Source organism: Jatropha curcas, chromosome 5, assembly GCF_041381405.1.
Source record: "Jatropha curcas cultivar XTBG-Jc1 chromosome 5, XTBG_Jcur_1.0, whole genome shotgun sequence".
Taxonomy (NCBI): Eukaryota; Viridiplantae; Streptophyta; class Magnoliopsida; order Malpighiales; family Euphorbiaceae; genus Jatropha; species Jatropha curcas.
The window spans coordinates 3,755,005-4,043,362 of NC_143155.1; the positions used below are offsets into that span (position 1 = coordinate 3,755,005).

The 288,358-nt window shown below is 31.4% G+C and overlaps 14 protein-coding genes, 2 long non-coding RNA genes and 2 pseudogenes across 34 annotated transcripts; 8 read left to right on the forward strand and 10 right to left on the reverse strand.

Moving 5' to 3' along the window:
• The first annotated feature begins 24,098 nt into the window (after positions 1 to 24,098).
• LOC149496087 (uncharacterized) lies at positions 24,099 to 25,273 on the forward strand (annotated as a pseudogene).
• Positions 25,274 to 38,118: 12,845 nt separating this feature from the next.
• Positions 38,119 to 40,216, reverse strand: LOC110008939 (uncharacterized). 2 transcript variants are annotated; one of them, XR_002283739.3, is made up of 4 exons: positions 40,055 to 40,216; positions 39,804 to 39,884; positions 38,790 to 39,002; positions 38,119 to 38,720 (listed from the first exon to the last, which is right to left on the reverse strand). It is a non-coding gene; the product is annotated as an uncharacterized LOC110008939 (long non-coding RNA). The 2 variants fall into 2 exon arrangements; XR_016320831.1 differs by having other exon boundaries at positions 40,002 to 40,216.
• A 939-nt stretch (positions 40,217 to 41,155) lies between these two features.
• On the forward strand, positions 41,156 to 42,156 carry LOC105629007 (blue copper protein 1a). The gene is made up of 2 exons (XM_012210525.4): positions 41,156 to 41,324; positions 41,789 to 42,156. Exons 1-2 carry the CDS (start codon positions 41,156 to 41,158, stop codon positions 42,100 to 42,102), a joined length of 483 nt encoding a protein of 160 aa, XP_012065915.1. The 3' UTR covers positions 42,103 to 42,156.
• Positions 42,157 to 76,300: 34,144 nt separating this feature from the next.
• Positions 76,301 to 78,025, forward strand: LOC105628968 (uncharacterized). The gene has a single exon (XM_012210474.3). It carries the CDS (start codon positions 76,347 to 76,349, stop codon positions 77,790 to 77,792), a length of 1,446 nt encoding a protein of 481 aa, XP_012065864.1. The 5' UTR covers positions 76,301 to 76,346; the 3' UTR covers positions 77,793 to 78,025.
• A 1,102-nt stretch (positions 78,026 to 79,127) lies between these two features.
• Positions 79,128 to 80,781, reverse strand: LOC149496088 (uncharacterized). Its single transcript, XM_089722171.1, has one exon. The coding sequence runs from the start codon at positions 80,703 to 80,705 to the stop codon at positions 79,302 to 79,304; it is 1,404 nt and encodes a 467-aa protein (XP_089578297.1). The 5' UTR covers positions 80,706 to 80,781; the 3' UTR covers positions 79,128 to 79,301.
• Positions 80,782 to 91,002: 10,221 nt separating this feature from the next.
• Positions 91,003 to 95,089, forward strand: LOC105628970 (calcium-dependent protein kinase 34). Its single transcript, XM_020677280.3, has 8 exons — positions 91,003 to 91,915; positions 92,091 to 92,234; positions 92,340 to 92,492; positions 93,133 to 93,248; positions 93,360 to 93,527; positions 93,890 to 94,017; positions 94,116 to 94,215; positions 94,511 to 95,089. The coding sequence occupies exons 1-8, from the start codon at positions 91,204 to 91,206 to the stop codon at positions 94,604 to 94,606; spliced, it is 1,617 nt and encodes a 538-aa protein (XP_020532939.2). The 5' UTR covers positions 91,003 to 91,203; the 3' UTR covers positions 94,607 to 95,089.
• Positions 95,090 to 110,610: 15,521 nt separating this feature from the next.
• Positions 110,611 to 111,829, forward strand: LOC105629009 (eukaryotic peptide chain release factor subunit 1-2 pseudogene; annotated as a pseudogene).
• A 1,535-nt stretch (positions 111,830 to 113,364) lies between these two features.
• Positions 113,365 to 123,941, reverse strand: LOC105628971 (proteinaceous RNase P 1, chloroplastic/mitochondrial). 4 transcript variants are annotated; one of them, XM_089721435.1, is made up of 9 exons: positions 123,241 to 123,941; positions 122,721 to 122,788; positions 121,520 to 121,711; positions 118,072 to 119,334; positions 117,513 to 117,602; positions 117,239 to 117,420; positions 115,120 to 115,240; positions 113,803 to 113,871; positions 113,365 to 113,672 (listed from the first exon to the last, which is right to left on the reverse strand). In XM_089721435.1, exons 4-9 carry the CDS (start codon positions 119,269 to 119,271, stop codon positions 113,544 to 113,546), a joined length of 1,791 nt encoding a protein of 596 aa, XP_089577561.1. In that variant the 5' UTR covers positions 119,272 to 119,334; positions 121,520 to 121,711; positions 122,721 to 122,788; positions 123,241 to 123,941; the 3' UTR covers positions 113,365 to 113,543. The 4 variants fall into 4 exon arrangements, 3 of the variants coding, with proteins under 3 accessions (XP_089577561.1, XP_089577562.1, XP_089577560.1); XM_089721436.1 differs by lacking the exon at positions 121,520 to 121,711; XM_089721434.1 differs by lacking the exons at positions 121,520 to 121,711; positions 122,721 to 122,788; positions 123,241 to 123,941 and having other exon boundaries at positions 118,072 to 120,003.
• A 4,117-nt stretch (positions 123,942 to 128,058) lies between these two features.
• Positions 128,059 to 129,046, forward strand: LOC105628972 (small ribosomal subunit protein eS28x). Its single transcript, XM_012210480.4, has 2 exons — positions 128,059 to 128,216; positions 128,574 to 129,046. Exon 2 carries the CDS (start codon positions 128,575 to 128,577, stop codon positions 128,770 to 128,772), a length of 198 nt encoding a protein of 65 aa, XP_012065870.1. The 5' UTR covers positions 128,059 to 128,216; position 128,574; the 3' UTR covers positions 128,773 to 129,046.
• A 1,123-nt stretch (positions 129,047 to 130,169) lies between these two features.
• On the reverse strand, positions 130,170 to 132,469 carry LOC119369052 (uncharacterized). Of its 2 annotated transcripts, none has more exons than XM_037641809.2 (3): positions 132,114 to 132,469; positions 131,810 to 131,923; positions 130,170 to 130,532 (listed from the first exon to the last, which is right to left on the reverse strand). In XM_037641809.2, exons 1-3 carry the CDS (start codon positions 132,355 to 132,357, stop codon positions 130,504 to 130,506), a joined length of 387 nt encoding a protein of 128 aa, XP_037497737.1. In that variant the 5' UTR covers positions 132,358 to 132,469; the 3' UTR covers positions 130,170 to 130,503. The 2 variants fall into 2 exon arrangements, with proteins under 2 accessions (XP_037497737.1, XP_037497736.1); XM_037641808.2 differs by having other exon boundaries at positions 131,810 to 132,036; positions 132,114 to 132,466.
• A 6,311-nt stretch (positions 132,470 to 138,780) lies between these two features.
• On the reverse strand, positions 138,781 to 158,866 carry LOC105628973 (uncharacterized). The gene is made up of 4 exons (XM_012210481.4): positions 158,521 to 158,866; positions 158,170 to 158,442; positions 155,247 to 155,324; positions 138,781 to 139,142 (listed from the first exon to the last, which is right to left on the reverse strand). Exons 1-3 carry the CDS (start codon positions 158,762 to 158,764, stop codon positions 155,287 to 155,289), a joined length of 555 nt encoding a protein of 184 aa, XP_012065871.1. The 5' UTR covers positions 158,765 to 158,866; the 3' UTR covers positions 138,781 to 139,142; positions 155,247 to 155,286.
• A 5,538-nt stretch (positions 158,867 to 164,404) lies between these two features.
• LOC105628975 (protein CLT1, chloroplastic) lies at positions 164,405 to 176,099 on the reverse strand. 3 transcript variants are annotated; one of them, XR_016320926.1, is made up of 12 exons: positions 175,441 to 176,099; positions 171,748 to 171,893; positions 170,958 to 170,995; positions 170,158 to 170,273; positions 168,590 to 168,689; positions 168,470 to 168,505; positions 168,035 to 168,085; positions 167,799 to 167,922; positions 167,008 to 167,133; positions 166,318 to 166,574; positions 165,005 to 165,369; positions 164,405 to 164,698 (listed from the first exon to the last, which is right to left on the reverse strand). XR_016320926.1 is itself a non-coding variant. In XM_012210483.4 (10 exons), the coding sequence occupies exons 1-10, from the start codon at positions 175,941 to 175,943 to the stop codon at positions 166,402 to 166,404; spliced, it is 1,413 nt and encodes a 470-aa protein (XP_012065873.1). In that variant the 5' UTR covers positions 175,944 to 176,099; the 3' UTR covers positions 166,104 to 166,401. The 3 variants fall into 3 exon arrangements, 1 of the variants encoding a protein (XP_012065873.1); XR_016320925.1 differs by lacking the exon at positions 165,005 to 165,369; XM_012210483.4 differs by lacking the exons at positions 164,405 to 164,698; positions 165,005 to 165,369 and having other exon boundaries at positions 166,104 to 166,574.
• An 8,386-nt stretch (positions 176,100 to 184,485) lies between these two features.
• On the reverse strand, positions 184,486 to 191,084 carry LOC105628976 (Tetratricopeptide repeat (TPR)-like superfamily protein). The gene is made up of 3 exons (XM_012210484.4): positions 188,718 to 191,084; positions 188,381 to 188,464; positions 184,486 to 185,426 (listed from the first exon to the last, which is right to left on the reverse strand). The coding sequence occupies exon 1, from the start codon at positions 190,838 to 190,840 to the stop codon at positions 188,792 to 188,794; it is 2,049 nt and encodes a 682-aa protein (XP_012065874.1). The 5' UTR covers positions 190,841 to 191,084; the 3' UTR covers positions 184,486 to 185,426; positions 188,381 to 188,464; positions 188,718 to 188,791.
• A 3,289-nt stretch (positions 191,085 to 194,373) lies between these two features.
• Positions 194,374 to 195,101, reverse strand: LOC149496089 (uncharacterized). Its single transcript, XM_089720968.1, has 2 exons — positions 194,942 to 195,101; positions 194,374 to 194,840 (listed from the first exon to the last, which is right to left on the reverse strand). Exons 1-2 carry the CDS (start codon positions 195,099 to 195,101, stop codon positions 194,374 to 194,376), a joined length of 627 nt encoding a protein of 208 aa, XP_089577094.1.
• A 2,152-nt stretch (positions 195,102 to 197,253) lies between these two features.
• LOC105628977 (Pentatricopeptide repeat (PPR) superfamily protein) lies at positions 197,254 to 207,679 on the reverse strand. Of its 9 annotated transcripts, none has more exons than XM_020677287.3 (7): positions 207,167 to 207,679; positions 205,698 to 205,767; positions 204,905 to 204,964; positions 202,196 to 202,312; positions 201,559 to 201,619; positions 200,203 to 200,640; positions 197,254 to 197,873 (listed from the first exon to the last, which is right to left on the reverse strand). In XM_020677287.3, the coding sequence occupies exons 6-7, from the start codon at positions 200,593 to 200,595 to the stop codon at positions 197,463 to 197,465; spliced, it is 804 nt and encodes a 267-aa protein (XP_020532946.1). In that variant the 5' UTR covers positions 200,596 to 200,640; positions 201,559 to 201,619; positions 202,196 to 202,312; positions 204,905 to 204,964; positions 205,698 to 205,767; positions 207,167 to 207,679; the 3' UTR covers positions 197,254 to 197,462. The 9 variants fall into 9 exon arrangements, with proteins under 9 accessions (XP_020532946.1, XP_020532947.1, XP_020532949.1 ...); XM_020677288.3 differs by having other exon boundaries at positions 200,203 to 200,674; XM_020677290.3 differs by lacking the exon at positions 205,698 to 205,767.
• Positions 207,680 to 233,940: 26,261 nt separating this feature from the next.
• On the forward strand, positions 233,941 to 240,967 carry LOC105628978 (vesicular-fusion protein sec18). 2 transcript variants are annotated; one of them, XM_089721111.1, is made up of 9 exons: positions 233,943 to 234,250; positions 234,325 to 234,467; positions 237,203 to 237,300; positions 237,635 to 237,736; positions 237,838 to 237,893; positions 237,995 to 238,027; positions 238,302 to 238,384; positions 240,392 to 240,525; positions 240,623 to 240,967. In XM_089721111.1, the coding sequence occupies exons 1-9, from the start codon at positions 234,011 to 234,013 to the stop codon at positions 240,796 to 240,798; spliced, it is 1,065 nt and encodes a 354-aa protein (XP_089577237.1). In that variant the 5' UTR covers positions 233,943 to 234,010; the 3' UTR covers positions 240,799 to 240,967. The 2 variants fall into 2 exon arrangements, with proteins under 2 accessions (XP_089577239.1, XP_089577237.1); XM_089721113.1 differs by lacking the exon at positions 237,995 to 238,027 and having other exon boundaries at positions 233,941 to 234,250.
• Positions 240,968 to 247,310: 6,343 nt separating this feature from the next.
• Positions 247,311 to 248,666, forward strand: LOC149496090 (uncharacterized). Its single transcript, XR_016320842.1, has 2 exons — positions 247,311 to 247,485; positions 248,371 to 248,666. It is a non-coding gene; the product is annotated as an uncharacterized LOC149496090 (long non-coding RNA).
• A 14,314-nt stretch (positions 248,667 to 262,980) lies between these two features.
• LOC105628982 (vesicle-fusing ATPase) lies at positions 262,981 to 270,980 on the reverse strand. 3 transcript variants are annotated; one of them, XM_089721164.1, is made up of 14 exons: positions 270,754 to 270,980; positions 270,450 to 270,650; positions 270,255 to 270,350; positions 270,098 to 270,179; positions 269,893 to 269,943; positions 268,555 to 268,710; positions 268,233 to 268,402; positions 267,663 to 267,771; positions 267,215 to 267,314; positions 266,967 to 267,022; positions 266,795 to 266,857; positions 266,633 to 266,715; positions 263,568 to 263,695; positions 262,981 to 263,496 (listed from the first exon to the last, which is right to left on the reverse strand). In XM_089721164.1, exons 2-14 carry the CDS (start codon positions 270,629 to 270,631, stop codon positions 263,288 to 263,290), a joined length of 1,485 nt encoding a protein of 494 aa, XP_089577290.1. In that variant the 5' UTR covers positions 270,632 to 270,650; positions 270,754 to 270,980; the 3' UTR covers positions 262,981 to 263,287. The 3 variants fall into 3 exon arrangements, with proteins under 3 accessions (XP_089577290.1, XP_089577292.1, XP_089577291.1); XM_089721166.1 differs by having other exon boundaries at positions 270,450 to 270,673; XM_089721165.1 differs by having other exon boundaries at positions 270,450 to 270,980.
• Positions 270,981 to 288,358: the final 17,378 nt, after the last annotated feature.

Here is a 288,358-nt window from a genome sequence, read left to right on the forward strand (position 1 = left end):
TCAAAATAGGCAGTTCAAGAGCTAATTTAGGTTCAACATTTTAAAAATTTTGAACTATGCCTATTTCTAAAAGTGGTGAAATATATTTTGAGTTTGGGAATTGTCTGGTTGGGAGGTTTTGTTTTTTAAAATGAATTAGAAAACTTAAAATCAGAATTAAAACAATAAAACTGTTCAAGTTTTGCATTGTTGGCGAGGAAATTTCTAAATGTTGAACTGTAATTGCTGAGTTGGATTTGAAGGCAAAGACAACTTCTCTTTCAGACAGCGAAGTTTCTTATAGGAGAGAATTCTCTTTCAAAAATTGAACGTGCTCTATTGTACAAGAGAGAGAAAGTATTCTTGGGTACGCGAAGGAGACGCAAGACTCAATAAACAAGACATATACCAGCAAATGTTTAATTCAGGGGCTTGAAAATTCAATTTTGGCAATTTCATTAAATGCGAGAAAATTGCCACCAACTTCCGTAGAAAATTTTACCCATACAATCAATTAGGAGGGAGTAAAACAACTGACTAAACTGAATAGAAATTGATTTTGTCAGTATGCTCATAGGAAATGTCAATTGTTGGTGTGAATCAAAGTTGTATGTAGGTATGGCCATTGTTCAATTTGAATCGAAACCTAACCTTAGTATATATTTAAGCTCAATTTACACTTTTACGTACTATATAGTGCACGACATTTACCATTTAAGCTCATTTTTATATCTATCTCTGTTCTCAATGATACTTTGAATTTTAAATTTCAAAACTCTAAATTTAAATTGATAGCCTCTAAAATTAAATGGAGGCTATTTGAGAGAACAATATATATATATATTTTGTCTGTTTAGAACTTTATGAGTGAAAAATATAGCCGTTTAACAAATTGAGAGGATATTGGAGAAAATCAATAATTTCGTCAAACCTCGGGGATTAAACAATTAATTTCCCTTAAGCAAAAGAAAGTTATGTTATTAAATTATGAATCAGCATATTGATTGTAAAAATTAAAATTTAATCAATGTAACATTTAAATGAATAAACTCTTATAGAAAGTTTTTCAAATTTTTATTTTAAAAATTTTTATAATTGTCACATGGTGATATAAAAAAGATGAAAATACTTTTTTATTTGCAATTCCATATTTAATTGCATTTGAGAATGCTATTATACAAAAGGTTGAAATTACAATAAAATCAATTTCTTTCTTCCCTAATTAGGTTCTACTGTACAGAAGTTTACAATATGCCAAAATACTGACAGTAACTATTTTCTTAATTTAGGAGATAATCTAAATACGAAAATACAATTAATAATAGGACTAGACAATGTAGCTTCCAAATTCTTTTTTCTTTTGTTTTTCGGCTAAACAAAGAGACGTTTATCCATATTGGGCCATGAACCTTTAATTTGGGCCAGCATCAGAATAAATCTCTTTAAAGAAATTATTATCGTATGTACACAATAAAGTTTCTCAATTATGGAGGTCACACGTGAGAATGCTCTAGCTCTCTTTGGATAGACCCACGTAGTTGTTATTGGGGATAATGTTAATTTTAATGGTTGTACTTAGTCTTTTTCTTTTTTTTTTTTTTTTTTTTTTTTTTTGTGTTTGAACAGAAAATTATGACAATTGAGTGTCTAAATTTATAATTTTTTTCATGTTGGTGTCTCTTGACGACATGAAATACCAAAAAATCCAATGGAATTGATTGAAATCCGTAAGCGCCAATGTGTCCGCTTACGTGGATAATTGTGACTCTCAACACGGAAGTTTCATTTCATCCACAACTTTTAAATTAATATAAAGCAGTCTCTTTAGGCAATTTTTTTCTTTAGAATTATCACTTCTTGGATAATTGAAAATAATATTATAAATCTCAACAAACATTTCGTTTCTGATAAAATTAAATTTTAAATTTCATATAAGTCATGTAATAGTGAAATGATGATGACCAAATTCAGCGATTATTATTGGTTTCAATTCCTCACAAAATAATTGAAACCACCCGAAAATTTAATTTCGTAGAATTTTCATTTAAAAAAATAAAATTTTTATTTCAACCAATAAGATTACACCAGCTAGTATTTTATTATTGCTAAACTAGACCCGTAAACCAATTCGATTTTTTTCGAAAACCAAGCTAATTGAGCCAAATCATAGAATTAGACCAAACCGGTTCGAATCGAACCGGAATGGTCTAGAAGCCCAAGATTTTTCTTTCTTTTCTTTTTCTTTTTCTTTTTTTTTCTTTCTTTCCCCTTCTCCTTCCTTGCGCCAGTGACAGCGCGCGACCTCACTGCCTCTCCTCTCTGGTTTTCCGACCACCAGAACCAGCGCCTCCTCGCCGTCGACTCCTCGCCGCAGCAGCCCGCCTTCCTTCCCTTCTCTCCGTTTCCGTTTCTGGTGAGCGCAAGAGTCACAGCGAAGCTGGGGACCTTAGCGCAATCGAGACAGTCGCGTCTCCGTCCTTCCCTCCGAGCAACTCCGACTATACTCTCCGACGAGGTAAGTTGATTGTCCTCCCATTTCACTCCTTTAGAAATCATTTTGCATAGATTAGGCGATTTAACGCAGGAATTGATCAAAATGGGACTTAGGGATTTAAGAAATAAAAATTGGGATTTTGTTAGATATTGACATAAATTGTAGTAGTTGGCTATAGAACTGAGTTCTATATGAAATTTGCTGCGTCTTGGCGTAAGAATTGCAAGATTTAGGAACCAAGGTACCTCCGGCCACCATAGACGGCGGCGACAGTGGTGGATTCGGTGACCAGATTTCCTCATAGGCAGTATATTCCAATTTTTTTTTACATAGAATCTAGTTTTGCAATTAGTTTTTGCACTTTGATATTGTATAGTGTTCGAATCATTAGACGACAGAAATCGAAAATTAGGCTTCTAAGCCGTAAATATCACAGAAAGTTAAATTAAGGAGGGGTTGGTAGAAATGCAGTAGCTAAGTTATTGGGTATTCTAATCACATGAATAAATTGGTTGTTAGCTTATTTTGTTAGCATGACTTGAGATTAAATCGAAGTTATACTTGGCTTATTAAAGGAAAATCTAGGATTTAGTGTTGTATATAATTGGTTATAGGTCATGAAATATAAATAGGTGCAGTCAAACAAACCATTTATTTGATTGTGATTAAATTTGAAAGGTGAAAATCAATGATGGGTATGCATATAAATAAGACTTATTGATTCAATTTAAGAAATTATTTTGTTTTTACTTATTAAGTAATTCATAGTAAATTATGGATTCAAGATATTGATTTTATAATTACTGTATAACGAAGAATGGTGGGTTGATAATGATAGGAGGATGGGGATTTTATTTAAAGTTCTTTACCTGGTGGATGGGCTGCCGATCGTTTTACGGTAATTTAAACTAGATGTTGAGTATGATTAAGGAGAGATGCTGTCGGGTGTTCGGCGGAATATTTAAAAGCTAATAGGCCAAGTGTATTATTAGAAATCATTAGTTGACTAATAGAGTTATAATAGGATACGAGTTACTATTGATTAAATTTATGGGTGCAAATAAGTGTAGTACAAAAACTTAGTAAATGCTAATAATTATACTAAGATAAGATGAATAATTATTCTACTAATAAATCAAATAGATTATAAGTTAGAATTCAAACATTGATCGAGAAATCTTAAACACATAACTTCAACTGGGAAAATACGACAATTGCATTTAAGATAGTGTACCATTTGTTTGAACTATAGGATAGTTTATAAGCTGGTCTTTAAAAGAATTCAATATTATTTCAGCAAGTAGCATTGTAACTAGAACATAAAATTTGTAATATCTGTAATTGTGTTCTTATATGTATATAGATATATAAAAGATTTTATTTATTTGTCAATTAGCTAAAGAAGCTGATTATATTTATGTGAAGCAAAGAATGTTCAGTAATATTATTGGAACACGTTTGAAGGTTATTATAAGTTGTGAATTAATAGTTGAATGTTGACATTATTATTTGGATGGAGGAAGGGAAATTTAACTGTTTGATCGCCCGACGGATGGGCTGTGTGCATTGAATGATTAATATATATATTATTGTGATATTTGAGTAGGTAAATAGCCCAATTTTTAGGGGAGGTGCTGGCGAAATTTCGATAGAACTTAGACTAGTTTTAGTTAACAATATAAAGTAATAAGTTTATTTAGAATAATTCTATAACTTAATACATAATAAATAAAGTATTCTAATTATTTTACTATCATCACTATTTACTTAATTATTCAATTACTTATTTATTTTCATTGTTATTGTTTATTTTCATTATTATTATTTATTCTATCATTGTTGTTTATTGTTAATATTATTTATTTATTTGCATTTGAGTATGAATGTCTAATTGTGCATTGCATTCCGATGTTTAACTTTGCAATATTTCTGCAATTAATTGCAATGCTTGATTAGTTGTGATGTGACAATGCCTTGCTTTGTTTGTGTGGAATTGGGATGAAGTGGGTCACCATGGGTTTGTGAGACTGTTTCTGTTATACGGATCCTGATTCTGATTCTGTTATATTCTGATTCTGTTATATGGATCCTGATTCTGTTTCTGTTAGCCGGGTAAATGGGAGATCGGCGCCCCCGTGTGCACCTACCGTTACCGTTACTGTTAACCACAGGTTGGCTTCTTTATTGGGCGCACCGGATAATCTAGATTTGATCGCAGCCCGCAGGGTGACCTCCTGTTGTGAGCGCCTGATGATCTAGATTTGATGGAGACGACCGGGTTGCCTCCTGTTGGTATGGAAAAGAAAAGAGAGAATGGAAAAATAATGAGAGGGCTGGTCAAGTGAGGATTAGATCGGTCGGCCAGTATGGGGGATCGGCTCCCTGGTGCACATGTGAGAGGATGAGCCATGTGGGAGGACGGCTCATCGGGGGTTCGGTGACTCCACTGACTAATTTCCACGTGATGTGATTATATGAAGATGTTAATAATTGTGAGTGCTGGTGATATGCCATTTGTGTGACTGGCTGTGTGAGCATATACCTAGTCGGATGACTAGGTTGATATATTTATACAATTGTGTGAATGCATGTGTTGTGCAATAATTATTATTCATTAATAAACTCACATCTCTTTTGTTCAAATCTTTCAGGAAGTAGCATTTTCTAAATCCCAGCTATAACTCTGCTCTTCACCGTTAAAAAGAAATTCGCTAATTTTAGTATTGATCAATTAAATAGATAAATGTCCGAAGACTTATATGTATACATTCGTCAGTAAACTCGTATACTTTTAAGTTGTGTATTATTATAGATGGAATAATTCTGTGAGCCTGTATTATAACTATAGTGTATTGTAAGCAAGGAAATTTGTAAATGTTTAAAATTTTATTGAGATAGCAAATTTGTAGTGTTTCAGGCTTGCTACGGGCCTCGGGGGCCTTAAGCTTACCTGGGCTCTAGTGCCGGTCCGGCCCATAGAAATGGGTCGTGACTATGAATTAATCATATTAAATTATTAATTATAAGTGTTGTTTTAACGGTATTGGTCAAAATTAAGGTTTTTTTTTTTTTTTTTTTTTGACTTTAAAATTAAGGTTGATGATGGTTAAGGAATGTAGCTTATTTATAGAGAATTCATGGACCTTTCTGATTTAAGCTATCATAGAATAAGACCTACATTTCTAATTAACTCCCTACCACACTAGCCCATTAAGGAAACTCATTATACAAGGGATGATATAAACACGTGTGCTTATTCAGCAACAACTTTTTAAATAGTTTGTAGTGTTTTTATCAATCAAAATGTTACACGCTATTTTTTTTTTAATAGTATTTAGTGACATAGCGTTTGAACTAGCTTTTAGATGATGATTTATAAAAAGTTAACTAATGTAACATTTAATTTTTAATGTTTTATAAAATATTACTCAAATAGTTAACAACTAAATGCTATTAAAACAGTTAACAGTTATTAAAACAACTAAATTTATCGAATATACCCATATTACTTTCAATATGTATATATCATCAAGATGTCCTAAACTGAAAAACAAACTATAGATCAAAATACGTTTAGATTTTTAATAGTCGCACCCAGAACTTTATTTTTTATAATAATAGCACAACTGCTTACACTAGAAATAAATAATTTTTAAAGTTTTGGATGTTATATACAAAATATTGATTTGATATATAGTTAATATGACTTTGGAACAATAACTTTTATATTATTTAACTATCAAATAAGTATGTAATCAATCTAATTTTACAAGTTGATATATTTAATAAATCAAATAAAATACTTAAGTGGTTCAATTTTATAAATTGAAATGTTCAATGAGCGAAAATAAAAGTTAAGAGTACCATAAATTTTTTCATGAAAAGTATATAGGTGAATTTATGTATTGAGCCAGGGGAAAAATAAGGATAAATTAGAAGCGGAGGATCTTATACAAAATAAAAATAACAATGAACCAGTACAATAAAATTAATACTCCCTCCATTAAATAAAAATAACAATGAACCAGTACAATAAAATTTATACTCCCTCCATTCTTTTTATAAAGAGAAACTCAAAATTTTTCTAGGATTAAGAAGGTAAATTTTTTTGTGAATTTTTCCTAATTTGCCTAAAAAGATAATTAAGTGATCACCAAATTTCAATAAAAGGGTGATAAAGGATAAAAGAGAGAATGGTAAAGGATGATAGATGATGTATTACTACCTAAAGGATGGTAAAGGATAGGAGTTTTATTGGCTTAAAATTTCAATAAAATTAAAACTTGGGCTTTAAGTGTGGACTAGTTATTCTATATGTTTGCAATAATTTCAGTTTTTTATAAGATAATGTTGTTTATCAGAATCAAATTGTAAGTGTAGAAGTTTGCTAATATGAGCACAAAATCATTTATATTTTCTGGGTATCTCATTAATACAACCAGCAAAGCATGATTAAATTAACACAAACATAAGAGTTGTTTTTGTGTGGCTTTTTAAACTCGAACCACGAATGGAAGCAGAAAGTGAGGGTGTGCAATGAAATTAGGGTTTAGTTCTCTCTCTTCAACTAAATGATAGTGCTTAACTTAAAATTGTTAGTTTTTTCTTTAAAAAAAAACTTGAAATTATTGCGCTCATTTATTAGAGTTATGTATAAATCTCACAATACGTGCACACTTAATTGCTAAAATTTTGTATATAATTCAAACTATGCTTGCAACTCTAAAACTTTAATTTGTGTACATAATGGGAAGATGTTTTCATTTTTTTTTTTTTATAGCACTGTACAATCTGTTTTGGAAAAGTAATTGCAAAACCACAATAATATTTGCAACTTTCTTAAAATCCTTCTGAAATCAATGTTTAAACTATCCTTTTTACTTTGGCATCAATCCCAAAGTTAATATTTTAAGTAATTTTCTCTATATAAAAAGAACGTTATAAAAAGAATGTTATAAAAAGAAATTTTTTCTATATAAATAGATCCAACTGAGTAACAGAATTAAAGACCTTACTATCTAAGAAATGGCTTTTACTGGTGTAAAGAAAAAGAAAATTCTGTATCAATACAGAATTCCTCCTAAACTTACATGTGGCAAGTTACCTGCAATAACAGCTTACTTTGTCAAATATGAAGTATTACTTCAATGGAGTTGCACATTAGATAGACACATTCATAAAAACTAAAATATAAGATTTATAAATTTTTACATTTAATTATAAAAAGTGGTTAAATATGACCAAATTATTTTTAAAAAAATTAATAGGTGAGAAAAATATACTGCAAGTATTTGAACCATAAAATTTTCAAATTACATTAAATGAAATGGAAAGGAAATAAGAGAATGACAAGTGAAATATTGAATAACAAAAATTTTTAATCAATATAAATAAAAAAGAAAATAATTAATAATATAAGTATTTGAATTTATATATAGTTAGTAAATGTAGTTTAATTCCATTTTATTCAAGTGAAAAAAAAGTATTAGGATATTGGAATAAAAAGTTTATACATTTAAAGAGAATTAGATATGTATTTAACTATTGAATTAAATAAGATTTGTTCTTTCCGTGAAAAAAGAAAAAATGAGAAGCAAGTAGTAATTTTAAAAAGGAAATAATATTTTTAAATGAATATAAAAAAGATCTTTTTTTTCTTAATAAACTAGAAGAATAGTATATTTATAAAATAGGTAATCAGTTGTGTATTTGTTGTCTAATCTAAAGGATAAGTTTTAAATATCAGAATCTAATGACTGTAAGTAGTTCTTTATCAGTACATAATTATTCATAGTCTGTACCATAGATGTATCCTAAGAAAATATTTGCAAACTTGACATATCCACGAACTCTTAATTTAAAACCTAAGTGCAAAACCTGTGTGACACTAATAGAACTGAAAACCTGTAACATTAATAGCACCAAAAATATAAATTGATTGAAGGAGGTTGAGTGAAAAATGCAAATTTATTTATTTTTTAAAATTGTCATTGAATATATTATAGGATGATGGAATTCATTTCGTCACTAGTAATTTTTATAGGTGACGACTATATGTTTACTCGTTTTTTACTTTTAGTGACGGATATCAAAGAAACTGATGTGACGGTGCTAACTCTTTCAATTAGGGATGGCACCGGTTCATTTTAAATTGAAACCGAACCGTACTGTAGATGAATCGGAATCAGGCTGAAACCGTCGGTTTAAAATTTTGAACTAGAACCGGCGGTTCAAAGACCGGTTAAAGTTCATGTGAATATTAAAATTTGAACCTAAACCGGCGGTTCAAGAACGGCGGAATACATCATTAAACCCTAAACTTTAATAAAAAAATTTTTATAGTACTCTGAAGTATAAAATCGACTTTTTGGCATCCTGAACTTCATTTTTTGTAATAATTTCACACATCCTTCAACTAAAAGTAGTAAATTTTAAAGGTAGAATATTAATTTGATATATGGTTAATACAACTTTTAGAACAATAATTTTACAGTTTTTAATTTTTAACAAATGTTCAATCGATCTAATTTTATAAGTTGAGGTGTTCAATGTGTGAAATAAAATATTTAATAGGTATAATTTCATAAATTGAACTATTCAACAGGTCAAAATAAAAATTTAGATTTTTTTGTGAAAAATATAATAGTGAATTTATGTATTCCGCTCTTAAATAACAGAATGAGGAACCGATAAGATTCGTTTAGTCTGTGACACTAGCATCTCTAATAAATACAAAACTTAGGAGTATATTTGAAAATTTTGGTACAGCATCATAATTTTGTCTTCTAATTCTGTCTGTTTGTTGATAAAAGAACACAAATATCATTCATTATAATAGAAGTGTCTGAAGATTTGTGTTCTATTATTTCTGACCTTTGAATAATAATAATAATAATAATAATAATAATAATAATAATAATAATGAATTGTGATAATAATAATACTCATCTACAGATTAGATAATTTAAATTTCGATTTGTGTACATATCTATTTAAAATCTTACTATCTGTATATGTCTCAAACTCGTTTAAATATTTGTATCTGAACATGGTTAAAATTTTAATATCTATATCCGTTTTAATTTTTTGATTTGATTTTGGGGTTGACAATTTTATGGTTGGCTAACAATTTGATTTGGAATTTTTCGGTCATATCAAGTGTGTGCAGTATTCTAACTATAAAAATAAATGTGTACAAATCCGACTTCTAAATTATATAAAGTAAAGCCCGATTGCTTGAAATCTAAAGAGAATCAATATATTCTTTTCAATTGAAATACAACTGTAATTACATTCACTCATCGGAAAGTTAATTTTATTTGGTTGAATTTGTTAGAGAATTGGTTCATTTTTCACTTCCTCATCTTGCTCTTTTTATAGCTCATTTTGCAGTCGACAGTTAATCATGTTCTCTATTTGTGGCATGTTCTTCCATTTCTCCACGTCTTTTACGTGACTAAATTATGCTCTGCTGCTTTAATTTTCTCAACTGTCAACTTCCTTTCACCCTCTTATCTTTTATTTTTTAATTAATTAATTACATAAAATAAATTTAAATGAGTTAAAATTAATTAAATACCCATAAAACAATTTAAACTCAAACCTAAAATATAAAAGTTTAAACCCAAGCTCACTAAATGGGTTCAAAATATCGTGGTTTACAAAGAGGTCAGATACCACAAAGCTAATGTAAAACCTAAAAATTACCTTCATTTAAAAGCCACTAGTATTAATAACGTGATTTGCACGTTAAAACTCGTTATTTCTACCCGTTTTTTAATTTTTTTTCTAAATATAGTTTATTGATTTTTCTATAAAATAATAAAAATGATAATAAATTATTGAATAAAGAATAAGCATATTAATTGGCTACTTTTTAGTCAATATGTTACTGTAAATATTATAATATGTATGTAGACAAAATAAATGAATATTGAAAAAAATCAAAAATGAATAAAAAAAATAAAATTTTATGATTGAAACGATATGAAAAGTAAAAATAATCATAACTCAAGTAAAATAATATTTTTAAAATTAAGAAGTAAAATGATAAGAAGAAAAGTTTTTAACATATAATAATAAACCCTATAGCCAAAGAAAAATAAAATTGGTATGATGATTTTTTCTACAAGTATTAAACATTTATATTGATACTCTATAATAATTGGTATTTTAATAAGATTCCTAATTGAGTAATATTATAATTCATAAATTATTTATAATTAAGATATTACTCATACGTCTTATGTTCAACTATTGGAAGTACAATAATAAATTTAAATAATAAGTACTGATTTTTTAATTCTTTTAATCGAATTATTTTTATTATTTTTTTTAAAATTGTATATTATAAGAATTAGCTAATATAGCTAAGTTAATCATAGATATCAATTTATCATTTATTATTTAATCATTTAATTATTTTATTAGTAGTTTTATTTGAACTATTTTAAATTTTTTTAGTAATTTAAATTAATATAAAATAAATTTATATAAATTTCTATCAATTGAGTTAAATATTTTGACATATAATTTGTGTTTCTTAACTAAATCTTCAACTTTATTTGATAATTGATTTTTATTTTAGGGCCAGGTTATAAAAAAATTTCCGGTTTTATATTTTTATATTTCCTAATTTTATATGTTTAATTGAATAGTATTAACCAATCTATTAAAAATTATTATATAATTTTAATCAACCAATAAAATTAAAAATTTTCTAATTAGGATGAGACTAAATTATCGTTCATGATATTGTTAATCAACCAATAAAATACAAATAAAATTTACAATTCATATTGATAGTGTTATTTTTATAGTGTTTTCAATATAGTTTTATTAGGAGTTTTTAGTATTTTTAATTACTTTATTTAGTTTTTATTTAATTTTATTATGGTTTTATTTAAAAGCTTCCTTGAAATACAACTCACTTGATCTTGAGAAATTTTGTAGGGTTCTTGCAAAAGAAAAGGATAAAAATGAAGCAAAGTATTCAAGCACGCCCAACCCGTGCTTCCTAGCACGCCCGTGCCAAACATAAGGAGCCTAAATTAAGTCAAGATTGCCAACTTATTCCCATCATTTTCATTAGATCAATTTGGATACTTTCTTCACAAGCAAATCAATCCTTAAGCTATGCACATGGGAAAGTCATGATTGAGAGAAAATTAAGGCTTGATTGAGGATTTTAATTCCTAACAAAGTTGGACTTTTTTTCCCTAAACTATGTGGAATTTTCCTTCCAAGGAGTCTATATAAAGGGAAGAAGATCTCATATCCAAGATCATCTCATCTTCCATCTCATATATCTCTCATTCTCTTAGTCTTGTACATAGTTTTATTTTCTTTAGAAGTTAAGTATTCAAGAGTTGTGCAAAGTTTCAAGGAAGCCATCAAAGCAATTTATCACTAGTTCTTATTTCTAAACTCTTAATCTTGTTTATTTCTTTCATTATTCTTATTGATTATGGAATATTTATCAAGTATTACTGAGTTTTATTTAAGTACCATGTGTAACTAAATTCTTATACTAGGGGTTTGATGTAGCTTAATCTCTTTTCCAATTTATGCAATTAGATTTATTTTTCCTTATTCAAGTTATGATTTGTTAATGAACTTAATGCTTTTAGGCAGAAGTTTCCCCTAGATTGATTTATTTCAATTATCACTATCGGAAGAAGGATCTTTGTTATGAAAAAGTTAATAAAACACATGAGAATAATAACTTAATGTGGAAGCTATATGGTTTGACTCATGGGAGGGTTTTTATGATTTATCAACCTTAAATTGTAAAGTCATAAACAACTACATAACTTAATGATTTAATTCATATTTGATTGCGCTATTAGAAGATAGGTAATTAAATGGAATTAGAATAGCTAGCAATATATCGGAAGAGCTTGTTAGTGAATTCAGAGTTGTTTCCCCTACTTGAATAATTAAATTGATTAATGAACTAATGAAATAAATTGGAAAGAGTTAAGTGAAATCAAAGTAGTTTCAATTCCTTGATTTCTTTTAATCAATTTTTGTTTACTTGACTCTTGTTTATTTTACATTTATAAAACAATTCTCTCAATTATCGTTTAAATAATAATGAGATAACATAATTTTGGTACTTGGATTACAATCCTCATGGGAACGATATCTTACTCATCATATATTACTTGTAGCGATTCGTACACTTGCGAAATAAGCTGTCAAGTTTTTGGCACTGTTACCTGGGATTGGCAATATCAATATCAATACGAATTATCTTGTTATTCATTTAGACATTTTGTTTTTATTTCTTAATTGAAATATTTGTCTATATTATTTGTAGTATCTTGTTTCTTTGTTTTTATTGATCTTTACTTTCATTATTTTCTTGTACAATATTTTTGAGATGTTTCATCAACAAGTAGTTGCAAGTTTTATTCAACAACATTTAGAGCCATTTTATGCAGCTTGGGCAAGATTTAATGAATTATTGAAAAAATGTCATTATCATAATTTTACAAATAAATATCTCACTTACATATTCTATTGTGGATTAAATGAAGAAACTAGAAATTGGGTAGCTAATGGATTTTCTGTAACCGGTATTCACCTTCTAGAAAGTAGCTATGAAGATATACTTTATATGTTAAATGATATGACAGATTTTGACTACCGTTGGCATTGAGATCATTCATTGCAGGGCTGGAATCACCAATATTCTCAAAATTTTGAATATGAAGAAGAAAAATAAATGAATTTAGAGGATTTGATTGCTGCCCTTACTAAATCTCACATTGAATTTATGAATGAAACTCATGAGAATTTTAAAATCCAACAAACAGCAATAGAGAATTTAGAGGTACAAGCAACGAAATTGATAACCATGGCAATTAATGGATATCGAGTTGAGGAGTGCAATTCTGAGGAAACTTCATGGGAAATTGCATATTTAGAAGAAGTAAAGCCTACATATGAAAAATGCAACTCCTTTGAAGACGAATTAAATCTTAATTTCTTGTTTTCAGATATGATTATTAATGACCATGAAAAATGTGAGATACAACTGGAAGGGACATTGGATGAGAGTTTAAATGAAAATAAGCAGAAAGCAATATTGGTGGATGAAGAAATAATTGAGACTATTGATTTGAGCTCATCAATGGTCTTTATATATACACCACCAAAAGATCCTTTCTTTCCAATAATACCACATTTAATAAATTGTGTTCTCCATGATCTAATACAGGTTTTTCCTCAAGTTCATCATTCAAAGCAAGATGTTGTTGGTATGATGAGCATAAATTTTCTCAAACTAGCCAATATTGAAGTCATTTTCAACCAAGACCCATGTGTAATACTACATGATACATACTATGGGCGGATGCCGTTATTTGATAAACTTCTCAAAAGTCGAGTTTAAAGACTTTAAACAAAACGCTAATGGGAGGCAACCCATAATTTTCTTTCTCTTTCTTTGCAAATTTTTATTTTATTTTATTTTATTTATTTTACAATTTCTTATATTTTTTCATTTTGTTCTCCCATCTTTAAACCATTATTTTCTTTTATTTTGATGTTTTATATACTCAAATTGCAGGTCAAAAAAAAAAAAAAAAGGCTTGAAAACTGATTGAAAGTGCAAGAGTCAGGCTCTAACACCCCCCAGGCCGTGCTATCTAGCACTCCCGTGCTACACAGCACCCCCGTGCTGCCTCCACAGAAAAGTACACTAATAGTCAGACTCTAGCACCCCCAGACCGTGCTATCCAGCACCCTCGCGCTACTCAGTGCCCCAGGCAGCACGGTCAGGCCGTGCCTTGAAGCACAGCTGTGGAAAAAAAAAAGTTGTTTCTTCACAATGATTGTGTCTCTTATTTATTTATTTTTCTTTCCTACATGTCATGTTTTGTGTGAAAGTAACATTCATTTTTTTATTCTCCATTATTAACGTCACATGCATTCTTTGTTTTTATTTTTATTTTATTTTATTTTATTGTTATTATTCTTTCTCTTTGTTTTCCTTTAAGTGTAGTATTTCTATCATTATTTTTTTTTTTCTGTTGCCCTTTTATTTTAAGTATTGTCACTTGTTGGTCTTTTATTTTATTTTCGTATTATTTATCACTGTCATTATTTTTTTTTCAGCAAAACTATATTATTTTCTTTGCATTCCAATAATTACGTCTTTTCTTTTATTTTATTTTTATATATATCTTCTTATTTTTGTGTACTATTTAATCCCTTCTTTTCTTTTTTTTTTTCCCAACAATTACGTCTTTTTACCTTTAAAAAATAAAATAAAATAAAAAAATTGGCTCAATGAATTAATTCACAGGTTTTTTTTTTTTTTAAAAAAGATGTTTCCTGTCATTAAAATTTTTTTTTTAATCACTCCAATTAAGCTAATTTTGCAGGAGAAATGGTCTAGAATAAAAGTTGCATGGCTTGGTGTATTAAATGGCACGCCTGTACAAACCAGGAAGTGGCCCGGGCTGGTGTGTCAATGAGCACGGGCGTGTCAATTAGTATACAAAATTTATGTAAGTCAGTAGCTTACACGTCAACACAATAACAATTTGTTCTACTCTACCTGCTTTTACCTACCTGCTTTTACTTTCTTTCTTTCTTTCTTTCTTTTTTGTTTTACTCTAATTTTTTTCTTCTTTCTTACTTACTTTCTTTCTTTTCATGGTCCTACTCTACCCACTTTTGCATTCTTTCTTCCTTTCTTTTTGACTTATCGTTCATTTTTTTTTTCTTCTTCTTCCTTAATTATTCATTTTTTTTTCTTTCTTTAAAAAAAAAAAAAAGACTTACGTACCAAAACATTACACTACAATTAGGTCTATATTATTATTATTATTATTATTATTATTATTATTGTTGTTGTTGTTGTGTTATGTTATTCCTTCCCATTTTCAGCATTTAGCTATTAACACTATGCTCTTTGTTTCCTTGTCTTTTATTATATTTGTCGGTGTAATGGTGGTAAAATGTTTTCTACTTTATTTTTATTTTCTTACCTTGCATTGATAATATATGATGAGTTTGGGGAATTGATCTTATTTTTGCACACATTGGAGACAATGTGCTAGATTAAGTTGGGGGAAGGAAAATTTTAGTTAAAATTTTAATTTTTTTTATTATTTTGTTTGTTTATTTCATTAGTTTAATATAGTTGGAATAATTGTGAGCAAGTTTAAAAATTATCTTAATTCATTAACTTGTGATGAATTTAGTTGTTCTTCGAAGTTAATTATTTTTTTAGCTAAAATTTAAATTTTTAACTTAACATATTCTTTTAGTTTAACTATTTGTTTCTAAGATTATAAACATTAACTTTGTTAAAATTTTATGATAAATAGATGTGTCTTTCATAAAAAATTATTTAACCTCGGCATTCCTAGAACAAAATTAGAATTCTCTTCAAGACAAATTTTTTTGTGCTTGCAATTAGAAAGAAATGATTTAGACATTATTTGTTAAAAACCTCATATCTAGCTTAGATCACCTAAGAAATTATGACCTTTGCAACCAATTTGAAGCCTTTATCAAATTTTTATTGTTCACCTCTATTTGAACCTAGCCACTAAACCAAATCAATTCTGCACCCTGAATGCAACAATGTGTAATTGAAGGATTTTGATTTTATTAAAACATAGCAACAAGTGGAGAAAATTCTATTAAATACTAGCAAAAGAGAAAAAGAGGAATACCCCATAAGAAAAGAAATCAGTCAAAAATTCAAGTTTGGGGAACTTTAGCAAGAAAGAAGTATTCAAGGATATTGTAAAGAAACCTTGCCAAAAATTACCTCTAAAAAAAGTTTTGAGCCAGTAAGGAGCTTAAATTAAATCTCCCTTTACAAATACAAATTGGTTTTACTATAAATGCAAAATCCTAATATGAAGCATTGGTTGCAAAATTGTTTTTTTTATCACATTGCCTTTTCTTCTTTAGCCAAAATTTTACCCGAAAAACCCCATTACAACCTAAATAAACACCTTTTGATCTTTTAAATTGTATGCATTTCAATTGTGGAGAAGGGATGACTAATTTTGCCTATGGGAATGTTGAATTTATATTGAAACCTCTTATTTAAAGGTTAAATGATTTTTGTGAAAATTCATACTCTACCTATCATAAGTTGAATAATTGTTGGTGTTAAAATCTTGTTAACTTATATTTAAATTAAGGAATGTGTCTTATTGAAAATTGAATTTTTGCTACAATATAATTAGCATAGGAAATACATGATTCATTCTCATGTTAATGACTCTTGATACTTATTGAAATTGTGAATAATTATTCCCTACTATATTAAGCTAGCTTTCTTAGTTTTTAGTTTTGTTGCTTGAGGACAAGCAATGGTTTAAGTTTGGGAAATTTTGATAATGTTATTTTTATAGTGTTTTCAATATAGTTTTATTAGGAGTTTTTAGTATTTTTAATTACTTTATTTAGTTTTTATTTAATTTTATTATGTTTTTATTTAAAAGCTTCCTTGAAACACAATTCACTTGATCTTGAGAAATTTTGTAGGGTTCTTGCACAAGAAAAGGACAAAAATGAAGCAAAGTATTCAATCACGCCCAGTCCGTGCTTCCTAGCACGCCCGTGCCAAACATAAGGAGCCTAAATTAAGTCAAGATTGCCAACTTATTCCCACCATTTTCATGAGATCACTTTGGATACTTTCTTCACAAGCAAATCAATCCTTAAGTTATGCACATGGGAAAGTCATGATTGAGAGAAAATTAAGGCTTGATTGAGGATTTTAATTCCTAACAAAGTTGGACTTTATTCCCTAAACTATGTGGAATTTTCCTTCCAAGGAGTCTATATAAAGGGAAGAAGATCTCATATCCAAGATCATCTCATCTTCCATCTCGTATATCTCTCATTCTCTTAGTCTTGTACATAGTTTTATTTTCTTTAAAAGTTAAGTGTTCAAGAGTTGTGCAAAGTTTCAAGGAAGCCATCAAAGCAATTTATCACTAGTTTTTATTTCTAAACTCTTAATCTTGTTTATTTCTTTCATTATTCTTATTGATTATGGAATATTTATCAAGTATTATTGAGTTTTATTTAAGTACCATGTGTAACTAAATTCTTATACTAGGGGTTTGATGTAGCTTAATCTCTTTTCCAATTTATGCAATTAGATTTATTTTTCCTTATTCAAGTTATGATTTATTAATGAACTTAATGCTTCTAGGCAGAATTTTTCCCTATATTGATTTATTTCAATTATCACTATCGGAAGAAGGATCTTTGATATGAAAAGGTTAATAAAACACATGAGAATAATAACTTGATGCGAAAGCTATATGGTTTGACTCATGGGGGGGTTTTTATGATTTATCAACCTTAAATTGTAAATTCATAAACAACTACACAACTTAATGATTTAATTCATATTTGATTGCGCTATTGGAAGATAGGTAATTAAATGGAATTAAAATAGCTAGCAATACATCGGAAGAGCTTGTTAGTGAATTCAGAGTTGTTTCCCCTACTTGAATAATTAAATTGATTAATGAACTAATGAAATAAATTAGAAAGAGTTAAGTGAAATCAAAACCCCTAGTAGTTTCAATTCCTTGATTTCTTTTAATCAATTTTTGTTTACTTGACTCTTGTTTATTTTACATTTATAAAACAATTCTCTCAATTATCGTTTAAATAATAATGAGATAACATAATTTTGGTACTTGGATTACAATACTCGTGGGAACGATATCTTACTCATCATATATTACTTGTAGCGATTCGTACACTTGCGAAATAAGCTGTCACATATGCATATAAAAAAAATTATGATTTACTATTACATTATAATTTTAATATTGGACTTCCCATGATTTCCTTATTTCCATCAAAATACTTGAAACTAAGAAACAAAAAATAAAAGATATTATCTTGATAAGTATTAATCTTACAATCCTAAACAAGTATAAAATAAAGGGAGAAAGAAAAGAGAAAAATGATGCGCAAGGCTGAATTTATAGTTATAACTTTAACAACGGATAAAAATTTCATTGCTAAACTATTTGTGGAACCCTTTCCCAACTATTAGCAACGGAAGAAGAATGAAATCCTGTTAATTGATAAAAATCAATTCGAGTTATAAGTTTAGAAACGGAAAAATATTCCGTTTCTAAACTGCTTGTAGAACCCAATGAAACATACAAGATTCCTTAATTAATTAAAATAATCTGATTAAGGAAACTAATATAACTAATTAAATTAAAAATTATTTTACAATTTTAATCAATCAATAAAATTAAAATTTTTCTAATTAGAATAGAATTAAATTATTTTTAATGATAGTTATATCTCTATTTTGAACAACACATTATATTCTAATGTGTCAAATCTATAAAAATGCAGTTCTATTTATTTTGCCTGCGTCATTTTTTTTTTTCACAGTACATGAAAAAGAAACCATCCTTGAAAGTCCGTCAAGGCATGCAGCAAAACCTGCTTGAATCTCATGCAACTGTTTTTGGTGGAGCTTCCTGTAAACTGATCTCTTCCGACTCTGGCTCAGAAACTTGATGCTATTCTGATGAATAGATATGAGAAATTCTAGTTTTTTCATGACAAATGGTTAGTTTTCTTTGTCTCTTTTTGTTTGGAAGAAAGCAAAAGTTGCATATGGAAAGTAAGGGTGGATTTTTGGTAGGAACTTTACATTTTGCAAATACTGCAATAAGACACGGGCATTATTTTTATAGTGGTAATTGTGAAATAAGAAGAATGTAACCATTACAATCAGTTGCATTGCAGCCAATTATCCATTACATTTGTAAATAAAATGTTTGGATTTGCTATGCAGTTTGTTGAATCTTGAACTGGTTAACTTAATTTTTTTCAATATTTTTGTGGCGATATGAATTTGAATTCCAATATAAAATTCTTAAAAAAGACATTGATTCAAGTATTGGAAATTCTTAAAAAAGACATTGATTCAAGTATTTTGTAAATGAAATCAACCTAAATAAAACTTACATAAACTTCATAGGGTTTTATAAATTAATTCGAAATATTATATTTTCATATTTGACATACGTAAAAATATTTATTATGTATCTAAAAAATCAATATTTTATAAAATACAATTCAACTGGACTAATTGTATTGTTGGTAAGACGGGAGTATTTATTTTTGTTGCTTAATAAAATTGTATTTTTTTATAATTTCTAAGTTTATAAAAATGCATAGTAGGTGTATTATTGGGATATAAAAATTGAGATATAGTTGTAAACTTAAAAATTTGAAATTTAAACAAGCTTAGCTCAAATTTATTTTTATCTAAAATACTTTCAATTATTTTTTATTATTCGTTTACCATAAAGTTATAAATATAATTTTCAAAATAAAGTGCAATGACAGGCTTTTTCGCAAGTGTATGAAATCGCAAACAAGTAATAACGAATGAGTAAAGTATCATCCCACGAAGATTATATACCAAGTACCAAAATTGTGTTAACCTACTATTATATAAACGACAAAAAGGAGAATAAATTGAAAAAGAAAATAAAACAATTAATAAGAAATCAAACGTGAATATTTGATGAAAAGAAATCAAGGATTAAAAGCTACTATGGATTTTGACTCTATTTAATTCTATCCAATTTATTTTATTAGTTTGATAATCAATTTTAATTGTTCAAGCTCTCTCGATTTATTGTTAGCTATTTTAACCCGGTTTAATTACCTATCTTCCAATAGCGCAATTAAATATAAATTAAATCATTAAATTTTATGGTTTGTTTATGAATTCATAACCTAAGGTCGTTAACTTATAAAACACCCTATGAGTCAACCCATGTAGCTTTCACATCAAGTTGTTATTCTCATGTAATTTATTACCTTTTTCATGTCAGAAACCCTTCTTCCGACAGCGATTAATGAAATAAATCAATCCAAAGGAGAAATTCTGCGTGGAAGCATTAAGTTCAATAATAAATTATACTTTGAATAAAGAAAAACAAATTTAATTTTATAAATTGAAATAGAATTAAGCTACATCAAATCCCTAGTATGAGAGTTTAATTCGACATAGTAATTAAATAAAATTCAATTAAACTTGTGATAATCCTATAAAGAATAATAAACAAAAAGAGAGTTTAGAAATAAAAATGGGTCAAAGATGGGCTTGAGCAGCTTCCTTGAATCTTGATACAATCTTGAGCACTTGAAGTCTTAAAGAGAGAAAACTATGTAGAAAATAATAGAACAAGAGATGGAATATACAATGAATGGATTCGACCCCCGATCATGGCTAGTCTCTCTCTTTATATAGATTTTCTGGAATATTTTCGTGTTCATTTAGGAAAGTGAATCTTTATTGAGTGAGAAATCTTTTAAAAGATGAGAAATTATTTAGGTTTTGTATTTCTTCCTAATTAGGACCCTCTCAGCGTCTAAATAAGATTTCAACTTTAATAAGGTACGACCCACAACATCTTCATGTGGACAACACGGACTTAATATGAAATTTCGGTCCCAATTGAACTCTGCTGGGTAGCACGCCTTGGGAGTGCTGCTTACTGGAAGTCTTTGATAATTGATAATGTCTTGCATTTTTGGCTGGTTTCCTATAAAAATCTTTCAAAATTCCTCAAAATCAAGTGAAATATGATTCAAGGAAACTTTATTTAAAAACATAAATAAAACTAAATAAAAACTAATTAAAGTAATTAAAAGTACTAAAAATCCTAATAAAAACTATATTAAAAAATACTATAAAAATAATACCTATCATGCAATCAACAAATAAAGCAACCCACAGGCTTTCACCTAGTTAAAATATAATTTTAAAAAAAATACTCAATTTAGTATTATACCACATAAACACTTTAATACTCTAATATTACGCCACATAAGCTTCTATATTTGATCTTTTATATATTTATATAGAAGAGTAATCTCAAAACATAGCAAAGAAGACTAGAAAAACCTAGATACTATCTTCGTTTTTTTCCTTGATGCTATGATTGGATGTCAACAGAGCTATGTTTGACGTAGCATCTGGAATTCGAGGTGGTCGATTGAAGAGAGATCAAGGTGGCTTGTGGGAAATGGTGCTCAAATCAGAATTTGAAAGGATAAATAGGTTAGTACTAGAAAATTAGTTATTTTAGTAGCTATTAGTTGTTTTAGTTGTATTTAGTTATTTGAGTAGTTTTTTATAGAATAAGAGGTTAATCTTTTATAAAACGTTATCTTAACCTCTAAAAGTTAGTTCAAACATTATAAAAATAGGGAAACAAAATTAGCTACTTTAGTAGCTATTAGTTGTTTTAGTTGTGTTTATTTATTTGAGTAGTTTTTTATAGAATACGAGATTAACCTTTTATAAAACGCTATCTTAACCTCTAAAAGTTAATTCAAACATTATAAAAATAGGTTTGATCAAAACACTAAAAGCTACTTAAAAAGTTATCGTTGAACACAACCTTCAAAGCAATCAGATTTGTTTTTCTCCTTTGTTAGATGAGAATGTTATGGTCAGCCATTTAATTGATCATAATTCTTTATCTTGGAGAACTAATCTAATGAAAAATATTTTTTTTCCATTTGAAGTTGAGGCTATTTGCAATTTCCCCTTATGTAGTAGGAGAGGTCATGAACTCTTCTAAAGAAAAATAAAGTCATTTTTCTTCTGATCTTCAAAAGAGAAAAATATTTCACAAATATTAATAAACTTGTTATAACCTTATAAACACATATTTATTAATTTATAAATCTATCGTCAGGTCCTATATGCACTTACTACTAAGCTGTACCTTGATATGCTTGTCACAGGGCATTTAAGAAATTTTATTTTATCAATTGGTCTGAAAATCGATCATATGGAAACTCACACATCTGTAAGTAGGTGACACACTGATTAGACAAGAGAGTGCGGATTCCTTTGATTTTTTATATCTAAGAAATTGAATTTGGAGTATTATTTAAAATTAATAATAATTTTAAGCGGCTGTAACATTTTACCAGATGAAAATAGTAAATAAAATGCAATTCAATTTTTACATTTATTCAAACTTTTCAAACACTAATTTCACATTGTAATAAAACACTAATGTTATTATATATCAAGCAAAAACGTAAATCTTATGAATTTTACTTCATTAAATACACAGCACACTTTTACTAGGCATGGCTAGAATAGATTCTACTGATTTTTTTTTACATCCAAGCAATTAAATTTTTATTCTATATATATATATATATACATATATATTTGGCATCATCTATATCATTTATGTTTTTTTTGGTTTCTTTCCATGTGGTGTGGAGTTTGTGTCTCTCTATTTTACATGGAATATTGTTTTGCATGTGCAATTTGTGGATAATTTTTAAATATATGATCATTTTTTCCTTTTGGAGTCTAATAGTGTGGCTTGTTATCCATTGAATCTAGTGGTTCAAGTTCTTTGTATTAGTAATAAGCAACTAGTACATGGATAATCAGGCTATGCACTGAAGATTCAAAGATTCCATTTAACGAGCCACTTTGAAGATCTATCAATTTTCTCAAATTTTTTCTTCAAATTTTTAATTAGAATTTCTTATTAAACCAGCAAACTCTGTTATGTTATATTTTAGTTATCACAAATTTATTTTATGTACGGTATTTATGAGATGGGTCATGTTCTTTGTCATATAGTTAGATAAGCAGAAGAGTTGTGATATGACTTTCATTGATATCAATCATTAAGGTTTTGTTTGGAAAAAGAATAAAACTTAATTTGACCTCTAAATTTATTTAGTTAGATTAAAAAGGTCAATTTAAATTTTGAACTTATTTAAAATGATTAAAAATATCAGAATTAACTTTTTAAGCAAATTTAATCCTTGAACTTGTTCTAATATTTATTTTACAAATTAATAAATTGATTTAATTTAATAGGATTGATTTTTCTTCTCTCTTTGTTCTGTAATAAAAATATCATATTAAACTTTTCCAACACTTCTAAATTAAAGTTTAAATTCATAAAAGTGTCATTTTTGCAACACTGTGAATTTATAAAAATGCAATATCACTTTAATCTGTTCAATATAAAAAATATATGGATTTCATATCAATTTTAAAGTGCTCAAATTAATATATATTTATGAACCCAAAATTATCGGTCAAGGTAAAGAGAATATAATATATTTCATATATGGTTTTCCTCTATTTCATAATTAATTAATTTTTTTAATAAATTATACAACTCGATCCCAACTATAATCTTAAATGCGCGGCTAAATTAACCCAAAATGTTAAACCCAATCTTTTTAATCATTTTAAACAAATTCAAGGGGTTAAATTGGCCGAAAATGTCAAACCTGACTTTTTAATCCCGCTAAATAAGTTCAAGGGTTAAATTAATTTTTATTCTTTTGGAAAAATAGAAGAAAGAAAATATTAGAGATAGAAAAATAGTGAAAATCTTTTTCACGTTGAACAATATAATTTATTTAGTTTATTCATCATTGCTTTTTCAATATATTTGGAGAGGTTTTAATTTTGTAGGCCAATGAAGAAAATAATGCATTTTTCTCACCTTTTTTAAAAGAATTCTTTTCCTTAATATTTACTCAAAAAAATTTTTCCCCCAAAAAGTCTCCTTTAGAAGCAAAAGGTAACAGTGTTTTCAAAAAGATAGAAAATAGAAAACAAAAGGTACAGGTTGCTCTAAAGAAAGGAATGCATATTAGTCACTTATGTATACTGTTAGCGACGGTACCAAAAATGTCATCCCATGACATATTCAGCGACAACAAAAAATCAAACTATGGTGGAAAGTATTTGCGCTATGCTCAAGAAGAAAAGCAGCGCAGATACATTCGATGCGATGGGGAGGACTTTTGTGATCCATATTCCAAATTCAAAGTGGAGAAAGCAAAGAGCAAGAAAGATTTAGTAAAGATGCTCTTAAAACAACAAATATTGGCGGCGTAGTGCCAAGGATGAGGACTATATAGTCGCAGTAGCTGATGCAGAGGAAGAAGACCAATCCAAATGGTCCTGCACTCTCTTCAAGCCCTAGTAAAAGATGACATAACGTTTCGTTTTCAGCACCTCCAAAGTGGAAACAATGTATGGTTTTTGCGATCGGATAATGACTATCGGAGTTGCTTGATCTTCAGATATTCAACATAGGAAAGCGAAGGAGCTGATCTCTTCAAAATCACTAATTGGGAATCATTGGTGATATTGCCCAAACATGTGGCAATCAAGGGCGATAATGGAAAGTACCTATTTTACCATGGAGGCGGTGACGACCACATGGAATTTGGAGCTACTGATATTGGTGATAACAGAGTTGGGGAGCAAATCTTCACCAATCCAGACAGAAGCATTCGCGTGAAGCACGATTCCAATGGACAATTCTGGAGGGCTACCCCAAATTGGATATATCCAGATACAACTGATACATCCGACTCCGATCCAGCAACATCGTTTTGGCCAGTCAAACTTGAGGGCAACGCTATCACCCTCCGTAACAAGGGGAATAGATTATTAAATAATCTAACAATCTCCCACTTGGCCCATGTGCATTTCATGAATCTATCATGTTTTACCTTAATTAGAATTAAAATGATCGGATTATGGCGGTCACAAGTCATTAATCGACATGATTCCTACCATATATTACAGGTCACTTCAATTCATAAAACTTTAATGGAGAAACTATTCAACAAACAATACATTGTCACAATCAAATGTTATTGTTATCTCACTCAAACCATTATTGTATACATCTATAATGTGGATAACACATGAATAAGCAAAAAACACATCTTTAATTGAATTCCCAAGTGTCACAATAATATGAGCAAAATAACCATATGTATATATATATACAAGTCTAAACGTCATGCTAACAAGGACTTATCTATAATGCCCATCCTATTAACATGGCCAGTGAAGATTTTGGGCGGTAAGCCTTTAGTTAGCGGATCCGCTATCATCAGATCAGTACTGATATGCTCAATTGACACTTTGTATTTTTGCACTTCTTTTTTCACAAATAGGTACTTTAAATCCATGTGCTTTGCACCCTTAGAGTACCTATCATTTTTAGAGAAGAAGATAGCTACGGAATTATCACAGTAAATTCTCAACAGTCTAGCTATACTGTCGATAATGCCTAGACCTGAGACAAAGTTCCGCAACCACAATGCATGAACAGTGGCCTCAAAGCATGCCACAAATTCATCCTCCATTGTGGAATTAGCAATGACAGACCACTTTCCAATTTTCCATGATACTGCTCCTCCAGCTAGGAGAAACAAGTAGCCAAATGTAGACTTTCTCAAATCTACACAACCAGCATAGTCTGAATCTGAGTATCCCAAAACTTCTAGATGACTAGACTTTCTATAAGTGAGTATTTAATCCTTACTGCCATGTAAATACCTAAGTACTTTCTTTGCAGCTTTCCAATGGTCCATCCTGGGATTACTTTGATATCGCCCTAACATTTCTACGGCGAAACTAATATCCGGTCGAGTACAAGTCTGAACATACATTAAGCTCCCAACCACTGACGCATATGGAATAGACTCCATCTCTTTACATTCCAAAGCATTCTTAGGACATTGCATTTCGCTGAACCTATCTCCTTTGTGAATTGGAACTATTTCTGTGGAGCATTTTTCCATTCTGAATCTCTCGAATACCTTCTCAATGTAAGCTCTTTGACACAATCCTAACAGTCCTTGTGACCTATCACGAAATATTTCTATTCCAATCACAAAGGATGCCTCTCCCATATCTTTCATATCAAAGTGCTTAGAGAGAAAACCCTTTACATGATGCAACAACCCAACATCATTCGCAGTAAGAAGATTGTCATCAACATATAGGACTAACATGATGAGCTTGCTCCCACTGACCTTCATATAAATACACCGATCAACAGTGTTTTCTATAAAACCATATGAAGTGATGATATTATTGAACTTAAGATACCATTGACAGGAAGCTTGCTTCAGTCCATATATTGACTTCTTTAACTTACACACCAAATTTTCCTTTCATGTGACCACAAACCCCTCTGGTTGGTCCATATATACTTCTTCCTCTAAGCACCATTAAAAAAGGCTGTCTTTACATCCATTTGGTGAAGCTCTAGATCATAATGAGCCACCAAAGCCAAAATAATTCTTAAAGAGTCCTTTTTGGAAACTGGAGAAAAGGTCTCTTTATAATCAATGTCATCCTTTTTATTGTAACCTTTAGTAACAAGTCTGGCCTTATATCTTTCAATATTGCCCTTAGAGTCCCGTTTGCTCAATTCACATTCATGCTCAAGTGAGTAAACCACATAATCAATAGAAATAGCTAGCCTTCTTTGCCTTTGTGACCTCCGTAATGTTATTTCTTGTGAAACCACTTAATCATTCGTGAATTGTTCATTATTTGCTAGTTCATTATTTATATGGTCATTTTGTGGGTTCAGAATGTTGTTTTGATGTTCAACCATTTTAATCTGAATATATTTCACATTCACCTTACGTGGTTCACTGCTCCCACTAATTTGGCCATTTTCAATAAACCGTGTGACATCCTATTGAGTCGAGTCATTGCATAGAGTCGAGTTGGACTGAACCAAAACCCGGTTCCAGCCATTAGAGTCCAGAGTGGGGTAGAATGGGATTTACTATAATAAAAGTGGATTTACTTGAATAAAGTAAAAAGATCAAAGTATAAGGATTACGACTTACTTGCACTAAAATATAAAGTTTAGGTAGTAAGTTGAACCTATTGACAATTGAGGTACCATTTGGTAATTTTCACATAAAATCATTGATATTTTGGAGCCTACCCGTGATTACCATTTCATTTTCCTTTCTTCATCCTTATCTTCATCTCCTTCATATCCTTTACTCAAATTCCTTTCTCCATCTTCTTCATCTTTATCTCCATCAATTTTAATGGTAGTCAAGCATTAACTTCAACCTCTATTCTATCCAAGTAAGTAGAATTTCTTGAATTTCGTAATTTAGTCATTGAGTGATATTTTAGATTATTCATAAGAATTCTTATGTATAGGAGAGGTGAGCTCAAAGGTAGAAGAAAAAGGAAGCTAAAAAGAAGAGCTCAAGCTTTTTGGAGTGAAGGTTTGATATCTCTTTTAATTTAATTAATTTCTTTGCATGAGAACTTGTGTGGTGTGTTAATAATGAGAAGATATGTTGCTTAATGTTGAGTAAGAGGACTAGAAATGGTGAGAAAGCACGGGATGAAATGAATAAATGAAGTAGATATTGAGTTTATACTGAAACAGGTTTGCTGGAAAATTGACCAGTAAATTCACTTTGATTTTGAACCTATTTAACGATGGAATTAGGAAGTGGTCTAGAAGAGTTATTTGTTCCTCTATGTGTTAGCTTTCCATGGGTTTTTGAATCACCTAAATCAGAGTTATAAATTGAGAGATATGACCAAAATAGTACACACTACACAGGCTGGAAAACATGACTCGTGCTCGCGCATTGCATGGCGCGCTCGCGAATTGTGCCTGAAAACTCTCTGACTCTCATTTTGTGCTTCTCACGCTCACAAATTTCATGGCGCGCTCGCAAATTTGGCCTATAAACTCTCTGACCCTCTTGTGTGCTTCTCGCGCTCACGACTTTTCATGGCGCGCTCGCGACTTGTGTTCTGATGCTCTTTTGAACCTCTTTTTCTATGCAATTGTATTCCTTTGCTCAAATTGTATTCCTACAATCATTTTAAAATAAAAAGACAACATGAGAACATGTATCAAAAAAACATGCAAGCATGCAAATGATGTGAAACCAGGTAAACAATATGGTTTATGAAGTTATGAAGACATTAATATGCTTTTGTTTTATACTATGTGTTATACTATTGACATACCGATATTATGCTCCATTGAGGTTAGGTAGAAACCACGTAGATAAGGCTATATCACGACATAGGATAGCAGATCTGCACCCCATACAGTTTGGTACTCCGGCTATAGGCCGTTGAGTGGATATGATTATATATGGACCACAGCAACCCAGTAATACAATATTCATCCAGTTTCATACAGTTCTTCTTATCACTTTGGTTTCACTATAACCTTATGGAGCCATACTGTTATATTGACTAAACATTGCATAAGTCATACAACATAATAAACAACAAGAACGATAATCAAGGTATAATGAAAGTATCATGATATGTGTGCTTACATGTTTAATTATCCATATGTGTTTACATGTTTATTTCTACATATGTATGTGCTTACTTGTTTCTTTATAAGTTGAGATATCCACTGAGCTTTATTTGCTCAGCAAGTTACTTGTTTAACTCGTAGGTTTTGGGACTGGACCGTAGAGAGTCAACATACAACTGCTGCAGTTCATCTTTGGAAGACCCAGTCTTCAGGGAAGCTACTCATTTTGATATTTTGATTCTGTCTATCCTTATCATGGCATGTACAGGGCACACAGTTGGGCCCATGTCATTTTGAAAACTATTATAATGTCTTGTAAATATTAAGTACATATCTATATTTTACTAATGTAGAAAGCAAAAGCATGATATTATATTCAGCCTACATTATGATATCAGCATGACAGGACATAGAGTCAACCAGATTGTAGCGTCTCAACTCGGTTCATTCGGGTTAACGGGTGGACCGGGAAGGGATGTTACAAACCGAGCATTACCAGACTCAACAATTCTCGTACTATGGTTAGGACAATAAAATCTGTACCCTTTTGACTTTTCAGGATATCCTATGAAAAATCCACTAATCGTTCTAGCATCAAGCTTCTTTTCATATGGATTATATATCCTTACTTCCGCTAGGCAACCCCAAACATGAAGATGCCTCAGACTAGGTTTCCTTCTCATCCACAGTTCACAAGGGGTCTTAGGAACTGCCTTACTAGGAACCCTATTTAGTAAATACGCATTAGTCTTTAATGTATGCATCTATAATGATAAAGGTACAATAGAATTATTTAGCATACTCCTAACCATTTCCATAAGAGTACGATTCTGCCTTTCAGCTACACCATTCTATTGAGGTGTACCTGACATTGTGTATTGCGCACAAATGCCACGACTTTCAAGGAACTTTGCAGATGGACCTGGACATTGTCCATTTTCATTAAATTTACCATAATATTCACCACCTCTATCAGATCTCACAACTTTAACTTTTCTATTTAACTGCCTTTCTACCTCATTAATGAATATCTCAAGGATATCCACTGATTGAGACTTTTCATGCAGCAAATATACATAACCGTACTGTGAGAAATCATCAATAAAGGTAATAAAATATTTTTCACCACCCCAAGAGGGAATATCAAAAGGACCACATATATCAGTGTGTATAAATTCAAGCAATTCACTGCTTCTTGTGGCTGGATTCTTTAATGTGTGCTTAGTTTGCTTACCTTTAATGTAATTTATGCACACGTCCGAGTCAGTGAAATCCAATTGAGGTAAGATTTCACCTTTCGCTAACCTCAAAATTCTTTCTTTGGATATGTGACCTAACCTTTGATACCATAAGAAAGTAGAACATTCATTATGTGCACTACGTTTAATACCTATATTGTGTTCAACATTAAATTAGGATTCTTTAAATTCAGCATCAAGATTAAAATGATACAAACCATCAGTCAAAGTACCAGAACCATAATAATACTTAAGTTTGTATAATGAAAAAAATACCATTACGAATCTTAAAATTGAAACCAACATTATCCAACCTCCCTACAAAAACTAGATTTCTAGCACATTCAGGAACAAGAGACACTTTTCAAGATCCAGATAACAACCAGTGTCCAGGATCAATCTATAAGTCCCAATTCCTTCTATTCGTGCCTTCATTATGTTTCCCATGTATAGGAACTTTTCAGTTTTGTTTATGGGTTGGATAGAAGGAAATCCTTGTATAACGTGAGACACATGAGTAGTTGCACCAGAAGGTATTGTTAGGTACCTCAATAAGATTTGATTCAAAACATACTGAAACATAAAGTATACCTTTCTTTTTAAACAAAATCTTCCTTTTAGGATAGTCCTTCTTGAAGTGACCATTCTTCCTGTAGAAGTAGCACTTCAATTTCTTATGGATTTGGCCCTCATCGACCTTCATTGGGGCACTGTCCCTTTTCTTGCCTTTCTTCCCTGATTTGTTATTGCTGCTACTAGCTCCATTATGAAATGTGAGATTGACGGAGTATTCCTTCAATTTCTTTAATCTCCCTTCCTTTTGTATCAACATGGCCTTGATTTCCTGAATGTTCCATTTTTCCTTAAGGGTGTTGTAATTCACCTGGAACTGACCAAACTCAAGAGGAAGTGAGGTAATAATAAATTGAACTAAAAAGGATTTACTCACATCCATTTCCATTGATTTCAGTTTGGTTGCCAAATTTTGCATGCCAGTCACATGATCATGAATGGATTGTGAGCAATCAAACTTCTTGGTCATCAGCTCACTCATCAAGGATCCTACGATGGACTTGTCAACTATGTCCGATTGGGAATATTATTTAATTTTAAGCATGTACTCTCTTGCATTGTCTGTTCTGTGCATTGATGGCTTAACATTTTTAGCCATTGTCACTCTCATTAAATTCAAGCTTAGCCTGTTAGACCGCTCCTAAGCCTCATAATGAGACTTGTTAGCTTCAGTGTTAGTCTCTGTAATGCTACTGGCTTTTCAGAGACTAATTCCAAATCCAAATCTAGAACTCCTAACTGATAATGGATTTGTTCGGACCAATCAACATAGTTCAATCCATTGAACTTAATCAACCCAATGCCCATAGCAAACATGTTAAAAGAAGCTGCAACATTATACATATATTCATACGTTAATACGTTGAGTAAACATAAATGGATTCAAACAAATAACAAACTTAATTATGCATCTAGATTCACCTTTGGGTAATATTTAAATGCATAGCTTTAATCAATAATGAAGCCGAGAAGAAAAATACTTTAATAGACTTTCATTGATGTGGAGCAAATTGCGAACCTTTATGCAAGTCAGAGAGAAGCACACCCGTGCTTCACTACAGCACGCCCCGTACTTCTCTCTGGAAGTCAAGGCACGACCGTGCTCATTGCAGCATGCCCTATGCTTCTCTCTAGAAGTCAGGGCACGCCCGTGCTACATTACAGCATGTCCTGTGCTTCTCTCTGGAAGTCCATAGCACGCCCGTGCTCCCTTCTAGAATCCAATTACGTTTTTTTTTTATTCCTTTCAACTATTCAATAATGCTCCATACAATATGCATGTTATCTTTGGATATACATTCATATTAATTAGTACAATGATAAGTCTCTTTAATATCATTGATTATAATTAATGGTCTACCTTTGGGTAACCTAACAAGTTATAATCAATGATCTCAACTGTTCACTATTAACTTTCATGTCATTTAACGGTATCACACAAACATGAACAATTGAAAGCTGCATAATCAATGTCTAAAATAATTCAAACAAGGCCACTTTGGTGACTAACAAGTTTTCTATTCATTAAACATTGATTTATGCAAAACTTTTATGAGATTGAATTAAGATCTCAAAATTTTAACGACATAACACAATAAGATGTCATAACCTTTCTTTATAAATAACAGCAAATAATTTATAAATCATAAAGAAAACAAACAGTTTTCAATCTCTATAATTTTGGTTTCGTTTATACCAGTAATCAACTTCACAATACGAAATTAATTTTCATCAATTAAGCCAAACAAAACACTATCAAACAAATCTAGAACAGGTACAGGCTCTGATACCACATGTTAAAAAATCTTTAATACAGTCTAGATCTACTGTTCATAGAATCTGTTTGATAGAATAGACAATAAGCGGAAGCGTATCTTGATCCATAACAACAGATCTATGTTATGGATTACCTCGTTGTGGCAATTCGATTCTCACCGTAATAGCATATCTATGTTTCTTCCTCTGGCCTTTTGTCCGTAAGTTTTCTCTCAATGGTCAGAGAATTATCAACAGCTGCAGGAGTTTCTTTTCACGCTCTCTCAAACAAGCTATCAACGTATGTGTTTGAGACAGCCGTCACACTCTCTATTTTATTTTTCTTTTCTGTGTTAACCCTAAGTTGTTGATTCCTTTATCTTTTATAAGGCAGAGGAGGGGTATTAAAACCTTAACTGGCCCTTATCCATTAAGCCCAATAACCATCATCTTGGGCCACCTTAATTAGAACCAACCCTCTAATCACATGGGCCACATATAGATTATTCAATAATCTAACACGCCTCCAATATTTGTTGTTAAAACAACATCTTATGTGGATAAAGTCAGAGCTTGTTGTTGCCTTCTCCACTCTGAACTTTGAGAAGGGGCTCACGATATCTGTTCCATCGCATCGAACATATCTATACTGCGAGCTGCCCGATTCATTAAAGTAAAGCAAATACTTGTGACCATAATTTGATTTAAAGATTGAACACCTAGGGATGACTGAGATTTTTCTCTTCATTTAGACTGATCATTTTGCTTGTCCTAGCCTCCATAACTTTTGAGTGAATAGTACCCATATATATAAATAGTACCAGTACATGTGAATAGTACTATGTGTGAATAGTGATGGGCTTACTTGAAACGGGCTCAGCAACAGTAACGCAATAGTAACTATTCACCACCAAATTTGAGTTACTATTTTACTATTCATCACTAGGTTGATTCTGCAACGTCTTTTTGAACGGACTGCACCAATGGACTCGTTGTAATTTTCTCGTCGTCGTGGTATATTTATTTTCAAAATATATCTACGGATCCGGTACCACTATCAGTCTGGTAGGACCTGTCGAAACCTTAGGTTCTGATACCACTTGTTGGGCCCTTTCAAACAATTAAGAGAAAATTAACGCAGCGAAAAAATAAAAATTGTGACACACAAAAATTAATGTGGTTCACCCTTAACTGTTTAAGGCTACGTCCACGGGACAAACTCCGAATTTTTCTTCTACTATTAAAATAGTAGGCTTACAAAGAGGTAATCCAAAAATAATGGCATTCAAAGTGTTTTCTAAAAACACCCAAAAATAATTTTCTCACTATTTTTCTCTCCCCTAATTTTAGGAAACCCTTCCTAAACTAAAGAACTCTCGAAATGAGTTCGTTGCTCTCTTGCTTGTGTTTTTGTGTGGTTAGAAGAAGCTTTCTTCTCCTATATTTATAGGAGAAGAAAGCGTACACAGCTCATGCAAGCTGTACATGAGCTGTACGCAGCTCATGTGCATGAGTTGTACACAGCTCATGTACATGAGCATTAATCCCACATGAGCTGTTTTAAAAGAATGTGTGTGAGTCTCACATGTTGGAGGGATCCCACAACAGCCTTTTCCACTCTGAACTTTGAAAAGGGGCTCACGATATCTTTTCCACCGCATCGAACATATCTATACTGCGAGCTGCCCGATTCATTAAAGTAAAGCAAATATTTGTCACCCTTTTGACATTAGATCCAAAGCAATGGACAATTAACAAAAAAAAAAAAAAAATTATTTAAAAGAGATTGATGAGTGATATTAGGTTGATTTTTAGAAAAAAAAAGAAATGAGGTGTCCAAATAATTTATTTCAGTTGCATCTTAGTTGTCAAATTAATTGTTGCGATCTTGTATATAATAAATTTTAGAAAATATTTAATAGTGTAAAGAATTTTAAATTCATATAGCACAAAAAGATTTTGTAGTAATTTTTAAAATTTTTAAATTTTAATGTTAGATAATCTTGGATTGATGATGCTATTGGAGATATGATTCGAAGTACGTAAGTATTAATTAGGTCAAGTTGGACTTGTGTGTTAAAAATGTTAGGTCAATTAGGTGTTTGTTATGAACAAACCAAAAGCTCATATTCTGAATTAGGTCTTCGGCTGTTTACTGGATCATAGTCCCAAACTACCAAAGGCTCAATTGTGTTAAAGAGAGCCCATAAACAGAGAAAGGGAGAGAGGAGACTTAAGCCTCATAAAATTCTATACCAATAACAGAATGGCATCAAGACCAATGGTTTAAGGGCCAGCTCATTTTCAGACCTTCAGCCTCTTTGGTTAGATGCCACCAAATTATCGATTATATTAATGAATTGGCTATTTATAGACTTAAGCCTCATAGACTTAAGCCTCAGCTTTCATTTTTATTGCAGAAAGCCTACTTTCTTCATTTTTTATAGATCATACTTAAAAGAATGCAATTACAGTTCTGGATAGCAATTAGATCATAGGATCAGGCTTAAACCACAAAATAATTGGGCAAGGATTTAGTTAGATGATGACTATGGTGCACGGAAACGGAAACAGAAATGAGAATGTGGAAAAGATAATAATTTACACAGAAAATCGGTATTTTATATAGCGAAATGAGTATGCAGAAATGTTTTCGAAATATGGAAACGCCCGTGGCTGGAAGTTTTCGTGCATCGTAGGATGAGTTAATATCAGCTCAAGTGCCTTCACTCTCTAGTGATATTAATTATCTACAGAAAGTGACATGCAAAGATGAAAGGCAGCTAATGATAAATGTGGAAACAAGAAAGTTGGAACAAAAATTTCAGAAACATATAGAGCATATCTTCCTGCAGCTAACTGTCAATTCATTCATCCAATTCTTGTGAAATCACAGATTTTGCAAGCCTAGATTAATAAGGATCAATCACTAACTATTTCATGATTATTAAATATAAAAGTAATAAGCAAAGTGCTTGTGCCTGTGCTTTTCTTAACAGGAAAATTAATTTTCTGAAAAATCTCAAATTATGGGATACTTAATATAAAAAATATTTAGAATAAATCTCAATTTGCCCCTGAATTTGGAAGCAATATTTAATTTATTCAAACTTATTTAGTTTACCCTCTGAACTTGCACTAAAAGAACCAAAAGCCAATTTTTTATAAAAAAATATTTTTTAATATTTTAACTAATAAAAATTATTTAAAAATTTAAAATTAGAATTATTTAAAAACATAACAATAATTATAAAAAAAATTATAGTGCCTTATCTTTGATTTTAAAATATAATTAAAGAAAATATTTTATTTAAAAAATTATAGAATTATCAAAATATTTGATTATATGAATATTTGATTTAAAATATTTATTATTATTTTTAATTATTATATTTGATCTAAATAAAATATTTTATTATTTTTTAATTATATTTTGATTTAAATTAAAATTCTTAAATGGGCTTTTTGTTCTTTTAGTACTAATTCAGGGGATAAATTATACAAAAAATTAATTTTCAGGCAAATTGAATATTGCTCTCAAGTTCATGAACAAATTTAGCTTTATTCTAAAAGATTTAAATTCCCTTCTTTACGGCTTATCACGTAAACAAAGATTTTGAAAACAACAATGTCAAAAAATTAATGAAGAAAAAATAGTCGTAACCACAAAAAATAATCTAATTGCTTTCAAGGAATGGTAACGCAATGCAATTTATGGTCTTTAAAAACAAGGCCAAAGTATAGTATATGAATTCCACATAAATTTTATTGGTTTGCTACCAATTATAATCTCCATCAGCGTCGATGGTGAATGACCTATAAATTGGGTTAAATAGAAAATTATTTGTAGTAGGAAGAGTAAAGGAGGACTAGATATATGCAATCTAAAAGGACAAAATCTTTCCTTACTCAGCAAACGGTGGTGGTGTTTTAAAATAGAAAATGGTTTTGGAAAAAAAATTTTGATTTCTAAGTATGGAAAAGAGGCCTCCTTGTAATCCGATGAAGAGCCTAACTAATGGAGAAAACTTAGTCCTTATTGGAGGGAAGTGGTCTCTTTAGGTAACAATGCACAACCAACAACAGATTTTATCAAAAGAGGCTTTAAATGGATAGTAGGTAATGGAAAAAATGTTAAGTTTTGGTGGGATATTTGGTTGGAAGAAATTCCACTGAGAGTATTGTTCCCTAGACTTTTTAGAATTAGTAGCACGAAAAGAGCATTCATTTGTGATTGTGGATATTTTGTAAATGGGGTTTGGAGATGGATTAGGGAGATGAAGTCTTTTGAACTTGAATCATGGAGCAATTTGAAGATCCCATTAAATTCCATTTCAGTTTTTTCTAACCAGGATGACAAGTTGGCTTGGATCTTTGATAAAAATGGTTTTTTTTTTTCAGTCAAAAATGTATACTACTTAATAGAAGATGCTGCTTTAGGAGTTCAAGACCTAAATTTTAATTTCAAATTGGTGTGAGTTAACGGCATCCCTCCAAAAATAGCTCTCTTTGTTTGGAAAGTTTGCCTTGATATGATCCCAACCAAAGAAAATTTATTCAAGAGGAGTTGTTTTGTTAATTTGGAGGAGTGTGTTTGTCCCCTGTGTATGGTTTCGACAAAATCAACAAATCACCTTCTGCTTCATTGCCTTTTTGCTAATAAAATATGGAATTATGTATTTCGTTGGTGGGATGTGGTAACTGTGATTCCAAGATCTATTATAGATTTGGGATGGCAATGGAATGAATTAGTAGACATTAAGGGCATCAAATTTTCTTGGATCATTATTTACTTCTTAACAATTTGGTCAATATGGCTATGCAGGAATAAAGCTGCCTTCTCAGATGAACAATTTCAAGTTGAGAGCATTTTTGAAAAAATTCGGATTAGTAGCTTTGAAATTATGAAGGTGAAATATCCATCTCTCCTTTTTGTTTAAGCGATTGGTTTATGTTTCCTCTTATGGTGTCAAGTTTCAAGCCTGCTCGGGCACCATTGTCATACCATTCAAATTATTGGGTTAATCCAATTGAAGGTTTATCGAAGTTCAACTCAGATGGTTCAGCTTTAGGGAAACCTGGGCCAGCATGCATTGGTGGAGTTCTAAGAAACTCTCGAGGATATGTGATATGTATATTTTATGAATCAATTGGTGTGGAGGAGTCAAATACACTTGAGTTTTTTGCGTTGTTAAAAGTAGTAGAAATTTTTGCAAGTTCGGAATTTCAAACTTATCCAATTATTTTTGAGATGGATAAAAAGGTAGTCTTTAGTTGGGCAAATCAATCTGACAATTGTCCATGGAGATGGTGGAATAAGTTCAATAGGCTTCGTTCTCTTCTTGCATCTCTAACTTCTTTTTGTTTTAAGCATGTGAACACAGAAAAAAAAAATCACTTTGCAGATCATCGAGCAAGGAAAGGGGTACTCTCCTCAAAAAAATTTATCACATGGATATAGATTTAAGGAAGATGTCAACGTTGCAGCTATGTTCTTTAAGTTTTTTCATTATTGGTTTTGGGCGATATTATATTTGACTTGATTTGTTGAGATTGGGCGAATAGAGGTGTATCGTGTGAGCAACATAGTGTGCTTGAAGTTATTGTTAGAGTTAATATATATAATTCTTTATATTGATGTATTGCAGTCCAAGTTTTTTTAACTTAACATTCTTCGGCTAAGATTAGCTGTTTTGGAGAAAGCCTGTTCGCTTGGATTTAGTTTTATTGAGACTTTATTAAGTTTTTTCCTTGTAATTTTAATTAATAAAATTAAAAATTTTGCTGATACAAAAAATTTTTACCTGCATTACGGAAATATTTTATTTTCCTCTGTGTTTTTCAGTACAATGCTGCAGGAATTTATAGAGTGTTCAAGTCAACGAGAATCATGATTATAGGGATATGAATAAGATGAATATGTAAACAAATCAAGTTACAGTTGTACGTAGACATTTGACTCTATGGATTACTAATTGTGTGGATTTTCCATAACGGGTGTTTGTAGATATTTCTCCATAACTGAATGCTATAATTTCTCTTTAACACGCCCCCGCAAGATGGTGCTCCCATTGGAGACACCAATCTTGGGACAATATTGCAGTAGTCGTTGCTTTGTTTGAGGCTTGGTTAAGAGATCTACCAGTTGATACTTACTCGAGACATGTTGTACACGAAGTTGCCTAGTGGTAACCTTTTCACAAACAAAATGATAGTCTAGAGCTAAGTGCTTCATTCTGGAGTGAAAAACCAAATTTGCACAAAAATATGTGGCACCAATGTTATCACAAAAGATGATCGGTTGTTGATGGGCTGTCACTTTGAGTTCAAGAAACAATGTACCGAGTCACAAAATTTATGAAGTTGATGTGGCAATTGTGCGATATTCAGCTTCAATGGAAGAACAAGCTACTATTCGCTGCCTTTTAGAAGTCCATGAAATAGGCGTTCCTCCAAGATATATAACATAGGCACTTAATAGAAATTTGTCTTTATCACCGGCCCACTCTGCATCAGAGAAGGCTATAAGAGAGAGCTTTTTATTCAGACGTAGATAAAGACCATGATATGTGGTACCTTTCAAGTAGCGTAGAATTCTCTTTAGTGCTTGCCAATGAATCTCTGTTGGGTGATGCATGTGTTGAGCAAGTTTATTGATAGCATAGCTTATGTCCAGTCATGTGAAGGTTAAGTATTGAAGAGAGCCAATAGTACTTCTTTAGCGCTGGGCATCCATGGAGGGACTACCATCATGAAGTTGAAGAGATCCAATAGTTTCCATTGATGAACCTACATGTTTAGCATCAGCCACTTTGCTACGGATAAGTAAATATTGTATGTATTGATGTTGTGACAGGAATAATCCATCATTGACGCGAGTAACTGATATCCCAAGAAAGTAATGGAGTGGTGTTGGCTCTTTAATAGAGAACCGTTGAGACAGACTGTTGTTGAGTTGGGTGATAAGGTTCCCATTATCAACGGTGACTATTTAGTCATCAACATAGACCAAATCTGTTAATTACGGTAGAAGAATTTATGTATAAATCATTTTATTTTATTTTTATTGTCATAGTTGTTAGTATTTCAGATTATATATCTAATGAATAAAATGAACGAGTTGGGCTTTGGATGAAGCAATTTAGAATGGATATCCATTATTGCAAACACAATCATGGGCTTTTAAGGCCTTAAACTTACACAAGCCTCGATGTCGGTTCAACCCATGATAATGAGTTGTGATATTATCTCTCATGAATTAGCATAGTTATTATTTCATTTTATAAATTACTACATACCAGTTAAAAATAGGTTCAACCTGTTTGACTTTGACATGTCAAATCCGACGTATCAAGCTATTTATTATCCTAGTCAGCTATTTTTTGAATATATTCGGTGGGTCTCATAAGTTCTATTTGCGGCCAGATGGAGACATGAGATAATTTATCGATTTAAACACTTGATTGTGAATATTTTTCATTGATACGCTGAAATAGAAATTTTTAGATAGTTTAAACACTAAATTTATAATTAAGCCTTAAAAATATCAAAACAATTGCAAAAACACAGTAGAAATTTGAGAGCTTGTACCTAGATTAGCGTCTGCCTTTCAACATAGCCTTTCACATATCCTTTGATTCTTTGCTTCTTCCTTTCAAAGGAGGAGATATTCTAGCAATAAAGAGGCATTAAGGATCCGATTGTAGGAGATAAAAGTAGAGAGGGAGAGTAAAGATGAATGAGACACAGATAAAAAACACAGTAGAAACAAAAGAGAAGCAATATTACTCATGGTTTCTTAGGAGAGCTGGCTTCAAAAGCAGAATGTTGAGGGTCCATACCTAGATTAACAACTGCTTTTGTCTATATAACCTTCTATTTGTTCTTCGATTCTTCAATTTTCCCCTTTCAGAGTAGGAGCGATTCTTGTGACGCAGAGATAAAAAGGAGGAGATGAAAGGGTATTAAGGATCTAAACGTAGGAGATAAGAGTAGAGAGAAGATGAAAGAGACTTGGATGAAAGATAAATAACATTTTTTACCGAAAAAACTACAAACAACAATAAATAAATAAATAAGCAATTATCTTTTGTCTTTAAATTAATTGCAAAAATAAATAATTATTATGTTATTTTCAAATTAGTACTTACCTCTTCTATTTTTTTTTTTTTTTTTTTTTACCAAGGTTTCCTCTCAATCCATTTTAACAAAAATAAATAATTATTATGCTATTTTCAAATTATTACTTTTCTTTTTTTTTTTTACCAAGGATTTCTTCTCACGTCCATTTTAAGAGACTAATCCATGTTAAGAGACTAATCCCTTTCAGGTCAGAAAATAATTATGTTTAGAGCCCTTCCCAAAATGCTGACTCCACGATTCAATCCTGCGATCATCAGGGTGAGATCTAGTGTGCTTCAACCATTAGACCAAACTATTTTGAACTAGTATTTATCTCTTTTATCTGAAATTAGAGAGAAAAATATATCTATTTTATTTAAAATTTATTACACACCTTCAAAAAAATATTAAAATTTATTACACAAAATATTATATATCCGGTATATAAGTTAATACTAGGAGAAATTGGAAATATATATATATATATATATGGAACTTAGACAATATATACATATTCAATCTATGCCACATGGCTTGCTTTGTGTTTGTAGATATTAACTATATATATATATATATATATATATATATATATATATATATATATATATTATTGTTGCCTGCAAGCTATTTCGGGTAAACCGATGTTAATTTCCTGTGCCGACCTTTGCCGGTCGCTATGATACATTAATTTTGTGATACAAGGTTTATCTATAAATAAGACCCCATATTTTCCTTAAGCAGAACAACATTTTCTATTGGAGATTAATTAGAGTAATTAAGAAAGAGGCATCACAGCTAACTTATTAATCAATTAATCTTCAATGGCTTCTAAAAGTTATCAGTTTGTTGGCTTCGCCATTGTTACAATTATTCTTCCCACAATGGCCATGGCAACTGATTACATAGTTGGTGATGATGAAGGCTGGAACGTTGGCGTTAACTACACTGACTGGGCTAAGGACAAATTGTTTTATGTTGGTGACAGATTAGGTATATACAATCCACTTTCTTTATTTAATTTAAATCCTCTAACTTTTTTTATTACGGATCTGTTAGGCAAAATTAATGTTTTGATAGATGTTAACTGTTTGAGTGGTTTTTCATGATGTTAAAATCTAAATGTTATATAGGTTAACATTTTATAAAACGCTACTTTAATCTCCAAAAGCTAGTCCAAACTCTATGTTATCGAATATTATAATCAATAGCGTTCAGCGTTTTAATTTGTAAAAATATTAAAAGTTACTTAAAAAGCTATTGCCGAACATAACTTACGAGACAAACACTCAATTGTTAACTTGTAAATTTAAATGGTAGGTAAAACTAGTCTTTAAGAGAGAACTAGTTAGTGTATTACATTTTCTTTTAACATATTATAATTTGATTCCAACACGTCAGAATTTGTGTAAGTTTGAAAGAAAATGAATGATATTTGATGCAACAAAAAATTGCAGTGTTCCAGTACAAGTCACCAAACAATGTGTACAAAGTGAACGGAGATCAGTTCAAGAATTGCATACCATCCAATGATCTTTTGAACACTGGAAACGACACCGTTCCTCTAAGCAAACCAGGAAAGAAATGGTACATTTGCGGTGCTACTGGTCACTGTGAGCAAGGCCAGAAGCTAGTCATTAATGTCGAATCTAATGGTCCAGCATCATCACCAGCACCAACTCCAGAACCCAATGGTTCCGACGCATTTATCTCATCTTGGTTTCACATTTTGATTGCAGCTGTGGTTGCAATAGCAATCGTTACAGTATGATCTCGAGAATCATCATAGACATATTGAGTTTGCTTCTCAATAATAAGGTTTTACTATGGATACAGTGAATATTATTATTTTATCATTTTTACTTTTGTGTTGTGATGCAGCGCTACCTTCAATAAGCTGCCATTCTTCGTCTTAGATTTTTTATTTTCTGTTTTTTTGTGAGGAGTATTTTTGTATTGGCATTTTCTTGAAATGAAATTTATTAACAATTAGGCTCCATTTGGTTTTAGAAAATAACTTACCTTCAGAAAATATTTTTCAAATAAGTTATTTTCTGTTGTTTGATTGCAATATTAAAAATTTATTGAAAAATATTAAAATCATTAACTTATGGGACCATAAAAATATTAATAATTGTAGGTCCCAATAGGAAAAATAAGTATGCTCTTCTGACTCATTTCGTGGATGAGATCTCTGTTAAGAATCCCACATCAATTAGATATTCAATCCACAAAGGACATATAAAAGTGATAAGCAAGCTAAATAATTAGAACTAACCTTTTAGCATTAGTTGACTAAAGTCTAAGTAAGTCCATATCGCACATTTTCATATCATGGGTTTTTACCTATTAATTTCTCCACTTTTGTCTATGGCCCTTGTTATACAAGATTAAAGTTCAATTAAGTGGTAAATTTAAAATTTTCGAAAAAGTATAGGTTAAAGAAAATATGTGCGTGTGAATAACATATACGAGGCTAATTTTTCTTTGCACTGTTTAGTCTTATTAGCTGATATGGTGGTAGTGTATGGTTCATATACCTGGATTAGGTCAAGTTGACTCTTCCCGATTAGCCTCTCCTGTTACAAAGCCTCACATATAGACACCGCGGGTCAACTTGGAAAACCGGTCTCAAATTTGGATTGCTTTTACTTTTGAACCATTGAAAAAAAGAGAGTCAGATTTAACCGAATGATACATAGTTAAACTGATCGATTCACGCAAACTCAATTGACCCAAACCGGTTTTTTTTATATTTTTAATTATTTTTGTTTTATTATAATATAATTATTTTAAATTATAATTATTTATGTAATATACTTTTACTTTTACTTCTTATACTTTTACTTCTTCACCTTCTTATACTTTTACTTTCCAACATTTAGCTTTTTTTGGCCAAAATAAATCAAAAACCTAAACCTACTACGTATTTGCAAGCCTCTAAGGACCCTAATTGGTTTAAGACTATGAATGATGAGCTCAAAGCCTTAGAGTCTAATGGCACTTGGATTTTGACTTCCTTACCCAAAGGCAAAAAGGCCATTGGTTCCGAATGGATATACAAAGTTACATACAAGCCCAATGGAGATGTAAATAGATATAAGGCTCGATTGGTAGCCAAGGCCTACAGTAAAATTGAGGGTATTGATTTTAAGGATAGGTTTCTCCTGTTGCAAAAATTGCTACTATTTGCATAGTTTTTGTTATAGCTACTTCTTTTTAATGACCCATGTCAATTGGATATTAATAATGCTTTGTTGCATGGTTTTTTGGATGAGGAAGTTTACATGCAACCCCCTGCAAGTTATTCTATTGCACATTCTAATCAAGTTTGTCTGTTAAAAAGGTCTCTTTATGGCCTCAAATAAGCCTCTCGATAGTGGAATGTTGAGTTTACCAATTATATTCTGAAATTGTGTCTTGTTCAGTCCATTCATGATCATTGTTTGTTAACTAGATAAACTGATAAAGCTTTTTCTGGTTTTACTAGTGTATGTCGATGATGTTATTATTATTGGAACTAGCTTAACTGAAATATATGTTGTGAAGCAAGCCTTGGATAATCAGTTCACTATCAAAGATTTAGGCTTTGCTAAATATTTCTTTGGTATAGAAATAGCAAGATCTTCTACTGGTACTCATCTTTCTCAAAGAAAATTTATTCTGGATTTGGTTACAGAGGTTGGTCTTTAACATGCTAAATGTTCTCATCTTCCCTTTTCTAAGGGTTCTAAACTCTCTTTAGATAATGGTGTTTTATTGGCTGATCCTAATCAATTTAGAAGGCTTGTTGGTAAGCTCTTGTATGTTACTTTAATAAGACCTGACATCAGCTACTTAGTCCAACATTTGAGTCAATTCATGGCTTAATTCATGGCTTCTCCAAGGAAACCTCATATGGATGCTACATTATAAGTTTTCAGATACTTGCATTGTTCTTCCTCTAAACAGCTTTTTTATTCTGCATCTAATAATCTGCAACTTCAAGCATTTTGTGATGCTAATTGGGCATCTTGTCCATTTTCTCACAAGTCACTTACTGGTTATTGTATATTTCTTGGCACTGCACTTGTTTCATGGAAAATTAAGAAGCAAACCATTGTTTCTCGCTCTGCTGCTGAGGCAGAGTATCTACTACTTTTATGAGCTTCAGTGGATTTCTCATATCCTAGAGGATCTCCAGGTTCCTCTCACTCTTCCTATTCCTTTATTTTGCAACAATCAGGTTGCTCTTCATATTGCAGCCAATCCAGTGTTTCATGAGCGTACTAAACACTTGGATATTGACTGTCATTTGGTTCGTGATCAACTTAAGCAAGGATTCATTCAACCACATCACATTTCTCCCTACACACAATTGACTGACACTTTTACAAAGCCTTTTGAGTGCTGCACACTATCGGGATCTGATCTGCAAGTTGGGTTTGCAAGATTTGGACCCTCCAACTTGTGGGGGGATGTTAGTGTACCTAAATATGTGTAACTATGAGGTTATTTATGTAAATAGCAAATGTGACAGCTAAGCCTGCAGTTAGTTAAAATATAAATGGCTTAGTATTAATTCTCTATTATTCACAATGTATTTTTACTTCTCAGAGTTCAATACGAAATACTTTCTTTCTCTCTGTGTTCTTTGCAACCTTTATTCTTGAGATTGTTCAAAATCCATGATTTACTTTTGAATCATAGAATATTAATAATAAAATCGAAACAAATAAAGAATAGAACTTAGAATTAGATAAAAATTTGCAGGAAACAGCATTTGCTATCCTCCTCAGTGTAGAGCTGTACGCCACACGATGTGAAGTGCACTTCAGCTTCTTGTACTAGTTTTATATTTTCATACTGTCTTTTATTTGGTTTGCACAATTCAATGTTATTCAATGGACGTTGTTTTGCAGTTCAGTGATTATATTTCTTTTACTATTCATGGTTATGTGTTTTGTTTTAAGGGATATTATACTAAATGTCAGTTTTTGAAACTTATTTTTAATATATGTTAGATTGACTTTAATATTTAAACTTAGTTAGGGTATATTTTTATTTTTGTAAGGGTTAATTTGTTAGTATTTTAGTGTTTTAATTTCTTAGTGTTTCCTTTTTTTGCTTGTTTTAATTTTCTATTTAAACTCAATTAGGGTATATTTTTACTTTTGTGCTCTTTTAGCGTTTTAATTTCTTAGTGTTTCCTTTTAATTTCTTATCATTTCCTTTAATTGCTTATAAGGGTATATCGTTAGTATTTTAGTTTGTTTTCTTTTTTTGCTGCCGTTTTGTTAGCCGGTATTCTTTTCTTATTACTCTTTCTGTCTCTTCCTGCGTTCCATGCCGATATTTTCACAAACGATTAATTCTTCTTCTTCTTCCTCTTCTTCTTCCAACCGTAGACCTGAACTTTGATTCCAGCAGCAAGACCGACATGAGAAACATCATTACATGCACGCTCGGAGTGAGAGTTTTAACCAGAAAATAGATTTTTGTTATACAATTTGATTTTCATTTTCATTTCTATTCTCCAATGGAAAATTAATTCCTAATCACGATTTCATCTCCGTAGATGTTGTTTTTGTTTTGAAAAGATAAGGTAAAACTTTCAATTATGTTTGGATTAATATTGATACAATATATATATGTATATACCGTATTTACCTGGTTTGATCCAATGTGTTAATTGATGTGTGTGTGTATATATATATACACCGTACTAATCTTTAAACCAGAAAAACATATATATTTATATAGACCGTATTTACCATTAAATCGGAAAATCTAGTTTTTCAGTTGTTTGTTTCTTTGATTGTTGAAATGAAATCACAAAATTATTTTGTATTTATACTAGTTTTTCTATTTACTTTTCCTTTGATTTTTTTGGAGGTGGCAACTAGTTTCTGCTTAGACTTTCTTTTCAGCGTGCTTATTAGAGGGGAAAGATTGCGCCATTAGGAGGCTATTTTGAAGTAGAAGCAGTTAGTTTTAGATTAGGATTGACAGTTACTTTTATTTTAATAGTTGTCGTTTCTATTGCAATGTTAGTTTTGGTATTATTAGATTTATTTTGACCAAATTTTTTATTATTTTAATAAGTATTCTTTTCTTGTATTTAGTTAAATTTGAAGCCTTATATTTAACATTTGTTAAATTGCCCCTTGTTTTAATATACAATCTTTGGATATTAGTGTACAGGTAAATAATTTTATATATATAACATTATTTTTCTATTTTTTATTAATATTTCACAAATTAGTTTACTATTATATTTATAAACATTATCATAATCACTTCTCAAACTATCCTTCATCCATATTTGTTGTAAAAGTAAGTTTGTTAGATTTTAAAAATTAAAATTAATTTAAAGATTACTTTAAACAAACTTATTAATTATGTTTTTATATATTATATATAGTTTTGTTGGATTTATTTATTTATTTTTAAAATAATATATTTATATTTTAAAATTATCTTTTTAATTTTACCTTTTTTTCATTTTATCTATATTCCTTTAATAAATTGATCTATATTATCTTATCTACATATACATCTTCTTTGATTTATTTAATTTAAAATTAATAGATGTTATGAAGAATTATGTGGATTTCATGGTTACTTTTACCATTGTTCAAATGGAATATATTTTATATCTTTTATTTTTTATTTATCTTGAAATAATATTATCTATAATATAAATTGTTTTCTTTAATCATATATATTTTTAAAGTTTATATATAATTAAAAATATAAATAGGGTTAATATCTACTTCTATTATATATCTATTTATATTCTACATTTTCTTTTTTTGAAAGAATGTGTATTGAATTTGAACTTCGCGGTTCAATAATAAGAGGTAGGATTTACAAGATTTAAAAATAATTGAATTTAAAAAGTAAGAATTTATTGATAAGTTTGGATGTCATCCTTATTAATAAAAAAATATTTGGTCTCTTTCTAAATTTTGAAATTAGTTTAATAATTTAATTTTACATTTTTTAATTTCTGATTTCATTTTATTTAATTGCAAGAAAAATGATTTATGGTAGCATTTGAAATCATCAAATTAAAGCTTATGCTGGATAAGGGAGCATGTTCACAAAAACAAGTTTTTCAAGAAATTAACAATTACAAACATTGACTCCAAAATGCTCAAATAAATAATTATTGTCTCACATTTCTTTGTTGATAAATTTAATTTGTCAATTCTCATATCTAAATATCTATCTTTTGAATAGAATTAAACTTCAGTTTGCCAAATGTTTTAATTTATATTATAAAAGAAGCTATATAAACTAGAAATAATATGGATTAAATATAAATTATAAATTATGAATTATAAATCATAAATTACAATGCGTATCAATAAGAAATCCGTGCAAAGCGTGGAACTTCAACTAGTTTTAATATAATGGAGTGGTCTCAAACTGAATTGATAATGGTAATCATTTTAGCTACAGTAGTAGTATTACTTACTCAGTATATTATAAAAAAATATATATGCACATAAACACAAATTCTCGAAACCTCAAAACCTGATCGAAAACAGAAATATATAGTTCTATTTTTTTCAGTTTCCTAAATACTATTTTCGTTCAAGTCAAACAAATTTACGATATAAGAGAAAAAATATCAAGAAAATTAATAATGCTTAATCATGAAGAGGCCATTTACTTATTATAAGGAAGAGATAAATCTTTTACTAAATTAAAATGATAATAGTTACGAATTATTCAGTAACTAAAAAGACAATAAAAAAATAAAAAATTATTATTAAAAATAAAACTCTTTTCAAAATTCACCTAACAAAAAACAATTTCAATACAAATAGATATATAAATATATTAATAAAATATTATATATATTTTTAAAATTAAAATTTTAAACTGTTTGTTAATCTCACACACATGTATGTTTTTTCTATTTAAAATAAATTTTAAAAATTAAAAATTTAAAGATTTTGAAAGGTTTAATTATGTGTATTCTATTTGAAAATATATGTTTTGAAAAACATACCCAATCAAATTATATACAAACATAAAGAAAAAATATTAATAAGAATAATATTTTTTTTCCTTTTTTATCTCTTTCATAAATAAAATATTATGTATTTAAAAATTTATTTTTCAAAAAATATATCCAATCAAATCATATATATATATATATACAAAAAGAATATCAATAAAATGAATATACTTTTTTATTTTTTTATTTCTCTTTGAAATAAAAAATTATTTTAAATTATAATTAAAATAGAATCAAATATTTACAAAATAAGATTAAAATTTTCAAATGTCTCATTATTATATATTTTATTAAAAATAAAATTTAAAAAGATAAAATTTAAAATTTTGAAATGCTTAATTATCTATATGTATGTATTTATTTAGAAAATAATTTTTACAAATATATTCAATCAACCAATAAAATGTAATTTTCTAATTAATTATAACTAAGATTATTTTAGCATATTTTAAATTTCAAAATACTATCGAAAATCTCATTATTTCTCTCTATTTCCACGTTTATATACAGCATAGATTATTAATTATAGATATAATAACTCTGTCATCTATGAATAACTCTTTGATCTCTAATAATATTTATAGGTGACGAAACTTTATTATATACGCTGTAGCCGTTTATGACTTTTAGTGACGGATAATAAGTCCATACAGATGTGTGTTGTTTTTGTGACAATTGTGAGTTTTATTTGCTTTATTATCCGAAATGATTAACACGTGATAATATTTTGTAATTTTAAAAAAAGAAAACAAAAGAATTAAGATCATTTTGGGTAGTGTTAGAAAATATCAGTGGACGCATTGAAAAAAGGTTTGAATAGAAATACTATGAAGAAATACGTTAATGGCTCGTGTGTCCCATATTATTAATTTCTCTGCTGTGGACCCATTCGCGTTATCTGTCCGCCATTTCACGGACTTCATGCGACCAAGCCCCTCGCTCACCTCTTAACGGTGAAAATATAATAAAATATTTTTATAATTTATTTTTGCAAATTGTAAGAACTTTCCGTTTAATTTTTATATTTTTTACCATTAAATATTTTATGAAATAATGAAAATATTTATTTTATTTTTAAAAATACAGAGATAGACTATTTATATTTTTTAAACCATAAAGACTGAACTGTAACTTTTTTAATATAATATTTTAGTATCTATCTTTTAATCTTTGTATTTTTTTTATTGTCTTAATGGAAAATATGCAAAAATTAAACAAAAAGACACAGTAGTATAACAAAAGCAAAATATATGGACAAATTTATATTTTAGCAAAATCAGGGATGGACTAGTTGTATTTTCCAAAATATAAGGATCGTACTGCAATTTTTCCCTTAATAATAATCATATTTCATTTTTTAACTACTTAAATTTTCTACTCACTTCATTCCACACTAATAGTAGCGAAGATACTAATCCCTTGTCCTAAAATATAAGTCGTTTTTTGGTGAGTATTTTTCATGGTACGCATTGTTTTGAATATTTTAAAGAGTAATAAATTATATTTTTCTAATGTTACCCTTATTTATATCAGACACAATAAATAATTTACAAGTAAATATTGAGTCTAAGATAAAGGATAATTTAGTCAATCTATCATTGGTTTTGTTATAATCTAAGAGAATTAATTGTTTTCTTAATTCTCGTGAAAAAACTTTAAACAACTTATATTTTGGAAAGGAGAGATTATGTTTTATGTTCGACTTTAAATAGTTATTTACTCTGTCTTTTCTATTTTAATAGCAACAAATAAATATGTTACCTTGTTCAGCTTTAAGTGCTCATTTAGGATTTTGAGACTATATTAATTTTTTTTTAATTTTACCCATATTTATTAGGTATAATTTATTTTTATACTTACATTTAAGAAGGGCAATTTGAATTTCAATTATTTTCTTAATTCTTGTGAAAAGACTAAATGTTGTTGTTAAAGTGGAATAGAGAGAGTAGCATTTTAGGAGTATATAATAAACTTTTTTCTAATTTTATCCATATTTATTGGTGTAATTTTTTTTATTATACATTTATTTTTATTATAATTAATAGATAACTTAATTAATATCATTAATAATATCTTCAGTTTTTTAAATAATTAATAATATCATTAATATTTAATCTCTTCATTTGTTTTCCCACTGTTACAAAATTTGTATATATGCTTATTTTAATATAAATGAAACTATAAATAAAATCAAATCATACTTTCAACAAAAAAAGAAATAGATCCTTGCAAACAACACAAGATTATTTTCATGACATTTTATTTATGTGAGCTTGATCAATATGATTTGGCGATGGAATTGCGGAGTGTACTCAATTTTCGGTGATCAACTAAGGTATAATTTTGTAATTTAATTATAAATTATTTTATAACTAGCAGATTAAACTTCGTATTCTAATATCATTATATGTGATAGAGAAATATTTTATAACAGAATTGATGTTTACGTTTTGTTTGGCGAAAGGAGATGGCGGTATTTCTTAACCCATTCCTAATCAATGCAAAATATTTAATATTTGTTGGATTTATACTCTAGTAAGATTATATATTGAAAATGAATTCAAATAATTTATAAAGATTATTTTACAATTTATTAAAATGGCACATAGTGAATAATAATTTTGTCTTAGCCTTAATAAAGGCACCGTCCACGCGTCCCCTACGAAAATAATACACATTTGCTATCTTTTTCACTTTAGACTATGTAATTTTTATTTTTTGTGAATAAAGAACGCAAAAGGTTAAGGCCATTTATTTTGATGGATAGTGTCAGTATCAAGTTACGGACAACCCTATCGTGACAGAGCTTTAAATGTATACATACTGTCACGGGTCCAATTGGCGAAAATGAAACGACAATCAAAAAGGCCAAATGTACGAATTGCTTGCAGCCAACTGTATAATTTCAGAACTTTGAAAGATTGCCAGTCTAATACTCCTCTGTCTCGTATACAGATTTAATTTGACTTCCACGTAAATTAAAAAAAATTAATTAATATAGTTAAATTATATATTTTTTTTAGCTTTTTTTAAAACTATCCATTTATAGTATTAAATAATATTTGAACAATTGATAATAGAGAGATATATATTAAATAAAAATACATCAAAAATTACATAATAAATAATCTTTCAAAAAAAGAAAAATAAATCTATATACAGGGAATAGAGGAAGTATCTAATATCTTGGAATCGAATTCTTGACTATGAAAGCAAAATCAAATATATATATATATATACATATATATATATATATATATATATATATATATATATATATATATATATATTTGCCACATAATTCCGCTACATACAATTTTAATAAATATTAATTTTTAATATTTAATTTCAATTTTAACAGTTCACTTATCATTATAATTATTTTATTAATATTTATATAACTTATTTATAATTAAATAATTTTAAAACTTGTAAAATTCAAATTTATGATATTAAATTTTTTATTTTAAATGATAAGAATATCATGATAGAAATAGTATATGACAATCAACACTTAAAATAAAAGAGATTAAAATGGTAAAAATATTTTAATGATAATTAATTGAAAATAATAGTTACAACTTATATGACAATAAATAAAAGATGATGAAATGTGTAATTGCAAATTGAAAATAATAGTCATTTTTACATTATTTTAATTAAAATTTCAATTTCAATTCACTTTTGATGTATAATTGCAACAAATCGATAAGTTCATGATGTTATAATTCACTTTAGAGTGCAAAATAAATTATGACAATAAAAACTAGATTTATATGTTCAGAATACTCTAGATATAGAAATAGATTTACCATTTATTTGTAACAAGTGAATTACACAAAATTTGGTAGAATTCATTTAGAACTCACGAATTTTTGTCTTTCGAATAAAAAAAAATGTATATTCAATTTTATAAATTCAATTCCATAGAATTTGATATGACTATACCAAATTCCATAAAAATAGATGGAATATTTAAATGAATTTCACAAAATTAAACAATCTAGTTTTTTATGACAAAACTACCCATCTCTATTTATAAAGTCAATTTTTTAATTTTTACTTATTTATTTTATCAAATTTGACCAAAATCATTTAAAAAATTATTTTTTAGAAATTATTTTTCTTATTATTGTGTTTTTATTTTAATATTTTTCATCTTTTATTGCAATAATTTTTAGCATTTTTTACTATTGATGAGAAAAATTCAAGTTAAATATTCATTTATCACTAAATTAAATACAACAATTTTATTAATATTATTTTTTAATATATATTTATTTTAATAAAAGATAAAAAATATTCAACATAAAATAATATTATTGGTATTTATTATTTATTTTTGTGAAATTACTATTTCAAAAATATTTTAGAAAATAAAAGTAAATGAATTTTCACTTATAAAATTTTTTTCCATATATAATCATATGAACTTCAATTGAATTACATATTTGAAATTAATTATACTAAATATGAAAATTTTTTTATAAATAAATTTTTTTACAAATAAATTTTATATTTTAAAGTTATTTATATTAAATGGAACATTAAAGCGAAATCACAACTAGAAATTTTCGGAATGGATTCGATGGATAGCCCTAAAAGGCATGTACCTCTATTACTTCATTGATGATACACACTCTTCTGATTTTTAGCCAATAATTATAGAGAGAGAGAGAGCCATTGACATATACGATCTATCACTTTCAAAAACAATAAAGGTGCGTCCTTTTTGATTGTCCTTTCATTTTCGCCAATTGGACCCCAAGATAATAGTTTTCAAAACTCATAAATGATACAGTTGGCTGCAATTTTTGAATCTATACATATCCATGCACACGTGTTAATCATTTGGATAAAGCAAAGAAGATACTAAAAAGTCATTTTCGTCGCAAAAACAACACATCCATGTATTTTCTTTCAAAAAAAAAAAAAAAAAAAAAAAGAAAAGCACATGCATATATTTGCGTCACCTAAACCTAACACGCTGTCACAAAAGGGTTGTTTTCGTTGTTTATGTGTGGGACAAAGACAAAGTAAAAGGATATTATTTTGTTCTATGCTTATGTTGACAAAATAAGAATAATTAATAATTAGTGCAACTCATTACTTCCTCCCTTCTATTTTATATAATTTAGGAATATTAAAATATATACTTTATGTTGTTCTCTTTCTAATCTCTATATATAATTTATAATTTATTTATATCTATAACATATGTACGGATGGCAAATGGCGAAAAACAACGAGATTTTTAGTAATAGTAAAATAAACTAAAATGTCTTCAGTGGTGATCAATTAAAATATTTTATTAAAATAATGTTATTAAATAATAAATATTTTTAATTTTTTAGTGTTTCTAGATTTTCTTATTTTTTTATAATAAAATAAAAAATGATTTTCTTACTTGATCAAACATGTAGAAAAATTAAAATTATAAATTATTCATAAATTCTATGAAATTTAAAATATAATTTAATAGTTTAGCGCATATTATTGAAAAGATAAGTAGTGATTGTATATAAAGTGTAATTTAAATTATTCATTTTTCAAAACGAAATCATGCTCTAACATTAAAAAGATGTACATAATTTAAGAGGAAAAACTATATTAATACTTAATATTATATAAAAAAATAAATATTGATACTAATATTAAGTGGGATGAGTGTTGGATTTAATTTTCTATTGTGGGCTTAATATGTAAAATTAAATATGTACAGCAGTCCAATTGTAAAGTCAATTTCAAATGTGGTCTTGATTGTGAATAATTGACTATTGAGGTATCAACTAATTATAGATATTAAGTGTAGAGACCATTATATAATTCCTATTTCGTTAAAGGACCGAAATAGGAATTGTACTAACCCTACAGGTATATAAAGGTCGTGGTCCCCAGAAGAGTTGAATACGATTCAGTTTTACGTTCCTTTCGTACTGCTTCCGCTAAATCGATTCTTCTATTCTCTGGAAGGCTACAAACCTAATTCTACACATCAAGATCGACGAACAACGATGTCAGGTACGCAACCTTTTCTTATTCAATCTATTTTGTTGAATCTAGTGGTTTGCACGATCTAGGTTATTGTGGAATTATTTGAGATTAATTCTTAACAAGTGGTATCAGAGCCTTGTGCATAATTGCTAGATTTTAGATTGGTTTTTCGTATTTTTTTTTATTTATTTGTTTACCCTACTGTTTATAGATTGAGGGTTTTGTTTAATAAAAAAAAATTTTTTTTTTCTCACTGTTCTTCGGATTCCCCAAGAACAAGTAAGAGGTTTTGAACAAACGCCATTGACGATTAATTGTTCGTGTGATATTTTATATATTTATTTTTTTTTTTTTTTGCCGGATTTTGTTTAAAAAAAAAAAAACAAAAAAAAAAAAATTCAGATCGTTTTTGGTTGGCGGCGGACCTGTTATCGTTTTTGTTTTTAGGGTTAGGGATGGCAAATTAAGGTTAGGTCCCTGGAAAATTTCATATTAGTCCCTTAATTTTCTGTAATTTCATATTGGTCCCTAAATTTTCTGTAACTTCAGATTAGGTCCTTAAATTTTCTGTAACTTCAGATTAGGCCCCTAATCTTCTGTTTTTCGTATTAGGCCCTTAAATTTCTGTTTTCTTTCGTTTAGACCCCAAACTTTATTTATTCAAATTTATTTAGTCCAATTTTATAACTTAGTCTCTAATTTAGTGACTTAAAGACTAGATTATAATTTTTTTTTTTGGACTAAATAATTTTAGATTATTAAATATTTAGACAATCAATTCATTTAATTGCAATTGTTTTGTTTTAATTACAATTAAATGATTTAATTTGTCGACTTGAGATTAAATTTTGGAGTGATTAAGTCCCTATTGTGTTTGATATTTGTTAAAATAAATTGATTTGATCAATAAGTCACCAAAGTGACCTCTATTGCTTGAATTGATTTATTTTAGAATATTAGACAGGTGTATTAGAATTCGTTGCGGATAGTTAATCGGCCCAAAGGAAGGTTGCTATCTGGCTGAGTTTTGAATACATGTTTGGCAATAAATATGTGATAATTGTTTGATTATTTTCCATGACAATGATATATCGGCCCAAAGGAAGATTTATTATTTGTCAGGACTATGTTATCAATATTTGATTGCTGCATTGAGATACTAATTACAAGTTAATGTTTTACATCCAAAGATGAGAATATTAATGTTGTGTCTGTATCTTATTTCCATTTTTTGATCTCTACTTATGTGAATTGTTTCATTTGTGGATTGTGAGCTTATACTTATCTATTTGTTTATTTTCTCTGATGTCAGCTAACATGTCATTTAATCCTGATTGTGTCCCTAAACTTGAGGGATCAAATTTTGAGTCTTGGAAATCAGATATTATGATCTTTCTGGGCTGTATGGATTTGGATCTTGCATTCAGGATGGACGAACCTGCTCCTCTTACTGATACGAGCACTGATGTTCAAAGGGTTCAGTATGAGAAGTGGGAGCGTTCTAATCGCTTAGGTCTGATGATCATGCAGAAAGGAGTCCCAGAACATGTTCGAGACTCTGTCTCAGCTGAAAAGAACAATGCTCAAAACTATCTTGCCGAGCTGGAGAGGGCTTATGTCAAGAATGACAAAGCCGAAGTGGGAACACTTTTAGGAAAATTAACCTCCATGAAGTTTGCTGGCAATGGTGGTGTTCGGGAGCATATTCTTAGCATGTCTCAGATTGCAAAGAGACTGAAGGCGCTGGGTATGGCTTTACCAGATGACCTTTTAGTCCATATGGTTATGAATTCTCTTCCTTCTCAGTATGGACAAATTAGGACTTCCTATAATTGTCAGCCGAATAAATGGACTCTTAACGAGCTCATTTCTCATTGTGTTGATGAGGAGGAAAAGATGAATTCTAACAAAAGAGAGAGTGCTCATTTTGTTTCTTTAGCTGGGAAGGGTAAGAACAAGAAAAGAAAGAGGCCTTTTGCAAAGACTGTTGAAAAGGCTATTAAGAAACCTGCTGTTGCTATTGCTGTAGATCCAATACAAAAGAAGCCTTATGTGCCAAAATGCTTCTTTTGTGGAAAGACGGATCACTTGAGAAAGGACTGTCCTAAATTTGCTATTTGGCTTGCAAAGAAGGGTAAGTACCTTGTTTTAGTCTGTTGTGAAGTTAATTTAACTTCAGCTCCTAAAAACACTTATTGGATGGATTCTGGTGCTACCGCTCATATAAGTGTTTCATTGCAGGGCTGCCTCAACTACAGAAAGCCAACTGACGGTGAAAGATACGTCTATGTGGGAAATGGCGATCTGGTTGAAGTAAAGGCAATTGGACATTTTAGATTATGTTTAAGTACTGGCTATTTTTTGGATCTTATAGATACTTTTGTTATTCCCTCTTTTAGAAGGAATTTGATTTCTGTTTCCTTTTTGGACAAATCTGGTTTTCATTGTTCTTTTGGAGACAGTATATTCACTTTATCTATGAATTCAAAAGTTTTGGGTACTGGTTGCTTGAATGAATGTGATAATCTATATATGTTAGACATTGATACTAGTTATCATGAATCCCTGCATGTTACTACAAGAGGTACCAAAAGAAAGTTGAATATTGATAACTCAGCTGTACTTTGGCATAGACGTTTGGGTCATGTATCCAAATCGAGAATTGAGCGTCTTGTTTCTGATGGTATCTTAGATACACTTGATTACACAGGTTTGGATTCTTGTATTGAGTGTATTAAAGGAAAACAGACTAAACAAAAGAGACTAGGTGCCATTCGGTCATCCAATGTTTTAGAACTGATTCATACAGATATTTGCGGTCCATTCCATATTGCAGCTAGAAATGGCCAAAGATATTTTATATCATTCATTGATGACTGTTCTCGTTATGGTTACTTATATCTCATTCATGAAAAATCTGAGTCTTTGGATGTGTTTAAATCTTATAAAGCCGAAGTTGAAAATCAACTAGGAAAGAAGATTAAATCTGTTCGATCTGACCGTGGTGGTGAATATTATGGTAAATATGACGGTTCAGGCGAACAACGTCCAGGACCTTTTGCGCTTTTCCTACAGGAATGTGGAATTGTCCCTCAATATACAATGCCTGGTACTCCCAGCATGAATGGTGTATCTGAGAGACGTAATAGGACTCTTATGGATATGGTAAGGAGTATGATTAGTCATTCTACTTTACCAGAGTCTCTGTGGGGTGAAGCGTTAAAGACAGCAGCTTATCTTCTCAATAGGATTCCATCTAAAGCATTTGCTAAAACACCTTATGAACTTTGGACTGGATGTAAGCCTAGTCTAAAGCATCTTCATGTTTGGGGATGTCCAGCTGAAGCAAGGCCTTACAAGCCGAATGAAACAAAACTGGACTCCAAAACTATCAGCAGCTACTTTGTTGGATATTCTGAGCGGTCTAGGGGTTACAAGTTTTATAATCCTACTTCCAGAACTTTTTTTTGAAACGAGAATTGCAACATTTTTTGAGGATGTTGATTTTGGAGGGAGAAATAAAGAAAGAAACATTGTCTTTAAAGAGGAACCAAGTAAGGATGATTCGGTTCTCATTCCTTTTGTTGTTTCTGATAGCGTACAGACTCCAGTTGCTCCTGTCACTATTCAAGATCCAATTCCAGACAATGCTATTCTTCCTTAAGAACAAATTCAACAACCTCAAGAATTAGAGTCTGTTCAAATGCCTTTGAGGAGATCTACTAGGGAGAGAAGAAGTGCTATTCCAGATGATTATATAGTGTTTCTTCAGGAACATGAGGATACTGTAGACATGATAGATGATGATCCAGTTAGTTTCTATCATGCCATGCAGAGTTCTGACTCTCATAAGTGGATTGAGGCAATGAACGAAGAGTATAAGTCTATGCAAGACAATCAAGTTTGGGATCTTGTTCAATTACCTGAAGGAAAGAAACCCATTGGTTGCAAATGGATATTTAAAACCAAAAGGGATTCTCAAGGTAATGTGGAGAGATATAAAGCACGTCTTGTAGCAAAAGGCTTTACTCAAAAGGAAGGGATTGACTATAAAGAAACCTTCTCTCCAGTTTCTTCGAAGGATTCTTTTAGGACAATCATGGCCTTAGTTGCAAATCTTGATCTTGAGCTTCATCAAATGGATGTTAAGACTGCGTTTCTCAATGGCGACATTGATGAAACAATATTTATGGTGCAACCAGAAAATTTTGTAATTGGAGATCCAAAACATCTGGTATGCAAATTAAAGAAATCCATTTATGGACTCAAGCAAGCTTCTCGTCAATGGTACTTTAAGTTCAACCAAGTAATTGTCTCGTTTGGCTTTGAGGCAAATGCTGTTGAAAATTGTGTGTACCATAAGTTCAGTGGGAGTAGGTTTATCTTTTTGGTCTTATATGTGGATGACATACTTCTTGCTACTAATTGTAAAGTCTTGCTACATGAAACCAAAGTTTTTCTTTCAAAGCATTTTGAGATGAAAGATTTAGGTGAAGCTTCTTTTGTTTTAGGGATTCAGATACATCGAGACCGTTCTCGAGATATTCTTGGATTATCACAAAAGAGCTATATTGATAAAGTGCTCAAGAGATTTAGTATGCAGAATTCTAGACCATTGGATACCCCTATTGCAAAAGGTGATAAATTTAGTAATCAACAATGTCCAAAGAGTGAACTTGAAATTCAGGAAATGCAAAAGGTTCCTTATGCGTCAGCTGTAGGAAGTCTTATGTATGTTCAAGTTTGTACTCGTCCAGACATTTCTTTTATAGTTGGCATGTTAGGTAGATATCTCAGCAATCCAGGAATGGATCATTGGAAAGCAGCCAAAAGAGTCATGAGATATCTTCAGAGGACTAAGGGACATATGCTCACATATAGGAGATCAGATCAGCTTGAGATCATTGGGTATACTGATTCTGATTTCGCTGGATGCCAAGATAGTAGAAAATCCACATCTGGCTACGTTTTTCTATTGGCTGGCGGTGCTATTTCTTGGAAGAGTGTGAAACAAACTCTAGTGGCAACCTCCACCATGGAAGCTGAATTTGTAGCATCTTATGAGGCATCCAATCAAGCTATTTGGCTGAGAAACCTTGTCACTGGGCTGCGTGTAGTAGGTGGAATAGAAAGACCACTGAAGTTGTATTGTGACAGCAAGTCAGCCGTTTTATTCTCCAACTACAACAGGAGCTCTTCTCGATCAAAACACATTGAGATTAAGTTCTTGGCTGTGAAGGAGAGGGTACAGAGTGGACAGATATCCTTAGAGCATATTGGAACAAACTCTATGATTGCGGATCCGCTTACAAAGGCAGTGATACCGAAAGTTTTCCATGAGCACACCGCTCATATGGGTATCGTTTTGTTTGAGACTGTCTAGTTTTAGTGGGAGTTTGCTCTTTATGCATACATTATGTTTTTGAATGCTCTATTTTATTTTGGATATGTTTTATTATGAAATTTTGTTGAGTACTCATTTTGGTTGATGGTTACACTCTGTATTATTATTATTGTTTTGCTTGATCTCACTTTTGTTGGTGACCAGTTGGAAACAGACATGATGATCACATTACATGTAGTTTTCATGCTACACTTCTATAATGAATCTATGTCATTTAGGGGTATTGGTAATGTAGTTGATGATGAACTTAGTCATGAGATCTATGGCGAATGTTTCTTCAGCTCTTTATCAATATAACTAATGGACGAGATTGTTTTTGGATACCTTGTATGACTGCGTTTGTTGAGCTCATTTTGGTGTATGTATTTTATTTAACATATGTTCGCCCAAGTGGGAGATTGTTGGATTTAATTTTCTATTGTGGGCTTAATATGTAAAATTAAATATGTACAGCAGTCCAATTGTAAAGTAAATTTCAAATGTGGTCTTGATTGTGAATAATTGACTATTGAGATATCAACTAATTATAGATATTAAGTGTAGAGACCATTATATAATTCCTATTTCGTTAAAGGACCGAAATAGGAATTGTACTAACCCTACAGGTATATAAAGGTCGTGGTCCCCAGAAGAGTTGAATACGATTCAGTTTTACGTTCCTTTCGTACTGCTTCCGCTAAATCGATTCTTCTATTCTCTGGAAGGCTACAAACCTAATTCTACACATCAAGATCGACGAACAACGATGTCAGGTACGCAACCTTTTCTTATTCAATCTATTTTGTTGAATCTAGTGGTTTGCACGATCTAGGTTATTGTGGAATTATTTGAGATTAATTCTTAACAATGAGAGCCAACATTGTGATTAATAAAAAAATTCAACTAAAAAATATCTTTAAATATTTTAATTTTATTGATTGAAAAAATAAAGGTAATATAATTTGATGGTCATCACAGTTTCTTTAAATATTTTAATTTTATTGACAATTTCTATTAGCTAGAAATAGATTAAAAAGCTATTAAAAGTAATAAATCTTTAATAATTTATAAATATTTAATATAAATATTTAACTAAGAAGTTCTATACTAACTAAAATTTTTAAATTATGTCATATTTCTAGAAATTGTCATATCTAAATTGAGTATTATAATCCTATGTATGTGTGTGTTTGTCTGTACTAATGCGTGTATGGGAGCGCGCAGTTTATTTGATTGGCTATCAAAGGATTTTTTTTTATTTTTTTTTATCAAGAATTTCACACCTTGAATATTCATCGTTAGATTTATTATTGTCAACCGTCGGTGGTTTATTTTATAATAGAAAACCATTTTTTTAATAAAATCATTATTATTCTTATTGTTGAGAATATTTTTTTTATTCTACAGTAAAATTAAAATTTTAAATTATTATATAAATTTTTTTTCTAATTTTTTAACTTATGAATATATTTATTCAAATTTTGTAGAAGGTAATATAAATACAAAAGAAAATAAAACTGCAGTAAATATTTTATCTAATTATCACTTTTATAATTTTATTTTGTATTTTATTAAAAATTATTGTGTTTAATTATTTTTATTGATAATTAAAATAACGATTAGCATTATCCTTGGTAAATAACCAAAAAAAAAAATCACTATAACTATTTTTTTAAATTCTAGAAATATTAAAAGGGGATAATTTTAGAAAAATAGAGATATTTTATATGATGTGACACTATAACTTTTTTGTTCCTTAAAATTCGTGTAGAAGTCAATACGACAAACATTTTGGAACAGAGGAAGTAATAAATTATAATATATGCAACAATATTCTTGGGGGTAATGCTAAATGGCTCGTAATGATCGTAGATCAGAGCATTCAATAACATACTTACAGCCTTGGGTGGTAGGCTTGGCCACAGTTCCGGAACCGGCGGTTCCGGAACAAGAAAAATTGGAACCGAAATCAAACCGAAAAGGTCCGGTTCCGATTCCGGTTTGGAACCGTCCGGTTTCGATTTCAGTTCCGGTTCCGATCCGGTTACAAAACCGACGGTTCCGATCGATTTTTCGGCGAATCGCATAATTTTAAATTTTAAATTTTGAAGACCGGTTTAAAAAAAAAATTATTTGAACATAAAAAATTAAAAAATACACCTAAAAAATTTTAAATTTTGAAGACCGGTTTAAAAAAAAAATTTGAACATAAAAAAATTAAGTTGCCTACGTATCCTCTTGGGGTTTAGAGGAATCAAAGCCTACGTAATTCTTACTTACCTTATACCAATTTCACCCCTTTTACCTTAATCGCTATTTGCACCACCGGTTGTTGTTCCCGTTGAGGATACATCGTATAAATCAAATAAATCTTCATTTTCTTTTGGATTTTCTTGGGTCTTAGTTCGGCCTTGGTCCAATCATCCATGCATGCTTGTGCTTCTAATGAATCGGGTGTCATACGAGATCGTGTTTCATCAAGTATGTTTCTTTCTTGACTAAAAGCTTGTTCAACCGCAACAGTGGAGACCGGAGCTGCTAAAATTTGTTTTGCAAGTAAAGAAAGAATTGGAAAAGTATTTGCGTGACGACTCCACCAATCTAAAATTGGAAAATCAGTATCTGCATAATCATCACCAGACTCAAAAGAAGTTGTTAGATAATTATCAAATTCAGAAATAGAACTGGATTCCCTTATTCTTTTTTGTCTTTGTAGTAAAACTTGTTGAGCAACACCAACGCCGCTTACCCTTTGTGTTGGAAATTGTTGAATATTAGATTGAGAAGAAGTAGAAGTAGAAGTAGATGAACTAGAAACTTGAACAAATTCATTATATAATTGTATAATATTTTGTTTAACTTCATGCATTACTACATTTATATTAAAATTATCTTCTACATCAAGATTTAATACGTCATAATAAATAGTCAAATAATCACATAAAACATCCATTCTACATCTAGGATCAAATACAATAGCAACAAGATAAAGAGGTGGTATATTTTTAAAATAAGATAACCATTTTTTTCATTGAAAAAATACAATCTTTTAATAAATCATCATTTTGAAATTCTTGGAGTGCAGTAACAATATTAATACACATAGGTAAAAATAAATTAGATATGGGATAATAAACCCCACTAAATTTATAGGTAGCATCATTAAAAATTTTTAAAATATCTAAAATTTTTGCACAAATCTCTCAATTTTGTGGATATAAATTAATATCCTCAATATTATTAGTAACAAAAAAGCATAATAATTCTTTATAAGAAAAAGACTCGTTTAGTAATTCATATGTTGAATTCCAACGAGTTGGGACATCCCTTGAAAAACGTTTTGGTCTTTTATTATTTTTTTTACAAAATTTAGCCCAACTTTTCATCACTTGGGGATGTGTCCATAAATATGAAATAACTTTTTTAATTGGAGAAAAAAAAGATTCAAGAATTTTTAAACCATCTTGTATACATAAATTTAAAACATGGCATGCACATCTTATATGAAAAAATTTTCCACCGATATTTGGTTCACAAATTTTTTTTAAGTTCAATAATTGATCTAGTATTTGCAGAAGCATTATCAAATGAAATTGAAAAATTTTTTTGTCAACTTATATTCATCTAAAATTGAAACAATTACTCTATAAATATTATTTGCAGTATGTTTATCATCAAAAACACGAAAACCAATAATTCTTTTTTGAATTTTCCAATCATCATCAATCCAATGACATGTAATACCCATATAAGAACGCATTTGCCAATGATCACTCCAAACATCACAACAAATTGAAACACGAATTTTCAGTTGAGAAAATAAAAGCTCGAACTCTTTTTTTCCTTTATTTTTACAGTATTTCTTGGTACTCTTTTAGCAGAAGGATTTAAAGCTTTTTGACAATAATTATTAAAACCTACTTTTTCACCAAAACTAAAAGATAAATGTTCCATAGAAATCATTTTTGCTAATTCTTTTTTTTGTATTTTTTCAGAATATTTAAATAAAGAAAGGTTAGAAGCGTACCCGAAAATTTGTGTTTGAGACCGATCAACTCCTATTTTTGTTGGATGTTTTGTCTACAAATGCTTCCAAAATGATCCATAGCCGTCCGTTTGTTTAAATTTATAAGATTTTCCACAATAATTGCAAATTACATCGTACATTTTCTCACCTTTGAATTTTTTTGTGAAATGAATGGAGAATATGTCGAAACTTTGTCTTGCTCTTGTAACAATTTTTGCTCGTTGCTCTTGCTCTTGCTCTTCATCTTCTTGAAATTGCTCATTAAATTCAGATTCTTGAGCTGAAATATCCAAATTTTCATTTGGATAACCCTCAAAATTAAATTGGTCGGGAATCATATCATATATGTCGTTTATAGGGATAGATGATTCTCCAATCTTTCCCTTGCCCTTACCCGAATTTGAGTTTCCTCCACTTGCCATTATATGATAATAAAATATAATTTGGAAAATTGAATAAAAAAAATTAGAGAGAATAATTACTTAATAAGAGAGATTGTAGAGTAGAGAATAATAAATGAATAATATAGAGTAAAGTGTAGTATATTGTAGAGAGAGTAAGTAGAGAGAGTTGAGATTTTTTTGTAATGAATTTGTAAATAAAATGAGGTATTTATAATAAATCCAAAAATTCATTTTTCCAAAAATACCCTTGAAACTAGTCATTATGTAGCCGTTTATGGCTGTTGGGAGGGGTAATTAAGAGATTTCACAATAAAATTAAAAAAAAAAAACAGGTCTAACAGTTTACAACGGCTAGAACCGCCGATTCGAACCGGCGGTTCCAGTCCGGTTCTGATCGGTTCTCTGGAACCGCCGGTTCTGGTTCCTAATTTCCTGGAACTGGAACCGAACCGGAATTTTTCGGTTCCGATTTCGGTTCGTCCCAGTTCCGGTTCCAGGCCGATTTCGGGCCGGTTCAAACCGATGGTTCCGGTTCCCGGAACCGTAATATGGCCATGCTTATTGGGTGGTTTGTTGGAGGGAAAGTAGATGAGTTTTAAAGGGAAATAAAGTCATCAAATGCTATAAGAAGAAAGATTAATGCTAATAACTTAATTATCATTAATGCATTAAATGTTTTTGCCAAAATTAATAATTAGAGTTGTCTCCTAAACCAATTCAACATCATGAGCTAGTATGTACGTTAAAAATGGAAAACAAAGAAATCGATCCTAGATCCTATAATTAAGTCGAGCAACTTGTGCATATACCATCCAGGCTAAGAGTCTTTATCCATTCATTTTGACCCAAAATAACTAATATATAATATTTGCTGTGGTTTTTGTGAATCATAATTGGAATAACACATTTATATTATTTGTTATACAAAATTAAAATATATAAAAAAATAATGTGAAAGCAACATGACATCCTTATTTGTATCTAAATCATTCAAACTATATGAATAATAGATTATGCTATTAAATCATTTGTTCATTTAATAAAATTTTTAAAAAACTATAATCTTCTATTACATAAGTTTGATGAGTGTACTATATATACAACTTAAATTATACTATCCAACAAATGATCATGGAGTAATTGAATTAGCCTTTTTCAATTTCTATATCGCCCATCCTAGGCTTTATTTCCTGAAAAACTACATAAAACTTTGATTTTTTTCTGCTGCAATAAGCTTCCATTGTAGAAAGAGGAAAATGTTTACTGAGAATTAAGAGAGCAATGAAAACGGTAGACTTTTTATGATATATATATATATAATATGAAAGGAAAACAATTAATAATAGTAATACAAAAATTTAGAATTTACATGGGGAATGTAATCCACTTACTATTTTGTTTAGAGTTATTTAATGAAAAGAGATATAGATTTGAAATTTTAATTTTAATTAAACCCAATAAATATAGGTAAGCTTAGAAAAAAAAGGTTTATTTTATACTCCTAAAACGTTAAAATAACTACCATTTAAAATGAAGTGAGTAGAAAATTTAAGTAGCTAAAAAATAAAATATGATTATTATCAAGAGGGGGGGGCAAAGGGTTAAGGGTTTGATGGCATGAAGTCCGTGAAATGGCGGACAGATCACGTGAATGGGCCCACAGAAAAGAAGTTAATAATGTGGGAGACACGACACGAGCCACTGATGCAGTTGTGATTTGTGGGCAGGTTGTTTTTATATGCTGTCCATTTTATTGTTTGTATTTTAGTTTTTAGCCCCTGATTTCAAATAAAACGATGGAACACCGTTTATCGCACTTCTTTTTTTCACTCTTATTTCAATGTCACCGATACTGCAGGTAAGAAGAGTGGCTTTCAATTCATACCATCCAATCAATGCGTCCACTCATATTTTCTTACACTACCCATCAACATGAAGAAAACTCACTATTATCACATAAACAACACATACACACGTGTGTGTGTATATATATATATAATCACACGGTCCAGCTATCGATTTAGGATTTTTTCTCAATGAGGACAAAAAATATAATTATAATTTTACACAAGCAAATTTATAATATATATGGTCAAAACTTTTTAATGAAAATAGTATAAATACCATACAATAATAAAGACATTTGACACAGTAAATGATAACTTTCAATAGGAGAGAAACAAATGACTTCCTAATATTTCATACTAGAATTATAATGAAAATAACTATTTATGTTTAAACTTTTAAATATGTTATTATAATTTTAAAGTTCGATTTTCATTAAATTAAAGTTTTTTTTTTACGAGAAATAGAGTTAGTTTATGGCTTTTATTTTTATTGTCTTTCATGTAATTGTAATTTTTATTTTAAAATGTGTAGTTATATGTTGAAAATATAGTATTTGATATTGACGTATTATTACGGAAAATATATAGTGTCATAAAACTACTTGATTTTATTTAAATATTAATGTTAACTATGTACTAGAATTTGTTTGATAATTTTATTTAAATTATTATTAAAAGAACTATTTCTTATACTTTACAAATATTTACTAAAGCAAATGAAATTATAAAAATACGTCATAGACTATCATTTACAGTAAAAAAAAATCAATTTTTAATAAATTTAAAATTTTTATTAATTTAATTTCATATTATTTTTAAAAATATTGAAATACAATCATGATTTATAATATTAAATCCATCTCTTTGATAAATTAAATATCATGTATTTATTTGATGAATTTAGAATTTTTTAAATTGTTAAGTTTTGACTAAGATTGAATTAAAATTTTATACTATTATATTTTAATACTTATATGAATTGCTGTATATTCATAAAATGAAATCATATCTAAAACTAAAATTAAATAAAAATTTTAAAATTGAGATTAATGATAAAAATATTTAATGACAACTAAAAGTACTAGGCTGATTGTTCTCAAATTAAAAGCTTGCTTTTCTTTAAACGACGAACTAAAAATAAAAGTAAAAATGAAAGATTGTTTAGATAAAGGTTGAAGTCAAGTTCACCACCTAAGTACATCAACTGCCATAGATTTTATGTATCGTGCACTATATTAGCTTATTTTATCTTTCTTTTGGGCAGCTGTTCACCGTTGGATCTCGCCAATACAGCCCCCTATAGTTTTCGTTACCGAGATATTTTTTTTTCCATTGTCCCCCAAGGCCAAGCCCCTAGCTCCATCCCTTAGGAAGCGTTCCTTTTGATTGGAAAATTAAGTTGACTACTGGATGTTAGTCGCTGTCTTTGTCGGTTCGCGCTATCAGTCAAGTAGGCATGGCCGGTTCAGTGAACCGCCGGTTTCGGTTCACTGAACCGCCGGTTCGAGATGTTTAAAATTTTGAACCGGAACCGACCCTTGAACCTCCGGTTCCGGTCTGGTTCCGATTCCGGCACGGTTCAGCACGGTTCCGGTGAACCGACGGTTCAAATTACGGTTCCGATTCGGTTCCGGCATTACGCAAATTTTTAAAAAAATAATAAAATTTTTGATTCCGTATTCATGAATAAATAATAATTTTAAAATGTTTAAATTTTATTAACTAAATGAATTATTATAAATTTTAAAAGAAAAACATCTATTAACTAACTTAGAACTATTATTATATTAAATTTTCAAATTTTGCTAATTTACTAATATAAAAAACTATAAATGGAATATAAAATTAATGGAATGAGTTGACAATTATTATTTTCAAATACTAAGAAAAATATTTAAAAAATAAAATGAAGTAAATTTATGAATGGAAAAATTTGAGATTAGAGAAAGAATTTGGAATTGGACGTGAGAAAATAAAAAATAAACAATAGATAATTCCAACATTAGGGAAAATAAAGCAATAGAAAAAATAATGAACTATGAAAATTTGAGAGAATTTTGATTTAGAATAAGAGAAGAGTTAGGATATAATTGATTGTGAAATAAAAAAATCATCAACTCATCATATTTATACATGTGTCTCATTTATTAGTTTTCCAAATTGTCCCTTATATAATTTAGTAAATTACAGTAAATAAATAAATAAATGATTAAAATGAATAAAATTTATTTACCAAAAAATAAATAAAAAACACCTATCATATCAAAAACTATCCGTTACACTCTTTTTTTGTATACTTGAAAGTATTTTTTTTATATAAATCAACTATTCATGTACCATTTTTTATATAAATTAAGTCAAAAAATGTGTATTTTTTTCACAATTTTTTATAACTCATATACCATTTTACTTCTCTTCACCATAAATCAAATCAACTACAATCAAATCAATTGATATAAATTTTTTTTATAAAAATTTTAAGCTATAATTTTTTGTGTATCCGGTTCGAACCGGACCGGAACCGCCGGTTCACCGCCGGTTCCGGGCCGGTTCCGGTTCATATTTTAACATCCACATGAACCTTAACCGGCCTTTGAACCGCCGGTTCCGGTTCAAAATTATGAACCGCCGGTTTCGGTCCGGTTCCGGTTCGTCTACAGTACGGTTCGATTCCGATTCGGTTCCGGTTAGAACCGAACCGGTGGCCATGCCTACAGTCAAGTGCTGACAGCCTAATTTAAGAAATTTTCATAGATTTTACCGACCCCATTCCTTTTAATTGGAAAATTAAGTTAACTACCAGGTGTTAGTCACTGTCTCTATCGGTTCACGCCACCGGTTAAGTGTTGACAGCCTAATTTAAGAAATCTTCATAGATCTTACCGATCCCTGAGCTTTCTTTTGCAGGATCGTAGCGTTGCGGTTCTCAACTATGAGAGTAGAGTCCGGCTTTAGATTTCCCACAAAGTGAACCGTGATTCTTAAATCAAAGTCAATATTTAGACATTATGTGTAACAGAATGCCATCATAAAAAATCGAACTTAAATTAAGTATTCAAATGATCAACGTCTTTACTATCATACCACGTCATGTGTGGACTTTTGATTGTCTTTTCATTGTGGCCAATTGGACCCCAATATAAGAGTGGTAATCATTCAAGGGATAGAAATAATACAATTGGCTGCAATATCTACCTTTGCTCTGCATCCACTGATAGTCACGTGTTAATCATTTGGATAAAGCAACGAAGATAGTGAGGAGAATGATTAAAGTATGTAAGTTACTATCAATTGGGAAAAAAAAAAAAAAAATTATTTTCTCACAAAACAACACATGCATGTATTTGCGTCAACCTAAACCTAACACAATGTCACAAAAGACTTGTTTTCGTTTTTTGCGTGGGACAAAGACAAATAGTAACAAAATTTTATTTTGTTCAATATATCTATGCTTGTATTGACAAAATAAAAATACTTATTCTCTCCGTTCCACACAGCAACATTGCCTTTTTTTTTTTAACAAAAATTAAAAAAATAATTAAAAAGTCATTATTTTTTTAAAAGTATATGATAAAATGTCTAAATTATCTTTTTTAAAAATAAACATGAAAATAAATAACACTTAATAAATATGGATAAAATTGAAAAAAAAAATTAATATGGTCTCAAAATCCTAAATGGGCACTTAGAAGTGGAACAAAATAAAATATCTATTTATTCCTATTAAAGTGAAACGGAGGGAGTAATTATTACACCACAAAGTGAATTGCCTATTTGTTCTTATTAAAGTGGAACGGATTATTACTCCATTCGTTCCACTTTAATAACAACATTTGTTCTTCTCACAAAAATTAAGAAAATGATTGAAATTTATTGATTTTTTAAAAGAACATGGTAAAATGTCTAAATTATTCTTCTTAAAAGTAAATATAAAAATAAATGACATATAATAAATATGGATAAAATTTAGAAAAAAATAATTAATATGGTCTCAAAATTCTAAATGAACAATTAAACTGGAATGAGGTAAAATGCTATTAAAGTGGAATGGAGGGAGTAATAATTAGTACAATTCATTATTGATGTATGCGTTCATTAGAACAAGACAAAGACTGAAATAAATGTCAATTTGGTCTCTGAACTTGTTTAGCATAATTAAAAAGGTGAGATTTGACCTTTTTGGCCAATTTAGCTCTTGAACTTGTATAAAATAATTAAAAAGATCCAACTTTACTTTTTACGCTAATATAGTTGTGGAACTTATTTTGATTTTTATAAATTAATAACTGACTTAATTTAGCATGATCGACTTTTTATCATTTTTTTGCTACACTAAAAATAGTCAAATCAAATTTTTTAACATTTACGAATATAAATTTAAAATTCATACAAACATCATTTCTTGAGATATAATAAATTTGTAAACATAAATTATAACTTTAATTTAGTCAACATGAAAAATGCATAGATTTTATAAGCGATAACCAAGTGATAGAAGTTAAGTTTAAAATGTTTAAATTAATACATATTTATAAACTCAAAACTATCAATCAAGGTAGAGAGAGATATAATGTACTTAATATATCATTTTTCTATATTTTATAATTAATTAATTTTTTAATAAATTAGTCAGCTCAATCCCAATAATAGTTTTAATAAATGTCTATAATGATTTTCACACTGTAAGTACAATGAAAAATTAGAGATTAAATTAGCTGAAAATGTTAAATATAATTTTTTTAATTATATTGATTTCACATTATAAGTACAACGAAGAATTAGAGATTAAATTGACTGAAAATGTTAAATATGATCTTTTTAATCATTTTAAATAAATTCATGGGTTAAATTAACCTAAAAAGTGAAAATCGGATCTTTTTAATCATTTTATATAAATTTAAGGGATAAATTGACATAAAAGGTCAAATATGATCTTTTTTATCTTCCTAAAATTCGCCTTCATTTCTACTATAAACTTCTACAAATTATATGCAATTAATTATCTAATTAATATATATTCATGAAAAAAAGGTAATAAATCAAGAAATGTAATATTCAGATTATCACAATTTTTTATTAATTTATCTTTTTTCCTCAACAAAAGATAATAATACCTTCATTTACATCAATTAAATTTATATAAAATCGGCCTAACTTGTGCATGAGATGATGCACCAAACTAGGTAAATTATTATTATTATTATTATTATTATTGCTTTGGTACAAAAAGTAGGTAAATTATTAGCTGTACCTATCTGCAAAAGCCTGTAGATATAAACAAGAGGATAAAAAAGCAGTATGCAAGTAGGGCCCATCTAAATAATTGTAAAGTTTTGTTGCTATTATAGGTTCAATGGCATGAATAGTAAATTTGCATGTGTGACTAGTCACAGCCACAAGTTCATTTTTAATCGAAATCGAATTGAAACCGAACCGCACTGTAAATAAATTAAAATCACCAGTTCAAAATTTTGAACTAGAACAAATGATTCAAGGACTAATTAAAATTTATATAGATGTTAAAATTTGAATTTGAACTGGTTTAAAATCGGCGGTTTCGACCGGTTCGAATTCTATTTTTATTTTCAAAATAATAATCACTTAGCATATTCTATACATATTTAAAATTCTAAATAATATTTTACTACATGATACATTTTATTTAAGATTTTTTTTTTGAAAATTCACTTTACTTGAAAAGTTAAAAATCTAAAAAAGTAAAATGGTAAAAAAAAAGTGAAATATTTAATCTAAAATTATACTGTTTTTAACCCTTTTTTTTCCCTTTTAAATTGTTTACTTAGTTTAAAATTACATTGTTTGAAGCATTTTTGAAAATTTTCTAATAATTTATTTAATTAATAACATTTAGACAAAATAAAATGATAATTTATTTGATTACTTTGTAAAATTAATTAATTTTATTCTTATATAAGTATGAGCATTTAAAAATTTATTTCAAATAAAATTTATAATATTTTTAAACTAATATAAATTTTGTCGAAAGAAAGATATAATATTAGAACCGAATTTTTTTTTTAAAAAATAATACCCGTTATCGTACGATAATAAATATATTAAAATAATAAAACTAGACTCCTAAATAAACGCTAACTAGCAGAAAATATAGATTCGTAATCCTTATCCTAACACGATTATCCTGAATCCAATATATTCCGGATTTACCCCAAGAATGAATTAATTCACAATTTACTACACCACCTCAAATTCTATGAGCTTAACAATACATATAGCGCGGAAAATTGTAATCGGAATTGGCAGTTCATCGAAACTACACTAGAATCGGCAGAAATCAAAATCGGATAGAATCGGTGGTTCAAGCACTAATTCATGTTCAACATTTAAAAATTTCAAACCGATGGTTCAATGAATCGGCCATGCCTACCTGTGACATAAGGCGAGGTAAAATGGAGGGTTGGAAAATCTTGTCTTGGGCGGGAGGAGGTTTGTCTGTCTATAGGAATATTCTAAGTGTTGTTAGGTGTGCAAACTTATCTATCGAATCAAATCAAATCGAAAATCAAATCAATTCATTTCGGTTTGATTTAGTCAGCTAAATTAAGAGAGCTTCTATTGCCCCTTTCTTTTTTTAATCAAATTTATAAGGGTACAAGTAATTAAAAATTGATTTGCCAATGCATATACCCAAACTATTTATCAGTAAAATATGTACTTTTTAAATATATTTTGATTCAGATAATTTAAAATTTATGGATACTCTCTCTGATAGTACAATAATTTTATTGGCATCTACCGTGAGTTTGTTGAATTTACTACAAAATATTATAAACTACAAATCAAATATCTAATTAATCACATTCACCCAAAAAAAAAAAAAAAAAGGCTAATATATCAATGTACATTTTGTAAACATGCAACTAATCAATTAAAACTCTAATTTAATCGACGAGTATTTTGGTTCAATTATTAAAAAATAATTGTTCTAGTTATGAAATTATTTTTATATAAGCTAATAATTAATTGATATTTTAATAAAATTATCATGATTCTTTGTTAATTTATATATTTTTTTTCAATAAAAAGAAGATAACCATACCTTGAAATATGGATACGAACAAGCAGTAATGAAATGGGTCCCTTTTGTCCTTTTACTGTCACCAATTGGGACACCAAAAATTATAGAGTTGGCCTCAGTTAGTAGAATGCAGCGCAATTAAAGTGACAGACTAAATGAATCTTGACAAATCTTTTATTCTCCTCCATAACTCCATTGCCATTGGTTCAAAATATAAATCATTAAGCAAATAATTTATCTAAATTATAATAAAATTAAAAATAATTCGATTAAAATATAATTTATCTCAAAATAAATATTAATTTATAAACATATTTATTTTATTTAATATAAATAAAGGTAAATTTGAAAAAAAAATATTTATTATTTCTTTAAATACTTAAAACGATTTATATTTTAGATAAAATAATCATCTTACAACAATTTCTATTTTAGAATCAAAGAAGTATATTTTTTAGACGTCGAAAAGAATTAAAACAAATAAATCATAAATTTGGAAAAAAAAATTTCAATTTTTGTCAAAAAAAAAACCACATTATAAATATGGATGGACGAGTAAAGTAATTATTATCCGTCACTAAAAGTCATAGACGGGTTGTACAAAGTCGTCACCTATCAGTATAGACGAGTCATACAAAGTTGTCACCTATAAGTACTATCGAGAACAAATCAATTTTATCTTCTATAGTAATATTCAATGACAATTTAAAAAATTAAACTTACGTTTTTTCATCGATTGTTAAACAATATTGCTTTGCTGAGAATAATTGAGAAAGCAAGACATGCGAAAGATGTGGTTAGTTAGAAATAATATTCTCTTTCACTTCTTTTTTTTTTTTAAACATTTCGGTCTGAAAATAAAAATAAAAAGCTAGAGATGATTGTCTGAAATTAAAACTTTCTCAAATGTTTTATTGAAAAATGCATAAAAATTCTAATAGTAATATCAATTTATACTAAAATTTTTTGTGACAACTTCTTATGATGGTAACAGTATAAAGTACTAAATTAGATCTGTAAACAGTGATAATTTCTAAAAAATTGTGGAAAGCACAAATTTAGATATAAAATAAAGTAGCGGTCGGATAATTAATTGTTGATATTAATAAACAATGTTCTATGGGATCATTGAGCCTCCCAATAAATAAATAAAATTCTTAAATTGTTAAACAAGAGAAAATGTCTAATTTGACTCCTAGTTTTTAGGCAAGTAATTTTTTTTTTATAAAAATCTATTTAATATCAAATTAGAAATTTTATTAATTGAAAACTGTATATAGATATGGAATAAAAATCGACATGTTTCTATATTTTTGTATAGGAAGCCTAATAATAAACCATTTATACAAATAATTAAAAAATACAATCTTGGTTTGGAGTATCTGATCGAGTTGACAGAGCATAATATTTATGTCATAGGCGATCGCTTGCTCCACTTGGTGGCTATTAATAGTCCTTTTTCAACTCCATGGTTTTTCTATATGTCCGATCTGATTACCTTCAAATTTATTTCTTCTATTGAAGATGAGATTTGCATTTCATTCTGCATACATATGAGATTTGCACTTTATTATGCATACATATGAGATTTGCACTTCATTCTGCATACAGATCTAAATAATAAAAGACACTAGATAAAATCACTATGATAATGATGATCACAATAACTCAGAACTAAATCTAAGAACAAAATCTCCAGATATGAGCAATAATAAATTTCTATTTTAGGTTACAATAACTTAGATCTGAAAACAAATATGAGAATTAATTGCAAAAAAATAAATAAAAAGGAAAAAGGGGTGACCACTGGTGAGAGCTCATCTGTGGCCGACCGTGGAAGAAACAAAATTATGATTTTGGATTATAGGTTTTTGAGAAAGATTTAGGTTTTAACTGTTCATACTAGTTGATAACTGGTGACTTGTTACTGATAGAATATCAAAAGTTTCTCTAAAATATACTGAATCAGTATAGCTATTCTTCTACCAACGCAGCAGTGCAACTTCAATTAGTAACTAAATGTAGTAGATAATTTTTTTTTTTTTTTTTGTAAATTATCTGATAAATATTGGTGTTTAGTAAACTTTTGATAGTGATTGTTATTATGATGTAAACTGATTAAGATATAATTACTTTAATAAATTATATAATGTAGAATGTATATTTTTAATTTTTTAAGTGCATATTATTTTTTATTTTATAATTAAAAAAATATTATTTAAAATTTTTAAAATAATATCTACAGAAAATTATTATTTTCAAATAACTATAAATAAAATGATCGTAAAAATATTAATTTTGAAAAAGGATAATTTATTAGTTGTTTTTTTTATGAGGTTAATGACGTATAAATAAAATATAAATACAAATCAACTACCAGTTGATAAGACAAAAAACTTCAAACAGAGCTAATGGAATCCGCTGATTATAAAGCCTAAAAAAAAAACTTACAATTGACTATTGGTTATGAATCATCTATCAGGTGACTATTAGTTACGAAGCATCTATCATTTGAATTAAACATCCTATAAATGTGATTATTTAGGAATAATGTTCTTTTTTTTAATTATTTTTTTTTTTTTTACTTTTCTGTCTGAAAATGAAAATGAAAACTAGAGAATATTTATTTTCCAAATTGTCTCTAAATTGAGACTTTTTGAAATATTCTATTGAAATTGCTTAAAAAGCAATATCAATGTTGACCAACTTTTTTACGGCAACTTATTATGATTACAACAATTACAAAATTAGATCACTTGTTCTAAAGTACAGTGGAAACCGCAATTTTAGCTCTAGAATAAAGTAGGTAAAAGATGATGTAAATTTTCATATTGTCAAGGATTTTATATGCAAACTTATAATAATTTAGCGTCTCCAACACCAATTTTTTTTATAATAATAATAATAATAATAATAATAATAATAATGACTTGCGTCACCAAACTGAACACACTGTCACAAAAAGGCTTGTTTTCGTTGTTTATGTTTGGGACAAATGTCCTGCATTTCTGTGCTTATGTTGTCAAAATTGGATTGCCACAAAATAGCTAGACAAAAAAATCATTAAAAACTATTAAGATTACAACACTGCCCTGCCTTGTAAAGATATTTTTAATTATGTGACATTTCAATATTCTTTTCACAAGTTTTTTTTTTTGGGCAATTTAACTTCCTGACCACAAAAATCTCCTCTTTCCTCTGGTGTAAAATTTATTTGCTTATCTAGACTTATAAATAGGAGCTTACAAAGCTGCAGGTTCGCAGTATCAAATAAGAAAGAGTGGAGAGAAAAATGGCGCCCTTTATCCCTCGATATTCAGTCTTTAAATCAAACTTCGCTAACAATTATTTGGTCTACATTGATGAATCAGGCAGCTCGCAGTATAGATATATTAGATGCGATGGAACAGAGATCGTGAGCCCATTCTCAAAATTCAGAGTGGAGAAGGCAACAACAAGCTCTGCCTTAATCCACATAAGATGCTGTTTCAGCAACAAATATTGGAGGCGAAGCAGCGAAGGATCGGATTATATTGCCGCAGCCGCTGACAAGGCGGAGGAAGACCAATGCAACTGGTCATGCACGTTGTTCAAGCCCATCCAGGCCGGTGATGACAAAACATTCCGTTTCCAGCACGTCCAGCTTGGAAACAACGTATGGTTTAATCGATCCGACAATGACTACCGGGGTTGCTTAATCGCAAGGTATTCAACCGAAGAATCAGATGGGGCCGATCTCTTCACGGTTATCAACTGGGATTCATTGGTAATATTGCCCAAACACGTAGTGTTCAAGGGCGACAATGAAAAATATCTACGCTACCGTGGTGAGGGTGGTGACGACCATATGGAATTTGGATGCGATGATATTGGTTCTACAAAAGTTGCCAACGAAATTTTCTACAATTTCGACGGAAGCATCCGGGTGAAGCTCGATGAGAATGGCAAATTCTGGGAGGCCACCCCAAATTGGATATATCCAATCTCGACTGATACTTCAGCTACTTCAGCAACATCTTTTTGGCCAGTTAAACTCGGGCCAGAAGGGGACAAAGACAATATCATCGCTCTCAAAAACTTGGGCAACGATAGATTTGTCCGTAGAACCCATTACGAAGGAACAGTAGATTGTGCAGCTGCTGCATCCTGGGCCACAACCATAGACAAAGAGGCCTATTTGTATGTGGAAGAGCCGTTGGTTTCAAGGAAAGTTTACGATGTAGATTTCCATCTGGGTGATGTAAGGGTCTACGGCGAACAGATCGTACTCTTAGCAAGCGACGAAGTGAATAACAAGTCGGACACTGAAATAAAAGATTCTACTCTGTTACTGGAGTATGAAGACAGTAGAACGAGCACTTATAAGACTAGCACGTCAGTGAAGACCGGTATTGAAATGGAATTCTCCGCCAGCATTCCAATCATTGCGGATGTACTAGATATTGGACTATCCAGTAAATTCTCACTAGAGTTCGGGAAAAAATACGCATGGGGTGAGGAAAAGAAAAAGACCAACACATTATCTGCTACCATGAAAGTTGTTGTGCCTCCAAAGACTAAGGTGAAAGTGGATCTGGTTGCAACCAAAGGATTTTGCGACGTTCCCTTTTCGTATGCTCAGCGAGACACTCTTACCAATGGTAAACAGATTACTTACATTAAAGATGACGGTGTTTATGTTGGAAGCAATTACTATGGATTCAATTTTGTGGTCAAGGAAGAAAAGATTGGGTCTTGATTATCGTCACTGTAATTGCTTCATCTTCAGTGATTCTACCCTTTTCTTTTTTCCCTTTTGTCTTCAATAAGTCTGCAATGGTCTTGTGTTACAGTTTCCTTTCTGGACATGGGCTTTGCAGCCATTAAGTAAGATGTGATGTTTCTTATTAGCTGAAAAATAATTGCGGAATGTTTTACTTATATCTCACTTATGAGAACTAAATAAAAAAAAATCTGTCTTTTATATCTTCATTTTCCACCACTTTTGCAAACTTGCGTTGGTATATTATTGAAGTACTTCATTAAGTATTAGTAATACTGATGGCGATAGTTATTTCAAAATTAAGAACAACCAATGCTGTAATAAAAAATAAATATGAGTTATAATTTAGGTAAGGTCATTTTCAGAGGTCTAAAATTAGTCTTGAAATTAGCTTTTAAAAAAAATAAATAGTCTCTTATCTTTTCCATCCAGTTACAGGTTATTTCACCCTGCAAACTGCAGTCAAATCGCGAACCTTTTGCTTCCATCAACGTCTTCCCTCGTAGCAAAAACGACCTCCATATATAAAAACCTATATATTGCTAAATTTCATCATATTGCTACATTAACAAATTCTGATAATTAAAAGAACTGTATTCCTTAATTAATTAAAAGCATGTTGGTTGGCAAATAAAAATTTTCCACTCTGTAGTTATTACTTTATTTACATAAGAATTTCTCTCCGAAGAGCCATGAAAACATGAAGAGCCGTCCACCCTTTATTGAAGAAAGGTTGAATGGTTGAGATTTGGTTGGGTGTAGAGGACTGATGGATGTAGTTTTTTTCTATAAGGATTTGATAACATTAATATTAATATTATAATTATCTTTAGTTATTTACATAATGATTAGCAAACAAATATAGTGGAAAAAACCCCCCCACTATAACTATCCAAATCAGTTACCATGTATAACTATACAAAGAGGAACCAGAAAGAAAGAAGCAACTAGCAACTAGTCTTTCTTTCTTTTTTTTTTTTTTGTGTGTAAATCAATAATTAAGACTCATTGCCTCTTCTTACAGATGCATTTAGTAAGAATCAACCCAAGAGCTCTTCTTACATGCCTCTAAATACTCTAAAAACATAATATTATTTGTTGAAGCAAATGCGTTTTTGTTCTCTTTGGAAGTTTTGCTTAAAGTGAGAATTGTATAAGCAAACTGTTTGATAAACTTAAAGATTAAATCAACAAAAATCATTAAATAAATCTACATCATTTAACAATTTATAATCTCTTATTTGGAAAACAATATTTTTTCCGAGAATTAAATGGAAAAGGATATTAAAATCAAAAACAAAAAACACAAGATTTACAGCAAACACCAAAAATGGTGAATATTTATTTATTATTCTTTGATATCCAAAAAGCAACACAACCACAAAAACAAACACCAGCAATGACTTGAACAATTATTTAGGATAATGCATTAAAGCAAAAAGGTTGATAAACCTATATCGCACTTATTTCTCAGTTAATTATTTTTTAAGCTAATAGCTTTTCCTCTGAGGTTTCGGTGCGGAATTTGAAGCAATTGACACCACTATAAACACCGTCATGCTTCACTGAAACATCCAATTCGCCATTTGTAAGTGTGTCTTGCTGAGTGTAGGAGAAGGGAACATTGCATGATCCTATTGTTGCAAGAAGACTAACTGTCGTCTTTGTCATTGGCGGCACCGTAACTGGGACTGTTTTTTTCAAAGTAAGAGATCCATCTACCGTTTCTCCCCACTGGTATTCTTTTTCAATCGTGTGCGACACTTGAATGGAAGCGTCCATAATCTTTGGAACACCAAGTGAGACTTTCATACTAATAGAAGATGCGGTTGAAGTACTAGTACTCCATTCATACTTCCAGGCCTCTTTGTATGACATTGTCACCTCTATTGTTTCGTTTTGCTGTGTCATGTTAGAGACACAGGAACGAGCCAATGTCAGGATTGATTCATCATAAATTCTGGCATCGTCCAGCCGGTACTCCACGTCGTAAATTTGTCTCACTTTGACAAGCTCTTCTACCACCAGGTGGCTCTCTTTGTCAATAGTCGTGGCCCAAGATGCTGCAGCGAGACAATCGACTGTTCCACCATAATTAGTTCTACGCAAGAATCTGCCATTGCTCTTGTTACGGAGGGCGATAGCGTTGCCCTGAAGTTGGACTGGCCAAAACGATACTTCTGGATCGGAGTTGGAAGCATCAGTTGTATCTGGGTATATCCAATTCGGGGTAGCCCTCCAGAATTTTCCATTGGAATCGTGCTTCACGCTTATGCTTCCGTCCGGATTGGTGATGATTTGCTCCCCAACTCTGTTATCACCAATATCAGAAGCTCCAAATTCCAAGTGTTCGTCACCGCCTCCACGGTAATATAGGTATTTTCCATTATCGCCCTTGAATGCCACATGTTTGGGCAACATCACCAATGATTCCCAATCAGTGATTGTGAAGAGATCACCTCCATCGCTTTCCTCTGTCGAATATCTGACGATCAAGCAACTCCGGTAGTCATTATCCGATCGGTTAAACCATACATTGTTTCCACTTTGGAGGTGCTGAAAACGAAACGTTATGTCATCTTTTGCAAAGGGCTTGAACAGAGTGCATGACCATTTGGATTGGTCTTCTTCCGCTGCATCAGCTGCTGCGACTATATAGTCCCCATCCTCGCTACTACGGCGCCAAAATTTGTTGCTGTAAGAGCATCTTATGTGGACTAAATCTTTGTAACTCTTTGCTCTCTCCACTTTGAACTTGGCGTATGGATCCAAAATATCCTCTCCGTCGCATCGAATGTATCTGCGCTGGTTTTCTTCTTGAACATAGCGCAAATACTTTTCACCGTAGTTTGATTTAAAGACACAAAGTCTAGGGATCACTGGAGCCATTGTTTTCCTTTTTCACTGCTCTGAAATTTGATGTATAGAGTGAGCAGCTGGTGTTTACTTTGCTTCAATCGGCTGTATCATCTGCTATATATAGGCAAATTGCTAGATTTTTGACGGGGTTCTTTGCTGAGGTTGCTTGGTTGGGGGCTGTTTGTGTAAAATCACAATTTTTCATTTGTCATAAAATAAATTACAGATAAAAAAAATTATTAGTTATATATTTTTTTTCCCATAATTTAAATCCTTTCAAAATATCTACTTGTTCACTTACTAGTCGATAGTCTCTCAAACTATATATTCGAAGAAGTTGCTGTAATAGAAATATTATTGAAATTGAAATTCACTTGTCTCAGTGTCAATTTTTTTCAGTTGAAGATATAACTTTTCCAATAAAGAAGCTCAGATAGGATGCTTTCTAGTTGCTTGAGTAAGTTAGTTGCTCATTTGCCATTGGGTATTAATGACTTAGCTTTGATATTTGGGGTATTCAGAAAAATAGGTCAAAATAAAATATTTTTCTTATCATAATGAAAAATTAATTCATTTTAAAAATAAAATGATTTTTCATTTAAAAAGAACAACATTTTCCGTACATTGATAAATTTATTTACTTATAAATACATATTTAATAATCCACTAATCATCGGTGGCCTCTACCACCAATAATAGTTAGTGATAGCTAAATATTGATCACCAATGACCATAACTCATCATTTTTTTTTTTGAATCCTTTATCATATTTAATAATAAACTTTTTAAAATATGAAATTTATAAATTAAAAATTTTAATATTTTTAATTAATTTTCAAGACCGGAACCAAACAATAGAAAATGAGTTATTTAAAAAAATATTTTTCATTCAAAAATAATTTGTTTTTTAACAAACGGATCCTTAATTTTTATGTTAGAAAAGTAATACTCAAAAAAAAAAAAAAAAAAAAAACAAAAAACAGTTAGAAAAGCTCTCCAAATTTTCTTCCTTTTAGATAATGAATTAAATTTAATTTGTGAAAGAGGTTCCTATGAGAAATCAAATTAGTACTCCTAAAGAGTAATTATGATGTCATTCTTACTTTTAATTCATAATTTAGTCGTTTCATAGTAAGCAAAAAATTTTTATGATAAAATGTTCTTTAAAAAATCGTGACAAAAAGGAAGTGTCGCTAATGATATTATTCACTGTTTGGCAATCTTTCTTTTTGTTTTACTTACGACGACAGTAAAAACACTTTTGGTGACAAGTTGTGGTATTTGAATTCAGGAAATGCAATATCCTTTTTAAGTCGTCGCTAAATATGTAAGATATCATAATTGATTTCGTGGCTAGCAGTATATATAGGTCTGCTATATGCTTTCGACTTATTAATGGAAGACAATGACAACTCTTTTACCTTATCTTTATTTTGTTATCGTGACAAATTTCAAAAGTAACTTTCAAGGCCAATATAAATTGTGAAGATAACATTTTAAAACCTACTTTACACTTAAAGTTATAAATTTTGAACTTTCCACAGGTAAGATAGAACGATATGAATCTCTTTTTCTGTAGATATGAAATCTTTTTAAACATTTGGGAGGGAGCACTTTGTTCCCCTTTGTAGGTTTATACGACGCGAATCCGGAATAGTAGAGCTAGTGAACTTCAAATACTGGATGATTCAAATCAAAATTTATAAATTTTGTTAACATTACACACCTACTCATGTTAATAATAATAACTTTTTAGTGTTCTTGATTTTTATATGTAAAATATTGATTTAATGCGTGGTTATTATAATTCTTAGAATAATAATTTTCACAATTTTCAATTATTCATAAGTATTTAATCAATTTATTTTTAATAATGTTTTGAAAATTGGACTAGTCAATAAACTAGTAAAAGCAGAGAGATTCATTGAACTTAAGGGTTCGGTCGAATTCCATACGGTTTGACCAAATTTTTATATATAAATATTTTTAATATATTTTTAATTGTAGTTAAAAATACAGAATTTATAAATACTAGTAATTTTTAAGACATAATATAAATTCTGAAATTCATAAATCTCTTTTTATTTTATTATATTAAAATTCTTAATTCCATACATATAAAACAATCATTGACTATGGGTACATTATAAATAATTATAAAAAATAAATTTTTAATAAAATATTAAAGTATCTTTTGAATATAAATTAAAATTCAGTCATCCTGTTCAAAATTTAACCATAAAATCATTTTTTTTTCAAAAACAATAAAAAAGGCACATACTTACACCATTGTAACATTATAAGTAATTGGAGCGTTCAAAATCGAGCTGGATCGGTCAGTTGACCGATTTAATTAGAAATCATACTCTAATCCAGTTCGGATTGCATAAGCAAACCGGCAATATTAAAAATAGATAGAAACTGAAAAAAATAAGAAAAAAAATGGCTAAAGCTGGTGAACCGCACTAGTTGAAAATCAGTTTGATTCAAATTCTGAATTTTTTTCAAAAATTTGAGTCTTTTTAAAATTTGGGCCTCCTAAAAATTGATTTTTTTTTAATTTTTGGACCTCTTCATTTCTAAACATAAAATCCTAATATATTAATTAAACAATTAAATTGTCTCACTTTAAAGCCAAATGTGTAAAATAATATTATATTTTATGATAATTATTTAATTTTTTAGTATTAAAATTAGTTTTGGTTTATTCTTTTTGTTCAAAATTATTTACCAATTTTTATTCTTTTTGTAAAAGCCAAATTTTATACTATTTTTTATTTGACATTAAAGTTTTTTTTAACCTATTTTTCCAATTTTATTTAATAAATATATTTAAAAAATTATATATATACTAAATTAATTAAAACATCTCAGGTTCATTTTTATATAAAATCATGTTTAAGCAATTACTTTAATAATAATCAGATTTAAACCCACATCAATGAACTCTTTCAAAACTACTTAGGAAAATTAAATACCTCTGGTTTAGATTAAATTGTTGAATTTGAGAACTCAAAATCTAAACACTTATAAGGTGTAGATCATAAACAATAATTATCTTTAACTAGAACAATAGAGTTATCATTGATCATAGATAAGAACAACAAAACAACATGTGTTTTAGATGTATTAATGCTCTCCGTTCAAGAATATTTTCTTTACCTTCTTTGATCTTGAATTAATTTTCGTTGATTGGTTGTCCAAGATATGATCCTCTTCTTCGTATCTAGGAGTTCGTCTATTTTCTTCCTTTTTTTTTTCTTGCTATTTATGTTTTCTGCTATTTTCTTTTACATGCTGTTTTTCTTCTTTTGTTGCCATATTTTCCTCTCTCTCCCCCCTTCTCTTTTAACCTCTTCTCCTCTCCTTTTTTAATGTGTTAACTCTTAGGCTATTAATGTAATGCAATGTAATGTAATAAAAAAATATAATGCAATGAAAAATATAATGTAATGGAATGTAATCAAGATTCCATTACTATGTTTGGTAATGTAATTGAGAAAATTTATAGAATGTAATCACCATTCTTTTTTATGTTTGTTTGAAAATATGTAATGTAATTAGCATACCACTATCACCACTCCACCACCACCATCACCATCACTTCACCTTCACCACTACCACCACCACCACCTCAAACACGTCTCCACCACCACCACATCATTATTAATACAAAAAAAATTTGAACCAAAAGCTATTCGCTATATTAAGCTATTAACAACCATTTAGATATAAATTTATTTGAATTAAAAAATTAAAAGAAGGTAACTTGAAAAAAATATAATATAACAAAATAAAAGTTAAAGTCATTAGAAATTAATTTTTTATATATTTTCGTTAAATAAATTAAATTATACAATAAAATTATGGGCATTTTGATATTTTTAGTGTTTTTTCATTCTATTCTTTCAATTCCTATAATAAAATAAAAGAATAAAATATAATTTTTATTGAGTGTTGCATATTAAACACTAAAATATAATTTTTATTATGTGGTGGTGGAGTGGTGGTTGTGATGGTCATGGTAAAGTGATTGAGATGGTGGTGATAGAGCAGTTGTGGAGCGGCAATGGTGGTAGCGATAGTGGTGGTGAAGCAGTGGTGGTAGTGGTAGAGTGATGAAGCGATGGTGGTTGTAGTCGTGGTGATAAAGCAGTGTGGTGGTGGCGGAGGCGGTGGTGGTAGAGTGGTGGTGATGGTAGTTGAGGTGATTGTGATAAAGCAGTGGTGGTGGTGGTTGAGGTGGTAGTGATAGAGCAGTGGCAGTGGTGATGGTGGTGGGTGGTGGTGCAGTGGTGGTAGTGGTAGAGTGGTGGAACGGTGGTAGTGGTGCAGTGGTAGTGATAGTAGAGTGATAGAGTAGTGGTGATGGTGGTGGTTGAGATGGTGATGGTAGAGCAGTGGTGGTTGAGGTGGTAGGATAGAGCATGTGGTGGTGTGGTGGAGGAGTGGCGGCGATGGTGGTAGAGTGGTGGAGCAGTGGTGATGGTGGTTGAGGTGGTAGTGATTGAGCAGTGGCGGTGGTGATAAAGTAGATGGTGGTGCGGTGGTGGAGCGATAACAGTGAAGAGGGTGATGGTTGTGGTGGTGGAGTGATGGTGGTGGTGGTGGTGGTGTTGGTGGTGGTGGAGTGATGAAGTGGTGGTAGTTGTGGAGGAATGGTGGCACTGGTGGAGTGGTTGTATGGTGTTGGAATGGTGGAATGGTGGTCGAACGATGGTGGTAGCGGTGGTCGAGCAGTTGTGGTAGCAGTAGAGTTTTAATTGGGTGACTTGATGTAATTGATATTACATGTGTTTGATGTAATAGACAATATATGTATTTTCTGATGTAGTGAATATTGCATTAATTTAAGTAATGAAGATACATATGTAATCTCAACTACATTACATTGTTAAAAAAAAAAATCTAACCAAATAATGTAATCAATTATGTAATGTAATTCTAATTCCATTACATGGTTGATTACACCATACCAAACATGACCTTAGTTTGGGCTAACACTAACTATGGGCTCATAACTTAAATTAATTTTGGGCTAATATTTAAATTAAACTAATCTTTAATTAATTTCAACCTAACACTTTAAAACAAATTCTAAGCTCAAGATTTCAATTCTATAAATAGTAAAATTTAACTCATAAAAATCTGATATATTTTTTTTACCTAAGGAAAGTATAAAATGAATAATCTGGAAAATTATCAATACTAAATTAATCAGAGAATCGAAGGTTTTTCATCATCGAGCATAAAGATAAAAATCGAGTGTTAACAATTTGCCTCCACTTTGACAATATTCATTACATTGACAGTATTTATGGAATAAATATTGTCAAAGTTAATAAACACGAGAAAAAAAAGTTCAAATGCCACTTCTGGCAAATTCAAATTCAATAGCCTTTTGAGCTCAAAAGTGCATGCCATTCTGGCAAAAAATTCAAACTTCGGAAACCTTTCTGGCAAAGAAAAATTCATGATTCGAATTGTCTTTCTAGCAAGACGAAATATCATGTGCCATTCTAGCAAAAAATTCATAATTCAAGTTACCTTTCTAGTAAAAAGAAAATATCAATATTCAAGTGCCTTTCTGGCAAAAACACGATTAAAATGCCTTTTTAGCGAAATTCACGATTCAAGTGTCATTCTAGTAGAAATATGATTTCAAGTGCCTTTTAGCATAATACACGATTTAAATGCCTTTCTGGCGAAAAACACAATTCATGATTCAAATGCATTTCTGGCAAAAACATGATTCAAATGTTGTTATAACAAAAACTCATGATTAAAGTACCATTCTGGCAAAACTCACAATTTAAATGCTTTTATGGTAAATTCATATTCGTGTGCCTTTATGTAAAAGTCAAAATTTATGCAATTCATAAAGGTTCGCAACTGGAGGTGTATGCAATTCATTTTTTGCTATTTTTTTCAATCAACTTATCAATTGGAGGTGTATGTTGAATATGAGGAGCAGAGCAATTTTCTTAAGGATTCATATGATGATACATACGCAACTCCAATTCACATAAGTTAATATTGAAGCCAAACTTCACATGTTTGTCAACAAGTTAAGGGAGTAGTAGATATGATGTGTTTTGGATATTAATATGTCAAAAGGGCATCAATTTACTCAAAAGATGTGATTTGCAACTAAGAACCCACTTTGATTTTCTGCAAGTGGGGATTATTTTCGTTTTGATTTCGTTTAACAATGGAGATGGTTCCATTGGTTGGTTCAAGAATTTTCACAAGCCGAATCGGGTCGAGTATGTTGGTTTATCTAGTGAACCCGTGAACAACCCAACCTGTAAATTATAAAGATGATCACCCATCCAATTCATCCCATTATATCTTCAAACTACCGAGTTGGGTGGGTCACTCGGATTGGGTAAGGTTAGAACGGGTATTGTGCAGCCCTACCCAAGGCTGATTGGTGGAACCCACAAATATATTATTTTAATCAAAACTTTAGGTAAATTTTAAATTGGTATACTAATATATCTAAGTTTCAAAACTGGAGTACTCGAGGTACAAAGATCAAATTATAGTAATTTTACAACAAGTCGCAAAATTCAGGATAATTTTATAGTTTAAGCCAAAAAAAAAAAAATGTTGAATGTTTGCTTTACCAGTTGATTTGAATTTGTAGAGAAGTGAAGAGAAAATTTAGAAACAGAAATTCCCTTACGCACTTGTGTTGACTATGATAAGAGGAGCTTATAGTTATAGGAACCGCTCACCATAACAAAAAAAAAAAAAAAAAAAAAAAGAATATTTACGATGTCCTTATGTCTAGTTGTCCGATATAGGGATATCCATTTTCCGATTTTTGAAACCGTAACCATCGGTTTTGAACGGTGGAAACCGAAATTGGAACTGTACAGAACAGGAATCAATTCGAATCGAAACTGAAGGCTTGCGGTTCGGTTCCGGTTTCAAATTTTGAGGAATCGTGAATCGTCGGTTCCAAGAACTGGCCGGAATTGGATGAAACTAGCCGTTTTTCCAACCAGTTAGAACTGGTGGTTCCGGCATTTTTTTTTTTTTTTACTTTTTCAAAAGTTTTTATGAAATCCCCAAATTAACATCCTAACAGCTATATAACAGCTACTTTTAAGAGTATTTGTAGAAATTTGATTTTTTGGTTTACTATAAATACCCATTATTTTAATTTATCTTCACACAAAATTATTTCTCTTTACTGCTCTCTACTTTCCAATCTTTCTAAGCTCTTCCATTTATAATCGTCCAAATTATTGTCAAATAATTTCTCTAAAGTCCAATAGATAATTATTGTCTAAGCCTTTTTTTTTTTTATAAAAAGTTCGAGCCATTTTTTATTTTTTTTTCTTAAAGTTTTTTTTAATTATTTAAATTTTAAATTTTCAACAAAAAAAATATTTCCTAATTTTTTATTTTATAATTATGCCGTTCAACAGAAAATCGATTGGAAAACCAGCCGGAATCGTTGTTTTGGAACCGTTAAGAAATTGTAACCGAAACCATAACTGTTCAGTTTCAAATCGTAATCGGAACCGTTAATTTTCGATTCGATTCTGATTTCACATTTTTTGAAATCGGAAATGTCGATTTTAAAACCGAAATTGGCAGTTTTGAAATCATAACAGTGGCCGCCCTAGTCAGATAGGCACTACTCTTTCTTTTTGTTTTGTTTTTGTTTTTTATTTTAATTTTGAATTTGTTGATTTGGAATAAGGGCTCTTTCTACATTTTTTTTCTTTTTAATTATTCCCAAATCATGAGATAGGAGTAAAGCCAAGATATTTTAATTGACTTTCATATGTTTTCTAATGGGCATTGGCTTAAACAACAAAATTACCCTGAATTTTATGTTTTATTGCAAAATCACCGTGCTTCGACCTTTGTAGTCCGGGCACCCCAGATTTGAAAATTAAATATATTGATAATCCAAATTCAAAAATAAGCTAAAATTTGAATAAAATAATATATTAGCGAGTCCCACCAGTTAACTTTAGGTTAACTTAATCTAAAAAACTAAAATGCACCGTTATATCGATAAATAAAAAATTGACTTTCAAACCATCACGCTAGTGCTGCTATTACTGCACTCAATTTCTTGATACGAAATAATGAAAACTGAGAAAAAAAAAACAAATATGTGCATATTATCAAAAGATTTGAATTTGATACAAAAAAAACATATAATCTAGGTGTCTCCATAACTTCAATAAGATCAATTCCAAACCGAGCTGACAAATAAACAAGTAATTCTATCAAATTCAAATTTTTCATTACAAAACATAAACCATTCGAACAAAAGAATTACAAAAGGCAAATGAGAAAAAGAAAATACGAAATGTAGAAATTTTGAAATTACTGCAAAGTCAATTAATTAAACTTTGAGGTATTTTTCGTTCATTCCTTAACGCATCATATTCAATCACCAAATAAATATAAACCCAAGAAAGCCAAATACTGTCTTTGGCATCCTCATATTAGTTACGAGTTTTTGCATCTCAGTCCTTGGCTATTGAGTATGGAGTTCATTGACCCATCACTCCCTTCAATTCCATAATCCATATTCATAAATCCTAGAGAGAGAAAAAATATTTACCCAAATTGACTCCTATTCACACAAATCACATAGATGAAATCAGCAAAATAATTTCCAAGAAAGAGAAAAGAATTCGAGTGAAATAGAGAGCTAAAATAGATGAGATCGGTGGTTTAGAGGGAGAGTCTTAATTTTGTTTGTTAAGCCATCAATCTATTTTGGGAGCAATTGACTGTTAGGGTTCTGTTATTAAACCAGTGTGTTTGAGTGTCTTGATTTAAGTTAACCCAATGCTAATTAATGGAACCCACATGTATATTATTTTATTCAGAATCTTAGATCACTTTTTAATTTGGGTGTTAATATATCTAAATTTCAAGACTGAAATGTTTGATGTATAAAAATTAAAATAGAATGACTTTACATTAAGTGGCAAATTCAGGTTAATTTTGTAGTTTAAGCCATATGCATTACTCATTTCTTTTAAATTTCTTCGCAGAGACATCTTAAGGATCTTTCTCGGACCGAGCTTTAATCTTTGGTTGTCATCCTGAAACCAGTGGTTAGAAGAAGGTACATCTATGTATCAAAATATATTAGTGAGCTTCTCATTTTCAGATTTGTATTCAGGAAAATCAATTAATAATAAAATATTTTCTTGATGAAAGAAAAACTAAACCATTTTAAAAGAAAATGAATTTTCATTTTCAGAATAGAAAAACATTTTACAAATGTTGAAAAATTTAGTATAACCTTATAAATATATTTTTTATTTTATTAATTATAAATAACCACCAGCAATCGCCCGCCACCATCGTCGGTCATCAGTGGCTATTATCAATTTTTCTCATATTTAACAATAAATTTTTAAAATATGAAATTTCTGTAATTATAAATATTTTATATAGTTTTATAAGTTAAAATTTTAATATTTTGTAACTGATTCCAATGGTGTAAACCAATAATGAAAAATAAATTATTCAAAAAAAATATTATTTCAAGAAAACATTTTTTCAGAAAATATTTTTCACTAATAAATTATTTTCTGGAAAGAGTCGGAGTATTAATTTGTTGTGGTATAATGTAAAGGCATAAAGGTTCTAATGTCAATTCAAATTCTATTAATTATTTATGAATTTTCTTGGTTTTGTTTGTTGTCTTTGCACTTCTCTTTTGTATCATTTTAATTATTACTCTCTCCATCCTAAAATATAAGTAGCTTTTTAGTATTTATTTTATCTAAAAATATAAATCGTTTTGAGTATTTTAAGGAGTAATAAATAATATTTTTACCCTTGTTTACATTAAATAAAATAATTATCTTCACAAATAACTTTTGATTTGAGATAGAGGATAATTTGATCAAATTACTCTGAATTTCGTAATAATTTAGGAGAATTAATTGTTTCTTTAATCTCTATTAAAACATTAAATGACTTATATTTTGGGACAGAGGAAGTTATTTATAACATTGAAATTTTGATTGAAAAATTTAAGGAAAAAACTGGTCCTATCAAAATCAATATATATGTATATAATAGTTGTAATGATAATAATATTTTTTTTATCAATAATGGCTGTAATAATATATATTCATCGTGTGTCTTAATAACCATTAAATAAAAAAAGGTTGCTAGTTATTTTTGCCGGAAAATTCTCTCAACCCTGGTATTGAAAATATTGGTTTCCTACTATTTTCAAACAAAAGCTAAAAGACTAATTCAACCCAATTTACACATAGCATGTCCTAAAATCCCTCACTATCAATCCTCTTTCTTTCCTTTACACCAAAAAATTCCAACCTGTTTCCTATCTTTTTCCACCTTTTTTTCTCTAACTCTCTCTCTCTCTTTCTATACATGTCTAATTTTTCTCTCTGCACCTACCCTTCAAAGTTAAACACACCTCTCTCTCCTAAAGCTGCCGCCACCACCGCCACCACCACCACCACCACCACTCTTACTCCTTTATTCTCTTCCCCTATACACCACAATGGGCAACTGCTGCTCTCGTGGCGAATCTGGGGATGCTCCAGATAGTGAAAAGGGAGATAATGGCAATAACAATAACGATGATAGTAACAATCCTGCCAATGCTGCCCAAGAAAACTCCACCACACCACCACCTAAGGCGGCTGCACCTTCGCCTTCTACTGCAAATGCTGCATCCTCTAAGCCAGCCAAGAGTGCTCCTATTGGACCGGTCTTAGGCCGGCCAATGGAAGATGTTAAGTCAGTGTACACTATTGGTAAAGAACTTGGCAGGGGCCAATTTGGTGTAACACATTTATGCACACACAAGATAACAGGAGAACAATTTGCATGCAAAACAATAGCTAAAAGGAAACTTGTGAATAAAGAAGATGTGGAGGATGTTAAGAGAGAGGTGCAAATTATGCATCATTTAACTGGTCAACCTAACATTGTTGAACTTAAAGGAGCTTATGAGGATAAACATTCAGTTCATTTGGTGATGGAGTTGTGCGCAGGTGGAGAGCTTTTCGATCGAATTATCGCCAAGGGTCATTATACAGAACGTGCTGCTGCTTCTTTGCTTAGAACTATTGTTCAAATTATTCATACTTGTCATTCAATGGGTGTTATCCATAGGGATCTTAAGCCGGAGAATTTTCTTCTGCTCAATAAGGAAGAGAATGCTCCTCTTAAGGCTACCGATTTCGGCCTTTCTGTCTTTTACAAGCCAGGTTTGCTTTCATATCTTTTTCCTGAACATCAATCTGGAAGAGACTTGGTTTATCCAAACACTAATCCAAGCCGAACCGTACCTGTATTGGATAGCCAAGTGAAAAAAACTAACCAATTTGATTTTCATTTATATGTAAGATGCTGAACTTGATAATTTCTTTTTCATTCGAACAGGAGAAATATTCAAAGACATTGTTGGCAGTGCATATTATATAGCACCTGAAGTGTTGAAGAGGAGATATGGACCAGAAGCTGATATTTGGAGTATTGGGGTCATGTTATATATTCTTCTTAGTGGTGTTCCACCTTTTTGGGCTGGCAAGTTTTAATTTCTTTTTCTTTTCTATTCTTTTTTTTTAATTTATTCATTTACACTGCCATTTTCAAACCAAGCTTATTAAAATTAGTATGGTTGATATGTAGAATCCGAGCATGGGATTTTCAATGCAATTTTACGTGGCCATGTCGATTTTACATCCGATCCATGGCCTTCAATTTCGCCTCAAGCTAAGGATCTTGTTCGAAAAATGCTAAATTCAGACCCAAAACAGAGGTTGACAGCCATTCAAGTTCTCAGTAAGTATATACTTATACATTTCTCTCTAATATTTCCACTTTGCAAAAAATAGGGTTCATTAGAAAATATACTTACTATGCTAGGCGGAAAGCTAGGACTTAAGATTAAAAGGGTAAATTTTTGAATACTAAAAGAGACAAATGATTAAAAAAAATGTAGAGAGGTCAGCAGGTCTTCGAGCTACGAAAAAGCAAGAGGTCTTGGCCATTGCCCCAAGAGATTAGTTTGATCAACACTTCTATCCATACTGTTTCAGAATTACTAATTTTAGTCTCACAGGTCCAATAATAACTCAAACCCTTAGTCTTTAATTATAAAATTATGAACTTTTTACTAAACTTTAGCCTTCGACATTTTAAACCAAATTGCATTTAGTCCTTCAAGTTTTTAAAATTAATTGCACTTTAGTCCCCTAGTTCTTAAATCATAAGAATCTTTAGCCCCTCAAAATCACATGAACTCTTATAATTTAAGGTCTAAAATTGCTAAGCTTGAAACAATAGAGATCATAGTGTATATTAAGACAAACAGAGTGGCTTTTCCGCGATTCTCCCTTGAGAGAAAGAAATGAAAAAAAAAAGAAAAGAAAGATTATTCCGAAACGTTTGTAATTTAGTTTATTTGGTTTTCTTTGTTTAGGTCATCCATGGATCAAGGAAGATGGAGAAGCTCCTGATACTCCTCTTGATAATGCAGTAATGAGTAGGCTGAAACAATTTAAGGCAATGAATAATTTCAAGAAAGTTGCTTTAAGGGTACTCATCAATAACTTGACCTATTTATTTAAAAGAAGCAAAGTAATTAATTAACATAAAATAATTTTGTTAATTTTTATTTATAAATATATATGTGCATCAAATCTGTAGGTTATTGCTGGCTGTCTATCAGAGGAAGAAATTATGGGGTTGAAGGAGATGTTTAAAGGCATAGACACTGACAACAGTGGCACCATTACACTTGAAGAGCTGAAACAAGGACTTGCTAAGCAAGGAACAAAACTATCAGAATTTGAAGTCAAACAACTTATGGAAGCTGTAAGATTCTTCCATTTTCATTAATTTATTTAATAATTTCTTGATACATTGCAACTATTTAAAGAGAAAAAAAAATGTCCAATCTTGAACTTTTACGCTACGAGACAGACACTCGATTAATCGTTGATCAAGACTAAAAAGTGAAGCAAACATTGGTTATTTATAAGAACCATCTAATGCATTTTCTTGATAAAACGTATCTTATGTTTCTTGATAGATTAGGAAATTGAACCCTGATCACTTGCTATAAGGCAGACAGTGAAGAACAAGATAAAAAGTGAAGCAATATTGGGATACTTCTGTTATATATATTATTATCAGAACAATTTAATGCATTTTCTTTGTTTTTTTTATGAAAACAGGCTGATGCAGATGGTAATGGAACTATAGATTATGATGAGTTTATCACAGCGACAATGCATATGAACCGAATGGATAGAGAGGAACATCTTTACACAGCCTTCCAGCATTTTGATAAAGATAACAGCGGGTAAAAACCAACTAACATTAACTCAAATATATAATTTGTTTCATTAATATTTCATAATCATTTTAATTTATCTGTGGATGCTTAACTTTTACGTTCAGATTTATCACAACTGAAGAGCTAGAACAAGCACTCCGTGAGTATGGAATGCACGATGGAAGGGACATCAAAGAAATCATTTCTGAAGTTGACGGTGATAATGTAATTTCCAAAATCTTTTATCTTCTTCTTGTCTATTCTTTCTATTTTTCCTACCTTCAATTACCCATATAAAAGCACCGATTGAGCCAATAAGGTATAGTTTCCAACTACGGGTATACTAATTCAAAATTATAACTGAAACGCTGAAAACTGATATTTCTATCTGTTAGCGTTTTGGTTGTTAGCTACCGATAACTACCCGTAATCTCTGAACCAAACAGGCTCTAAAACATTTTACTATGAGCACATTATTTTACTTCCACTAAAGAGTGACATATTATTGTTGTTGTATCAGGATGGAAGAATCAACTATGATGAATTTGTGGCAATGATGAGAAAAGGAAATCCAGAAGCAAATCCAAAGAAGAGGCGTGATACTGTATTTGTTTGATTTGTATTATCAAATGGTACATTAATTGGTGGAGGACATTACAGAAAGCTTATTATATATATTGGTGAACCTTTGCATTTCAAGTAATGGAGGAAAGCTAAGCTAAGCTAAGCTAAGAGAGCATGGACATATAATAGAGGCTTGGATGATGAAATATTTTGACAAGTCATGGGTTGTCTATTGATGAAGGGAGGGGATTTTGTGAGGTTTGTATAAGAATGAAAAAAAATTTACTGGTGGTGTTTTAGGGTAGTGAAAATTTGATGGGTGTTTGTTGGGTAGTTCTCTCCCTTGTGAAAATTGAAATCATATATCAAAAGAGAACTAATACTTAGGAATTTAATGGTGCTTATTAATTATTTTATGTATTATTATCCAATTTAGGGAGTACATATGAAGGATTATTGTTGCTGACTTGCTAACATAAAAAAAAAAAAAAATAGCTAGCTTCTTTTCTGAATTAATGCAACTTAATTAATTAAATTCTCCCTTTTAATACTTATTTCTCAAACTATTTATCACTTGAAATTGACATCCTTAGACATGATAAAACAATGACAAGATATACAAATTCGTCAGTATTTTACATATAAAATTTTATGGCATCTCAAAATTTATAAAGGATTTATTTGCCCATAAAGTTATGAATTTTGGTGACGGTACACACATCTGCATTCCGCTAACAATAATTTTTTGGGGTGCTTTTTTAGCTTTCATATGTGCAAATCATTGATTTGATTTATCGTTGCTACAACTTTTTAGAATAATAATTTTCACATTTTTCAATTATCTAATAAATGCTTAATTGATCTAATTTTTAAGTTGGAATGTCTTTAATAAAAAAAATTTTGTAAGTTTATTCATTTAACTATTATAATTTTATAAGCTGGAGTATTTGTTGGCTCAGATTAAAGTTGAGACGATACAAGATTTTAATGTAAAGTATGACTTGAATTTATTGCTAGATAAAAAAAATTAATTAATGCATTATTTGGAATTAAAACTAATTATAAGAGATATGGTATTCCCACATAAATTGATACAAAAATTTTAATTTTTAGATGTAATGATAACTAATAAGTCACTACCAAATGATACAGTTTGTGAGCATCTCAGTAATGATGCCATTTCTCTAATTTTCCTCTTCTTTTCTTCTTCCGCTCACTTTAATCCCTATCCATGTTGTATTATCCTAATTTTTAAAAATTCAGACACTTCAATTTAAATCAAATTCTTAAAGTTTTAGTATTTCTTGGGTATAATACTACTACTTGATACTTTTGATACCTACATCCATTCATTACAGTATTCAACAAAAGTTAATTTATAAAGCTATTAATAATTAAAGTCAAAGTAAAAAACTTCAGGAAAGGATAAAAACTATATAACTGCAATTATTATTGCACCATTGAAGTTACTAATACAAAACAGTATCTTCGGGTGGAGAAATAAAACCTCAGTTTACTATTATTTTTTTGTTTTACCAAGTACTTCCTCTTTCCTCCCGTTGAACGATTATCAGGGAAATCATTAGAGGAATATTTCCAATAAAAATTGTTTGTTCTTGCATATTTCTATTGGTTTTCCAAATTAATCCCGCAGATACATATAATTCAGAAGAATATGTAAGTGATTCATATACAACATCTCTTTCTTTTATCAGTGGCTCTACCAATTGATATGTTTTCACAAATAATTGAAATTCAATTTTTTGATCTGTATCTTCAATTTTTGGAAACTTAATCATTTTCAGGCCCGGAAGCGATTATGTTTAAAGCCTTTTATAAGATGTTGACCCCACGAATCTTGCTGTCACCAGAGAGAGATCTAGTATAATTCAATCATTAGACCAAGCTATCTTGGATCTCAGTTTACTATTATTGATAAAGAAACGTATATAGAAAAGTATTTTAAGAACCGAAGTCTGGTTATTTTCTAAAGATTGAAGCACATCTTGCATAGCGAATCTTTAGTGATCATATGTAGAGGCTTGGATATAAGACATAGGTTCAGTGATGGAGGAAATTTGTAAAAGAAATGATTTGTTTGGGGGTGAAAGTCGATCATAAGAAAGGTAATGATTAAGAGGGTGAGATGTGAAACAAGAAGAAGAGGTTTCAGGTAAGTGATAAGCATTCAAAAAAAAATGGTAGCTTATGAAGTCTAGAACTTCTCCTAAGATGAGAAGTAGGATTATTAACAGGAACAAAATTATTAGAGGTATCTGGAAGGGAAAGAACAGAAGTGTTATTGAGATCAATACCATTAGAAGATAAAACAGGAGGAGAAAATGTATTTGTATGGATTGGAGAAGGAAGAGATGAGTTAGAATTATTTCGAGAAGTACCCTGAGAACGAAAATTGGAGGGAAAATAAGAAAAAGAATCTGATGAATTATCAACAGGAGGAGACAAACCAATGTCAGGAGTAACATGAGAATCAAAAGGAAAAATACTTTCTTGGAAGACAACATCTCTTGAAATGAAACTATCTTGGAAAAATAAAACCTCAGTTTATTATTATTGTTAAAAGAAGCTTACAGACGAAAGTATTATACCAGTACCAACGTTTGTTAGGATAAAATGGTCGAGACTCTTTCTCCTTTAACCAAAGATCTCAGATTTGAACCTTGGATATGGGAGAGTCATCTCTTACACGAGCCCTACTCGAGTAGACGTAGTGAGAGCCTAGTGAGCTTTCGAATGGATACCAGTAATTAATAAACTAAAAAAAGGTATTATAATTGAAGAAATATAAATATATAAATATTATAATTAAAGAAATATAAATATATTAAAGAAATTTAAAATATATAAATATAATAAAGATTATAAAATCCTTCAAATTCATTAAAATTTCATGTATTAATTCTTGAATATCTACTATAGTAGAAAATTCACCAAAATCTTATTAAAAATGGGTGCATCTGAATTGATTCAAATCAACGTGGGATTATCTTTCCTACAAAACCAAAAAATGGAAAAGATTCTTCAAGAGTATCACGTAAGAACTATTATAACATGTAAGAAACCTCCTTACTTTGAGCTTCTAATCTCTTCTTCTGATCTTTAGCTTGATAGTTACTAAAACATTTAACATGTTTTATGCACAATAATTGAGAAAAAGAAACAAAACCATTAATGTTAATGATAATAATATTTTTATTGTTTTAAATCTAGTCACTATTGTTGATAGTAACACTGTGTGCGTACGTGTGAGGAAAACAGACATGAGATTCTCATATCTGCCAAAAGGAAAGGAAAAAAAAAAAAAAAAGGAAGAAGAAGGAGATGAAAGAGTAGGGAGGCTAAAGCAGATAGAAAGGCCAAAAATGCTGAAGAGAAGGGAAGAAAAAAAGATAGATCAAATCGATCTAATAGCAAAGAATTCTTTATCTATCTTCCAATTTGTATGTGATTTATTATTATTTGATTTACTTATCTATATATTTCTATTGGTATAATTGATTATAATTTTAATTGAAGATCTATTTCTTTTTTGTTTTGCAAGAGAAATAATATCAATATCATTACCTCAAGAAACAATATCCAACAAAAAGTCTTAGGATGTTATCCCATTCCTAGACTCTAGCATATCTATAGGAAATTGAAGATGTATTTCAACAGTATTTTGCTATAGAGCAAATTGTTATGAAAATATGTGAATGTGAGATTTTGTTTTTTTTTTTTTTTTTTAGAGGAAATCAAACTGAAAATTTGATTGAGAGGAAACCGTATACAGATATAAAATATAAATCAATATGTTTTTATATTTTTGTAAAGTAAGTCTAATAATAAACTACTCATACAAAAAATAAAAATACACAATCTTGATTTGAAGTATCCGATCAAGTTGACAAAGCATAATACATTTGCCGTAGGCAATCGCTCGCTCCACTTGGTGGCTATTCATGGCCACTGTTCGACTTCATGGTCTTTCTACAAATCTGATATGATTATCTTCAAAATTCTTCCTTCTATCAAAAAGGAGATTTGCACTTCTTTCTACATAATTACCCAAACAACAAAATGCTATAAATAAAATCACCATAATGTTGATAACATGTAAGATATTTAAAAGATTATGTTTATTATTATTAGTATTAGTTTTGTTTATGATGCGTGTTGCACATTATTATTGCTTATTTTATACTCATTATTTATTTTGTATGATATTAAGTATTACATTTTTTATTTTTTAAAATTTTTATAATGTTAAAACATTATTTCATATTGAGATTAATATAAATATAATGGATAATTAATGAAAAAATAAAAATTATGTTAAAATTAAAATATGCTAAAATTAAAATAAAAATTATGTTGCTTTTGACTATCAAGAATTATTACATCAAGTTTTTGCTAATTTGAAATTATTGAATTTGCAATCATGTCTTCTCTTACGGTAAGTAAAACCTTAACTCTCTCTCTATTTATAAATTAATATAATAATTTTTATTTATAGTTCTTATAATTTAGATTTATAGATTAATTGTAATTGTTTATTAATCATAAATAATTATAAGCTTACAAGTTTTCCCTCCTGAATGGCATTATCATAAACTATCTTAAAGAGATGGACTCTCTAATTAAAAAAATTTTATTTATGTATCGATTAAAATTGTATAATATTTTTTAATTAGATTCATTATATTAGTTTCTTTAATCGTTATATTAGTCTTCCGCCGCTGAGAGTTGGGTGTACATAGAGGTTAGCAACGAACTTTTTTATCCGTTGCTAAAGCTTTAACCAAAATTTAAATTTTATTTGAATTGTAAAATTAATATTTGTTAAAATAATATCTTTTATTTTTTATTTTTTTAGTTTTAAGTATTTTGATGGAAGTAAAATATCTAAGGGAATTTCAATATTCAAGTTATAATATAATAAATCATAATGTTTTTTACATGTATAGGAATTCCAAATTATATACGTGTGTGTATGTGTGCGTGTGGGAATTCCAAATTATATATATGTGTGTGTACGCACACGCATGCGAATGAGAAGGAATATTGGGTTCCTAAAACGCCCCTGCAGACTTTTGATTTTATTGGTTGATTGAAGAATAATTTAGTCTTATTCTAATTAGAAAACTCTTAATTTTATTAGTTGATTAATTAAAAATAATTTAGTCCTATTCTAATTAGAAAACTTTTGAAATTTCTATACATATAAAAATACTATAATTTAATATCTTATAATTTAAATAAATTATAATATAATATATTAAATTTATTAATCCCTTATTGGTAGCTCTTTTTTATGAGTATTATAAATTTAATCTCATTCTAATTAAGAATTTGACTTTAATCCTATTATGATGTCAATTTATTATTTTTATTATATTAATATTATAAATTTAATCTCACTCTAATTAGGAATTTGTTCTTTAATACTATTATAATTAGGATTTTATCTTATCATACCACTATATATAAGTGTGATTTTAATTACTTTTGAGTTTCGACTATCAAGAATTTGTTATTCTTGACTATCACGAATTTGTTGCTTTTTGACTATCAAGAATTATTAAATTAAGATTTGCTAATTTAGAATTGTTTAGTTTCCAATCACGTCTTCTTCTTGCAGTAAGTATAATTTTAACTTTTTCTATTTACAAATTAATAGAATAATTTTTATTTACATTTATTAAGTATATTCTACAACTATAGGAAGTTTAATCTAATTCGAAATAGGAAATTATTAAAGATTTTAATTTTATTGGTTGAAAAATAAAGCTAATTCAATTATTAAAGATTTTAATTTCCTATTTAAATATAAATTCTATTGAATAAAATAATAAATTATATTATATATTATATAAGATATATATGGTAAGAATATAAAATTTTAAGGATTTTAATTTTATTAGTTGAAAAATAAAGCTAATTTAATTATTAAGGATATAAATTTCCTATTTAAATATAAATTCTATTGGATAAAATAATATATTATATATCATATTATATAAGATATATATGGTAAGGATATAAAATTTTAAGAATTTTAATTTTATTGGTTGAAAAAATAAAAATATATTTAATTTTGAATAAATAAATTCATTAGTGTGAAAAAAAAAAAGGAATAAACATCATTGACTTTTGTGAATATAGTTTGTATTAGTTAATTGAAATTTGTATTCTCTTGACAATTAATACATGCAAAATGTTAGTTAGTATTAAATAATATTTAAAGTAATACAAAATGTAATAAACTAATCAAATATATAAGATTCCTAATAATATTAAATTAAATAAATAAACTATATATATATATATATATATATGTTTTATTAATATTAAATCAAATATATATTAGAAATTATAACTGAAAAATTCTATCCAATCTTAATTAGGAATGAAAATCCTATTGTAGAAGTTTTGATTGAATCCAATATTAAATCAATTATATTTATAATTTTATTGCAAAAGGACTTAAATATTTTATATTAAAAATATAAAAATTATTAAATTTATAAGTTATAAATTGAAATTCTTTTCTTTTCCTCGTATTTTCTTTTGTTTGCTTTGTTAATATTGATATTTACTTTTTGCTTTATCATTCTCTTAAAAGTATTAGTTATTTTATTCTTAATCTGCTAAGTAAATTTCTTGATCAATTTTCAATTAGTATAAATTTATTAATTTTTTTAAAAAAATATTTTAATTATGATTGTAATTTTTTTTAACATTTAACGCTTCTTCTTTTTTTTTTTTTTTTTTTTGAAGTTGTTGCATATTTTTAGTTTAAAAATTTTTATACTTTGATATTAATATTACATCTATTATTATGATAATAAATGACAAATATTTAAATTATAACTCAATTAAAAATTTACTCTATTAAATAACTATATTTTCTTTCGCTACTATCAAGGATTTTTTTGCTTTTATTATCAATCATTCATTGAAGACTCTCTATCATCAAGAGTTTCTTTGTTATTGTTATATCGAAAACTTATCATTTTACTATTATTAATGGCTGAGATACTAATTTTAACTATTGATTTTTTTTTATTTTGGTATACTATCAAAAAAAAAATTTTGAATTTGATTACCAATAATTTATATATGTGTTTATTTTTATATATAGCGAGATTTTGGATTAAATGGTTATTTATTTTCTACTTTGTAACTATTCTATTTTGTCAAAAAATCTACTGTAAAAAATTATTAAAAATTTTCATCAAATACTAGATAGGTATGGTAGTGGTTTTAACTTTTTTTTTTATACATGTAATAATTATAAATAAAAAAAATTAAATTTTTATATTATTTTTGTAAAAATTAATAAAAAAAATATATAAAAAAATAAACACATGCAGTAGCAAGTTGAGTTTTCAATAGATAAATAAGGAAAACCAAAAGAATCATAAACAAATCAGATATAGTCAATTTAAAATGGAATACGTAAACAAAATGGATTCCATGGTTCAAAAATTTTTAAAGAATATAATAAAAAAAACCTTCCTTTTTTCATAGATCATGGATACTGAATAATAATTTAAAAAGTTATTACATAAATAATAACTCTGCATATGACAAATCATGGGTTGTCTATAAATAATAACTCTACATATTGTTAATTCTCTCTTGTATTTTACGTAAAAAATTTTGTGACACCTCAAATTTTGTCTATAAATTTATGAATTTTGGTAATAATACACCCTTACAATAATTAATTAACAAATTTGATAAAAAAAATATTGTCAAAAGACATTAATTTAATGGAAATATAATTAAAGTTACATAAGACAATTTAAACTTACAATGAAATATGTATATGTCTATAGAATAGGGTATTTATATCCTATATTATAAGTAATTAAATCTATTAGGATATATTTGTTGGCTATATTTGATTTTTTTTTTTTTTTTGAGCATTGGGGGAATTTTTTTTTTTTGTTTCATATCAAATATTATTATATTGATTAAAGATTTTTAATTTTTTAGTTCAATTATGAATTTAATTAATATAAAATTTATTAATTAGGAATTAGGAACTTATTTTAACAAAGATGTAAATTACAATTTTAACGATAAATAAATTTTAATTAGCATAAAACTGTTTAGGTAACAAATAAAATATTTATTTACTATATAAAATTAGAATATATATATCTATATATATATATATATATAATTGTCCATCTCTACTTGCTTGACAAGCAAATTTCCGTTCAAGACATGGACTCTAAATTCTTATAAATAGGAACATCCATCCTTAACAAACCAAATCAAATCAGAAGGAAGCAACCGTAGTAGCAAAGACTCTTCAGGTTTTTTTTTTTTTCTTTCCTTTGAGAGCAATGATATTATGCTTGTTCCCTTCTGGCCTGAGTTTTGACTGCCCAGAAAGATGTTGCCGGAGTAGCCTTATTATCAGTCGAGATTGGACATATCCAATTTGGGGTAGCATCCTAGAATTTGGATATACCAGTCGATGAAATCTTGATTAGTTGCCTATTAAATCAAGAAACCCTTGATGGTTGATTATTGATAACAAAATTAGGGTTTTTTGGACTGAAACTAATCTTCAGTAATATATCTTACCTTGTTTAGTTTCTTCAGTTTTACCGTCTGTCTAATTAATTTATGTCCCCATTGATTGAATTCCTGTCAATTTTTGTATTACAACATTAGCTTAGATAACTATGAACAGATATTAAATTTTTGTTCAATGTATTTCAGTTGTTTATGTCTAAAATGCAATTCTGCGATATGTTTATTATTTGTTTGGAAATAATTAATTTGTAGCAGTGTTGTGTTTGATTTTCTTTGGCTGAATTTTATATTCCCAACAAGCATGCAATGTAAATTCTATATATAATGTTGTGTTCGCTTATTGAACTTTTAGAAACTAATTAGTAATAGTAATTGAGTCCCTTAAATGCTTCAACCCAATATAAAACAGCAGATAATAAAAATCATTATAGCAAACCATTTAAGAAAAATTAGATTCTGACATAAAAATTTCTTGTGGAAAATGTATTCCCTTCATTGGTTTCTTTTTGTTTAATGAGTAAAATACATCAGGATTTCTAAATTATATCTTCCTAATTTCTTTCTTTGGTTCCACTGTATGATTCTTCTGTCCCATCATACATTTATGACATATATAAATATACAAACATTATGTTAGGACCTCTTGATAAATTAAGAGAATAATCAAAATGACACAAAAATTAACGTGGTTCACCCTTAACTGTTTAGGACACTCAAAGTGTTTTCAAAAAACACCCTAAAAATAATTTTCTCATTATTTTTCTCTCCCCTAGTTTTAGGAAACCCTTTCTAAATTTAAAGAACTTTTTCTAAGTACAAGTTCTCTACTTGTTGTGTGTGTTGATGAAGTAAACTTTTCTCTATTTATAGAAATTAGGGTCCCAATTGAGTTGGCACACCACTTGCACTCATGTGGATACACCACTTCTTCATAATGTTGTGATCCCACTTAATTGGGCACACCACAACAATTCTCCCCATGCACACTTAAGTGGAAACATTAGCCACTATCATCCCTGCAGCTAACCGACAGTAATCGAACTTCTTCTTTGAAAGAATTTTCGTCAACATTTCTGATCCATTTTCTTCTTATGGATCTTCTCAAGCTGTAATTGCTTCATCTCCAACACATCACTAATTCAGTGATATCTAATATCAATGTGTTTTGATCTTGAATGGAATGAGGAATTCTTTCCAAGGTGAATTGCACTTTGATTGTCACAAAATCTCTGATATCGTTCTTGATGAATTCCGAGTTCATTCAAGAATTTCTTCATCCACAACAGCTCCTTGTATACTTCTATTAGTGCTATAAATTCTGTCTCAGTTGTTGACAGAGCAACACACTTCTGTAATCTTGATTGCCACGACACGGCTCTCCCTGCAAATATGATTAGATATCCTGATGTAGACTTTCTTGAATCAACATCCCCAGCCATATCTGCATCTGTATAACCGACTAATACTGGCTTATCATCTCCAAAACATAAATATATTTTGGTTGTACCTCGAAGATACCTGAAAATCCATTTCACTGCAGCCCAATGTTCCTTTCCAGGATTTGAAAGAAATCGACTCACTACTCCAACTGAGTGAGCAATATCTGGATGTGTACCATGGCATCATCAAGCTTCCAACTGCTAAAGCGTATAAGATCTTTTCCATTTCTTCCTTCCCTCCATCGGTAGAAGGGCACTGTTGAGAACCTAATTTAAAGTGATTAGCAAGAGGACAACTAACCGCTTTCGCATTCTCTATTTTAAAACTTTGAAGTACTTTCTCAATGTACTTCTCCTATGACAACCATAATTTCTTAGCTCTTCGATTCCTTGTAATCTTCATGCCAAGAATCTGCTTTGCTGGTCCCAAGTCTTCCATAGCAAAAGACTTAGTTAGCTGTTCTTTCAAGCTATTAATTCTGACAGAATTCTAACCAACAATCAACATATCATCCACATAGAGCAAAAGAATAATGTAGTCATCATCAAAGAATTTCTTTACGAGAACACAATGATTTGAAGTAGTCTTTTTGTAGCCTTACTCCCATTACAGATTCAAACTTCTTATACCACTGTCTTAGTGTCTGTTTTAAACCATACAAGCTTTTCTTCAACTTACATACATAGTCCTCTTTTCCTTTTTCGATGAAACCCTCTGGTTGCTCCATGTATATCTCTTCTTCCAAATCACCATATAGGAAGGCAATCTTCACATCCATTTGCTCGATTTCCAGATTAGAACTGGCGGCCATTTCAAGCACTATCCGAATGGATGTCATTTTCACAATTGGTGAAAAGATCTCATCAAAATCAATGCCATTTCTTTGATTGAATCCTTTCACAACCAGTCTAGCTTTGAATTGTGGTTGGGAGATGTGTTCTTTCTATTTGATCCTGAACACCCACTTGTTCTTCAAAGCTTTCTTGCCTTTGGGCAACTTCACTAGCTCAAATGTTTTATTCTCATGCAATGACTTTATTTCATCTTGCATGGCTTCAATCCAGTTCCTTTTGTGTTCACTTTCCATTGCTTCTTCAAAGCATTCAGGTTCTCCCCCCATCAGTCATCAATACATATTCATTTGCTGGATATCTAGTAGATGGTTGTCTGACTCTACTAGACCTTCTTAATGTTTGAGATCCTTCTGGTGCTGGTGGCTGAACATGAGCACCATCAAAATCATCTTTTGGTTCATTCTGATAAGGAACTTCTGGATTTTCTAACTCTGGCATTTTGTTCTTGTGGAACATTTTCTTCATCTCCAACTTGTCTTTATTCTATTGTTGGAGGAACTATTTGCACATCTGTTGAATCATCATCAAATCTATCGACAGCTTGCTTCTGAGTTTTTTCAACATCTTCAATAGTCTGATTTTCAACAAATACAGCATCTCTACTTCGTATCATCTTTTTCTGGACTGGATCAAAAAATCTATAACCAAATTGATATTTGCCATAGCCAATGAATACACATTGTTGAGTCTTGAAATCAAGTTTAGACCTATCATCCTTAGGAATATGCACAAAGACTTTGCAGCCAAACACCCACAAATGATCATAGAAAACATCCTTTCCTGACCATACTCTTTCTAGAGTATCATACTGTAGAGGAACACAAGGTGAATGATTAATAAAATGAACTATTGTAAGAAGAGCTTCACCCCAAAATCTTTTAGACAACTTTGCATGTGAGAGTAAACATCTGAATCTCTCCATCAAAGTTTTGTTCATCCTCTCAGCCAAACCATTCAGTTGTGGCGTCTTGGGAGGTGTTGTTTGATGTCGAATACCATGCTCTTTGCAGAAAGCATCAAATGGCCCAGTGTATTCTCCACCATTATCTGTTCTGATGCACTTCAGCTTTTTGCCTGTTTGTCTCTCAACCAAGTTTAGAAATTGTCTAAAAACATCTAAAACTTGATCTTTATACTTTAAAGTGTATACCCAGGTCTTCCTAGAATGGTCATCGATAAATGTTACGAAGTATCAATTTCCACCATATGACATCATTAGTGGTCGACACAGATCTGAATTCACCAGGTCTAACACATTCTTCATTCTAGAAGACTAAGAAATCTTGAAAGCTACTTTATTTTGTTTTCGTGCCATACAATCAGAACACTTCTCTAAATGGACTTTATCCAATCCAGATAGCATGTTGTTTCTAACCAGAGTTGTCATTCTTTTCTCACTCATGTGGCCTAGTCGTTTATGCCACAATTCAACCGTACTGTCATCCTCCGCTACATTTAAATTATCTTGGGAGAGCTTCGCATGCATCAAGTACAACTTTAGGTCTTTCCTTCCATTGGCTACCACTATAGAACCTTTTGTGAGTTTCCACTGACCATTTCTGAAGGTGCTACAGAAATTTTCAGCATCAAGTCTGCCAACTGAGATTAAATTAGAATGCATGTCTAGTACATGCACGACATCGTTTAGAATTAATCTCGAACCATTTTCTGTCTCCAAGCAAATATCTCCTTACCGATGACTTTCAACAGTTTGTCATCTGCTATCTTGACCACACCCAGATTGTTTGGTGTGTAAGATGAAAACTTTTCTCTCTGGGATGTTGCATAAAGTGTAGCCCCACTATCAATTACCCAATTGGTTTCCTAGGTTGCAAGATTGATAGTGTCTTCAATGAACAGTTGGAACTCAACAATAATATTAGCTTCATCATCATTGCTTTCTTCTTTCTTTGTATTAAGGAAAATCAATATAGTTCACATATTCCTAATTAGTTTATGATTTGTATTCCTAAATAGCTAGGTAGCATAGGAACTCCTTATATATAGACCTATGTAATCGAATGATAAGATACAAGAAACACAACTACAATATTGTTCTCTTAACATGGTATCAGAGCCTTCCATTCAAAAAAAAAAAAAAAGAAAAAGAAATTTCCCAAAACTTCCCTTGTGAGAAGCCATTGCCACCCTAGGAAGCCTTTCTAGGGTTAGTATTTTGTCTCACCAATGACCTCAGGATATTCTCCAGCCGCTGATCATCGCCTCCCCAGAATCCGGTTGCTCGATTCCGAGTGAATGGCCCCGCGCATCACCTCTTTCTTTCTACTCTAGTTCATGCACTGGCGCATGTCCAGTGGTCTTTTTCACTCCAGTTCCTCTCTCCGGCATTGACTTGAAGAGAGACGTGCAACCCAGTGAGTTGCATCGTCATTCTTGGGCTTATTCAATAGGTTTGTTTGCTACGATTCTATTGCAGCTGTGTCGGGCAATCTTCTGCTACTGTTGTTGCTTTAATTTGCTGAGGAAACCTATTTTTTCCTTTGTTGTGACAATTGTTTTAGGTAATTTTTGGTGATTTTCTAGTGATTCCTTATTGCATTAGGGTTTGGTACTACATTTTTGCTGCAGTTATGGGTATTTTGCTTTTGAACCTTCTCCTTTGTCAAGAGCAGTGCAACCCCAGTGAGTTGCATTGTGTTCTTGGCCTTCAGTCGTGCGCTCCGTTTGCTAGAGTTTCCTTTGCTGCGTTTCTGAATATCGGCGCTACTGGGCTTCCTCTTTGAGGCATTGATTATGGAAGCTTGAAACAGCACTGTGAGTTGTTTTCTGGTTCAGTGAGATTTGTTTCGACAACCTAAGTGTGTTGTCTTAATTCTGCTACTACTATTTGGTTTGGGATTCTTTATTGCTATAATGAAGTGGGTACAGTTGCTAAGTATGGTATTGTGTTTTGCTAAAAGTAGTAGTTTGTAACAAGTTGAGCATGATTAACATCCATGTTCCAACTTAAGGGGGAGTATTAAGGAAAATCAATATAGTACACATATTCCTAATTAGTTTATGATTTGTATTCCTAAATAGCTAGGTAGCGTAGGAATTCCTTATATATAGACCTATGTAATCGATTGATGAGATACAAGAAATACAACTACAATATTTCTCTCTTAACACTTTGCTTTGCCTTTGATCTTCTCCTGATCACTTTTGAACTTCTGGCAATACATTTTAATTTGCCCCTTCTTCCCACAATGATGACACACAATATTGGCAAATTTGTTTGATTTACCCCCCTGTTCTTATCTCTTTTATTTGAACTTCTAGATTGGCTCCTCCCTCTAGAATGGTTAGTTCTTTTAGCGTCTACTAAAAGAATGTCTGACTGAGATGAAGAAGGATTCTGCCCTTTACATCTCATTTCTTCATTCAGAACAGTATTTTTAACAAATTCCCAGCTAACTCCACTATGTGGTGTAGAGTTTGTTATTGATATTTTCAAAGTCTCCCGTGACTCTGGTAAGGAGGCAAGCACCATAAGGCCGAGGATTTTATCATCAAATTTTAAGCCCATTATTGATAGCTGATGAATAGTTGCCTGCATTTCACTCAAGTGATCTGCTACATAAGTACCTTCATGGTATTTGAAATTCATTAGCTTTGTCAAATAGAACAATTGGTTGTTACCGGATTTTGAGGCATATGGCTCTTCATATTTGTCCCATAATGTCCTGGCATGAGTCTCATTACATATGTGGTTGTACACATTGTCGTCAACAAACTGTCGAATATAGCTGCAAACTTGCTCATGCTCGAAAGCCCATTCTTCATCAGTCTTGTCTTCTGGTTTACTTTAACTAAACACGGGAAGATGCATTTTGGTTACCATAAGGAGATCTCTCATTTTATTTCTCCATATATGGTAATTTGCACCATTAGACTGATCATTTTGCTTGTCCTAGCCTCCATAACTTATTCTCAAAAATTCGATGAATAGTAACCGTATAAGTTAATAGTACTGTACACAAATAGTAGTGGGCTTACTTGTAACGGACCAGCAACAGTAATGAATAGTGATGAGTATTACTATCACCTTTTAAAATAATTCCGCAACGGTTTTTCAAACGGACTGCACCAACGGATTCGGTGTAATTTTCTCTTCATCGTGGTATATTTATTTTTGAAATATATCTACGAATCTAGTATTGCTATCTGACCAGCTAGACCAACCTAAACCTTCGGCTCTGATACCACTTTGTTAGGCCCTCTCGATAAATTAAGAGAATAATTACGGCGGCAGAACAATCAAAATGACACACAGAAATTAACGTGATTCACCCTTAACTGTTTAGGGCTACGTCCACGGGACAAACTCCTAATTTTTTTCTTCCATTATTAAAATAGTAGGCTTACAAAGAGAGTAATACATAATACAGTGTTTTCAAAAAATACCCCAAAATAATTTTCTCACTATTTTTCTCTCCCATAGCTTTAGGAAACCTTTCCTAAAAAGAACTCTTTCTAAGTATGAGTTCTCTACTTCTTGTTGTGTGTGTTGATGAAGTAAACTTCTTCTCTATTTATAGGAGAAGTTAGGGTCCCAATTGAGTTGACACACCACTTACACTCATGTGGATACACCACTTCTTCATAATGTTGTGGATCCCACTTAAGTGGGCACACCACAAGACATTATATCAGATTTTTTTCTTTCTTTAATTCTTAAATTTTAATTATATTAATGTGCTTATTATTTTCTTGGAAAACATGTTCAACCATAATTAAATGCTTTAGGGTTGTTATAATTTGTTGTGGTTTTGTCTGTTGTTTTATCAATTACACTTATTATTATTAGCTTCTTTGTTTCCAGGCATACGCTACAATGGCAAAGAATCAGGAAACTGTTGACATGAACCTTGAGATGTGGAAAATGAAAAGACTAATTAAATCTCTTGATACTGCAAAAGGCGGCAACAACAGCATGATTTCACTGCTGCTAACTACATCCTAATGATCAAATTTCAAAAGTTTTGAAAATGCTTGGCAACAGCATGATTTCACTGCTGCTAACTACGTCCCAATGATCAAATTTCGAAAGTTTTGAAAATGCTTGGCAAGGAATATTGAACCGCGGCCAACATCAGGAGTAGGGTGAACCGAAAGTCTGTACAAGATGCTATTACCTCTGCCCTACAAAGACGCTAACTTTACAAAGAGGTTCCTTCCAAAGGAATTGCCCTATATACAGGACTAGTTGTAACTGAAGATGGAAAAGAAAGGAGGTTTACTTGTGATTTTATGCCTTTTAAGCCTATAAGCCAATCCCTCTACCTGTGTGACAAGAAATTCCATACAGAAGCATTGCATCATCTTTTTTATCCTGATGACAGGTTTGGATTTATAATTATTGATGGGAAAGGGATTCTGGTAGGGTCATTAAGAGGAAACAGCCGCGAAATCCTTGAAAAGTTTGGTACTGATCTTCCAAATAAACATGGTAGAGGTGGTCAATCACAAAATAGATTTGATCGTCTTCGAGCTGAGAGTCGACACAATTATGTGAGAAAGGCAGCAGAAGTTTCTATAAAGCATTTTATAGATCATTTAACGTGTGTGCCTACTGTTTCTGGACTAGTACTTGCTGGTTCTGCTGATTTTAAGACAGAACTAAGTCAATCGAACTTGTTTGATCCTCGTCTGAAGGATAAAATACTCAAAGTACTTGACATTTCTTGTTGGGGAGAAATTGGATTCAATCAAGCAATTGATTTGTCGTATGAGGTTTTATCGAATGTCAAGTTCATGCAGGAGAGACGCGTGATTTTGAACTTCTTTTAGGAAATCGATCAGGATAGTGGAAAGTTTTTTTATGGCTTGAATGATACTATGAATGCTTTAGAAATGGGTGCTATTAAGATACTAATCATTTGGGAAGATTTGGATATGAATCGATTTGTGTTGAAGAACAGCAAGACAAATGGGATTGTTATAAAGATCTTGAACAAAGAGGAAGAGGCTGACAAGCAAAATTTCGAGGATTTGACTAACTCAGCTGACTTGGAGATCCAGGAAAGAATGACTCTGGTAGAGTGGCTTCTGGACGAGTACAAGAAGTTTGGTTGCTCGCTTGAAATCGTCACAGATAAATCCCACGAGGGATCACAATTTTGCGAAGGATTTGGTGGCATTGGTGGAATTCTTCGATACCAGTTGGATGTTGGATTGCTTGATGAAGATTATTCAGAGTAAGGATCGTTGAAAGGCTTTTGGTTTCCTGCAACTTAAACCTCTTATGTGTTTTCTCTTTCTTAAATAAACATGGGATTGTTTGTTACTTTTAGTCTATATGTTTTCAGGATCATACAGTTTAAGATGCTTGCATGGTTTTAATTTTTAAATGTTTTTATATACTGGTAATTATGCTTGTCCTCTTATAATTCCTATTCTCGAGTTAAGATATGACAATATGTAGTAGAATTGGGAACCCACAATTGCTTTTTTTTTTTTTTTTTTTTTTTTTTTTTCTAATGTTAATCTATTTGTAAAAACTCATTTGCAGGAATTGAGTTATATTTCCCCTATACATGATAATTAATATTAAATTAACTTATTTTACTTTTTTTAATCATGTTTATATATTTAAAATAATGATTAGTATTATAATTTTAATAGATTGGGATATAAATTGTAATGATAATCGTGTCATTTAACTACAAGTCTAATATGATTAGATTGAATTTTCATACAAGTTCTATCTGTTCGTGTTTTTGTTTGGATATGATAATCGAATCCAATCTAAAGTGGCGGTTTAAGAAAAATTAAAACCAAACCAAATCATCAAAATTTACAAATTAAACTAAATTTTTTATAGCAGTTTAGTTTGGTTTGGTTTGACGATTTATGCGGTTTGCGATAAGAGAAATTAAACTTTCTCATTCATCTAATTAACAAGGAAAAAAAAATTAACATTACACTAATATATCAAATAAATATTTTAAAAAAATATATGAAAAATAATTAATAAAACTATGTCATTTAATACAAATGATTTTAGTAAGCTATTAAAAGTTTTTGAATTAATTTTTTTTATATGTATATTCTTAGCATAATTTTCAGTAAAATAATAATGAAGCAACTTATATAAAATTTCATTTTAATGTAATTACATCTATTGCTAAAATTTATAAAGATTATCATTGACGCACATATAGTTTGTTCATATATATCAATCTAATTTTTTTACATGTTTATCCAATTAATAAAAAATTATTGTTCAACTATTATCTAAAAAATTATTGTTTAATTATTATCCAATATATATAAACTAATCTCATAATTTAGTATTTAATAAATTAATCAATACAAAAAAATTCATTCAAAAAATGGAATGGAGTTTGAGAGTTCAAACATGTATATATAACGGTTTGATTTGATCAGGCAATTTTGACTCTAAAACTATAAACCTAACCAAAAGCTCAATTTAGGCAATTTTGACCCTATAATAAACCTAACCAAAAGCTCGGTTTTTAAATGTTATAAAATTAAACCAAACCAACAATCTTTTAAAACCGCAGTATTAGATCAGTTTAAATTGATTTAAATCAATTTGCAGTTTGATAAACAACCCTAAGTTCTAATATCATTTTTTTTTTTTTTTTTTTGTATAAATTAATTTCCAAACATAAAATAAGAAAATTTTAAAATAAAACTCAGGGACTTCTATATTCTATATCTTTTACGATCTCGTACTTCCTTACTTCCTCATCTGGCCGACCTTTCGAAGAAAAAAAGCTAGAAGCCTATAGAATCCTTGGTCCCGAGCTTTCACTTCCCTTCCATTAGGATCACTTTCCTTCGCCCTCAAATTGATTTCTTCTTGCAAGCATCCCAGACTGCGACTTACCAAGTTCGGCATTCATAGGAATCAGTTTTCGGCGAGGTCTTCACTATATATTCACCATTTCATTCTATCTTCTTGATCAGCTATTCATTTAAACCATACCTCTACCAGAGAAGAACTAACATTTCATCTTACTTCGACAAGAATGAAAATGTAAAATTATAATTACAATTATCACTACTCATTTCACATTTTGTGTCAAATGTTTCCAAAACGTAGATCATACTCGATCTATCTGCTATTGTCACTGTAGCTTACTCCTTTCATGCAATTAATGTGGCCTTTCATGCAACAGAAACTGCCAAGTTATTGTCACTGTAATTATGCCTTTCTCTGGTAGCACATAACCATTGCCTTCGTGTTTCAAGATCATCTGTGACAGTTGGGATATGCCAACTACCATTTTCAGACTCCTGCATTAAGAATTTGAATTGGCGAGATTAAATTAGGTCCCATTCTGTGATAATTTCCAGCACCTAAAAAGCCACGCAGACCATCTTTCTGGTTCACATATGATATAAACATTTGGTTGATCTTCTATACCTGAATGACAATTGAACAAGGCGGTGGCATGTGTAGAGCAGGTCCACTTCTTGATACAGATACCCGAACCTGCAAAATTTTTCACAAAAATGATGATTTCCCTTTCACACACACAGCATCATCAGTGGCTTGCAACAATCACAATATATAGTTGATTCCATGCAGCTCACGGAGTTTATTTTAATTCCATAAAATCACAAATCTCATGCAAAGTTTAAATGCATAGCTTAAATATTCAGTTCAAAATTTTGGAAGTTAGTTGATGTCAGACACAACATCTCATGTGAAGTAGCAGCAGCTATTAGAGCATCTTAAAAGATGCATAGATAATGTTTGTAGTAGTAGTTATTATTATTATTATTATCATCTCATTCCAGTTAGAGGTTTGGCTGGGCAGATCCAGGATTGAGTTTTGAAATCACATTTGATCTCAAGCAAAACTGGAGCTAGAAATGGAGGTCAGATTCCTTTCTTCCTTCCTTCTCCTTTTTTTTCTTTTTTTGTGAGCCAAAAGCAATGGAATGAACATAATGAACTGCACTCCAGATACTCCAGTCAAGTTATGCCATCCATAAACTCAAAACTCAGATAGTTAATGTTAGAGATGCAATTATGACAGTTTGCAGTTTCCTTAAATTATTAGTTTTATTATTAAGAGTTCTATTTAGTAGTTTCCTATTTTTCTTTTTGGTAGGAGATCTCCTATTTAGTAATCTTCCTATTTAGTAGTCTTCTTATCTAGTAGTCTTCTTATTTTATTTATGGTAGTAGATCTAATTCTAGTAGAATTACTTTAATTAGTACTTGTATTCTTCTATAAATTGGAGGTTTTAAGCATGAAATAAAACAATAACAAGCAGAATTATTTTCAACTAAATTGAGATCTAGACTCTCTCTAACAAGTATAAGGTTAGATCTCCCTTTTAACGAACCTAAAGTAAAAGCTCCCTTTTAACAAGCTTGCAATTTTCAGCAACAATATGTCGAGGAAAGAATCATGCTAGAAAACAAAATCTTTAGCTTTTGAATCAGATTTTATTATTAACAGGCCCGTGACGAGATCCTGGTTGCATGAACATAACAGTAAAGCTCTATGAGTCTCGAGCACAAGTGCAGTGCAAATGCAATATTCTGAGACTATCACAAGATGAACATTTATTAACCAGACATGAGCTAGTTTGCAAATAATTAGGAGTCTTTTCGAAATCCATGCAAGAAAAAATTTATTCTCCAAAGGCAAGCCGTTCTCAAAATGAATACTTACAACACAATTAAACAGAAGTAATGACCATACATACACAAAAGAACAGAAAATACCTGATGTTTTTCCTTCCATCGTGGAAAAAATGAAGTCCCTAGCAACTGGAAAAGGTGGTCCCTCATCTCATCATTTGTCACCAATAAACACTTGCAACTAACAGCTGCATATAACCAGTACCTGTAAATCAAAATGCAACAAATACAAAAATAGAACCAAGGTGGTGATGCGAGAACATTTAATTTCATAGCATATATGTTGCTGTGGACTTGGGCACTTTGCTGCTACAGTTCAAATAAAACTTTCTGCGATATTTGAATTGCATGGGAACAAATAAAATAACCAAAATTTAGTCCTCTAATGATAAAAAAAGTACTCTGGCAACAAAAATGAAAACACATATAATTTCATTTTTAAGAAACTTCAAACAAATTACTGAAAAGATAAATTCCCACCACATTCAACTACTACTCATCCTCCATACAAAGCCCAGGCATCTAGCTAACTAACCAATTACAGCTACTCAAGAAATTGTTTCATTGTCTTACTTAGCGCATTCTTCCCAAAGATACAAGCCCCAGCTGCTACCAAACAGGCATTGTTAACCCCTGTAATGGATAAATGGGTAAACAATGTCTATTGACAAGTAGGTTTTTTAAAGAAGGGTATAATTAGGGAACAAGACCAAGACAAGGAAATCAAGGTTTTGGAACTATGAAGAGTACTGAAAATAGTGATTCTAGGGGAATTTAGGATTCGTTTGAGTTAGTTGATGGAGAAGTAAACTAAGGTTCATGCAAAGAATTTCAAATCTGAATTATACTGAAATTTTCTGGCAAACTTGATAAGAAAATAACAGCATTCTAAGCTTCAAACTTAAAATTCTTTAGGCATCAAAATTAGACAAAAGCATTAAAGCACATATATCCATAGATGCAAACAACTCCAAATCTTTCTGATATTGAAACTCTAAAACTAGTCTCAAATAAGGATTCGGACTTCCCACTTTCACATAAATCTGAAAGGATTTGGACTTCTCACTTTCACATAAATCTGTGTCAGTTGCTCTTCTGGATATCCTATTGGAATAATATATTTCAGTACTGGCACATTTCAGTATTCTGCTTCAGAGCATCTCTGTATGTGTAAAACAAGTTTTCAATATAATATAACTCTCTATCTTTCTCTCTCTCTCTCTCTCTCTCTCTCTCTCACACACACTCACACACACACACACACACACACACACACACAAATCTGGAAGGATTAAGCTTTCTAGCAAGGTTTGCTGTTTCTGGATATCCTTGGAATGATACATTTTAGTACTGGCATATTCTCGCCCTCCCCCCACCCTCGGCTGTGCGTGTAAAACAAGTTTTGAATATAATATAACAAAGTTTAAAGCTAAAATAATATATAAAATAAATTTACGAAGATAAAGTCCAAATCTTGAAATTTTGAAAAATTAAAAAGAGAGAGAGAAGAAATTTGTTAATTAATTGTTCTGAAGTTTGATAAAAAAATGTCTTGTCTGCAACAAGACTTTGATTTTGAGTCTGTCATTTTTAGCTTTGGTAATATAACTAAGTTTAAAGCTGAAATAATATATAACACAACTTTACAAAGATAAACTCCAAATTTTGAATCTTTGAAAAATTAAAAAAAAGAATTAGAGAAAGAAGAAATTTGTTAATTAATTGCCCTAGAATTCGATAAAGAAAATTATTAAAAAACTATATTTCTTTTCAGCAACAAGACTTCAATTTTGAGTAAGACGTTTTTTTTTAGCTTTGCTAGGATAAGGCAGGCCTTCATTATTTTTCTCATTTTACAAAGTTGCCCCTTTATTTTTTGCTGTTTTACTATCTCAACAGAAAGGCACCTTGGCCAAAATGGCTATTTCAGTTCTATCTTGGCCATAATGAACCAAAAAGGCTGAGATTCATGCCTAGTTGAAATTGATACCATTCCAGTCCATTTTCTTGGCTGGAACGAGATTTCTTGGCTGTTTGGGCTGTAAGGGAACAGAACTTACGCCTTTGCTTTCTAGATGAACAAGAACTTCAAGTGAAAAGTAAAACTAAAAAGAATGTGTCACTATCACAAAGAGTTCAGTATGTGCAAACTTAACAGCTATCATCTAAACCAACATATAGAGTAATCTACAAGTAAACTCACCAGTCATCATTTGAACCAGCAGGAGTAGAATAAAGTGCCCCAGATTTTTTCCAAAACTCTAACAACTTCTTGTTATTAGGATTCTGAGCTGGACCACCAGTAACACGACTTCTATGCAAAATAATAAGAGGCAGTCTCTTCGATGGGCTCATTTGACGTACCTCACCAACCACGGAATTAAGCTGCAAATCATTAATAGATTTGTCTATACATCTTGCTTTAAAATAGCTCAAAGATGCAGTGTCATAAACATCAATATTTATATCTCCATTACCTGGTAAAAGCTGAAAGTCTTTTGCTTAACAAGACCCAAATTGGCTCCATCTATAACTGCATCAAATGGACCGTGCTTCTTCAGCCACTCCTGAATGAGTTCACCTCCTTAGTCAATTAAGAAATCACTGACAATCATTGTGTGTAACACTTGCCTGAAGTATTCTGAATTAGCAAGTATTGACTATTTACTATCATTGTTAGAACTAAACTAAGAAGAGCATAAAAAGAAAAAAATAGACTATTTCTACGACATCAAAGACTACATGCAGGATACAAGGCTTACAATCTTAGAAGGGGTCAACCGATCTGACAACATGGAAGCAACCACTCATGCTATGGATTGATAGATCATCATCTTAATATTGGAAAAGGAACAGACTCATAAACAAGATAATTTTGTAAAGTAGCCACACAACATGCACCGGTATTTACAAGAGCAGAATAAAAAGGAAATAGTTGATGGCAACTTTGTATGCTTATGCTAAATAACATAAATTCATAGTCTTTTTTTTTTTGTTGAATATCAGATACTGGATACATAAGGAATTGTGTTTTACCTGGAACAGAACAAAGTCAGCCTTAACTTCTTTTCGACAAGCCAAGTTGGCTAATGAAGTAGCAAAGTTTTCTGTTTCTCTTGGATCTATATCAATACAAACAAGTTTCTGACCACAAGAACAACAAATACCCTGCTCATCAATTTTAGTTCTCACTGTTTTCCACTCCCCACTCCCCAACCACCCTTGCCCGTGCCAACCTCCACCTCCCCTCACAATTCCTTCCCTTACCTTGTTCACATCCCAATTCTGCTTCCCAAGTTTTGAAGCATCCTCAGACTTGAACCAATCCTCAATAATCCCAATAGTGGAATCAGAAACTTGTCTCACAGTGTATCGCAACCGATGCAGCATCTCATACACCTTCTCTACCCTCTTCGCATCAGCACTAACTTTCAAAAGAGCAGAGAGCTCAGGCTCTTCAGCAATCACTTCAGATTCAGCCATGTGAGTGTCAACTTCATAAGCTCTATCAGCCATCCCCTTCTTGCAGAATCCAAATAAGGCCGGTCCATACGAACGCAATTTTGGCAGGATATCAAAGCCTTTCATCTTCTTAACCAAATCAAAAGCCATTTCTGGGTCTTCCGATGCAAAAGCCAACCTAGCTACATTTGTAAAAGTAGCTTCATTTGGAGCAACCTTATCTGTAACCATCTGTTGATAAATCTCAAAACCCCTTTTAAAACTCAAATCAGAGGCATTTGCAACAACCCTATCTCCTTTCAATTCAACCGAAGAACCAGAAGAGCACAAATAGAGCAACACATTATAGTGGTGTTGGGTAAGCTGGATACCATTACTTCGTGCCTCATCATACAAGCGAAGGGCCTCAACAAGGTCACCACTCTTCGAGCAGCTATCAAGCTTCCATTTAAGTACCCACTCAGGTGATTCCTGCCTTGCTTTCTTGTTTGACTTTCTGGAAACTTTATTTGTACCCGATACAGAGGACTCATGAATCTGAGGAGTCGTAGAGTGAGCAAAACTGCAAAAACGGGCTCTTCTATCCATAGCGAATTGATAGGCTTGAATATAGTGAAGAGGCTTAGGAAAATGGCAACTATGGTAATGGAGAAGTGGGCAGCGGAAATTGTTGGAAACACTTCGAAAAATTGATAGCAACGGGAATTTGGTAAAGAATGAAAAGAGGGGAGAGGTTCTGTTAAAAGAGGGAGCCAAAAAGCTTCCCCGCCACATTATAATGGATTATTATTACAAAGGGAAAAATTATAATTGAGACCAGTCGCTAAGATATTTCATCTGCAGGAAATAACAATACAATACAAACACAGTTAACAACAACATCCAATCATTTGCTCACTTGAAATGACATATATCCATACAATTTTCTGTGTCAAATAAAAAAATTTTTTTTCTGTATATAATTTTCTTCTTTCATCCCAGCACTGCCATGAATGCTCTATTCTCTGCTCTGCCTCCACATCCATGTCCAAACAGGTTTTCTTTTTTCAATAAAAACATGAGTAAGGAGAGGTATCTTCCGAGAGAAGAGGAAAGCCTGCCTTGCTAAGGGTAGAAAAGATCGAGGACGTCAGGCTGAAAGAGAAGAGAGGTTCTAATGGAGGAAGAAGAAGGTGCAATCTGTGAGTGAGTGTGCAGAGGGATATGTGAGGAAAGAGGGGATGTTATATTTTCTAGGGTTAGAATGAGAAATTTTTTTAGCGAGTCTAATTTGACTTTTTTTTTTTTTTTCTTTACTTTTTGATTTAAAAATATATATTTAATTTATAAATCAATTTAAAAATAAATAATTAAAATACTCCCTCCTAATATGTTAATACAAAAAACGAAGTATATTACGGATAAATCATCTCGCAATCAGTTCTTTTAGGCGTTGGGTTAAAGATGGAAGCGTACTGGATCCGCAAATTTTAACCTATTCATGCTCATATTCATTATAAATTATTCATATTTATATTTATTTAAAATTTTATTATCCTTACTATTTTAAAATTATTTAAATATTTATATTCAAATCTGTTTAGATTTTTACTATATATATTCATCTAAAACTCAGTTTAAAATCCTCTTATACGACAAAGTATACCTGAATTTTAAATTATCTAAATTCAAATTTATTTAAAATACGGATCGAAGCAAAGTGAATATCCTGAAATACCCGCCCGCTTCCATCCTTGGTTGGGCTCGGCCTTGCGTTCGCCATAGCTTTGTTACAAAGCTCCACACCAGCACAAATAAACAAGTAAATCATTTTAATTACTCTCTCCTTGCATATACTATTTCGGAGCTTAATTTTATCATGTATGATTTTCTTACCAATTATACAACTGTTTTTTTGGTTCATGAGTCCTCGCCACCATTGAGGTTTTATACATATACCACAATTTTTTATAACATAGTATAAAAAATTATTAAATATACATTTGCATAATTATTGGTTTAACAATATATACCACTACCAATATAACATACTTAAAATAATTTTATAATTTTCTCAAAAAATTTTAATGGCCAAAAATATTTGTCTCAATTTATTTTGGAAATTTTAGAATTCTTAAACTAATTAAAATTTCACATATAATAGAAAATAGACTTTTAGATTATAATAAAATAATATTTGAAATTTTTATATGATTAAAAATTATTTTTCCATAATTTTTTAGCACTTTTAACTAATTGAAAATGGTTTAAAATTAAGAAAAAAACATATTTTCTGAACCTAGAAAATATAAATTTAAAAATTTTAGAAAATCTAAAAAATTATTTTAAGTAAACAATGAAAATATCGTGAAAAAAGATATAGGGAAATGAACTAACTAAAATTCATAAGCTACAATCAATCAAGAGCTGCCACATTACAGTTCCTACCCAATGGCAAAACTATTCTAGTGGTTCCGTCTAGCCACAAACTTCATACTCAGCGTTAGAGAATGTAATCCGCATGCCACTTTGGTTAATTTTCCTAGATCACTAATTTTATCTAGACTCTAGCACACAAACACTAATGAAAGGAGAGTAAATAAAAATAATCTCCATTTTTTGCTTCCGAAAAAACAAAGTTTTTAGACTTTAGAATGTTACTATGACGTTATTGATTGTCCACTAAACTAAAACGTCAGAGTGTTCCTTTTTTTTAATATAGTTTATAAGTACTTTAACTAATTTAAACTCTTTTAAATCAATTAAAAATAACCTACAACAAAAAAAAAAAAATTACAACATATCTAAAATATTTTGGGACAATATATACATTAAATTTTTCATAAAGGTTGACGGTATATAAAAAAAAAAAAATTGTAAACTCTATAATTAATATGAACATATTTACACCTAAATATGTCTAATGTCAATCTAACCCATTCAATTGATATACAAACTTGAACAGAAGGCATTCATGCTCTGATACCAACATTAAAAAAATAATCTTGTATCCAAAATAAAAGCGAGTAGGTCGAATATCTACCTCTTGTAGCACCGCGGGATATAAACCTCTAGTCTTGTATCACTAGTCTAATGATTGTATAAGTCATCACGGATAAGGTGTATAAGTCATCACCATCTATGCAATTCAAAAGTTTGCAAGCCCAGCTCAAACTACAACATCACCAGCTCCGTATCTTATATGACTTGAGTACTTGTTTCCCATACGACACATCTAACCAATATAATCAAATGTATCACAGCCATAGATTCAATAAATCAATCAATTACTAAAGCTTAATAAAAAGCTAAAAGAGTAAACAAGATGGATAGTTAATAGCTTCCTTGTTTTCTGGCTATTGCACTTGAATGTAATATATATTATTGATTTACCGTAGCAATTTACTTGGAGATTATGTACAATAATATATTCAATTCAAATAAACTTAATTAGATTTTAGAGTTCTAGTTCTTAGAGTTCTAGTTGAATTAGGTGAGATGATTTAGATTAGATTATATGTTTCCAAAGTTATCAATTATCAATATCTATTGTCACGACCCGTTTTCGTGAGTCGGACTGGCACAAGGACCCAGGTAAGCTTAAGGCCCCGGAGGCCCGTAGTAAGCCTAAATTGTTCAACTTATACATGCCACACAAATTTTTAATATGAACAGTAAGCCCATTTACGGTAGGATATAAATAAATTCCATGCAATCCAGCCCAATCTCAATTATCGAACAAAATTTAGTCTGGGCCGAATCATAATAAATTACATTCACAATATCGGCATACCAACAGGAGGCAACCCTGTGGTTTTCCATATCATCCAAATTATATCAGTAGGTGCACACGGGGGCGCCGATCTCCCATTTACCCGGCTAACGATAACCATAATCAAGATCCATATAACGGTCTCACAAATCCATGGTGACTCACTTCATCCCAATTCTACACAATCAAAGCACAGTATAATCATAACACAAGCAATCAAACACTTCATTCAACGTATTACACCAAATCCTTACAAATGTACTATCATGCAAATATATTTATACGATAATAGTGACATAATAGATGTATAAAAAGCGTAACAATATACGATTGATAAATCAGCATAAAATAATATTAGAGTTTAATATATATATATATATATATATATATATATATGTGTGTGTGTGGATAATGTTTATAAATAAATGTTATGCAAATGCAGTGTTGATATGCATTATTTGTTATTACTCACGGTGGTGGAGAACGAAGCTCTAACTTTGATTCTGTCCTGGAGGAGCACTAGACGGACACCCGAGCGATCTAAGAAATTTAAGAATGACACCGAAAAATAATTATCACTCTAATAATCTTATTCTATATTTTTAATTTCTATAAATAATTTAATCTCTATAAGTAATTTAAATTTTATAATTAATTTTATTTTCTACCGAAATTTCGGTAATATTTCCCCTAAAAATTGGTCTATCCACCTGTCGAAATATCGACAGTTCATCAATTATTTCCAAACCATACAGTCCATCCATCGAGCAACTAATCAAGTCAATTAACCCGTCCTCCACATTCTCCATATCAACATTAGCTTATAAACTTTTTCTTTAATTCCATAAATTTTATTATTATCAAAATTTCCTAATAAATTTATGTAATACTAGAATTAAATTTAATTAATCAAGTAGTTTTAACTAATCAATAGATCAATACTAAAATTAAATTAAATTAATTAACCAAAATTAATAAAAATTAATTTATACCGAAATAAAATATTGCCGGAAAATCGTTTGACCGGAAATGAATGCTACGTGTGCCGAAATGGAAAGCAGTGGCACTGAGTCGACCAAATCGGTTGCTGCGCTCAGCGGAACTGCAAGTAAATGAAACGCGACTTCAAGCGGTGGTGGTCGACGGTGGAGATCGTGGAGAGCGGCAACTGAACTGTGACCACAGGCAAGGCGCGACTGATCTGATAGAGGAAAAAGAAGACCGCTGGTGGTGCGACAGAGGCTCGCTGAGCCTGTTCCTGGCCGCCGGAGACGCGCTGGAGCGGCTGGACCACCTGAGATCGACGCAGGAGGGGTTGAGCTACAGCAGTGGCGCGACTGGTGGAGCTGGCGGCTGCGCGACAAGGCTGAGCTCGATGGCGCTGGTTTCCTTCGATCGCAGACAGGGGAGCTGTGTTGCGCCGCGCGATCTAACCGAGGGTGCTGGCGGAGCCGCTGCGACGTGGAGCGGTTGGAGGTGGCGCATGGAGGAGTCCGATCGAGCTGGAGGTGGCGCGCCACTCTGCTACTCTGTCTCGCCAAAGACGCAGATGCAGTGAAGAAAAAAAGAAAAGAAAAGAAGAAAGAAGAAGAAGAAGAAAGAGGAGGAGATGGCGGCTGCTCTGCGTGCCGATGATGTCGCCAGTGGACTGACTGTAGGCGCAGAGAATGGGTGAGGGGTGAGGGGAGTGAGCGTGAAGATAAGGGAAAGAAGAGGGTTCCAGATGGTTTGGGCTGATTCGGTTCGATTCCGGTTCGATTCAGCCCAAATCTCGACTTTCATTTATTTTTTTGATTTTTCAGTTGGTTTTCGATTCGGTTTATCACTGTACGAATTATTAATTTGCATTTAAATAATTAACTGCATTTTCAGGCTATCAGTTTATTAAATTTAATTGAAAAATTTTTGAAAATAAAAATTCGGGTTATTTCATCTATATACTAAATATTAAATTGAAAAATTAAGTTAGGCCAATCAAAATATAGAAAAAATAAAAAACTTCAAATTTCTAAAAAAAAAGAAATATACAATTCTGAACAAAGAAAAATCTTAAAACTTTCTCTTTGATTCAGCTTTCATATATATATATATATATATATATATATATATATATATATATTGATTCACAAAATATGATAGTGATATACATACAATGATTTTTTATGCTATTAAATTTATATTCGCTGAATCAAAATAGCACTCTCTAAATTTATTAGTTAATTAATATCTTTCTAAATTAATAAAATTTCATGGTCTCAACATTATTAATTTATAGAGGTTTTAGGGTACTAATTTGCATAATGATTTCTTGTAACATAAACAAACCGAACCTGATTAAGTTGAGACAATATCTGATCAAATTTATTGAACTTCTTCCACCATTTTCATGGCCTCTTTTGCTTTTGAATAATCCAGCACAAAGCATTTTTAGTATCAGATTTGAATAATCTTTAACATTTGAAAGCCAAAAAATCTCTTTAGCAGAAAACACGGTCAGAAGTTCCACCTCATTATCCAAAATCCCAAAGAAATTAATAGTAAAAACTGCAGGCCATTACTGTCTCTTAAAATATCTCCCACATCTACTCGACTTGGCTTTCCTTTAGAAGAGCCATAAACATTCATAAGACCAAAGCTTGTTTTCGGAAAGCAACACCTGTTTTACAAACTTCTATTGGAAATAAACTGATTGTCTTCTAAAAGCTTAAAACTTCTTGCTTTATGAAAATCTACAATTTTTTCCTATCATTTTTGAAGACTTCTTTATTTCTAGCTAACCACCGGACCCATAGGACAGTAACGATTCTTTAAAAAATGTTTCAACTTAATTCTTTTTTTCCCGGTTTATAATTAAAAATATTCACATTTCAATAAAAAATTTTATTCTCATTGATTTGGTTCATGAATGAAACCATAGACTCGGTCTAGGTTTAATTTTTCCGACTTCTTTGCACCCGCTAATGCAACACACCAAGCTATACAATTTTCGCCAATAGAAAATATCTATGGAGTAGGAAGAGGTGCCAACAGTTATAAATTAATTTAAAAATAAATAATTTAAAATCTTCCTCTGTTGGTCGGTTGATTTGGTGCGGTTTAAACACAATATATATAAAATGGTTTGGTTCATTTGGATGGCCTAAAAACCATAAACAAAACCAAAAATTTGATTTTTAAATTTTATAAAATCAAATCAAATCAATAATTTTTTAAAACTGCAATTTTAAATCGGTTTAGGTCGATTTGAATCGATTCAGATGGTCTAATGAACACTCCCTCTTAATACTGTCAGGAATTAGCATTAAAAATATTTGATGTGTTTGTGTTAAAAATAACTTAATTATAAATAATTAAATAGAAAGTTAAAGTAACTTAATTTATTATGAATAATGGATAGGTTTCATACGAGTTAAAAACTCACCATCAAAAGAAATTTTACAAAAAACTTGATCAACTTCACGATCACGCTTCTTCGATTCTTTTGCAAACGCACCGAAGAGCTCCATTTTGTCCAATAGGATATCAAGAAGAGGAATAGGTAGAGATAAGAGAGAAGTCAAATAAAGAAAATTGAAGAGAGAAAGAGAGGAATTGAATGGAATGAGAGATCAAGCAGAGAGCTTGAGACTTTGAGTGCTGCAATAGATAGAAAATTGAAATTTCTTTGATGAGATACAGAAGAGATTTGAGTCTTTTCTTTTTTTTTTTTTTTTTTTTTGCTAATTTTACTATGTACAATTTAAATTTTATTTTATATAGGGAAATATTTGATTTGTTGTTGTTCTTTCTTTATTCATTTTCATTGTTTTGTTTCCATTATCACTGACTCTTAACTGTTTTATAAAATTCCTAACATTAGGTATTCTATATTACTCTGTATTTTATCAACTTCTTTGCCATTTGAGTTTTAACTTTTTAATAATCTCGCTAAATCTTGCTTATTATTGATCATTTATATTTTTCTAGGCGGTGCTCCGAGCCTATAAATTATTACCTTCCAAAGGGTATAGGAGTCGCTTTTTTCTGCTTACTACTACCATAATAATTATTTTTAGTATTATTTACTATTACCGTAATAGTTAATTTTAGTATTTTACGTGCTCTTATTTGTTGGGTTTGGAATTGAAAATGGTCTTTTCTTCGGTGCATGGTTTGCGGCAAATACTAATTCATCACATAATTAAAACTGCAAAATTTAAAATAAATATTTATACATACTAAACTAAAGAATTATCTACTCATTGTACCCAAATAGCTATAGCAACCACATGATATAGTTGAAACGATGATGTCGTTAAAGTATTATAAGTGGTCATTTAAGTACTAACTGGAAAACTAATTTGAAATAAATAAAAAGATTGAATAAAAAAATTAATTTGAAGTAAATAAAAAGATAGAATAAAAAAAAAGATTTATAAGAAAGTAATATTTATATTAATTTAATTTAATTTTTTAAATGTTTAAATAACTTGCTTAAATATGGTATAGTTTATACAATTTTCAGAATCTTAATTAATTTTACCAAATTATGAATTTACCAAGGAAGTATGAAAATATATTAAATAAAATTATTATCTAGCGGAGTACCTAGGATTTGACATTATGCTTAACTTATAAATCGATCTGTGCACTTCGGGGCGGGGTTTCAACTAGTTTTATATATATATACTAAAATGATAACCAAATTCACTGATCATTGAACAATGCAATGCCCATTAAACAATCTCATTTTTTTGCTATTCCTTTTTTACCCTCCTTGCTTTTACTGCTCATTAACTCCCATTTTCAAAACGTGGCAAGGAAAAATAAAATCACTATGTATAGAATAGTGCAATACCTATTAAACCATCTCATTTTTCGCTATTCCTATTTTACCGTCTGCTTTTACAACCCACTAAATTCATTTTTTTTTCTACACATGGCAAGAATTTAGCTTGCCCACCTAACATAATGTTTAAATTTGTATATATAATATTAGATGAAATACAGTATTGTATTATATTATACTATAATATATTATGATTATAAATGTAAATTGAAGTATTTTGACAATTTCTACTCCCATTGAGTATCTGGAACCATTACTAATAGCCATGGCCAATCTCTTTTCTCATCTTCCTTAGATAAAATAATATATTATATAATATCATATTATTATCATATGAAGAGTGACTTTACAAATACTTTTACTATTTTCCTTCATTTTATTTTTTTTTTCATTTTTATTCTTTGAAAATTTGACCCATTTTTCCATTTAAATAGAGAAGAAGATAAAGAATAACTAATTTTACTTTTTAAAATTTTTATTTATTAACCAAATAAAAAGAAATTAGTATAAAGAAATTTTATTTAAAGTAATTTTAATTTTTTACCATTTCTATTTATTAATGACAATATTGATTTAATTTATTTATATCAAACACTTTTTAAAAAATAAAAATTTATTCAATTATAAGTATTTTTTCTAAGACAATCTTTTTAATAAACTATGTATTTCAATTTCTAAATCCAATTAAAAATTTTAAAGTATATTTTGTTTTAAATGAAGCTCAATATGAGTTATAGTCGAGTTTTATCGATGGATAATAAGAAAATTTTCAAATAATTAATCTTATAAAAATTAATAAAAAAAAAACAATAGGAAATCATCAATACACCTAGTGCGGGGCAAGATTGCTTGTTATATCTAAAGTAAGCCCAACTGCTGAGCCCAGATCATTTCGTCCTTTGAATATTGACCGTTAGATATAAGACTTTGCTTCAGGTCAACCATTCATTACCACCGCCTTACGTGAACTGTAGGATCTAAACTTTACTTCTTTAACAGCCGTTGGATCTAGGTTTAGACGCTCTAAAAACAAAGACCTTAACTCAGCCGCGAAAGAGCGAAACCAATAGAGTGCGAGAACCGAGCTTCTTTCTCTGACCCTATCTTGCTTCAGGCGATCCTTATCGGAATCGTTCTCAGGTGCGGTTCTTAATCCTCTATTCTCTTTGTGTGGTGTTTCTTTTGTTTGTTGATGAAATCTCTGGTTAGGGTTATAATTTTCTCTTTCGTTTGATTATGGTAGAATTCGATGCAATTTTAACTTTTATAGAATACAATTGTTTCGTTCTAAGAAAAGGAAGGGACTCGAAAATCATTACATTGTAGGTTTCTGTAATTTAAACTGGTTCTGGAGATATTTGTTTGCGGAGGAAAATTTTGTTTGCTCAGTTTCCTCTGTATGTTTCGTTTCATTGCCTATGAAATATTATTGTATTGTTAGGTACCTGGTTGAGCATTCAGCACAATTTCTTACTTGCATTTGGTTTCCTGGTGCAGGATGGATTCACAAATCAAGCACGCCGTGGTGGTGAAAGTTATGGGTCGGACAGGATCGAGGGGGCAGGTGACTCAAGTCAGAGTCAAGTTTCTTGATGATCAGAATCGATTCATCATGAGGAATGTCAAGGGACCTGTTAGAGAAGGTGATGTGCTCACCCTTCTTGAGTCTGAAAGAGAAGCCAGGAGGCTTCGTTAATATGTGCATCTCTACCCACTTCTTTTTTTATGGTTTAATTTTGTATTAGTATCAAGACTCTTTTGTTATGCTATAGCTAGAGTGATTAAAAGTGCTGTTATGAGCTTTTGCTGTGCGGTTTACATTTTCCCAGCCATTGTCATATCAAGACTAGAATTTTGATTTATGGAGTTGCTTAAGCTTTAATATACCCTAAAGAATTTCTCTTTTTCTGGGAAATGCTATTGTAATTTATCTTTTGTTATGCTAGTTGGTTTTTTTTGTCTTCTTTTAACTTTTTTTATGTTATGATCTCATTATTTTAAATGATTCAACTCATTGCTTATGAGTCTATTACTGAAAGAATGGTCCCATTGGAAACAATCTAGCCTTGCATATTGTTTTAAGAGATCTGATTGTTTATTTGAATGTTTTTGGTAAAATTTGACTATGGTTTTGCTTTCAGTAAAGTCATAAATTTTCATTGATGGATGTCTTTTTATACTATCGAAATTTTAAAGTGCGAGAGAGAGAGAGAGAGAGAGAGAGAGAGAGCGCAAAGAGTAATAAAAATGAAGATGTAGAAGTCATTGTTACTTGCTCTTTAGCTTCCGTGTGCTTTTAAGTACTTTTGGAATTTATAGTTTTTTATAAGCAAATAAGCTGAAGCTACTCTTATGTAACAAGTGTTTGAGAGCCTTTCTTTTTGGTCTATAAAAACAGTTGGTACTGCTTTGGCACCATGTTAGTATTTTGGGGCGGAGGGGATAGGGAGGTGGGGCAGGAGACCCTCTTCTTGGGCTCACTGCCTAGTGGCTACACGAAGCAAATTTAAGTTAGCACTACTTGGAAATTTTGGTGTTTTGTGACTAATCATTGGAAATCTTGAATCAAATCACTACTTGGCTAATAATTCTATTTTATTTGTCTTATGGCAATTTGTTTCTGTAATTTTAGCAATTAAATTAATAAAATAAATACTAAATATTATTTTAACGATACATAATGTCTGGACTATTAAAAATCCAAAACAGAAGATTAAAAATAAGATTCTTGCCAGTTTATGAATACTTAAGCAAGTCGAAATCTAACCTTGAGTTGTTCACCCTTCGATAGACAGTCAGAGAACCTTGCCATTATACATGCTGAATCTAGATTAACAATTCAAGTATGGATAGTTTTGCAAAGGTTCGAGTGAGAGTGTTTTGATGGGTCGTGTTTGTTTTTTGGAATTTTAGTCCGAATGGGCATTTTAAGCCCGTCTCGTGGCCCTTAGGTCTTGTAGACTTGGTAGTTTGTTTTTTTTCTCAACTATGTTATGATACGTAAAACCCAGCAAAATTTATACATCAATTGTATTAATTAACCCCTTTTTAATTTTATAATTATAATTAGTAACTTGAGGCCACCATAAATCCTTCCAAAACATTAGGTTCAATCCATTATCCATAAACAAGCAAAGGATAAACCATATCTCAAAATAAACAAAAGGAAAGAGTAGCCTCACCAATAATATGCATGTCAAAAGGGGGAATCAAGCCAAACTCCAAATCAGCATGTCCTGCTCCTACACATAAATAGGATAGAAGATGGGAAAGACAATCAACCCTCAAATACACAAAACATTATCCACATAATTACTTGGTACACATACACACACACAGCGTTCTACAAGGTATAACAATTATCTTAGAATAACATTAAGACAGAATGCCACTAGGAAAGGAATGTGCCATCATCACTAGACCAAATTCAGCACCGTACTCCTGCTAACGAAAGACCTGGAAAAAAATGGGGAACAAGAGTGAGCGTTCAACTGAATAAAAAGTATAGCTTAAAAGTAAAGAAGTTATTCATCAAGCAATATATCTATCAAACTAGGTTGAACACGTTTATGTTGCCATGCCAAAACAACTACTTACATCAGCAAGTCAACCATGATAAAATTTGTCAATGAAACTGCTAGATGCAAGAATTATATGCATGTAGTTCTAAAAAAAGAAGGGATTACAGTTGTAAGAGGAGTGAATAGTGTAACTTTGGCTATAAGAACAATTGAGGGTTGGAGAATGTGTGTCGATTATAGAAAACTGAATAATATCATTGGTAAAGATCATTTCCGGTTGCCTATATTGATCAAATCTTGGAGAGATTAACAGGTCGTTCATATTTCTGTTATTTAGATGGTTTATTAGAATTTATAAAATATGCCTACATCCTCATAATCAAGAGAAAACCATTTTCACATGCCCTTACGACACTTTTGCATTTAGACGCATGCCTTTTAGACTATGTAATGCGCCAACAACATTCCAAAGATGCATAATGACCATATTTTCTGATTTTACTAAGGAAATAATAGAAGTTTCTATGGATGGCTTTTATATGTATGGAAATTATTTTGATTCTTGTTTGTTTAACCTGTCTAAAGTTCTGAAGCGCTTTGATGAAGTTAGCCTTGTTCTAAGTTAGAAGAAATGTCACTTCATGGTTCAAAGTGTAGTCCTTGACACATAGTTTCAATGCGGGAAATTTTTTATTCTCTCCATTTAGCATGTGATTCCTATAATCATGAAGGTAAATTGTAAGTTCAAGTTTTGAGGTTCAATCTCTAAGTTTTAATGGTCTTGTATTCAAATGAGAGATTAAAGGCTAGAGATTAACCAAAAATTCATGTATTTTTGCTGGTTAATTTAATGATATACATTAGGAAGCATTACACTTTTGATGAATTTGCATAAATTTGTCTTCAAAACAGCCCAATTTCATTCTTAAATATTGAATTTTTGGTTTTCTCTAAGAATGAGATTTCGTTAACCTCCGGCCTTTAATCTCTCATTTGAGTACATCCTTCTAGAAAATCATATCAATATATAAATATCATCCTTACACATCAATATTTAAGGATGCATTTTACATACTAAATTTGAACATATTTCAAAATTCTAATAAATGTGCATATATGATATTTATATGCACATGCATAATTATTTCCAAAGATGCATGAGCATGGCAAAATGCATGAAAGTAATTTATGCTATGATATTAATATACTGACCTTTTTGTGATTTTGATATTTTCTTTGTCTCTCTAATTTGTGATCTTGATCTTTTCTTAAACTCTCGAGTTCTTTCTCCATTTTCTTTGTCACAACTCGCAATTCTTTTACCTCCTGTTTATGATCATCCAATTCAGATTTTAATTTCATTAATTCTTTGTTTTCCAGATTCATCAATTTGTTGACAGCATAAGCAGATGGCGGCACAACAATATTCACAAGTTCCTCTGCACCTCACAAATCACCAAAATCACATACATGCACACATCAAATCTACCATAAATAAATATAAAAAAAAACGTACCTGGTAAGACAGTTTTAAGACCATAACGGCAGGCAAAAACGGTGGTATTCTTGGCAACATCGGCGGCAATTCGACGAGTATCCTCTTTCTGCAACTGCCGGTTTAGCTTTTGCACGGCGTTACCGATCTGGCCGGCGGCAGCACATCCGTAAGAGTAAGAGGTGGAAAAGAAATTATCGACATGTTTTTTGCTATTTTGACTGACCGAATGGGCTGTTGCGTAAATGAAATCCAAAACACCCATTAGAGAGTGAAGCAAATTAGCAAAATAGGGGAAGTTCAATTTGCATTAGAGTGGAAAGAAGAGAGTAAAGCAAAATAAGCAAAGCAGTGGAAGTTCCCGAATTATAGCAGCATCTTCCTCCACGAACTCTACACGCAATGCAATTTTTTTTTTTTTGTTAGTATTATTTTAATTTTAATTTTAATTTATTCTAAAAAAAGATTAATTTAAATTAATTTTTTTACGAGGCTGGTATTGGGAATAGATCATACAAGCAAAAAAAAATTACCTGCGCTTTGCTGCGGACTTTCAAATTTCAAATTGCATGGTATATTTTGTTTTTCTGCATCATTGATTTAATCTAGAAACACATTTGAGGAACTATATAGCATCAGTGACTTGAGCAATAATTTTAAAATTTTACACTTGAGGTTGGATTGCGCTAGGATGTGTTGATTGTAGATATTGTTTATTCTCCTGCAAAATGTTCATCCATCCAAAAAAAAAAAATGAAAAATTTCAATATTTTGAAAATAAAATTATTAGTGGATATACACAGACTAGAAAGACTTCAAATATCAACCTATAACTTTTTTTTTGGAAAACCGAAATAATATTAATAAAAATATTAGGAAAAATTTACCATAACAAAGCCATTTAAATTCTGCCACCAGGCTCCCCTCTTAACCGGACCTAGGCTCTATTATGCTAGGTGAAAAAATAATAAATTATGTAACAAAAAATCTGGAGGAACCTTCTAACTCTTACTATCAGCTATTGTAATAGCTGCTCTTGTAAGCAAACGAGCAACTATATTAGTAAGGCGTCAAACCCAAGAAATCGTAAATCATTACCTGTAAAAGTAACGACTTACAATTTTTAATAACTAACTTAAACTCAGAAAAGCCTTCGTTAGAGGTTCGAATTTGGTGCCAAACAAGCCTTCATCAATATATAAACTTTTAATTTTAACGGATAAATGAGACAATATGCATGCTGAGACCCGCTTCATATAGTCTTAAAGTATCAACAATGAAACCACGGATTTCGTTGGCTGACGATGGATCTGCTAAGATCGGAGACAATGCAATTGGTTCAACTGATACTTCCTATGGAATCAGCTCCTCGAACAATCTCATATCTCATATCTTAGTGACCTACTTCATCCTTTTTGTTTTTTTTAGCTATTTCCTAATAAATGATTGTATAAAAAATTAGCCCAATTCAATTCTTTTCCTTTGTCACTGCAAATGAAACCACACAAATCCCTCATTCTTTACTCCGATCCGTACTGTGTCAGCGTTATAAATGTGTCTGCACTTCACTTCAGATTCAGCCATGTGAGTGTCAACTTCATAAGCTCTATCAGCCATCCCCTTCTTGCAGAATCCAAACAAGGCCGGTCCATATGAACGCAATTTTGACAGGATATCAAAGCCTTTCATCTTCTTAACCAAATCAAAAGCCATTTCTTGGTCTTCCGATGCAAAAGCCAACCTAGCTACATTTGTATAAGTAGCTTCATTTGGAGCAACTTTATCTGTAACCATCTGTTGATAAATCTCAAAACCCCTTTTAAAACTCAAATCAGAGGCATTTGCAACAACCCCATCTCCTTTCAATTCAACCGAAGAACCAGAAGAGCACAAATACAGCAACACATATAGTGGTGTTGGGTAAGCTGGATACCATTACTTCGTGCCTCATCATACAAGCGAAGGGCCTCAACAAGGTCACCACTCTTCGAGCACCTATCAAGCTTCCATTTAAGTACCCACTCAGGTGATTCCCGCCTTGCCATCTTGTTTGACTTTCTGGAAACTTTATTTGTACCCGATGCAGAGGACTCATGAATCTGAGGAGTCGTAGAGTGGGCAAAACTGCAAAAACGGGCTCTTCCATCCATGGCGAATTGATAGGCTTGAATACAGTGAAGAGGCTTAGGAAAATGGCAACTATGGTAATGGAGAAGTGGGCAGCGGAAATTGTTGGAAACACTTCGAAAAATTGATAGCAACGGGAATTTGGTAAAGAATGAAAAGAGAGGAGAGGTTCTGTTAAAAGAGGGAGCCAAAAAGCTTCCCCGCCACATTATAATGGATTATTATTACAAAGGGAAAAATTATAATCGAGACCAGTCGCTAAGATATTTCATCTGCAAGAAAAAAACAATACAATACAAACACAGTTAACAACAACATCCAATCATTTGCTCACTTTAAATGATAAATATCCACACAATTTTCTGTGTCAAATAAAAAAATTTTTTTTTCTGTATATAATTTTTCTTCTTCTTTCATCCCAGCACTGCCATGAATGCTCTATTCTCTGCTCTGCCTCCACATCCATGTCCAAACAGGTTTTCTTTTTTCAATAAAAACATGAGTAAGGAGAGGTATCTTCCGAGAGAAGAGGAAAGCCTGCCTTGCTAAGGGTTCTGTCAAGAAAAGGGCGAGGATGTCAGGCTGAAAGAGAAGAGAGGTTCTAATGGAGGAAGAAGAAGGTGTAATCTGTGAATGAGTGTGTAGTGGAAAATGAGGGGATGTTCTATTTTCTAGGGTTAGAATGAGAAATTTTTTTGGGAGTCTTTGACTTTTTTTTTCTTTATTTTTTGATTTAAAAAGTATATATTTAATTTATAAATCAATTTAAAAATAAATAATTAAAATACCCCCTCCTAATATGTCAGTACAAAAAAAAAAAAAAAAAGTATATAACGGATAAATCATCTCGCAAGCAGCTCTTTTAGGTGTTGGGTTCAGGATGGAAGAGTGCGGTAACCGCCAATTTTTAGCTACTCATGCTCAGGTTGATTTTAAACTACTCATATTTATATTCATTTAATATTTATATTCGAATTTATTTAGATTTTTACTACATATACTCGTCTAAAACTCATTTAAAATACTCTTATGCAGATAAAGTATCTCTGAATTTTAAATTATCTAAATCCGAACTTATTTAAAATATAATTTTTACTAATAATAGATATGATACTCATGGATACCCACTGCAAACCTATAGCGAGTAATGGGTAGCAAGTGTCCAAAGCAGCCGTATACTCGTACGCTATCCGTATCTATAACGGATAATAATTTTACTATTTGTATTTGTTCTAAACATATTTATAACTATATATATCCTCTTTAAACGGATCGAAGCAAAATTGGGTATCTTGAAATACCCGCACCGCTTCCATCTTTAGTTGGGCTCGGCCTCGACTTAGCAATAGCTTTGTTACAAAGCTCCACACCAGCACAAATAAACAAGTAAATCATTTTAATTACTCTCTTCTTGCATATACATTTTCGGAGCTTAATTTTATCTTGTATGATTTTGTTACCAGTTATACAACCGTTTTTTTTAGTTCACGAGTCCTTGCCACCGTTGAGGTTTTATACATATACCACAATTTTTTATAATATATTATAAAAAATTATTAAATATACATATGCATAATTATTAGGTTAACAATATATGCTACTCCCAATTTAACATACTTAAAATAATTTTATAATTTTCTCAAAATTTTTTAATGGCCAAAAATATTTGTCTCAATTTATTTTGGAAATTTTAGAATTCTTAAACTAATTAAAATTTCACATACAATAGAAAATAGACTTTTAGATTATAATAAAATAATATTTGAAATTTTTATATGATAAAAAATTATTTTTCCTTAATTTTCCATAATTTTTTAGCATTTTTAACTGATTGAAAATGGTTTAAAATTAAGAAAAAAACATATTTTCTGAACCTAGAAAATATAAATTTAAAAATTTTAGAAAATCTAAAAAATTATTTTAAGTAAACAATGAAAATATCATGAAAAAAGATACAGGGAAGTGAACTAATTAAAATTCATAAGCTACAGTCAATCAAGAGCTGCCACATAGCAGTTCCTACCTAATGGCAGAACTATTCTAGTTGTTCCGTCTAACCAGACAAACTTCATACTCAGTGTCAGAGAATGTAATCCGCATGCCACTTTAGAAACTGATTTCGATAAAGAAACTTTTTTCGGTAGGGTTTTAGGTCCTAATATTGTTTAAATGTTAATTTTCCTAGATCACTAATTTAATCTAGACTCTAACATACAAACACTAATGAAAGGAGAGTAAATAAAAATAATCTGCATTTTTTGCTTACCGAAAAAACAAAGTTTTTAGACTTAAGAATGTTACTATGACGTTATTGATTGTCCACCAAACTAAAAATAACCTACAACAAAAAAAATTACAACATATCTAAAATATTTTGGGATAATATGTACATTAGATTTTTCATAAAAGTTGACGGTATATAAAAAAAAAAAAAAAAATTGTAAACTTGTAATTAATATGAACATATTTACACCTAAATATGTCTAATGTCAATCTAACCCATTCAATTGATAAACAAACTAGAACAGAAGGCATTCATGCTCTGATACCAACGTTAAAAAAATAATCTTGTATCCATATATGAAAATAAAAGCGGGTAGGTCGAATATCTACCTCTTGTAGCGTTGCGGAACATAAACCTCTAGCCTTGTATCACTATTCTACTGATTGTATAAGTCATCACCAATAACGAACTGCTCCTTTTTGAGACCTTAGATTAAGATTCAATTGGATTACTTCTTTCAAGTGGGAAGAGTTTGATGGATAAGGTGTATCCATCAACAAGTCCGAAAAAGAAAGATCCTAGTCCAAATGAGAATGATCCAAGTCCAAATGGGAGCAAAGATCTAAATTTTACCAGATATTAATAGATCCCGGTTTGAGTAAGAATCTTATGGATTTTGATGAAAATATTATTCAAGAATCTCAATTAAAACGTAATAATCGTGGAAACATTCATCGCCAACGTTTTGAGATCGAAGGCATTAATGAGGTTTTCATGGTTACACAACAGGATGATGAGGAACCAATAAGTAATGAAGGGTCATTCTCATGATTTTATAATGATGCTTAAAAACAGTGTTTATTAAGTCGTAATTATGTATGTGTAATGAATTTTATTTTTAAACTAGTCGTGATTCCGCGCTTCGCACGCGGGTATTTATAAATTATTTGAATACTTACCTTTATTGAATTATATTGTTATGCCGAAAAATTTTTTTATTTACATCTTTATATTAAAACTAACAATAAAATTGATTGGAGGTATTTTGATTAAAAATCTATACGTACATGTATTTTGCGTAAATTAATTTTAAAGTCACAATTATTAATTTAAAAAATTATACCTAATTAAATGCAATAAAAATAGAGAGAAATTTTTTAAAAATTTCTAGTGGTTGGTGTGCATAACAACAACTGCATATGTGAAGCACATTTCAAATAAACATAAACTATTCCAAAACCTGTATAATGATGATGGCCATAGCCAAAAACTGTCATAATTCAACTACCATTCTCTAATTTCGGATAGAATAAACACTAAGAATCATCAATGTTTATCTACAATTCAGAAGTTTGGTAAACTATGACAGACACAGAAAATATTTTTTCACCATCTATGCAATTCAAAAGTTTGCAAACCCAGCTCAAACTACAACATCTACAGCACCATAAGTACTTATTTCCCGTACGAAAGTTATCAATTATCAATATCTATATACTAAATATTAAATTGAAAAATTAAGTTAGGCCAATCAAAATATAGAAAATAAAAAAAAAACTTCAAATTTTCTAAAAAAAAAAAAAAAAAAATACAATGCTAAACAAAGAGAAACTTTGAAACTTTCTCTTTATTTCAGCTTTTATATATATATATATATATATATATATATATATATATATATATATTGATTCACCAAATATGATAGTGATAAACTACAACAATTTTTTATGTTATTAAATTTATATTTACTGATTTGGAATAACACTCTCTAAATTGATAGATTATTAATTTATTAGTTAATAATATCTTTCTAAATTGATAAAATTTCATGGTCTCAATATTATTAATTTATAGAGGTTTTAGTGTATGTATTTGCAAAATGATTTCTTGTAACATAAACATACTGAACCTGATTAAGTTGAGACAATATTTGCAAAATCACTACTTGGCTAATAATTCTATTTTATTTGTCTTATGGCCATTTGTTTTTGTAATTTTAGCTATTAAATTAATAAAATAAATGCTCAATATTATTTTAACGATACATAATGTCTGGACTATTAAAAATCCAAAACACAAGATTAAAAATAAGATTCTTGCCATTTTATTAATACCTGAGCAAGTCGAAGTCTAACCTTGAGTTGTTCACTCTTCGATAGACGGTCAAGAGAACCTTGCCATTTATATATGCTGAATCTAGATTAACAATACAAGTATAGATAGTTTTGCAAAGGTTCGAGTGAGAGTGTTTTGATGGGTTGTGTTTGTTTTTTGGAATTTTAGTCAAATGTAAAGGATATATAAATGGCAAAGGATAGACAAATCTACCATAAATCCTTCCAAAACATTAGGTTCAATCCATTATCCATAAACAAGCAAAGGATAAACCATATCTCAAAATAAACAAAAGGAAAGAGTAGCCTCACCAATAACATGCATGTCAAAAGGGGGAATCAAGCCAACCCCAAATCAGCATGTCCTGCTCCTACACATAAAAAGGATAGAAGATGGGAAAGACAATCAACCCTCAAATACACAAAACATTATCCACATAATTACTTGGTACACATACACACACACAGCGTTCTACAAGGGTTAACAATTATCTTAGAATAACATTAAGACAGAATGCCAATGGGAAAGGAATGTGCCATCATCACTAGACCAAATTCAGCACCGTACTCCTGCTAACGAAAGACCTGGAAAAAAATGGGGAACAAGAGTGAGCGTTCAACTGAATAAAAAGTATAGCTTAAAAGTAAAGAAGTTATTCATCAAGCAATATATCTATCAAACTAGGTTGAACATGTTTATGTTGCCATGCCAAAACTGTTGTGTAAATTGGGCTTTTTCCACCAAAAACAATTTTTGAATTACTGTACTGAGTAACTACACCAGGTAAATTCCCAAATGTGAAGGAGTCACAAATGGTCTCACTTAAAATCCACTTGCCTTGGACTAAATTCGTGTCGTTTGACAGAATTTACCTAGAAATAACTAATTAGACAATAACCACTAAAAATATTTTGCCCAACAATAACTATTAAATAAATAAAGAAAACCAATAAATAAGAGAGAACACCAGAACTTTAACGAGATTCGGCCAATTTTGCCTACGTCCTCGGACACTACCAAATTTATATTTCACTAAAGAAATATACAAATTGAGAGAGGAGAGAAACTTGTCTAACCTACTATATATGTATTGGAAGACAAGTTGGGATGAATAAAACTTAAGGAGCTAGGCTCCTTTTATAGCCAAACAACTTCCCACTCCCTTCCCTTTTTTTCCATGTGGGATTTGCAAGCCACCTAACCAACAATCTCCACCTTGGCGAAAATCCCACCAATGCAAACTTCTGCTCTCTCTTACAAAGTTGTAATGTCTACAAATGTGCTTGGCAGTGCCAAGCTTCAATTTTTAACAATTTTGATCAAGTCCAAACAGTGTTTGAACTTGACAGCTGTCACCACTTTTGTTAACATATCAGCAAGATTCTCAGTAGTCTGAATCTTCTGGAGTTGAACTTGTCCTTCCTCCAGAATTTCTCTAACAAAATGAAATCGAACGTCGATACTTCGTCCTTGCATGATAAACTTGGTTCTTTGCCAAGTGAATAGCACTATGGCTATCGCAATGTACAACAATGTTGTTTTGCCTAATTCCAAATTCATCAAGAAACCCTTGAAGCCAAATTGCCTCCTTCACAGCCTCTGTAACTGCCATGCACTCTGCCTTTGTTGTAGACAAAGCCACTGTTGACTGTAAAGTAGACTTCCAACTAACTGGTGCTTTTGCAAGAGCAAACACATAACCAGTAGTTGATCGACGTTTATCCAGATCACCGGCATAATCAGAATCATAGTATCCGACTATGCGTTGACCACTATTCTTATCCTGCTCAAAAATCAATCCAACATCCACGATGTTCAAAAGATACCGCATAATCCATTTCACAGCTTGCCAATGATCTTTGTCAGGATCATGCATGTATCTTCTCACAACTCCAACTGCCTGTGAAATGTCTGGTCTTGTACACACCATAGCATACATCAAGCTACCTACAACATTTGCATAGGGAACTTTTGACATGTATTCCCGTTCTGCATCAGTTTTTGGGGACTGAGCTGCACTAAGTTTGAAATGAGGAATAAGAGGTGTACTAACAGGTTTGGTTTTGTCATCCATACCAAAACGCTTTAGTATCTTTTTCAGATATTGCTTCTGATTCAGACAAAGTCTCCCCAATTTCCTATCTCTGGTAATTTCCATACCGAGAATCCTTTTTGCTTCGCCCAGATCTTTCATTTCAAATTCTTGATTCAACTGATTCTTCAAATTCTCAATTTCTTCTTTATTCTTTGAAGCTATCAGCATATCATCAACATACAAAAGTAGATAAATGAAAGAGCCATCTTGTAGCTTGCGCAAATACACGCAATGATCATATTTGCTTCTTGTGTACTTCTGCCCTTGCATAAACTTATCAAATCGCTTGTACCACTGCCTCGGAGATTGCTTCATTTCGTAAAGCGATTTTTCAAGTTTGCATACCTTATTTTCCTTTCCAGCAACCTTGAATCCTTCTGGCTGAGTCATATAGATTTTCTCTTCCAGATCTCCATGTAAAAACGCAGTTTTTACATCCAATTGAACTAGTTCCAAATCAAACTATGCTACCAAGGCTAACAAAATCCGAATGGAGGAATATTTTACAACTGGAGAAAGCAATTCATTATAATCAATTCCCTCTGTCTGAGCGTAGCCTTTAGCTGCCAACCTTGCCTTATAATGAACACTGTCTCTGTCAGGAAATCCATCTTTCTTTGCATATACCCATTTGCATCCTATTGCCTTTTTCCCTTTGGTGGATCAACTAAGTTCCACGTCTGATTCTTATAAAGGGACTTCATTTCATCTTCCATAGCTTTTATCCACTTTATTTCTTCTGAACTTTTGACAGCTTCATTAAAAGTGGATGCAATGCTATCATCTGCAATTGGAGATGCATAGGCCACCATATCATCAAAACGAGCAGGCTTTCTTATAACTCTCCTTGGCCTATCAAGTGCAATTGACTCAAGTTGCTGTGGAGGTTCTTGGAGTTGAACCTCCTCTTCATCTGAACCTCCTTCTACCTCAGGAGTTTCTACAGGTTCAGTACCCGTCACTGGAATTTTTCTATCAAACTCCACCTGTTGTGGAGTATCCTCCACCTGTTGTGGAGTACTATCTGACTGCTCTACCGTCACCTTTTTTAACATGGTAGATTCATCAAAAGTGACATCTCTGCTAAAGATTATTTTCTTTGATTCTGTACACCATAGTCGATAGCCTTTACATCGGTGATTATCCCCATGAAAATGGCTTTCTTAACTCTTGGATCTAGCTTTGATTCCTTAACATGATAATATACAGTGGAACCAAATACACGTAAGGAATCATAATCATTAGCAGGTTCTCCACACCATACCTCTATAGGTGTTTTGCCACTAATAGCAGTTGATGGTAATCGATTATTGAGATGGCACGCATATGACAAAGCTTGAGCCCAAAATTTCTTGACTAACCCAGCATTAGACAACATATACTGAACTTTCTCCAGCAATGTTCGGTTCATGCGTTCTGCCACCCCATTCTGCTGTGGTGTATTTCTAACTGTGAAGTGCCGAACAATGCCTTCATCTGCGCAGACTTTATCAAAAGCATCATTTTTGTATTCTCCTCCATTATCTGTTCGGAGACATTTGATGCGTCTACCAGTCTGAGTTTCCACCAATTTTTTCCATTTGAGGAAAACTCCTAGCACTTCATCTTTTGACTTCAAAGTATACACCCAAACCCTTCGAGAGAAATCATCAACAAAGGTTACATAATAATGTTTGCCACCTAAAGAAGCCGTTGACCATACATCAGAGTTAACATAGTCCAAACTACCCTTGGTATTATGGATTTCGATGCCAAATTTCACTCTTGTCTGCTTTCCTTTGGTGCAATGCTCACAGAAGTCCAACTTGCAGGTTTTGACATCTTTCAATAATCCCTGATCTGACAATCTTTTCAAGGATTTTTCACCTGCATGTCCGAAACGCCTATGCCACAATCTGGTTGTTTCCAACTCTTTGTCATCACTAGAAACAACTGCTGCTGTTGGTCCAATAATTGTATTACCCTGATAGTAATACAAATTATTCCTTCTCCGAACTCCTTTCATCACCACAAGTGCACTAGAGATGACTTTCATCATTCCATCTTTCACAATTATAGTGAGTCCTTTTGATTCTAGGACTCCCATTGAAATGAGGTTCTTTGTCAAACTCGGTACATATCAAACATCAGTCAGGATCCTGATTGACCCATCATGATTCTTCAAACGGATTGAACCAATCCCTTTTGTGAAGTAAGGAACATTATTTGCAGTATAGACTACTTCATTTTCAAGTTCTTTAGAGTCAAAAAACCAGTCCCGATGGGGACTCATATGATGACTGCATGCAGAGTCTAGCAGCCATACTTCACCAGAACTTGGCAAATTTGCTGATGAATTGTCTATAGATGCCATGATACCTAATGAGAAGTCTAAGTCTTCATCATCACACTCAGCTATGTTTGAATTAATAACAGCTTTGCCTTTGGCTTTCAGCTTTGGACAATCTTTCTTCCAGTGACCTTTCTTACGACAAAAGGCACACTCATCTTTTTCAACTCTGGTTTTTGAACGGGATCTACTTTTCTTTCCCCCTTTCTTTTGGCTTCGTGAACGGCCTCTAACCACCAGAGCTTCTACTTCAGTTGCCTTTTCCTTCTTTTCTATCTTTCTCAGTTCATGGCTGTAAAGATCAGCACAAACTTCACTGAAAGTCACATCTTTATTCCCATAGATTAGAGTCGTTGTAAGATGCTCAAATTCATCAGGAAGAGATGCCAGCAACAACACTGCCAAATCTTTGTCTCCAAATATCACATCCAAATTAAACAAATCACCCACCAACTGATTAAATTTTGTGATGTGTTCATTCATAGTGGTACCAGGAACATAATAAAAGCGATACAATTTCTTCTTCATGAAGAGTTTATTATGATTGTTTTTCTTCAAAAATTTCTCCTCCAATACCTTCCACAATTTTTTTGCAGAAGTTTCTTTCGAGAAAGCATATTTTTGCTCCCTAGAAAGACACGACCGAATTGTATCACATGCCAGACGATTGATGGTCTTCCATTCAATCTCCTCCATCTCGTTTGGTTTCTCTTCTTCAATAGCAACATCTAGACCTTGCTGAAAGAGAGCATCTAGAACTTCACTTTGCCACATGCCAAAATGATCGGTGCCATCGAAAATCTCCACTGTAAATCTTGCATTTGATACAGCATTTCTTACGAAGGTTGATGTTGTAGCAGGTGTGGTATTTTTCTTTCCGTCTGCCATTTCTGCTTTAAATATTTAATAGTTATAAAATCAATTTTCAAAATGCGGAACACAACCAAGGAACCTTTTTTATGTGGCAGATCAGACTATGCTGCAACCACAGTGAATACTTAGTAACCTTGGCTCTAATACCAATTGTTGTGTAAATTGGGCTTTTTCCACCAAAAACAATTTGTGAATTACTGTACTGAGTAACTACACCAGGTAAATTCCCAGATAAGTGAAGGAGTCACAAATGGTCTCACTTAAAATCTACTTGCCTTGGACTAAATTCGTGTCGTTTGATAGAATTTACCTAGAAATAATTAACTAGACAATAACCACTAAAAATATTTTGCCCAACAATAGCTATTAAATAAATAAAGACAAAAGCAATAAATAAGAGAGAACACCTGTGACATCCCAGGTTTGGGGCACTACACCTTAGGCGAATCCCACATCGGCTACGCACAAGGTGGAAGTCCTATACATAAAGAGGGGTGGTCTTGAACATGGTAGGCGCCTTTTGGGTGTAAATCCGGTTCGGGACACTCAAGGGGACAAAACCGTGCGGGTAACCCGAGTATTGGGCTCTATCCAAAGCGGACAATACTTACCATGGGCTGGGCCATGACAATTTGGTATCAGAGCCAAGCCTTGTCCCTCTGGCCGGTGGTGGGGCAAACCTCAGCGAGGACGCTGAGTCCCTAAGGGGGGGTGTATGTGACATCCCAGGTTTGGGGCACTACACCTTAGGCGAATCCCACATCGGCTACGCACAAGGTGGAAGTCCTATACATAAAGAGGGGTGGTCTTGAACATGGTAGGCGCCTTTTGGGTGTAAATCCGGTTCGGGACACTCAAGGGGACAAAACCGTGCGGGTAACCCGAGTATTGGGCTCTATCCAAAGCGGACAATACTTACCATGGGCTGGGCCATGACAACACCAGAACTTTAACGAGGTTCGGCCAATTTTGCCTACGTCCTCGGACACTACCAAATTTATATTTCACTAAAGAAATATACAAATTGAGAGAGGAGAGAAACTTGTCTAACCTACTATATATGTATTGGAAGACAAGTTGGGATGAATAAAACTTAAGGAGCTAGGCTCCTTTTATAGCCAAACAACTTCCCACTCCCTTCCCTTTTTTTCAATGTGGGATTTGGAAGCCACCTAACCAACAAAAACAACTACTTACATCAATAAGTCAACCATGATAAAATTTGTCAATGAAACTGCTAGATGCAAGAATTATATGCATGTAGTTCTAAAAAAAGGAGGGATTACAGTTGTAAGAGGAGTGAATAGTGTAACTTTGGCTATAAGAACAATTGCGGGTTGGAGAATGTGTGTCGATTATAGAAAACTGAATAATATCATTGGTAAAGATCATTTCCGGTTGCCTATATTGATCAAATCTTGGAGAGATTAACAGGTCGTTCATATTTCTATTATTTAGATGGTTTATTAGAATTTACAAAATATGCCTACATCCTCATAATCAAGAGAAAACCATTTTCACATGCCCTTACGACACTTTTGTATTTAGACGCATGCCTTTTAGACTATGTAATGCGCCAACAACATTCCAAAGATGCATAATGACCATATTTTCTGATTTTACTGAGGAAATAATAGAAGTTTCTATGGATGGCTTTATATGTATGGAAATTATTTTGATTCTTGTTTGTTTAACCTGTCTAAAGTTCTGAAGCGCTTTGATGAAGTTAGCCTTGTTCTAAATTAGAAGAAATGTCAATTCATGGTTCAAAGTGTAGTCCTTGACACATAGTTTCAATGCGGGAAATTTTTTATTCTATCCATTTAGCAAGTGATTCCTATAATCATGAAGGTAAATTGTAAGTTCAAGTTTTAAGGTTCAATCTCTAAAGTGAATGGTCTTGTATTCAAATGAGAGATTAAAGGCTAGATTAACCAAAATCCCATTCTTAAGGGAAACCAAGAGTTCAATATTTAAGAATGAATTGAGCTGTTTTGAAGATAAATTTATGCAAACTCATCAAAAGTGTTCTACTTCCTAATGTATATCATCAAATTAACTAGCAGAAATGCATGATTTTTTGAAAATTTTCGGGAACAGTTCAAAAACAATGATGCGAGGAATAACTGCACAAGAAATAACTACAGAGGACTTGATGCCAAATGATCTATGAGATGCTTTTATGAGAGATCATTTCGAATAAGGACAATATAAATTAGTGAGTTCAAAACATACCTTCCAGACTTATTTTCAACATTATCCTCAATGTTAACATGAATCTTGGTATAATTCTCAAAATTCAAACAAAATTCAAACAAAATTCAGGCAGATGTCAGAGTAAGCATCATTTAAATCACAAGCACCATATATTGGAGGGAATTCATGCATGTAATGAAACCATAAAACTAAACTGACAATGATTCAAATAAAATGCAATTAGGAATGATAAAAGCGCACAGGTTTAATAAATTAAAATGACAATCCAAGATGATAAATAGTTAATAATTTAAAACATTAAACATTAAGGGAAATGAAGACACAATTATTAAGGTTCCATTAAAACACAATTAAAACAAAAAAACACAAACACATATAAAGATATCGTAGGACTTCAATCTCAAAAGGATTGTGAGGAATCTGAATCGGAGAGGAGGCGGTGAAGGGTGCAGGTCAATTGGTGCGGGCTGTCCTTGAGACGATCCAATTGCACAAGAACTTGTGCTTCAAAATTTTAAAGTGCATCTGACACATTAGGCATTTGGAGTAGGTTCAGCAGGGTCTGTCGTAAGGCTTTACAATGGGATTTTCCACTTATCGGTACTAACAGCTCTTGCCCAAATCGATTGACGAAAATATATCCGCCCTTGCATTTCTTAAGGATGCCCATGTAGATTAAAGTTTTGGGGTTGATATTGATGGCAGGTGGCAGTTGCTCATAAGGTGGGTCCGCGAGGCTAAGAATATTTAAACTGACATCCAAGGTGATAATGAGAACCCCAAAGGCAATGACTCCCTTTTGTCAAGAAGCGATGTGGAACACGTGGCCAACTATCCAAGATGCAGGGGAGTGTTTTTGATTGTGATGAAAGGTCGACAAAAAGAAGTAACTCTTGGTGAGAAACATGGCTTTGGCTTCCCCCATTGCAAAATCAGTATTTTCCAAAAACCTAGGAACGATTTGCAACATTTATTTCCTTGGACTTAGCTTGTCGATCTTCGAAATTATGGGGCTCGGTAGGAGAGTTCAGTCCATGCATCATCAGTAAGAAATTCCAATGTAACAAATTTAAACCCATCTTGACAATTAGAAAATCCTAAGTTGTGGTTAAAAGCGTCAAGGCTCAATTTTACCTATGTCCTAGGAGTGAAAATATTACATACTGACGTCCCTGAACCTTTATTTTTCAAAGAGAGTTAACAATTCCAAGGTTAGCGAGGGTGGAGGACAAGAGAATGTTTTTTGCAACAAAAGATTCTCATACCATATTTCATATTTCATAATATAGAAAGCTGGGAGTGTCTAATGAAATTGGTTCTGAAGCTTTAAAATCAAGGTATCTATTGGTGATGAAGGTTCGGTGACACAATTTCTCATGCAATTTGTTTCCATCATCGCAATTGCTTTTGAATTTTGGCTTGCTTCTTCTCTTCATGGGAAGTAGGAGTCAGCAGCACGTTTTCGATTTTTTGAGCTGGATGGGTCTTGAGGTGGTGAAGGACCATGTGATCTGGTCTGGCGAGTAGTAAGCTGGTTTCCGGCGACATTAGGGAGCTTTACTTAAGCTATTTTTGGAGTGATTGAGATGGTGATGCATTGTGGAACAAGGAAGGTGATTATTTGTAACGTGTTTTGGGGAAAGTAAAATAACAGGAAAGGAGTGTTTATTAGTTAGGCCTTCTGGGTTGGTGGACGTGGGCGATTACATGAGATAATTTAAATTTCAAAAAATTATATTTAAGTGCAGAGGTGAGTTTAATTGTGGATATTAAAGAGGTGGTTATGTTGTGGGTTCCCTCCAACAAGTGGGACCCACACAAGTTTGAAGAAAAAAAAAAGGAAGGAAACAACAATCACGTGTTGTTTTTGTTAGTTAAAGAAAGTGTTGTTTTTGTTAGTTAAAGAAAGAAAGGGAAATTCAAATGTGTGTGGGCTCCACACACGTTTGAATGAAGAAAAAAAATAAAATAGGCACGTTTTTGTTGTTCAAAGGAGGCAGCAAAAATAAACATGAGTACGCATTCTTTTTTTCAACAAAAGTTGGGGGATGCGTTGATTAAAACGCATCCCCTTCTCCTATAAAAAGGAGAAGGTTTTCCTTCATTAAGGCGTACAAAAACATAGGATAGGAGAAATACACATTTGAGTGTAGAAAATTTTAGGAAAGGGTTCCTAAAATTGGGAAAGAGAGAAAATAGTGAGGATTGTAATTTTTAGGGTGTTTTTGGAAACACTTAGAGTGCCACTATTTTTGTAATCTCTTTTGTACCTACTATTCTTTTAGTGGAAGAATTATTCGGAGTTTTTGTCCCGTGGACGTAGCCCATAACAGTTGAAGGGTGAACCACGTAAATCTCGGTGTTCTTATTTTTCATCTGGCATTTACGGTAATTATTTTAATTTTTACCATGGTTATTATTTCTGGTTGATTCAATCGTCAATATTCAATACGTAATTATTGAGCATTTATTCTGCGGGCCCCACTCGGGATCAGTTATAATCCCAACAACTGGTATCAGAGCCTTTTGTTGGTAAATTCTGTCAGTTTCTACAAAGTTACTATTCACGTGTATAGTGAATTTCGTGAATAGTAAAATTTTGTCAGATTCAGAATTCCACATGGCTAATGACGGGGCAATGATCAAATTAACAGATTCCAATTATTCAATGTGGAAATCCAGAATGGAGGACTACCTCAATTGCAAAGATATGTACGATCCAATTGAAGGTGACAGTGCAAAGCCGGAAGAAATGAAAGAAAGGCAGTGGGAGAAATTAAAAAAGCAGACATTGGGTACAATACACCAATGGATAGATGCTAGCAGTACAACCACGTTAGAAATGAAAAAGATCCCCAAGTTCTCTGGAAGAAATTAGAGAATATGTACGAGGCTACGAATGCTCAAGGAAAAGTCTTCATGATGCATAAGGTCATGAACCTGAAGCTGTCAGAGGGACGATCAATTACACAACACCTGAACGATTTTGAAGGACTCGTAACTGAGTTAGCAGTTAGCGGTATGTCCTTAGAAGATGAGATGCAAGCGTGCCTATTGTTGGGATCTCTACCGGATAGTTGGGATACTCTTGTGGTGTCATTGAGTAACTCAGCTCCAAATGGTGTGGTAACGATGTCTATGGTAAAGAATAGACTACTTAATGAAGAACTACGAAGAAGAGATGTTGCCAGTACCAGTTCACAAGCCCTTGTCACAGAGAATAGGGGCCGGAGCAAGAGTAGAGGTCCAAGGCATGTAAAGTCAGGTGGTAGATCCAAGTCTAGAGAGATGAGAAAATGTTACCATTGTGGTAAGGAGGGTCATCTCAAAAGAAATTGTCGTTTACTCAAACAAGATAATACAGACCGAAGACAGGAGAATGACAGAAATACATCTGCTACAGTCTCAGGAGAAGATGGTGAGGTGACTTTAGTCACTCATGATGCAGATTGTTGTCATGTTGGAGATGCAAATACCGAGTGGATAGTAGACTCCTGTACTTCATACCACTGTGTTCCAAAAAGGGAATAATTTTCCACTTATAAAGTAGGAGACTTTGGCACCATTAAAATGGGAAATAATAGTGTCTCGCAAGTGGTGAGAATCTGTGATATCTGCATAAAGACAAGTATCGGGTGCACATTAACACTTAAAAATGTAAGACATATTCCCGATCTTTGGTTGAACCTGTTGTCTGTGAGTGTACTGGACAAGGAAGGCTATCACCATCATACAGGTGATGGTAATTGGAAACTCACCAAAGGGTCTTTGATGGTGGCGAGAGGAAAATTATGTTGCTCGCTGTACAAGACGCACGCAGTAATATGTGCGGGACAACTGAATACAGTTGCAGATAATGCTTCACCAATTTGTGGCCTAGGCGGCTGGCGCACGTTAGTGAGAAAGGGTTGAATATGTTGGCTAAGAAGTCCCTCATACCATTAGCCAAAGGTAAAATAAACCCTTGTGATTATTGTTTATTTGGGAAGCAACATCGGGTCTCATTTTTGAAAAGCTCTAGAAGGAAAGACAACAAGTTGGACTTGGTACACTCTGACGTATGTGGTCCCATGGAGGTAGAATCACTTGGAGGAAGTAGGTATTTTCTTACCTTCATTGATGATTTATCGCGAAAAACATGGATATATTTGTTGCGCACAAAAGACCCAGTATTCAAATACTTTCAGTAATTCCATGCGATGGTGGAAAGGGAGACTGGAGTGGCATTGAAGTGTTTGCGCATGAATAATGGTGGTGAGTATATCTCTAAGGAGTTTAGAGATTATTGTAGTCAGCACGGTATCAGGCATGAAAAGACAGTTCTTGGTACGCCTCAACATAACAGCGTTGCTGAACGGATGAATCGCACCATTATTGAGAGAGTCAGATCCATGCTCAAAATGGCCAACTTACCTAAGCCATTTTGGGGAGAAGCTGTCAATACTGCTGTCTACCTAATCAACCGACTACCTTCAGCACCATTGGATTTTGATAACCCAGAGAAGGTCTGGACAGGTAGAAATATTTCATACTCTCACCTGAAGGTATTTGGCTGCAAGGCATTTATGCATGTTCCGAAGGAGCAGAGATCAAAGCTTGATGACAAGTCAGTTCCTTGCACTTTTGTTGGTTATGGAGACGAGGAGTTTGGCTATAGGTTGTGGGACCCAGTGGAAAAGAAAGTTATTCGGAGCCGAGACGTAGTATTCCACGAGAATGAGATCGTGGCAGATACAACTTGTGAAGAATCCACAAGTGATGGTGTTATTGACATTACACCAGGAAGCATTCCTACAGATGATGCCACAGGAGGAGGAATGCTAGAATCAGAACGAGAAGAAGAAGAGCCAGTCGTAGGGGATCAAGAGACAATTGTAGATGATAACAGTGATGCAGAGGGTGTTGAGCAGGGGGAGCCAGAGAACCCCATTCCACCAGAAGGAGTTGAACCTTAGTTAAGAAGGTCAACCAGAGAACGCCAACCATCTACAAGGTACCCTAGTTCTGATTACATTTTGATCACTGATGAGGGGGAGCCAGAAAGCTTCCAAGATGTGCAATCTTGCAAAGACAGAGATTGCTGGACAAAGGCCATGCAAGAGGAGATGAATTCTTTGAAAAAGAATGACACGTATGAGCTGGTGAAACTTCCAAAAGGGAAGAGAACACTCAAGAACAAATGGGTGTACAAACTGAAGAAAGATGATGGCAACCTAGTGAGATACAAAGCTCGATTGGTCGTCAAAGGCTTTACTCAAAAGAAAGGTATTGACTTTGATGAGATTTTTTCACCAGTTGTGAAAATGAGTTCTATTCGAGTTGTGCTAGGTCTTGTAGCCAATTTGAATCTTGAGTTAGAGCAGCTTGATGTAAAGACCGCATTCTTGCATGGGGATCTAGAGGAAGAAATCTATATGGAACAACCAGAAGGATTCAAGGTCAAGGGAAAAGAGGACATGATTTGTCGCTTGAAGAAGAGCTTGTACGGGTTGAAACAAGCGCCGTGACAATGGTATAAAAAGTTTGATTCTTTCATGGTGAATCAAGGATACAAAAGGACAGATGCAGATCCTTGTGTATATGTTCAAAAATTCCCTGATGGTAAATTTATCATCCTTCTCTTATATGTTGATGATATGCTAATCGTTGGACCAGATGCACACATGATTAGCAGGCTAAAGAGTGATTTGTCAAAAGCATTTGACATGAAGGATTTGGGATCGGCAAGGCGAATTCTCGGAATGGAGATTATTCGGGACAGAAAGTCCTACAGGTTATGGTTATCGTAAGAAAAATATATTGAACGAGTTCTAGAGAGGTTCAATATGAAGAATGCCAAACTAGTTAGCACTCCGCTTGCCGCTCACTTCAAGTTGAGTAAAAAATCCTACCCATCAATAGAGAAAGAAAAAGGAGATATGTCAAATGTTCCATATTCTTCAGCGGTCGGAAGTTTGATGTAAGCAATGGTGTGTACAAGACCAGATATCGCTCATGCAGTTAGTGTTGTGAGCCGATTTCTGTCAAATCCCCAGAAGACACATTGGGAAGCAGTGAAGTGGATTTTCAGATACTTGAGAGGAACTTCAAAGTTATGTTTAACTTTTGGAGGTGAAAAGGTTGCACTTGTTGGCTACACAGATGCAGATATGGCTGGTGATCTTGATGAAAGAAAATCTACATCAGGATATCAGGATACCTATTTACATTCTCAGTGGGAGCTATTTCATAGCAGTCAAAATTACAAAAATGTCTTTCGTTATCAATGACTAAATCAGAGTACGTTGCAGCAACGGAAGCAGGAAAGGAAATGCTTTGGTTAAATCGATTCTTTCAAGAATTGGGTGTGCAGCAGAAAGAATATATAATTTATTGTGATAGTCAAAGTGCGCTAGACTTAAACAAAAACACTATGTATCATGCACGGACGAAGCACATTGATGTAAGATATCATTGGCTTAGACTTGCCATTGAAGAGAAGCAGTTTCAGTTGCGAAAAATCCACACAGACAGAAATGCTGCGGATATATTGACAAAGGTCGTTCCGAAAGAGAAGTTCGAGCTATGTGTCAAAGCAGCAGGGATGGAGAGTCCCACCATGTAGTCGGGAGGGGGAGAATTGTTGTGAGGTCCCTCCAACATGTGGGACCCACACAAGTTTGAAGAAAAAAAAAAAGGAAGGAAACAACAATCACGTGTTGTTTTTGTTAGTCAAAGAAAGGGAAATTCAAATGTGTGTGGGCTGCACACACGTTTGAATGAAGAAAAAAAATAAAATACGCACATTTTTGTTGTTCAAAGGAGGCAGCAAAAATAAAAATGAGTACACATTCTTTTTTTCAACAAAAGTTGGTGGATGCGTTGATTAAAACGCATCCCCTTCTCCTATAAAAAGGAGAAGGTTTTCCTTCATTAAGGCGTACAAAAACATAGGATAGGAACATTTGAGTGTAGAAAATTTTAGGAAAGGGTTCCTAAAATTAGGAAAGAGAGAAAATAGTGTGGATTGTAATTTTTGGGGTGTTTTTAGAAACACTTAGAGTGCCACTATTTTTGTAATCTCTTTTGTACCTACGATTCTTTTAGTGGAAGAATTATTCGGAGTTTTTGTCCCGTGGACGTAGCCCATAACAGTTGAAGGGTGAACCACGTAAATTTCGGTGTTCTTATTTTTCATCTGGCATTTACGGTAATTATTTTAATTTTTACCGTGGTTATTATTTCTGGTTGATTCGATCGTCAATATTCAATACGTAATTATTGGAGCATTTATTCTGCGGGCCCCACTCGGGATCAGTTATAATCTCAACAGGTTACTCATACTTGACCTGATGCCATTTTTTTTTTAAATTTGCAGAAAAATTAATTATCGGTATCGCTATTTTGTTGGTATTTATTGTTAATTTTATCGGTATTTTGTCATTAAATTAATTATTAAAATTAAAAAATATAATTTTTTATTAGTAATTTGCTGTTAACTTTAATGCATATTTTACTAAAATAAATTGATTTTGTTGGCAATTTATTGGTATTTTAAATTGGTATTTAAAAACAAAATTTTGACATTTAATGATAATTTTTATCGCTAAATTAAGAAAAAACAATAATGGGAGAAAGAAAAAAGAAATTGGCATTTAAAAACAAAATTTCGGTGTTTAGCCACAAAATTTGTTGCAAAAACTTTTCCATATAATTTGTTGCAAAAACTTTTCCAAATCTTGTCGCTAAATAACAAATTAGTGAAAAAAATATTTTATTTGTTATTGTCGCTAATTTGTTGGTAATTTATCGCTAAATTTCATCATTTACCGCTTATTTTTCTGACTAAAATTTTAAAAGTTTGTCGCTAATTTATCAGTATTTTGTCAGTAACATATCATCAATTTGTCGCTAATTTGATGGTAAATTTTTAAAATATACGCGTGTCTACAGCATGATTTTTACAGACAAAATCCACATTTGTCGCTAAATTTTATCGCTAACTTGTTGGAAAATCAGGCACCAATATTAGCAACAAAATTCAATTTCATCGGTAAATTTCGTCGGTAATTTTATTGTAATTTATTGCTAATGTTAGGCAATATTTTTTATTTTAAAATTAAATTTTGTCATAATTCATCACTAAATACTGACAAAAGCCTTTTGTTGTAAATTTTGTCAATAAATTCTAATTTTTTTGTAGTGTTTCAATCCAAGTTCTTGAGCGACTGGACTGCCTAGCGTTGATACGGCACCAATTGACCAGCATCATTAACCAGCTCCTCCCCGATATAGATTCCTCACAGTCCTAAAATTAGAGTCCTAGAATATGCTTATATGTATTTGTATTTTCTTATTTTAATTGTGTTTTCATGAAACTTTATTAATTGTGTCTTCATTTCCCTTAATGTTTAATATTTTAAATTATTAACTATTTATCATCTCAGATTATAATTTTAATTTATTAATCCTTTGCACTTTTATTATTTCTAATTCCATTTTATTTGAATCTTTTTCAATTTAGTTTTGTGGTTTCATTACATGTGTGACTTCCCTCCAATGTATGATGCTTGTGATTTAGATGATACCTACTCTAATATATGCCTAAGTTTTATTTGAATTTTGAGAATTATACCAAGATTCATGTCAACATTGAGGACAATGTTCAAAATAAGTGTGGGAGGCATGTTTTGAACTCTTATCTGAAACGATCTCTCAGAAGAGCATCTCATAGATCATTTGCCATTAAGTCCACTGAAATTCCTTGCATCATTCTTTTTAAACTATCCCCACACAATTTAAAAAATTCATGCATTTTTGCTGATTAATTTAATGATATACATTAGGAAGCATTACACTTTTGATTAATTTGCATAAATTTGTCTTCAAAACAGCTCAATTTCATTCTTAAATATTGAATTTTTGGTTTCCTTTAAGAATGAGATTTGGTTAACCTCTGGCCTCTAATCACTCATTTGAGTACATCCTTCTAGAAAATGAGATCAATATATAAATATCATCCTTATACATCAATATTTAAGGATGCATTCTACATACTAAATTTGAACATATTTCAAACATTCTAATAAATGTGCATATATGATATTTATATGCACATGCATAATTATTTCCCAAGATGCATGAGCATGGCAAAATGCATGAAAGTAATTTATGCTATGATATTAATATACTGACCATAGGTTTGGCCACGAACTGAATACCAGACTGTCGCTCCTTAAACTCCATGCCCAGATGAAGAGGTTTTCGGAACAGCTAACAAAAAAAAAACCAAACAAAACTTTAAACTCAATTAAACATCTGAAAGGGAAGTTCCAAGCTTCCCAAACCTAACCGTAGGTTAACCAAAGGTTAAAAACTTGATATGGAACTAGTGCTCCTCAAGCACGTGTCCTAATTCAACCTCTAACCAAACATAAACTAGGACCAACCAAAAACATAATTATGTAAAGGTTTAACCACAACTCCTACTCAAGTTCCTATGAAACTCAACCACAACCGCAAATCGAAAAGCAAGCTTAATCTAATTCAATCAACAACTAATTAATCTAGTTAGTGTGAAAAGAGAACTAATTCAACCACAAGGTAAGCTTTCAAATGGGAAGTTAAACTAATTTATTAATAACTAATTCAATTCATTTTAATCCAATTAAGCTTAATCTGATTCAACCGTAAGTTACACATAGTTTAGCAAGGAAGAAGAGCAGAGATATTGGACTACTTAATGTTGGAACACAAGGCCAAAACTTAAGCTTTTACAGATTGGTGTTGGGATATCCTCCCAAATCCCACATCGAATAAAAATGAGAAGAGGAATCAAAATATAATGGTTCAAACCCAACCCATTAGTATGAGGCCTTTTGGGAGGTGCCCAAAAACAAAACTGTGAGGGCTTGGCCCAAAGCGGACAATATCATACTAATTCGGAGTTGGGTGGTACGTGCAGTCCCATCAATTGGTACCTGGAGAGAGAACTACTTCAATTGTTCATTTGAAATCAAAAAATTTCCATGGTTAACTGTTTAAAGAGCGTGTAAATGAACATTTTTGGAGCTACAAAAAGTGGGAAATGTTGGGGCAGGTTTTACAAAGAATAGGGATGTCTAGAATCATAAACTTGGCAAACCTGGCAATTTAGGTAACTAAACTTGCAAATCCTATTATCGAAAATAATTTACAAGGTGCACTTTTGGTAACTAAACTTTGACAAAACATAAACGACAGATCCGTTGTAGCCTAAACATCAGAGAATCATAGTTTATGCATGCTAAATTTTAAAAACAATGTAACGGTTAGATCTTGAGCCATAAATAAAACATTATAGATTGCTTGAACCCCAAAACTCAAGCAAAATAGATGTGATGTATGAATCAGATGGGTAGCTAGAAATATGTAAATGAGCTCAAATTTGGTAGACACGCTCATAAAGATGTTAGCTAAGTTGTCTACAAGCTTCATACACATTGGATATCTAGATTTAAAGATAAGTCAAGATGTCCGAGTTGTGCAAATTCCAAGGGTCAATCGTAATTAGTAAATTCAGCAAAGGAATTTGGCGAGCAATCGGTAAGCTAAAACAACTTCAAACATCAATTAAAACTCCAAAATGTCTCATTCACACAATAAGCAAGATCTAACCGCTAATACACATATATAAGAGGAAATGGTATTACAAAGACGAATCTAAAATTTTTTCAATTTGATCACAAACTCTTTGAATTTTTCATTTTATTATTGATATAATCTCTAAGTAAAATCAAGATTGACTTTGTTTTAATCTTATCACTAGTTCACTCTCTTGTGAACTCATGTTTTAATTTACGAACATATCAATAAATATAAATTTTATTTTCAGACAAGAATGGATCAAAGATACAATTAAAAAGAATAATAAAGTTTGGGATATAATTGTAAGAAAGGAAAAAATATGTATAGTCCAATGAACCTATACAAATTAGATATGTATAGTGAGAGTCCAATAATTTCACAAACCAAGATTATGATTGGACTTGGTTTTCCCACAAACTCGATATCTATAATGTAAAATTTAATAAAAAAAATTATTCATAAATATAAATTTTTCTGAATCGCCACACCATAATAAAGCAGTAAATTATAATTATATTGTAACAAACATAAATTATAACTAAAAACAAAGCATTCCAGGCTCATCTAAGTTCAATAACTCTTAAACTACTTTAGCAAACTATCTATTTATATTTGGCTTTTCTTTCTTTGGAATATATGCAAAATTTACTTATATTTTATATAAATATAAGATATAAAATGCATTTTGATTTTTTATCTCATAGTAAAAAGAAAAGGAAAAGTATTATAAATAAAAAATATTATTATGATAGTGTCCCCTAGTGTTTTGCCTTTATTCTTATATTATATTCGTTTGCTTCTCAACTCTTCCAATTATGTATAGATATACATATATATTAGAAAAATATAAATATTCATTATAAATTAGTGATTTAGGTTGAAATTTTACTAAATTTAGTATTTCTTAAGATCAAATTATCAGTCATATAATCACATATAGTTGTTGATAGGAATTTATATTGTTCATTTAATTTTATTATATCCTGGAGACTATATCGCTTGCCTTTTTTTTTTTTTTTGTTGCATGCTGATATATATGTACACTGAATAAAAAAAATACACTTAATATTTCATAATTATTTGAAATTTAATGAAAAATCATAAGATATATTTTCAAAATCATTTTTTATTTTTTAATTTAATAATACCAAAAGTAATTAATAATAAATAGTACCAATATGAAATTGTCATAATAATATATTACATTTAATGATATTTCACTTCTCATTTGACAGATATTTAAATAAAATTGATATATAATTTAATTAATAATAAGTGTCAAAACTCTAGAATTATTGGGCTGCTTTATATATATGTAATTATGTACACATATTACCAAAAAATTATTATAAATAATTTTACTCATAAAAATTTAAGTAGATTTCACAATAAAGTAGCTAACTTTTTAATATGGTTAGAAAATTTTTACCCAGAAATTAGTAATTTTTGAAAGAAAAAAAAAAAAAAAGAGTACAGAAGAAGAAGAAGTTACCTGAGCGGAGAGAATGAGCTAGAAAGCAGTGAAGGAGTTCTCTCTCCATTTTGTGATTTTGAACTTTTCTTTCTCTCTCTATTTTGTGATTTTGGTCTTTTCTTAAACTCCTGAGTTCTTTCTCCATTTTCTCCATCACAACTCGCAATTCTTTTACCTCCTGTTTATGATCTTCCAATTCAGATTTTAATTGCATTAATTCTTTGTTTTCCATATTCTTCAATTTGTTGTTAGCATAAAAAGATCGCGGCACAACAGTATTCACAAGTTCCTCTGCAACTCGCAAATCACCAAAATCACATACATGCACACATCAAATCTACCATAAATAAATATAAAAAAAAAACGTACCTGGTAAGACAGTTTTAAGACCATAACGGCAGGCAAAAACGGTGGTATTCTTGGCAATATCGGCGGCAATTCGACGAGTATCTTCTTTCTGCAACTGCCGGTTTAGATTTTGCACGGCGTTACCGATCTGGCCGGCTGCAGCACATCCGTAAGAGTAAGAGGTGGAAGAGAAATTATAGACATGTTTTTTGCTATTTTGACTGACCGAATCGGCTGTTGCATAAATGAAATCCAAAACACCCATTAGAGAGTGAAGCAAATAAGCAAAATAGGGGAAGTTCAATTTGTATTAGAGTGGAAAGAAGAGAGAAGAGAGAAATGTATTAGAGTGGAAAGGAAAGAGTGAAGCAAAATAAGCAAAGCAGCGGAAGTTCCCAAATTATAGCATCTTCCCCCACGTGCTCTACATGCAAAATGATCATCTATCCCAAAAAAAAAGTGAAAAAGTTCAATATTTTGAAAATAAAATTATTAGTGGATATACACAGACTAGAAAGACTTCAAATATCAACCTATATAACTTTTTTTTGAAAACCGAAATATTATTAATAAAAATATCAGGAAAAACTCATCATAATAAAGCTATCTAAACCCGCTGTTAAGCCCCTCTCTTACATCCAACCTAGGCTCTATTATGCTAGGTGATAATAAATTATATAATAAAAAATCCGGATAAATCCTCTAGGTCTTACTATCAACCATTGTAATATATAGCTGCTCTTCCAATCAAATGAGCAACCATATTAGCATGGCGTCAAAGCCAAGAAATCGTAAAATCATTGCCCTGTAAAAGTACCGATTTACAGTCTAACTCAAATTCAAAAAAGCCTTCATCAGAGGTTCAAATTCGGTGCCAAACAAGTCTTCATCAACCTATAACTTAAACTTTTAATTTTAACGGATAAATGAGACAATATATACGCTGAGACCCGCTTCATATAGTCCTGATTCAAGTCTACCAATAACTTGAAGCAGAGCCCCAATCACATACAGTATCAAAAATTAGAAGGATTTTACCATATGGATGTCCTTCGGTTTATCTGTGGAGTTAAGATGAGAATCGAGAAATTTGCTTCTATAACCAAGCGGTCAAGAGAAGTCTGTCCTACATAGCTACAAAAATAACATGATAGACACTAAAGAAAGAACAATACTAATTATTCTCAACAAAACAACATTATTATGACCACCCGCTTCCACCCACAATTGAGGAAATTGAATAAAACATATCAAAGGAGCTATAGAATTAATAAGGAATAAAATAATATATATTGCCCCATACCTTCTTGGCAGTTGTAGAAAGGGTAATTTTCGTACCTAATTGTACAACTGGAATGTAAGATCCTGCTGCTAATTTTCTCACTGTAACAATTGCACCAAAACAATGATAATTCGAGTGCAACCGCATTGTTCAGCTTACTTCTCTTTCTTACAGAGTTACAGTCTTGTAAATTTTCTATTTTTATGTTATCCATGTAACCTATTCATGAAATTCCCTCTCTGTACAGTGGATGCCATCTTCAAACCATTATTTTGTATCTTCTTTTTTCTCGATTTTGATTTTTCATTGGTATGGATGATGATCCTCCCACCATGAAAGAATTCAATACTTTGACAAACTAATGTAATTGCTTCTAGTTAGACCCAAGTATCAACTTCATCAAATGGGTAACTCTAAGCCCATTTGAAAGGGTAATATAATTGGGCTTGAGTGATAAAATTTGTGACTTTAATGTTCCAATTTTCTGTGACAAAGCATTTTTAGAATACATGAATTTCTATATTCATTTTGTTTGTGTATTCATATATTTGTTTCTTTAAGTTGGCTGTCAACCACAACATTCAAGGAAGTTTTATCTTAGGATTTAGGAAGCCAAGCATGACTCAGTAATTATCCAATTCATTTTAAATGAATTGGCTGTTCTTTTAGGACTTAGGAGGCAAGAACTTTAGATGAACCTGAGTTTCTTTAACTGTGGATTGATGTGGGCAGAACTTATGAATTAGTAGTTGATGTTTTTGACTCTAATTCTTCTATTTTTACCCTTGAAAGTTGCTGTATTGTAGCAAAACTTGATAGCATTTTCTAAGGAAATCATCCTTATTTTGCAACTATAGACTATAAATCAAACAATTGAATCGCATATCAAATACTAAAATCCATTCAAATGCATATGGAATTTAGGAAATTTAGAAATAAAACATACTCTCATTAAGTGTCCAAACCACTTGAAGAGCAAGTGGAAAAATATCGAGCTCATGCAGCAAAAGATTTAATTAACTCAAATCGTAAAATCCCAAAGAAAAATTTTCTAATAGCCAAACAAAACAGAATTTCAGCACAAAATATTAAATTCTCAAACAAAAATTCACAAATCAAAACATGCACTCATAATTTAAATCCATAATGAATAGATTTGAAAATTAAAATCCCAAATATAATCCATATAGACAAAAAAAAAAAAAAAAAAAAAAAAAAACCTAATCATTAAAAATTTAGGTCTAAGCTCTGTTATTAAGGTCAAGGTGAAAATCCACAATCAAAAATTTTCCCTTTTGTGGAGTAAAAATATGAAGCTGTGATTAGAAAAGAAAGAAGTTTCTAGAGAAAAAAAAAAAGAGAGCGAAGAGAAAAAGAAGGTGAAGTGAACGTATCATGGAGAAAAAAGTTCATAAAAAGAAGGAAGGGTAAAGTAGGAAAAACATAAAAACTACCTGGTTCAAGTGGAATTAGAATAGTGTTTTTGGTTTTTGTTTTAGTGTGTGTGAATATATATATATATATATATATAGCCTATTAGTATCTGGGAAAGTATTTTTTAATGATTATGACCCATATTATTTCCATTTTTAATTTAAATCATCAATGATTTTTTTTTTTCATTGTAAATGGCTAAATGGTGCACGGTTAGCTCATTAAATGCAAGGGTATCATTTTAAGTTACTTGGATTATTTGCGTATGTTTATCGACTAATATAGTTGTCTATATAAGCCAAATTCTTTTTTTTTTTTTTTTTTCTGACACATCTTTTTAAGTGTGGTCGCTTAACACTAGCCTAAAATTTAAATTTCAGAATTTCAAAGAGAACAGATAAAAAAGTTAGAGACAATCTAAGCCATTTTTAGTTCGGTATAATTATAAAAATGATTTTTGAACTTTTCATAATTTTTTATTTTGATGTCTAAATTGAAAACGTTTGCAATCAAGTATTTAAACTCTATAAAAATTTACAATCAAGTTTCTTGAGTCTTACGTAGCTAGCCAAAATATTGATTAGGACAATTGGACCCCACTCTCCCCTTCCACTGAAAAACAACTGAGTTTGCACCCCATAAGCATGATATGCTGATTTGGATTCAATTCATGTCATTCTCACATGTTAAAGGGCAAGAAAATTTCATTTTTGCACATTTAAATCCTTAAATAGAAAGATACCCAAAACAATGTCATTGTCTCCTCATTCTTATCTTTTTCCTTTAATCGTTCCACCAAGTCCAGAAAAAAATATCAACTATCATCTTTCTATCGCCGCCATCATCAACCTTGCCGTCATCTCATGATGTTTATGATCAAAAGGAAAATATGGTCAAGTTGGTCGCTCACACTACAGAATGGGAATCAAAAGAATGGATCTATATCAAATTCGATTTTTGTCAGAGGAATAAGAACTAAAAATCGGTATTTAGCTTCAGTAGAGGAATGAGAGACAATAGTTTGCCTTTTGCTTTTCTAAGAAATGGGATTGATGCCAAGAAATATACAATTCTCCGCGGTAGACTGTCTTGTCATAGGCCAACTTGCCCAATTAGAGTCACAATAGGTAGTGAGCGAAAGTGAACTAGATGAAGATAGAATAATGCCTTGACAAGGAGTTTTCTCGAGGTATCAAAGAAGACGATGAGCAACATCTAAGTGTGGCTTATGAGGTACATGCATAAACTGACTGAGAATATTAATAGAGAAAGCAATATCGGGTCTAGTGATAGTAAGATAAATAAGCCAACCAATTAGTCAACTATAGACAAAAGCATCTTCTAATAAAATCCCATCAGAATCTCAAAGTTTAATATTGAGTTTCACAGGTGTGTCAACTGTACAAGCACCAGTAACACCAACATTATAGAGTAAGTTAAGAATATATTTTCGCTAACTCAAATAGATACTTTTAATAGAGCGAGCTATTTCAATACCAATAAAATATTTTTAGTGACCCCAAATTCTTGATATAAAAATGGCGAAGAAGAAAATTTTTGACTTGTTGAATGAGTGTTTGGTCATTCCCAATAATTACCATGTCATCCGCATAAATTAGAAGAAAATAGGGGAGGATCTGCAACATGAAATAAATGAGTCATCAGCATGTGATTACTAGAAACCAAAATCAAGAATGACATGAGAAAATGTGGAAAACCAATTGCGAGGAGCTTGCTTTAGCCTATAAAGGGACTTGTGAAGCTTGCAAGCTAGAGAAGGCTCCCCCTTTTTGGATATCCCGAAGGTAGAGACATATAAACTTCTTTATTTAGCTCTCCACAAAGAAAAGCATTTTGAACATCAAGTTGGTGTAAAGACCAATTTTTGACTGCAGTGGCTAAAAGAACATGCACAGTCACTAATTTTGCTATGGGAGCAAAAGTATCATGATAATCAACCCCTTCAACTTGGGTATAACCTTTAGCAACCAGACGTGCCTTATATCTTTCAATACTACCATTAGATCACCTTTTTGATTTTAAAAATCCATTTACAACTAACTGGCTTCTTATCACGAGGAAGAGAAACAATAGACCACGTCTTAGTGTCTTCCAAAGCATGGAGTTTAGCATCAATGGCTTGCCTCCACTTAGGAAATTTAATGGCTTGGCTAAAATTTACAGGTTCAATACCAGAAGACAAAGAGCTGAGAAATGCACAATGAGAAGAAGTAAAATGATGATAAGAAAGAAAATTTCAAGAGGATATTTCATACCTGAATGTGATGAGAGCAATGATAAACTTTATACTTAGAAGGTGGGCAAATCTCTCATTGGGATCAGCGTAAAGGAGTGATAGGTGCATTAAATGAAGGGTCTAGAATTGAATGAGGTGCAAGATTTATTGAATTTGTGGTTGAAGAAGTAGTACCATGAGAGGAGAAGATGGAGGGGTCCACAATATTATCTTCTTCTATTGGAAATGGAAGAGGAATTGAATCTTTAGTTTGCTTCATGGACATGCATGGAAATGTTTGTTCATGAAAAATTACATCACGACTAACATAAATTTTGTGAGTGTAAAGATAAAAAAATTTTGTAATCCTTTTTGACCATATGGATAGCTAGTAAAAATTCCAAGTGATGCCCGTTTATCAAATTTATGTGCGGCATGAACATTACATCCTAAGCATAAACAACCAAATGCTAGAAGATGTTGATAAGCAATAACTCAATTGGAATTTTATAGTTGAGAGCTTTGATAGGTGTTCGGTTAATAAGATATGCAACAATAAGAATACATTCTCCCCAAAACTTTATAGGTAAACCATCTTGAAAATGAAAAGCCCGAGCCACGTGTAACAAGTGCCTAATATTTGTGCTCCACAACACCATTTTGTTGTGGTATATGAGTGCAACTACATTCATGAACCACACTAGGTAAATTGAAAAAGAAGTTGACAGCATTATTAAAAAATTCAATACCATTATCACTCTGAACTCGTTGAATTGTGGCATTAATTTGTGTTTTTATCATGGCAAAAAAATTTTCAATATAACAATAAACTTGAGACTTAGATTGAAGTAAGAAAACTCAAACACCACGAGAAAAATCATCCACAATAATTAAAAAGAAATTTGCATTATTTAAAGAAGAGGTTGAATATGATCCCCAAACATCAATAGGAATAAGTTCAAAACAAGAATTCATTGAAATAGAACTAGTAGGAAATGGTAAACGAGTTCATTTTGCCAAAAGGCAAATAAGACATGGATATTATTAGAAAAGTAAATACTATCATCTAAGGTAACAAATTATTCGCAAACATGCTGACTAGGATGTCCAAAATACAAATGTCAGATATCTATAGTTGAAGTGCTTGCAGCAAGGGAAATTGGTGTGAGGTTACTGGAATTGGTGTCAAAGTAATAAAGACCACCGTGCTCTTTAGCCAAACCTATCACCTTCTTCATCACTAGATCCTGAAACAAACAAAAATGATAAAAAAAATGAACTGAACAATGAAGTGTTCTGGTGATTTTGCTAATGGTCATAAGATTATACTTGAAGGAACATAAAGAACAATTTTTTATAGGCATGTGCGAGTTGAGTTGACAAGAGCCTACATAAGTAACTAGAACTTGGTTCTCATTAGGCAATTTAACGGGAGGACTATGATGATCACAAACATCAATTAAAATTTTTTACATGATGTGTAATGTGATCCGTGCAACCTGAATCGGCAATCTAAGTATCATTTGGATAAGAGGAAAAGTATGAAAGTTTACCTGCCAAATTGAAAAAGTGGACTAGAGGGATTGATAGAAGATAGTTGTATTAAGGCTAGGATTTGTTGGATTTGTTCCTAAGTGAATGGCAAGATCATTTTGTGAACTCGAGTTAGGCGTGCCTTGATCGACTGCAGCTGGAAAAGGTTTATGAGTTTTGTAACCAAAAGATGTATATTTCTTAGTGAATTCACCTTGCTCTTAAACATTTTGATTTTGTTTTGAAAAGATTCTTGCAGACCAAAAATTTGGATCATAGTTTGCATTTCCAGGCTTCATTCGGCAATGAGACTCGAAAAGACCATCCTTTCCACAATAGTTACAGTGATAAGGAGGCTTGTTTCCTTTTGATTGATTCCGTTGGGCTGCACTAAAAAAAACACCATTGGTTGAGGTTGTCATGGCTGATTCGTCTTAATAGCTCACTTTATTAATCATTTTGATGCACCATTGCTAATTTTTCTTAAATTTCTTTTCCTAATCTTATATAGCAAGATTGGTATTTACGTAATTTTTCACTGTTAAATAATTTATACAATGACTAACTACTTAAAAGATCATTCAAAAATAAAATAAACCAACTTCATAAAAGAAAATGATGAATATGGTTAGAACTTTGTTCGAAGGAGGAAATATAAAGGTGTGCCTAGAATTACAAAAAGAAAAGAATGAAGTTCGAGGGAGGAAAAATATAATGGTGTGGCTGGCAGTGATGGAGAAAGTATCAAGTTTGTTAATAGTTATAAGTAAAATAATTACATAAAAATATCAGTTTTAAAAAATAATTTTCATAATTGTATTTTTTTTTATAAGAATAATATAGTTTAAATATAATATAAATTATGAATAAATATAACTTAAAAAATCAGCTATAAGAATTAATTAAAATTCTTACCAAATAAATCCTAATTGGGTAAAATCAATCTATCATAAATACTTGATCATCATGGAAACCTAAATATAAATATATACTTGATCCTAGCTATAGTGGTAACTCAGCTTTCGATTTAATTATTCAGGACTGTAAATCTCTTTTACTAGAATTACGAGATGTGAATCTTGAGTTTATTCGCAGGTCTGCTAATGGTGTTGCTCATAATTTAGCAACAGCGGTCACTAGTTTGACAGACCGGGTGATTTGGTCTACTCATCCACCCTTATGTATCTTTGATCTATTAAGACTTGAAGGTCAATAAAATGGTCTTACAATTTTATAGCAAAAAAAAAAAAAAAAAAAATTATAATCACAATCAGCCATTTTACATTGAACATGAATCACAATTACAACAACAATGATAATCTTTCTTCCTTACCTTATTGGGTATCACTCAAAAGCCAGCCAGCAAATGACATTTTCTGAGGTAGAAAATGGAAATGGTGAGCAAAACAATTATATACTAGCTGGGAGATGGCGAAGATGCGCTACTTGAATTACTATTATACGGTGTCCAAGCATAGATAAACAATCCCATAACAAGGATGATGGCTCCTGTGACGAAGCCAGTTGGAAGGGAAGATGCAACCCCGAGATATGGCAATGGTAATGTGAACACATACACCGATATTGGCACTGCCATGTAAAGTCGAGAGAAAATGAACATTAATCAGGTTAATTTTGGAATAAGTATAAATCGAGAGAAAACATTATTGAATATTGAAAAAGGAACATGCTCATGCATTTGATAGCCTTGGAGAGCTAACAACAAAACTAACATGAAGTTGATATTCAAACTCTAACAATGTTTGGTATGACAAAATAAGCAAGAAACAAATCATGTCAGCTTGTTAAGCACGCATCTTATCTCTAAGAGTTTCTCAATTGAGGAGTATCTCATGGGTGGCAATACTAAAGTAGCTGAAATAGCAGTAACAGGGTCCCATACTTTTTTATTAAATTTAAGAGTTGTTAGCTATTATTTCCTTTTCATTTTTCTGCAACATTTTGTGCTGGTGATTGAATTGGCTACAAAGGAAGTAACTTTGATGGCCTGAAAATGACATACCTGAGAATGTGGAAGCAAGGGAAGATACAACAGCAGACGAGATCTTGAGCAGATGTAACAATGAAATGTTAAAACCCATGTTCACAAGAACAAACAACAAAGGTAGCAAGGGTGCACCATCACATCCTGTGGATAATAAAATTTGAAAGAAGAAAAATGAATCATACAGTTAAAAGTCTACACTAACTGCGTCATAAGATTCAAGACAAATGGTAGATTAGTAAATGAAGCGGCTCAACTACTAGCAATTTGTATTTTTCCAATTACATGTGGGCAACCATATATTAGGAGCAATAGGGTCTTTGACTGTACTTTACACGCCAAATTAAAGTTGACCACATTCTGGAAGTAAGGCATTTTTAGTGGAAGTGAGGCAATGCCTAGATACAAGTCGATACCTTTGCTTAGTTTTACATTTGAAACCATATTTGGCTGTCATTAAAACTTCCATGTCTTAATTATTAAAATAACCATCAATGAAGAGAACACAAGGAAATTGAATAAAACAGATCGCTAGATTCAATCCCCAAATATTTACATAAAGAACCAAAATGTCATAATGATAGAAGTAGTGAAATCAATATCACAATGTAGCTCAAAGAAATCTAACCAATTTAATCAGAATTAACTTTAAATTGATTCAATTAAATGATTTTTTGTACAAATTATTGCAAATCGTGAAAGCATGCCAAAGATGAATGCTAAAACAAACTCAGGAAGCGAGCATAATAAATAAAAATCTTGGCTTACCAATTTTATTTTTCAATTTTTGAGAGGAAATTGTGACTTACCACCTGATAAACTACCAATATTCAGAAAACAAACAGCCCCATCTCTAAGATAGCTTGGAAGCTGACTAAACGGTATACCCCATAATTTTGACATGAAAGGAAGAAGAAGGCATATGAATAATGCCTGCACAAAATATAGGTACCAGAAACTTCAATTTAAATTTATGCTGCAATCAAACTCAATAATTATAAACAGTAGAAAAATTTAATATTCTAATTCACTGTAGAGTACCTACTTGGAAAGCAGATCCAAAAGAATTTACAACAAATAGATCCACTGAACCTCCCTGCAATTGATGAGGTAGCATCATAATCATCTTAATCCACCATCAAAATCTAAATAGAAAAAACAAGAGAAATATATATGTGTGTCTATTTTATTATATATAAATAGTTGGGTGGCAGCTTACACAGTGGATCATTTCCAAATAGATCTGTATCACCTTGCTTAGAATGAACCAGACTTCTAAAGAGCAATACAAGTTTGAAATTTCCTTATTATTTCTAGTGGGTTCACATTTGAGGCCAAAAATACAATTTCTCCTACTATGTAAGTATTTTTAGATGCAATATATGATGGATAATCACTTCTTTCTGGAGCAGAACCACTCCTGAATCCCGTAATCACTGATTTTGGGAATCAAATATTTCAGCTAATTTGCAGAACATACCTTTAACTGCCGAGCAGCATCCAGGAAAATAAATTCCTATAAATTAAATGAAGTCTATTGTTAGAAACTGTAATACAGCTTAGTAATATGCAAGAGCATTAAACTGTTAAGAATGCTGACCTTGAGCACCGTATCAGCAGCTTGCAGTAGAAAAGAAAAAATCATCAGAAGACTCCAAAATATTCCAACTTCCTTCACAGAATTACCAGCACTAGATCCACTGGATAAGTACACAAAGCCAATGCATTTCAAATGTGAATGTTGTGTGGGAAAATTTGTAGAATAACTTTTGCAATTATTGGGCTTCTGATTGATAGACTACAACCAATTTTACTGGAACCCAAAATTTTGATAGATAATTATCATATGAAAACTAGTTACAGTTATCTAAAAAATAGATTAAATAAATATCACTCGTTATCAAGAGTAAATTACAAAATACATATTCATGTCCTCACTTTTTGGAAAAGTAGACAAATCTTCTCATTACCTCTTTGTCCTTCACCTTTCAAATGAGGTAACTTTTTGTCTGCCACATTTTAGATAAAACAGCATTTTAGTCCCTCACCTTTTAATTTTTTAGGGATTAAAAAAGTTGTTTCGTTTAAAAACTCAATGACTAAAATGATGATCAAAAAACAATCTTAGGGATTAAAGTGTACGATATTTTAACAGGAGGACTAAAGAGAAATCAAATTAAAAGGTTACAGATTATTGAATTTAGCTTTAGAAGCACAGGGACTAAGGTATGTATTCTGAAAAACCTGAAAGGGCTAATAGCATGTATCATATTATAAAAGAAATGTTAAACTGGTCCGAATGTGAAATATGTAGAACTCACAAACTCTTGAAAAAAGTCAAACAATCAAATCAATTTTCAAGTAACTCAAATTCGAGGGAAACCGGCCACTTACTTTGACTGCCGTATAGAGAAACTGAAAGAAAGCTTTGGTAATCCTGTGGTTAACTTAAAAACTAAAATGGCCCATTTATTAAACTCAACTGAAGATTTGATCAGGTTTGTTCTTTAAGTTTTCATTATCTGTTCCTTATCTTCCTTTCATTTATCTTTCTTCCTCCACACCAATAACTGCTAACTAGTACTTGAATACATGGAGTGCAAGAATTAAATGAGGAATGACATGCCTGACATTTGATCATTTCACCATACATAAAGAATTGTAGAGAAAGTTAATACAAAGACCATCTTTTCGGAAAAACTTAAAATATACCATATTTGCTTTCATATTTTTCTAAGGGAAAATTAGATAGTCATATGCCAGAAAATAGGGCTGTGATACCCAGCTCTAAAAGTCAATCAGCTTTGGTTCTTCCAGTACATAACCGTCCCCAGCCTAGCCGATTCAAAGGGGTAAATGGTGTTCTTTTATTGGTAGCATTCAATGCCACAAGTTTATTGCTTTACTGACTTTCATTCAAGGGCTGTCTTAAAATATCTAATTTTTGTAACTTATTCTCAATCTACTTTTTATGCAATAGCCTGACTTAAAACTTTTGACTTTCATTTCTTTTTAGTGTCCACTTAACAGAGGGAGCGGGAGAAAGAGAGAAGAATATAACAAGAAGCAACTGCAATAGGTAAATGTTGCAAAGAGAAACTTGTAAATAGATTGATACTTGAAAGCACATATGGTTAGGGGAAGCCAATTAATGAGCACGATACTCACCTTGCTACAGTTATGATTACACCAATGGCAACAAGAAAGCATCCGAGTAACTGATTAATTTTATATCTCCTCCCAAGAAAAATAATTGACAGGAGAATCTGCCACACAAGAAAAGTCTGCAGAAATAGAATAGCCAATTAATTATCCAAGATTTTCATTTAATGATTGGAAAAAAAATGTTTCTTAGATAGTTTTGAGCCCTCGGAGTTCAATGTTTCGATTAGAAAAGCAGATTGATTGTATCAAGCCAATGTTCAAGGGATAGCATAATATCTTTTGCATGACATGGAACCATAAAGTTTTTTTCTTTTCAACTAATACTATGTAAGAAGAGAAAGCAAAATGGAAAAATAGAGAGGGGGAGAAAGAGGAAAAAAGAAAGATGAAGGGGCAAAGTGAATCTGCAAAGTTCTTCATGATGCACAAACACATATGTTCATTGTGCTTTGCTCTACCGTAATCTTTTCTTTTTTTCCCCTCCCATTGGTAGTAGCCTACTGGTCCAGCCTACACAACAGGGAGCGAATTCTCGTCCATAAACCCCACTGTACAATATTCACTCTTTGCAACATCTTTCCTTATGAGGGAGTTGCTTGCCTGGGGATTTGGTTCAGGATTGACTTGCACAAATATTTATAACTAAGTACGAAAGCCATTAAACCAATGACTAGTTGTATTATAATAATTTTCTCTTTTCGGTTTCATATAAGCAAAGCAGAATAGCTAAAAGTGATAAAAGAACAAGGATGCTGCAAATACTAAGAGTTGCAAGTGAAAGTATACTTACTAAATGTTTATACCTGAGATAAAATTGGAATTGATGCTCCAGAAAGAATAGCTGGTTCAAAGCAAAGAGCAAATTAAAAAAAAAAAAAAAAATACGCATAAGTTTATACTGTAGTTCATATAGCAAATTCACATATATTGAAATAAAATAATTGTTTTAGCAATCACCTAAAAAATTTTCAATACAGCAAACAAAAAAGTTAAGGTTCAAAATAAGTAAAAAAAGAATAACCTTCAGACATGGGATTACAGTTCCACAAAAACAAAGCCCCCTGAATCCAGTGACGAAAAGGTTTTCCAGCATGCATATAATAATTGAAGATGAATGGACCAGAAACTTGTAATTTCAAATAACCAGTGGTCATAGGCTAATTAAAAATAGTAAACTTTCATTTCAATTGGTACACTAGGAATTTTTAAATGGGGTGGGATGCCAAGGATTGAACTGCACAGCAAGATACATGCTTGACCAATACATTACTGATCCAAAGGCCAGTCAACTTTATTCAGATGATTGAAAAGTTGGTCAACAAATCAAAACATTTATAAATTTTCTAGAGAAAGATAATGCATTAATTACATTAAACGATGGTTATAAATTTCCCAGAGCTATGTTGGCAAAGAAAGTTTTGTAAACTGCAATGCCTTCAATTGAGAAAATTGGATGGAAGGATTTAGAAAAAATCAGAAAGTACCTTTAAAAAGTATATCAAGTCTCAATAACAGATGCATTAAAATCTACATATAAAAGGCAGTGAAGTGAGGAAAATAAGAAAAGATAAAGACTGATGAAATTTGTACTACCTGCAGCTGCCATTCCTGTTGCAGCTCCAAGAGCCTCCAAAAATCCTACAAGAAGAAACGGAGCTTTTGGCATAGAAAGCATCTCATCTGTGACAAGTCCAGCATGGTACCGCATACGCAAGATAGTGAAGTATACAATAACATATCTGGAACAAAGAAATAAACAAAAGCATTGAAGATATGAATCATTTAATTTTATCCTACTTATGGAGACACTTTGTACATCCTTCACAGTAATGCCTTTAATTACATTACATCTAAACGTTTCTACGCTTCAATCTACTCAGTAAGTAAATAATAAGAAATGCAAAAATCTTATTCCAAAAAAAAAATGCAAATCTTTTTAAACTTAAATTGATGAAAGAAGAATAGAAGAGAGAAAAAGAACACAGCATTATTCCTTTATTAGCAATTTACCATGGCAAACTTCAGAAATGATAAGCAAAATTACATAGTCAAACTTTACGTTTTGAAAATTATTTCTACTAAGCTTCATAAGACCTAATTCCACTTCAATACCAATTTATTTGTGCAAACTTCAAAGACAATAAATTTTCATATTCTTTTGATAATAAGGCACAGGTCAACTTTGCAATTATTGAATTAAGTCCATTAATCAATTCGCATACTTGGGTTAGGAGCAGAAGCATTATTCTAAAATTTATATAGCCCTATCCCAGAAAAAAAAAAAAAAAAAAAAAAAAAAAGGAATTGAATAAGGGATATGAGCGTGACTTCGAAAGAAGTAAAGGGTATCTGCTGAAATTGAGCCAAATGTGATGTGAAATGCAAAAGCTGCACCGGGACGACAAACTAAAAGCCAAAAGGACAGAAAAGAGACTCTGACTAACACGTGCTCACATCATAATAATAAAAGATGCACCAACTTGCCCACCACAAGTGTAATAATATCTACCCATAGAATGAACTGCCGGTGAATATATCTTTTTCTCCTCTGTACGATGGAAAATCTATGTGGCGAGGCACAAACGTCTTTGACTCTTATTGTGAGGATCTCATTTAGATTGGACCCACCAATGAAAGGGCAGGAATCCAAATTTACTTTCTTTTCTATGTTCTAAATCAATTTTCTATTTCTTTCTTCCTTTAATCTAAGGATGCCCCGGAAATTCTCAAAAAATATTCCTCTCTTACTTAAGAACCAAATACAGTAAACAAGAAAAAGAAAGGAAGTCTTAGTTTTTCTTTGCTACGCAACAAATTCTCAAAAGAGAGAGCTGGATAACAGTGAAGAATAACCTTTAACCCTTTATATCATGACGAGGCAAGACTTGATTATTGAATTATGGGGACTTTCTATTCCCTTCTATATTAATTTTATAAAAGAAAACAAAATTTTGCACAAGTACCAACATTTGAAAGATACTATGAAAGATACTAAACGGTATTTTTTTTTTTTTTTTTTCAAAAGCCAAAGTTGTAAAAGATCACAAAGCATTTTAAAACTAATACCAGGAATTAATTTATCATGGATCTCACATCACCTCAAAAAAGAATATTTTACACTCGTTAGGCACTAAACTACAAAAAAGCTCACTCTCCTTCCCAAATAGAATATTCTCTATTTTGGTTTCCACTTTGTGGAAGTTACCAGTATTGCATATAAACTAAAAAGGGTTGAACAAAAAGAAGGCTGCTAATGGAAAACTAATAATTTCTAATGATCTTCCCACTAAATGCAAATGGACCATCAATAAAATATCAATAAAAAGTATTTTTATGTTCCATTACAATGATTCAAACCATGAACATAAAATGAGTCGCTTTAATTTCAGAACTAAAATTAAGATTAGCTAGTGCTTTCTACATAATCACAGTCATCACTAAGGAGCCCAACCCATGTTTTGATTAATAATTTCTAGTTAATAAAACTATCAACTCAATATTATACACATTACAATAACAACAATAACAAAATCTTAATCTCAAACTAATTGAATCCACCATAAGAATCTTTTATCATTATATTTGCTTGAAAAAGGCAAAAAAAAAAAAAAATATATATATATATATATATATATATATATATAAATAGATAAAAAAAAATAAACAAGCATAGGCAGTAAATTGAGATATGCTATATGAATAATTTTTTCTATAAATCTTTAGCTATCCCTTGCCCCCATGCGGTTCTCCTCCCGTTTATACACAATAATACACAAATTTTTTTAAGCCTGTGGAAAGATTCTATAATTGTTTGCCAATCATCTAATTTGACAATTTCAATATTTTTGAGTTAGAAGCGTAATTAACTTGAAGATCTAAAGTAACTAATTTCTAATTAGTGAATGAATTAGAGGTATTAATTAATGAGGAATCTAATCAAATTGATTTAAAAAATCTTATGTAAATATTAAAAAATACAGTGGCGGCTATCAATCACATGGACCTTATCACAAATTTTAAGTAAACACGCATCGGTTGATAACTTGACAAGAAAGATCAAATATACCATCAAACAGACAGTTCTCATATAGTATTTTAGATAAAATTTAATCACATATTGCTTAGAACATTTTGTTATTAAAATGAACTAAAACTCATCGATTAGTAAAAACTTTCTTTGAAGTTATATTATAATATTAGTATTAGTTGTATTATATATTAAATATTAAATTGTATTATATATTAAATATTAAATTGTATACTATTTATATACTAATATAAACTATATACTAATATAAATTATATACTAATATATAATATTATATTATATAAATAATATATAATATATATAAAAAATAATATATATATTAAAAAATCATCAAAAGTAATTGTAATAGTGGTTTGATGTTTTATTCACTTATCATTCAATGGGAGTCAGACTACATAAGTATAACAATCTAGAAACTGAAAAAATCCCAGAAGGGAAGAGGAGATTAGATCAACTAACTTTAAAGAAAAAGAAATCACAAAAAATAACTTGAAAATGGTCCAAGAAAGTAAGAAAGAACGGGAAAAGTGGGGGGAAATGGCTAGGCGATAGAATCTGCAACAATACAAATCCAGATGCCACGCGTAAACGAGAGAAGATGATTTATTTAGACACGCGTAAGACACGCCTGGGAACTCTAACCATTTGTGGTCCAGAAGCAAACAAGAGGTGGTCATATTCATATTTAAAGCAAAAATGCAGAAATACAAATTTAAAAGCATTAGAAAATCATTAAAAATAAATTCATATGCAGTATTATTTATTTTATAAATTGATTAGCTTTATATGTAAATATATGTCATACCCAGAACATTTCCAAAAGCTTCCACAGCTAATGATAAGTCCAAATACCCAATTAAGGAAAAGAAAAAGAAGCGTCGGAGTGAAAGTGGCCTCAGCATATCATTATTAAATAATGGACATGAAAACAGAAAAAAACAAAAAAAAAACACGTTTTTTAAATTACTTTTATTTTTAATATTTACTTCTAATCGAAATATAATCCTTCCTTTCGCTTTTTTACTCTGCTGTTAAATTTTTTTTTTTGAACATTTTCGTTTTTTCTTACTGTAGGAAAAAAAAATTAAAAACGAGTTAATAGATCAAATATTAGGGATGCAATAATGCTTTTCAAAAAGGTCAGGATTGGCTTAATAGAGTAATGTAATACTAATTTTTTAGTAAGAAATTATTAGAACACTGCTTAGAAGAAAGAGGAATAAGCAAGTAAAAAGTACCCGAAAGTAGCGAGCTGAGCGAGAAAGAAAGGGTAATGTTTGAGCGGAACCAAAGCCAACTTATACAACACACGATTCCCCACACCTAACACGACCGTAGCCGCCGCCGCAACCGCCACCTCTAACTTCTCATTCTTACTTGTCTTACTACCACTACAATTCCTCCTCCCAATATTATTTATCTCCACCGTCCGATCGCTATTCCCATTCTTCTCCACCACATCTCTTATTGCTGCCACCTGATCCCCAACCGAATACGAGCATGGCCCTACCTTCTCCGCTTCATTCCCGCCGTCTGATCGGTCCCACACCCCGCTGGGCCCAACGGCATCAATTATAAACGATTTAGAATGTTTTGGAGATCTAAAAATAATTCTTAACTGTTGATTTGCGGAATTGCGGTCGAAAGGGAGAGATAAAGTCTCCGGCGTTCGTAGCCGGGAATAAACCGACCCGGTTGGTACGGTAAGTCCGGTAGTTATCCGGCGGTGACATGAAGTCATAGTAATGTTAATATTTTTTTTGTATCGAAATAATTTGCGAGACAGAGTAGAAGATGCAGACCGTAGAGAGAAAAACGGGACAGAGAGAGATGATTTGAAGGAGAGGGGAAGGACGAAATTTTTTTTTTTTTTTTGAAAGAAGGAAGGACGAAATATTTGTTTGTATGTTTATATGAGTCGAGAAAACAGTAGTAAATCAATGTACTTGTCAGAAATTTCAAAAATGCCCTGGAATTGGACTTAATTGCAATTTAATGTCTTTCTGTTTTTTTTCTCCGCTTTCTTGTTTTCAAAATTGAAAAGGTAAAATTGATGTGATATTGTTATAACTTGCAAGTCAAAGTTGGGCAGAATCTAATCAATTACAACTGAATAAATTGAAATTTTATTATATTTAGGTCAAATTAATTGATTAATTCATATAATTAGATTGAATCGATTAAATAATCTGAGTTGATTTTTTATTTTAACTTATATTTAGATTAATTCAGTTGAATTTTTATTTTAATAAAAATAAATTAAACATCAAGAGGTTTCGAATTCTAATATTTTCAACCATAATTTGTTAAGGAAAATACAATCTCTATTATGTACAATATAGTGTTATTTTTGTCCATTCAGTCTCTAATAAATTAAAATTTTTATATGTTAATAAATTATTAAAGTTTAACTAAATATTTTTAATTGAAATGAGTTGAATCCATTGGTTTATTCCGATAAAGGGCTTTCTAATTTTAATATCAAAAATTAATTTTCATAGGAAATTTAAAATCCAGCTAAGAAATTTTTCTACAAATATTTAAAACAAAAATTATGACAAAACATATCATCATCGATAGTTCAATACAGATAATTTGTCAAGTAATTAATTGAATGACATTCAGGTAGGCATCATTGATAGACCAACTAGTTTACCGCTTCAAGGTATTTATTTCACCCGGTAAAATTGAGGGGCGTGCACGCAACCTCGGAAGTCCCAACCCTTATCGAAATGGGTCTTGAATTTTTCATTTCTAAAAGTATTTGATATCAATTTTTATAGTTCCGTAGTTGCTAGAGTAGCCACACTTTTCAAATCGAATTGAAAATTAACGATTTCAATTATATTTTGAAATTAAACAGTTATAATTTTAATTTAATTTTTCAACGGTTCTAAAATTAACTGTTTCCACCGATTCTTCAATTAATTTTATTCTGCCGCATATAAATAAAAAATTAAAAAACTTTTTTTTAAAATTTAATTTTAAAAATTTGTAAAATAATTTCTAAAAAAAAAACTTTCAAGAAAAGATAAAAAAAAAATGCTTAAACTTAATTTATTTAAAAAAAAGACTTGAACTTAATTTATTTTTTTTACAAAAAAAATTTTGAACCGGAGGAATTAAAGTCTATGTAGTTTCTATTTACCTTATACCAATTTCACTCTTTTACCTTACTTAGTCGTTATTTCCACCCTTTGATGTTTCCGTTAAAGACTCATCGTAAAGATCATATAAATCTTCATTTTCTTTGATATTCTCTTGTGCTCATTCGTTCGACCTTGCTCTAATCATCCACGCATGATTGTACTTCTAATGAATCACGTGTCATTCTAGATCGTGTTTCATCAAGTATGTTTCCTCCTTGATTAAAAACTTGTTCAACCACAACAGTCGAGACCGGAGCTGCTAAAATTTATTTTGCAATTAGTGCAAGGGTTGGAAATATATTGATGTAACGACTCCATCAATCTAGAATTGAATAAATTATTATCTGCAAAACTATCACCAAACTCGAAAACAGTGATAAGATAACTCTCAAGTTCGAAAAAAAAATTGGATCCCCTAGATCTTTTTTGTCTTTATAATAATATATATTCAGCAACACCAACACTTACCTTTTCGGTTAGGAATAATTGATTATTAAATTGAGAACAATAAGAAGAAGTAGATGAACCAAAATATTGAACAAATTTAGTATATAATTCTATAATTTTTTTTTTAACTTCATGCAATAGTACAATTATATTAACATTATTTTCTATATCAAGATTTAATATTTCATAATAAATAGTCAAATATTCAAATAAAACTTCAAATTGACACCTATTATCAAATACACAAGCAACAAAAAAAAGGGCTAGTGTATTTTTAAAATAAGATAACCATTTTTATTTCATTGATAAAATACAATTTTTTAATAAAACATCATGTTCAAGTTCTTGAAGTACAGTAACAATATTAATGCATATAGACAAAAATAAATGAGACGTAAGATAATAAACTCAACTAAATTTATATGTAGCATCATTAAAAATTTTTAAAATATCCAAAATTTTTGCATAAATCTCCCAATTTTATGGATATAAATTAATTTCTTATATATTGTTAGTAATAAATATGCACAATAATTCTCTATATGAAAAAGACTCAGTTTAATAATTCATAGGTTGAATTCCAATGAGTTGGAACATCCCTTAAAAAATGTTTTGGTCTTTTTTTTTTTTCTTATAAAATTTAGCCCAACTTTTCATCATTCGGAATGTCCATAAATATAAAATACTTTTTCATCACATGGGGGATTTGCTAGCACTCTTTTAGCATAAATATTTAAAATTTTTTGACAATATTGATTAAAACTCACTTTTTCACCAAAATTAAAAGATAAATGTTTCGTAAAAATCATTTTAGTTAATTCTTCACTTTGTTGTTTTTCTTGAAATAAAGAAAAATTACAAGATGTGTATCCGAAAATTTATGTTTGCAATCAACTCCTATTTTTGTTGGATGTTTTGTCTCCAAATGCTTCCAAAATGATCTATAACTTCCCGCTTGTTTGCATTTATAAAATGTTCCACAATAATTGCAAATTACATCGAACATTTTGTCGATTTTAAATTTCTTCATGAAAAATGAATGACAAATATATTGAAACTTTGTCTTGCTCGTCGAACAACTTGTGGACCTTAATCTTCCTCTTGTTGTAAGTTGTCTTTATTAAATTCGGATTCTTGAGTTGGAATTTCAAATTTTCATTTGGATATTCCTCAAGATCAAATTGGTCGAGAATGAAATCGAACATATCATTCGTAGGTATAGATGAATTTTGTGTTTCTCCAACCTTTCCCTTACACTTAACGGAACTTGAGTTTCCTCTGCTTGCCATTATAGGATAATAATATGTAACTTGAAAAAATTGAAAAAAAAATAGAGAGAATAATTAGAGATTGGGATTAGGGAAATTAATTGACAATAATTGGAAATTGGACTTTGGAGAAATTATTTTGCAATATTGTGGACAACAATTATAAATAAAAATTGGAGAGGTTGTAGAGTAGAGAATAATATAGAGTGGAGGTAATTTTGTGTGAGGAGATTGTAAATCAACTTTCCATAAATACCCTTAAAACTAGCCGTTTTATAGCCGTTTATAGTTTTTTTTTTTTTTTGAAGAAATACGATTTTATTAACTTGAATAAAAACAAAGCTGCTCATGTGAGGCACTAACTCACTCTTGAACACTAGCATATTTATAGGAGGCTCGAGCTAGATTAGCATATTTATACAAAGCCGTTTATAGTTGTTATGAGGTTAATTTGGGAATTTCACAAAATTATTTAGAAAGATAAAAAATGCTACTAGAATCGGGTGGAACCGCCAGTTGTAAACTGTGAAACCGTCGATTCTAGCCATTTGAACTATATTGTTTAGAACTGCCGGTTCGAACCATCGATTGGAACTGTCACTTCTAACCGGCTAGAAAAATCGTCGGTTCCGATCGATTTTTGGAACCACTGGTTCAGGGTTACTCAAATGTTGGAACCATAACCAAACCATAGATCCCTAGTTTTGGTACCGATTCATACCAATTTCGGTCCCATCGGTTCTAAATTGGCGTTTCGGTTCCGAAAACTGGGAAATGACAACCTAACGCACTGTCACCAATCTCATTTTGAAAGTAATTATTGAATGAATTGATCCATACCAACTCAAGTTTCATCCTATTTCATCCCGTCTTGAAAATCTTCTCATCCCACTTTTTTTTTTTTTTTTTTAATTCTAGATATCTCTTTTTTATGAATTTTAAATTATACTCATAAAACTCATTTCATCCTTTTTATTTTTAGTTACTTGCTAAGGTAATAATAATATGAAAAATAAAATTTTTCCAATGTTATTCTATACTATGTGTTAAATAAATATTTCTAAATAATTTTTTTTCTATTAAAAAAGAAAAAAAAGATTAATCAATACAACAGAAAATATTAATTGTAATTAATATAATTACTGGATTACTCGTTATGCTTAATGCTAATAGTATTATTTAATTTTCAGATGATATTCAATAATGAATTAAATATGTATCAAATTTAAATAATATTAAAAATAACAGCAACAAAAACAATGATAACAATGATGAGTTTAAATTCATAACATACATGTAAAATTAAATTGTATCTAATTTTTGAGTTATTTTGTGTTATTATATTTAATACTTTTATTAACTAGAAAGTAACTACTAACATATCTTTTATTATGATTTTAGTAGATCATCAAGCATTGAATTAATTTTTGATTTATTCTTTTTTTTGCCCAATATAAAATTTTTTTATTGTAATTGACGAGTATAATAATTTTAGTTTTTTTATGAAAAATAATTTAGTAAGATTACGGAAAAATCTAATTGATTCCCTACCCGACCCGTTCTATTATGTCTCATAGATCCAAACTCCCTTCTCTTTCTGTTCCAAAAAATGGGACGGGACTATATACCTATTGAAATGAGATTTGGATATTTAGTATGGACTCTATGAACACAAGGAATAAATTCATTGGCCATTTAGACATATATGCACCATTAAAGACTCATTTTATATTTTAAAGGACTAAATGGTTCAAATTATAATTTGGCCTTAATTAAGATGCTAATCACTAGAGTAAGTGATGGGATTGGGTTAATTGAAAAAATTAAATTAATTAAGTAGTTAGTTGAATAAATAGTAAATTATAGATTAATTAGGTGATTAATTGAATTAGTAAATAGTACTCTCGTTGTTTTATATAGAAACAACTAATAGTTTAAGAAAGTAATTTAACCAACTTTTTTTGTCACTTTTTCCTAATTTACCCTTAATATCTCATTTATTCCTCCTCTAATATCAATGGATGCCTTAAATTATATTTCAATATTCAATGAGGTTTTAAATGCTTGTTGGAATGAAAAGAATATAAATAGTTGTAAAAATAAAGTTTATGCTCTTAGTTGTGGAGAGAAATTCATTTGGTCCTTTATTTGCATAAAAATATGAAAATTTGTGTTCATTTAATCTTCCAATTGCCTTTAATTATTGAAAATGTATTTTAAATATTACGCAATTTTTTAAATATTCGGTGAAGTTCATAAGAATTTCTTTCAATATAGTCAACTTTTTTCATGGCTTTTTTCTATTCAAACTCCAATTTAATCGATGCTCATATAACCTATACGAGCACATTTTTTTTTCAACGAAAATTGATATAAAAAATCCATTCTTCAAAATTTATTCACATTAAATGCTCATTTATACTTTTGTCTACCACTATTTTAAGCATATCCCACACTAAAACTTCACAAAGGACTAAAACAATGGTGAGATAGATTTTTCATTTTGGCATGATTTCTAAAGTTATCAAATTAGGCAAAATTTTCTATATAAAAAGAACACTCAAAATAAAAATTTTTCCTGTATAAAAGCAACAGAGGGAGTAGAATAATATGGTTAGTAACTCAATTAGATGGTTAACTAGATTAATTTAATAGATTAAATTAATTTTGGATTTAATGAAGCTCCTAAAACCAATTATTATTGGAAAATCATGCATGTAGATTATGATTTTGGAATTTATTAAGTGATTCATGATTGCCCCGAAAAATATGCCTATTTGGAATTTGTGCCAAATTGCGAAATTATGTGGTGATTAATGTCTTAAATGTGAAACTATTCATCTAAGTGAATTTGCGCCAAGTTACTTGTCCTTCTTCATTAGGTATGTACATATTATTAATTATTTGTATCTTTTGATGAAAAACTTCCAACCTTTATTTATTATCCACCTTGTCACTTTTTTTTAGTATAAATGATTAATTATAATATTATATAATTAATTACGAGATTGATTAAGTGATGTTTAACTAATTAAACAATAATGGTTCTTGGATCATAATGATCCAGATCAGTGATTGGTAGGGTGGAGGGGTGCAGTCAGTGATTTTGAGGAGTGATTTACATATTATTTTGAGTCGTTGCGATAAGCAGCAGATACAATAAGCTGTTATGTTGTGTTGGGAGCTGTGGACTGCCCGAAATAGAGTGGTCTGGGAAAATAAATGGTCGACAGCAGGGAGTATTCTCATGAAAGCATCTGGTTTTTTGCATGAGTGGAAAATATCGCGGTTGCATTCCATTGTGTATGCTGAGCCCATGGTTGATTTGAGAAAAAATGGAGGCCTCTTACTGCTGGGATTAAATGCAATGTGGATGCGAGGTTTGATGAGAGCACAGGAGTAGCTGGTTATGGACTCTTGGTCCATGATAGTATGGGTCGGTGTTTAGGAGGAAGAAGCCAATGCCTGGGTTATGTGCATAATTCTTTAATAGCGGAAGTTATGGGGGTGCGGTGCGGGCTGAAGGACAAATATTCACATCACCATGTTGTGCTTGAAACAGATTCTTTGTTGGTAAAGCAAGCCTTAGACAGTAATACGGTGTATTATTCTTATTTTGGATCTTTGATTCATGATAAGTCTAGAAATTTGATTCATGATAAGTCTCTTTCCAGAGCATTTACTTCATTATCTTTTTTGTTTGTTAAAAAGTCAGCGAATCAAGCTGCTCATACGTTAGCTCAAGTTATTATGGTCTAATATTACTATCAACATTGATAATTATTTACTTTAACAAGAAGTATCAAATATATTACATATCTAATATTTTTGTTGTGCCACAGAAAGTACAACCATTCTGTTTTGTTTTCTCCCCTAAAGATGATTTTGCTTCACAGAAATAAAATAATGGTTAACATTTTGTAGAGATAGTCCGGTCTGATCTCTCGTTATAAAAATGTGTATTGAATTAAAGTTTTACTAAATTTTATAAGAATTGTTGAGTTTGACAGAATTGAAAGATTTTTTCTGATTTCCACATATTTCACTAGAATTTTTACATAGAGTTTTGTAGAATTAGTGAGACTTTTTTTTATAGATTTTGAGGACTTTGATGAATTGCAAAGATTTTTATATAATTAATCAAATGACAGGCATGTTATTTTAACAATTAAAATTTCACTTTTGATATATTTTAAAATCTATTTATGAACAAAAACAATTTTATTCATATATCAAATCTTATTAAAACTAATTTTAGAATTTGTAAAATTATTTATAAATCAATTTTACCAATTTTAATCATATTAAAATTAATAAACAATTTAACTTATTTCCTAATCTAATTAGAATTAATTTACTAAATAATTTTATTATCAATTAAACTCTTTTAATTTTTCTTTTCTAACTAATTTAGAAAATATTCTGGAATTAATTTTAATTTATTGACAATTAATTTTAACAGCCCGTAAAATTTAATTCCAAATTACTTAAAATATCCAATCAAAATTACTTTTAGGATCTAATCGAACAAATTAAAAGATTTTTTACCCCAATGAAAACATTGAAAAATAATAAGGGATCAAAATTCAAAATACGTTATTTTCTCCAAGATCGATTTCTTCTTTGTTAAACCTCACCGCCTTCTTTGTTCATTGTTAAACCTCACCACCTTCTTTGTTCAAACCTTACCACTGTTGATAGGAAAATGCCTTCTATGGGGGCGGCAACTCTCAGAACGGACACGATATGATCGAAAGACCATAGGCTTTTTATCCCTTGACTCAAGGGCGACTATCAACCACCGCCAGCCAAGAAGAAGACGCACATCAAGATAGGTGCAATCCACAGCTCGGTGATCTAGCCACAATAATGACAGATTGTGCTTCAGTTCTTCGACTATTTCAAAACTTTTTCTTCGAATATTCCAAAGCTTTTTGAAATAAAATTTTTAAAAATAATCAAATTAATTTCAAAAACTTGGCTACAGTATTAATGTTAATTTTTGTCAAAATATCAAATTCTTAGTGCATGAATTAATGTGAAATCAATCCAATAATTCTCAGATGAGAGTCAATCAAGTGGGAGATGAAATCCTTAAGTTCAAAAATGGATTTATAAATGACTCTTCTATTTATACCTAGCATTCTAAAATTCAATGAAATCAATAACTTTATAGAAACTTTTCAAATCAACAACTTTTTAGATACCATCAAATTTGTATGGAATCTTAAAAAATTATAATTGAATACCATAAAATTTTCTAACAGTCCTAATCCAATACACCCCTAAATCAATCTTTTGATACCTTTTCCCATCTTGCCAAAAGCAAAAAATCATTATGATTTTTTTTTCAATATATCAATAAAATATTTCTTTTTCAATTAATGCTTAGGTCTTAGCTTTACAATGAAGCCTCTAATGAAATTAAAAATAAAATATAAAATATCATTAATTGTACAACATACACTTCAATCTGACTTGAAAAATAATTCATCTACAAAAAAAATATGATCATCTTTAAAAATAATAATAAAGCAAGAAAGTTTGTTGATTCTACTTGGTATTGGTTTGATTGGTTCCAAATGCGTACCTTGGCGAAACTTGAATCGGACTGCTAAAATTTGAGTTCGAATCAATTCAAATCGAATTTGATCGATTACTTGCCATTGCCATGTTATGGTACACTACAAGCATCAAGATCCTCAGAAATTCCAGCTTTGTAGGAATAGGGATAAGTGGATACAGTTGCCCAGTGCATTGCTTCTCAAATCTCTAGAAACCAATCAGAAACTGCCTCCCATCACAGCCATCTAACATTGATCTTGAATTTCCCAGGGTTGAGAAGCCAGCTTTGCTCCCTTCTATACTGTGATCAAGGAGGATAACAAAGCTCGACTTTGTCGCGAAATAAGGATTGGTTTTCTCCTTTGAAAGACAGACTTGTTGCAATCAAGCCAAAGAGCTGAAGCTGGCGTTAGATCAACCTTAAGATGTCAAAATCTTATCTCCTCTGTACTAGCTACTTATATATGAACAGCTACTTCAAAATCTTCAGCTGGGTCACAAACAAGTATGTTGGGAAAAAGTTCCAAGAAGTCATCTTTCACCTTCTCTCTTAAATCTGGATATGGAATACCTTTCAAGATCACTCAAAAAGGCAAAGATGATGGAAGATCTGGAGATTGTCTCATCTCCTCATATATGTCCATTGCTTCTGATGGTAACCCACTATCTAGGAATGCCCTAATGATGTCCCCAAAAGTATGTTGGTCAAACAAGACTCCCTCCCTCTTCAAATCTTGCCAAACCAGCTTCACTTCATCAACCTTCCTGTTCCTTGCAAGCATCATAAGCATGTCCCTGTAGAAGAACATATCTGGTCAATACCATATTTCTTTCCACACAACGTCATACAACTGAAAAACATACAAAATACGCAAAGTGAATACTTGCGTGCGCCTAAAAGGAGTAAGAAGATGAAAAGATATTGCAAAACTACAACGCAATATGCACATTTATGTCTCTTGAAACAAAGTAGGTACAACAATCACTACAGGAATAAATTCAACACAACTGTGAGCTCATTTGTTAGAAAGGATAAAAGAGAAATAATTCATTTACCAATTATATATTGGAAACAAAAAGCATTTTAATTGTATACTGAACAAATCACCAAAAGTCTCCTGCTTTATGCTCATCATGATTGTTAGGACACCAGGAACATAAAAGGACACTATCTTCCTTCATTCTTTCACTTATCGTTCACTCCTCACAAAATTTATTTTTTTAAAGTTAAGAATCTGACCCGGAACTTCAAGTTTTCCATAGCCGCAAGTATAAATAATACAAGATGACAAATGCCCAGACATTTAAATTACATGGCTAAACTGGCTAAGTTGGAGGCAGTCTCCAATTGAAATCAGTATTAAATTGATTACATTGTGCAATGTAATCAATCATTGAAAGCTCACCACAGCTCAAAAACACCTTTATCCAAACAAATCGGCTTTGACAACATATATCTATTCCCTTCATACAGAGCACCGCACACATAATATTTCAGAGATATAGAAGTCTCAACTCATTTAATGATTATATATGCTTTGGGAAAAGTGTATATTTCCCCACAACAGGTCAGGTGAAAAAAAAAAAATCTTTCTTTTCTTTTATGAAAAAATTACAGACAGATCATCTTCCATTAAATTATCTGCTAGATATATCTCACATCATTTTCCAACAACACTGAACTAAGTAACTCGCAGTGGGAATTTTAGAAATTATTTTCCCGGGCCTAAAAACTCACTTTAAAGACAAAAAATAAACTCCTTGGTAGAGTTTTACTTCAACAACTGAAAATAGTTGTTCTCATATTGGACTATTTTCCCCATAGGTGGTGTATTAGTTTCTGTAAGCAAGATAAAGTTTTGAGTTTATACATTTCTTAGTTCCATCAAGATCACAATAGAATACAAGCATGCTACAATCTAGAACAGGATGAAATCAAATTGAACATATTGAATACTGAAACTATAAACTAATAACTAAATAACATCCAATTGCAAACGATAACTTAAAAGCAAAGAACTGTAAGAAGGATTCCCTACTCCCATCTTGGCCCTTAATCATTTTATCAGAATTGCAAAGCCAATAAAATCCAATGTAATAGGTTTCACTTATTAGATATTTTTTCAATAACTTTTGACCTCATTTTACACTCCATTTAGTTACCAACAAACTTAGCTCAATATTCAGGTCAATTAGAAATTGAATGTCTTTTGAGCTCCTTGGCTACAATTAACCTCTCTTTGCCCATCTCTTTCTTCTCCTCCATATCAACAAGCTAGGCTTCAAGGACAAATTAGAAATGTGCCGTGAAAGAATAAACAGCTATTGCCATTTCCTCTGGTCTTACTGAATTAATTTTAGAGAACAGATATGTTTGGTAATGAAGGTTTTCAAGAGGTGAATGGGTGACTGGAGGAGTTCTAGATGATGCTGATGACGAAATTCTCCTCAGAAGATTTGAACGCCACATAGAATAACCAGGGAGACAGCCATTTCCTGTTCACAGTTCTTCCCTCTCCAAGGAAGGAAATAAGTACAAATACATTGACCTATTGAAGTTAGTAGTTACTTTCAGCTGGGCAATGATAATTTTTCAGGGTTTTCAAACCCTTGTGAAGAAAATCATAATATAGATAAATGCTCAAACAAACTGAACAACAAGCAAACATAAAATCAATGAGTATTAAGAGATTCAAAGTTTCAGGCAAGTGGATTTTCCGGGTTTTCGACATTTAACATCAATACTTCAATTTTCAACCTTTCAAAGGTTTGGCCTATTTCAATTTCTTCAGTATTGCATTTGGATTCAAGTGTATATATATGAAATTTGGATTTCAAATATTGGATCCAAAATTTGGAACTTGAAAGTTATAAATTTAAAATTCTTTGTTCGGCTAACAAAAAATTTCAAATTCTGAATTTGAAATTTATTGTCTATAATTAACTAATGTATTTGGTTTTTTGTCTTATATATTCAGTGTCATACATTCACGATCAGCTTAATGGAGAGTCTGAGTTCTTGGTGCTAAATCCTAAGTCACTGAATCCGTGAAGCTGCCCCTTCCTTATGGGTTCCATTGATTATTTTTTAGGGAAAATGACTTGGAAAAGACTGTGATTCATGGGAAATAGCATTGCACATGTAAATTATCACAAGGAGGCTGAATTCAGTATTTGACTTACTTCTTTTTTTTTTTTTTTGAATAAAAACCATGCAAAAGCCAAGGCCACAGTGGGGAATCCAGAATCAAAAGAGAGCCTACTAGTTTAAAATATAGAGAATTAGCTAAATTGGACTTAACCACCTCATCTGATCTAAAATCCGTTGTACACTTTGAATGCAGTTAGCAAGAATAGAAAAAAGATTAAAAAAACTAAAAAATCTTCCACCAAAAAGTAAAACAGTTCATTGACAACATGCATTATCATTTATTCAAATCTAAAACTATTAAAGTGCTCTCATTGCTAAGAAGAAATTCTATCCACTCCAGATAAATGTTATGTACACTTATGAGTAATTTATACTTATAACCGGCAATATCAACTAAGAAGCAAATGCAGACAGGGTTAACTTCAAGACGAGTTAAAACTATTGAAGACACCAAATCAATGCTCATGAGTGTAACCCACCAATAGGCTTATAATTTGTAAGAAAACACAGCAATTGCAGTATCCAGGAAACATGTCACTACACAAGTCATCCAAGCAAGAATTCAAGAATGATACAAGAGAGAAATAACACTACTCACAGTTTTATAGTTTTGCCCGAAGCTCTCCTTCTTTTCCTGGTATCTTGTCGACCGTCATAAGGTTTCTTGGAATCCACGAAATATCTAAAGAAAACTAGTTTAATAAGAATACTCATCTATTTGTTAGTTTAACATAATTCTCTAGATTTCATTTATCCATTCTATTTTATTTTAGTTTCCTTATCATACCATTCTAACCTCTATGCTTGTCTCAATTACCAAATTAACTTCTCTAATTTTATCCTTAACTCATTTTAATTGCCTTGAATAAAATCCTGCAACATTTCCCATTTAAAAAGCAATTTCTACGTTCAGGAACTTAATAAATGGGATTTACCGAAGAGAACATCGTGGGTGACATTTCGTGGTCCGAATTGTTCTGACGATGGGACAATATCAAGCTGCATGTGCCTAAAGTTCTGGGTTGGAATCTTGTATTTTCATCAACAACTCATTGCATGAGATGCTTGTCCCTTCCGATATTTTTGGGGCAAAAGTTGGCAGATGCTTCACATTGAGACCCATTGATCTATGACATAGACAAGCCAAGATTGTATTTGTTATCTCCGAGTCAAGATTAAGTCCCTTGTCAGCCATTTGACAAAGCAAATTTATAATCTCTTCTGTTTCACCCATTGAAGCAAAACATTTAAGTAATGAATCATACACATGGATACCAGGAATAAAGCCAGAGGATATCATTCTATCAAAAGCTCCTTTAGCCTCTTCCAATTGTCCAAGTTTTGATAACCTATTTATTAATATAGAGTAAGTAAAATCATCAGGAGTCAAACCCAATTCAAGCATGTCGTTTAGTAATTCTTTAGCATATTCAATATCCCCTGCTTTCAGAGTCACATCAATCATTATATTGAAAGAGACAGAATCCAATTCATAGTTTGAGTTACTCATTTCTTCAAACAACTTCCTCGCCTGCGCCAAGCTGCCCTCCTTGCACAAGGATGCCAATAGCATATTGTAGTCAGACAACAAAGGGCTAAACCCCGAAGCTCTAAACCTAGTAAAAAGTCCTTTTGCAAAATTAAGCATACCAATTTTACAAAATCCAGAAACCATGGTTCTGTAGGTAAACGAGTTTGGAACAAATCCCAATTCATGTACACGTTTCCACATTTGCATAGCCTTATTAATCATTCCTGCCTTTATATATTCCCCAATGAGAATATTATATGTTACCAAATTACCGGAGCTCCCCTTCTGAATCATAATATCATAAATCTCAGCAGCTTCATCAAGCCGACCTTCCTTGCATAGCCCATGAATTAGATAATTAAACGTAATCACATCTGGCTCAACATAATTTCCATCCCTCAATACAGCACTAAAAATTTTCATTGCCTCATCAACCTTACCATTATTGCAAAGTCCCATCAGTAAGGTATTGTAACATACAACATTAGGTTTCTTACCCTTCTCCAACATCATTTCAAAGATTTTAAAAGCATCATTGATGAGGCCTTCCTTACATAGTCCATTAATTAGAACACCATATGTTACAGGACAAGGCTCTTCACCCTTTTCCATCATCAATTTAAACAAGTCTATAGCCTTAGCACGTTTTCCATCTTTGAAAAGACCAGAAATCATACAATTATAAATATAACCATTAGGGCGAATCCCAATTTCTGCCATAGTATTTAACAATGCCATGGCTTCTTTCCATTGCCCCATCTTACTATAACCATTGATAAGCGTGCTATAAACAACAATATCCGCCTCCAATCCCTTTCTTTTCATCTTCTTTAACAGCCTCATCGCCTCTTCTACTCTACCATCCTTACAAAGACCATCCATCAAAATACCATATGTAACAGTATTTGGTTCACAATTTGTTCCCTCCATCTCAACTAACAAGTCTACTGCATTTTCAAAATTTTTCTCTTTACACAATCCACCTACAATAGTATTATAACCAACAATGTCCGGCGAAACAAGGCTTCTCTTCATTTCTCTAAGCAAATATATAGCCTCAAAAGCCTTACCATTTCTACACAAACCCTTCAACATAAGATTCATAATATACGAACTAACAACAAAACCACGCTTTAAAATCAAACCCAAAACCGCAAAAGCGAAATTTAGCTTCTGGATATGTACAAAACAATCAATTAAACGACTCAACGAAATAAAACTAGGCAAAATACCCACGTGAGTCATCTTAATATAAACTGAAAATGCCAATTCATAGTTTTTAGACTTTACCAGAGATGCTATAAGAGAAGTACAGGCTGACTCGGAAAGAAAGAGACTTGAATCGATAGCTCGATGAAACACAGAAACTGCTTCGGATAATTGAGGATTGGGTTCCTCACAGAGAAATCTCAATTGGGCTTCTACATCAGAAAGCGAAGAGAAGAGCTTACAGTGGAAAGAGTGAATAGGAGAAAGAATATATTTTTTAGTTCGCAGAATTGAAATCGACAGTGATCGTTTGATCATTTTTAACAGTATATTGAAAGAAAAACTAAAGAGAAAAACAGGGTCCGCTAGGTCAGAAAAGCGATAACTATAAATTCTCCCCAAGTAGGTTGTACCTACGACCAGTCAGACCAGAGATGGTAGCTCGCAGGCGAGTTAGATAGCTGGAAGATTTTAGGGTTTTGCAGAGGAGACAGAGAGAGGAGTTCTGGTTTTGGCGTTTAAAGCAAGATTCACCGCAAATAATTTAGGGTACGTTTCGTAAATTGAATTTTACTTTGTTAGTGAGAAAGGAATACGAGGCGTGAGACCGTAATTATTGTTGTTGAAATCATATTTTAATTCCTTATAGTATTTATTACATTTAACAAAATATTTTGTTTATCATTATAATTTTAAAAAATAATATTTTTTTATATATTTACCCTTTGTATATGATCAATAATAATTATTTTAATTTAAAGATTTTCTTAGAGAATTAATATTAAATTAAAAGTAATATAGTCAATTTATTCAATAATTTATTATAACTTTAACAAATTTAATAATTTTTTAAGAAACGTGAAATTCTAAATGTAATAATTATTACGGAATGGAGGTAGTATTTGAGAAAATAATTTGTTCTAAAATTTTTGTCACGTTTGTGATTTCAATGAGTAATAAATATTTTTTTTCACATTTATCCTTTGCATATGACCATAATTATTATTTTAATTTAATTTTTTTTAAAGAATTAGTATTAAATTAAAGGTACATAGTCAATTTACTCAATAATTTATTGTAACTTAAACAAATTTAATGATTTTCTTAAGGAACGTGAAATTCCAAATATGATAAGTATTATGGAACCGGGATAGTAATATATATATAATATATAAGCATCTGAGTTGTTATTCTAATTAAGGAATTGACTCATGTACAAATTAATTGTAATTTTGCGCTTCGCTCGTGGGTATTTATATATTATTTGATATTATCTTTATTTTGTAATACTTATCACATTCAAAGTTTCACGTAAAACCATTAAATTTGTCTAAGTTATAATAAATTATTAAATAAATTGATTATATTATCTTTAATTTAATACAATTATCTACAAAACCATTAAATTGAACTACTAATTATTAGTGTAAATATGAAAAAAAAAATTTACTTTTCGAAACCACAAATGTGATAAATATTTTGGAACGAACTATTTTTATCAAATGTGATAAGTATTATGAAATTGAGGTAGTAATACTTTAGTAAGTTTTTAATTTGCATTTGTATTGAAATTTTTTTAATTTAATAATAATAACAGGTATTTATATATTACTTGATAATTATTATCATTGCTTTATTAAATTTTTAATTTGTAATATTGTATTGAAAATTTTTTTATTAATAACAATAATTAACCTCTATATCTATAATCTATCTATTGTATATATAAAAGTAGGAATGCAGAACATTGGATCATAAAATGCCCTATGAACTTTTAATTTTATTAATTGCTTAAAAATATCATGAATGATAATTTAGTCCTATTCTAATTGGAAAAATTTTAATTTAATTGTATTTTATGGGTTAATTAAAAATATCATTAAAGATCATATAATTCTATTCTAATTAGTAAACTTTTAATTTTATTGATTGATTAAAATTATATAATATTCTATTCTACATATAATAAAAAATTACAACTATTAAAGGAAAAGCAGAGAACAGATCCGTTTATATAGTAAAAATCAACTATACAAATTAATTTTGGGTTCATTATAAATTTTGTCTGAACTTTCTAAAAAATTATATTTCAATGTTTCAATAAAAAACTTTTGCAATCAAGTGTTTGTATCCATTAATTTTTTTCAATCTAATGTTACCTTATTAGGTGGCATGTCGGAATTACTAAGTAAGAGACACCAGCCTACTTGACGTTTATTTGCTGATGAGGTTCTGAATGGGCATGCCACGTTGGATAACGCAGATAATAAAATGGATGGATAAAGATTGCAATGACTTAATTGCCCTAATATATATTGTTGAGGAAAGTGAACCGACCAACAAGAGTTTCATTATTTTGTTTTAGGGAATAAGGATTGAAAGCTATACATTGAAAGAACAGTGAAATATCTCAATCAAAATCCATTCATTGATAATTTCACTGCTGAGAAAGGACGGAGATGGCTGTGTTGTGCTAGTGCTAGTTCCTCTTGTTCCCATAGGCAGAGGTATTGAAACTCCAGTTCTCGTTTTTCTTTTATGATTTTTTTTTGGTTTAATTGGCAGGATGCAGAAGTTCCATGGCATCTGATAGCCATTGCGATATTTTTACCTTGATCAAATTGCCATTAAGATGAATTTTGACGTTGGGATATCTTTGTTGACAATAGAAAAAAGAAAGGAAAAGTAGAATCCGATAGTTTGGTGTAGTTGGGTGGCAAGAAGCTACAGCGCGGCACCGCCACACACCGACCCTATAGCCATTAACCAACCATTTCTTTTTAAGTTTACTAAATATTCATCATAATTATCATGCCAAGCAATTGCTTCTACTGTTAATTATAAAATCACACACTTTACTAATGTGGTGCCATGGTATGCATTTCTGGCTTGCCACGTAGCCAACAAACACTAGATTGAAAAAAAAAATAATGGTTCAAACACTTGATTGCAAAAGTTCTTCTATTGAGATACAAAAATAAAATTTTTTTAGAAGTTCAGACGCTAAATTTATAATTAATCCACTAATTTATATATTCAATACGAAAAATTATAATTTTGTCCATGTAATTTGCCATAAATTATTAGTTTATCCTTATATTTTGAACAATACACTACGATATCCTAATGTTTTTCCCTTTATATAGTTTTGTCCTTTCGTACATTTTATACCATTTTAGCCGTTAAAAATAATAGAAAAGACAATAATTGGTTTTTTTTTTTAAAAAAGGAAACCTCAAAGCATTGCAGTAAGAATTATAAAAAGGTAACAACGGAATAGCCTCCTAAACTTTAAAACGAGCATGATGAAACGGGCAAGGGAATGAGCTCTTTCATTAGCTTGTCTCCTACACCATCTAACAACAATAAAAATCAGGAACTTTCGAGGTTAACTCATAAAGGATCAGCTGACAATCAGTGTAAACACAGCCAGGAGAGAGCAGATTTTCAGAGACACATACTAAACAAAGTTTTTCCTTCTCGCAAACCATTAATAGAATTATTTTTCCTTCTCCCTTTAATATAATTATGAAAAAATTGGGAATTACTATTACCTTTTTGCAACCAAAATGCCTTAGCTTGCTGCCTTTGAGAATCTCCTCTCTTTCCAATATGCCATTCCATTCAGACTTGAGCTTGTTAAATCTTCATTACTCATGAAATCATGTTCCCCCTCAAGGACTCGACTGAGCATTCTTTTCCAAAAATGGATGTCTCGGTTCCTGGTTCGACCCCAACACTGCAATACTCAAATGCGATTATCCCTCCTATCCAGAATAGAATCCGTTTCGCCACCAACCCAGCCATATTTTACCACCTCCCCAACATCTTCCTCCGCCAACCACGCATTATCAAACTTGAAAAATACGAGCCATCACAGCCCCTTCTGTCGCACATGTATCAAACAGAATTGGCTTATGATCCAACGTGGGTGCAACTAGAGTACGACTGTTTAGGTCCGGAAACAACTCCCTCAACCCATCATTCGCAAAACAATGATCCAACCTCTCTTGCACCGCCACCTGACCATTACGACGTTGAGCCCATGTGAATAAAGACCCCGTGTGTGGCACTTCCAGTAAGTTGCTATGATAAACAACACTTTGAAAACCTTGAATCAAATATTGTGGTTGTATATCCCCTCCAACCTTCTCTTCCTGACCCATAATATCATTAAAGTCCCCTAAACACACCCAAGGTCTGGAATCCCAACTAGTTAAAGCCCTTAACAAATTCCAAGATTGCCGACGAAACCGTTCCAAGTACCCATAGAAACCAGTGAGCCGGAAAGAAGAATTATTATTTTGACAATGACAATCTATGAAATGATAAGAAAACCTCGGATTTGAAATCCTGCCCCCTGCTTCTAAAAAATTGCCAAACCACCCCCCATGCCAATCCGATCAACCATAAACATACTTTCAAAACCTAGAATGCGTCTCACCTCCTCCACTACCTTCATGCGCCCTTGTTTCCATAAAAAAACTACCAATGGTCTGTAACACCCAGAGAGCTCCTTAAGAGCTTGAATTGTATGGGGATTGCCAAGTCCCCGATAGTTCCATGATAAGATTCTCATTGCTTCCGACTGTCCTGTCCTACAGGACTAGCCGATCCAATAGCTTGATGAGCTTCCAATGAATCCACAACACTAGAAACATTAGTAGTCGGTTTAATTAACTTTGGAGGCCTTTTTTTCCCATCATCTGGTTTCAATATGCCTTCCTCCAACCCACTCAATGCAACACCATTATTTTCCACCAGTTGAGCATTCCACTTCATTCTTTGTCCCCCTTGCACCTCACAGCCCAAAACGCTGCCTGAAACTCATGAAACTTCAGAGGCAATGATCGGCCATCAAAAGAGACAGTCCCACTCTTATTCACGATATTAGTTAACACATCCCAATCCTCCCTTAGCCATGAACTCACTCGTTGGTTCTGCCTCCTAGAAGGATCTTTAATGGAATCATCCCACTATAATTGTAGCTCCTCCTTACGATGATGTAAGCATAACTCACAAAAGCTGTCCATGTGGCCAAGCTTGCCACACAAGAAACAGAAAATCGATAACTTTTCATAACGAAATAAGGCAAAATAGCATCGCCAGATGGGGTGATAAGTTTTTTCCTCCTTCGTAACGGTTTCGTTATATCCAGTCTAACCCGAATCCTCATGAACTTCCACATTGCAGGTAAAGGTCTCATATCATACTGGAGAAACTCACCAATAAAATTCCCTAACATTGTTGCTATCGCTCCATCATAAAACCTACCGGAAGGTCATGAATCTGCACCCAGAAGTCAGTTTTTAAACCATCAAAGGGTCTTCATCATCATGTATCCTATGCCAAACCAGTAGATGACGGTTGAAGTGCCACGGAGAGCCGTCATAACCCTTTCTAAGTCAACATCATTGTAAGAAAAGGAAAAAAAAAACGTTTGGCACCAAGGTCTGAAATTGTAACACCCCCTAAGGGATGCCATAGGTCAGCTATGGTATTTCGCATTGATGGAAAGTGGATTGTGTTCGGTGTAAGAAACATCCCAACCAAACAAAACTCCTATTGAGATTGCATTTGGCTAGGGCCAGAGGGGATCTGGTGTCCCTCGTCCTCTTTTGCAGCTAGGGACAGAGCTTCGAGGAGAAGTTTCCCTGGTGGTCGGTGAAAAACGAAGCCAAAAACTAGGGTTTTAGGTCGAGAGACGTAAACGTGCCATCAAGGCAGATAGGAGAAAAAAAATTATAATTGAATTTAGGCGAAATTGAAGGTTTAGGACGGAAGACTATTTAGTTTGCCTCTCAGTAAAGCTTGAAAAATCTCATACCCAAATGCGTGTCACCTTAATCGAAAAATTTAGTTTTGTACAACCCTCTAATGCGATTTAGTTTATCTAGGGACTGATCGGCGTTAATCGACGTCACTCATATCAGACCACTCCTCTAACTCCGAGAAGATGGAGAGCCAGTGGCTGGGACGACGCCCTTGTTGGCTCAAGCTTGAGGTCCCAATTCTCTCTACTTATGACACAGGCCTCGTTGGCTATGTTTTATTGTGTTTCTTTTTGATTAATTATGATGATGTTTTAACTTCTGTCAAGCAGCAGCAACCTGTTTCCCGATCAATTTTGCTTGCGAATTACAAGTGTTTACTTGAAGCTGAGTGGGTTATGGTTGAATAAGCTTTTTGGTTGGTTGCTTCCAATTTGTTCTGCAAGTCATTTTATTGCTTTCAATTTTGTTGTATACTTGGACTTGGTTCACTCTTTGGCGCCTGTAATTGTTGGTTGTGCATTCTTGTAATCTCTTGAATTCTATACCAGCAATTTTACAGTTTTGGTTGCTTTTTAATATACTTAAAAATAGCTTTTAAAAGGTATTTTGGAGAAATTTTCTAATCTCTCATTTAACTGGGGCTTTTTCTTTGACTTGTACTAAAAAATAGAAAAATTTAGACGAAAGGACAAAATTATATAACAGGGAAAACATTAGAGATATCGTAATGTATTTTAAAAATGGAAGGTTAAACTAATAATTTATGGCCAATTATAAAGACAAAATTATGATTTTTCCAGTCAATTTATCATCAACCATAAAAAAGAACGGACCCATTGTGGACCATCCCATCCACAGATCGAACCCGTTGTGGACCATTCCATTCCCAGATCAGTCTCCAAATACCCGACAGATCAGTAGAGACGCTAGGCCGTTCTTTGCTTTTCCTATAAAAGATGATAAATTGAAATTATGTGAACTTAATAAAATTAAGTATAAGATTACAAAAACTGGAAAGCCAGAGTCCAGTGGTATTAGTAACACAAGCTTCAAGCTTGTACAAGCATAGATCCCTTCAACTATTGACTCGTATGGGTAATTCTCTGCAGGACCAAGGGGCATCTTTGTCATGAAATATATAATAGTGAATCAACTTGTAACGCCCTTTAATCATATTCACTCTCCGGTTCTTGATCTTCAAACAAATCTTCAGCTGGGTCATAAACAATCATGTTGGGAAAAAGTTCCAAGAAATCATCTTTCACCTGCTCTCTTAAATCTGGATATGGAATGAGCCCTTTCAAGATCACTCGAAAAGGCAAAGATAATGGAAGATCTGGAGATTTTCTCATTTCCTCATATGTGTCCATTGCTTCTGATGGTAACCCACTATCTAAGAATGCCCTAATGATGTCCCCAAATGTATGTTGGTCAAACAAAACTCCCTCCCTCTTCAAATCTTGCCAAACCAGCTTCACTTCATCAACCTTCCTGTTCCTTGCAAGCATCATAAGCATGTCTCTGTAGAAGAACATATCCGGTCGATACCATATTTCTTTCCGCACAACATTATACAACTGAAAAACATACAAAAGACGCAAAGTGAATACTTGCATGCACCAAAAATGAGTAAGAAGAGGAAAAAATGTTGCAAAACTACAATGCAATATGCACATTTGTGTCTCTTGAAGTGAAGTAGCAAAACAATCACTACAGGAATACACTGTGACCTCATCTGTGAGAAAGGATAAAACAGAAATAATTCATTTACCAATTATATATTGGAAACAAAAAGGCTTTAATTGTATACCGAACAAATCACCAAAAGTCTCCTGCTTAATGCTCATCATGATTGTTAGGACATCAGGAACATAAAAGGACACTATCTTCCTTCATTCTTTCACTTATTGTTCAGCTATAAAATCAACAATCCTCACAAAATTTATTTGTTTAAAGTTAAGAATCTGACCCGGAACTTCAAGTTATCCATAGCCGCAAGTATAATAATACAAGATGACAAATGCCCAGACATTTAAATTACACGGCTAAACTGGCTAATTAGAGGCAGTCTCCAATTGAAATCAGTTTTAAATTGATTACACCGTGCAATGTAATCAATCATTGAAAGCTCACTGCAGCTCAAATACACCTTTATCCAAACAAATCGGCTTTGACAAATATATATATAAACTAGCAATATCCCGTGCTATGCATGGTTAAAGAAAACTTTAAAAAAAAATTTGAAAGAAAATAATATAATGTATATAGCTTGTTGATAGATTCTTGAGTAAAATTTTATATATTATGCTATTAAAACATATAAATAAAGATAGATGAATAATAAAAAATGCAGTCATGATTTTTTAATAATGAGAATGAAAATTAGTAGATAAACATGTATTGAAAATAGTGGAATTTATAAAGATAAATAAAAAAATGAAATAAAATGAGAATGAATTAGTTTGATTTATTTTATAATTAATATAAAAAATAACTCCCTACATTATTAAAATCTACAAATTAAGTAATTCGTTTTAAATATGATAAGCTCCACCATATTAATACAATTTAATTCAAAAAATAAATAATTATTCAATTTAATTCCAAATTATTTATTTTAAAATTAATATAAAACAATAACCACATTATCATTTAAATCCACAAATTAAGTAATTTATTTATATCATTAAAAGCTATATAAGTTACTTATTTAATATATTATTAAATTTCTAACCTTATACTAATCAATTATACTTAATATAATTTAATTCAATCAATAAACAATCATAAATTCAATTTATTTTCAAATAAATATAAAGACAAATAATTAAAGCACATGTTATCATTATGCAATTTAAATAAACATAAAGCCAAAAAATTATAAAAATTACACGTCACTTATTTAGAATCCTACGTGGCAGCACCAAAGGAAAGTCTGCCTGCTTTATATATATATATATATATATATATATATATTGATTCCCATCATATAGAGCACGGCACATACCATTTTATGGAAATAAAAGTCTCACCTCATTTAATAATTATGCATAATTAGTTACCCAAGCCAAAAAACTCACTTTGAAACCCAAAAATAAACTGAAAAATCCAAAATAACTCCTTGGTAGAGTTTTACTTCAGCAACTGAAAATAGTTGTTCTCATATTGGACTATTTCCCTCATAGGTGGTATATTAGTTTCTGTAAGCAAGATAAAGTTTTGAGTTTATACATTTCTTAGTTCCATCAAGATCTCAATAGCATACAAGCATGCTACAATCTAGAAGAGGATGAAATCAAATTGAACATATTGAATACTGAAACTATAAACTAACAAATAAATAACATCCAATTGCAAACAATAACTTAAAAGCAAAGAACTACAAGAAGGATTCCCTACTCCCATCTTGGCCCTTAAATCATTTTATCAGAATTGCAAAGCCCATAAAATCCAATGTAATAGGTTTCACTTATTAGATATTTTTTCAATTACTTTTGACCTCATTTTACTCTCTATTTAGTTGCCAAGAAAGCTCAATATTCAGGTCAATTAGAAATTGAATGTTCCACGATCAACCAAACATCCATCTTTATTCAACAACATCTTCAAATTATAAAATTTTTAAAATAAATTTATCCATTTCAAAATCTTCATTCATATCTATTTTCTTCTTCATTTGTTAAAATTATGTGAAATTTTCTAAAGACCATACCTGCACAGTGCTAAAATTTTGAAAATTCTTTTCCTCAATTTTCTGGGAAGCCAAACAAAACCTTAATTTCATTCCCCATATTCTCCTACTTTTCTGGGAAGCCAAACAAAACCTTAATTTCATTCCCCACATTCTCCTACTTTCTCAGCAACAAAACAGAAAATTAAAACATAAAGCTAAAAATGGAAACAAACCTTCATGCAAAGAAAAACCTGGTCTTGCCTCTGGAACTCAGCAAGAACAGCAACAAGATCAGACTTCAGTAGGCGAGAAACATGAGACTTAATGAACCAATCAAGCCGGACAGGGTTTGACTGGAGTCTTTTGAGCTCCTTGGCTACAATTAACCCCTCTTTGCCCATCTCTTTCTTCCTCCTCCATATCGACAAGCTAGGCTTCGAGGACAAATTAGAAATGTGCTGTGAAAGAATAAACAGCTGTTGCTGTTTTTTCTGGTCTTTTACTGAATTAATTTTAGAGAACAGATGTGTTTGGTAATGAAGGTTTTCAAGAGGTGAATGGGAGACTAGAGGAGTTCTAGATGATGACGACGACGAAATTCTCCTCAGAAGATTTGAACGCCACATAGAATAACCAGGGAGACAGCCGTTTCCTGTTCACAGTTCTTCCCTCTGCAAGGAAGGAAATAAGCACAAATACATTGACCTAATGAGGTCAGGAGTTACTTTCAGTTGGGCAATGATATTTTTTCAGGGTTTTCAAACCCTTGTGGAGAAAATTATACCATATACAAATGCTCAAACAAACTGAACAACAAGCAACACATAAAATCAATGAGTATTAAGAGATTCAAAGTTTCAGGCAAGTAGGTTTTCTGGGTTTTCGATATTTAAAATCAATACTTCAATTTTCAACAGTTCAAAGGTTTGGCCTATTTCAATTTCTTCAGTATTGCATTTGGATTCAAGTATATATATATATATATATATGAAATTTGGATTTCAAATATTGGATTCGAAATTTAGAACTTGAAAGTTATAAATTTAAAATTCTTTGTTTGGCTAGCAAGAAAACTTTCAAATTCTGAATTTGAAATTTATTGTTTATAATTAACTAAAGTATTTGGTTTTTTGTCTTATATATTCATTGTCATATATTCATGATCAGATTAATGGAGAGTCTGAGTTCTTGGTGCTGGATCTAAGTCACCGAATCCATGAAGCTGCCCCTTCCTTATGGGTTCCATGGATTATTTTTGAGGGAAAATGACTCAGAAAAGATTGTGATTCATAGGAAATAGCATTGCACATGTAAATTATCACAAGGAGGCTGAATTCAGTATGAGTAATTTATATCCAGTTACAATTATGAGTAATTTATACTTTAACTGGCAATATCAACTAAGAAGCAAATGCAGACAGAGTTAACTTTAAGACTTGTTAAAACTATTGAAGACACCAAATCAATGCTCATGAGGCATACAACTTGTAAGAAAACACAGCAATTTCAGTATCCAAGAAATATGTCACTACACAAATCATCCAAGCAAGAATTCAAAAATGATACAAGAGAGAAATAACACTACTCACAGTTTATAGTTTTGCCCAAAGCTATTCTTCTTTTCCTGGTTTCTTGGAATCAGCAAAATATCTAAAGAAAACAAGTTCAATAAGCATTCTCATCCATTTGTTAGTTTACCATAGTTCTCTAGATTTCAATTTATCCATTCTATTTTACTTTAGTTTCCTTATCATATCACCTCCTATGCTTGTCTCAAGTTACCAAATTAAGTTTTGTAATCTTATCCTTAACTCATTTTAATTGCCTTGCCGAAAATCCAGCAACATTTCCCCTAAAAATTGGATCGACCATCCGCAAAGATCACAAAGATTTAATACATACTCAGCCAATTCATCGGGCAATCAACTCATCCACAAAGCCCTTCCTCCAATCATTAATAAATCCCAAGCTATAACATATATATTGTCATTTTCTCAACTTATACTCGTAACTTCACCAAGGCTCCAGTATGCCTTTTTTTTTTATTATCCAACATTCATTTCAAGACTCAAATTTCTAATACAATCAAGCTGTGAATACTTTAGAGCTGGTAATCTATACATTAGACTCTAACTATCGCATTAAAACTGAAATTGCAATTTAAAAGTAAATCAATAATTTCAATTGAAAATTACAATTAATTTAGAACTGGAGCCTAATGCTCACCAAATTAGGAAACTGCCTACACTATTGCAAACAGCTTGAAGAGAGAGGAATTCTGGCTTCTATGGCTCGCTGGAGCATCCCTAGCACTCCACTGCTGCTGTTGGCCGAAAAATGGGGCTGCCACAGAATTATGCCAATTTGTTCAAAATCACACAAGGGTCTCATTTCCCCTATCAATTTCTACGAACTAAGCCTAATTCCATCAATTTTCCAACTTTTATCTAATTAAAACCTAAATTAAAAAATACCAAATTTTATCAATTGATGCCAAAAAGACGCAAAGGAGATTGTAGAGAAGTGCTAGGAGATAATAACCAGCCTTACCTGGCCAAGAGGATCACTAGAAACGGCTAGAAGATGCCCGGAGAGAAATCTGTCAAGTCTCTCTCTCTCTCTCTCTCCTCACTAATGCATAAGAACCAACAATAAATGAGAAGAAAAACGCTATGGCGTGGAGAGGAGACGAGGTCCAGGGACCAAATAGCGTGAAACTTCAGTCCCTTGCCGTCGATTGGTAGTTAGAGTCGGAAGAAAATGTTTGAGCCGAGAGAGAAACCGAGTTGCGCGGGAGGAAAGAGGAAGGTTTGGCCGGCACCAGAGACAGAAGAGGAAGAGGAGTGGTTCAGTTGGTCAATGGAGGTGGGATTCGTGCCGCCGGTTTGGTTTGAGTTTTGCCGGAAAAACGAAGGTGAGAGAAAGAGGGAGGCTGTCGTGCAAGAGAGAGAGGATAAAGGGGTAGAAAATTCCAAGAACTTCAAAACTAGATAGCGTCATTAGTATGCAAACTATGTACTAAAAATTCATTTTCATATCCTCATCCTTATAAAATAACCTCTTTATCATTCTTTTATAAAAACTTAAATATTTCCAAAGTAAGAATCATTCACCACTTCCTACTCCGTGCTAGATGTCATATGATAGAGCATTTATCTATCCACTTATAGAATTTCACAAGCTTTTTCATTCAAAAGACTCTACGCTTCCACTCCTACGTATTCCTATAGCTGGAGAGAGAAGTTATTTGATACCAACTTTTAGTTCACCCACCTAAATTATACTTAACCACCTAATTACCAAAGTTAGGAGACCCCCAATTGAGCTGTTAATACTTCGCACCAATGCTTCTGAAAATTTGGCTAAAATTTTGTCAGCTATTCAATTTTCAATTTTTAAACATAATATTAAGAAAACAGTGTGGAAGTTGGCGCAAAAGATCTACTATGAACGGAGCAAAATGGAGACAATGGATTCATACAGTTAACCAACTAGTTTGGGATTAAGGCTCACCGTTGAAATGTCCAAAAAAAAAAACTAGCAAATAGGGTGTTGGTGGATAAGATCAAATGAAGAAGTAGACCTCACAGAAAATCAAGAAACCAACAAACAATCACCAGAATAAGACTTGTAGTAACAAATGTATATCAAAATCAAAACAAGAGCAGTTTAAATGTAAACTTCAAGTTGGATTGTACCTGAGTTGCCGACTTGGGCGGAAAGTAGAATATAAGCTAATTAGTGATCAATTGACATCAAACCAGGTGAGAAATACAGAGGAGAAAGATAAAGGTGGCAACCCATTTTGAAAGGGAAAAAAAGAATCAAGAAATCGGGAATGGGTAGAAAAGAGAGTTTACTATAGCCGAAGATAGAGTTAGTTGGTATTTTTCGACAATACTGGCTGTTCGTAGTTGTTTTAATAGTTAGAGGCTCCATTTGTTTCTATAATATTTTTTTACAACATTGTTTGATGCTGTTCAAGAAAAGTCAACTGAAAATATTTTCTTGGTCAAAGGAAAATAAGTTATTTTTAAAGAAAATGACTCCCCATTTTCAAGAGCGTAAAACATTTTTTGGACTTTGACAAATTTATTATAACCTGATAAATTTATATTTTTAATTTATTAATCATCAATAGCCACTACTAGCTACCGTTCACCATGCCACCACCACCAGTCACCGGCGACTTTCATAATTTACCATTTTTTTGCGTCATTCTCATATTTAACAATAAAATTTTTAAAATACGAAATTTATATTATTATTATTATTATTATTATTATTATTATTATTATTAACTTATGAGTTAAAATTTTTAATATTTTTAACTAATTTTCAATAGTGCAACCAAACAATGAAAAATAAATCATTTGGAAAATATTTTCTAAAAACGGAGCCTTAGTAATTGTTAGTTGTTTAAGAAGAGTTGAAAACAAAAGTGATCGGTAAAACACTTGTTTGATTGGCTCAAAAAAGACATTGAATTTTCACTTCTAATTTCACTTATAACTGTCATGAACCGAAACCGTGGGCCGAACTGGCACTAGGGCCCAAGTAAACTTAAAGCCTTCGAGGCCCGTAGTAAGCCTAAACCACATAGTTCAAACGGATTCCTAGGAACATTAAGCCCTTATTATTTTATATATAAGTCTAATGATCACATATCCCTAGTCTAATTTCAACATCTTAAATTAATTCATAATTCGAGCCTATTTACAATACATAACATCTATAATATGGGCTGACTAATTTATATATGCACTTAGACAAGTAACTAAAATATCCAAAAGTTCATCAGTTCACATGCTCTAATAATACATATCTAGAGTAATGTAAATCCTACAACTGCGGAATTCAATACTAAATAGATGTAATAGAGTCCTTATATATAAAGTTACATAATTTAGATAGCTACAGAATTTAGAAATTTACTTTTATAGCCCTATGGAGAAGGATGCAAGGCTTTAGCCAAAACAACGAAGATTCTACTTCCTGAAAAGTTAAACAAAAAAAGAGTGAGTTTTTTAACTCAGTGAATAATAATAAATAATGCATAACACATGCATTCACACAAAATACTTCCTAAATTCTTAAAATGAACACTCAATCAGTCAAGCACATGGCATAACATCAGCATCTACATACAATACCACGTTCACATAATCAAGTAAGTGGAAATTGGTCTGTGGCGTCATCAAAACCCTCGACGAGCCATCATTACACATGGCCCGTCCTCTCATGATGTGTGCACCAGGGAGCCGATCCATCATACATGGCCGACCGGTCTAATCCTCACTTGACCAGCCCTCTCATTTTTTCTATACTCTCTTTTCTTTTCCATTACCAACAGGAGGCCACCTATGGTTTTTCCATATCATCCATTAGATGCACACGGGGGCACCGATCTCCCGTACATGGCCAACGGTATCATAACTCACAAACCCGTGGTGACTCACTTCATCCCAATTCCACACAAACAAGGCACAATAATATCACAACACAAATAATCAAACAATTCACTTAGTATAATGCACCAAATTAATAATTAATATGTAAACATAAAAAAATATAATTAAGATGTAAATAAATGTATATAAATATATTCATCTATTAATAATAACATGGTAATATAAAAATAAATGCTAAGTTATCTTTTATATATTTCTTTATAAAGTAAATAATATATGCATGCAAATGATTGTATGCACTATTTATTATTACTCACTGTGATAGAGAAGAAAAGAAGCGCTAGTTCGAATTTTGACTAGTAGGAGTGGTAGATGAACTCGGACGATCTAGATAAAATACAGGTACAAAGAAAAGGACTGAATTAAATAAAGAACTTATTTAAACAGAGAATTAAAGAATTAATTTAATAAGTTCATTTACATATCTAACTGATATAACTAATCTAAATTCTACCAAAATTTCAGCAGCATCTCCCCTAAAAATAGGACTAAATATCACCATAACACTAAATATCTTTCAATCAATACACACAGCCCATCCGTCGGGCAATCAATCAAATCAAATACCCATCCTCCTTCAATAACAATATCACCAATCAACCATACTTTACAAATTAAAATACCTTCAACTTATTTTAGGAATATTATCAATCATTCTTTGCTTAAGGTATAAACAATATCATTAAACATTTATTAAAATTCTAGACTAGCTATTAAAAACCAATACTTCAATTAAATTATAATTTAATAAATACTTCTACTAGGTAACCCAACTTGAAACTTAAACATATAATAAAGCTTCATAAATTTTTCTCTGTCTTGATATAAAAAAAAACCACTTCTAGATATAGCTAAAGAGTTTTACAATTGAATCATTAATTTAGCAAGAATATTGCTATCAAGCAGTAACCAATACTAACCAACATAAGAGTATTGAAAATATAAATATATACATATATCTGTTTCCATACCAATTATTTAAAACGGTACGAAGTACCCGAAATAGCTGCTGCCCCCAAGAAAAATATATTTTCCTTAACTTAAGCTCATATTGCATTAAGAACTTGGTTTATGACTTCGCATACTCATCCCAAACACTATAATTCAAGAAATCAACTAAATTAATTACTGCTAGCTTAAGGAATTCAAGATTTTCTATTTAATACCCATAATATATCCCCTGGTTTTGCACATTGCTTAATAAAAATTTAGTTTATAACTCATTCAAAATGGAAACAATTCAATAATTCCTTCATAGGATATCAAGAACTTGAACATATAGCTAACTAACTATTTTCAACCTAAAGAATGCTTAATTCTTCACAAGGATTTATAATAAACGCAATAATCTAGCCATCTCAATATAGGAATCAGTTTATATACCAATTTCAAAAGCAAAAATTCGAAATTGCTAATCACATTCACCTAAACAGTAGCTAGATATATAAATTTCTGCAATAGCTCAAGTATTAGCAATAATAATTGCGGTCATAATCATGCTACACTCATTCTTAAGCTAAGATTACCTTAATCACACTGATATATTCACCAAAATATGTTTTAAATAAAGTTAGCAAGAAATTAATTTAAATTTTCTAAGATATTTATATGAACAGCAGTATCTAAGGCTTTATTCTACAGTAATTCAATTAACACATCAAATCCTATAACTATACTCAATGAATTCATGAAAAATATACTGAAAAAGGGTCAACAATCAATTTACCTAGCTATGGAATCAAAGTCCGGTTCTGCCGTCGTTAACTTGGCCGGAGAAGGGAGCCGTGACGTGCGATGAAGAGCTGACGACGAGAAGAGAGCCAACTTCGCCGGCTGGTGGCTGGTCTTGCTGGAAAAGCGAGAAGAAGCAGCTGAAGGTGGCTGTGGCTATCGGAGTAGCACGCCCGACCCCTCCCCTTGTAGCGCTAACCGAGACTGGACCGAATGAGAGAGAGAGAAAGACCGGAGGTGCTAAGGACGAGGTGGGATGGCCGGATAAGGCCGGTTTCGCCGGAAGATACAAGGAGTAGCTGAAGATGCGCTATCCCAATCGGAGCGGAATCGTAGCTCCCTATGATTGCTACGCCAGCCAGAGACAGCAGCGAGGAGAGAGAAAGAAAAGGTGGCGGCCAGGCGGTGGTGACATGGAGAAGGTCCGATCGGCAAGGCTAGGGGTGATGTTGCCGAAAAAACGAGACCAAGGGGGGAGAGCTGCTGCCGGCAAGGAGAGGAAATTTGTGTTAGGATAAAATGGGTATTTTCCATAATTTAGGGCTTTCTTGTTAGTTCTAGGATGGTTTGGGTTTGATTTGGATTCGGTTTGGTCCAAATCATGAGTTTAGCTTGGTTTTCCTATTGGTTTGTTGATTTACTTAGGTTTGAATTGATTTAGAAAATTTGGTATAGCAATATAGAATGCATTTACATTAAATAATTTCATAGGGTATTAATTAATTTATTTAATGTAATAATATTCTATAATATCATTGGTTTAGAATTAAACAATTAAATTTTTAAATGAAAAATTTTTGAAAATAAATTTTCGGGTGGCTTCAATAACCATAGAATTAAATTCATAATTAAAAAAAGAAAAGATGATTTCACTGAACCTAAATTTTCAAAATTTAAGGGAGCAAGCATTGAAAAGTTTACTATTTCATAAATAAAAATGGAAAATTTTAATGTTTTTGGGGTCAATATTTTTAATTTTTAATATTTGCTTAAGTTCAAATACAAATATATAAACAAGCATTTTTTAAAAGGAAAAATAATTGTTTTTGAAAGGAAAAATAATTGTTTTTGAACTAATGAGTTGGAGCTGTCTATGATAATTGACTTGAACAATTTATCAATAATATTAGAAGGAAAAGATCCGCGCATGCATTCATATGTCCTTTGAATTCAATTCAGCAAATAATATGATAATGGAAGGATTTTGACTTAATTAATGTGAGTTGGGATAACGTTTTATAAAATGGAAGGATTTTGACTTAATTAATGTGAGTTGGGATAACGTTTTATAAAACGCTTACTTATCATCTAAAACGCTACTTTATGTATCAAGCAATTGAACGTTATATTTTAGGAAAATAGTTTTTTGACTAAATCAAAATATTGAAACTATGTTCAGCAACGACTTTTTAAATAGCTCAATATAATATTTAAACTAGCTTTTAGAAGTTAAAATAGTATCTTATAAATAGTTAATTAATATAACATTTAGCTTTTAACATTTTACGAAAAATTACTCAAATATCTAATACTTAAATGTTATTAAGGGCTTGTTTGGTTCAATGATTCATATCGGCTGGTAGCTAATAGCGGTTGTTGGTAGTTGGTGGTTGATGACTGATAGCGGTTAGCTGATTATTGTTGGTGTTTGAGAAAATTTTAGAAGCGTTTCCTATTAAAATATAAAATAAATATTATAAGCATAATTATTTTTATATATTATGATGTCTAATATATATATATCTTTTTAATTTAAGGTGAATCTATTATTTTTATTTTAATGTATTACATAAATAAAAATATTAATTAAAATTTTAAAATAATATTTAAGAAAATTTTTTAAATAATTATAAACAAAATTATCATAAAAAATATTAACTGATTTTATGAGGTTAATGAAGTTCAAAATAATATAAATACGAATCAGCTACCGACTGATATGAAAAAATTCCTAAATGTAGTTATAGAAACAACAGCTGATTGAGACTTTTATCAGCTATTAACTGCTAATTAAAAAAGCTTACCAAATACCTATACCTTAGTTGTGGGTATAAAACAGCTATCAGTTGCATGAATCAATTAAACCAAACGCACCCTATAACAGCTAACAAATATCAAAACAGTTAATTTTACTGAAGAAACTTTAAAAGTTACACTAAATGCACATCCGGAGAGAGTCACGCTTTTGTGAATGTCAAATGATGAGCGATGCATCCACCGTGTAAAAAGAGGGGTCGATTGACCCCTTTTTTCTGGAATTTTTAATATATTATCAAAATTAATGCATAAAGTACAATTTATTTATGTCTTTGACCCTCTTTTTGCAAAAAAATTATATATTGACAACAGGAAAAAAATTAGATTTGTTACTGCAAATGATAATTTGAATGGTACTTGAGACTTGCAAAATTAACCGCATTACCTTGAGCCTTGAGGGCTCGTCTTTTTTTTTTTTTTTTTTTTTTAAAATCTATTTCTTACAAATTTTCGAAATTAATTTCAACCATTAGAATCTTAAATAAAAAATTTAGTGTGAAACAATAATAATTTAACACCTCCAAATTGAGAAGAAAAGAAAAGGAAAAACTTTTTTTTTTTTTTTTGATAATAAGGAAAAACTTTTAAAAGCCATTAATAAATTTTTGTTTAATTTAGTAACTGCATAATAGTAAGTTAATTAGATAAATTTTAAAACACACTATTCATAAAATCAGTTAGTAGTACATATATTTTTTTAATTTAGATTTTTGTATCTAATTGATTAAAAAAATTGTATGGAAAATAAACAAAATATTTATGAAATAATTAGTTAACAGGAAATTTACAGTATGGTCTATAGTTTGCGAAATATAATTAATATGTTCTTATGTTCTTAGAAATATACTAAAATTTCCTTATATTTTATTTTCGTCGAACCGTAAAGGCCATCCATCCAATTTTCGTATCTTTTCGTTAAGTATCTAATTGTCTCTTTTCCATTCCATCACAATTCTGAGAACCATAGTAAAGCTTCACTGAAATTCTACACTGAACATCACTAATCCTAATGTCAATTACAATAGCATACCAAAACAAAATCATCACTACACCAAAACAACACATAAATCGCCTCCCATGATCATTACTACAAGCTATTACAAGTCAAATCACTTGAAAATTATAATGAGCAATGAGATGTCCGCCCACATCCAAAGCAGCTTCTCCCTCCTCCAATTTCTTTGCAATTGCTCCTCCAACTCGTTTTTGTCCGTAATAGGCCTAGCATAATTCTCGATGCTCTATCTCCCACTACTGGGTCTATCCACTCAAAATAATCACAACCTTAGCTACGATCCACCTTTAGGGAAGAGAAATAGATGAAATTAACTGCGCATAAAAGATTCAAATTTGGAGAACAAGCTAGCATACTTACCAATCAAGTCTTACAAGCCACGAAACCCCTTCCAAGATTCCAATGTGGTCCATGAAGTTCTCAAAGGGCATCCCAATCCACATCTACAGATGCGATAGTCCATGGAATCATGTTCTGCATTCTCTATTTGTAAAGACAGACAAAAAAGATACCCTACAATGGTGCAAGAGCGTGTTAGGGGAAAATAAGTAAGGGTATTTTTGAGATTCCTTGCAAATAAATAGACATGGATTCGATATGTATTTCTCTTTTTTACAGGTCATGTGACACATCATTAAATGTGGGGCACACATCTGCAAAGTCAGAAATCTGGTGATAGATGTTGGCTAAAGACACCTGATTGCACTTTTTAAATTATTTAGACACTCAATTGAAAACTTTTTCCATTCAGGCATTCAAATAGAAAAGATTGAAGAGTTTAGGCACTAAAATTATCGATATCCCTTATATTGCACATCCATATACCTATGTATGCCCAATAAGCCTTACAAATAAAAAATCTTTTTAGGCAAATAATTACCAATTCCTAAACCTCATCTAATTTGGAGTTACAAATATAATTGTTTACGTACACAATATACAGATCATGTGATACATGTAAGCAGCCACATGTGCAGCCAGCTGTAGCATCTGAAGCCGCGCCACGTCGTTCAACAAGAATGGCAAAACCAAATCCTAAACATATGGAGGAAGCAGCTGCGTGAACAGTGCCTTGTTGGAGTATGGCTATGTGAACAGTACCATGATGGAGAAAATAACGCAGAGGAACGAGTCTGCAACTAAATCTGTTTATTTCTCAGTTTGTTAATTTCAATTTTCAGTTTGTTAATCCCGTACATTAAGGGATATTTGTTGATGTTTCAATTGTATAAATTCAGCTCAAAATAATGAAGTAGGGGGACTTCTACATCCACACAAGTGTTACAGTTAAATTCTTTTCTTAAAAGAACACTATCCTAAATACTATCTAACCCCACGTTCTTGCGTACTTTGATCGGGACCGCATCAGTGGTATCAGAGCATGACGACGAACAAAGAATGAATCGACAAACTCGAAGCTAGTCTTGGAGGGTTGCAAGATACTTTCAGTCGCTTGGAAGTTGGAATGAATGAAAAGTTGCGCAGTCTTGACGAAGCTTTGAGTAAAATTTTGGAGGCTGTAATTATGCAACGCAGTACAGTGGCGAGCAGTTCGGCTGATGTACTATCAGGACCACCTGTGAATCGACAGCATAGTCTCCAAGAGGTAACCGCAGAAGGTGGGCGCCAATTGTTTATGTCCAAACTAGCAAGGTGGGACTTTCCTCGATACTCTGGAGATGACCCAACTGAATGGTTCACTAGAGTTGAGCAATTCTTTGAATATCAAGGTACTGGCGAATCGGAGAAGGTGGCATTAGCTTCTTTTCATCTAGAAGGAGAAGCTAATCAATGGTGGGTGTGGCTTCGCCGAGCATTGCAGGAGGAAGGGAATGTCATAACTTGGAATTATTCCATGATGAATTATGGGCCAGGTTCGGACCAATCGACGGGGACGATTTTGACGAAGCCCTTTCCCATGTGCAGCAAATTGGCTCTTTGAGGGACTACATCAGGGAGTTCGAGCGACTTGCTAATCGGGTGCAGGGATGGTCGATGAAGGCTTTGGTGGGCACATTCATAGGTGGCCTAAAGCATGATATTGCTGACGGCATATGGCTGTTTAAACCCAAGACGTTAAAAGAAGCGATTGGGTTAGCTCGCATGAAGAATGAGCAGATAGAGAAACAAAGGCGAATAAGCAGGAACAATTGATTTACCCAATTCAACTCACCAACAGGAGGTCGTAATCGAGCGGGTTCACCTTTATCACCTAAAACTCCAATACGAAGGTTGAGTTGGGCTGAAATGCAGCGATGACGAGCAGAGGGCTTATGTTTTAACTGGGATGAGAAGTTTGTCAGAGGGCACAACTGCCTCAAACCATCCCTGCTGATTATGGAGGGCTCGATGGAGGAACAGAGATTGATGATGAGGAAGTGGAAATATCTCTCCATGCCTTCACTGGATGGAGCGTCAATAATACTATGCGAGTTAAGGCAAAAGTGGCAAACAAAGACATAATTATTCTTGTAGACTCTGGATCAACCCACAACTTCATAGATGCAAAATTGGCGGAGATCTTGCAGCTAGCAGTTCAACAACCTGCACCATTCAAGGTTAAAATCGCTAATGGCCAGCCGCTTCATTGTAGTGGAAGGTATGATAAGGTTCCAATCATTATTAGTGATATTCCATTTCACCTCACCTTGTATGCTCTGCAGCTAGTGGGATTGGACATCGTGTTAGGCGGGCAATGGTTGAAGCTGTTAGGGACTATAGCCTGTAATTGGAGTAAGATGACGATGGAATTTGTCTATCAAGGACAACTGCAAATTATTCTGGGAGTTGGTCCAACACCATTGGAAGCCACTGACACTCACGAGATTTCATGAGATTATGTGTGTGGCCAAACTCTTTTTGCTATCTGTGCAAGTCCAAAAGAAGTAGTGAAGCAAGAGGAAGTAAGTGATGATTTGTATGATATAATCTTGCACTACCAAGACATTTTCCAGGAGCCTACTAAGCTGCTGCCAAAACGAGAGATCGAACATCAAATCGTTCTCAAAGAAGGAGTGGAGCCCGTCAATGTGCAACCTTACAGGTATGCTTACTTTCAAAAAGCTGAAATTGAAAAACAAGTTAATGATATGCTGACAATGGGGCTTATAAGAACAAGTACTAGTCCTTTTTCTTCACCTGTTTTGCTAGTAAAAAAGAAGGATGGATCATGGCGATTTTGCGCCGATTATCGAGCTTTAAATACTGTCACCATAAAAGACCGATTTCCCATCCCCCACCATTGACGACAGGATAGATGAATTATACGAAGCCCAATTTTTTACCAAGCTCGACCTTCGCGTAGGATACCACCAAATTAGAGTCCACGATCAAGATATTCATAAAACTGCCTTTCGCATGCACAGTGGCCATTATGAGTACTTGGTAATGCCTTTTGGCCTCACAAATGCCCCATCTATATTTCAATCGCTTATGAATACCATTTTTCATCCTTTCCTCTGAAAATTCATTTTGGTTTTCTTTGACGACATATTAATTTATAGTCCTACTTGGATGATGCATGTCGAACATGTTAATCAAGCTTTTGAAATCCTGAGTTATAACCAGTGTTTTGAAAAGTTGAGTAAATGTATTTTCGGCTAGTAAGAACTTGAATACCTTGGTCACATTATCATTCCAAATGGGGTCAAGGTAGATCAAGGCAAAATTCAAGCTATGCTTAAATGGCCGCAATCGACTAATGTTTCAGAATTACGTGGTTTCCTAGGCCTTACAGGATATTACAGGAAATTCATAAAAGGATATGGAGAGATTGCCCGGCCACTGACAAATTTACTGAAGCGAGGGAAGTTCAATTGGCAAAAGGATGCAGAAGGTACGTTTCAGTCCCTTAAAAATGCCATGGCGACTACTCCGATCCTTGCGATGCCAAATTTTGCAGCTCCATTTACCATCAAGACAGACGATTCCAGAAGTGGAAAATTGGAGCCGTTTTGACCTAGAATGGAAAGCCCATTGCATTTCTCAGCCGAACCTTAGGAGTTTCAAAAAAATCTTGGTCGACATATTCTCACGAGATGTTAGCGATCATTACAGCCATACGAAAGTGGAGGGCCTACATTATCGGCAACAAATTCTATATCCAAACTGATAAAAAAAGTTTAAAGTTTCTATTGGAGCAAAAGTTGACCACACCAAAGCAGGAGAAGTGGGTTGCTAAGCTCATGGGGTACGACTATGAAATCATCTACAAACCGGGTCGAGACAATAATGTTGCTGATGCTTTATCCCGACGACATGACACTGCCCTACTGCTGACGTTGTCCACTTGCAATGACGCAATTTGGGACCAAATTCGCTTGGAAACCAAAAATCATCCATACATGGAGCAGATTTCGGAGATGGCAAATGATGCAAACAATAAAAAGTATACCTGAAAGGACGGATTTATCATTCGTGATGGCAGAGTGGTTATTCCTCCCAACTCTTCACTTATCCCAGCATTATTGAAGAAGAATCATGACTCCTTGTATGGAGGTCATTCAGGCATCACACGTACACACAAGAGAATATCTCAAAATTTTTACTGGCCGTCCATGTATGAAACGGTTCAAAAATATGTAGCAGCCTGTGATGTTTGCCAGTGAGCTAAGGCAGCAACTTTGTCACCAGCTGGTTTACTTCAGCCACTACCTATTCCTTACCAAGTATGGGAAGACATTTCCATGGATTTCATTAAGGGATTGCCCACCTCTCAAGGAAAGAACTCAATTTTTGTTGTCGTGGACAGGTTAAGCAAGTTAGCCCATTTCCTTTCACTTTCTCATCCTTTTTCAACCAAGGCAATAGCTGAATTGTTTGTTAATGGGGTCGTGAAATTCCATGGTATAACACGGTCAACTGTTAGTGATAGAGACCTGATGTTCACATCAAATTTTTGGCAGGAGTTCTTTAAGATGTCAGGTACTAAGCTTAAGCTAAGCTCTTCTTATCATCCGCAAACTGACGGTCAGACGGAAGTGGTGAATCGTTGCCTTGAGCAATACTTGAGATGCTTCACTTCACAGAATCCAAAGAAGTGGAATCAGTTTTTGGCATGGGCTAAACTCTGGTATAATACCACATACCATGAGTCAATTAAAATGAGTCCTTTTCAGGCATTGCATGGCCGGTTGCCACCTACAATTCCACACTATGATGGACTGAGTTTTGTGCATGAAGTTGATATGCAATTGGCAGACTTGTTACAGCAACTCAAGATAAATTTGGAGGCAACTCGAAACAAGATGAAATAATATGCGGACAAACATATACGTGCATTGGAGTTCGAAGTTGGGGATTGGATGTTCTTAAAATTACATCCATATCGCCAAATGTCTGTATTCAAGAGGGCTGTCCAGAAATTGGCCAACAAATTCTATGGGCCTTACCAAGTGGAAGAACGAGTTGGTAAAGTCTCCTATAAGCTCAAGTTACTAGAGGGCTCAAGGATTCATCCTGTATTTCATATCTGCCTTCTAAAAAAAAAGGAAGGACCTATTCTGGATGGAGTTTCTGACATTCCATGGGTCAGTGACAATGGAGAACTCATACTTGGATACTCATTGGGTCAAGAGTGGGAAGTGCTTTATAGAGGAAAGATTGATCAAATGGAAGGGGTTACCTATGGAGGAAGCTACTTGGGAGAATTCTGCTCACATTCAATAGAATTTAATTAACCTTGAGGACAAGGTTATTGTCGATGGAGGGAGAAATGATACATGTAAACAGCCACATGTGCAGCCAGCTGTAGCATCTGAAGCCGCGCCACATCGTTCAACAAGAATGGCAAAACAAAATCCTAAATATATGGAGGAAGCAACTGCGTGAACAGTGCCATGTTGGAGTATGGCTACGTGAACAGTACCATGATGGAGAAAATAACGCAGAGGAACGAGTCTGCAACTAAATCCGTTTATTTCTCAGTTTGTTAATTTCAATTTCCAGTTTTTTAATCTTGTACATTAACGGATATTTGTTGATGTTTTAGTCGTATAAATTCAGCTCAAAATAATGAAGTAGGGGGACTTCTACATCCACACAAGTGTTACAGTTAAATTCTTTTCTTAAAAGAACACATATCCTAAATACTATCTAACCCCACGTTCTTATGTACTTTGATCGGGACCGCATCATCATCTATAACTTGAAGTTGTATTCCATCTGAGCATTTTGAAGCTTCAAGTAGTTATCTTAAGTCATCGATGCTCATTGCAGTCTCTAATGCAATTGAGGTCTCCTTTTCTTCTTATGCATTTATCCTCCAGCTAAATAACTTCCTCACAAATTAATGTGTCTTCTTCCATCAGCTTCATTTGCTTCTCTAATGACACCCTTTGGCTTGTAAAATATTTGACAACGATCAAACCACTCAAAAAATTGATAGTCATCATCCTAAGCGACTAACCCATTAAAAGTGATAGCAATAATAACAAAGATATAAAATCAAATTCTAGTTACCTCCATTTTGGACAACAAAGGAATAGCTTCCCTGGGTTACTGTCGCTCTAGGATATATAAAATTTCGGCTTCAGATTATACCTACATAACACTTGCTCCCTAGAGTTCATATGAGTCTCTGACGCTTGGCTCGTATTAATTATGACTCCTACTTCCATTGTTAGAAATCAAACAAAAGAAAGAAATTGATTGAGGTAAAGAAATCTGATAGTCTGAATGCAGTAAAGTTATTTAGATTAGGTTAGTTTGCGATTTTAAAGAGAAGGGTTACAAAATTGGGAAGAATCAAATTAGGAATTTCCATGAAAAGAGAGAACAGAGAAGAGACAACTGTCTTTATCGATCTCAATACTGTGTCTTATAAATTTCAAAGGGAGTGTCGCATTAAACTCCATTTAAAACTACGCCGTTTCATTGTTGCTTTCTAATGGTCTTCTATGTTGATGTGTCTATCTGATGTGGCGCTAACGAGACAATTGGTAGGTCTAACTAATAAACAACTTAGTTATTCATAAACAAACTCTTAACGGTTGCTAGAATTGCAAATAAAAAAATTAAGTCCAGGGTACTAATTGCCAAAATTAAAAGGCTTGGATAGAATTAAAAAAATGATAAATGCACATGATTTTTTTGGTCATTAAGCTTATAATTATCTACTCTTAGATTTAGTATTTGAGTCATTAGAGTTGCTTAAAAAACTTTACTTTTCTATATTGTGATTGGACAACCTATATTTTAATTAATATTTATTATAAATTATCCATATTGAATTATTTAAGCCGTTGAATTTTATATATACATAAAACTATCAATCCTGAAATATAGTATTTGAGTTGTTTGAGTTGATTAAGTTATACGTACACTCCACCTAAAATCTAGCCACAATTAGTTGAATTTCTAAATTGAAAATATAACTTATCTATATCTATGTAAATATATTCACTTCTCTCTCTATATATATATACACATTTATGTTTTTTTTTTCATCGTTATGCATTTGGTTCTGATTTATTGCTTCACTATTAATTTATTCACAATTAGTGTTTCTTTCTTATACGACGTTTGATGCTAATTATAAACTAAAATAAAAATCAATTATCACGTTTCATCTTGCTTTTTCTTTATATTAATAAAAACTCTTTGTTATTAATATATAGACAATTTCTCTAACGCTCTTTGTTATTATGTTTCATAGCATAATATATATTTCTAAAATTTCAAAGAGGTTAGAGTTCTTTCATAATACATACTTTCGCTTATATATCTATATAAATAAATCAGTAGCCATAAATAAGTAGGAACTCCTTTTATTAATTCTCTATTTATGTCTAAGTTTCTTCACTAAATATACAAGTGTTTGAATCGCTGTGATAGGTTCATCCTGTTGCAGCTTTTACTATCAAGTATCTGTTTGTTTGATTTTTGTATAATTTTGTAAATTAGAATCTCCTTAGTAATTTACTTTATTTATTTTGTATTTCGCTATAAAATATTCATATTGAATTATTTAAATTGTTAAATTTTATCTATATGTAATTATCTACTCTAGAACACGGTATTTAAGTTGTTTATGTTATGCACTCTACCTAAAATCTAGCTACGTTTATTGAATTTTTAAATCAAATACATATATTAAAATTTCTATATAAAACTATTATGTTTTTGAGCCCAAATATGTTTATTGCCATTAAATATGAAGGGAACAACTCTATGCACTTAATTATTTTTAGTCTTTTTTATGGCGTGCGTTGCATGTTGATTTTGCTTGTTATATACTCATTTTTTTTATACTAATACAATTGGTTAATTTGTATTAGACTTTTTCATATAAATTACTTGTAATGCTACTTTTTATGTACTTAATTATATTTTTATATAATGAAGTGGTCTCAAAATAAAGTTCAACTCAATCCCTAGACATAATCCTTCAATCCCTAATTTATAAATATAGATTCTTAAAACACTAATAGTGCCCAAAAAGAAAATCAAGTCATCACGCAATTTTCAACCCTTGCCCTCAATCCTAAATTAATATCTATATACAACTATAGTGAAAAATAAAAATAAATCAGTATTACTTACCCAATACATTAGAGAAAGGAATATATGCACATATACACAAATTCTTAAAACTCAAAAAATGACCCAAAACATAAATATATAGTTCTAGTATTTTTTCAAATTTCATAAATACTAATTTCTTTCAAGTCAAATATATTTAGAATATAAGAGAAAATATATTAAGAAAATTAAAAATATTTAATCATTAAGAGACCATCTATTTATTGCAAATGAGATATAAATTTGTTACTAAATTAAAGTGATAGTAGTTACAAATTAATTCAATGACGAAAAAGAAAATTAAAAAATGTACTATTAAGAATAAAACTAATTTTAGAACTCAATATATAACAAAAAATAAATTATATTAAAAATATTACCAATTTGAATTTCAAAAATCAACCTTTCATTCAACTAGAAAGGCCATAATTTAATAAAATTGGATATTGATGGACAAAAAAAAAAAAAAAAAAAAGATTAAAGTCAAGGCAATAATGGAAATTATAAAACAAATAATGCTAGGATCCAATATCGATAAATTGATGAGTTTTATTCAGGTATTTTGTTTCTCTATTATTCTAAGTTGAAAATTTAAAATAAAGAAATAAGTTAATTAATTAATAAACGTTGTATTTTCTACAAATAAACTCTCAATTTTTCGACAATCATGTACTTTTTTTTTTCTCCTAAATAAAATATTATGAATATTCTATATGAAATTTTATTTTCTAAAAAACATATTCATTCAAATCATACAAAATATAAAACAAAGAATTTTTTTCTTTTTTTATCTCTCTCCTAAATAAAATATTTCAAATTATAATCAAAATAAAATCAAATATTTAAAAAATAAAATTAAAATTTTTCAAGTCTCTCGATATCATATATATTTATTAAAAAGTAAATTTAAAAAAGATAAAACTTAAAATTTTGAAATGCTTAATTATCTACAAGTATTTATTTAAAAAATAATTCTAATAAATTATATCCAATTAACTAATAAAATATAATTTTCTAATTGGTCATAACTAAGATTATTTTAGGATATTCAAATTTTATTAAAGATGCTATCGAAAATCTCATTATTCTACCCATATTCCCACATTTATATATAATATAGATTATATGCGATATATCAAAATATATTTTAATAAATTCATTTTATTTTACATATGTAATGTATAAAGTATATATCAGTATGATTAAATAAAATTTACCCTTTATTAATTAGTTAAGGAATAAAAAAAATATTTTTAAAAAATATTTAAGTTAATTGGTTATATTAGTTTTCTATTTAAAATTAAATCATATCTATTAAGATATAGAATAAAAAATTGTTACCTAATTTAATATATTATGGTTCTATTTTGGAAATTATTAGGAGGAATCCTATTTAGCATTTCCACTTAGAAACATAAAATGTTATATGCATATTAATTAAGGCTATGCATATATATTTGATTGTAACACCCACCGACCAATCCCGGAGAACCAGACGGCGGATGCCACAAGCACGTCTAAATATCCATCAATATACTTAGGTTCCATCATCATATTATAAACACATTCTTTTCAAGGAATATATAATCATCATACACCAAAATTCCTTAAATAATAATAACTCTTAATAAATTATAAACTTATTATATACAACCTCCATACACAATATTTTATATACATGCCAAAAATCACCATATACAAAATATCCTACCCAAAATGTTATATCTACTCTGATACTACTCCTCTAGTCTTGAAAAACATCCTCCGCTCCTAACCTGCGCGTGATAAAAATCAACGCGCTGAGTGGAAGACTCAGTGGTGCTAAATAACCAACAATTAAAATAACAAGAATAGCCAAGGCAAGTCTCGCAAGTACTTTAAATTACTCAATTATATAAATACCGAAATCCCATTAATTTAATTAAAACACTTTGAAAGCAATAAGAAGATTATAAATACAACTATGTCTTCATTCTTTTATAGCAAAAATAAAATTCCATTCTTTAGTTAAGGCTCGTACTAATACAGAATGAACATAAGCAGATTTGATCATGGCCTATGTTAGCACCACCCCCATCACACAATCGCACAATCGTGGCCTATGGAAGCACCACCCCCATCACACAAATAAGCACGTCCGCCTATTTATAAGGGCTGATAACCCTAGCATATGATCATAGCTTCACATAACAAAATCAATTTCATCATACCACATTTCAATCATGCATAGTAGAGCCCAAATCAAAATCATTATTTCACAAAAGACTTCAATTCTCTTTGCTTTTAATCACCAATCTCAACTTCTACTACTTAATTCTTAAGAATTAAGTATTATTCGATGGTTTAATTAGGTAGCTTGGTGGTAATTTGGAGGTAAGAAAATGAAGAAAATGAAGGAAGAGGAAGAAGATGAAAATGGCATTAGAGAAGGAGAAGAGAAGAAAAAGAAAGTGTTAGGTGGTGATAACTTTAAGGTGACAAAGTTGTAGGTCCCGTATATGTATGGCACAACCCAAGAGGGGGGTGAATTGTGTTTTCTAAAAACAGAAATAAATTTTAGAAATTCTAAACAAAATATAGAATTCTAAGTGCAGCGGAAAACACAAAGAACTTTGTGAGAATAGAATATAGATTAGATTCACCTCACAACGTTCTAATTATAAAAGATAGAAAGTCTGTGCAAAGTGCGGCTATTGATTAGAACAGCTTCACACCGACTTTTTCAAAATCAGAGCTTCTTTATGAAGGAAAGTTATTGAGATTAGAACTTCCTCATAAAGTTTGACAAATCATATAAAGCTATGTGAAAGACAGTTATTAAATTCAGAACTTCTTCACAGAGCCTTAATCAAATATCATCACAGAGCCTTAATCAAATATCAGAGCGACTTCATGATGGAAAGCTATCAAGATTAGAACTTCCTCATAAAGTTTAGAAAATTAATTAGAAACCCAATCAGTGAAATATACTGTGAATAGAACAACAGTTAGAACATGGTATATTCACTTATTAGAATTCCAGAGTTCTAATGTTCAGAAGAGATAAAGCTTATTACCATTTTAGAACATCTGAATCATTAACGATTTTAGCGTTTCTAAAAATTAAACAGGAGTGTAATAAAAGTAATATCAAGCAAACTTCAGAATTAAAAAGATTAACACAGAGATTTATAGTGGTTCGGCACTAACTCGCCTACATCCACTCCCCAAGATGCATCTTGAGATCCTCAACTATGTTATCTCTTTTAAAGGGTAAGAGACAAACCAACAGTACAAGGCAATAGATCAACACCTAGATCTACCCTTTTTGTCCCACTAGATTTTCCAAAGGTTCTAGTTAACCTCAACCCTTTTTTGTTTTTGGCAGAGTATAGAAACTCACTTCAAGACATTAAAATCTCACACAAGGAGAAGGTCGCTTGATAACCTCTATCACAATAGCTTCTAACCTAAGCTATTACACACAAAAGTTTAACAAATGAAGAGCCTGTCTACTATAGATTATAAAATCTAAATAGACAGAAAGAAACGCACATATAAGCACAGGAAAAACAGTTTTATCAGATTAGAAGATCGATTAGAACACAGAACCGTTTTTCAAAAGTAATTGTAAAAATTCTTTTCACTTTAAAGATACAAAACGTTAAGTGTAGAGATGAAAAGAAAAATGGGGGTAGAGAGTAAGTTTTGAGAGATAAAGATTTGATCAATGAGAGAAAGCTCTTAAAACGAAAACTCTTACATCACCAAAGTTCAAGACGTGAAAGCTCCTTTATATAAAGAGCTAAGAAGTTGTCCCCTTTGGAAAGAGATTTTATTTTGAAATCTGAATATCTTCTTTCTTTATTTAGAAGATATGAAAATCTTTGTTACCAAAAATTTATTTTATCATTTTTGGTAAGAGAATAAAACACGATTTTGCTTTCCTTTAAACAAAAGATTTTCGGCAGCATTATTTGAAAAATATTTTTACGGAAGGATGCTCTTACTAAAAACGAAAAAGATTCTCCTTCGTTTTTAAGGTAAGAAAATAAATTTAAGTACTTTAGATTTTTCAAAATATATTTCTGAAAAGTGTATGATTTTATTACCAAAAACATTAGAGAAGAAATCTCTTCAGTTTTAGGAAATTAAATCATTCCGATTTAAGGAATATTTTTCGAAAACAAATAAAATATTTTTACGAAAGAAATTATTTGAAGAATCTAATTTTCCGAAAAATAATTTTTGAGTGAGAGAAAAAATAATTTATGTGCTCATATATGGAATTTCTCTCTATCCTACAAAGTATCCTAAATACCTAGCTACTAGGATCTTCGAATAACTTCACACTCAATGTAGGACTTGCCTTGTACGATTTCTTTCCATAGTAATTCTGCATAAAATAAAATTAGCACAAATAGCATAATTTAAATTTATTTGTTTTGTATTAATCATCAAAATCCGAGATTAGAGCTTGACCCTTGAGCCAACAAAAGTCAAATTTTACTTCCTCATTTAATGCCAAATGTGTGGCTAAGATCAAGTCCTAAGTAATCTCATCCAATGGCTCTAAATATTCCTCAAATAATTCTCTTCTACTTATGATTTCACTCCACCAATTAATTAAACTAACTCCACTCCAAGAATTCCTCATTTATTTCTTAATATACCACACTAGAAATAATATTCATTTAATACATAAACTCTCCAATAATATTCATGAAATCATGCAAACATGCTCCAAAAATAGTAAATAAAATATTAAATATGCATAGTAATTTTTTCGGACTAAAATAATAGCAAGTCCCGGACCGATGGTACTATTCACAGACCGGTAAATCACTATTGCCGACATTAAAAGAAAATCAGACTGTTACACTGATCTTGAAAGCTAATCATTTATTCTACATATAAAATTGAATTTATCTTATCTTTTGCATGCAAAAAGTTTTAAACTTAATAAAAATTATAAGACTCCTATCAATAAATATTAACTAATAAAACTTATTAATAAATAAAATTTGTCTATTAATATATATTATAAGGTATATATATTAGATAATATTTAAATAGGCAGTAATATAATGTTAATGTATTAGCTTGTGATTGTGTAATATTAGTGGGTATTTGTTCTATTTTATGCTAATAATTGAAATTAAAATACATTTCTTAATTAAATAGACTACTAATTAAAATGAAAATATATTATGAAAAAATACATTTTCTAAATATATAATATATTTTTCTATATTATGAAAAAATCAATTAGTATAATTTTATTTTGATAAATTTTTATACGAATGAAGGGAGAATAATGGAATTAACTGTAATAACCTTAGTGAAAGTTTATAAATCCTAAAATATCCTTAGTCATTGGATAATTGATAATAGTTTGAGTTTATTAAATACTTGAGTTTTTAATAATTGATAAATTATAATTTTTTAATACTTTTTATTAATTGACTAGTCTTTTATATGACGTGGGTTGCACGTTAACTATGCTTGTTATATACTTATTTTTTTATTTTATCTATATAATATTAAAGTATAATTTTTTATTTAGATTAAAAAAAAATAAGTGGTTAATTTGCATTACACTTTGCCATACAATTTACTTGTAATGCTATTTATTATGTACTTAATTCTATTTTTATATGATGAAGTGGTCTCAAACTAAATTCATAATTGTAATCATTTTGGCTAAAATAATAGTATTACTTATCAAGTGTATTAAAGAAAGGAATATATGCACATACAAACAAATTTTTAAATTCTCAAAAAGTAATTAAAAACAGAAATATATAATTCTAGTTTTTTTTTCAAGTTTCCTAAATACTATTTTCTTTCAAGTCAAACAAATTTAGGATATAAGAGAAAAAAAATCAAGAAAATTAAAAATGCTTAATAGGGCATCTATTTATTGTAACGGAGATATAAATCTTTTACTAAATTAAAATGAGAATAGTTACAAATTATGTAGTAACGAACAAGAAAATAAAAAAATAAAAAATTACTATTACGAATAAAACTCTTTTTAGAACTCACTTAAAAAAAAAAATTCCAATATATATAGATAGACAACCCAAAATTTATTTTCAAAATGTTTCATTTAAAAATTTAATTATTAATTCTAAACCAATGATATTATAGAACATCATTATATTTAAAATAATTAAATTAATACCTTTTGAATTTATTTAACAAAAATTAAGGTAAATACATTTTTATACTTGTCAAACCAAACCTTTTAACCAATATAAACTCATCGCAAACCCCAAACCAATAGAAAACCAAGCAAAAACCCACGTTTGATCCAAACCGGACTCAAATCGAACCTAAATCAGTCTAGAAAGCCCTAGTAACTAAAAATTTACTGTTTTGCCCAAAAACATATTTTCCCCTCCTTTCCACTATCGCCGAAAGCCCCCTTCCCGATCCCCTTTCGTTTTTCCGATCACCACCCGGTCCGGCGAACGCCACCCCCTCCTGTCGCCGTTGCCTCCTCAGCGTGCTCTCCTCTCCATCATCACTTTTCCGACTGGCGCAATAGTCGCTAGGAGCTGCGATTCTGTTCTCGATCGGGAAATCGCATCTCCAGCCTCTCCTTCGATTTTCCCTCGACTCCAGCCCGATCGGTCGGCTTTAGCTCCCTTGTCTGGCTGTGTCCCTCAATTTCTCTCTCTTCCTTCCTGTTCCGGCTGGCGCAACGATCAGGAGAAGCTGCGACTGTGGTTGCGATCAGGAAAGTCTCGTTACCTTTTTTTTTTGCATTTTCCGGCGAGCCCAGCCAAGGACCGGCCAAACTAGACCTCCCACCTCGTCCCCGGTTCCTTTCCGACCACTGTCTCTTCTGTCTTCTTTAAATTTAGCGGCGGCAGTAGCTAGCTCGAGGGAGACGTTTCTACCGATCGTTCTAACTGGAAAATTTCGATTTCCGGCGTATGTTGCGACTGGGTAAGCCATATTATGACATTAAATTTAATTCATGAGTTCTTTGATCTTAGTTGAAGGATTTGAGGTATATAATTGAGCTATTGTAGAAATTTAAATATTCAGCTACTATTTATATGAGTATGATTAGGAATTTCAATTTGTGCTCTTTAAATAGGTATATAAACTAAATCCTATATAGAAATGGTTAGATTTTTGCTTCTATTATAAATTTGTGTGAAGAATTAAAGATTCTTTATATTGGCAGTAGCTATTTAGCCATTAGCTTGAGATTCAGGTAAGTAATGAAGGTAATGTATACTATATGCTAAACTCTTGATGGGAAATTTTGATCTTTACCTTCTAATTGATATATAACCTGAATTCTTGTATAGAAATAGGTAGATTATTTGCTTAAACTACAAATGTTTGCAAAGAAATCAAGGATCTCTTAACTATGGCAGCAACTAACTTAATTATTTATATGAGTTCTATTTTTTTTAGAAGGAATGGTATTACACAAAATAATTATGTTGAGAAATGAATTGATTATCATGTAAAACATGAATTTTGGTGGAGAAACTTAAAGGCAGCAACTATATTGTTCATCTTGATGAGTTTGATAACGATGAGATTAGAAATGGTATATTAAAATGAATTCTTTGTTGTTTAAATGAATTTGCTAGTAAATGAGTTTAAGCTGGAATTTAGGATTTCTATGTAATGGCGGTTGTTGCGAGGTTAGCTCTTATGAGTTTTGGCTAATTGACAACGAGAATGGTTGTGTTTGATTTGCTTAAGATGATACGGATTTATTGGGTATATCTTTATTTAAAGTGAAGTTCAATCTAAGAACATTTAAATTAAACCTCGGAAATTTGATGTCTTTTGCAATAATTTGGAGAAAGGAAGATATGTACATAATTTCTACTTGACTCATGAAGCATATCTAAATAAATTTGTGTAAGGTAATCAATTAAAGAATATTAAGTAAGAATTAATTGTGGAATGTAATATTGCTATTTGAGGAGGACGGGTATGTGATTGGTTGATCGCCCGATGGATGGGCTGTGTGATTGATAATTGCTAAGTATATTAAATGGTGATGTTTAAACAGGTGGATAACTCAATTTTTAGGGGGCATGTTGCTGAAATTTTGGCAGAATCTAGTCTAGTTATAGCAGTTAATACGTAGATAATTTATTAGATTAATGCCCTATTCGTATTTTATAGGAATTCTTTACTTGATTCTTTCTCCCCTTTCAATTTTATTTCTTATAGATTGTCCGAGCTTGTCCACTGCTTCTATGGAGCAAAACTAAAACTAGAGTCTTCTCTCCTCTATTACTCTAAATAGTGCATTACCGTCATTATCATGCATAATGACATTATTGTGATTCTTTATTTTATTATAAATTGTCTATTCTTATGGCATAAACATTCATTTCTTTATATTTAATTATATATTTATTTATATTTATTTGTACATGTGCATATCAAATGTTTAATGATTTACTGTGCTTGCATTTAAATGCAATGTTTGATCATCTTGTTTGTATGAATTGGGATGAAGTGGGTCACCACGAGTTTGTGAGAACGGTTTATGATACCGTCGGCCATGTATGCGGAGATCGGCGCCCCCGTGTGCATCTGATGTTATGAATGATATGGAAAAACCACAAGGTAGCCTCTTGTTAGTATGAAAAAGAAAAGAGAGTATAAAAAAAAAATGAGAAAGTTGGTCAAGTGAGGGTTAGATCGGTCGGCTATGTATGGGAGATCGACTCCTTGATGCACAGGTTTGAGAGGATGGGCCATGTGTGAGGACAGCTCATTGGGCGTTTTGGTGACGCCACTGACTAATTTCCACTTGTTTGATTATTTGAAAGTATAATTACTTGTGAGTGCTGATGTTGTGCCATATATTTGACTGGTTGTTCATTTTAGTATTTTAGGAAGCATTTCGTGTGAATGCCTGTGTTATGCCATAATTATTATTCATTACAAATTCACATTTCTTTTGTATAATTTTTCTAGGAAGTAGTAGATTTTTTTTTATCCCGACTAAAGCTTTGTTTCCTTCACCTCAAAGCTAGAAAAGTAATTTCCTAATTCCAGTAATCATTTAAATTGTGAGCGTTATGTACAAGAACTTATTTATTTCTGTTTGATGTTGAACTCCGCAGTTGTAGGATTATGAAAACTCCTATTATAGGATTATGATAATTTCAATTTTGTACGAGTGTGATCATGTTAACCGATAAATTTAGGTTGATGCTTTATAGATCTATGTGCATGTACGGATCAGTTAGCCTATATTATAGATATTATGTAATGTAATTGGGCTCGAATTATAAAATATTTAAAATGGTGAATTTGGGTCAAGACATAGTATGATCATAAGATTTGTTATATAAAATAATATAGGCTTACTATTCCTGTGATCCAATTTGTTATGATTGAATTTAGTGATTCGGGCTTATTACGGGCCTTGGGAGCTTTATGTTTAACTTAGGTCTTAGCGTCAGTCCAACTCATGATTTCGGGTTGTGACATATATATATATATTTAAAATTAAATTTTAAACTACACATGTTCATTTTATTTAAAATAAATTTTGAAAAGTGAAATTTTAAAAATTTTGAAAAGTTTAATTATGTGTATTCTATTTAAAAATTTATTTTTTTTAAAAAATACCCAATTAAATTATACAAACATAAAGAAAAAATATTAATAAAAATAATAGACTATTTCTTTTTTATCTCTCTTCTAAAGAAAATATTGTGTATAATTTATTTGAAATTTATTTTAAAAAAATATATCGAATCAAATCATTTAAATATAAAGAAAAAAGAATATTAATAAAAAGAATATACTTTTTTATTTTCTCTTCGAAATAAAATATTTTAAATTATAATTGAAATAGAATCAAATATTTAGAAATAAAAAATAAAAATTTTAAATGTCCCTTATCATATATTTATTTATTAAAAATAAATTTAAAAAAATAAAACTTAAAATTTTGAAATGCTTAATTATCTATATGTATTTATTTAAAATAATTTTTATAAATATATCTAATCAACTAATGAAATGTAATTTTCTAATTGACTGAGTAAGGTTGTTTTAGTATGTTTTAAATTTTATTAATGGCACTATTGATAATCTCATTATTCCCTCTCTCATTCTCACTTTTATATATAGTATAATAAATTAAAAGACAGTATAATATTTTATTATTTTAATAATATTGTTATTTTAATATATTATTTTAATTGAACTTTCAATTATTGATTATTTATGATATTAATTATTTCAAAAAATTGATTATTATTCTACTTTTAAAAAAAAAACTTCAAAATGCAAAAAAAAAAAAAAAAAAAAAAAAAAAAATATATATATATATATATATATATATATATATATATATATATATAAAATATTGTTTCACACATATATATACCACTTTTAAAATTTTGAATTTTTTTCTTATTTATATCTATATTTCTATATCTAAATTTTTGAGGAACTCAAATCAATATTCAATAATATAGGATCATTTTTTCCAAAAAAAAAAAAAAAAAACACAGGATCATATTATTTAGTTTTTTTAAAGAAATTGATGCTAATTAAAGTTTAACCTTATCATTTTCAAAAAAATTAAAATCTAATTTTATAATTAATAATAATTTTTTCACCATCTATAATTATTTTATTAAATATATTTGACTTTAAATGTTGTTCTATCATATTAAAATTAGTTTAAAAAGAATATTTTTTGCTTATAATATGAATATTATTAATCATGTGTTAATATTATATAAATATACAGAGAATATAAGAGAAAAATTATAATCATAGATACTATATAAGAATATAAAGAATATAAAGAACGAGCAATATCGAATCCAACGAACGTGACAAAAAATACTAGTAACATTCAAATACAAAAACAACTTGTCTTATATGGCATTTAATGCATTTGGTACCGTCATGGTAATATATTTATAACAATTAATTAATTAATAGATATTATAAAAATATTTATAAAAGAACATTAAATTAATTAAAGTTATATAACTAACTAATTAATAGATATCATAAAAAATATTTGTAAAAGAACATTAAATCAATTAAAGTTACGTGCAGTTTAGTTAAAATTTTAAGAAAAATAATTAATAACTATATTTAAATTATAATATGTATATGTAATATAGAGCATATATTGTAAGGAAAGTACTTAAATCTTACACTATAGATATATTTTGATAGCTATATTCGAATTAGGAAAATTAACATTAGCGAGAATATTATATTATAAATATTAATTTATGGAACATTTTATGTAAATTTGAATAAAATCTTATTAGCATCACAAAAAAAAGTAGCTATGGAGTTAACAAATAAAGAATTTACCTTTCCAATCTCATTGGGAAAGAAGGAATTGCAGAAATCATAGCCAGGATCTAGCTAGAATATTATATTATAAAATATTAATTACAAAATATTTTCATATTTAGAATTAGATTAAACTTTCTAATAGAATTTAAATTTAAATAAAAAATTAACAATTATATTATTTTTATTTTTTAATTAAACTATATATAATCAACTAATAAAATGTAATTTTTTAATTAACTATATTTAAGGCTATTGTAGAATATTAAAATTTCATTAAGAGAGATATCGAAAATCTTATTATTCTCCTCTATTCCCACATTTATATATAGTATAGATAAATAGATTAACCGTATCTATCTATCTATCTATATTATATATAAAAGTGGAAACGAGGGGGAATAATGAGATTTTCGATAGCGCCCTTAATGAAATTTAAAATATCCTAAAATAACCTTAGTCATAGCCTTAGTCATAGCCAATTAGAAAATTATATTTTATTATGATATATTTATAAAAATTATTTTTTAAGCCAATCATGTGTGGTTTGATTGTCTTTTTCATGTATATTATTTTCTTTTATCATTTCATTTGTGAGGGTTATTCATTGTTGTATAGCCGTAGTGTTATTTTGTCCCATTAGGCCTCCTAATAAATTTAAAAAATTATTTTTTTAAATAAATATATATAGATAATTAAGCATTTAAAAATTTAAGATTTATCTTTGCTAAATTTATTTTTTAATAAATATATAGGATAATGAGACATTTGAAAATATTTTTATATTTTATTTATTAAATATTTAATTCTTTTAGGATATAGATAAAAAAGAAAGAAAATATGTTCTTTTTATTAATATTTTTTCTTTATATTTGTATGATTTGATTGGATGTATTTTTTTAAAAATAAATTTTCAAATAGAATACATGCAATATTTTATTTAGGAGAGATAAAAAAGTATATTATTTTGATTAATATTTTTTCTTTATGTTTGTAAGATTTGATTGAATATATTTTTTTAAAAGTAAATTTTTAAATAGAATTTATATAATTAAACCTGAGATGATAAACATTTGAAAATTTTAATTTAAAAATATATATAATATTTTATTGAATATTTATATATCTATATACACTGAAACATCTTTTTGTTATGTGAGTTTTGAAAGAGTTTTATTCTTAATAATAATTTTTTATTTTCTTTTTCAAGACTGAATAATTTGTAACTACTATCATTTTAATTTAGTAAAAGTTTTATACCTCATTGCAATAAATATATGGTCTATTGATGATTAAACATTTTTAATTTTTTTGATATTTTTTCTCTTATATTTTAAATCTGTTTGATTTAAAAGAAAATAATGTTTAGAAATTGAAAAAAAAATAGAACTATATGGTTCTGTTTGAGTCACTTTTTGGAGTTTTAAGAATTTGTGTGTATGTGCATATATTATTTTCTCTTATATGATGGGTAAATAATACTACTATCATAGCTAAAGTGATTTCTATTATTAATTCAAATCATCCTCTCATTTTTTTTTAGCTAGCATAAAAAATAAATTATTTTTATTTTTATTTGCATATAGACATTAATTTGGAGTTAAGGGCAGAGATTGGAGATTTAGTGGTGGCTTGATTTTCTTTTTGGACACCTATTAAGATTTTAAAAATCTTCATTTATAAATTAAGAACTAAATGATTAAGTTTAGGGATTTGGTTGAACTTTATTCTGAGACCACTTAATTATATAAAAATAAAATTAGGTATATAAGATGTAGCATTGCAAGTAGTTTGTACGGCAAAGTATAATATAATTAACCACTTGTATTTATTTTAATCTAAACAGAACTTATGATTTAATATTATATAGATAAACAATGAGTATATAATGAGCATGGTCAACGTGCAACGCACATTACAAAAGACTAATATATATATATATATATATATATATATATATATATATATATATATATATATATATATATATATATATAATTTTTTGGTCTTTTATTTTCTTTTTTGGATAATGTTATTTTTTATGCCTATATTTATCTTCTTCTTTTTTCTTATTTTGATATCTGAATGAAAAATTATGATAATTGAGTGTCTAAACTTACATTTTTTTTTTCAATTTGGTGTCTCCTGATGATATGGACAAATCAAAATGTCTAATGGGATTAAATAGGACTCACATATATCTATGTGTCCACTTATATAGCCTAACATTTAATCCATATAGGCTATCCAACGTGGCAATCATGCTGAAAATACCCACTTAATCCCCTCCCTCTCCTCTTTCATTCATTATTCTTTGAACTAAAGGACTTCATTATTATTATTCTTTCACTTGATCATTATAAATGTGTTTAATTATCTTTTCGATTTTTCAATTTAAGCCATTAATTCTCATTGCATTTGAATTTAAGTGGGATATGCAATTTATCTAAAAATCAGTTTTTTATTTAATTATCACCTTAACTTTGCACTAAATGACCCAAAAATTGTATAAAAAAAATAAAAATAGTTTTTGACATTTATTATATATATATATATATATATATATATTACTCAAGCAAAAAATATTTCAAAATGTGTCACTCTACTCTTTGAGCATTCTAGTTTTTATTTTTTACAATGGTTATTCTCTGTATGTTTTTTTTTTTTTTTTTTTTTTTTTTTTTTTATGTTATTTCTTTCAATTCAATTCATTAGACCATTATGTGTATTCAATTGTTTTTTTATATTTGCATATAGTTACTATAACACCCATATACTCCAAGGCTAGATATGGTGAAATCGTGAAAATGGTAATATTGGATTCATGAAGATGGTTCCAACCAAGTCTATGGTGGTGGAAACCTTCTCCATGGAGGTTCGAATTTTTTTTAGGAACATGCACTATAATGTTGCTATTGGTCTTATTAATACTTTGAGAAGGAAGACCCAAACGAAGCTAAGGTGACTAAGTTTAGTGTCAAGAAGGGACAAAAATGAATTGTGCAGTCCATAATTTTCAATAATTATATTGAGATTTTTTTCACTATTATAATTTCGTGAAATGTTTTTAATGGATAAATGATAAATGGGCTTTGGGTGTTTATTTTGGTTTGGTGTTTGCGACTATTTTTATTGTTTTATTATTTAGTTTAATATTTTGTATGAAATTAACTCTCATTTTGTGATGCCCGCATGAGTTTTCAAGCTACAATCTCTTTAGCAAGCTAAATAAGATAACGAACATCTTACTAAGATGCATTTTTCAAATATTTAATTATTATTGTTTTTTTTTTGTTTTAAGTATTTGTTTTTTCGTAAAAAATATTTATTTTTAAATTTAATTTGTTTTTTAAATTTAATTTATAACAAACAATGATAGATATGTATAGATAATTTTTGTTTGTTTTCTATTTTCTTATCTTCCTATTTTCTTATCTTTAGATATTTTTTAAAAATTTAATTTATTGTTATTAGATAATAGAGGCTTAAACGAAGAGGAGTTTTTATCTATGTGTATATATTTTTTTAAAAGCATGCTTAATTACGGATTGATTTTTTTAACAAATCATGTGCTACTATAGATGTTCTTTTTTACTTCTTGTTAACTTTTATCAACGTGATTAGGACATAGTTATTTATTCGTTATTTTAATTTTGGATTGGATCATAAAAAAATACGCGGGCTTTCATCTAGTTATTAATAAAATAATAACTTTTACTTAATAATTTTTCTTAATGAAAAATATTGAAATGTATTATCTTATTCTTTTTTTTTTCTTTAAAAAAAAAAAAAGAAAATTGGGCCTTTTTATTGCAAGTAAATATGGAGTGATAATTGTATATTATATAAAAAAAAGAGTTAATTTTTGGATAACTTTTGGAGGAGGGAATTGTGCATTCGGTTAGGTGAAGGAAATTGAGAGTATGCAAATAGGTGCAATTGTGTGCACAATTGGCGATGCATGCATTCCATTCGGATAGGAAAATCTCCAACCCTATCGCCACCCGCACAAACCACGCAGGCTCTGTCTTTTTATCCTTTAACAGTTCAGCTCGGAATGATTTTAGCAGAAGGATGAGATTGTCAAATAGACCTTCGACATCACCAAATCTCATTATTCGAAATTGGCGATCTATTTTGGCAAACTTCACAGGTCGTATCAAACGGACCAAGCTGTTGAGGAAAAAAAATCTCCAGGTAAAGGAGGCTTTTGGAACTCTTATTCTTTATCTTTTAGAACTGCCATAACAATCATGAATCCTGTTTTACAGGTTAACGATGAAGCTGCCTCTGATCGAATAACATTTGAAGGAGATAAGGATTTACAAGACGGTACAGAAAAGGAATTGATGTCCCTTGGTGTTGGTGGATTGGCTGAAATTTTCGATTTTATAATGGACAATGTATTCACACGGTAAGAATACTCTATTTTGAAACCCAAATTTGTCATTCTCTTCACTTTTAGATTATTCTATTGGAGTTCTGCTTTACCAACGCATAAATTGTAGGATTTGTAGTAGGGCAGGTCGCAAGTGGATTCTCTCCCTAAACCAAACCAACCTATAGGATAGTGGCGTATATACAGTGGGGGAATTGCCCCAATTGCTACTTAAAGATTTCCTTTCAGATTACATGGGTTACTTGAATTTGTCTTCGCTAAATTGCTTATTCTTACCACAAAAATGCCCCTACTTGAAAGTTGAGTTATGGGTTCATGTGGTAATATTACTTTGATTAATTTTTCTGTTGTATTTATAATGTTATTTTTATGAACTGTTTTTATATGCATAGTGGTTGATAAAATAAAAAATAAGAAGATTATACAATCCATCTCAATTTATAGAAACGTCAGGACTATTTGTTACTTTCTAAACTAATATTTTATGAACACACATTTACCCATGTGTTGCCTGACACCAACAAATTTTCTAGCTCCTTTAGTGTATAGGAATATAGTACCCCTCACTTGCATTGCCTCTTGATTAGATCCATCATGTACGCCACCCCCACCCAAAACACCTCAGTGTCATTGTACGTGAATGTAAAAATCATCACCATTGGTACATATGGGTTTTGAAGGTTTAAAAGCAACAATAAATCAAAGACCAAAGATCCCAAGAATAAGGTGCAAGAGAGACAAAACCCTTAGTAAAATAGAAATCTATATGAAATTTAGTACATGAAAGAATATTGGAACCTTTCATGTGAAATTGGAGAACCTTAGATGCAGATGTTGAGAGAAGAAAATGAGTAGAACTTCAGACGTCGAAGTGAAGCTCGAAGTGAAGCTCGAAGTGAAGCTCTTTCAGGAAGAAATAGAAAAGTAGAGTAGCAAGATCAGTTTCATATATAAATGCAATTATGTAACGAATTCCAAAACTTAATATTCTTATGTATTTATCAAATTGGACCACGTACACATCCATCCTCAACTTGACTTGCTTATTTGCTCCTGTTACTTGGCTGTTTAGGTTTGAGTGGAGTGGGTAAGTTGTCCTTCTCTTTACCATCCTTAGGCATAAGGTTGCAAGGATGAAGTGCTTTGTAGGCCCAGTTGAGGCACATTAACCTAGGCACGGCAGGTTCATTGAACCGCCAGTTTCGGTTCACGGAACCGGCAATTCAAAATTTTTAAAATGTTGAACCTGAACCGAGCCCTTGAATCGCCGGCTTCAGTCTGATTTCAGTTCCGGCCAGTTCTGTTGAACCAATGGTTTCGATCACGGTTGGGCGATATATGTATCATTTTTTTTAAAAAAAATTTGGTTCTAATGGTACATCTTTCTTTCTAAAAAATTGATGAGTTTAAAAAATATTGGTAAATTTTATTTTAAATAAATTTTAGAATGCTCATATTCATATAAGAATAAAATTAATTAATTTTACAAAATAATCAAATAAATTATCATTTTATTTTGTCCAAATGTTATTGATTAAATAAATTGCTAGAAAATTTTGAAAAATGCTTAAACAATGTAATTTTGAACTAAGTAAACAATCTATAAGGAAAAAAAAAAAAGTAATTTTAGACTAAATATTTCACTTTATTTTACCATTTTACTTTTTTAGATTTTTAACTTTTCAAGTAAAGTGTATTTTCAAAAAAAAAAAAAAAAATCTTAAGTGTATCATGTAGTAAAATATTATGTAGTAAAAATCTTAGGCCTATAGAATAGGCTAAGTGATTATCATTTTGAAAATAAAAATAGAAAATTTACGGTTTGGACCGAACCGGAAGTGCCGGTCAACCACCGGTTTTGGGCTGGTTCAGGTTCAGATTTTAACATTAACATGAATTTTAACTAGCCCTTGAATCGCTGGTTCCAGTTCAAAACTTTGAACTGAAGATTCTGATCCGGTTCCAGTTCATTTACAGTACGATTTAGTTTCGGTTCAAAATGAACCCGTGCCCATGCCTACATTAACCTAGATTCCAATGAGGCTCCTTAAGCATTCACTTGACCTTAGAGCCTTAGGTGAATTATGTACCAATGCGTAAAACAATAGATTTTGTGATATATGGTAATTATAAAGCCTCCTCTATGGAGGTATGCTCAGTTGCTTTGTATACTGTATTACATCCATCCCAAAATTATATTCCACTTTGATTTTGGCACAAAAATTCAAATAAGCCTTTTGGATGAAGTATTTTTTTGTTAATTTACCGGTTTTATCTTTTCATGGAAAGTGGCATAAAATTCAATTTTAGTTATTTCGAAAATATTTTAACAATATAATCTTTTGACTTGTTGAAAGCATGGAAGATCGAGTAGCACCCAAGACCACTAACAAAGAAAAGTAAATAAAGTAAAATAGGACTTGTTTCTAGTTTGATAAACCTTGTTCCTATGAGTGCTAATGCTGTATGATTTGTCATAGCTAATTACTATAAAGAAGTGTTGATAAAGGCCCTGGACATACTAAAGTGCAAAGGGTTCCAAGGGTCTTGGAACGTAATTTGCAAAAGGGTCCTAGTTGAATAATAAGTGTATAAGCTTATGGTAAAGGATTAAAGGATTTGGAAAAAGTTTGTTTTTTGTATATATATATATATATACACGCATATATTATCGTATGGTCTTTTTCAAAATCATTTTTCTTCACAGTTTTTTAATTCTATTTCATAGAATTGGTGTTTTCACATTGCAGGCTAAAGGTCAATAATGTCAAAGGAATACTTCTCTATGGGCCACCGGGAACTGGGAAAACAGCATTGGCAAAAGCTCTTGCAAAGATACTACATGCTAAGGAAAGGGTTACTATGGATCAAAAATGTCTCCTTTGCACTTTACACAAGTTTACAAATGCACTGGAAGCTTTTTTAGCTTATAACAGTGATTACTATAATGAATAATTAAATATTTCAAAAATCAAATCATGAGAAAATAGCATAACTACTTGTGCACAATTATATGTATAGGTCATTTTTGTACATGCCCTTACATTTTTTCTCTCATGCATTACGTGTTTCATTTCTTCTACAGGCTACAAAGTGAAAATATTGAACTCCTATCTTGGAAATCCTTTTCTTTTGCTGGAGTTATTTGGATTGTGTCTTATGATTTAATGTGCCCTTTCTATAGGTTGTTATGGGGCACGAGTTGATGTCAGGCAATGTAGACGAGTCAAACCACAGTTTGAGAAAGCTATTTGACGAGGCTACAAATGATTACAGAAAATATGGTTTGTGATGATGTATTTGTATTATTTATCAATTTCTTTAATGGATTTGTAAAAAGAATGATTCATTTGTATATGCATATTGTTGTCCTTACCCTTCATAGGAGATCAAAGTCCCCTCCATATGATAATTTTTGATGACATTGATTGGTTCACACAGGTAAAATTTATGCTTGTGATTATGAATATCAATCTAGGTTCTAGTGCACTTACATGGATAATAGTAAAGCACGAAGATTTGTTTTTCCTTCTCTGTTGTAGGGCTTTGGAAGACTTCATGAATTGTTGAGAATGGTAATTCTTTCTTTATATACTTAGAAGAAGTTTTTTCTTAAATTGTGTGATACATTGATGGGGATGGTGTTAAGGGAGGAAGAGATGGACTTAAAGACCCATTACTTGTTGTCATCAGCTCAAACTAAATTATAAGCAATAAAAACAAATGATTCATATAGTTGACTCCAACTAGTTTGGAATTAGTTATTATTGTATTTAAATGAAATATTTTTAGCAAAGATTTTTTTTTTTCCAAATTCTCTATACTAAATGTAAACCCTGCATAATCCAGATCGATGATGTAAATGCATATGGCAATATCTTCATTATTGGAACAACAAATAGGATGGATTTAATCCACGGGTCACTCTTGAGGTAATCTACTACTCTCTCATATATTAGATTTATTGCGTTGCATAATAGGCAACAAATATTTACAGCTGTGATTCATTATTCTAGCACTTTGTGTTTGATAGTTTTTCAAAGGGGATAAATTAGAGTATTAGATTGCCTCAGCGAATGTCTAATGATGATTGTTTAGATTTTATTAATTGTCGGATTTAAAACATTATTATCTATTCTTCATCTTGATTAAAAGAATATAGTCGCAGGTAAATTTTCATATTGGGGTTAAAATATTGCGTAATGAACTAAATTACCCCAAACTTTGCATGATATTGCACTTCCCCCCAACCTTTAAAAATCAGCTATTTTACGCTAAACTTGATAACTTATTCATAATTCTACCCTATGGTTAAATTGTTAAAATTGAGAAAGGAATACTCCTCTGTCCTAAAATTATAATCCCAAATATTTTTCACCGACTTTAAATACTTAGTTAAATTTATTTAATTATAATTTTTTTTCTTATTTTTCCGTATATACTCTTAAAGACCCTAAATATTTTATATTAATAATTCCTTGGAATTGTCAGAATAGGATGAATAATTAGTATACCAAGATTTCAAAATTATCTTAAGACTTTTTCTCCACTATCCAGTGAATTCAACTAATAGTAATTATTTATATGAATTATTATATAATAGTATTGTGGGAAAATTAAAAGAAAAATGTTTTTAATAATATAAATGAGATTATTATTTTGGAACACTCAAACACAAAAGTGAGACTATAATTTTGGGACAGAATTAGTAATATTTTATTAATGGTTAGAATAAAAAATTAATTTTTAATTTTTCTTTTTCAATCTCTCTTTTTTCCCTTCTTTCTCTTTCATATCTCTTCCTCCTTCCATGGTATACTTTAGTTTTCCTCTTGATTCTCAATTTCCTCTATTGCCATCAATGGAAGTGAAGGCACGAGAATCGGTCGATGCCACCACACATTCTGTAAATCCAAATAAAGGTTTTTGCATGAACGCTAAAACCTTTTACAGCCTAAGACCATCAAGACCTTTGTTTGTCACAACTACATGAACTTCTGTCCATTATCAAATCATTTTTCTACTTCACTTGGCTCACCTAGCAATCTAGCATCATACCTTTTTTCGTCAACTCATTGATAATGCTATTATATCACATACGCTCAATTTCTTAGACAGATCAGAACTCTCTCTTTGTCAAAACTCTCTACTTAAAAGAGTATTGATCTCATATACTATAAAAGAGGTTGGGACAAAATTGCAGTAACACAAATTTTAGTTAATTTAGATCATTAAACCTAAAATAATCAAAATTCTCTAAGTAGTATATAATTATAAAATGATGCATAGTTTGTGGTATATTAAACTATTTTTCTTTTCATTTTTTAGTAAATTTATCTCTTGTAGGTGTGGGATTCAGTTTCATTTTAAAGTATAATTATTAATAGGGACACATCAGTAAGGATTGACAGTGTTAAGGTTTTAGACTCCGTATTGCCAACTATGTAAATTACATTTTTTTTTTTTTTTTTGTTTAAAAAGAAAAAGTTTCAGAGAACCTCTAGTGGAAAGGGTGATACCGCAAGGTTTTTTTTTTTAATACTTCTCTCTCAATTTTCACTCCCACAGGGATTAAAAGAACAAAAGTTTCCAGCTTTGGATGTCGTATAAGGAACTTATGAATTCATTTACATCATGCAAATCACAAGATTCAATAAGGATGAGTTTTAGGGTTCTGCAGTAAAGAAAAAGGGGAATTTAGATTAGGAAATTGAATTAGAGCTCCTCAGAGTGAAAAAAGAAATTGGAGTTTCTAAGTGGCAGTTTTTGTCCATCAAGTTAGAATTTGTAAATTCCATATGAATAATAACTAGAAATACACTGGAAAATATCAGAATTTTCTCACCCTTGTCTTGTAGCAGGCTGGTTTCCGCAGCTATTTCTCCCTAAATATTTTTCAGCCATGGATAATATTGAACTTTAAATATTTTTCTGTGCAGACCTGGCAGGCTGGAGCTTTGCCTTGAAGTTGGGGTCCCTAATGAGAAAGGTCGTGTAAACATATTAAAGGTTCATACGCAAAGGATGAACCAGTGCGGTTTACTCGATTCAAATGTGAACCTTGAACAAATAGGCGAGTCATTTTGCCTTAAAATGTTTGTTGCTGATAGCAGCTGAATGAATTTTTCAAAGTGATTGTTATCTGATAATTTTAATGTCTGTTTATGTAGCTTCCATGACTGTTGGTTGGAGCGGGGCTGAGCTTGCCAGTGTTGCTAAGTCGGCTCTCTCACAAGCTATTATCCGCACTAATTCTACCATGTTAGGGGAAGTCAATAGAAGGTGGATTAGAGTAAACCAAGAAGACTTTCTTCATGGTGTTCGATTTATAATTCATGATCGATGAAGATATTTGGTTCTCATCCCTATTTACAAGTGTTGTGATTCAGACTTTTTATAAGGTCATACGACATCATAAGAGTTGATATTATTCCAAGCTGGATGCAAATTTGTGTCTGTCATATTTTGTTGATTTGAGATATTTCCTGTCGACAATATACGCCTTTTTAGAGAAATTATTTTGTTCACAAATATATACTGTTTTATTAACATTTATTTATAAGACTGTTAAAAAAAAAAAACATCACCAAATAGCATGAATCTTCAATGGTAATTTCTCACGAAGTTTTTAGTTAAAAAGAGTAGAATTAATGAAAAATTTTAAGAGATTAACTACAAATTTCTTTGGCTAATGACAGTAGAAGAAAGAAAGAAAAATAACTTAAGCACCATTGTATGAGAGAGAGGAAAGGCAGGTATTCACAAATTATGCGGTAGGAGCCGTGAGTTTTAGGCTGTGTTGGACAATAATTTTTTAAATAGCTTTTAGAGTTTTGACTAAACATTTTTTATAGTGTTCGATAACATAAAGTTTAAACGGTTAAAATAACGTTTTATAAAATGTTTGCTTTTAGCATTTTATGAAAAACTACTTAAACAATTAAATTTACCGAAGAGACGCTTATAGTGAATATGGTCATATGTGTTTTAATTCAATATTGCTTAGAGAATCAATTCTCTGCATGTCTCACAGACTTCAATTGGTTTCTCAAACAACAGTTAATAAGTATGATACGAATCAGTTTTATCATTACTTAGAGTTTGTTGGTCAAAATTAACTTTTTATAAAACGCTAAAAGTTAAATGTTACATTATAAAATGATATCTTAACATCTAAAAGTTAGCTCAAATACTATGTTATCAAATATTATAAAAAATAGCGTTTAGTGTTTTGATTTTATAATAGAGTTTAATGTTTTGATTGGTCAGGACGCTAAAAAGTTACTGAAAAAAATTACTGCCGAATACAATCTTAATTATGAAGTCTCCATCATTATTTCTAATTGTTTAATGAATTTTAAACAAATACTCTAAGAAACAACAACCCAAAGTTAACATTCCTTAACCATTATTTATTTTGAATTGTTTAATGTATTTCCAAGCATGTTTAAGAAACAGTAGCCTCCATCAACTTTCTAAACATCATTTACTTTTACTTGTTTAATAAACTCAAAGAATATTTAAGAAACAACACCCAAGGGCAGAGCCACTACATGCCTAGGATTGCCACGTGCCACCCTCAATTTTTTTTTTTTTTACTGAAAAGGTCAATTGTAGGTATGATAGGTAGGTATGTTTGTTACATGCAATTGTATAATGAGTTTAATGACAAAGATGTGACAATTTAGTTGTGCTGTGAATTTTGCATATGTAGAGCACCTCATATGTAAGAATGCTTCATGATACATCCGCTGACCTTAAAGTGGGGAGCAGGGGTGTGTATGAATCGGATTGATACAGAAATTACGTAATTTTCAATTTCATCCCAAAGTATCAAGATGTAAAAAATAGAGTCTCAATCCGGTTCTAATAGGTTTGTAGTCCCGTTTCATCCTGCCTCGAAACGAAAAATGATGAAAATTTGGAATCAGTTTCAAATCTATTTTACTCTTCATTCTCCTCTCTACAATTTTCTTTGATCTCACCTTTTCACCAAAGCTTCTGTTGCATTCTACAGGTGATCAAACCTGGTTCAAATTGTCTGTTGAGGAATCTCCATGACCTTCAAAATAGTTCTTATATTTCACATGTGGTTTGAACTGGCCATAATTAATATTTGAAATAAAAATTTTATCACTCAATATTTAAGTGATGACTTCTTGCTACGTGTCATAATGCATATTACCAAGTACCAATCTATTTTTTGGTGAATAATTTAATTGAAATCTTTCATCTATTTCATTGCAGCTGAAAGATCCATTAACTACAGTATTTTTTAATATCCTAATTACTTTGTTGGAAAATTGAAATACTCCGAAATTTTATTTTCAAAACTTTGAAATTTTTATTAAATCAAAAATCTGAATTTTTGATAATATGGGTTGTTAAGACCGAGCAAGTTTAACTTGAGCCCAAATTTGAATTGGGCCCAAACCCAATAACAGACTGTCCGGAAATTTTGATGAAATAAAATGGAATTATAAACTAATTATCCTGAATTAACTTAGTGTTATTATTATTGTTTGTATTATTAGAAAGTAAATTGAAGAAATGTTTTATGACCCAACTAAAATAATTAAATAAATCGAACCAGACCCGGAATCAATTTGAATTGTCGAAAACCCCACGAATAATCCAAAAATCGAGTGAAAAACTCGAAAACCAAACAAAATGAGAGCAAATCATTAAATCAGACCAAACCGGTTCAAATCGAACCGGAATGGTCTAGAAGCCACTTTCTTTCCTTTTCTCTTTTCTTTTCCTTTCCCTCCTTCCCTCCTTTCCTTCTTCTTCCTCCGGGCGCGACATCTTCTCCTCTCTTGCTCACTACGATCTCCGTCCACCAGCCATGGAAGTCGACACCAAGCACTCCATCTTGCTCCTCTCGTCGAGATGAACTCTTCCATGGTCTTAGTTCGCGTGATGAGGCCTGAAATTGAGAGAGAGATCGCGATTGGAAGGCTGTCCACCACGCGATGAAGTTTTCCGGCGAAATCTCATCGATTCCGTCGACTCCAAGTGTTGGGGTTGGTCTCAAACAACTCCTCTCCTACATATGAACCTTTTCCCCCATTAATTTGTGATTGTTGTTTGAGTTTTGGTAAACCACCATGGACGGCGGCTTGAAGGTGGCTGTGGAGCTAGATCCGGCCAAACGAGGCACTGGCTCAACAAAGTGATAGCAGATTTGGATTCCTCACGAAAATTGGAGGCGGGTGGTGGTGACCTTGAAATTTTCTGGGCGGTTTCGATTTTCCGGCCACCGTGCACGGCGGTCGGCGGCGGCGGTCAGGTGACCGGCCGGCGGCGCTCCGGCGAGGCCCCGAGAGACAGAATCCTCTTCTCTTCCCGCTAATCATGGAATCGTCGCCCGATTCCCAATGGGTACGTTCTAAGACTTAATTCTCAATTTTTATATATAAAGCATTAATTGATTAATGAATTTAATTGAGTTATTAACTAGACTAAATTGAATAACAAGACATTAACTTATTGGATTAACTTAAAAATATATGAACATTTATGGTCTTTTGTAAATAAATTAGATTGATTAGTGTGCGTATTTGGATAGCGAACATAATTTGTTAACTGGTTTAGGACTTTAGAATAATGTAATTGTAAATTAGTTTAGAACATTGTCAAATAAATTACATGATTAATATTATGATTAGGTGATTTGAGGAGAAAGAATAAATTAGAATTAGTTAATTAGTCAATTAGATAACCATTAGATTAAAACTAGCCGATTGTGCATAAGAGAAATAAGGCGAATTTTAGTTGGTTAACGACTAGAATCGAAATTCGATAAATTAAGATTTGGGAGGCCTAGCCATTTTCGATATTGATATAAAAAAATTGAATTTTTATAGGTAGTAGTTATAATTAGTTATGGTTAAAATATGTTTTAGCTGTTTAACAAATTAGTTACCGTAAAGCTAATAATTTAATTAATTAATGACTTAATAAATGATCTCATATGGATATTATTAGAATTAGTTTGTAAATTTTTGGTTGAGTGTTAATATTGTTGTTATGGAAGGAGGATGTGATTTTAAATTGATTGATTGCCCGACGGATGGGCTGTGTGCATTGATTGATAAAGATATAATGATATTGTGATATGTGAGCAGGTAGATAGTCCAATTTTTAGAGGAGATGTTGCCGAAATTTCAATAGAACCTAGACTAATTTTAAGTAATAACATAATAAATAAACTTATTTAGATAATTTCTATAATTTGACACATAATAAATAAGGTACTTTAATTACTTTAACATTATCATTATTATTCATTCAATTATTTATTTATGATCATTATCATTGTTTATCGTTATTATTATTTATTTTATCATTGTTTATTGTTAATGTTATGCATTTAATTATTTAATTGCATTTAAGAATGAATGTCTAATTGTGCATTGCATCACGATGTTCAATTGATCAATATGTCTGCATTTAATTGCAATGTTTGATTAATTGTGTTGTGGTAGTGCTATGCCTGTTTGTGTGGAATTGGGATGAAGTGGGTCACCATGGGTTTGTGAGGACGGTTGGACCGTCGGCCGGGTAAATGGGAGATCGGCGCCCCCGTGTGTACCTATTGCTGTGATTTGTATGATATGAAAAACCACAGGTTGGCTTCTTTATTGGGCGCACCTGATAATCTAGGTTTGATCGCAGCCCGCAGGGTGGCCTCCTGTTGTAAGCGCCTGATGATCTAGATTTGATGGAGACGACTGGATTGCCTCCTGTTGGTATGGGAAAAGAAAAGAGAGAATGGAAAAACAATGAGAGGGCTGGTCAAGTGAGGATTAGACCGGTCGGCCAGTATGGGGGATCGGCTCCCTGGTGCACACGTTATGAGATGATGGGCCATGTGGGAGGACGGCTCATCGGGGTTTTCGGTGACGCCACAGACCAATTTCCACGTGATGTGATTATATGAAGATGTTAATGATTGTGAGTGCTGGTATGTGCCATTTGTGTGACTAGCTGCGTGAGCATATAACTAGTCGGATGACTAGATTGATATGTATACACATTTGTGTGACTGCGTGTGTTGTGCAATAACTATTACTCCTTAAAAGAATTCACATGTCTTGTTTGATTTTTTTTCAGGAAGTAAGTTTTTCTTTAATTCAATTTAGGCTATGTTTATTCGGCGCAGGGCAATAGAGGAATTTTCCTAGCCAATAAATATTTTGCTATGTATATAGATGTATAGAAATCTATGTATATCTATTAGTTAGTGACTCCGCAGATGTAGAATTTGTGAACAATTAGTCATGTATTAACATAGACGATATAATTACTGAGCCCATATTAAATATGTCATGTATTGTTAATTGGGCCCGAGCTGTGAAATTTTGTAGAAGATAAATTTGGGCCGAGATGTAATAAAATCTTGAGGTTTATTCTTCAGTAATATGGGCTGAATATTTGACATTTATATTGAGATAGTAAGTTGTAGTGTTTCAGGCTTACTACGGGCCTCGGGGGCCTTAAGCTTACCTGGGCCCTAGTGCCGGTCCGGCCCATGGAAACGATCGTGACAAAAATATTCCATCCAATTTGTTAGAGTTCATCTATACAACCTGATATTGCAGATTAAATTTATCGTTGAAAATTGCGGGTATTTGGATTATAAATGCTAGGCATATGGTTCAATGGAGATTTTTCTTTCTTTTTCTTTTTTTTTTTTTTTTTTTTTCTCTCTCAGTTATCTAAAATTCAGACTAGGCAACATTTTACCGTTTGTATGTAATTTTTTGAGCACATCAAAGAATATCCTATGCTGTTTAAGTTCCAGATATTATTATTATGTAAATGGCTAGCAAACCATACTATACAAGTTATTAGCTTCTGTATATCTTAGCTTTCATTCCAATGTTATATGCCTTATAGCATTATCTATTTTTCTTTTACCTTTTCTATTTTTATTAATTTAATCATAATTTATACACATTTTTGAACTATGAAAAAAATTACCCTCACTACATTTTAGCAATGTCATTTTAGACCTGGTGTTTTTGTAAATTATGTCGTTCGGTGAGGTAAGATAACGTTTATTAAGATGACCGTTGGTGGATCAAATAGCGTTTATTAAGACTTTAATTCATCTAACATCTAGTGTTTTCAATTTTTGATTGAAATTTTTTTGATAATTCTGTCCTTAATTAATATATTATCCTTAATTAACTTATATTAATAATAGTTTAAAGTCTTTCTTTTTAATGGATGATATGGTATTGTAAATCTGCAATTAAGTTAAAAAATTACGCTATTTTACATAAAAATTTAAACAAAATAATTTAATAATGAATTAATAAAGGAATATGTGAGGAAACTGTATTATTATTTTAAAAATGATAATGATTTCAATTTATATAATTGGACTACACACTGGAGATTGACATTTTTTTGATAGAAAAATAATAACACATTATATAAATTATTTCTTTTTTTATATAATAAATTCACTTCTATAGTCATATTTAAATATTTTTTTTTATCATTTTAAATTCAACAACTAATCAAACAGCTATTTTTATCAAATATTTTTATTTTAAATAGTTATATAAATAACTAATATCTAACGGCTAACAGTTTGTAAAATTACTAATAACTGTTAAAACACTTAACACCACCAAACAGACCTTATTTTATTTTATTATTATTATTTTTTTTGAAAGCCAGTAAATTCGTCTTCTAAGCAATTTGCTGAATAGTGAAAAAGTAGTACCATGAGTTTAGGGTTTCCTTAGGAGTTCATGAATGTAATAACATTGACATCATAAAGACACTTTAGTAATATTCACTTATCTCCTCATTTAACGCACGTCTATAAATTGGGCTGATTCGCAGATCGCCGCACGCCTTCGAATCTTCGATTAAAAACTTCTCTGGAGTATGTTAGTTTGTACTGGAGTGACCAACCTTCTTCCCTTCAGATTATGGATGGACGTTGGTCACTCCATTACATGCCAACATCAATTCCAGTTCTTCTCTTCTGTCAATATATCAAATTCTACAGGTTTGTTTCTGAAATACTCTATATTGCTAGATTTAGATTTATGGGCTAATTAATTGATTGATGATTGATTCTGTTTTGCCACTCTGTTTGTTTGTGTTTCATTGTGTTTGTTTGTTTAAATTAGTTGCAGATTTTTTGGGTTAGTGATGTTTTAGGCATAATATAATCGGTAGTTGCTTCATGCGCTCATGGTGTTTGTAGATTTGTCCCACTGAGAAATATACATAGGATTTTTGGATGTATTGAGCTAAAATCAAATATAAATTTCATTCCAAATTAGTGCAACCAAAACGCTATTTTAAAGAAAGTGATTTTTTGGATTTATGAATTTGATACATGTTCGATGAATGTCCTCAATTAATTATATACAATGTTCTATTCTGTAATCTCAGATTGAATGGGAGTTAAATAAATAAAATCAAATAATTAAATTCATTCCTCCAACAAGGATTGAAAAAATATTTATTCTATTAACTCATAATCACTCTAATCATGCATCCATCATAAAATTGAGTAAGAAGCTTTGAATTCGACACTATTGCTGCTTTTTAGAATTTTTTTTTTTTAATTCTTTAATAATTTGAAAAGAAGAAAGAAGAAAGAATCACAACAACAAAAACGCAGCAGGTAGAAAGAAGATTGAGGCAAAAAGATTAGAGGAAAAGAATAATAGATTCATCATTTGAAAATATTTTCTGGCAGTTATTTTTGGAAAACAAATAAGAAAGAGGAATATAGAAAAGGAAAAGAAGAAAGTTAGGGTTTATAGAAAAGAAAGAGGAAGGGAGAGAATGAGAAAACTTTGGTTGCTAGATAGACACCTTTGATACCACTGGTTAGTAGCTTACAAAAATGAGGTCCAACTTTGTTTGCATGTAACACAAGATTATCCGAGGATATTGCATTGCCGAAGTAAAAGGATTTTGTGAAGACATTCGTAAGATGATCAAAATATGGGATGAAAATCACTTGAAGAGTAGAAGAGTGCGAGCGAGTAAATGGAAGTTAAGCTCAATATGTTTGGTCGAGTAATGGTGAGATGGATGAGACTACCAAGCAACTGGCTTTATAAAGCACAATAATGAAAAGGTTCTCCACCAACGACACTATGTTTCAAATCAATCAAATAATCAAATTATATTCAACTTCAAATTGCTAATAATTGTAGCAGCTATATTTAATTTACAGCCATTTCCACTAAAAATCATATCAAATATTTCAGAATTACCAGTATTTTTTGTTATTGACTTAATTTTTAGCTACTGTCACTTTAATTAATACGAAATTTATATCTCCCTATAAATAAATAGATGGTCTCTTAATGATTAAACATTTTTAATTTTCTTAATATTTTTCTCTTATATTGTAAATCTATTTGACTTGAAAGAAATAATATTTATGAAACTGGAAAAAAATTAGATCTATATAATTTTATTTTGGGTCACCTTTTGGAGTTTCAAGAATTTTTGTCTATGTGTATATATTTTTTTCTCTAATATACTGGGTAAGTAATATTGTCAATATAGTTAAGTGATTATCATTATCAATTCAATTATCTTCTCATTTTTTTTTTTTACCTCGAAGTAAAAAATAATTTATTATTAGTTTTCATTATATTTGTATTTAGATAGGGTAGGGGTTGAAAATTTTGAATGATGACTTGATTTTGTTTTTGAGCACCTAGTATGGTTTTAAAATCGGCATTTATAAATTAGAGACCGAAAAATTAAGTTTAGGAATGAAGTTGAAATTTATTTTGAAATAACTTTTATTATATAAAAATAAATTAAGTACTTAAGAAGTAGCATTACAAGTAGCTTGTACAGCAAGGTCTAATACAAATTAATCAATTATATTTATTTTATCTAAATAAAAACTTATCGTTTAATATTATATAAATAAAAAAATTAAAAGAGCGTGAAAAATGAGTAAATAATAAGCATAATCAACGTGCAATGACACGTCATAAAAAAGATTAATATATATAAAAGGATGAATTAGAGGGGAATATTGGGTTCCTAAAATACCCTGTTAAGTTTATGAATTGACAAAAATATCATTATTAATCCTATTCTAATTATAATATCAATTTATTATTTTTATTATATTAATATTATAAATTTAATCACATTTAATTACGAATTTATCCTATCAAACCATTATATATATGTTTAGTTTTAATTTCTTTTGGCTATCAAGAATTTGTTATTTTTGACTATAAAAAATTTGTTGCTTTTGATTATCAATAATTATATCAAGCTTTTGCCAATTTGAAATTATTGAGTTTGCAATCATGTTTCTTCTTGCGGTAAATATAACCTTAATTCTCTCTCTGTTTACAAATTAATAAAATATTTTTATTTATAGTTCTTATAATTTAGATTTATAGATTTATAAATTAACTGTAATTGTTTAGTGATCATAAAAAATTACAAGCTTACAAGCTTTCCCTTCTAAATAGCATTCATGAAATATCTTAAAGAGCTAGACCCTCTAATTAGGAAAATTTAATTTTATTTATCGATTAAAATTACATAATAATTTTTAATTAGATTGTTTTATTAATTTTCTTAATCATATTATTTTTACTAATTAACAAATCTTGTTTCATTATTTTTCCGTTGCTAAGAGTTGACAAAGGGTTTTACAAACGTGTTAGCAACGAAATTTTTTTCCCTTTCTAAAGTTATAACCTAAATTGATTTTTTCTTCCGTCGCTGAGAGTTGGAGTTAGCAATTGAATCTTTATCTTTTGCTAAAGTTATAACCAAAATTCAAAATTTATTTTCGCTGTATATCTTTTCTCCGCCAAATCCTTTGGTATGCTTACACTTCCTTTTCTCTTTTCTTGCTCCCTTTTATTAATAAAAGTTTAAATTTTATTTGGATTGTAAGATTAATATTTGTCAAGATAATATCTTTTATTTTTATTTTTTTTAGTTTCAAGTATTTCAATGAAAGGAAGACAACTATGGAAATTTCACTATTCAAATTATAATATAATAAATCATAATTTTTTGAATGTATATGTCACGACCTGTTCCCGTGGGCTGGACTGGCACTAGGGCCCAGGTAAGCTTAAGGCCCCTGAGGCCCGTAGTAAGCCTAAATTATTAAATCTCATATCCTATTCATAATTATGAATTCAGGCCTATTAACTTATTTCACATATATATATCCAAAATACAGTTCATATATTTAAGATGGACTTTTATTATTTATATACAACTCAACTGGAATACAATTGCGGAACTCTACCTTTATATTTACATCATTGTTTCTATCATTAACAGTTTTCTGTAATAAGTGTCTCAACTCCATAAGGCTTTCCTTTCTTTCTATTACCTGGAAAAATAGGTAGGCAGGGGTGAGCGCTAAACTCAATGAGTAGGGTTAGATAACCCTCTCACCCCACACAATCACACAGATGCTAAAAATATTTTTATCTGGTTACCGATTAATTTTATGATCATGCAGTTTGTCATATAATCACAAATGGCAATACAACAGCAATCACAATTATTATCACATTCAGATAATCACATCAGGTGGAAATTAGTCAGTGGAGTCACCGAAACGCCCGATGAGCCGTCCTCCCACATGGCCCATCCTCTCACGTGTGCACCAGGGAGCCGATCCCCCATTCTGGCCGACCGGTCTAATCCTCACTTGACCAGCCCTCTCATTGTTTTTCCATTCTCTCTTTTCTTTTCCTTTTTTTTTTTTTATACCAACAGGAGGCAATCCGGTCGTCTCCATCAAATCTAGATCATCAGGCGCTCACAACAGGAGGCCACCCTGCGGGCTGCGATCAAACCTAGATTATCCGGTGCGCCCAAATAAAGAAGCCAACCTGTGGTTAACAGTAACAGTAATAGTAGGTGCACACGGGGGCGCCGATCTCCCATTTACCCGGCTAACAGTAATCAGTATCAGGATCCATATAACAGTAACAGTCTCACAAACCCATGGTGACCCACTTCATCCCAATTCCACACAAACAAGGCACAACAATATCACATTCACAGATAATCAAGCAATATTTAATATCAACAAATAGTGCATCACAATATAGCAATAATGCATGATAACATTTAGCCGTGAATGCGTGAATGCATGAATGCAGGCAGATGAGGCGAATTATCTAACACCACTCACAGTTCTTTATTGTCCTCTAAAAGGTCTGCCTTTCTAGCCTCATGTTTCCAGCCTTTTTCCTCGCATTTCGAAATTTTATAAACAATGTACCGATCAAAAATCGGATTTGATTTTCGTGATCCACGCGAAGAGGGGATCATTCTGCCTCTCGGAGTCCTCGCCGGAGTTTCGCCGGAGCCTCACCAGACCGCCGCTGCCGCCGTCGTGCACAGTGGCCAGAAAAGTGAAACCGCCCAGAAAATTGTAAGGTCACCACTACCCAACTCCAATTTTCGTGAGGAATCCAAATCTGCTATCACTTTGTTGAGCCAGTGCCTCGTTTGGCCGGATCTAGCTCCACAGCCACCTTCAAGCCGCCGTCCATGGTGCTTTGTCAAAACTCAAGCAACATCACAAATTAATGGAGGGGAAGGGTTCATATGTAGGAGAGGAGTCGTTTGAGACCAACCCCAGCACTTGAAGTCGACGGAATTGATGAGATTTCGCCGGAAAACTTCATCGCGCGGTGGACAGCCTTCCAAATCGCGATCTCTCTCAATTCCAGGCCTTATCACGTGAACCAAGACCATAGAAGAGTTCATCTCGACGAGAGAAGCAAGATGGAGTGCTTGGGTGTCGACTTCCATGGCCGGTGGACGGAGATCGTAGTGAGCAAGAGAGGAGAGGCTGTCGCGCGAGGAAGAAGAAGGAGAGAAAGGAAGGAGAGAAAGGAAAGAAAAAAAAAAGAAAAGAAAGGAAGGAAAGTGGGCTTGGCCATTTCGGTTCGATTCGAACCGGTTTGGTCCGATTTAGAGATTTTGTTTCATTTTGTTCGATTTTCGAGTTTTTCATTTGGTTTTCAGAATATTTCGTGCGGTTAAATTGATTTTTAGGCCCGGTTCGATTTATTTTAATTATTTAGTTCGGTTCCATAATATTTTCTCCATTTACTCCATATTAATTAAAGATGAACAATTATAATATTTGATTTTTGGATAATTAATTTATATATAATAATTACATACATGTACATACATTTATAATCGATTAAGAATTAGTGTTCTACGATCGAACATTCCGAATAATTAGTTTTTGGGCTTGGGCCTAATTCGAACATTTTTGGGCTCAAATTGAGACTGTATTCCAATTGCGGCCCACACGGCCAAAATTTCTGATTTTTGATTTAATAAAAATTCGAAAGTTTCGAAAATAAAAATTCGGGGTATTTCAAATCTCCCCCCCTTAAGACAATTCGTCCTCGAATTGTAATTGAATAAGGGTTACTAGGAACAGAGATATAGGTGATCGAAATTTATAATAAGAAATATTTCTCATATAAAAGAATAATACTTTAAACTGAATGAAGGGGGTACAGTATTATACTTGTCTTCCCAGCTCCAACCGTCATGCTTCTTTTTCCACAGAAACCTCCTTTAATGATTTTAAGAGGACAATTTCACTTCAATTCAACCGTTCTAAAATACTTTTCTTTTTGAAGGATTTAGTCTACAAGGCTTTGCACTTGATCCATATCCTCTATCCCAAGTTCTCCAAGACCTTCTTTATATTCTTCCTTGTAACTTATTTCCCGAATTATTTAATGCACGCGCACTAATGAAAGCAATAATCTTACAATGAAATAGGAATGCCATTTGAGGCAATTAGTTCTAATTTCCCAAATACAAATCCTATATCCCACAATATTCTTCTCATTTAATACTAAGGATATTTAATACTTACACACTATCTCGACTTAAACTTTCATAACTTGACTGGCTTGCATCTGTCGATATCAAGTGTTTAAAATCCAACAATCAAGATATCAATTCACTTCATAATACCATAGCTTGAGGGGATATTATTTACCCAAGCTTCCCATTAATTACTAAGTTCTCGATATCAAACCATGCCCATACTCTATTAATTTATTTCGTAATCACATTCTATCTATATTTACAATAGACTCCACTTTTCATGCCTAAACACTACTTAGATATTATCAGCATCAAGAAATTTCAAGGTAACTAAAACAGTAATGGTGCCACTACACTAGCTTCGTTTGACTTGTAGGTATAGGTAGGCATTAGGTTCATCCGTCCATGATATGAGATTTCTATCATTCACTTACGACACGCATCAAGTAAGGATACCTTCTTACAGTCAAATAGACTGATTTAGATACACCTCCTGTGCATCACGCTCATGCTGCAATTGTTCTAAATCTTATTCACCCTGCCTATTATTCATTCATTTTATTTATCATTTTCAAGATTCTTATACAATTCATGATGCTTCTTAATTAAATCATGTCCTTGATAATTTTCTAGCAATAACATCGCTAAAGTATTGCTCTCCCCTAAGTCTATCGTAAATGTCTATCACCTTCACATTATAAAGTTTATACCTAACTTAAACCAAAATATCATCAAGGCGTATTTTCAGCTTAAATTGTTTTCTCATCATATTTTGTATCCCAATTGATTCCTTCAACATCTGAGTCACCATACACCAGTCCTCATATGGACTTAACTACTGAACTATTCCTTTTAACCATAAAGTATGTTGCAACCTGCCATTATCACAAAATTTTATTCATTTAGCTGTAACTGTTATCAATTACTAAGGAATTCAGAACAGATCTACATTGACTCCAATGACTCCAAATTACGTATTAATAACTCTTATCTTAACTGGTACCTTAATCATCCCATAAGCAATTTAAAGTGATTAATGATCTAAGCGACACACGTGAGTTGACATTTCAATATAATGAGAACATGATCTCAAACAATCCCGTTAACTCATTCATGAATTTCCTATTTTATATTTTAGTCTTCAAATACTTGCGTGTATTCTCCTCACTAAAGTTGCTAAAACTATCTCAAATTCACAAGTTTAGTCTTATACCAAGTTTCACTGTTCCAAATGAATAATAATTTAAAACTCAGCTAGTTCGTTATCAAATACAAATATTCCTAATAACTTTGTGTTCTACTAGGGTCATATTTATAACTTTCCTTCTCCGTTCAATAAAATAAGTAATTACCAAATTTGTACTGAGGGGTAGACATTCCCTGTGTTTATTTACTTTCAACAATAAGTTACTTTTATTCACATTTATTATTAGCTCAAGTTATATCCTACGATTATTTATCCATAACACTTGGCACTAGCACATAGTTCATCTATAGGCTTCATATATATAAATTCGGTCAATATAACTCATACATTATTATTATCCTTTATAATTTATTCATATTATTATTACTATTATTACATTATTACTATTATTATTATTATTATTATTATTATCATTATTATTATTATTATTATTATTATTATTATATATATATATCGATATTATTCTTATTATTATTGGGACCCCATGTATTATTGCTCGGTATCTCTTATCTCTACCTAACTTAGTTCACAATATCAAATATTCATACTATACTTCTTCCAATATAACTAATGCCTAATAATACAACATTTTAATTTCAAAATCACTAATTTCGTTATTGTATCCTACACGCATTTTATTATTCTCAATTCATAATTTAGTCTGGTTTATTAAACGTCCTACATGTACTAGGACCTTGGCTATACCCTACCTAATACACTTATTACATACTAAACTTGCACCGTATTAGTTCCTGGGTCATACTAATTATCCCTTAATTGTATACACTACCTTTATAATTCTGTTGACGATTCAATTTAATTACCCAACTTATCAATTTTCTACCACACACTCTTTTATATCACTGCATGTCCTTATGCCTCACATAAATTCATAAATCTTCTACGACTTGCAAATACTTTTATTAACTATTAGCAACTCTTTTCTATCTTAACAATGATTGCCCATAAACTCTTGATTGTTTTCACCTAACATTTATTCCCATGCAAGCTTAGTGAAATCAATATTAATGACGATTTTTCCATATTCATAAAATCCCAAAATATAGAAATTCTTATCTTTAATCCCTTGATACGTTATTACTCCTATTTTTATCAATTTTAATAACAGTGATCCCAAAACTCTAAATACTAACTATTCTCATTTAAATCATACTGATTTATACTCCTCACATTACTGTAATCGATTCTTTTCTCAATATCCAAACAATATCAGGACTAGATCAATTCTTACTTATCTAATTCATTGGTACAACATCAATTCAATAATTAGACAGTTATCCCTTAATGTTCCATGTCATTCATCACTTCACTTAACTATCATGGTCCACTATTTATATAACATAATTATCTTAATTCCTTAATATAAGTCATTTCATTCTTCCTAGATCATAGATTTCCTCATTAAGCGATAGTCCTTAGTTATAACTGACCTAACATCTAAAATACAACCATTAGTTTAAACACAAAAGGGCTGAATCTCGTTGCATTTAATGCAAAATCATATCCTAGTAAACCATAAGATGTCACAATCCACACAATCTCCGTCATCATTTGTATAGAGCAATTTATCTCTTAATGTACTTTTCTTATACCACAATCATTTATATTATTCCCTGTAGTCATACACATAAAAAAATAACTGATGAACACCACAATACACTTCAAGCAGTAATTACTTCTCATAAAGGAATCACTTATAAAATAACTCCACTAAAAGTATTACTTATGGAAAATACTCACCATCAATTATTAGTCCAAGTCACACCAAATCATTTATTTATTAAAGCTTCATGTAAATGTACTAATCAAAATGTATATATATATATCTCATGCAGAAAAATGATTATCTCCATAGTTATAATAAATTCCCCAACCATATCATGTAAAGTTCATCAAATACATATACTAAAATCAATACTCTAATTAAATAGGTTCTAATGTACTTAAATCCGGATCATCTAGCTCAACTCATTCTCAACATACCCCTTCCGCAGGCACACGCATACACACATTCCTGTATTTTTATATATGTATCCCATATCCAACACATATTAAGTACACTAGCATACTTTCATCATTTAATTTCAACCTATTAATCATATATCTGTTACATAATTAAATTATATATAAATGTTATTTATTCCATAGAAGAAAATTTAAATTTTAAGCTAAGGACACAGTGTCCATTAGAAAGAGTACACTGGTTGATCAGGCCACTGCACCTCCTTCTAATTTCTTCTGTGTTTCAAAGCTTTGATTAACTTTTAAAATACCATTATTTATAGATATCATTATCTTTCCCCATTTATTTATTTATTTATTATGATTTATGTTATTTATGATTCTGTAACTGTCTTAGTGCACAGTGCGTCCACCTGCACCAAGACCGTCTTTTATTTAATGTCACTCCTTTGTTGGTTACGACCGATCCTAACGTAGGAGTTTTATATTCAATTTCCTATGTTCCGCAATAGATTCTTAAGGCCCAACTTAATGCTCTGATACCAACTTTGTCACGACCCGTTCTCGTGGGCCGGACCGGTACTAGGGCCCAGGTAAGCTTAAGGCCCCCGAGGCCCGTAGTAAGCCGAAATTATTAAATCTCATATCCTATTCATAATTATGGATTCAGGCCCATTAACTTATTTCAAATATATATATCCAAAATACAGTTCATATATTTAAGATGGACTTTTATTATTTATTTACAACCCAACTGGAATACAATTACGGAACTCTACCTTTATATTTACATCGTTGTTTCTATCATTAACAGTCTTCTGCAATAAGTGTCTCAACTCCATAAGGCTTTCCTTTCTTTCTATTACCTGGAAAAATAAGTAGGCAGGGGTGAGCGCCAAACTCAATGAGTAGGGTTAGATAACCCTCTCACCCCACACAATCACACAGATGCTAAAAATATTTTTATCTGGTTACCGATTAATTTTATGATCATGCAGTTTGTCATACAAATGGCAATACAACAGCAATCACAATTATTATCACCTTCATATAATCACATCACGTGGAAATTAGTCAGTGGAGTCACCGAAACCCCCGATGAGCCGTCCTCCCACATGGCCCATCCTCTCACGTGTGCACCAGGGAGCCGATCCCCCATTCTGGCCGACCGGTCTAATCCTCACTTGACCAGCCCTCTCATTGTTTTTCCATTCTCTCTTTTCTTTTCCTTTTTTTTTTTTTATACCAACAAGAGGCAACCCGGTCGTCTCCATCAAATCTAGATCATCAGGCGCTCACAACAGGAGGCCACCCTGGGGGGCTGCGATCAAACCTAGATTATCCGGTGCGCCCAAATAAAGAAGCGAACCTGTGGTTAACAGTAACAGTAACAGTAGGTGCACACGGGGGCGTCGATCTCCCATTTACCCGACTAACAGTAATCAGTATCAGGATCCATATAACAGTAACAGTCTCATAAACCCATGGTGACCCACTTCATCCCAATCCCACACAAACAAGGCACAACAATATCACATTCACAGATAATCAAGCAATATTTAATATCAACAAATAGTGCATCACAATATAGCAATAATGCATGATAACATTTAGCCGTGAATGCATGAATGCAGGCGGATGAGGCGAATTATCTAACACTACTCACAGTTCTTTATTGTCCTCTAAAGGACTGCCTTTCTAGCCTCATGTTTCCAGCCTTTTTCCTCGCATTTTGAAATTTTATAAACAATGTACCGATCAAAAATCGGATTTGATTTTCGTGATCCACGCGAAGAGGGGATCATTCTGCCTCTCGGAGTCCTCGCCGGAGTTTCTCTGGACTGCCGCCGTGCACAGTGGCCGGAAAAGTGAAACCGCCCAGAAAATTATAAGGTCACCACCACCCGACTCCAATTTTCGTGAGGAATCCAAATCTGCTATCACTTTGTTGAGCCAATGCCTCGTTTGGCCGGATCTAGCTCCACAGCCACCTTCAAGCCGCTGTCCATGGTGGTTTATCAAAATTCAAGCAACATCACAAATTAATGGAGGGAAAGGGTTCATATGTAGGAGAGGAGTCGTTTGAGACCAACCCCAGCACTTGAAGTCGATGGAATTGATGAGATTTCACCGGAAAACTTCATCGCGCGGTGGACAACCTTCCAAATCGCGATCTCTCTCAATTCCAAGCCTTATCACGTGAACCAAGACCATAGAAGAGTTCATCTCGACGAGAGAAGCAAGATGGAGTGCTTGGGTGTCGACTTCCATGGCCGGTGGACGGAGATCGTAGTGAGCAAGAGAGGAGAGGCTGTCGCGCGAGGAAGAAGAAGGAGAGAAAGGAAAGAAAAAAAAAGAAAAGAAAGGAAGGAAAGTGGGCTGGGCCATTCGGGTTCGAATCGAACCGATTTGGTCCGATTTAGAGATTTTGTTTCATTTTGTTCGATTTTCGAGTTTTTCATTCGGTTTTCAGAATATTTCGTGCGGTTAAATTGATTTTCAGGCCCGGTTCGATTTATTTTAATTATTTAGTTCAGTTCCATAATATTTTCTCCATTTACTCCATATTAATAAAAGATGAACAATTATAATATTTGATTTTTGGATAATTAATTTATATATAATAATTACATACATGTACATACATTTATAATCGATTAAGAATTAGTGTTCTACGATCGAACATTCCGAATAATTAGTTTTTGGGCTTGGGTCTAATTCGAACATTTTGGGCTCAAATTGAGACTGTATTCCAATTGGGGCCCACACGGCCAAAATTTCTGATTTTTGATTTAATAAAAATTTGAAAGTTTCGAAAATAAAAATTCAGGGTATTTCAGTATAAGAATACCAAATTATATATATATATATATATATATATATATATATATATATATAAAAGTGCGAATAATGGGGGAACAATGAGTTCTGAAAATGCCTTTGCAGACTTCTAATTTTATTGGTTCATTAAAAAATAATTTAGTCTTATTCTAATTAGAAAAATCTTAATTTTATTAATATTTTATTGGTTGATTATATCATTAAAAATAATTTAATCATATTCTAATTAGAAAACTTTTGAAATTCCTATACATATAAAAATACAATGATTTAATATCTTATAATTTAAATATATTATAATATAAGATATTAAATTCATTAATCCCTTATTGGTAGCTCTTTTTTATTAATATTATAAATTTAATCTCATTCTAATTGGGAATTTGATTTTAATACTATTCTAATTATGATATCAATTTATTATTTTATTATATCAATATTATAAAAATCTCACTCTAATTAGAAATTTGTCCTTTAATACCATATGGTCCGACCAGTTTAATCGAACCGAATCACATTTCGGCCCGAGTTAGCTATTAAAACTAGAAAATAGAAAACTGGACCAGAATTGCTAGAAACTGAATAAACCTGGACAAAATCGATGAACCGAACTAGCCAAAAAATACGGTTTGATTCAAAATCTAGAAAGAAATTCTTGAAATTTCTTCTTCTTCAGAGCTTCTTTAGATGATAATTTCTTGACTCTCCTTTTTCATTATTGACTATGCTTTATTGTTGTGTGATTATTGAGAGCTTAGACTTATCAAAATCAAAAGAGTTAAGGGATTTTTGATTATGGGTTTATGGTGGACTTGGTATATTTTCTTTTTTTATGTATATAAGATCCATAAATGAAGGGGCTTGAAGCTTCATAGCAGAGTTTCCAACTTGTGAGAGGTTGAAGAGGGGTTTAAGATTGGCAAAAGAAGGGATTTTAATGTGATTCTAGACATGATAAAGAAGAGAACAAGAGAGTTTTATTAGAAAGTTTTGTGCATAATTGCAGTAAGAAGCAAAAGCTGTGTTGATGGGACAAAGACAGATAAAGTGGTTTTGACTGTCTAAGGGTTTGAGAGGTGAAGATATGAGATTTGAATTTGATTGGATGTTTATTTTTCTTTGAATTATTATTATTTTTTAAATAAAATAAATTTTTTCTATTACATGCCTATTTATAATGCATCTTTTTTTTTTTTTTGATTAACCAAACATATTTTTTCAGTAAAAATTAAAATTGTAAATTTGTGATGAATAATATTATACTTTATTGTCATTAGTTATTTTTAATATTAAATTAGCCATTTTTATTCTTTTTGTAAAAAGTTATTAGTATTTACAAATTCTATATTTTATTGTACTTAAAAAAATTATCTAAAAAAATTATATATAAAAATCCAATTGAACCGTATTTAACTCGGTTAAATCTCCCGGTTCAATGAACCTCTGACTTTACCGGTTCAATGATCAGTCCGGTTCTTAAAACACTGTTTAATACTATTCTAATTAGAATTTTGTTATATCATACCATTATATATACGTTTGTTTTTAATTGTTTTTGAGTTTTAACTATCAAGAATTTATTACTTTTGACTATCACGAATCTTTTGCTTTTGATTGTCAAAAATTATTAAATCAAGCTTTGCTAATTTTAAAATTATTGAGTTTGCAATCATTTATTCTTCTTACGGTAAATATAATCTTAACTTTTTCTATTTACAAATTAATAGAATAATTTTTATTTATATTTATTAAGTATGTTCTAGCAACTATAAGAAGTTTAATCTAATTCTAAATAGGAATTATTAAAGATTTTAATTTTATTAATAGAAAAATAAAGATTATTTAATTATTAAAGATTTTAATTTTCTATTTAAATATAAATTCTATTAAATAAAGTAATAAATTATATTATATATTAAATAAGATATATATGTAAGAATATAAAACTTTACGGATTTTAATTTATTTGTTAAAAAATAAAGCTAGTTTAATTATTAAGGATATAAATTTTCTATTTAAATATAAATTTTATTGGATAAAATAATAAATTATATTATATATTATATAAGATATATGTGGTAAAAATATAAAACTTTAAAGAATTTTAATTTTATTGGTTGCAAAAATAAAGGTAATTTACTTTTCAATAAATAAATTCATTAGTTTGAAAAAGAATAGGGAATAAACATCATTGACTTTTGTTAATATAGTTTGTATTAGTTAATTGAAATTTATATTCCCTTGACAATTAATACATGCAAAATGTTGGTTAATATTTAATAATATTCAATGCAATACAAAATGTAGTGAACTAACTGAATATATAAGATTTCTAATAATAATAAACTAATTAAATAAACTACATATATATATATATATATATATATATTAAATTAAATATATATCAGAAATCGTAAATGAAAAATTATATCCAATCTTAATTAGGAATGAAAATTCTATTGAGAAGTTTTGATTGAATCCAATATTAAATCAATTATATTTATAATTTTATTGCAAAAGGATTTAACTATTTATATTAAAAATATAAAAAAATAAAATTTATAAATTATAAATTGAAATTCTTTTCTTTTCTTTTCCTCATATTTTCTTTTGTTTGTTTTGTTAATATTGTTAGCTACTTTTTACCTTATCATTCTCTTGAATGTATTAATTTTTTTATCCTTAATCTGTTAAGTAAATTTCTTGATTAATTTTCAATTATTATAAAGTTTTTTAATTTTTAAAAAAATTTATTTAAATCATGATTGTAATTTTTTTTAACATTTAATGCTTTTCTGTTTGTTTTGTTTAAGTTGTTGCATATTTTTAGTTTAAAAATTTATTATACTTTGATTTTAATATTACATCTATTAGTATGGTAATAAATGATAAATATTTAAATTATAACTCAATTGAAAATTTAATCTATCAAATAATTATATTTTCTTTGGCTACTATCAAGGATTTTTTTTATTTTTATTATCAATATTTTATTGAAGACTCTCTACTCTCAAGAGTTTTGTTGCTATTGCTATAACGAAAACTTCTCACTTTATTATTATTAATGATTGAGGTACTAATTTTAACTTTTGATTTTTTTTTTTATTTTGGTATACTATCACAAAAAAATTTTGAATTTGATTATCAATAATTTATATATGTATTTATTTTTATTTATAGAGGGATCTTGGATCAAATTGTTATTTATTTTCAACTTTGTAACTGTTCCATTTTGTTAAAAAATCTTTTGTAAAAAATTATTAAAATTTTTCAAGATATGTATGATAGTGGTTTACACTTATTTTTATACATATAATAATTATAACTAAAAATACTGAATTTTTATATTATCTTTGTAAAAATAATACAAAATATATTAAAAAATTGCAAATTCATTCAACGGATACGTTGAACGAGGATTGCACGTTATTGAACACCCCAGTATATTCGATAATTCCAAACACTCAATTCCGATAATCAATTAGAAATACTAACTAAATATAAAAGTTTTAACTCCTTTCCAACTCATATATGCTATAAAATATTCCAATACCATAAAACTACCTAAGTTATATTTTAAATATTATGCTTTCATGGATATACATTCATATATTTTTATTATAACAGCCGGAATCAGAACTAAAATAATAAATTGTATTCTCAGCAAAGAAGCACGAATTGGAATTGCATTTCTGCAAATCCCCAACAACCTGATTAAAAGGTTCAAACACGTGTGCACTTAGAACATGCCCAGTAAAGGTAAAACAGTCAGATCAACTGGAAATGAGAACTTGTCTACTTTCCTGATATCTGTCAATCTGGAAAGAGAATAAAAATGAGTGTCATACTAGGAATGATAACAGTTGCACATTTAATGGCAATCAAAGGGCTCAGAGAGATTCCAAGTCTTGGATGAAGAAACAAACAAAATCCTTAATTCTCAAACCAATGCGTCCCAGTCTTCATCCTTGGTTGGTTGATTGGCACGGCGAATTTCGCGGACACCATGGATAAAATCATTTTGGTATATCCTAGTCTGGCTCTCATGAATGATACCATCATTGGAATTGGTACGGCCAAGTGCATCGGAGAAGGCAGTATTAACCACACCAGCAAGATCAGCACCACTAAAGGCATCCGTCATGTTTGCTGCAAAGAAAACGGAAAATATCATGCATGTGATCTTTGTTGAGGACAAGTTTGAGGCAAATACAACTCACCTATCTCTCGAAGGTCCACATCTTGGAAGTAGCCCCTTCGCTCGTAAGGTTCTGTGTGAACCCTCAATATGTTCAAACGAGCTTCCTCATCTGGGAGGCCCACTTCAATGGGGAGAAGCCTGCCAGGTCTGTTTGACAGAAAATGTGTAACTCAATAAAATAGTAGAAAAAAGATTCTGCTGAAAAATAAAGGAAGAAGAAGAGGTATTATACATTTCGGAGGCTTATTAACTAATTAATGAATCTCAAAGAGTATTAATCAGTGATATCAATAAATTAATATCAGTTAGGCATCATTATGTCCTTCGTCTGGCTCCCTTATTGGTGAAGTCAAGATAACCTCAGGCTCATCTCATTGTGTATCTTGTACTTAAAAACCTTTTAAAACATACTGGATTGCTCAATGAAAAAGACCATAAATGAAAAACTACTGTCCCCAATATGTCACACAAGCAAGTAACAAATATAAAATAAAATAAAATCTTTGTACTGTGGTCCAATTTAACACATCAAAACTTTCACAACTATGGGCTACCCCTTGATCCAACAAAAACCTTTAAAATCAATCAATTATATGTTTTTGCATGTCTTTGTTTTTACAAATAAATTCTAAAAAATTTTGTGGAATCCATTTGTTCCAAAGGAGTTAGTAAATGGAAAATAATTAAAAGTGGGCATGGGACCACAAAGATTAATAAAATTAGAAAGAATAGGTCCTTTGGACTACTTAAATTCCTAATTCTTTCATTTAACATGCATAAATCGACAAGAAATAAGGGTATTAAGCAAGAGAAAAGCAAAATTATTAAGATATCACCAAAGAGATTGAATTTTGAGGGAGGGAGATTAAATTCACAACTTATACATCCTATGTATAAATTTTGGTAAAGTATCCAGTATACAATTGTACTGATGATAACGACAAATGGGGATTAAGAAAGAAACAGAATAAGAAAGAAAAATGGAGATTAAGAAATGTCAAAAGAAAAATGAGGAATAAGAAATGTCATTTTTTCAATTGGGAGCAAGCTTAGAAGTCAGAAAATTGGTGTCTATTAATATTGACCTAGTAGGAAAACCATTATGGTCCTTTCCACTAGAAACTCATTCTCCTTTGTATGAAGTTAAACTATCTTTCAACAAAAAGGATTGAAGATAGGCCCATGGAAATTCACCCTTTCTTTCCTTTTCCATAACATATATGAAGAGGTTCATAGTTCCCATATTTGTTTTTCAAGTAACATTGTGCCGTGACAACAAAAGCACAATGAACCATTTAAAAGCGATGAAGTAAATTAACACAAGAAATTTACAAGTTTAACCCTTTCCCTCGAGTTGCATCCAAAAATTACTAATTTCCACTTCATCTATTCACCCTCCCTCAGTTGCATTACATGTTAGAGCCAAATATATGCAATCATGTTACGCATTAGGCAAGTTTTTTCTCTGTATCACCTATAGACAAACTTACTATCTCCATACAAGCATCAGTTATATCTCAACCTCTAAAAAATCCCCAGAAAGAGCCAAGACCACAATGACATCATATAACCAGCCACAGTTATTTAGAGAAGTGTAATAATTTAAATGGGTCCTAGAAATCCTACTCTTAGCCAATTAGACATTTACAGAACTGCCCATACAATCAAACAGACAAGAAGTATAATCCACAAACAGCAAGAATCACAAAACTTACATACTGGTTAATTAGGATTTGACCCAAAATCCATACGAGGGATGGGAAAAGTGTTATCAAACGCAACCTTTGTGGTAGATTTATGATGTTAAAGTAATTAGTAGTTTAATTATGTCCGTAGGAGAATGAGAAGGACAAACTATTCTATTTACCACAAAGATGTATATTGTGTTACTGTATGTCGGCAGCAACTTGGTGTGACTGTGTTAATTGGTGTGAGTGTGTGAGCATGAGCATTGAGCTTATGGATCCAATTGTTGCTATTATAATAATGGATGATGGCATATCTGTGGATGTAGTCCAATAACAAGGGTTAGTATTAATGTCTAACAAGTGCTATCAAAAGTTGGAATGGCTTTCGTGCGAAGAAAGTAACGTGTGCACATTTTGGCGATGAAGACTCATTGATTTTTGGTATGTTTGAATTAAGGTGATGCTCTTGATCCAAGATCGAGCAAGTTGTTAACATGAAGAATATTTAGAATTTGAAGATAGAAGCAAACTTATATCCAAGGTAATTGAAGCTGAAGGTTGATGGATTTGAAGGTTAAAGCTCAATCACCGACATTCAATTATAATAAAAGACATGCAATAATATATTGTTCCCATAGTTAAGGAATTTGGAGTTAAGGTGGAGATTTTTTAGGATTTGACTCACAATCTATATAAGCTTGGAAAAGACTTTTCCAATTTTTATAGGAGAAATAATCCTTAAAGATATCCCCACGCAAAGTAAGATTATTTCCTATGTGGACAAGAACTCCTAATTGACTTGGATTTATAAGAAAATCAGTACAATAATTCAACCCAAAAACAATAATTATTTGAACTTTCAAAATCCTATATCAAATAAAATGAAACTGACTGCTGCAAAGTAAACTCATTAGAGGCCATATCTTAAGAAATAGGAAAAAGAAATTTCAAATAAAGCTGCTGTATGCGCTCTTAACTAAATATCCATGCAACTTCAAGAAAAATAACACCATTATACCTTTTATAATTTCCTAGAAAATTATACCATTTCTCATCTTCAGTATATATCAATATGACTTCAACAAAATTATATGGCCCTCAACTGATCCAATTACCAAAATTTATTATCTCTCTACTTTAATTAATCAACTTAACAGCTATTCTCATTTAAATTAGTTAACACTATTGAATTACAGAAATCATATCCATCTACCAGTAAAAGATCAATTAACAAATAATTTCCTTTCACTTAGTTGAAACCGTGCAGCCATTTGCTAAAACCAGCCTGCTCACTATTTCCCACAATTTCAAAACAATATGGGGAAAAGAAATATATCTTTTATTTAACATATGATAACTTGATGACTGAAATAATATTATGAAAGAGAATGAGTACCTCAAGAGTGCTTCATCAATTAATTCCTTCTTATTTGTTGTTCCAATAATAAGTATGTTATTCAGGTCCTCCACACCATTAATCTAGAAACAGAAAATTTTTTAGTGTTTAAGATTTCAAAATTGAACAAGGTTGGAGTAAATAATAAAATAAATAAATTACCATAGTCAGCAATTGGCTAACAATCCTGTCAGTCGCAGTCTCTCCAGGAGTTATCCCCCTTTTCTGAATAGAGAAGCATAATTAGAACAAAATTTCCATAAATCCATACTTCTGAACAAAATTTCCATAAATCTATATGTGCTAATTGCAAGAACAATATTTAGTATTTTACCCTTGCAATTGAATCTAATTCATCAAAGATGATGATATGAAGGCCACTTTTCTCTCCTGAAATGTTTAAACCAAAACAAACTTACATGACTTGTCAATTAGGTAAGCTGAATGCAGAAAATGCAGAAAACTTATTGTATTATGCGCGCACGCACACAAAAAAACAAAATTAGGTAAGCTGAATGCACAAAATGCAGAAAACTTATTGTATAACACACACACACACACACACGTATTATATGAACACACCATATCTTCTAGAATCTTCTCTAGCTTTATTAAACAGTGCTCTAAGTCTGGCCTCTGTTCCACCAAACCAGCTTGACAGAACTTGAGGCCCATCAACAACCTACATTGATTGCAGAGCAATTTATAAGTTGCAAATCCAATTAACTATAAGAAATAAAATATAACAAGACAAAAATTGAAATCATGATTGCAGCTTCCAAAGAAAATCAACATAGCATAAATTTTTGGTTGTATGATGACATTGCAAAACGTATGGGAGAAACATATACTGCAGCATATGCACAATAACAACACATGGTGAATTATTTATTTGTTCTCATTAATGATATAGCCAACCAGAAATTGTTAAGAGAACCTGTAGCTATATTTTGTGCGCACTAGGCCATAAAGGCATTTTTCATGAGTGTGTGTGTGTGTGTGTGTGTGTTGATGGTAGAGAAAAATAGACCTCAAATTCCTCGGCATACAGAATTTTTGCTATTGTTTTTGCTAACAACGTTTTTCCAGTCCCAGGTGGCCCAAAGAGGAGTATCCCCTTAACGTGACTTTTGTTCAATCTGAAACATAAGAAACAGTTAAAAATATAACTGTTACACAGTTTCGATATTAAATAAATCTCAGCAGAAGGTAATTTAGAGGGAATAAAAAATCAATATACAGATAAGAAAAACTATGTGCTTCATAATAGAAGTACTCGGCCATTACACCAAGACTCCTAACAACAAGTAGGAAACTAATATAACCATTGTTAAAGCGTTGCTTGTGCATTTCCATTTTCATTTACTATGTTAAATTCTTCTTGTTTAACCTTTTTCTTTTTTTTCATTTGGAAGTACTCACGTCAACAATTTCTAAATGGATAAGATTGAGCAATTTGCTTTATATGGAAACAAGAAGATCTATAAAAAATAAAATAAATACTTAAAATAAGCAGGGAGCAAAAATAAAAGAAAAAGATACAAGGCCAAGATTGTAAATATGCATGATACAAACAGAATAGCATAATTAAAAATATTACTTTTGACATAGCTCCAGATCGAGTGTCCGGGTAATCAGCACTCTCTCATATATTTTTCTAAAGATTTCACTCATCCCACCGAGTCCAAGAGTCATCAATTCTCTCTCTACTTCACTTAAATCCATAGTTCTTTGAAATATTCTCCTTATCGATACAGCTTGATTAAAAAACTGCAGAAAATATCAATTTTGTCACACTTGGAAGCCAAGGCAATAGAATAACTTAATAGTTACAAAAGAATTAAACTATGGAAAGGAGAGAGAGAGAGAGAGAGAGAGAGAGAGAGAACGTCTTAAGGAAGAGATGGAAAAGCATTTATTACCCTGATATTTTTACTCAAAAAGAGCATCTTAGTCATTTTATAAAGCATCCCTTGACTAGTCCTGGCACCATTGCTAGCCAAGATGATACGATTGACTTTGAAAGTACCAGAGGATTTACCATATCTAAATTGTACTGTTTGACCTTCATGCATCATCTGAATATGAGAATTATTATGAGTATTAGTAGAAGAACAAAATCTAGAGATTGAGAATTCAGTTGCTAGCAAAATAAGATAGGGGCTTAAATGGCCCCAAACCACCAAATATGAGAATTATTATGAGTATTAGTTGAAGAACAAAATCTAGAGATTGAGAATTCTGTTACTAGGAAAATAAGATAGGGGCTTAAATGGCCCCAAACCATCAACTGTGATCTCATTGAATGTCCATTCATCACCAAGCATGAATTTTGGAATTAAAACTTAATAGAAAGCAATCATTGCCATCACATCAAATCAATCCCAAATATCAAACCAACTACTAGCAAAAATATTATAAAATTAGCTGCAAGAATACATGAACAACAAACTACTATAAGCTTATTTGCTACTATAAAGTCAGCATATATCTACCAATAACATGCTACAGGGAAACCAAACTTATTTGCTAATAGATGGATACATGATACAGTAAAACCATATTTATTTGCTAATAATAGAAATACAGATCGAAAATAAAACTTCAGATTCTTCATAATAAATTGCAAGAATTCCAACAAAAAAATTATTGGTAAAAGCTAAGAGCATCATTTTCGTGCTATCATATTTTGAATCAAAAAGGAAATAAAATGAAATATAAGCTTCCATTGAACTTTTACTACTCATGCCTGAATCCAATTAGGTCTTGATAATTGACCATAAATTACAGTAAGTTGATAACATGTTCCGACTCATAGATGTGCAGTCCATCTCTTTATGCTTCTTTGTTAGTAATGACAGAGCAAGAAAAATTCAATGGAAGAAAATTATTCGAATGGACAACATTAGAACAGAACAACTCATAAGATTTCAAGGTTGAACAGAATCTCAATCACCTAAACATATTAAGGTAAAGGAAAAAGGAAGAAACAGTAAAGGAGATTTCACATTTGAAATAATACTTAAGGCAAAGTACAATATAGTAAAAGCATTAAAACCTCACACTGTAATTTTTTAAGTGATAATCCTTATCATGCTTTCACATTTCTCATTAATCTTTCAGCCATCGGTCATTTCCCTCATTTTCTCCCTCATTTTTCTCCCACACTCCTTTTCTACCTCACTAATTTCATATAATAAACAGATTAACTACCAATAAGTGCAACACGCAGGAAAGAGTAAGGGCAGAAAGCCAGAAACCTGTCCACAAAAACTTTTTTTCAGCTTTTTCACCAAGTGCTTAGCATCAACCTACCAAAATAGAAATATATAACAAATATTCAATTAGATTCGAATTTAATACTAATATGACATATTTCCAAATAAGAAACATAACATTCAATTAGCTTTGGTATTTAATACTAATATAATATGTTACCAAATGAGAAACATGACTAAGCCATACCACTTTACCCTCAGGATGATTAATAATGTCCAGATCTACATCGAGCTCTTCTATCTTTTCCGCGTTGCCGTTAACCTCAAACCTTACCCATGATGAAAATGAAACAAATATCACCAACAAAAACTTCATGAAAATGAAATTTAGAATCACAACTTACCTTTCAACTGTCAGCTCATTTCCTATCTCAGTTTTGGCAAAAGCACACTGCTCCTCATTGAGGGCAATTTGATTCTCCATCAAAGAACTATCTTCAGTATATCGTAATCAAGGCACAAACAAAGAATTTCCCAAAACAAGTTTCAAATAAAAATATAAAATCTAAACGAGCAAAAATTAAACTTGAAAAGGATATCATAGGCTCAGAACCAAAAGGCCATTGATTCTTGCATAGGATTTGGGACTGCCAAAACTAAAGCAAGAAGGGCTTGGATTTTTTTCAGATCGGAACAAATTCAAAGAGTTGCGAGACACGCAAGCTTTGTTGGCGAACCGTTTGCTAGATTGAACTGGAGTGACCAACATCTTAGACTCCATGGAAAGAAGTCTTTCTTGGCTGGAAAGAAGTCTTTCGTATGACTGTACTAAAACTAGTATCTTGTAGAACAAAAATATGAACTTGACAGTACAATAAATAAGACTGAGTAGGGAAAACCAACCACAGGGAATCCAGAAACTTCAACTTCCCCTGACAAGGGCTCTGGCTTTTCAGGCAACTCGAGCTGATGATAGAACGGAATTCTCTAACGGCAGCACTCCAAAGGAGGAAAGGGCTCAAAGGTGATCTTCGACGGATAATATGTTAAAGAGAGAAGGAGAAAGAGAGACAAAAAACAGAGTGAGATATTAGAACAAAGGAAGAAATGAGCCGCAAAGCAATTTGCAAGATTGGTTTGGCACATATATATACACATAGGGCAGGTAAGTGGGCCCCCAAAGTGGACATAGATTTCTATTCAAAAAGAGAAGTGAAAAAGAATAGATTCTGATATTATTAACATGTAAAAAAAATATTCAAAACACTGTTTTGATTTTGTCCTGAAAATTGATTTTGCATGTGTCATTTGTTGAAGTGGAATTTATCATTCAACCTACAATTATAAGAATATAAGCATAGGCTCTGATAGTGAGGAGTGACACTCTTAGCCGGAAAATGATACCCATAGGCTCTGATAAAGTACTAATAAGATAAAGAGGAAAAAAAAAAAAAAGAAAGAGAGAAAGAGAAAGAGACATGCTAATGAGCAATTATTATTTTGCATAACAAATTAATTTTTTATTTTTGTTATTTTGAAAAATCTTAATTGTTTTAATTTCGCATTATAGACTTCCACATTTTTAAAGGACACGTCGACATTTTTATAAACAGAGGACGGCACCGAATCATTTTGACTTTCGATTTGTTTCTTACCCTTCCTCTTTCGCTATTTATACAAGTACGTTGCCATACGGACCCTACATCTCTTTGTTGCAACTTGCAAACTCTTTTTTCGACTCTTTGTAGCTCTGAACACCTAAAGACAGTAACTTCAACAAGCTCAAGCTCTCTAAAAAAATGGGAAGAGCGCCATGTTGCGATAAAAATGGACTAAAGAAAGGACCTTGGACTCCGGAGGAAGATCAAAAGCTTATTGATTATATACAGAAACATGGATATGGAAACTGGAGAACACTACCGAAGAATGCTGGTATCTTCGCTTTTCATTTTCTGCAGTTGAAAGATTTGATCATTTTTAAAGTTTTTTCTTTCTAATTTTTTTGCTTTAATGTCTTTGTAGGGCTACAAAGGTGTGGAAAGAGTTGCCGTCTTCGTTGGACTAATTATCTAAGACCTGACATCAAGAGAGGACGATTTTCTTTTGAAGAAGAGGAGACAATAATTCAGCTACACAGTATATTAGGAAACAAGTAAGCCTTTCATTATTATATTTATGTATTTGATTAAGTATATAATTTATATTGGTTTCTAAACATGTTTTTTGCTTTTTAGATTTAAGAGTGTAATTATTTATACTAATTATTTATACTCCACCACCTCATATTTGCATTCATTTACTAACTTGTGGATTAAATGAATATGAATTCTAAAGAAAGCACATAGGAAAACTATTAAAACTATTTTAAAAAGGGACATATATGAATTTTATTTATTTTCTGTCAAACAATTCATACTACAAGCATATTGAAAGTTTACTAAAGGAACCGGTGGTTTAAGAGCCGGTTAAGTTTCATGTGAATGTTAAACTCTGAATCTGAACCGTCGGTGAATTGGCGATTTCGGTCCGGTTCGAATCGAAAATTTTCTATTTTTATTTTCAAAATAATAATCACTTAGTATATTTTATACATCTCTAAAAGTCTCAATAATATTTTACTACATGATATACTTTACTTAAGTTTTTTTTTTTTTAAATAGACTTTATTTTAAAAGTTAAAAATCTAAAAAGTAAAATGGTAAAGAAAGAGAAAAATATTTAGTCTAAACTTATATTGTTTTAACTTTTTTTTTTACCCTTTTAGATTGTTTACTAAGTTTAAAATTACATTCTTTTGAAGCATTTTTCAAAATTTTCTTATAATTTATTTAATTAATAACATTTAAACAAAATAAAGTGAAAAATTATTTGATTATTTTGTAAAATTAATTAATTTTATTCTTATATGACTATGAGCATTCTAAAATTTATTTAAAATAAAATTTATCAATATTTTTTAAACTCATATTAATATTTTCGAAAGAAAGATGTATCGTTAGAACCAATTTTTTTTTAAAAAAAATATATCATCGAAAACCGTGATTGGAATCGTCTGTTTATCGGAACCAGAACCGGTGGTTCAAGGGCCGGTTCAGGTTCAACATTTTAAAAATTTTAAACCGTCAGTTCTGATTCGGTTCAATGAACCGGCCATGCCTATTTACCAAGGAAGAAGAGGGCAATTTAACAAACAACTAAAGGCAACGGGAAAAATATTAGGCTAAATAGTTTCAGGATTTAAAAAATGAGAAGTAGAAAAGAAAACCACTTGTTAACGATAAAAAAAAATTACCATATTTCAATTTAAAAACTTCAAAAACATTATTTATAACTTTCACAATTAAAAAAAAATAAAATATTACAAAATAAATTTACATATTTTTTATTTTGAAAAATTTTAAATATTTATTATCAATTTATTTATAATAATAATAATATCAATTTTTATCATTTTGTAAATTTTTTACAAATAATGATATAATTATAAATATATTTTTATGTAATAATAAAATTAATTATATATTAAAGCATATATAAAATTAAAAAAATGAGAACATTTAATTAAGTTATTTAGATATTTGGAATAATTTTTAGAAGCAATGAAAGGTTTGAAAACTTCATCCTTAATCGCGCTTATAAAGGATCGAAAACAATTGTCTCACTAGCCTGTGAGTTGGAGAGTCTTGTCTGAGTGTCGAGTGTTTGCTTTTATTTTATCATGGCTTCAAATACGTCTCAATCCTTTGACATTTATCAGCGGCTAGTTCATCTTTCAATTCGGGAGGAGTAGGAAGAGGGAGGTTTGGAATTGGATGAGAGTAGAGTAGAAGAGGACTAATTGAAACCTGACTACACACTGGTAGGAAGGTTTCTAACTGATAGAAACATCAACTTTCTTGCTATGAAATAAACGTTGGCTTCCCTTTGGAAACCAATTCATGGTGTTAACATCAGGGAGATTTCAAAGAATTTATTTCTTTTCCAGTTCCTAGACGTTGCTGATACGAACAGAGTTGTGGAGATGAGCCCCTGGTCATTTGACCAGCACCTTCTCTTGTTTGAAACGCTGGGACTGGATTAACAACCGCAGAATGTACAGCCATTCCATACTCACATCTGGCTACAGGTTCATGACATTCCTAATGGATTTATATCAACAAAAATGGCTCAATCCATAGGCAACTACGTTGAGGAATTTGTAAGTGCTAATGAGACTAATTTCTCAAGCATGTGGCAAGGATTCATATGGATTCGTATTTTGATTGATACCCGAATCCCTCTTAAACGCAGGATGCATATAAAAAAACTTAGAGGAACATATGGCTGCGACTGACCTTCAAATACGAGCGGCTCCCCAATTTTTGTTTTACCTATGTATTATTGGTCATTCAAAGCGGTTTTGCAACCAATGGGCTGAGCAACTGGACCTTCTTCTGAACAATAGTTTGAGCCTGAATTATGTGCTAACTTTTGCCGAAATCAGTTGCCGGCCGATGACCAATGGCTGTTGAAGGATTTATATTGGCTGATGTGTGAGAGAGCAGTTATTCGGATGGGTAGTAGTTACATTTTTCACCAACCACTTCCTCAACAAAAGTAGGGAGACGTGGGAAGCATATAGCAGTTGGCAAAAAGAAAGTCAGTTATGTCTTATAATCAGAAGTTTCATCTAGGTTATGGCAACCTTTTTAGACCCCATCCTACTAATATTGGGCCCACACACTTTGAGAATGGGCTTCTAGTCTCAAATTGGAAACACGGGAGATGTGAGGAGGGATAAGCCTAATTAGCAATTGAGGATCATATGGGTGTTGCAAACATGACTGAATTGTTTATTGTTCTAGTTTCGATGGGTCCTAAGGTCCAAGCCCACCATGTGTTATGGGTATCCTAAGCTTGAACTATCATGGGCCGGGCAACCCACGCACAGTTCGGGTCCTTAAGGATATGGTGTGTACATACAAGCCCACTTTTATTTATTTATTTTTTGTTGAAACTAATGCTAGTAGATCTAAAGTTGAAGTTGTTTGTAAGGCACTCGGCTTTAAGGATGTTTTGTTGTTGATTGTAAAGGCTTGAGCGTTGGTTCAGCTCTTTTACAGAAGAATAAAAACACTACACAGCTCATAAGTTACTCGCGTTATCATATAGATATTTCTATCCAACTATTTGACCAAATTGAATGATGGCTCATAGGATTCTATGGGCAACTGGATAGAAGTCAAAGAAAAAAGTCCTAGCACTTATTGACGAGGCTAAAACAAAAATCAGTCTTGCCTTGGTGTTGTATGGGGTATTTCAACGATTCATTAAGCTACTCAGAGAAGAGAGGTACTCACCCCCACCCGCAATGGTTGTTAGACGGAATGTTGTTCAATCCAGTGGTTTGTATGATATGGGTATGACTGGATATGATTTCACCTTGGAGAAGGGAAGAGGCACAATGAACTGGGTTGAGGAAAGGCTTGACCGTGTGTTAGCCTCTTCTTCTTGGTTGAATTATTTTCCAAAGGGTTAATTATAAATTTGGTGTCTGAACTTCTTAAAATTTTCTATATTGGTATTTGAACGGAAAATATTTGCAATCAAGTGTCTGAACCATCAAAAATTGATCAATCAAGTGTCTCCTACCCACGTGGACAGCTAGATTTCCAAATAGGACTATTTGGGCCCACTCATCTAATTAAAAAAAAGCTAACACGATGCCAACTTAGCTGTAGGGCTGACAAGGAATAGAAGCATGTGAGAATCACGTGATTTCTTTAAAGTCATAAACCAACGTATTCTTCATCCTTCTTCCTTAATCTCTTTCGTCCTCAATTTCTCTGACCCCTCAAATCCCATAGGCGACCATTACACGGATGATGCGGTTACTCAATAATCTATGGCAATTTGAAAGGCAACACTATTAAGCAAACTGTAGTGGACTGGTGTTGATAGGACTCACAGTCTTCGATTTCCTATTTTTATTTTGCTTCTGAGATGGGATTAGAAGAGAACAAAACCTCGCCACCCATTTCTGAGGCAAGATTTTAAGTTTTTGGAAATATTTTGTTGTCTCTTTTATTTTTATGGTAGATTATGAGCTGTGGTTTATAACAAACTCTCTTCTTGTTACTCTTTATTCACTTTTTACATTCTTTAATCTGGGTATTTTGTTGGCTCTTTTATTTTCATGGTGGATTATAAGCTGTTGTTTGTAATAAACTCTCTTCTTATTACTCTTTAACTTATTCACTCTTTGCATTCTTCAATATGGGTGATCATTTTCTTTTCCTGGTTTCCAATTGATTTTGGAATTTTTGCAAATTCATTATCTCTCTTGTTTTTTTGGAGTCTTGATAGATTCATTTTGCCTTGAGTTTCTTTAGATTTTAATGAATTCTATACTAATTTTTTGGAGTTTCGTTAAGGTAATATTTGATAGGTTTTTTGTATTGGAAAATGGATTTTTCTTCGATTATGATTTGATCAAGCTTAAGAGAAATGATAAGAGGATAGGCAAGAAAGGGTCAATTGCCTTTTGGATTTGGGAGGTGAGGGAGATTGAGGAAGGAGGCATTTGTTTGTGTTTCTACTCCTAGTTAGTCCCTACAATTGAGTTGGCGCCATGTCAGCATCTTTAATTAGATGAGTGGGCCTAAATTGTCATATTTGAAAATCTGGTTGTCCACATGAGCAAGAGACACTTGATTGCAAATGTTTTCCTTTCATATACCAAAAAAGAAAATTTTAAGAATTTTGGGCACTAAATTGATAATTAACCCTTTTCCAAATTGGCATATTCTAAATCTTCCAATGATTGCCTCAAACCACTCCCCCTACTTTTGAAATCTACAACAGTTGTTTTAAACTCCAGCTCGTCATTTTCGGTTCAAAAATCAATGGCTTGGCGAACTAGAATGTACTGCTATAGTGGAACGTTTTTGGTATTTATATACTGATCTTTCAATTGTGGAAAAAATTAGCGAGTGCGGTAAGGCGCTTGCTGAATGGGGTGGAGGCTAAAAGGCAAGTGTACGAAATCGCCACAAGTAATATATGATGAGTAGAATATCGTTCCCATAAGGATTATATACCAAGTACCAAAATTATGTTAACCTATTATTATTTAGACGATAAATGAGGAAATTGTTTCAAGAATGCAAATTCAATAAGTAAAATAAGAAGAAGTCAAGCAAGCAAAATTTGATTAGAGAAATCAAGGATTTAAAACTACTAGGGATTTTGATTTTAATTAATTCTATCCAATTTATTTTATTAGTTCATTAATCAATTTTAATTGTTCAAGTAGGGGAAACAACTCTAAAATCACTAACTTTCTCTTTTGCTTCAAGATAGAGAATGTCTTGGACTAATTACTGGGATAAGTGTATCTAGAGGAGCGCCTTCCGTAAGTCATTTGTTCTTTGCTGATGATAGCCTCCTTTTTTTCAATGCAGAAGAATCGATTTGTACCCGGGTGAAGGAATCTTGCTTCCTATGAAAAGCATCAGATCAAACTATTAATTTCCAAAAATCTTCCATTGCTTTTAGTGCAAACACACATCAAAGTTTGAAGGGCCGTTATGAGGGGATATTGCAAGTGGGAGAAACTTCTGATTTGGGATATTATCTAGGCTGGCCTTCCATGGTTGGGAGAAATAAAAAAACATTTTTTTTTCTTTTTTTGAAGGATAAGATTTGGAGAAGGATACAAGGATGGAGGAAAATACTCTTATTCGGGCAGGGAAGGAAGTGCTCATGAAGTTTGTAATACAAGCACTTCCTACTTACACCATGAATATTTTCCATTTGCCTAAGACTTTTTGTTTTGAGATTGAAAGGGTGATGAACAAATTTTGGTAGAGAAACAATTCTAATGGCCTTTAAGGGATCCACTGGCAACAATGGGAATTATTATATTGGCCTAAGGTAATAGGTGAGTGGAATTTTCGCAGACTGACTGAGTTTAATCTCGCCCTCCTTGGAAAACATATATGGCTTCTCCTTACAAATCTAGAATCCCTAGTTTCCCAGATCTATAAAGAAAGCTCGTTGGTGAAAACTGGTGCTATAATTCATGTGGGCAATGGTGATTCAATTGCTATATAGGAAGACCCATGGCTTCTGGATCCTCTCAACTCTCGGGTAAGTTCTATAAAGCCAGCTGATTGTAATTTTTTTTACTGTTAAATCTTTGAATGTGGATGATGGGTTAAGATGGCAAAGGTCTATTATAAATCAGTTGTTTAATGAGAGAGATAGGAGGCTTATTCTTAAAATCCCTTCAAGCGATGTGTGCAAAGAGGATAATTGGATATGGAAAGAGGACAAAACTGGATCATATTCTGTTATAAGTGCATACAAAAGGCTGACAATGGAGTTGGTTATTAATCCCAATCCTTCTAATCTGGGTTCATTTTGGAATAAATTATGGGCCTTAAATATACCTCCAAAGGTAAAAAATTTAGTTTGGAGAATTTGCAATGGTTGTGTCTTAGTTCGTGGTAGGTTGATTCAACGGGGTTTGGAGATAAATGGAATTTTGCCCTTATGTAATCAAAAGTTGGAATCCATGACCCATGCATTTGTTACCTGTTCTTTTGCTCATGATTGCTGATCCTCAATTTGGCCAAGCATTATTGAGATTTTCCAATTGCTAAATACTGAATTTGTGTTTGAATGGTTGCATAATGTTTTTATAGAGCATGGAGAAGATGATGTTGAGTTTGTGTGCCTTGCTCTTTGGGTAATATGGAAACATAGAAAATTCAGCTCTTTAAAACAACTTAGATTTATTAGCAGTTATTCTATGGCCTTAAGCATCAAATTGGCTACACGAATGGCAGCAGGCTTAGTTGAAACTTGCTATGCCTTCTAATGGCCATCAACATGTATTTGATAAATGGACTAAGCCAACAACTTCCTTCTTGAAGTGCAACACTGATGCAGCAGTGCACTAGTCCTCCCCTACTGTTGGCGTTGCTGGGTATTAAGGGGTGATAGAGGTCTTATGTTGAAGGCATGCCAGGTAGCTCTTTGTGGAGATTTTGATCCTCTCGTTACTGAAGCGCTTTCTTTTTCGAGAGGAACTTCGTTGGACCAAGCGGAATGGTTTCCAACAAGTTCAAATCAAAACTGACTCTCTCTCTCTCTCTCTGCATCTTGTACAGGCTATGCACTGTAGCAAAGTGGATTCATCTTATTTTGGTTGTCTAGTTTTGGATTATAAACAATGCTTAAAGAACTTCCCTTTTATTCTGTTTCTTTTGTTCAAAAGTTAGCGAATAGAGTTGCTCATCTCCTTGCAACTCATGCATGTTCTATGCCTAATCTGGAGGAGTAGGGTCATGTCACTCCTTCTATTATTATTGACTCTTTGTTAGATGATTTGTTTTAATGAAATCTGTAGTTTTAAGCTTCAAAAAAATTAAGTTATCCAGATATTTTTATTATAAAATATAATAATTTTTTTTATCAGGATTATGTATTATTTGCATTTAAAAAAGAAAGAGAAGAAAAAAGGAAAAGAAAACAGAAAAAAGGTTCCATTTAAGTTAAGCTCAAGCATAATTTATTTATATCTCTTTGTTTAGAAAGAGGTTAAGTTCAATACTTAATTAGTTATTCTATCTATCTTATCAAAAGTTCAAAAACCAGTTAACTCATTTTCTTCGTGTCATTTGAAATAACCATTTCAATTCAAAAATTTGATTTTTCAAAAAATGTCTCATTTAAGTAGCCCTCCTCATTTGAGGGCACATATCCCTCAAATCATTATTAAAACCATTGTTATCCTTAAGCCCTATTGCTTTCCTCACAAGAAGCAATTGTGAACACATTGCACCCTTATATCGTTAGAAAGAAACTAGAAGAAGCACAGTTGGAATTGATATTACATAGGTCAAGAATTGGAGCTAAACATGGAAAGTCAAAGGTGATCTTAGTTCATTCTTTCTATCATAACTTGAGTTACAGTCATTATTTTTGAATGATTTAAGTACTTTGGTCTTTGAAAACTATACTTTGCTCTTTAAAATTATAATTTATGTAATGCCCCGAATTTTAGGTTAGTAGTTACGACATTTTCAGATTATGATCACTGGTCTCGAGAGTGATCGGTAACCTAGACCTATAGATAGTGCTATTAATTTTATATGTGTATGTTTAATTTGACAATGATATGATTTGTTTTAGATGATTTAAAAACTTGTGTTTCTAACCGGGTCAAGGGTATAGTCAGAATTATGAAAATATGTGTGAAGTGCGCTAGTGCTAATGGCATTATTGTAAATAGTTGCAAGTTGATTTTTAGAGGCTATTGAGTTAGTTATGTAAGATTAGAGGGTGTTTTTTTATTTTATTTTTTTTTTTTGAAGCAAATCAAAGAACCTTGCATTAGTACTCATAAAATAGTAAAAGACAATATGGAATACTATCCCCCACACATAGACGGGCATAAGAATAGGATACCCAAGCTAATGAATTAACACCTATGTTGGCTTATCTCCGAATCCATCGAATAGCCACATTTGGCCTAGAAGCTAAAAGAACCCTACAATTATTCAAAACTATCCCAAGTTCATATAAGTCTAAATTATTTGAGTTCAACAAATATAAAAGAGATTGAAAATCAGTATAAATACATCCTGATGAAAATAAATTATTTTGAAGCCAAGATAAAGACATCTAGAGAGCTAGAGCCCCCACCCCACCACCCTCCAACTTTGCATTAGGGGGTGTTAATGTACTAAATAAAGGGAAAAAGTAAATGTACAGATTTATAGACATAACATCAAAACTATCTGTAATCCTAACCATTCAAATTATAAATGGATATTGCAAAACCCTAGTCGGTTGTGTTATGAACAAACACTATTCACATCACAAATCCCTAGCCACCGTCAAAACACAAAAACCCTCTCTACATCATTTTTCATCTTCATTGCTTAATCCTTCAAAAAACCATTAAAGGACCAAAACCTAAACACAAAAAGACATCTCTCATGTAACACCCACCGACTAATCCAGCAGAACCAGACGGTGGATGCCACAATCGATGCCCGAGCACCGTCTTATGTCACTTATTAAAGCTAGATCACAAATTAGAAGTGGTTAGATTTTCATAAGGAGGCAAGTAATTAACATTTTGTTTTTTTACCAAAAATAATATTTAAGGAAATTCCTACGAAAATTTCGCAAGAGTTTCCCCTAAAAATTAACTTGCCACACAAAGAAAATATACACACTTCCAATTTTCTCCAAACCCCAAAACTCCAATTGAACACAACATGCCACAAGCACTTCTAAATATCCATCAATATACTTAGGTTCCATCACAATATTCTAAACACATTCTTTTCAAGGAATATATAATCATCATATACCAAAAATATAATAAGATGTTATTTCCTTAAATAATAATAACTCTTAATACATTATAAACTTCTTATATACAACCTCCACAACACAATATTTATATACATGCCAAAAATCACCATTTACAAAATATCCTACCCAAAATATGATATCTACTCTGATGCTACTCCTCTGGTCTTGCAGAACACCCTCCGCTCCTAACCTACGCGTGATAAAAATCAACGCGCTGAGTGGAAGATTCAGTGGTGCTAAATAACCAACAATTAAAATACCAAGAATAGCCAAGGCAAGTCTCGCAAGCGCTTAAAATTACTCAAGTATATAAATACCGAAATCGCATTAATTTAATTAAAACACTTTGAAAGCAATAAGACGATTATAAATAAAAATCTGTTTTCCTTCTTTTATAGCAAAAATAAATTTCATTCTTTAGTTAAGGCTCGTACTCATGCAGAATGAACATAAGCAGATTTGATCGTGGCCTATGTTAGCGCCACCCCCATCACACAATCGTGGCCTATGAAAGCACCACCCCTATCACACAAATAAGCTCGTCCGCCTATTTATAAGGGTTGATAACCCTAGCATATGATCATAGCTTCACATAACAAAATCAATCTCATAATACCACATTTCAATCATGCATAGTAGAGCCCAAATCAAAATCATTCTTTCATAAAGTAATAATTATTAATCAAAAACTCTTCATTTCTTAATACCCATCATTTCAAAATTCTTACTCAAAACACTATAGATATATATACTTAAGATAGTATAAAAGTACATAAATCGAGAACTTTTCAGCATTTTCATAAACTTGACCTTTGCTGGGTTTTTAAAACATAACTTGAGTTATGTGCCTCCAAATTGAATGAAATCAGATTCATTAGAAAGCTAAGAAAAAATTGTACAAATTTTAAGAAGGGACCACAGCCCAGATCAATCGGTAAGATAGCAAACAAAAGCTAGGAACACAGACCAACAGATCAGACCTGATTCAGCAGAACCAAGTCCAATGTTTATTGAATTCCTACTTAACCAAACACTCAAATTAAACCAATCTAGAACAAGAGAAGTCTCAAGACACAGGAAAATAACTTTTATGAAGAACTCAAAACCTAATCTTGTCATTATAGTGGTCAAAATGGGCACTCAATTTAGTGATGCCTGTGGCCCGTCACAACAGAGTCAGTTTGGGTGTTTCAGCCATAGGTTGAGCTATGTATCTCCAAATTGGACACAAGAGGATGGTTGGAAAGCTAAGAAGTAAAGCTACAACTTTTATGAAGAACATAAGACGTTATTTTGCCAAAATGGACAATCATTTCGGATATACAGGTAAGACACCATAACAGAACAATTTTGGTATTTTAATCATAAGTTGAGCTACAAGTATTGGAATTAGACATACGAATATGTTTTGGAAAGATGAGAAATAGAGCCACAACTTTTATGAAGAAGTCAGAAATAGATGGGAAGTATAAAGGGGTCGAAAATGAGTTCCAATCCCACTTCAGAACATATCTACATTAAAATTCATCAATTTAACCAAAACATACAAAGTTCCCAAAATACATTCAAAAACCTAACCATGTAAAAACAACTTAAACAAGTGAAAGGGAAAGAGAATATGATTGCACTAACCTTATTAACAAGCTTCAACAAGCTTGGAAAGCCTTACTCCTTGGCTTTCTCTTTACCTTTTGAGGATGGTTCTCCAACCTCTTCAAAGTATGAGAAATCAACATTAAAAGCAAAACTTGACAAAAGAAATAGTTGGAGCATGATTTAATGCATCAATAACATGTCTAAACCATGAATTCTACTTATTAATTCACAAAACTCAAAAACCACAACTTACTTGCTTCAATGGTAACTTCACTTCTCTTTGCTTTTAATCACCAATCTCAACTTCTATTACTTAATTCTTAAGAATGAAGTACTATTTCATGGTTTAATTAGGTAGCTTAGTGGTAATTTGGAGATAAGAAAATGAAGAAAATGAAAGAAGAGAAAGAAGAGGAAAATGGCGTGGAGGAGGAGAAGAGAAGAAAGAAAAAGTGTTGTGGTGATAACTTTAAGGTGACAAAGTCAAATTTGACTTCCTAATTTCATGCCAAATGTGTGGCTAAGATCAAGTACTAAGTAATCTCATCCAATGGCTCTAAATATTTCTCAAATAATTCTCTTCTACTTATTATTTAACTCCACCAATTAATTAAATTAACTCCACTAAAATAATTCCTCAGTTATTTCTTAATATACCACACTAGAAATATTATGCATTTAATACATAAACTCTCCAATAATATTCATGAAATATTTTCTACCCGCCTAAATCATGCAAACATGCTCCAAAAATAGTAAATAAAATATTAAATATGTATAGTAATTTTTTCGGACTAAAAAAAATACCGTCTCGGACCGATGGTACTATTCACAAACCGGTAAATCACTATTATCGACACTAAAAGAAAAGCAGTCTGTTACAGTTCTCCCCCCTTAAAAGAAATTCGTCCTCGAATTTACATGGTGTAAATAACTGAGGATGCTGCTGTCGCATGTCATCTTCTCTCTCCCATGTAGCTTCCTCGGTCTTGCGAGTTTTCCAGAGAACCTTGACTAGAGGAATTCTCTTTTTCCTTAATTCTTTAATCTCTCTAGCAAGTATCCTCACCGGTTCCTCCTCATAAGTCAAATCTGGCTCTATGGTAACAGACTCAACTGAGATCACATGCGATGGGTCAGATCAATACCTCCTCAACATAGATACGTGGAAGACGTTATGTATTCTATCCAGATTTAGTGGTAAAGCTAGTCTATAGGCCAACGGACCCACACGCTCAAGGATCTCGTATGGACTAATGAACCTAGGACTAAGCTTACCCTTTCTTCCAAATCGTAATACCTTCTTCCACGGAGATACCTTAAGGAAAACCTTATCATCCACTGCATACTCTATATCCCTCCTCTTCAAGTCGGCATAGGACTTTTGACGATCTGAAGCTGCTTTCAATCTATCTTTGATAATTCTGACCTTATCCTCTATGTCTCGAATCAAATCTGGACCTATAATCTTGCCCTCACTCAATTTTGACCAACATAGTGGAGTCCTACATCTCCTGCCATATAGTGCTTTGAAGGGAGCCATCTGAATGCTCGACTGATAACTGTTATTGTTGGCAAATTTCGCAAGTCGGATGTACTTCTCCCAACTACCCTCAAACTCAATAATGCAAGCTCTCAGCATATCCTCTAAAATCTGAATAACCCGCTCTGACTGACCATCTGTTTGAGGATGAAAAGCTGTACTGAAATGCAGTCTAGTACCTAAAGCCTCATATAACTTGTTCCAGAATCTCAAAGTAAATCTCGGGTCTCTATCAGAGATAATAGAAGAAGGAACTCCATGCAATCTTACAATCTCATCAATGTAGAGTTTCGCGTATTGCTCCATCGTATAGTTGGTCCTAACTAGAAGAAAATGCGCTGACTTAGTCAATCTGTCAACTATGACCCAAATATCATCTTTCTTTCTAGGTGTAGTAGGCAACCCAATCACAAAATCTATCTCGAAGTCAATCTCGCTGCCTCAGGTTAAGCTCTCTCTGCGTAAGCAGATACTTAAGGCTCTTATGATCCGTATACAAGTGGCATTTCTCACCATACAAGTAATGTCTCCAAATCTTCAAGGCAAACACAATAACTGCTAACTCTAAATCATGGGTAGGGTAGTTCTTCTCATGTGGCTTAAGCTGTCGGGAAGCATAAGCAATCACCTTGCCCTCCTGCATAAGCACACAACCCAAACCATTATGTGAAGCATCACTATAAACATCATTGGTCTGCCTGGAGCTGGCTGTGTCAAAACTGGAGCCTCAGTAAGCATCGCCTTAAGCTTCTCAAAGCTACTCTGGCATCTATCAGTCCACTCAAAACGGACATCCTTACGGAGAAGTCTAGTCAAAGGGGCTGCAATAAGAGAAAACCCCTTGACAAACCTCCTCTAATATCCAGCCAAACTTAAGAAACTGCGAATCTCTGTGACATTCGTAGGTGGCTTCCAATCAAGCACTGCCTCAATCTTCTTTGGGTCCACCCGAATACCCTCTGCAGAAACAACATGACCTAAGAAAGCAATCTCAGTCAACCAAAATTCACACTTACTGAGCTTGGGATATAACTGTCGGTCTCTCAAAGGTCTGCTAAACTATTTGTAGGTGGTGATCATGATCCTCTCTAGTTGGAAAGTACACCAAAATATCATCAATAAAAACCACCACGAACTGATCCAAATAAGGATGGAAGATCCAGTTCATCAGGTCCATAAACACTGCTGGGGCATTATTCAACCCAAATGGCATCACTAAAAACTCATAGTGACCATATCGAGTGTAATATCCTCCACTTTGTAGTTCCTGCTATTCTAGCTTTTTCGATGAATTCGGTTATCCGAATGAAAGGAAAACTTAGAATAATGGGAAACACTATATATTGAGGATGTGAATATTAATTAAATAGTAATTAATGTGATTGCAAATCAATTTGAAAGATTAAAGGAAATCAAAAATGAGTTAAAGAGGAATGACTTCTTGGTAAAGCATGATTTTACCCGAAAAGCCCGAAAAACGGTAAGTTCAGTATGACCTTTCTTAAGTGGGGTTTAGAATATTAAATACACTTGGTTGATACTTACTAAGACTAAAGTGAAGTGATTAAAAAGATTAGAGTGCCAAAGGATGAAGGGAAAACAAAAGGGAGGATTATAGTGCAATTTTCATTTAAAGGACATGGAAGGAATTTTTAATAATGTTTAGTATATATTATTATGAAGAGGTGGAGATAACCATGCCATTTTCCACCCATTTTTACAGCCCAATTCGTTCAAGAAGAGAGGAGGAGAGTTTTGAGTAAAAATCAAGCAAAAAGAAGGTGAAAATCAAGGAATTTTCAAGTAATTCTTAAGAAAAGGTTAGTTATCTTCACTTCCTCCTTCTTTTCTATGGATTAATTTTTGAATTCCATGAACTTTGAAGTGAGGTGCTTGCTTGTTCATTCTGATTTGGTGAAGATGAAGTGATTAGGCTTGAGTTTAAGGTGATTTAAGATGAGTGAAACTAGTTATGCATGAATTCAAAGTCTAATTTGCATAATTCACCAAGAGGGATAATTTTGAGTTTGTATTTGATATGCCATGACCTAGGGATTCTGATATATCTTATATTATGATTTTATGTAAGTAATAGAAGAGTTGAATTGCATGAATTTGTGCTGGAATTGAGTTGAGAATGCTTAAGCAAACATATCATTGCTGGACCTGTTACAGTTGGGCTGTCTGAACTTCAGCTTCTGTAATTGACCTGTTTGACTAAGCAAATGAACTTCAAAATTCATGAAATTTTATATGGAGATAGGCTGAGATGTTGGGTAGGTCGTGCTAAAAGGGAAAGGCCATTGGATAAAAGTAAATGGAGTTATAATTAAATCAATGCAGGCTGCTCAGCATGAGAAAAACTGGAATTCAGATTCTCTAATTATGTCATTTGAAAATGCAAATGAGCTTTAAAAATTATGAAATTTTACAGGGAAGTACTCTAAGACGTTGGAAACATGCTGTAAAAATTTCAGGTCAAATGAATATGAGGAAATTAAGATATAGCCAACGGAATGCAAGCTGCTCATATGCTGAAATTCTGCATTTCATAAACATTGAATGAATTTAGCATGCCATTGACTTCTATTGTTTTAATTGTTAGTAGTATGTTTCTAGGATGTGATTAAGTGTTGGATATGAAGTGTTTCATGCTTACACTAAGGTCATATGACACTTGGACAAGCATAGTGAAAAGGAAAGAAAAAGCATGATACTACATTCTAATGCTTAATTTGCATTCCTATAGAAGTGCATGTGTGTATATTGTGTAGTATGAAGTTAATATGAGTATTACTCTCATGCTACAGCTCCTAAGAGTAAGGGAGTTGAGCAGAGAGTGATTGCTAGAGGAAAAAGGCTAGGGGAGCCTTCTAGCTCAGGTTAGTGTACTATGCCTTTCCTACTTTTATTTAAACAAAATGATATTGATTTTGCAAAATATTTTCAATGGATTTACTTTATGAATCATAAATATAAAAAGTATTAATGATTTCATATGTTTTTAAAGAACAAAGCTTATTTTGAAAGCATACGACCTAATGACATATGTAAATGAATTTTATGATTCTTATACCTTGAAAGAGGAGGATGTTGGCTAATTGATAACTGTAGTATGAGGGGTGGCCATGACTGAATGATTTTAGTAGTGTTTGCGAAATGAAATGTTGCCCACAGTGATTTTAATATTATTACATGAATGGAATGGTTTGAAAGTCTTACAGCTGATATAGACATGGTTATTGCCCCGAATATCACTTCATTTGTTGAAGTTGATATTACGATCGATTGAACATGGATATCATCACTAGATGATATATGATTGATATGAAATTCTCCCTCCATGTTGAGGTTGTAGATTGCTCCCTCTTCTGTTGAAATCATATCACAGATTGAGGTTGTAGATAGCAGGTCTAGATGTGCACATTAGACACTGATGGCCCTCGGAATTGATTCTATAAAAGCTGTAAAGACTATATTATGAATTTATGATTTAAATGGTATTGTTTTGTTTTCTTATTTCCTTTAACATGGTGGGTTTATGACTTATGATTCATTATTTCATATAAAGAATTTGATTTCATAAATTTGTGTTTATTTTATAATAGTACACCACTAAGCAAAATGCTTAGCGATAGTTGCTTTTGTGCAATCGCAGGAAAAGGCAAGGAAAAAGAACTAGGAGAAGATCGTTTTTGTTTGATGTAGATAGTATGCTACTGATGTAGCTATTGTATATTTGACTTCTTTTGGAATATGTATGATGTATTAAACATTAACAGAACATCTATGTATATTTGAGCAGATACATGTAAATTATGATTGTATGAATTTCTATTATGTATCTAAGGTTTGAAAAGGATTTCAGTATGTAATTAAACCATCCATGGGCTTATGGGTTATGGAACCGTTTTATGTTTTTGCTAATAGAATTGATGTTTAAGAAATCATATTGAGCTTAATGGAAGTTATGTTTCATATGTTTAGTAAATTATG

Excerpts from the sequence above, each read along its gene's own strand:
- LOC105628971 (XM_089721436.1), bottom strand. The coding sequence starts at position 119,271 with ATGTGGCGGGGAAGCTTTTTGGCTCCCTCTTTTAACAGAACCTCTCCC. Across the intron at positions 115,241-117,238 it reads GCTGGTTCAAATGATGACTG|GTACTGGTTATATGCAGCTG; the intron begins GTGAGTTTACTT and ends TTTGATTTACAG. Across the intron at positions 113,673-113,802 it reads CTTGTTCAATTGTCATTCAG|GAGTCTGAAAATGGTAGTTG; the intron begins GTATAGAAGATC and ends TTCTTAATGCAG.
- LOC105628968 (XM_012210474.3), top strand. The coding sequence starts at position 76,347 with ATGGCGCCCTTTATCCCTCGATATTCAGTCTTTAAATCAAACTTCGCT.
- LOC105628975 (XM_012210483.4), bottom strand. The coding sequence starts at position 175,943 with ATGACTTCATGTCACCGCCGGATAACTACCGGACTTACCGTACCAACC. Across the intron at positions 167,923-168,034 it reads CTTTTGGATCTGCTTTCCAA|GCATTATTCATATGCCTTCT; the intron begins GTAGGTACTCTA and ends TATTTTGTGCAG. Across the intron at positions 166,575-167,007 it reads CCTTGCTTCCACATTCTCAG|TGCCAATATCGGTGTATGTG; the intron begins GTATGTCATTTT and ends TTTACATGGCAG.
- LOC149496089 (XM_089720968.1), bottom strand. The coding sequence starts at position 195,101 with ATGAGAATCTTATCATGGAACTATCGGGGACTTGGCAATCCCCATACA. Across the intron at positions 194,841-194,941 it reads ACGCATTCTAGGTTTTGAAA|ATTGTCATTGTCAAAATAAT; the intron begins GTATGTTTATGG and ends ATCATTTCATAG.
- LOC149496088 (XM_089722171.1), bottom strand. The coding sequence starts at position 80,705 with ATGGCTCCAGTGATCCCTAGACTTTGTGTCTTTAAATCAAACTACGGT.
- LOC119369052 (XM_037641808.2), bottom strand. The coding sequence starts at position 132,357 with ATGGGTGTTTTGGATTTCATTTACGCAACAGCCCATTCGGTCAGTCAA. Across the intron at positions 132,037-132,113 it reads TCTTAAAACTGTCTTACCAG|AGGAACTTGTGAATATTGTT; the intron begins GTACGTTTTTTT and ends TGTGAGGTGCAG.
- LOC105628976 (XM_012210484.4), bottom strand. The coding sequence starts at position 190,840 with ATGATCAAACGATCACTGTCGATTTCAATTCTGCGAACTAAAAAATAT.
- LOC105628978 (XM_089721111.1), top strand. The coding sequence starts at position 234,011 with ATGCATGCATTCCATTCGGATAGGAAAATCTCCAACCCTATCGCCACC. Across the intron at positions 234,468-237,202 it reads ATGGACAATGTATTCACACG|GCTAAAGGTCAATAATGTCA; the intron begins GTAAGAATACTC and ends TTCACATTGCAG. Across the intron at positions 238,385-240,391 it reads ATCCACGGGTCACTCTTGAG|ACCTGGCAGGCTGGAGCTTT; the intron begins GTAATCTACTAC and ends TTTTCTGTGCAG.
- LOC105628977 (XM_020677291.3), bottom strand. The coding sequence starts at position 200,595 with ATGTGGCGTTCAAATCTTCTGAGGAGAATTTCGTCGTCGTCATCATCT. Across the intron at positions 197,874-200,202 it reads AGGTTTTTCTTTGCATGAAG|TTGTATAATGTTGTGCGGAA; the intron begins GTTTGTTTCCAT and ends TATGTTTTTCAG.
- LOC105628972 (XM_012210480.4), top strand. The coding sequence starts at position 128,575 with ATGGATTCACAAATCAAGCACGCCGTGGTGGTGAAAGTTATGGGTCGG.
- LOC105628982 (XM_089721164.1), bottom strand. The coding sequence starts at position 270,631 with ATGGAGTCTAAGATGTTGGTCACTCCAGTTCAATCTAGCAAACGGTTC. Across the intron at positions 270,180-270,254 it reads AATGAGCTGACAGTTGAAAG|GTTTGAGGTTAACGGCAACG; the intron begins GTAAGTTGTGAT and ends ATCATGGGTAAG. Across the intron at positions 269,944-270,097 it reads ATCATCCTGAGGGTAAAGTG|GTTGATGCTAAGCACTTGGT; the intron begins GTATGGCTTAGT and ends CTATTTTGGTAG.
- LOC105628973 (XM_012210481.4), bottom strand. The coding sequence starts at position 158,764 with ATGGGTGTTTTGGATTTCATTTATGCAACAGCCGATTCGGTCAGTCAA. Across the intron at positions 158,443-158,520 it reads TCTTAAAACTGTCTTACCAG|AGGAACTTGTGAATACTGTT; the intron begins GTACGTTTTTTT and ends TGCGAGTTGCAG. Across the intron at positions 155,325-158,169 it reads AGCTCATTCTCTCCGCTCAG|CTGTTCCGAAAACCTCTTCA; the intron begins GTAACTTCTTCT and ends TTTTTTTGTTAG.
- LOC105628970 (XM_020677280.3), top strand. The coding sequence starts at position 91,204 with ATGGGCAACTGCTGCTCTCGTGGCGAATCTGGGGATGCTCCAGATAGT. Across the intron at positions 92,493-93,132 it reads GACAGCCATTCAAGTTCTCA|GTCATCCATGGATCAAGGAA; the intron begins GTAAGTATATAC and ends TTCTTTGTTTAG. Across the intron at positions 93,249-93,359 it reads TCAAGAAAGTTGCTTTAAGG|GTTATTGCTGGCTGTCTATC; the intron begins GTACTCATCAAT and ends TCAAATCTGTAG.
- LOC105629007 (XM_012210525.4), top strand. The coding sequence starts at position 41,156 with ATGGCTTCTAAAAGTTATCAGTTTGTTGGCTTCGCCATTGTTACAATT. Across the intron at positions 41,325-41,788 it reads TTATGTTGGTGACAGATTAG|TGTTCCAGTACAAGTCACCA; the intron begins GTATATACAATC and ends AAAAAATTGCAG.